This window comes from Trachypithecus francoisi, unplaced genomic scaffold (genome assembly GCF_009764315.1).
Source record: "Trachypithecus francoisi isolate TF-2019V2 unplaced genomic scaffold, Tfra_2.0 Lachesis_group20, whole genome shotgun sequence".
NCBI lineage: Eukaryota > Metazoa > Chordata > Mammalia > Primates > Cercopithecidae > Trachypithecus > Trachypithecus francoisi.
The window spans coordinates 33,192,227-33,419,449 of NW_022681466.1; the positions used below are offsets into that span (position 1 = coordinate 33,192,227).

General features: G+C 44.9%; 6 protein-coding genes, 1 long non-coding RNA gene and 1 pseudogene across 21 annotated transcripts; 2 read left to right on the forward strand and 6 right to left on the reverse strand.

Moving 5' to 3' along the window:
* The first annotated feature begins 5,027 nt into the window (after nucleotides 1-5,027).
* LOC117067301 lies at nucleotides 5,028-21,751 on the forward strand. Of its 3 annotated transcripts, none has more exons than XR_004430696.1 (3): nucleotides 5,028-5,777; nucleotides 19,738-19,917; nucleotides 20,001-21,751. It is a non-coding gene; the product is annotated as an uncharacterized LOC117067301 (long non-coding RNA). The 3 variants fall into 3 exon arrangements; XR_004430697.1 differs by lacking the exon at nucleotides 5,028-5,777 and adding an exon at nucleotides 5,818-7,545; XR_004430695.1 differs by lacking the exon at nucleotides 5,028-5,777 and adding an exon at nucleotides 10,002-10,373.
* On the reverse strand, nucleotides 13,251-20,208 carry SUPT4H1 (SPT4 homolog, DSIF elongation factor subunit). The gene is made up of 5 exons (XM_033183656.1): nucleotides 20,069-20,208; nucleotides 19,406-19,512; nucleotides 15,557-15,612; nucleotides 15,212-15,265; nucleotides 13,251-14,332 (listed from the first exon to the last, which is right to left on the reverse strand). Exons 1-5 carry the CDS (start codon nucleotides 20,135-20,137, stop codon nucleotides 14,265-14,267), a joined length of 354 nt encoding a protein of 117 aa, XP_033039547.1. The 5' UTR covers nucleotides 20,138-20,208; the 3' UTR covers nucleotides 13,251-14,264.
* RNF43 (ring finger protein 43) lies at nucleotides 21,700-86,951 on the reverse strand. 2 transcript variants are annotated; one of them, XM_033183653.1, is made up of 10 exons: nucleotides 86,435-86,951; nucleotides 84,744-85,380; nucleotides 38,918-39,040; nucleotides 31,356-31,430; nucleotides 31,105-31,236; nucleotides 30,364-30,468; nucleotides 28,454-28,615; nucleotides 27,820-27,922; nucleotides 25,497-26,849; nucleotides 21,700-23,020 (listed from the first exon to the last, which is right to left on the reverse strand). In XM_033183653.1, exons 2-10 carry the CDS (start codon nucleotides 84,993-84,995, stop codon nucleotides 22,977-22,979), a joined length of 2,349 nt encoding a protein of 782 aa, XP_033039544.1. In that variant the 5' UTR covers nucleotides 84,996-85,380; nucleotides 86,435-86,951; the 3' UTR covers nucleotides 21,700-22,976. The 2 variants fall into 2 exon arrangements, with proteins under 2 accessions (XP_033039544.1, XP_033039543.1); XM_033183652.1 differs by having other exon boundaries at nucleotides 84,744-86,950.
* Nucleotides 66,309-66,804, forward strand: LOC117067299 (40S ribosomal protein S15a-like). The gene has a single exon (XM_033183655.1). The coding sequence runs from the start codon at nucleotides 66,324-66,326 to the stop codon at nucleotides 66,705-66,707; it is 384 nt and encodes a 127-aa protein (XP_033039546.1). The 5' UTR covers nucleotides 66,309-66,323; the 3' UTR covers nucleotides 66,708-66,804.
* Nucleotides 86,952-91,496: 4,545 nt separating the features above from the next.
* Nucleotides 91,497-158,938, reverse strand: HSF5 (heat shock transcription factor 5). The gene is made up of 6 exons (XM_033183657.1): nucleotides 157,469-158,938; nucleotides 148,581-148,955; nucleotides 134,760-134,854; nucleotides 130,361-130,882; nucleotides 128,534-128,711; nucleotides 91,497-93,765 (listed from the first exon to the last, which is right to left on the reverse strand). The coding sequence occupies exons 1-6, from the start codon at nucleotides 158,094-158,096 to the stop codon at nucleotides 93,695-93,697; spliced, it is 1,869 nt and encodes a 622-aa protein (XP_033039548.1). The 5' UTR covers nucleotides 158,097-158,938; the 3' UTR covers nucleotides 91,497-93,694.
* LOC117066553 lies at nucleotides 143,958-146,226 on the reverse strand (annotated as a pseudogene).
* Nucleotides 158,939-159,336: 398 nt separating the features above from the next.
* On the reverse strand, nucleotides 159,337-187,807 carry MTMR4 (myotubularin related protein 4). 3 transcript variants are annotated; one of them, XM_033183659.1, is made up of 19 exons: nucleotides 187,691-187,807; nucleotides 186,456-186,494; nucleotides 182,726-182,815; nucleotides 182,264-182,380; nucleotides 181,281-181,363; nucleotides 178,230-178,390; nucleotides 178,017-178,113; nucleotides 177,710-177,823; nucleotides 176,676-176,872; nucleotides 176,296-176,424; nucleotides 175,039-175,150; nucleotides 174,345-174,540; nucleotides 173,868-174,053; nucleotides 173,618-173,788; nucleotides 173,312-173,466; nucleotides 164,670-166,068; nucleotides 162,591-162,701; nucleotides 162,260-162,348; nucleotides 159,338-161,608 (listed from the first exon to the last, which is right to left on the reverse strand). In XM_033183659.1, exons 2-19 carry the CDS (start codon nucleotides 186,456-186,458, stop codon nucleotides 161,431-161,433), a joined length of 3,588 nt encoding a protein of 1,195 aa, XP_033039550.1. In that variant the 5' UTR covers nucleotides 186,459-186,494; nucleotides 187,691-187,807; the 3' UTR covers nucleotides 159,338-161,430. The 3 variants fall into 3 exon arrangements, with proteins under 3 accessions (XP_033039549.1, XP_033039550.1, XP_033039551.1); XM_033183660.1 differs by lacking the exon at nucleotides 187,691-187,807 and adding an exon at nucleotides 186,579-186,924 and having other exon boundaries at nucleotides 159,339-161,608; XM_033183658.1 differs by lacking the exons at nucleotides 186,456-186,494; nucleotides 187,691-187,807 and adding an exon at nucleotides 184,235-184,504 and having other exon boundaries at nucleotides 159,337-161,608.
* Nucleotides 187,808-189,996: 2,189 nt separating this feature from the next.
* On the reverse strand, nucleotides 189,997-214,571 carry SEPTIN4 (septin 4). 10 transcript variants are annotated; one of them, XM_033183662.1, is made up of 14 exons: nucleotides 212,825-214,571; nucleotides 212,124-212,168; nucleotides 210,904-210,911; nucleotides 196,637-196,933; nucleotides 196,190-196,283; nucleotides 195,666-195,752; nucleotides 195,049-195,172; nucleotides 191,660-191,794; nucleotides 191,429-191,546; nucleotides 191,238-191,339; nucleotides 190,948-191,044; nucleotides 190,692-190,854; nucleotides 190,437-190,536; nucleotides 189,997-190,182 (listed from the first exon to the last, which is right to left on the reverse strand). In XM_033183662.1, exons 1-14 carry the CDS (start codon nucleotides 214,389-214,391, stop codon nucleotides 190,123-190,125), a joined length of 2,997 nt encoding a protein of 998 aa, XP_033039553.1. In that variant the 5' UTR covers nucleotides 214,392-214,571; the 3' UTR covers nucleotides 189,997-190,122. The 10 variants fall into 10 exon arrangements, 9 of the variants coding, with proteins under 9 accessions (XP_033039553.1, XP_033039555.1, XP_033039562.1 ...); XR_004430698.1 differs by having other exon boundaries at nucleotides 190,109-190,182; nucleotides 190,692-190,789; XM_033183664.1 differs by lacking the exons at nucleotides 210,904-210,911; nucleotides 212,124-212,168; nucleotides 212,825-214,571 and adding an exon at nucleotides 201,929-202,078.
* Nucleotides 214,572-227,223: the final 12,652 nt, after the last annotated feature.

The following is a 227,223-nucleotide window of genomic DNA, read 5'->3' on the forward strand; positions in this document are numbered from 1 at the left end:
CCTCAGTCTCTCCACCAGCCCCAAGGTCCTGAACCCCCAGGGCCTCAGTCCTCAGCCTCTCCACCAGCCCCAAGGTCCTGAACCACCAGGGCCTCAGTCCTCAGCCTCTCCACCAGCCCCAAAGTCCTGACTCACCAGGGCCTTGATTCTCGGCTCCCCACCAACCCAAAGTCCTGAACCCCTCACTGCCCTGCTGTTCCCCTCACAGGAGCCCAAGGCTATCCCAACAAAAATGGTGGCCACATTGGGCGGAGGAAGAGCTTGGCGCCCCTTGAGACATGGTCTCACTTCTCAGTCTATGCCCACGCTCTGCCATCCCCACCCTACTCTCCAGCCCTTCTTCTTGGACACCTCTTTCTCCCACTGGGGTCCAGGAGCCATTTTACCTTCCACTAGAGAAGGTTTCAAGGCGCTTTGCCCTGAACTTCCTGCATGGGGCTCCCACCCAAGCTCCTCGACACCCCCATTGCGCCTCCACCCAGACCAGCAGCCCAAGCCCCTACAGGCCTCGAGCTGAGGAGCTCCAGTTGGGGCAGCAGTGAAGGTCCCGGTCCTTACCTGAGGCTGCAGAGCGGAGGAGGTCTCGCCCTGTGCTCCAGGCTCCGAAGTGGGGTTCCCTTCAGGGAGGGCAGGGCTTATAACCCCGAGGCCACGTGGGCCAGATCTCAGGGCGCCCAACGGTCTCAGAGCCCGCCCCGCCCCCGCCCGCAGGGGCTGAGCGCCCTCCCTCCCTCCCTGGGGAGGACAGACTGACAGGAAACAGAGGGTGGGCCCGCGGGAGGGCTGGGGACCCTCTCTCATGCCCTGAGCAGGTGGCTTCCGGCCCCAGCTGCCCTTCCCCCATGGCACCAGCTCCAAGGGATGGCTCAAGAGCCTGGGACTGACTCAGGGCATTGAGGGTGTCCCCAGAAGACCAGGGCTCCTCGACAGGGCCCTCAGTGAGTGCCCAAAACAGGGAGTCCAGAATTCCAGCACAAGAAAAGGACCTTCTCTCTGAGCCTCACCGCTGCTGACCCCAGCCCAGAAAACTCCCTTCCCTTCCCAACACTCAGGCCAAACCCTGGCTCCTCTGCATGTGCTCCCGTGGGGCTGTGGAGGTGCCGATGCATGAAGGGCATTGGGGCCAGCACACCCTCCATGGAGGCTGTTGTTCTCAGCACCCCACAAAGGCACCCCTCCTGCAGCCTCAGCCTGCAGGGCACAGTGTGGGGGGGCACTCTCAGGCCCAGTGGGCCTGATGACACTAGGCTAGGTGTTCATGCTCTCCTTGGGGCCTATGAGGACAAGAGAGCAGGGCAGAGCTGGGTGAGGACCAGGTCCTAAGGTGGGGCACAGGTGCTATGGGGAGAGAAGCGGGCTTGGAGGAGTGGAGGGAAAAGAGGCTCGAGGGAAGGTTCTGGCGGCCACCGGATGTGGGCATGGGGCCCACCCACCTGCATGCCACCCCCGATTTCCCCATGGGGAAGGCAGGAAGCTGCCCAGCCCAGGGCCCCTGGCTGGGGGAGGGGAGTAGGGTGTGGGGGTGGGCAGGGGGCTGGGTGGGCTGAGCCCGGCCCACACCATCTTCCCCCAGCATTCTCCAAGCCTCTCGATGGGCTTGGGTCTGGAAGCAAGAGGAATGGGTCTGGGGAGGTAGGAGCAGTAGAGAGAAAACCACCCAGTGACTACTTCCCAGAAGGCCATGGACCTCTTCTCTGGGTCCTCCATTTAGGCCCACACAGACCTTAGGGAGCTGTCAGATTCAGGGCCTAGAAGAGAAGTGGCAATGGGGGCAGCGGGGAGGGAGACAGCCCCACATCCTTCCCTCCAGGAAGGGGGTCCTTCAACCTGGAAAGTTGCCCCACTCCCAGGTCCCTAAAATGGGACAGAGAAAAGGGGAAACAGGGCCTTTCACCCCCTTGAGTCTAAAGAGAAAGTGGTGAGGAGGGTTGCCTTGTAGGCCCAGCTGGCCAAAAATGAGGCGATACTCCTTTAAGAGACCACCGCTGCCTCCGACCTGGGTGGAGGGGAAGTGGCTGCCCCGGGCGATAAGAGAGTAAGAATATCAAAGCTGTGCAGTAACCTGGGTTCCTGGACCCCCATTCTTCAGGGCTCCTCCCCTGAGAGCATCTTATTTCTTCTCCTGCTTCTGATGCCTCCATAGCCCTCACTTCAGAGGCGTCCTGTCCCCGCAAAAGAGAGTCACAGAATGGGAGCCAGGGCCCCCGGCTTCTGGGCCCAACTATGCCATAGACCCCTCAGCTTGTGACCTGCGGCCAGTCAGAGCTGAGGTTCCTGGGGACACACATTGCTCCAACAGTCTCCAATCCAGCCCTTCTCCTGTCCTGAGCAGATTGAGGTGTCCCTGATGCCTACTGCCCTGTGACAACAGAGGCTGATTTTCTCTGTACAACCTCAATGCCCAAAGATCACCAATAGTTTTTATTTTTATTTATCTATTTTCTTTTTTTGAGAAGAGAGATTAGGACCCAGCTTCTCTGTCGATGGCGCTTCTGGGGTCAGGGGGTTTCTGGAGAGTCTGGGCCCTCTGCTGGTTCCCATCTCGAGGCTGGGGCTGAAGAAGGATGGAATGAGGAGAGGTTCGGGGTCCCTGCACCTGGACTTTCCCCAGCCCAGCGATGACTCCCAGCTCTGCTGGGCCTCAAACCAGAAGAAATGGGACAGGGCCAGAGACAAAATCAAGGACAGGGGAAGGGGCAGAGTCTAAAATAAGAATACAGAGACAATAAGAAACTTTATGAGAATGCCTGATACATGGAATGGCAGAATGTGGAAGAAGGCTGCTGAACTGGAAGCCTGATGTAGGCTGCCACCACCCAGATGCATGGCTTGTGTGACTGACCAGCAACTGCCTGAGGGAAGAGCAGCCAGTGCCTGCGTGGAAACATGCATGCACAGACAGCGGCCCAGAGAGCCCAAAACATTCAGACACAGACACGCTGTGGTTGACACACCCCGCAGGCCTGCACACACACCTAGAGGAAGGCCTATCCACGCTCCTGGACACACCTGCCTCCTCCCCAAGAGACACAAGGAGGCTCACCTGGGAATCTGGGGCCAGTGCTTGGCAGGGTGACTGGAAGGAGTTGGGGGTGGATTCAGAACATAGGTACCTCTGTGAGAGTGGCCTGGCTCCTACTCCTGCCCCCAAAGCCACCTGTTGCCTGAGTTCCCCAGGATGCGGAAAACCAGACCCTTGACGTCTTTGCACAGGAGAGAGGAATTCAAGTTGATACTTCAAACTCTGCCCACTTGGCGGCCAGTCCAGTTTCAAGCAGGCTGTCACTGGGCAACCTTGGCTCACTTGGACTTGCTGTCAAAAGTCTCCCATGGCACTCTCTGGTTCTGACAGATTCCTGCTCAGAGGAAGTAGGGGTGGGGGCGGCAGGAACAAGGTGGGAACAGCCCTTCACCAGGATAGAGGGATCTGGGCTTGGAATCCTGGAGGGCTCCAGGCTCACCGTCCCTCACTCCCACCCCCACCTTACTGACCTCGGGGACAACCATCTCTGTATGCCAAGCTGAGGCTGTGGGTAGGCAAAGGTGAGCCAGCAGAGAAAAGGACACAGGACCCGTCCTTGGGCACTCCCAGCCTGACAGGCAGTGTGTAAGAGTGTATGTGTCAGTGCAAGTGAGTGTCTTGTACCCAAAGCAGGGGCAGAGCTTCAGGTCTGATGGGGACACTTGGCTCCTACTTCCAGTGAGCCAATCTGAGGGTGAAGTAGACACACACATCTACATTTAACAGAGTAACAGCAACAGGCATAAGGCCATCCCAGGTGGGGGTTGCCAGGGCCCAGGGGGTTGGGATGTTGGATGCTGCAGTGGCAACCTTAGAGTCACAGGAGTCCCATCAGAGAAGGCTTCCTGGAGAATGTGAGTACAGGTGGAAGAGGGTTTAGAAGGAGAGACTGGGCAAGGAGGAGAAACAGGGAGAAAATGGTCTTTTGAAGGCCTAATGCCTGTAAGGATAACAGGCCCAGAGGGTGGAAGAAATGACACGAGCTCACTGTCCGCACATGAAGGCAGAAAAGAAAACCAACCCTTCCCCGCCATCTGCATGGGCCTGGGGCCCTCACTCACAGGCAGGCAAGCAGCCAGTGGGAGATGGCAGCCCAGATAACCTGCCTTGTGAAGAGACAACAAGAGCGAAGCCACAGACTTAACCACTCACAAACAGGAAGTCCAGAAGGCGGAGCAGACCCGCCCTCCAGTAAGCTACGGTTGGGGACAGGCCTGGCCACAAAGGAGGGAAACTGAGCCCCTAGCATTGCAAAATGGGGCTAAAGCAAATTGGAGTCAATAGTCCCAAATGTCGAGACCCTTCCCCATCTCCCTGGAGGGGCGACCAAGGGAAGCAGGTGCCAAGAGAGGGAAGTGCCTTAAGAACCTAAGACAGCCCATGTCCCCTACCGAGGTCATCTCAGCACCTCAGAAGATCTCTGTCTCATCTCAGAGCCTTGGGAGCACAAGGAGTGCGGAAGGGCCTCCAGGCAAGGAGGGTGGACAAAGTGGCTGGCTCTCAGCTCCTGCCAGGCCGGCCCAGACTCCCCTAGGTTTAATTTCACACTCTCCTGCTCTACTCTGTCTGGCAAGGGGCAGCTCCAGTGCACAGTGGCCCACACTAGGAGGTCACTTTGCACTGGGACAGGGTTCTGGCTCAGGTCTCTGGGATCATAAGATCCAAGGACTTTTAAGCAGCAAGGTTAGGCAGCAACTGGTCCCAAGTCAGGAAACAGACCTGCAAGCCCAGAGAGAGGCAGAAAGCAGCCTGAGGTCAGAAAACAAGTTAGGGCCAAGTTGGGTTCTTTCCACAACATCTGGGAAAAGGCAGGATGGGCTGGGTGGAAAGGGGGTGTGGGTGTGAGGAAGACTACCCTGACCATTGCTGTGGGAGTAGCCATGAAACCAGAAGCTTTCTCCTCTGGGATCTCCTAGGGACACAAGTGGAGAAATGCGAGAAAGTTCCCTCTGGACTCTCCACACACAGGAGCTGGCTTTAACTTGCATAGCTGCACCTGCTCCAGTTCCAACTGCTGCAAATAAATTGTGTGTGTGTGGCGGGGGCGGGGAGGGGGTCCAAGAGCTGGTTTTCTGCCTGAAACCCACTACGATCCCTCATCAGCCCCGCTCCCTATCCCAACATCAGGATCACCAAGCAGAGGATAAAACTCAGTGTCAAGAAACTAGGGGTCTAGTCCTCACCCTGTGATTATATGTGGTACAATTCTGGGCCAGTCACTGAATCTATCCCTAGACCCAGCCTGCTTCTTCACCTATAAAAATGGGGAGTTGACCAAAACACCTGTTTGTGCTCTAGGAAGTCCCCAAGAGTATAGGAGCCCAGGGACCTCGCAGGTGGAAGCAGCAGTATCTGTGTTCCAAATCCTGCCCAGCCCCCGGGGCAGCCATGGATCTTCCCAGCTGGCTTGAGGGCACACCTCCCAAAATGCAGAGAAGGCAGGGTGGCTAGGAAGGGCTCTAGTAGAATTCTCCCCTTATCTTGTCTGGAAACAAGGGGCAAAGAGCTCTTTCCTCCTGCCAGCCTCCTGTCCCCAACAGGATTCCTCACATCCTAGGCCCAGCTGGAAAAGGCGGTGGGAGTTGGAAAGAGACTGCTCAGTGAGGACTGCCCTGTCAACCTGCTTGGATTCATCCCATTCACCTCCACGTTCTGCACACGGGGCAGGGGGAAGGGAGGCAGCCCAGGCAGCCAGAGAACTTGATGAAACACACTCAATCTGAATCTCGCTTGGTCGTCATGCTGACCCAGTGAGGTAAGTGATGGTATCCCCATCTCAGAGATGAGGAACCGGAAACTCAGCAAAGTTAAGTTTCACCTTCCTGAAAATCGGGTACCCCGTTTCTGTTCTCCCAAGGGAGCTCAATTCAAAGTCCCCAAAGGAATAGGTCTTCTGTGAGGACCTGTTCTCCCCTCACAACCCCATTGGAAAAAGCAGTGGGAGTGACCCAGGGCGGACCCCCTGGCCCAAGCTTGTGGGGGGGGGGGGCGCAGAGGGGCCTAAATGGGTGGCCAAGTGGTCTGCAGAGTCTCTCCAGCAGCAGATGGCCTCCCCAGCCCTTTCCTTCAGAGCCTATTAAGCAGTCAGATGGGGGAGGGTTGGCCCCCAAGGCCAGGGACTCAGCAGCAGCAGCAGCTCACAGCACTGGAGCCGTTAAAAAGTGACTCAACCAGAAAGTGCGTTTGAAGTGACGCCCGCCAGGGCCCCAGAGCCCCAGAGCCAAACCTCAAAAAGACGAAGTGAGAGAGACAGGCCTGCGGGGGCTGGGCCAGGGGTGGAGACCCAGCCTGGAGCCGGCCTGGCCAAATAAGGGCAAATGCACTAGGGCGGGCCAATGGGGCACCAGCGGCTGGCTGCGTCACGGAGCTGTGGCTCTGGGGAGGGGGAGGTGAGATGCCTGGGCCAAAATGGGGGCGGGTGTCAGGGGGCCCAGTCCCTCTTCAAGGGGTCCCAGGGTGGGTGAATACAGGAGGCATGGAAGCCCTCACCCCCAAGGAGGCTTTGACACTAAGGTCAGTGGACCTGCAACCCCAGAGCCCACCTGCAGGCTGGGTGGGGCTCAAGGGAGAAAAAGGAAAACCTGGAGGACCCCCCCATGCCCCTGCCTCAGTTACGGGCCCTGGATCCCCATCTGCCATGCAGAACTGAAGGGAGGCCATAGGGACAGCAGTGTTGTGCAAGGGGGAAAGGCTGAAGCACCAGTGCAGCCTCACCAGGCCACTGACTGTGGGCAAGAGATGTAATGGAAACTCAGTTTTCTCATCTGTGAAAGGGGAATAATATTGCCTCGTGGGATGGCACTGAGGGTCAAATGCAATAATAGAAGTGGCCCATTTTGAAGCTGGAAATTGTCATAGGGATGTAATAGATGATTAGTGTAGAGGCACAAGACCAAAGGCTGCTTCTTAGCTTCTTGTTTCCAGTTGCTATAAAATATCCCTTTGCAAGGACACCATGTGGTTCTCAATTTTGGCCCCTGGTGTCTAGAACAAGGTAGGGGGAGGTGCAGATGCCACAGGGATTCCTGAATCTTAGTCCCTAAGCAAAAGCAGAAGAGACTGATGCCTGCCCGCCTCCAGCTGATTCCCCAGGGACATACCCCCTCTTCATTTCTCCAGCATCTCCTCACCTTCCATGAATCCAGACCATGCCCCACCCCTCCTCCTGAGACCCCGCCCTCCATCTCCCGGCCTCTCTGGGGTGCAGGGCAGAGGAAGTGAGTCTACTCAGCTGACCAGAGAAAGTGCTGCAGCTGCCTGCACAGGGTGGGCCCGCCACTGGCTTGTTCAGGGCCTGTGATAACTCCCTTGCCTCAGGCCTCCGCAGCCCCTTCTGGGACCACTGGCCCAGGAGGAAGGCTGGGCTCTGGCTGCCACCTGCTTCCTCTCAGGAGTTCTTCTCCCTCCCAAGCATGGATTTGCATTTCCCCCCCCTGCCTTCTGCTACTCAAGCCCCCAGGGATGAGGTGACAGTGAACCCCCCACTTCCTGCTAGTGGCCCCAGAGCGCTCACTTCCTTCCAGGTATTTTCCGGGATGGGGGAAGGGGTTGAAAGGGTGGAAGGGGTTGAAAGGGGATGAGGGATCCATTTTGGAGAGAAACTGAGGTCCCCCTACCCTGCTGTCTGAAGTTGCTCCTTCCCTTCCCTCACGCTCACTCTGTAACACAAGAGCTCAGTTTGCAGGAAGAATGCATAGGCCGGGAGCAGCACACAGGAGCTTTTGAAATGGGCTAGGCCAGCTCCCTGACTTCTCAGAGGCCCAGGCCTCTATCCGCCATAGATAGACTCCCAAGGAAAGTTCCTTGGACTTCAAGTTCCCTATCTGGGAGAACATAATGTCTGCCCTCTACCCGGAAGGCAGAGGGTTGAGAACGGGGGAGTGCCAAGGCATAGAGGGGAAATGTTTTCCATCCTATTTTTCAGAGGATCTACCAGCAGCACAAGGCAGAGTGTTCTCTGCACTCAGTTCCCGCTTCCTGGGATCTTATGGCAGAGAAACACAGCATCTTTAGACAAGAGGTACTGAGCTAGGCAGTATAGGACACACAAAGTAGCAGTGACCCACTCCTGAAGTCAAGCTGACCAGCCTCTGAGGCTCAGTCCTCTCCCCTATAAAGTGAGGGGCTGGCCTAAGTCATGACTCCCCCAGTCCTAATGTTCTGTGGTCTGCCTTCACTCTTCTGTAGACTCAGCATCTCACCTTCCCACTGGTGAAGGCCTTGAAACCCCAAGACTGAGGCAGGCAGCCATGTGCTCTTCTCTCCAGTCTAAACCCTACTGGCACAACCTATAGCAATTATTACCAAGTGTGGCTGCCTGTTCTCCTAGTTCAGACAAGACTGGAAGGGGGACAGCCACATGTGAGCAACAGAAGTGACAGCTGACAGGCTGCTATGAATCCAAGAGGTAGAAAAAGAGTCAGTCCCGGAACCATTTCACCACATGATACAAAAATGGAGGTTTACAACGACTTTGAGCCAAATCAGGTTAAATCACATTCAGAATCTTGTATCCAAATAGCAAGGAAGTATTATAACACATTTTTAAAAAATTTAAGCTAGGTGTAGTGGCACATGAATGTAGTCCCAGCTACTTGTAAGGCTGAGGCAGAAGAATCTCTTGAGCCCAGGAATTCAAGGCCAGTCTCGGCAACACAGTGAGTCCCTGTCTAAAAAAAAATAACCACAGAAAAACAAACAAAACAACAACAACAAAAACCCAAACCAAAACTTTATCTTATAAAAAACGAGAACATAAAGATTAAAATTGAAAAAAAAACCTTGGCCAGGCACAGTGGCTCACTCATATAATCCTAGCCTTTTAGGAGGCTGAGGCCAAAAGAACACTTGAGGCCAGGAATTTGAAACCCTGTCTCTACAAAAAATACCAAAAAAAAACCCCCAAAATTAGCTGGGTGGAGGGGTGTGCACCTGTATTGTTAGATACTCTGGGGGCTGAAGTGAGAGGACTGATTGAGCCCAGGAGTTGGAGGTTTCGGAGAGCTATGATTGTGCCACTGCACTCCTGCCTGGGAAACAGAACAAGAGAACAAGACCCTGTCTTTGGGGGCGGGGGGGGGGGTGGGGGGGGGGAAGCCCTGGTGCTTGAAGGAAAATGTTTCTGTTTTGATTCCATTTTGATGTATTTATGTATGATATATGTGGTGGAACACCTATTACCCAACAATGCTGGAAGGATGAAATTCTTGTCACACCTATCTAGAACTTACCTAGAGATAGACAACTTTGGATAATGAGAATTCCTTACATACTTAGTTTACAACTCTCAAATTGCTTTTCCCTACATTATTGTATTTGATTTTTTTTTTTTTTTTTTTTGAGACACGGTCTTGCTCTGTTGCCCAGGCTAGAGTGCAGTGGCACAATCAGGACTCACTGCACCCTTGACCTCCTGGGCTCAAGTGATCCTCCTGCCTCAGCCTCCCAAGCAGTTGAGACTATAGGCGTGTGCCACCACGCCCGGTTAATTTTTTAAAAAATTTTAGTAGAGGCAGGGTGTCGCCATTTTGCCCAGGCTGATCTCAAACTCCTGAGCTCAAGCAATCCACCCGTCTCAGCCTCCCAAAGTGCTGGAATTACAGGCTTCAGCCACCACACCCAGCCAAAGCAAACTTTTTATTTGAAGTATAACAGTTAACAAATCCTAACTATATAACAATATATTTTCAGAAAGTGAACTGACCTACATAACTAGCATCAAGATCAAGATAACAGGCCAGACGTGGTGGCTCATGCCTGTAGTCCCAGCAGTTTGGGAGGCCGAGGTGGGTGGATCGCTTGAGCCCAGGAGTTCGAGACCAGCCTGGGCAGCATGATGAAACCCCATCTCTACCAAAATACAAAAATTAGCTGGATGTGCTGGTGGATGCCTGTAGACCCAGCTACTTGAGGCACCGAGGTGGGAGGATCAACTGAGCCCAGGAGGTTGAGGCTGCAGTGAGCCATGATGATGCCACTGCACTGCAGTCTGGGTGACAGAGACCCTGTCTCAAAAAAAAAAAAAAAAAAAAAAAAAAAAGGGAAAGGAAAGCAAAAGAAAAGAAAAGAAAAACAAAATACAACCAGCACCTTAGGTGCTTCTCATGCCCTCCTCCACCCCCACCTATCACAGCTCACCACGATCCTACCACTTAAGATCATAGTTTTGTCAATTGCACTTCACAGACAAGAAACTTCATTTTAGAGGCGACGGGAAAGTCACAGAGTTGGTGGCTGGTGGAGGCAGCAGGGCCAGGACTCTGCCCTTAGATACATGCATTTTCATCACACAAGTCTCTCAGTGTTCCAGTGGGGTGTGATGGTGCCATCATCAGTCTGCAGATAAAGGGAGGTGAGGAAGAAAAAGAGAGGTTGGGAGGTGTGGGGCAGACGTCAGCAGGCGTGTAAGAGCTGCTGGAGTGGAACGGTAAATGCAGCCAGGGGTAACTTATGAAGGGCTAGACTGGTTTCCCAATGCCTTGCACAGGGATCCTTGAGTAAATCCCAAGGATTCCCCTCCCTGGGCCATTGCCCCACTGCCTCCATCTCTTTGGCTAATTTTAGACTTAGGGACTAGAGTGGTGGGATTAGAGTGGTTGGTGGGCTCAACATGTAGGGACAATGTGTTGCAGTAACTTCACTCAGAAGAAAGCTAATGCCTCATACTGGTTCTGTGGAATACTTACGGAGGGAAAAAAACTTGCTGTGTTTGTGGACAACGATGTCGCAGTTAGTAGCCCTAAACTTGGTGTGGGCATTATATTTCTTGAGCTGGGGCTCCACTACTTGATTATGGCTAAAACACTTTAACTCTTTTTTTTAACCAGCCCCGAAACAGAGTCTTGCTCTGTCGCCAAGGCTGGAATGCAGTTGCGCGATCTTGGCTCGCTGCAACCTCCGCCTCCTGGGTTCAAGCAATTCTCCTGCCTCAGCCTCCCACATAGCTGGGATTACAGGCTTACGCCACCACACCTGGCTAATTTTTGTATTTCTAGTAGAGACGGGGTTTCACCATCTTGGCCAGGCTGATCTTGAACTCCTGATCTCGTGATCCACCCACCCTGGCCTCCCAAAGTGCTGGGATTACAGGCATGAGCCACCGCGCCCAGTCAAGACACTTTAACTCTTTGAGCCTCAGTCTCATCACCAAATAAGGATGTTAATTAGTTCCAGGGTTTTTGTGAGAATCAAATGACATAGTGGATGTGAAAGCCCTTTGTCAACTGTATTTGGGTTTGTTTTGTTGTTTTATGAGACATGGTCTCGCTCTGTCACCCAGGCTGGAGTGCAGTGGTGCTATAATGGCTCACTGCAGCCTCAAACTCCCGGATTCAAGGGATCCTCCCACCTCAGCCTGCCAAGTAGCTGGGACTACAGGTGTACACCACCAAGCCTGGCTAATTTTTTGTATTTTTTTGTAGAGATGGGCTTTTGCCATGTTGCCCAGGCTGGTCTCACACTCCTGGGTTCAAAGTGATCTGCCCGCTTTGACCTCCCATAAGTGCTGGTATTATAGGCGTGAGCCACAGCACCCAGTCTTTGTCAACTGTAAAAATATTTACATGAAAGGTTTTACTGATACTAAACATGAACCAGACTTCCAGACAAAGTTATTATTAGTCTGTTCTTAAACATGACCTACCTGCCTCTTTGATAGAGAACAGATGTCAGGGAGGGGACCTGAGGATCAAGTAGCAGGCTGCAGACAGACTAGGAGTAACAAGGCAGAAGCCACACCAAGAGCAAAGCCTCAGTCCGGACCCTGGTGAAACTGCTCCCCTCCAAAACCAGACCATCCTGAGCCTTGCTCTATCAGCCACCAGTCCTTTCTTGAGCTGGAGGCTGTATTATCCATGCACTGCCACTGAGCTCCTCAGTGTTCTGGGAGACACTAATTCCACACCATGTGGCAGGGAGGAACCAGAGAATGAGGCACAGGCAGGCAAGGGGAAGGCAGCCTGGCTACCATTCCTAGTCTCTGTCTGACTTGTGTCTGTCCTTGTTGAGCTGGGGAGGAGGCTTGCTCTTCAGAAGGAGAGAAGCCACACTACTGAGCAAGACAAGGAGAGATCTTAAGATGCTGTGCACTCAGAACTTTGGCAGCCAGAATGGGACTGAACCTTTGACAGACACATGGTCCAGTGGGCAGGACACAGCTCTCACGGCCACCCTCATAGCCATGGAAAGCACGGCAGTGGTACCAGGACCGGACCGCGCCCTCCCAGGGAACTGTGAACCAAGTCCTTGTCTTAGTTTCTTTGGGTTTCCAGTAGAGGATGGGACTCCAGCACCTTTCTGCCTGTCTGGGTTGCTGAGTGGCACCACCTGCATGTTCAAGTGCCAGAGAAAGCAAGAAAGCTAATTCAGCAGCAGCTCCCAGGGAGAGCCCACTTGGCACAGTCTGTAGAATCCAGGAAGGAAAACAGGCCACGCTGCCCCCACAAGCATCAATGCCTATGCTATGTCTTTGGCTTCCTGTGAGACTGTCAGTGAGGGCTCAGTTCAGTGTGAGGCTGAGGCAGCCCAAGTGTGGTTATTTGTGCAAGCTCCTCTTGCCTCCCCTCCCCACAACTGTTTCCATTCTCACCAAGCAGCCACGTCCGGGTCAGACACCCAGGACAGCAGCTGGGGCTTTCCAAGGGGCTTTTTGAGAAGCTAGTGAAAGTTGGGTGTTGGCTGCACAGCCTGGGTACTCTTGCTGAAACGCACTTCTTCCATCCAGGATGTAAGCTCTAGCCGGCAGGGGTGCTTTCAGGTTGAAATTGAACAGAAATCACCACTCATGGAGCTGTTTGCTGGGCTGGGGAAATCCTTGAGAAACTGTTTGGAGTTGGGGTTATCCGACCATTCCCTCAGAGCTTGAAGGCACCAGAGAAAATGGTTCTAGTTTGAAGACCATGAGTGGACATGAGCAGCCCGGCCAGTCCCAGTTTCCCTCCCACAGGCCTAGGCGAAGACAAGGAAGGGGAGTAGACAAACTAATCAAACTAATCAGAATCAGGTCAGCATCTCTCCTCCTTCCCACACACTCCAGCCCACAGGTTAACAAGCAAAATCAACTCAAGAGCAACACCAGGTGGCTGAGACACAAAGCCCTAGCACAGGCAGCTCTGCTAATGACCCACAGCTCACCCTGCAGCTGTGGCTCTCAGCATTTCCCCCACTCTTTTGGCTGATTGTGCACATATTCTATGTATTGAAAAATGGCCCAAAAAGGAGAGCAAAAGGATTTCACCTTTATAATACTTATGTAATTTTCACATAGCCTCGTTTCTACAATCACAACAATCCTGAGGTAAACAGGCAGGGTGTAATCATTTTCTTTTTAGAGGCAGAACAAGGAAGTTAGGGAAATCAAAATGGGGATTTCTGTGGAAATTTAAATAAATGAGAATTCGTGGTCAATTTTTTTTATCCTAAAGCAAGTAACTCACCTTGGCCGAAAAATAGGATGTTACCCAAGGTCCCCTACTAGGCCAGAGGAGAAAAGGATCTACCTCCTACAGGGGCACAAACAAGGCAGACTAGGACCCAATGGGCGCCCAAGGCCCAAGGGCCTCCAGTAAGTGCTTGAGACTGGCCTAAGGTATAGGAAGAGCAGGGGTGGGGGAAGAATTATTAAACATGGTCAAGGAGCACTACAAAGCCTCAGGATTTCTTCAAGGGATACTGCTGTGCCAGGTCTCGAGGGCAGGATGCAACCGCGAGACACCAGGGCCACCAAGCTGATGGGGTTCCCAAGCCTCTGGACACCACCTTCTGATAGGAAGCAAGGAAGCACACTAGAAAGGCTGCAAGCCCAGAGGCTGAGACAGTCAAAAGGGAGCAGAAGGGCCTCTGCTGCTCTGGGAAGCTTCTTATAGGGCAAAATAAGCTATTACTGTGCCTAAGAGAATGGAAGAGGGAGGCAAGGCAGGTGTCATGGCCTTCAGAACTTTCTAGAGGAGGTTCATATTTATTGACATTTGACCTAGAGTCCTCAGCATGGGGAAGGCATAGCCCTGGGCCATGGGCAGGAAAATCAGTATCCCACTCTCCCCTCAATTCCATCTGTTAATCCACCAACCCAAATCCCTCCCACCCCACTTGTAGTCCAAAGAAGATAAAATGATGTGCTGCTTTCTCAACAGTCAGCTGAGTCTGAATTGGAGGGTAGGAAGTATTTGAAGTTCTGCTCATTTAGTTCCAGAACAAGAAATAAGCAGAGGCAGGAAAGCAAAGATGCTGGCAGCCCTGCATCTTGCTAGGTCTTTATAGCTGTGTCTCTGGATTTGTAGGCCACTCCTCGACTTTTCAGCTCCCGCACGATTCCTGAAGCAGGAAAAGAAATAGTTCTGTGAGGTAAGATTCAGAAGGGTAAGATACGCCACTCAGCTGCCACCCTGAGGGGGTACTATAAGTAAACTGGAGTTCCCAGACCACTTAACAATAGTCCTCCTTGGCCAGGCATGGTGGCTCATGCCTGTAATCTCAGCACTTTGGGAAGTCAAGGAGGATCACTTGAGGTCAGGAGTTCAAGACCAGCCTGGGCTACAGAGCAAGGCCCCATTTCTACAAAAAAATTTTTAAAATTAGCCAGGCGTAGTAGCTTGCACCCGTAGTCCCAGCTATTTGGGAGGCTGAGGTGGGAGGATCTCTTGAGTCCATGAGTTCAAGGCTGCACTGAGCTACGATCACGCCACTATACTTCAGCCTGGGTGACAGAGTGAGACCCTGTCTCCAAAAAACTAAAAAAAACAAAAAACAAAAAAAAAGGTCCTGCTTAGTTGACTCATTACCAGTGAAGACCCAGGTAAGTGTTCGGTAAGAATGAGAAGAAAAAGAGGGATACATGTAGTCATCAAAAGCAAAGGTTCTAGGCCAGGCACCTGTAGTCCCAGCTACTCAGGAGGCAGAGGTGGGAGGAACGCATGAGCCCAGGAGTTAGAGTCCAGCCGGGGCAACATAGTCTCTAAAAAAATAAAAAACAGAAATAGCAAAAATTCTGGAGCCAGAATGCCTGGATTCCAGTCCTGGCTCCTCATTTACTAGCTGGGTGACCTCCAGCAAGTGATTTAACCTCTCTGTGCCTGGTTCCCCCATCTGTAAAATGCTGAACCTCAGAGAGTTGTGAGAATTGGCATTAATTCAGATTAAAAAAACTTCTGCAGAGCTTTAGAGTAAATGAACATTGGCTGTTATGATTATTACCTTGGGGCAGGCGACCAGTGACTGACACCGCATATACACCTGGCTTAAAGTTACCTGAGAGAGAAGAAAAAAGATACAAGATTACAATGAAGTGAGTTAAGACTGAAGATCAAATGGAAGCTAAAGCTAAACATTAAAGAAGTGATGCAACTCCAACAGAAGAGCTATCCCCTCTTTTGGCTACAAGTGTTAAATGATAAGGCACAGGACACTACTTCCTTGTCTTCCCTACAACCCGATCTTTCCCACCCTGAGGTCACTCACCTTGCTGATTTCAGACTCCCTAATGGACCTGAGGAACAGTAACACTACAACTAAGCCAAAAGGAGAAAGGCCGACACTTACTGACTCGCTGCCACTTGGAGACCCAGCTGTCCTCTGGACTCATCATCGCAATGATTCTAGGGAGGGAAAAGAAATGGAGAGTCAGCCTGAGCCTCCCCTGGGCCTGAGCTCAATTCTGAGAGAGAAATCTAGGAAAAAGCCAAGTACTAAGTCTCCACTGCAAAGTTGGGAAAACTGCCTTCTGATGTTGGGATGAGGTTGACTCAAAGCTAGGACTGACAAACGTTCTTTGTTCTTATGTCCTTGGCCCACCAGCCACAGGTTAGTTTCCATCCCCAAAAGACTCTCTCACTCAGCTCACAAACATCCTTAGCCTACAGATTCCCTAGAAAACGAGACGGCTTTAGGACTAGAGGGCCAATAGTTACAACTAACACAACTACAAGGGATCTAGCGCCTAATGCAAAGAGGAGGGTGAGTCAGAACAATGGATCCTCCTACTAGAAATGAGTTCAACTTGGCTAAGCTCTTCCTCTAATGACCTAGACATATGGGGACCCCTCTAATGACCTATACATGCGGGGTTCCCTTCTCAGAACCTGATCAGTAAGCTGAGACTCAAAGGTTGAGATACTACATGAAAAACACCTTAGCACAAAGACTAGCACAGAGTGCTAAATAAGCATTAGCTCTCCTCATTATCCTACTTGTCCTTTCCAGGTAGCTGTGATTCCAGAAGAATGGTAAGGCTATTCAAGGGCTAGGAGATGCTGCTTGAGCAAGATGGATAAGCATTTTTGTCATTCAAAGCATTCAATCAAATGCTTACTGCCTGCCGATTGTGTTGGGTCTAAGCACTGACATTTGTTGACTGCCTCCTCAATATGCCTCCCCTCTTCTCTCAGTAACACTCCTGGATTCTTATTTGAGAAGATTCCCTTCCCATCCAAATCCTACATGATCAGCCATGCGCTGTAAGTGGAACCGACCCTACCTCCAGGGCTGACAAGCAGAACACTAGCCCTCAGCCCTGCAGCCTGATGGGAGATAGGCACGATGCAGGCCATCCTCCTGACCACAAGTATATTCTTCTCTGTCCTTTGCAATCTATCTTTTTAGCCTTAGGGTCTCTATAGCCCAACCTTATGATTTAACCTAAACAGAATTCCCACTGTTCTCCAAACACATCCTGGTTTTCCCCAACCTATGCCTTTGCTCTAGTCACTCCCTTTATTTGGAATGTTCTATCTCTCTCTCACCTCACCTTCCTCAAAAATCCCAAGCTTCTTTCTTTAAGAGGAAAGTACTACCTCTTCCAATTTTGGTTGAGGTCATCCAGCCCTCCTCGATCTTCAATTTGCCCACTCTTTAAGACCTAATATGCACTAGAATATACAAATAATTCCTACAACCCAACAACAACAAAAAAAACTGAAGTCAAAAATGAGTAAAGGCCTTGAATAGGCATTTTTCCAAAGATATACAAATGGCTATAAGCACATAAGAGGCTCAACATCACCCTTCACTGGGGAAATGGGACACCAAAGTCACACCCATTAGGATGGCTGTTATTAATAAATAAGTGTTGGTAAGGATGGGGAGAAATTAGAACCTTTGGGCACTGTTGGTGGGAACGGAAAATGGTGCAGTTGCTAAACAGTATGACCGTTCCTCAAAAAATTAAACACTCAATTATCATATATCTAGCAATTTCACTTGTGGATATACAGACAATCCCTGACTTACCTTAGTTCAACTTATGATTTTTCAAATTTATGATTGTGCAAAAGTGACATGCATTCAGTAGAAACTGTTTTCAAATTTTAAATTTTGTTATTTTCCAGGCTAGCAATTCAGTGCAATATTCTGTCATGATGCCGCGCAGCAGCCGTGAGCCACAGCTTCTGGTCAGCCACTGTAACATAAGCGTTTTGAGCACATTTGAAGTAGGCTAAGTTATGATATTCAGTAGGTTAGGTGTGTTAAATGCACTTTTGGCTTATATTTTCAACTTATGATGAGCTTATTAGGTTGTAACTCTGTACTTGAGGAGCATCTGTACTGAACATAATGAAAAGCAGGGACTTGAACACATATTTGTATACCAATGTTCACAGCAATATTATTCACAAATAGCCAAAAGGGAGAAGCAACCCAAGATATCACTGATGGATGAATGGGCAACAGAACATGCTATACACATACAAGACAAATATTATTCAGCTCAAAAAAAGGAGGGAAATTCTGTTGCATGCTACAATATGAATGAACCTTGAAGACATTATGCTAAGTGAAAGAAGCTACAAAATGCTACTGAATGAGCCCATAGGTACCTAAGGGTGCCTAAGGTGGCCAAATTCATAGAGACAAAGCATGGTGGTTGTGAGGGACCAAAGGGAGGAGACAATGAGGAGCTAGTGTTTAATGGGTACAGATGAAAAAAGTTCTGGAGTTGGATGGTGGTGATGGCTGCACAACAATGAGCATGCACTAATGTCACTGAATTGTGTATTTAGAAATGGTGGCCAGGCACAGTGGCTCACGCCTGTAATCCCAGCACTTTGGGAGGCTGAGACAGGAGAATCACCTGCGGTCAGGAGTTCGAGACCAGCCTGGCCAACATGGCAAAACCCCGTCCTTACTAAAAAAATATAAAAATTAGCTGGGCATGGTGTGGGTGCCTGTAATCCCAGCTACTTAGGAGGCTGGGGCAGGAGAATTGCTTGAACCTGGGAGGTGGAGGTTGTAGTGAGTTGAGATCACGCCAATGCAGCCGGGTGCAGTGGCTCACTCCTGTAATCCCAGCACTTTGGGAGGCCGAGGTGAGTGGATCATGAGGTCAGGAGTTCAAGAACAGTCTGACCAACATGGTGAAACCCCGTCTCCACTAAAAATACAAAAATTAGCTGGGCGTGGTGGCAGGCACCTGTATGTAATCCCAGCTACTCAGGAGGCTGAGGCAGAGAACTGCTTGAACCTGGGAGGTGGAGTTGCAGTGAGCTGAGATTGTGCCACTGCACTCCAGGCTGGGCGACAGAGCCAGGCTCCATCTCAAATAAATAAATAAGTAAAACGGCTAAAACGGGCCGGGCATGGTGACTCATACTTGTAATCCCAGCACTATGAGAGGCCGAGGTGGGCAGATCACCTGAGATCAGGAGTTTGAGATCAGTCTGGCCAACATGGTGAAACTCCATCTCTACTAAAAATACAAAAATTAGCTGGGCGTGGTGGCAGGCGCCTGTAATCCCAGCCACTCAGGAGGCTGAAGCAGGAGAATTGCTTGAACCCGGGAGGCAGAGGTTGCAGTGAGCCAAGATTGCGTCTTTGCACTCCAGCCTGAGTGACAGGAGCGAAAAGTCTGTCCCCTCCAAAAAAGCAACAGCTTTTGGGCAATGATCTACCATTACTATACCTCCCTTCCCTTCATTTTCAAAAGAAATTTTCATGCATTTAACAAACATTATTAAGATTACATTCTTTCTTCTCATGTTAAGTCTTTGAAATCTGGGGTATATTTTATACTTAAAAGCATGTCTTAATTTGGACTAGACACATTTCAAGTGCTCAGTAGCTACATGTGGCTAGCGGTTACTGTATTAGATCCCGAGCACTAGTATGTCTCAAAATAACTGTTGAGGCTGGACACAGTGGCTTACACCTATAATCCCAGCACTTTGGGAGGTTGAAGTGGGAGGATCGTTCCACGCTGCAGTGAGCCATGATCATGCCACTGTACTCCAGCCTAAGCCACAGAGCAAAACCCTGACTCAAAAAAAAAACCCACACAAGATAACCCCCAAAAACGAACGGCTGGGACCAACTAAGATTAACACTTGCCCTGTATTTACTTCTCTGGGTGCGGGTTGGGTAATGCAGAAGGGAATGACGGAACCTGAAGCGGCTTACCCATCAAAGGAAGAGCTGGTGCAGTCATATACCATCTCACGGTTACCCTTCATTTGTAGATATGCATCACAATTGTCACAACCATCATATTCAAACTGGTCTATAGTCTGGGAGTGAAGAAAAATAAAGGAAAAGGAGAGATAAGCATGAACAAGACCAAGAGACAAAGTAGCTTTCTTAATACTTCGACTTGCTCAATTTCTTGTTTCCCTATGTTGACTTTGTCTCCCAAGGTTCCCCACCTACTACTCTCAAAGCTCCATTCCTAAGTCCCACCCTCCCACTCCTTCCTCTCTTGTTCCCAATTCCGTTTTATCTATTCCTTTCTCTAGTCTGCTCAGGGTCAGGCACCCTTTCCGACTACTCACTCAGCTGCGGATCCCCACCAGCCTGTGACTCCCAGCGTCTTTCGGCTCCAACGTAAGTTCACCGATCGTCTAAGAGCTGAGGATTCAAAGGCATGTAAGACCGCCCGTGCCCTCAGCTAAAAGACCTGCCCGCGATCCTACGAGGTAAACGATGGCCTCCTTCGGCTTCTCACTCCCCCTGCCACCTCTGAGTCCTGGGCCTTACTTTTCATTTTACTGTCCCACAGCCCCGCTCCGCCCTCTTTCCCTGACCTTGGTCCCCCATGGTCCCTACAACCAAGTCCTCGACTGACACCTTGACCAGCGAACACAGCAAACAGGCCCGCAGATGCCGCAGGTCCTTCGGCACTGTCTCCAGGGCCATCTTCTCCGATGGGAAGAGCAACAGGGAGATACAAGGCCACAGCCTGCGCACCCGCAGGAAGTAAACACCTCGTTACCCAGAATGCCCGCCACTTCTGGCGCTCAGACTTCCTCTTCCGGTGTGGGCGGGCGCCTGCTCCGCCCCTACCCCCGCCAGAGGAGATGGTTTATCCCACCGGCAGACGGGGAGGCGGGGCGGTCGGCCGCCACCTGGGCCGGGGCGCGTCCCCGCCACCTGAGCCCGCCGAGGGCGCGGCGGAGGCTGTGTAGGGTAGTTAGCGGGCCCTCGAGGGGCGGGGCGGGGTGGGGTGGACGGCTGCGCTTGCGCGGGAGTGCGTCGGCCTGAGCCGCAGCGCAGCGACGCGGGCCGTTTGATCTGGGCTGCTGGCACTGGGGCGCCGGTCCGGTTCCCGGTGGTGACCCGAAATTTGTTTTTTCTTTTTGTTTTGTCTTCCCGTTTTAGAAGCACTGGGGGCAGTGAATCCACTGTCTCCCTCTGGATTATCTCTGCAGAGACCCATAACAAATCCAGGGACAGCCCCACCCCTCCTTCCTAACTGCCAGAGCCCTATAGGGTTTCCACTTGCTTCCCACAGGAATGCTGGCCTGCGAGCTACGGCGGAAAACATGCGTATTTATCTTTTAAAACTCCGTCTGTTTGCTCGTTCCGGCTGATAATTTATACTTTGCGCAGTTCTTAGCACTTAGACACGTTTCCTTTACTAAAGAACATTTGTAGGAGATTAGGTGTCCTTTTTTTCTCTTTCATTTCACCGTATAGGAAGCGAAATGCCTTGTTCTACAGGCCCCAACCACCACCCCTACCAAACCTTTTTCGGGGAAGCAGAAGGGGAACTTGTGCCGTGTGAGGAAGCGACAGAGGCCCCTTCTGGCTCTGGGGACTTCATGCCAACGGAGCACCAGCTCTCTCTGTCCTCGCCATAGCCCGAGTGCAGGCAGAACGCAGTCATTTGTGTTTATCTGAGAGGAGCTTTGGGATATAAATAGTTTCAGGCCCCGCTGTTCTATCCTTCCAGCCCAGCCTCCTGATTGAAACTGAGCTGCTTCCGGGCAGGCTTGCTTCTTGTTGCCGGTCCCATGCTGTGTTCAGATGGGCTCTGTGACAGGTTTGGATGTTTTCTATCACTGAATAAAACTTTACACTTTGGAACATGTTTTCTGTACTCGATTATCTCATGTAAGTCCTGCAACAACCATGAAGCGGGCCCATTTTATGGGCTGAAAAAGCGAGGCACAGAGTATTTGCCCAAGGTCTAAGTCACTGAAGCATCATAATGTGTGAAGTGAACAGTATAATAATTATGACTGAATCACAGAGAGAATCTAGTCATGCCTTCTCCTTCCCTGATCTCACTAAGTCACACTTTTAGGGGCTTACAAACCAGTTCTTATTGCCAAGCCCTCTACTCTACCCTATCCTTTCATAAATCGGAGCCTAGCCTCTGATAACAGAAATAATTTATTTCTCTTGATGTAGAAAGAGATGAAGTTGTTACCCTGAGTGACAGTCATGACAAAACAAAACCACAAGACCAGACCACATTTGTGGATAAATATATTAGCAAATAAATACATTTCTCAACATAGTGCCTGATTCAAGCGTCTGTCTGGTTCGGATATAAATACCCATGTGGGTGCCTAGGTGCTAGTCTCCCCACTGACTGAGGGAAGAAGGTTCCCAGGTGGGGTCCTGTGCCCACTTTGCCCCCATATTCACATTCCAAATGGGATAATGCCTGAGGGTCCAACAGTGGTCAGGCTGCCCTGGGGTGAATGTCACCCTGAGGAGGCCCCTCAGCTCTTGTCCACTCAGTGTAAGTGGCCTAGGCCAGACTTGTGCTCTAATCCACTCTCCTGTGGGTCTCTGGCCTATATGGCTTATACTGGGGAGCTGGGCCTCTGGGCTGTCCAAACCCAAGGGTCATACTTTACTTTTCCTTTGTTGTCCCCGTTCTCCATCCTTGCTCTGAGACAAAACTTCTCCCAGAGAAGAACTCTTTGTTGTCCCCGCTCAGGTATAATTCTGCCTTTTCTACCTTCATTCCATCCTTCCTCTGCCCAGAGGAAGTCCAGCAGAAATTCCTCCTTTCCACCTGCTCTGGGACTCTGAGACAGGAAATCTTCAAGGAGGAGTTTTCCTCTCCCCACTGTTCTTACTCTCAACCCCCAGAGGAACCAAGGCTGCTATACCCACCTCAGGGACAGAACTCCACGCTATAGTGGGAAAGTTTCAGGGACCCCTCCTTTTAGTGCTCAGGGCTCACCTATGGTCCTGGTCCTTTTGGCAAAAAGGAAAATGATAGAACCAGGGTTGCCCATGATGTAGCAGCCTTACTGTGGAGGGGCCAAAGCTGGTGTGCAGAGTTCACCCGAGGAGGGAGGTGATAAGGTGTCATGAGTTCTGCTGAACCCACTGGCTGGTATGAACATGAGGCCTGGGGTGAGGGAGACCAAGTAGGGTTCGGGGAAGGAGCAGCACCTTTGTAACACCTGGCTACCCATAGCTAGCTTTCTGCCCTCAAAAACTCAGCCTTCAAGGGATCCAGCACACACACACCACAGGCAGCAGCTGGTTGCCTGGCTGGACATGGATTTGCTGCACTGCAGATATGTTCTGCAGACAAGGTCTGGAGCTGGAGCAGGAAACGGCACCCTCCCGCCCTCCACCATCACCAGTCCTCTTCCAGTGCTTCTAGGAAGTATGGCAAAAAGAATGGTGTTCGCTGTGGTCCTTTCTTCTCCTGGGAGCAGGACTCTGTGCTAGGTAGGGCCCAAACGCATCTGGAGCACACTCGTGGTTGGAGCTAGGCCTGAGCATCTCACACAGCCTGTTCACACAGCTCCTCGAGTTCCTCCTCTGAGCCTGTATTTAGAGAGAGGGGAGGAAAGAGGTCATTGAGGGTCAGGCCAGGCACCTGCTTCTCTCACCTGCAGCAGAGTGTGGCTGGCAGGGGACTACAGGGAGGGAGGAGGAGAGACTGTGTCTGGAAAGGGTCGTTAAATTGAAAGCTAAGGGGGCCCCAGTTGGGACACAAGGGAGAGAAAAACAAATCTAAAGAAATATATATAGCAACCAGTGTGTTACCAATACTTACTATTCATTTATTCACCCAATAAATATTTATTAAGCATTCGTTGTGAATTTGGTCTGCTACCATGTGCCAAATAGAAGACCAAAAAGAATAAGGAGGGACCTGGTAACCTTTTTGGAGAGAAAGTATGAAAGCAAATGGCCACTACGCCAGTGGGACAGGACAGGAGTCATGAGAGATGCATTAAGGAAGGAGAGAGACCAGGTCCAAGTGCAGCAATCAGGAAAGGCTTCTTGGAAGTGGGGATAAATGAGCTGATTCTGTAGGAATAGGTAAGAATTAGATTTATGGGAATAGAGAAGGCAGGAGTATATTCTGGGCTACAGGAACTACAAGAATCGTTTACCCAGTTTGGGTAAAGCATGGGCCTGGGGAAGGGAGGGAAGAGAGTAGAAAATAAGGTTCAGAAGGAAGCTGGGGGCTGGCTGGTGCAGGAACCTTTGAGGCCAAAGCAGGTTGGATTTTTCCTCTCTGTGGACAAAACAGAACATTTGAAGATTTCTGGACAGTTTACTGTAAGGCAGATGACGCTGGCAGCAATAGGGAGGGTAGGTGAGCAGTGGAGCTGTGGCGCACAACTCTATGGGACATACTGGATGGGCAGCACTCAGTCTTCGAGGCCCTGTAAGAGGGAAGGAAAGAGCTAGGAGGCTCCTGCATGGATCTTTAGGGTATGCATAAGACACTGGCAGGGCCGTAAGTACTGGACTTGAAAAAACATGACAAAGCTAGCCAAGATACAGTTAACAGAATCTGGCACTGATTAGATGTGAGAGGCAAGAAAAAGAGAGGCACTGAAACTAGTTCTGAGTTTGAGAGAAAAGGGAGATAGTGGTGTGGTACTGGCAGCACTCAAAGTACACACACGGTAGGGTCCGAATGGAATCACAAACACATAGCCAAAGCTTGCAGTACATGGCTCTCTCCCCATGGACATGGATGTCCTGATTGGCAAGTTCCATGTCCCCAGAGCCTAGTCTGGAACCTAGCACAAAGCAGGCATATAGTCAGAAGGAAAAAAAGGAGGGAAGGAGGAAGGAAACAAATAAATGAATGAATGGATGAGAGCAGCTCCCAGGTCCTGCATGAAGAATTCCTACACTGAAGAATATTTCAGGACCTTTGGGTCACCTCCTGGGGTGGAAGGGCTCTAGTGAAGGCTGTATACAAAGAACGGTGTCATCTGCACAATGGGGGAAGATGGGGAACAGTAGAAGGTGGAAGGTCCTGGGTGGAAAAGAGAGATATGTGGGCAAGTAAATACCATGTTAAAGTTGAGAATTTACATGATCACCACTTGTTATAATATAGGGATGCACTGAATCCCCAAGAAATTAAGGTCAGTCTTATTAATCATGATGCATCAAAGGGAAGTCCTCCTTGTTGTTTTACCACAGGGTAAGAGAAGAAAACCTAAAGCCGTACAGGGCTGCTGGGGGACCACCTGTGGTTTCTCTCTCTCTCTCTTTTTTCTCGTTACTCACATAGCTCTTCCTATATAGCCTCTTATTATGGTTATGTGTAATTATTTCTACTATAGCTCTCCCCAAGGAACACTTCTTGGCTTTCTTTGTATTTATAACTAATACTGAGCTGTGAGCATTGGTAGAACTAAACCAGTTATTCAAACATAGAAACACTTATGTTTGAGCTGCTACCCCGGACCACTCCAAGTGCCTCTTTTTTTTTTTGAGACAGAGTCTCACTCCGTTACCCAGGCTGGAGTACAGTGGCACCATCTTGGCTCACTGCAACTTCTGCCTCTCAGGTTCACGCGATTCTCCTGCCTCAGCCTCCCGAGTAGCTGGGATTATAAGTGCCTGCCACCATGCCCGACTAATTTTTGTATTTTTAGTAGAGACCAGGTTTTACCATCTTGGCCAGGTTGGTCTTGAGCTCCTGGCCTCAAGGGATCCACCCACCTCGGCCTCCCAAAGTTCTTGGATTAAAGGCATGAGCCATCACACCCAGCCTTCCAAGGGCCTTTCTGATGCCTCAGCCACACCAGCACTTCCCTGGGACTTCTCTGTGATCTGCCAACTAAAGGGGTACCACCTGGCAGAGCTGGGGTGTTCCTGCACTCTAGTCAGCATGATATGCTGTCCTGATGGTTATGTATTTTGGTCGTCACCTCTGCTGTATCCTTCTCAGCTTCCATCAACCCTTTGTTGGCTGACTTCACCTGTCCTGAAATATGCAGCTCTAGTTTCCTCTCCCTACCACATCCACTTCCCCCTGAAAACTCACCAGGCTGGGCCGACAGCACCTGGCAGTGTGGATGAGGGCATGGCCTGCCCTCTGCGGTGTCAGAACTCCATTCAGAAGGCCCCTCCCCAGGTGGATGTGGTTCCGGGGAACGGCGAGGAGTCAGATACAACCACACTGGCTGTGAATTTGAGTAATAGGGGCCTGGAGTTTCTGGTATTAGCCTCCTGTCCAGGCCTGGAGGTCCAAAGATCAAGGGGTGTGCCTCTGGGGACCAAGAATATGCCACGCTGGGGGTGAAATGGGGAAGAATCTGGCAAGCTGGGTGCACAGTTGCATCCTGGGGCCGAGAGCCAGGGGTGGGCTCGGAGGGACACCCCCGCCTTTTCCTCTGTGGGTGTCGGGCAGACAGGCTGGATTTTTGCAAGTTGAAAAGACTGCTGGTATTGAGGCAGATGCTGGAGGCTTCAACTGGGCCAGGGGCTGGCTCAGGGAGGGCCCTGGGGCGCTGTGGGTTACAGAGCCGCCCCGAAGGGGCTGCTGAGTTGGATCTGGTGACATGCTGATCAGAAGCTGGCTCCGGCTGGGGCTGTGTCCGAGAAATAGGAGGCCTGGATGGGGGGACCCCAGTTTCTGGGACAGGCTTCCTGCCATGCCACTGGAACCGCTTTTTGTAGTGGTGGTGCCGGTGGCGGTGGTACTGGACATGGCTGGAAACCTGGGTTTCCCCTGTGGGTACCACCGAGTCGAAGGAACGAGGCCGAGAGGTCACGATAGGGTGCATGTCCACTCGCTGGGGATCCCCTTCAGGGCTGCAGTACACTAGGGAGTCGAAGTCACTGCTTAGGGAGCTGCAGAAAGTAGAACTGCTTCCATGGACACCCTGTAGGCTGATGTCCGTGCAGTTGACCACGGAGTCACTAGAAGAGCCATGACAAGGCCCTGAGCTGGAGTCACTGGCTGGCCCATCTGCCAGGTACCCACTGCGTTCTGTGCAATAGCTTTCTCCAGATCCACTGCTGTCAGGGGGCCTGGCCCGGCGTAGGGGCACTGGGCGAGCAGCAGGGTGCTGTGAGGTGGATTGGAGGTGGCTCAGTCCCCAGCCTTGTGCATAGGGGTGCTGGGCCCCTGCCAGGCGCTGCTGCTCTCCTGGAGCCCGGGGATGTGCAGCTCTGGGGAGGCGGTGATGCCGAGAGCCCATGCCTGGCTCCTGGGATGGCAGGAAGGGACCAGGTCGTGGGGGCCGAGCCACTGCACTCTGGGAAGGGCCCAACAGGTAGGCAGCAGGGAGGTGGTAGTGGGCATGGCCAGGATGCTGGTGAATGAGGTGGAGTCTTCGACCTGGCTCTTGGTAAGATCGAGAGGGTCCCAGGGACTGGGAAAATGAATCTCCCTCTGGAAAAAAGAACCAAGAGCACAGATGTTTAACTCTACAAACCTACAGAAAGACGTGGCTGTAGCTAATCTATCTGACCCTGGGTAGCCTGTGAGCTCAGTTTGGGGAACCAAGGACGTGCCTAACCTGCCTGTGCTCTGGGACTCCTTGGTTCCCTCCAGTCCGGCTGTCTGCCCGGGGAGGGCCACTGTGCGCATCAATCCCTAATCCTCCCATCCGCCATTTGGAGCTCTTTCACCCAGGGCCACTGCTAGCCCATAGGGCACCCATGGGTACCTTAGAAAAAGGGTCTCTTTTCTCAAGATATTTATTTCACTTTTATCTTTTATAAAATTATCTTAACACACTGATTTTGTTAGAATAGGATATTTTATTGCCAGAAAATTGGAATAATAAACATATAAATCACCAGATTTAGAATCAACAAACTTGCCATGAAATACAAATAATTTTTACAATAATAAAGATATCTACACGCCAGGCGTGGTGGTTCACGCCTGTAATCCCAGCACTTTGGGAGGCCGAGGTGGGCAGATCACCTGAGGTCAGGAGTTTGAGACCAGCCTGACCGACATGAAGAAACCCCATCTCTACTAAAAATACAAAATTAGCCAGGTATGGTGGTGCATGCCTGTAATCTCAGCTACTTGGGAGGCTGAGGCAGGAGAATCGCTTGAACCCAGGAGGAGGAGGTTGCAGTGAGCCGAGACCGCACCATTGCACTCCAACCTAGGCAATGAAAGCGAAACTCCATCTCAAAAAATATAAACAAACAAACAAATAAATAAATTTACATTGTGAATGACCCTTCCCCTCAAGTGAGGCACTCTGGAGCAGTGTACAGCCTGTACAACTATGGTGGCAGTTCTGCTTTCTCCCCAGCTTCACGGCTGCAACCCTTTCCCAAAGGGAAGCCACATTCTAGACCTGTCTGCCTACACATGGGGGAGCCCTTGGCCCACCTCCTACCTATGATGTTGAACATGCAGAGGGGGCAAGTCCGATGCTGATGTAACCACGGGTCCACGCAGTTACGATGGAACTCATGGAGGCAGGAAATGACCCGTAGCTCCTGGAGAAAAACCAAAGGTCCAAACCAAAGGTTTCTGTAGCCATAGGAATTGCCAGGAATCAGGACATCCCCCAACTCCCTTAGGCCTCTCCTTCTTGCTATTATCTAGTTGTAAAAGACCTCACAGTAGAATAGGAATGGTATGAGCTTTGGTATCACATAGACCTGGATTTTGCACTTAGCTGCATGACTTTGGGCAAGTTTCTTAACAGACAGTTTTCTGCTGTAAAATGAAGATAAATGAATCGAACCCCACCCTTCATTGCCATGGGTCTAAAATGAGATAATGCATCCAAAGCACCACTGCAGCCTGGCACGTGGTACACTCTCAACAAACAATAATGCTCTTTCACTGGAAGGTCAGAAAAGTGACCAAACCTTAGGCTGGTCCCTGATCTCTGCCTCATGCAGGATACATGGGAAAACAGATGTAGCCAGGGTACCCATACCAGACCCTAGGCCTGCCCACCCCTCCCCCAGCTTCAATCTCCCCAGTCTGGTCATGGAGGTGAATCACAAGACCTGCCTTACCTGCCCCTCAGAGAACTCCTCCAGACAGATGGCACACACAGGGGCTGAGCTGCAGCTGCTCCCTGAGTCTGGCCACTCACCCCGGGCCTGTCTGCAGCTGGCCTGGTACCTCCTGGTGGCCAGCTGGCTGATGGCCCAGGCTGTTCTCTGCTGAAGTGGATCCTGGGAAGAAGAATGAGGCTCAGATTGGGGCATGTCAGATTGGGGCATGGGCTCCCCTTCCCTCCCTCTCTAGACCCCAGCTTGGACTCCGTTCCCAGTCACTCAGGTAGATCATATGGCCAGTTGAACATCCTTAGGAGGAGTTCATCTCCTCGGAGCTCATATGTGGCTCTGCCAAGCATGCCAAGCCCTCCCAAAATTAGCCGGGTATGGTGGTGCAGGCCACCCACCTGCTTATACCATTAGCTTTTCTTCCTTTGATGACCCATGAGAAACTTTTTATCCAACTGCTGCTTGATATTTCAACTTGGATATTTAATAGGCATTTCAAACTTATATGCCTCATCCTATTAACCATGGGTTAATCTCCGACCACATACCTGTCTTCCCCGTCTTCCCCATTACAGCAAATGGCAATTCCATTCTTTTAATTGCTCAGGCCAAAAATCTTGGTGCCATCCTTGAGTCCTTTCACACCCTACAATCAATCCATTACTAAATCTGTTTGCTTGGCCTTCAAAATGTACCCAGAACCTAACTATTGCTCATCACTTTAACTGCCACCTTCCTAATCCAAGCTACCATTATTGTCACCTGGATTCCTGCAATAGCCTCTTAGCTGGTGTCTCTGTTTCCAGCTTTGCTTCCCTGTAGTCTATTCTCATTACAACAGCAAGAATGATCACATTAAAACTTCAGTCAGATCGTGATGCCCCTTCTCTCACAACACTCCAGTGGCTCCTGTTTCACCCACAGTAAAAAACAAATGGCCTCAACAGTCCAATACAACTGGGCCCCCATCAGCTACTCTGCCGTCTCACTCTGTTCCAGTCACATCCTTCATGCTGTTCCTCAGATACACCAGACACATTTCTGCTTTAAGGCCTTTGCATTTACTGTTCTCTCTGCCTGGATCCCTTTCTCCTCAGATACCTGCACAGATCACTCCCTCTCCCATTTAGGATCTTTGCTGCAATGCCATCTTCTCAATGTGGCCTTCCCTGGACTTGATTTTAAAAATGAACCCTGTTCTGGCCAAGCGCGGAGGCTCACGCCTGTAATCCCAGCATTTTGGGAGGCTGAGGCAGGTGGATCACGAGGCCAAGAGATTGAGACCAAGAGATTGGCCAACATGGTCAAACCCCATCTCCACTGAAAATACAAAAATTAACTGGGCATGGTGGCGCACGCCTGTAGTCCTAGCTACTCACAAGACTGAGGCAGGAGAATTGCTTGAACCCAGGAGGTGGAGGTTGCAGTGAGCCGAGATCATGCCACTGCACTCCAGCCTGGGTGATAGAGCGAGACTCTGTCTCAAAAAAAAAAAAAAATTAACCCTGTTCCCTTGCATTCCCTCCCCACTTTGCTGTCAGCATTATCATTTTTTCTCCATAGTACACACCACCATCTAAAACATTATAGATTTTACTTATTTAATTTGTTTATTGTCTGTTTTCTCCCTCTAGAATAAAAGCTCTTTGAGGGTAGGGTTTTTTGTCATCTTGTTCACTGTACTACCCTCAGCACCTGGAACAGTGCCCAACACATAATAGAGCCTGGTGTACTTGTTGAATGGATGAGTAATATAAGGAGAGGCTGCTGGAAATCAACAAAGACAGATGCTGGAGTATTTCAGTGTAAATGGTTTCATAGGTATAAAGCTGCCTTCCTCACGTACTCCTTCCTTCTCCCCACCCACCCACACACGCGCAGATGTTCACCACCACCAAAGACCCCACACTGCTCACCGGCCTGCTGTGGCGGGGGCGGCACCGGATGCGCAGCACCGAAGCCAGGATGATCACAAAGATAGTGCCCACCACTGTCAGAAGGATCCACACATCATAATCTGGCTGGGGAGTGAGCAGAGAGGGAAAGGGTCATACTTCCAGGAGGAGAAGAGAGGGTCATACTTCCAATTCGGGAGGAAACACAGAGGCCCGGGAGGCACATAGCTAGCTGGAGGTTCCCTTGAGTCCTCCATCTGAGGGGATAGGGAGGGATCTGCAAGTGGGATTAGGTGGGCCCTCCCTGCCCAAGGGCACTCAGAGTGTCTTCCGGATGTCAGCTGGGAGAAGTACTATCTCAAAACCCACGTGCTTGGGGAAAAAAGAGAAAGGGACCCCTCTGCATGGTGGGAGTTTCTTGCCAGTGAGCGGTTGGAAGAGGTTCTTGGCCAGTAGAGAAGCCCCAACCAGGGCTCACGGATCAGGGGACCAGGGTTTCATTCCGGCTCTGCTATTCCATGCCATGAAGCCACAGAGCTGTAAAGAACTTTAGAACTCATTTGTCCTGATCTGTTCATTCTGTAGGTGAGGCCCAAAGACGGGGGAAAACTTGCCCAGAGGCACACAGCTGATGGATGAAGTTGGACTGGAGGGTTTCCAGGATCTCTCTCAGCTCCAGGAGTCTAAGGGCTTTTGGTGGGAGTTGCCACAGGACAAAGCAGGGATAGTGCAGGGCAAGGTCTGGAGGTCTAGTGTGCTTACCCAGGCTGGGGGCTCCTTCAGCTCGATCCTCACATGGGCCTTTTGGTTCTTGTACACAAAATCCATCAGCTTCTCAGCGTCATTACCCCAGATCAACACCACTGGCCAGGTCAGCCCCAGCGGCTGCTGCAGCTACAGGGGGAAAGTACCCACAGGGCTGCTGTGACTTCTCCCTGCCCTTCCCTCTCCTCTGAGAGCTTTATCTTCCTCCATCCAGCCCCCCACTTGAACACGCAAATGTCCCTGGGTACCTGCTCAGCAGCAGCTCGATCCTCAGTGATGTCAAAGAGAACAGCACTGGCACCTCGCTCACCCGCCATCCGGGCCTGCAGAGGCACACAGTAGAGGTTGGGCTAAGGTCAGGGAAGGATAGAGCCCACCCACGGTCTAGCCTCACCCCTCACATATCTATCCTTTCCTAGGATTTTGCCCACACCACACCTCTGCACACTCATATCTACCTATGCAAGGCATCAGTGGGTCTAGGATCTCCTCTTCTGCCTCCTGAGCTCACTCAGGTCCCCACTGCCTTCAAGGGATAATATCTAGCTTTTCCTTTTGTAATAGAACAAATCCTTAAGGGGGGTTTACAGGGTGCCAGGTGGTGGACCTGGCTCTAGGACGAAAGACAAATAAGACACAGCTCCTGCCCTCAGGGTACAATCAGCCTGCCTTCACTAACAGGTGTGAGCACCAAGAGCAGGAGTGACCTGCACCCCTTAGAAGGAGAAGAGAGAGGAAGAAGGGGACAGCAGAGAAGTAGAGCTCTCCTTCAGAGGGAGCTGGGCTTTCCAGGGCCCAGCCCTGCCTGCAGGGCATCTCCCCAGCTCAGGCAAAGGTCTAAGGGCCTGGGACAGCACTCTCACCCAAGGCCGCCATTACAAAGCCCCAGTCTCAGCCCATCTCATGAGCTCCCTCTCCCTGCCACACTCTACTTTGCCGAGTCTTTCTCTGGCTCCAATTCAAGGACTTAGAGGAGTCCCTGTCCAGTGGTTTATCTTTTGTCCTCTCCCTTAGGGCAGCATTAGAGACAAAAGTGGGGAGGGACTCGAGGGGCTAGTCCCAGATCAACACCACTGGCCAGGTCAGCAGCAGCGGCTGCTGCAGCTACAGGGGAAAGTGCCCACAGGCACACGTGCATGTTCACCAAAGGCTCCAAGAGCCAGCTTGAGGAAGCAGAATCTAGCCAACCAGGCAGAACAGATAGCAGCGCCAAAAAGAGAACAAAAAGCAGGAATCCAGGGGGTGTGCGTGGGGAGGGGAGTAAGAAAAGGAAGATAAGAGCTAAAGGTAGGGGGAGCGGGGAGGCACAACAGCAAACAACTAACAGGCACTGTGAGGAGCTGCTCCTGGCCTTGGCCTGGGGCCTCCCAGCCCAGCACAGCCACCCTCCAGCCTTCCTCCCTAGGGCAAAAGTTCATCTTCTAATGGCTTCAGGCTGTGATTTTACATCCCTGGGCACTGCCCCCACCCTCCAGAGTCTCTGGGGTCTTCCCATAGGCATTGAAGGAGTTAACCCTCCTGCAAGTAGTGGTGGCAGCAAGAAGAGCCAGTGCTGGGACTTACTCACAGGCTCAGCACTTTGATCTCTGCCTGTCTTCCCAGGGAGAGCCTGTCAGGGCAGGTCTCCTGCCAGGCAGGCTGGGAGCAGCTCCTTTCCTTGCTCCAGCTCCCTACTCTCCACTCCCCAAACAGTGGCAGGGCCCAGGGGGCCACTCAGAGCCCACGGCGTGCAGGCAGAGGAGACACTCAAGTGGTGCCCCATTTTGGTCAGGAGGGTAACTCTCCTTCCTCCCCCAGGAGCTAGGCCCAGCCTAGGGCCCAGGCTTACCAGGCTAATTGACTGGAAATTCACAGGACCCGTCAATTCCAGAATGGAACTGCTAAAGGAGTTGAGAGGTTCATGGCTTCCATCTTCCCTACTCACTTCCTCCCAGGAAGTCCACCCCATCTAAGCTACTCCAGGCAGGTAGAGACTTTCCAATCTTCAGAACCCTCCTAACAAGGGTATGGGAGAAGTACCAGGGGATAAAGGAATCCCTGATAGGGAACCCTACTGGTGATCTCCTATTCCAGGGATTTGGCCAAAGGACAGGAGAGGTCACCCCAGTAGTCACAGAATTGGGACTCCCAGGCCTCGGTTTTCACATCCCTAGAACAAGACCCTGGACCCACCCTGGCCTGGAAGAGCATGAGGAAGGGCAAAGACTTTCTTCTTCGGAGATTTTGTTATTTCCCTTCCCCTCTCTCTTTGAAGAATTGGGGTAGGAACAGTGGAAGGCAATTACTGTGACATTCAAACACTCCAGCCCATTACAGCCCATAATTACAAAGTTGTAAAAGTGATCAAAGAGCCCAGAGCATTGGCCAACAGGGGAAAACAAACAGAACTTTCAGGCAGTAGGTCCCTGTGTCCAGAATTCTAGGAATAAAAAGCAAGATTTGGGACAGATAGCAGTCCAATCTAGGGCTATCTATGCCTCCTGTCCACCTGCCCCCAAGAAAGTATAGTGGAGGCAAAAAGGAAAAAAAAGTACTTCTTTGGGGACTGGAATTTGGAAAGCAGAGAGAGGACAGGCAGGCCCTCAGGACAGGAAGGCAGTTTTAGAAAGAATCCAGAGAGCTCTTTGGAAGCTTCAGAGTTGGCCAGCCCTAGGGGCAGCAGGCAAGGCTGCCACAGCCTCTAGCAACAGGAGCCGTTACAGAGAGAACAATGTGAGTGAGTTGGCAATTCTGCCTCTTACTTGCAGGACTCACTGGTCAGCTGCTGCATTTCTCTGGGCCTTAGATTTTCCTCTCCAGACAAGAGTCCCTGTATATCTTCTGCTCATCAAAACCGAAACACCTACCGTGCCCAGGCCACCAAGCCAGGAAAAGCCAGGCCCTCCAAAACAGCTCACAATATAGTTGTGGAGACAAGGCAAATACATAAAGCTATAACGCTGATGATAATATTCTAGAGCACATAGGAATAGAAACAGAGGTTTCCATACCTTTTTTCACTCCAGAAGGCTCTCCCTTCTACTATCCCCTCCACCAACACACACACACACAATCTGGCACAAATGTTCAATATAGAAAGCAGATAAAAGTGAGGCTGCTTACTTTGAGGTAGGGGTGGGGACAGAAAGGACCTTTGGCCTCTCCCCTCCACCCACCATGTGCCTCCCTGAAACCTAGACTTAGCAGAAGATGGTGTTGAAAGCATGCACAGACACCCTACCTGCTGGAGGCATGCCCCCAGGGAGGGATTTCTGCTCCTACTGGGCTGGCTGGGCCTGGGCTGGTCAGGAAAGATTCGGTAGCAAAGGTGGGCTTCCTCTGGGCTTGAAAGTGAAGGATGAAAGGAAGGAGAAGGAATATAACCTTTGTTGAGATCCAGTGGCCAGATTGCCTAGGGTTGAATCCTGGCTCTGATACCAACTATTAACTGTGAGACTCGGGGCAAGTCACTTCACTACTCTGCGTTTTTTTTTTTTTTTTTTCTGTAAACTGGGATAATAACAGGACCTAATCCATAGGGTTGTTATGAGGACTACATAAACGAATCCACACAAAGCATTTATAATAGTGCCTGGCACATGGTGTTGCTTAACTATTAGTTATTATTATATCAACTATTATCATTATTATTATTATTGTTGAGATAGAGTCTCACCCTGTTGCCCAGGCTGGAGTGCAGTGGTGTAATCTCGGCTCACTGCAATCTCCACCTCCCAGGTTCAAGAGATTCTCCTGCCTCAGCCTCCCAAGTAGCAGGGATTACAGGCATACGCCACAAGGCCCAACTAATTTTTTTTTTTTTTTTTTTTTGAGACAGAGTCTTGCTCTGTCGCCAGGCAGGAATACAGTGATGTGTGGTGTGATCTCAGCTCACTGCAACCTCCACCTCCTGGGTTCAAGTGATTCTCCTGTCTCAGCCTCCCGAGTAGCTGGGACTACAGGCGTGCGCCACCACATCCAGCTACTTTTTAGTAGAGACGAGGGTTTTTTTTTTTTTGTATTTTTAGTAGAGACGAGGTTTCACCATGTTGGCCAGGCTGGTCTCAAACTCCTGACTTTGTGATCCGCCTGCCTTGGCCTCCCAAAGTGCTGGGATTATAGGCATGAGCCACCGCACCCAGCTCTTATATCAACTATTATTAACACTACATGTTTCCTACATGTGATTTCATTTACTCCTCACAACTCTATAAGACAGTCATCAGCCCCACTTCTGAGTTGGGAAACTGAGCCTCAGAGAAACTGAATAATTTCCCCAGGGTTACCAATTGAGAAGCAGTGGAGGCAGAATTTGCACCCAGGACCTCAGCCTTCAGACTGCCTCTTCCTTACTACCAGGTAGTGGGCTCCATGGTAAGAGAGGCAGGGCTTGCACCCATCTGCTTTTCTCCAGATCTAGCTCCTTCTAGCAGGCAACAGGCCACTGCAGGAGTTCAGGCATAAGGTGATAAGACTCTGGCTTATCACCAGGATGGCTGTGGAGCTGCTAATAAAGAAACAGAAACCAATCTGGGTGACTGGACAGAGGGTGGAGGGGGTAGTGGGGTGGTGACAAGAATGGAAGCCTCCAGAAGAATTATGGTGAGGGTTTCAGAAAAGAATAAGCGAGAAAACAAATGGAAGGAAAAATATCCCAACCTTGTTAACTACAAAAGCACGGAATGATGATGCCAATGATGATGACAGTAATGATAACTGTAATCATTTATTGAGTGGTTACCATGTACGTGGCATAGGGCTAAAAGCTTCCATCTGTACTGTCTCATTAAATCCTCCTAACTACTTATAAGTCCCATTATTATTCCCCTTTTACAGATGAGGAAATAGAGGCTTAGAGAGGTGAGCTAAAAAAGTCCAGGTCACACTGAGGGGAAGTGGAGGAGCCAGGCTCCAAGCCCAGGGCTATCTGGCTTGAGAGCCCCAGCTCTGTCATTGGTGACAACACCATTGGCACCAATAGGAAAAACCAAAGCAGAGCTGCAGGGGATCAGTGGTTTCCAAACTCTTCCTCCCCTAAGACCCCATCTTTCCCTTATACCTCTCATGAGTCACATTTTAAGAAAAACAGATGTTCGGCGGGGCGCAGTGGCTCATGCCTGTAATCCCAGCACTTTGTGAGGCCAAGGCAGGCAGAACTCCGGAGGTCAGGAGTTTGAGACCAGCCTGGCCAACATGGTGAAACCCTGTCTCTACTAAAAATACAAAAATTAGGCTGGGCGTCCTGGCTCATGCCTGTAATCCCAGCACTTTGGGAGGCCGAGGCGGGTGGATCACGAGGTCAGGAGTTCAAGACCAGCCTGGCCAAGATGGTGAAACTCCGTCTCTGCTAAAAATATAAAAATTAGCTGGGTGTGGTGGCAGGCACCTGTAATCCCAGCTACTTGGGAGGCTGAGGTAGAGAACTGCTTGAACCCCGGAGGTGGAGGTTGCAATGAGCCGAGACCGCGCCACTGCACTCCAGCCTGGGCGACAGAGCGAGAGTCTGTCTCAAAAAAAAAAATTACCCAGGCATGGTGGCACACAACTGAAATCCTAGCTATTCGGGAGGCTCAGGCAGGAGAATCACTTGAACCTGGGAGGCGGAGGTTGCAGTGAGCTGAGATGGAGCCACTGCAATCCAGCCTGGGCAACAGAGCAAGACTCTGTCTCAAAAGAACAGATATTCCTCCAAACTAACTACATTTATTACTTACAATTTATTTTCTTATGAGATAACTTGTATTAACATGTTGAACTAATAGATTTCCCGCCAAAACAAAACCAAGTATTTGAGGTAAGCCCGTGGAACCTCTGAAATATTGGAGGTAGCTCAAAGACTCACAGGCAAAGGTCTAGAGGTCCTGGGAGGTAGCAGGCCAGGGTACAGCAGGCAAAAGAGAAGGCCCACAGTTGTGGAAAGGGGGTAGCCCCAGCCCAGCTCCCACTAATAGCAGCAAAGCTTCTCGGAACCCTTCTTCCCCCCTCCACCATACATACACACACACACACACACCACACACACACACACACACACTCACTCACTATGTAATGTAGTACAGGCACTGGGAACTTGTTTACCAAATGAATAAATGAGTGCCATTTGCTCATATTTTGTAAGTTAAGAGAAATGAAACATCCAGAAGTAGGGCAGGCGGCTGCAGCCTAACAACTCTGCTGCCATGAAGGCTCACAGCCTTGCAGAGATGCCACATTCCCCAGCTCCTCCAAGTGCATCCTGACCCCCTGCTTCCCACCACCTCTGGAGTCCCCTTCCTTGTCAGCATGGCCAGGCCAGGTGAATATCTTCACCCACATTCAGAATCCTGCCCACATCCCTGCCTTCCATGGGATGAGGTAAGAATCCAGGCTGTTTCCTTGCCCCCAGGAGAACCAGGATACCCACAAGGGATCTGGGCCTGAGACAACAAGCTAGCACAAAGGCCGAGAGTGTCACTCTCCTCTCTTACCACCCTTGCAGGCATACCCATGTGTGCCACACACAATCTAACTACACTCCACACATATGTTCAGTTTTCTAGCTAGAAGGGAGGCCACAGATAGATTAAGCCTAGTTTTGAGAAACAGACAGGGTTGGATTCAAAGTTCAGCTCCATCCCTTCCTAACTGTGTCATCCAGCAAGTTACTTGACTTTTCTGATCTTCACTTGTCTCATACGTCAAATTGAGAATAATAATGCCTACCTTTCCTGATTGTTCTGAAAAGTGAATGAGATCATACATACAAAGAATCTGTCCCATGTCCACACGGCACATTGTGAGCACACAGAAAACAGTAACTGCTATTATTAGTTAAAGCAGGAGTCACAGGCAAAGGTCTAAAGGTCCTGTGAGGTAGCAGACCAGGGTGGAGCATAGCAAAAGAGAAGGCCCACAGCTGTGGAAAAGGGGCAGTCCCAGCCCAGCTCCTACCAACCATGGCCTGCAGCAATGTACTTTGCAGCTTTCTTCTAGAGAAACTGAAAATCTGAGGGGTTTTTTTTTTTTCTTTGAGAGGAAGTCCCGCTCTGTTGTCCAGGCTGGAGTACAGTGGTATGATCTCTGCTCACTGCAAGCTCCACTTCCCGGGTTCACGCCATTCTCCTGCCTCAGCCTCCCCAGTAGCTGGGACTACAGGTTCCTACCAACACGCCTGGCTAATTTTTTGTATTTTTAGTAGAGACGGAGTTCCACTGTATTAGCCAGGATGGTCTCGATCTCCTGACCTTGTGATTCGCCCGCCTCAGCCTCCTAAAGTGCTGGGATTATAGCCGTGAGTCACCGCGCCTGGCGAAAATCTGAGCTTTTATATAAACATTTTTAATTTTTAAATGTGGCAATTAAGTTACACATTGAAAAGTCACTGTGAGGGTTAAACACAACGTGTCTGCAAGCCAAACCCAGCTTATGGGCCACCAGTTTGCAATCTCAGGGGAAAATTGTGAACTTTTTAAGGGTGGGGCAACGATTTCTATTTCTGCTGTTCTTGCACATGCTCGGTGTATATTTCTAAAAGAAGAAATCCCTTCAATTGACCCCTTCTTTGCTCTGGTGCAGAGCAGAGGAAGGGACTCAGGAACTCCCAAGTGATGGGAAGGACGTGGGATGGGGAACATGCTGGGATGAAGGTCAAAAAGTCCTGCTGGTGCTAGTCAGAGGAGAAAGAACAGAGGTATGAATTTCCACTTCTCTCAGACCAGTCATGGGTTAGGGAAACCCAAGGGAATCAGGTACATCACTCTTAGGAAACATGGGAACAAGAGAGCACAGGGTCTTCTCACAGCCCAGAGCTGGGTGAAGTTCTGGGTGTGTGTAGGGCGAAGTATGAGTCTACCTTGCTGGCCAGTGACAGGCAGGGGCGGGGGGCCCGTCGAGGACTCTCCAGCTTGACGATGCTGATGAATCCAGGCTCCAGATTGTCGTCATCACTGGCATTGCACAGGTACAGGGGGTGGGACTGCAGAGAGAGACAGATTTGGGTTAGGGAGGCTTTAGGCAGCAGGAGTGAGCTGTGAGAGCCACACACCTCTCCATTGTTCTAGGGAGGTACCAGGCAAGTCTCTTGGTGCCATAAAGAGTATGCCTTATGATTGGATTGCCTCATAGTAAGCTAGTGACCACTGTTTGTCACTTCAGAGATGGTGGGGCCAAGGACACAGGTAGTGGAGGCAGACAGGAGGGAGAGGGTGTCCCAGAGGGGGCCTAAATGAAGAACTTGCTGCAAAGCAACTCTAACAACCTTCAACTCCAACAATCCTACTTTTCTAAACTAGCCAGATGCAGAGGGCTCCTCTCCTGGCCCCAGACTCTCTACCTCCTGATCCTCCTACCTGCTCCCCAAGCCCCAGGCTAAGAGAATATCCATGTGTGCCTGTATCAGTGCTTTCAGAATCCCCATGGACAGTCCTGGGTGCTGCTGGTGCCTCCTGCCCTCCTCGGGATGCCCCCGGGCAACTGTTGCCCTGTAGATTCCCATTTCTCAGGAGGCTGGGTCTTCTCACTCGGTGCTGCCTTGCTTCTCTCACTAGTCCCTTTTTTGCGTCTGCCCTGTGCCCATCCTGGGATCAAGCATGGTGTTGACAGAGAGGTGAGACTATCTTGCAGTGAGGCTTGGCTAAGACATAAGCCTTGACAGCTCACTCTGGTCCCAGGAATGATGCCATGGAGGTGGAGCCAGCCCAGCCCATTTGCTCTAAGGGTATGGCAGATCCTGTCCAAGACACTGTGCCTCTGAGCCCAGCTGGTGCTGAACAAAGGAGAATGTGCCGACAGAAATCTGAGGCTCTCCTCATCAAAGGGATGGGACTGCCTTACTGTCTCTTTTCATTCATGGCGATTCGTACACCCATTCGAATCTAATTTTCCCTAAACAAAATGTCAGAGTGCGATGAGAACAAAGTATGACTTATCTGGCCCTGAATAATCCTATGGGCCAGGGCCTCCTATATAGTAGAAACCCCACGTATCCTGGCAAGAAAGAGATTTCTTATTAGAGAACTGCCCACACTTCCCCCTCTACTACTGTTGAAGTCTGGAGGACTTCCAGAAAGAACCGTCAGAGGAACCACAGAGAATCTTGAATTTATAAAGATGTTTATGAAGATAATGTCAATGATGGATTTAAAAGTGTACTTTCTGAAAGCACTGTCAGGCTAATTCCTCTGACCACGGTCCCTTGAACATAGTAGGTTCTCAATAAATATGTACTACCTTGCTTTGAATCAAAATCTCTGGGCAGTGGGTGTTGAAATAGGAGGGATTTCCATACTTGCCCCCAGAGTTTAAGGCCTACTAGTCTGGTAGTGAGCAAGGTTTAGTGTGGAAGAAAGGTTATTATGTGCCCCTGCCCCCAGAAAAAGGCTGGGGCATGAGGGTGGAGTTGTTCTTACATCAGTGAAGCTGTAGCCCCTGTCTCAACAAGCTGCATTAGTCTCTCCATCTGTCCATGCGTCCATTCATTTCTTTGTTCTGCCAACACGGAAGGCCCCCTTGGTGTCAGGCTCTATCCAATGCAGTGAGGAGCTAATGATGAGTAAGAGAGGCTCCCTGCCTTAAAGCAGCTCAAAAGACAAGCATGCAACCACATTATGATGCTACAACACAAGGGCCTATGGGAGGGCACAAAGGGGGGCAGCTAACAATACATATGGGAAGCAGAGCAGTTTTCACAAGAGGTGACTGGAGAGCTACCTTGAAAGGCTAACTAGGTATGTGTTCACCTCAGGGACCAACGAAAGGGAGCAGGGTTGGGGAGACACATTCCTGGCAGAGGAAGCCACTGCACCAAGGAATGGAGGCCTGGCATGAGGCTGAGGTAGACTGTGGGCAGTGAGGTCTGGCATGAAAGCGAAGGCAGGACATGAGGCTGGAAGGATCCGCAAGAGTCAGGCCACAGAGCTAGGACCACAGATTTGCACTGGAGACCAATTTCTCTGAAGACTGTGGAGGACAGTCTGGTGTGGTGGGGAGTCCGAAGGCAGCTGCTCCACCAGAGCAGAAGATGGAGGCCTTCCCTGAGGAAGGACAAATCGCAGCCTGAGAAGGCTCTGCTCTGTTGCTCCTCCACCCTCCCCACACGGTCCAGCCTTCTCCAAGATGCCGCTCACTGACCAGAGGGCCACCTGGGGGAGGAAAGTCACTTTGGAGAAGCTCCTCCAGTGTGTCTGCAGATATTTAACCAGTACTCTTCCCCAGGTTTTAACAGGGAACCAGCATCTACAGCTCAGTGCTGCATTGTAGGACACCTCTGACAAGGTGGAAGGGAAAAAAGACCTGGTGTGAGTCACCAAACTTGCCTGGTTCTGAACTGACAACTACGGAAGAAGGAATGGAAGGAAATTAACCATCAGTAAAGGCCTCTTGTGTGCCAGGGCGTTTAGACATTATTTCACTATAAGGTAGGTGTTATAGCCATTTTTAAAAACAATTATTTAATTTTTATGAGCACATAGTAGGTGTATATATTTATGGGATACATGAGATGTTTTGATACAGCCATGCAATGGGTACTAATCACATCATGGAGAACGGAATATCCATCTCCTCAAGCATTAATCCTTTGTATTACAGACAATTCAATTACAGTCTTTTAGTTAGTTTTAAATGTACAATAAAATGATTGTTGACTATAGTCACCCTGTTGTACTATCAAATACTAGGCCTTATTCATTCGTTGTAACTTTTTTTTTTAAACCCATTAACCATCTCCACCTCCCCACTACCCCTATCACAGCCACTTGAAGAGAAGCTTGAGGCTGGGAGAAATCAAGGTCATGTAAGATTTGAACTCAACTCCGTCTGACTCCATTGTTGGAGCCATGGCGCTCCAAATGAACACAGCATCAACCCTCCATCCATCTCCATGCTAATGATAGTCAGGATGAGGGTGGTACAGTTGATATTTATTGGGTAAATACTGTGGGCCAGTGATTGTTCTATGCACTTTTTCATATTAACTCTTTTCATCCTCATAACAACACTATCAGGTAGAGATTTTTATTGTCCCTGTTTGAAAGATGAGGAAACTGAGGCACTAAAAGGTTAAATAACATGCCCAAGATTACACAGCTAGTAAGTGGTAGAGATTAGAAAAAAAAAGGAAAGTAGTAGTAGGATAAGGTTTAAAAAATATTTAAGAACAATTTACATTTTATTTTGAAAACATGATACTTTCCCTGAACTCATTTACTAAGAAAATTTATCTTACTAAAGCATAAGGGCCCAAATACAAGTCCCTAAAATGTTGGTGGTGACCTCTGGGATTCTTGGACCCTCTTCTCTTTTCACTCTTCTTTTTTTTTTGAGACAGAGTCTCGCTGTGTCGCCCAGGCTGGAGTGCAGTGGCGCAATCTCATCTCACTGCAACCTCCACCTCCTAGGTTCAAGTGATTTTCCTGCCTCAGCCTCCCAAGTAGCTGGGACTACAGGTGCCTGCCACCATGTCTGGCTGATTTTTGTATTTTTAGTAGAGATGGGGTTTCATTATATTGGCTAGGTTGGTCTTGAACTCCTGACCTCATGGTCTGCCCACCTTGGCCTCCTAAAGTGCTAGGATTACAGGCATGAGCCACCGCACCCGGCCACCTCTTTTCACTCTTGATACCTTCTCTGGGTGACTGCAGCCAATCCCACGGCCACGGTGCCCACACAGAGGTCAGTGATTACATATGTCTTGGTTTTCTCTTAAGTTCCAGACCCTTAAGTCTAACAGCCCCCTGGACATTTCTACCTTAATAATCTTAAATAGAATACCTCAAACTCGGCATGTTCAAGACTGAAATCATTCTATCCTCAAAACTGCTCCTCCAGTGTTTGCTGTCTTAAGGAATGCAACCACCAATATCCAATCAATCACCAAATTCTAACAATTCTACCTCCTAAATATTTGTCTTATTTTATTCTTTCTTCCATTATTACTATCGCTATTCTAATCCAGGCCACCATCACTGCCAACCCTATTTACTGACATAACCTACTCCCTAGGGTCACTTCATCCCATTCAGTTCTCTATATTGCAGCCAAAGTGGTCTAAAATGCTAACTTGAGCATGTTACTCTTCTACTTACAGCTCTTACAAGGCTCCTCATAGCTCCTGATATAAAGTCTGTACTCTTAAATATAGCTTAAAAGGCTGTGCCTGGTCTGGGCCCTGCTGCATGGCTTAACGTTCCCTTCCTATATCTCTTCCCGCCTTGTGACCTATGTTCCAGAAATAATAACTTGTTTCATTTCCCTAAACACCTTTGACACTTGCTGCTCTGTCCGGCATTTCCCTAATCACACACTTACCCCACGGCATTGTAATTGTCAGCTTACTTCCCTCTCTTCTCCAGATGATGACTGAGTCTAGCCTGTCCCCCACTGCCTGTTACTTTGTGGGCACTCAATATTTGTTGATTAAATGTTGAAAGTCTACAACCAGATAATTGACGATAGTTAACTATGAAGACAAGACAGAGTACACTCAAATCCTGATAATGGTTGCTCTGGGAGAGGAATTTGAGAGGGGTAGTAAAGAGGGACTTTGGTGTTTTGCTTTGAATACTTTGATCACAGGATAATACATGAGATTTGAGTTTTGTTTTTTGCTGTTGTAGAATCAAAAGGAACGACAGCTATTTATATTTTGTTCCATGTCTTTTCCCTCCTTCCCTTCCAAGGAGATGGCTTCACCTTCTATTTCCTTGCCTCAGGGGCATTTGCCAAAAGCAAATGTTGTTTAAATTCCTCCCTTCCTGGCTTTTGCAGAAAAAACTGAACTCACTGAGGAAGTGTGAGTGTCCTGAAGGCAGAAGGGCCTGTGGTGAAGGGAGGGGTCAAAGTCTCAGAACCGGGAGGGCAGGAAGGAGGGGTCTGGAGCCAGTGTGAGGGGTCTGGAGCCAGGCTGAGTAGTGGGAAGCTGCAGCCTGTGCCCCAGAAGCAGTGGGTCCCTGGAGAAGGACTGAGTACTAGACCCCAGGAGGCTGGGCCCTGGGAGAGATGATGTGCCTGCGTGGATTTCAAGGGAACGCCTGTGTTTGGACAAGGAACGTATCTGTGGTGGCCAGCATGGATAAATGTCAGAAGGGTCCCTTGGATATCTTGGTTTTCTTAAAACTCTGGGACTTTTTTTTTTTTTTTTTTTTTTTTTTGAGACAGAGTCTCGCTCTGTCTCCCAGGCTGGAGTGCAGTGGCCGGATCTCAGCTCACTGCAAGCTCCGCCCCCCGGGTTTATGCCATTCTCCTGCCTCAGCCTCCCGGGTAGCTGGGACTACAGGCGCCCGCCACCTCGCCCGGCTAGATTTTTGTATTTTTTAGTAGAGACGGGGTTTCACCGTGTTAGCCGGGATGGTCTCGATCTCCTGACCTCGTGATCCGCCCGTCTCGGCCTCCCAAAGTGCTGGGATTACAGGCTTGAGCCACCGCGCCCGGCCCTCTGGGACTTTTGTTCTACTCTGGGAGGAGAAGTGCCTCTGAAAACAAATGTCTACACAGCTAACGGGATAGGACCTTGGTGTTAGATTTGATAAAAAGAAAATAAAGTAACATGATCTTTCTTTTTTTTTTTTTTTTTTTTGAGGCGGAGTCTCGCTCTGTCGCCCGGACTGGAGTGCAGTGGCCGGATCTCAGCTCACTGCAAGCTCCACCTCCCGGGTTTCCGCCATTCTCCTGCCTCAGCCTCCCCAGTAGCTGGGACTACAGGCGCCCGCCACCTCGCCCGGCTAGTTTTTGTATTTTTTTTAGTAGAGACGGGGTTTCACTGTGTTAGCCAGGATGGTCTCGATCTCCTGACCTCGTGATCCGCCCGTCTCGGCCTGATCTTTCTAGTACAATCATATCTGTGGCATGACAATCACACTCATTATATTTTTGTATGGTTTGACTCTTTTACAATGACAGCTGTTCAAGTATTGTCAAATTAAAAACAAATAATAGCCATTTGAACTAGGACTCAGTTCAGCACCTAGCAAGAAAGACAGCATCGGCATTCCTTGGGTATAACACAGGGGCTGTCTTTGCCCTTTCTCCAAGGAATTTTTAGCCAGGAGGTGGGTTCTTGAGAAAATAGATGCAAATACATTTGTCTCCTTGGAATGCAAGGTCTCCTAATCACGAAGATGCAAACACGATTTCTACACTGGGCCACCTGTCCCCTCAGTGACACCAGGGGTTCAAGAGAAATGAGCTTGCCTGATTTGAGAAGGGTGTGGTTGTGGAGGGCTCAGAGAAACTTGGTGAATTTGACTTCCTCAAAGGCCAGGAGTTAGGACACCCCTGTCTCACAGGCTGCCATGAGGGGCAAATTAAGAGGCACTTGCTTTCAAGCATGAGTTAGGTCATTCTGACTCAGAATTCAGCTTTGCATACACATTTTATACCCTCTGTGTAAAGATACGCGAACTGTCCTTTGGTGGTGTATGTTGTATTTCATATTCCTTAGTCTATTCTCCCTCTGTCCTCCTTATTTGTTCTGATTTTTTCCCCTCCCTCCCAAGACAGACCTAGGGTTCAAATTCTAACCCCATAATTTACCTGTGTGACCTTGGGCATGTTAATCTTTCTGAGCCTCATATTGCTCATCTTTGGAATGGAAACAAAAATGCTTCGTGTAGACAGGAGATAATGGATGTAAGTGCCTAGCACAAAGCCTGATGCTTAGTAAGTGCTCACTTAATGGCAGCTGTTTTTATTACTGCATCTATGATAATAAAGTTCCTTCTTATTCCTGGAAGGGACAAGGCCTTTTCTGAACTTCCCCCTTCTTTGGTAATCAACAGCGCCTCTAAATGCCAGTGTTCGGCAAGGTACAGTCTGGGACAGCTCATTATCCACAGTCACTTCCCTCCTGTTCTCAGACCTCCAAACCCCACTGAACAAGCTCTTCCAGTTCTCAGCCTGCCTCCTTCCCATGAAGGAAGCCATGTGATCTCATTACCTCCTCACAAAGGGCATTTCAGGGCTCACCTGGGCCTGGAACTTAATGCTGGTCTCCCTTTATCCATGGCATCTCCTCCCCTTTGGGTGTGTGCTTCTGCAAGCAATTCTTTACTGTCTCCTGTTTCCCGGGCACTCTCCTCCCCCTCCCTGCCACCGACCTCTGCTGCAATCTTCTCTTAGTTCTCTGATTCCACGTACAGACCTTCAACTAGGCCTTGGACAAGTAACTTTACTGCTTGCTACAATTTTGCCTTTGTAATCAAGAACATTGGCCAGGCATCAAAGGCATCATTCTCCCTATTTCCTCTTTTCAGATTTTACAATCATCCTTTCCTGCGCAACCTCCATTACCTGAACTTTTATCTTAGGTAGGAGGACACACTGGCATCATAAAGCTCCTGCAGATACGGGGGTGGGAAAAAAACAGGTTGGCCTGAAGTTGCTGCTTCCGAATCCCAGCACCAGGATAGGCCCACCACTGAGGCCCAGCTTAGTCACCTTGCCTTGTATTGAAGGGAGTCAAGGCTCACATCTACAGGTTAGATCCTAATGGTTATTGTTCAGGGCTCAGATTTGGGAACCTCAAGACCTCTTTCAAAACCTTATATAAACTTGTCACTATCTCTTCGGGATGACTGAGTTTTTCCATGAATCAAGTTGGGAGGCTGGGGAATTGTCAAGAGGAGTTTCTCTTTATCTATTTATTTTATTTTACTCTATTTTTGAGACAGGGTCTTGCTCTGTCACCCAAGCTGGAGTGCAGTGGCACAGTCTCAGCTCATTGCAGCCTCAACCTCCTGGGCTCAAGCAATCTTCCTGTCTCAGCCTCCCAAGGTGCTGGGACTACAGGCATGCCTCACCAGCCTGGCTAATTTTTGTATTTTTTGTAAAGACAAGGTTTCACCATATTGCCCAAGCTGGTCTCGGACTCCTGGGCTCAAGTGATCCTCCTTGCCTCGGCCTCCCAAAGTGCTGGGATTACAAGCATGCTGTCTATTTTTAAAAAATTATTCTACCAGAAAAGTGTATTCCTGCTTCGTGTAATTTTTTTAAGCTACGAAAGAAAATAATGTTGGTGGGGAGGGTGAAGCATAACCTTGGACCATCTGATGGTAGTGCACACTAGCAGAGGATGGATGAAGAGGCCTCCATGATTTCTCACGAGTCAGGAAACCTCCCTGGGGACACAGGGGTGCTGGTGAGCAAGAGAGCTGACAAGATAGAACTGAAATGATGTTCCAGAATCTAATAGGAAGCAGGGTGGCAAAATCTGAGGGACAAACTGAGCTCACTGAAACTCTGGTTTAGGGCTCTGCGTATCATAGGCCCTTAGTGTTTGGTGAAAGAATGAGTAAAACTTGATTTGAATCCAGTTGCCATGTAGTTTATAAAAAGAGATGTAAATTGCTAACAGCTGAGCCTGGTTCACACCCATAATGGACCTTCAGAATTTGTCTTTTACAGCTGAAGAAAGCAAGACTCAAGTAACAGATTGCCCACCTAGTTGAAGTTAGTTAACCTAGTTAACACCTAGTTAAAGGAGGTTGAGGTCCCCTAAATTCAACCCCACACTGCCTCCGGGTATGCACGCTGGGGAGGTGTTCTGTGGCATGGTAAACGTTAGGTGAGTACTGTAATATAATGCCTGGGAGCACAGTGGAAGGCTTCAGGGTCCCCATTTCTAGAATTTTCAAACCTGAATCATTCTTAACAAGACAGAAGCAGAATCTGTCTGCTCCTTGTGCTCTGCCTCCAAGCCTTGGCTTCCTTCCTCTCTTCTAGGGTTTATCTCATCTCCTTTCCTAGCCACAACAAAGGCAGCCAGGCCCGGTGCGGTGGCTCAAGCCTGTAATCCCAGCACTTTGGGAGGCCGAGACGGGCGGATCACGAGGTCAGGAGATCGAGACCATCCTGGCTAACATGGTGAAACCCCGTCTCTACTAAAAAATACAAAAAACTAGCCGGGCGAGGTGGCGGGCGTCTGTAGTCCCAGCTACTCGGGAGGCTGAGGCAGGAGAATGGCGTGAACCCGGGAGGCGGAGCTTGCAGTGAGCTGAGATCCGGCCACTGCACTCCAGCCCGGGTGACAGAGCGAGACTCTGTCTCAAAAAAAAAAAAAACAAAAAAAACAAAGGCAGCCAGACCCAGACGCTGCTCAGACACTTTCCCAGTGAAACGTCCCAGTTGGTTTAGGATGAGAAAGGTGTGTCCTGAAGTTAGAGGTCGTAGAAGCTCAGACCCAAATAATGGTCATTCAGCCAGACTGCCATTTTCCTCACTCCCTCGCCCCACATTACAGACGCCGTTCTTCAATTTCCAAATTCACCTATCCTCATTTCAGACTGTGCTGGAGCTCCATGATGCAACTGGACTTCTTTACATGAAAACAGCCTCCATGGTGGGGTTTTCCTGACCCCACACTGTGCCTAGTATCTTTGTATAGTGATTCACAGATCATGAGTGCACTCGTAAGGAAGTGGAAGAAGGTAAGGAGAAGAAGAGCTAATTATCTGAGCTGCTTTTGAAATAAAGTGATATCAGAGAAGAAAGTTTATTTGGCACTAATCAGACAGAGAGAAGGAGGAAAAATCCCAGCCACCCAAGAAGTAGAACTTTTATATCATTATATTCTCACACAGAAACAGGGTTGGTCCTGACTCAGTCAGAATGACCTCTAGCTACAAAGGTACTAGGAAGCTACTCAGGAAGTTAGAAGCAAAGAAGAGGGAGCGCATCAAATATCATTTTAGTTATATCAGGGATCTTTAGAAGCAAGGCCATGAAATAGAATACCAAGTTCTGAAGCCTATGAAGATCAAGACCTTAAAAGATAACCCAGTCATGTGTTCTGGACTCCTTTTCTCCACCAGGTGAGGAACTCAGGGCTCAGCCATCCAAAAATCATACTAATTGGTCCTGGGAAGTCAGCTGACTTCTGACCACTGTCCCAGGAAAGATCTTGCGACCCTCACTGACCTCCATCTTATAGGGAGTACCACTGAGGCCCCTTGTTTAGCTAGGTCTTATTCAAAGAAGTCCTCTGCTGAAAGGCTGAAGTCTTGACACAGATGGCAAGTATTGCTAGGGGTAATATCTAATTCCCACATGCCCAGGATAAGGTCTATAGAGGCTTTGTCCAGGGCCCTTCTGAGGCATGGTCTTAACTCTTGCCACAACAAAGTAGTTAACTGAATTCTCACACCTAACCCAATGTGTTACTTGCAAACAGCCTTGACACAGTTTGCTTTATGATTTCATTTTGCTGTTCCTGTTCCAGCTAAACTCATGCCAGAGATGGCAGGAATCTGAAAACCTACTAGAAGCAGGTAAGTGTTTATTTTTGAGTAATTATTTAGGTTAAGATTTCAATGCTTAAAAGGCCAAAGACTAGGCCGGGCGCGGTGGCTCAAGCCTGTAATCCCAGCACTTTGGGAGGCCGAGACGGGCGGATCACGAGGTCAGGAGATCGAGACCATCCTGGCTAACACAGTGAAACCCCGTCTCTACTAAAAATACAAAAAAACTAGCCGGGCGAGGTGGCGGGCGCCTGTAGTCCCAGCTACTGGGGAGGCTGAGGCAGGAGAATGGCGTAAACCCGGGAGGCGGAGCTTGCAGTGAGCTGAGATCCGGCCACTGCACTCCAGTCCGGGCGACAGAGCGAGACTCCGCCTCAAAAAAAAAAAAAAAAAAAAAAAAAAAAAAAAAAAAAAAAAAGGCCAAAGACTAAAGCCAGACAGTCCCTGTGAAAAACACCAAAGAAATGAAACTTAAGGAAACCAGATCATTTGTTTAAATAAGCCAGAGGCCCATCTGGACTACCGGCAGAACTACTTGAGCATTGCTAAGTTTGGTGATTTCAGTGCAAGGGTGTGAAAGAGCTTCATTAACATGGTTACTTCACACATATTCCAGGTCTTTCAGGCTTAGTCACCTGCTCAGAGGCTGTAGGGATTTCAAGGTGTCCTGCAAACTCTGCTCCATACTGCTGTCTTCCACAACTGGCTTGCCCTGGGGCTTAGAAGCCCTTTGAGGGCAGATACTATCTCCAAATGGGCTGGCTCAATGAAATCTTCTATGCTCAGATTTGCGTTGGCACCAAGTAAGTGGGGATGGAATGAAGCTATGAAGCTTGCTCAGCTGGTCCCAGTCCCTAGTTCCTAGGCAGTAACATACAATATTGTATTTACATTGCAAAGTGGGAAAAATGTGGAGGATGGGCCTGGGGCTCAATAAAGAAACAATAAAGGGATCACAGGGGTAGTTGCACTCAGAAATTACATCAGGAGGAAAAGGACAAAAAACCAGCCAACTCAGATGCCCAGAGTCTCTCCTTAGAAGCCATTGGGGGGTTGACATTAGGCCAAGGAGGTTTCTGTTCAGAAGAGGCAACAGCCAGGAAGGGCTTGTGTTGGAGATAGCCCAAGGGCTCCAGCCTGACTGCTGACAGTCCTTTGACCACAGCTCTGAATCTGTGTCCATGGGGTGGCCCTAGGGAAGAGGCCTGCTTTGGGGGGACTGTTTAATGATTTGCCAGCAAAGAACTAGGCAAACAGACTGCTGGCAGCTGCCTAGATGCAACAGGAGAGTGGATTTTTATTCCCACCCACAGTGTAGCCTTCCAGGCAGGGGATAAAAGAAAAAGTGAGATGGCTCTGGGAGAGTCTGGGAGGGATTGCCATTTGGGGCTTAGCATTTCACTGGGTCTCTATGGATGGTGCCTGGATATCTCAGCATTGGTGCCAGCTGGTATTTCCATCCTCTGAATATTTTAGAAATTCCCAATAGTAGCATCTCTTGCGCTCCTAGGAGCTAAAAAGTAAGATATATAAATAGCCTTTTATGGCAGAATTCTAGGCATTAAAGAGAATGAAAGCAGAAAAACACTGTCTTAGCTCCTAAGAAGTCTTTTACAGAAAACGTATGATGGGAAGATAGTTTGGTTCTCTGACAAATTCTTTTTCCTTTCTCTTCCCATGGACGTTTCCCTATTTCTTTGGTTCTATAGAGAAAAAAAAAATGGCACCTCTCCTATCCCCTGTGAGCCAAAGACTGTGACAACTCCGATCCTATAGCTCTCTACTTCTTTTTGCCCTTGACTCCACATGCCAGTCCAAATTGGGCCCTTCTCTAATCCTTTGACCAGCCCTCAGTCCCCAGAACTAAATACTTTCTCTCATATATTCCCCTAAAGCCATCTATTCAAAATTCTTAAAAGACACTTACCTCTTACTATAGGTCAGTGCTCCATTGTGACCCACCCTCTTACCTATTTCCTCCAGCAGAATGCCTGATTCTTAGGGCAATGAAACATTAGTTCTTTCCTCCTTCCTGCAAAGTAGAATCTGAGCTCCTTGAAGTCAGGGACTAGGTCTTATTCATCACTTACATCATGCCATGCACACAGTAGATGTTAAGAAAAATGCATGTTGAATCATCTGTTTTAATAAACAGATGTAAAATAAATTTGGTGGTTGCCCTGTCATTTTATCAGGATATGATTATTTTCAGATTTCTGCTTTCTCTTCAGAAACTTTCTGCATACTCCCTGTAAGTTTCAGTTTCAAAGTCAGCTTTAGAGTATCTTGACCTCATCACAAGGCGGAGTTCTCTTCTTTCCTTTCCACCATCATGCCTAGATCTCCTCCACAACCCTACCAAAATTTTATGAGAACTTGGCCCAGAGATCTGCACAGAAAAGTTCTGGGAAAACTTAGAAGCAGTTCACTCCCGATAATATTCCATATTTTTTTCTGAGTGGGTTTTTCTTACCTTTGGTGGGATGAGAGATGAATTACATTTTTTTCTCTGTTCTTTATTCCTTGAAAAGCGGATGTATCTGAAGCCCAAGTTTTTTTTGTTTGTTTATTTGTTTGTTTTTGAGACAGAGTCTCACTCCGTCACCCAGGCTGGAGTGTGGTACTGTAATCATGGCTCACTGCTGCCTCGACCTCCCGGGCCCAAACCTGGAAGGATCACACCTCAGTACCCCAAGTGGCTGGGAATACAGGAGCATACCACCAAGCCTGGCTAATGTTTTTGATTTCTATTTTTGGTAGAGACAGGGTCTCCTTGTGTTGCCCAGGCTGGTCTCAAAATCCTGGCCTCAAGTGATCCTCCTGCCTCAGCCTCCCAAAGGGCTAGGACTATAAGCATAAGCCACTGCATCCAGCTGAAGCCCAAGTTTTTTTGTTTTTTGGAGGTTTTTTTTTTTTTTCTGTTGCCCAGGCTGGAGTGCAATGGCGTGATCTCGGCTCACTGCAACCTCCGCCTCCCGCATTCAAGCAATTCTCCTGCCTCAGTCTCCTGAGTAGCTGGGATTACAGGCATGTGCCACCATGCCTGGCTAATTTTTGTACTTTTAGTAGAGACAAGGTTTTACCATGTTGGTCAGGCTGATCTCGAACTCTTGACCTCAAGTGATCTACCTGACTTGACCTCCCAAAGTGCTGGGATTATAGGTGTGAGCTACCGTGCCCAGCTAAAGCCCAAGTTTTAAAGACTTCAGTTAGAGACATTTGATTCCACCACCCCGCCTTTGTTTCAGCTTCCCAGCAGCTTGATCAGCTCTCCAGCCTACCCTGCCTCTGAGAATGTATGTAGGCCACCTCATGCCAAAGGCAGTTGTATGTTCAAATATTCCAGACATCCTTTGACTTGCTCTTTATGAACTATGAGCTCTTTGTTATTTCTTAATTGTTCAAACCTCTTTATTTTTCTTGCTAAGCACAAATAGTAAGAGACACAAAAAGATAATCAAAGTACCGATGAGTGAGAGAGGAATCTTCTCAGTTAGCAAGTTGGCTCTGCTGAATAGAATTTCCTGTTCACATCTGTCAGAAGATTCAGGGAGGTACCATCACCACACTGAGTGGGTAAGGGAAGTACTTAGAGAGTTAGGGAGGGGAGCCAAATTCCTGGGTTGAGAGTTCACAGGGCAATGAGGATCAATAGCAGCACTTTTGATTTGTACACTGTTATCAAGGTACAAAGCAACACTACCCTTTGTCCTTTTTATTTTTACTCTGCTAATGGAACCCTTCACCCTAAATTAAGATTATTATTCAGCTTTGATGTTGCATTTTATATTAGCAAAGTGCTTTATAATCCTTCATTAGCAATTTTACTCTCTTTATTAATACCACTCATTTCACAAATTAAGTAACTGAGGCTTGAAGAGACAATGCAATGTATATTGGGCTTGTGACCTGACTTCTGGGCACTGATTTCGGGTACTAAATCTAATGAAGGGAGACTTGACAGACCCCAGGAAGAAGCACAGAGTGAAAGGGCAGAAGCACGGACATAACAAGAACTTTCTTGGGAACTAAACCTCCGATGACATAGTGAAATACTTTAAAATGTTGCTTTCTTTTGCTGGTAGTAAAATTGAGAGCTCTCACTAGCTTAAATGAAAAATGTGACCACCAAACACATCTTTAACAGGAAAACAGTTTTCTTGATTGCTGAATTTCCTCCCTAACAGAGTTGACATAGAAAAATAAATGTGTTTGAACTTAATGGTGTCAGTTGTTTCTTAAGAAAGGGACTGATACTACAGCAAGACAAAGAGCCCTAAATTACTTCTGACCCAATGAATCCGCGCTTCTTGACTCTTCACGGGTTGCTCATGACATAATGCTATTCTAGTTCTTCCACTTATCTGATTGTCCTCACTTACTGCCTCTTCCTCTTACTTTTCTTCCTCTCTTTCTTGTTTAAATATATATGTTTCCTAAAGATGTATTCTCTGATCTCTATTATCTCTCTTCTGAAGTTCTTATTCACTCCAGTATCTTTAATTATGACTCCCAAATTGGTATCTGAAGTCAAATCTTCTGTACTTCAAAACGCTTGTTAAACATTATTTCTTTGTAGCCTTCCTGATACCTCAAACTTAAATATACCAAACCTAAATATCACATTCTCCCTACACTCCACCCTAAGCCAATAACCTCTCTTAACTTACCTATCTCAGGTAACGGCACCACCATTTTCCTAGAGACTCAGGCTGAGCACCTCACAGTCATTATGATTCCTCCTCTTAGTAATTGCAAAGACTATGCCATCACTTGTCTTTGGAGATCTACCTTTTCTATGTCTCTGGAGTCAGAACCATTACAACAGACTTCTAACTAGTCTTTAGTCTCTCACCATTCTAAAGCTCTCTGTCATTTCAAGAACAATCTTCCTAGACACAGCACTGATCCTATCATTGCCCTGTTCAAATACTATCAGTGGCTGTCCACTGTCTTCTGAATTAAATTCAAACTCCATAGCCTGTCACATCAAGGCCTCGGTGCTCTGTACTGGTTTTGGAATCAGACAAGTTGGTTTTAAATTTCAACTCGGTTTTGCATTTCAACTCTATCACTTCCAAGCTGTGGGTAACCTAATCTCTCTAAGTCTCCTTTTAAAAATGGAGGCTGGGCACAGGTGGCTCATGCTTGTAATCCCCTGACTTTGGGAGGCCAAAATGGGCAAATTACTTGAGTCCACAAGTTCAAGACCAGCCTGGGAAACATAGCAAGACCCCATCTCTACAAAAAATGTTTTAAAAATTAGCTGTGCACGCTAGTAGATGTCTGTAATCCCAGCTACTCAGGAGGTTGAGGCTGCAGGATTGCTTGAGCCCAGGAGGTCGAGGCTACAGCAAGCTATGACTGTGCCACTGCACTCCAGCTTGTGCAAGACCTTGTCCCTAAAAAAAACAAGAAACGAAACAAAAACAACAAAAAACACCATGCAAGAAGAACATTGCAGAAGTAAAATGAAGTAACATATTTAAAGTACCAGCAGTTCCTGCACATAGTAATCACTCAGAAGGATGTGTTTCTTCCCTTCTCTACCTTTTCAGTTTCATCCCCACCTCTCTCCTCAATGTACCATACTAGTCCAAAATAAATTGGATTACTCACTATTCTCTCATATTCCCTTGGAATGCCTATTATTTCTGTTCTGTGACTTATTAAAATCCTATATATCCTCCAACGCCAAGTTCATATGCTACCTCTTCCATGAAGAATCTCTTCTTCTTCATCTGAAATGCCCCAAACATCTTGTTTGTATCTACATATGGTAATTTTCACCTTCTGCTTTATATTCTTTTCTTTTTTTAATAAACAGAGATAGGGGTCTTGCTATGTTGCCCAGACTGGTCTTAAACTTCTGGCCTCAAGTGATCTTACTGTCTTGGCCTCCCAAAGTGCTGAGATTACAGATGTGAGCCACCATGCCTGGCCTATACTCTTACTTACTAAATTGAGGGCAGGGGTTTCTTTATAATCCCGCATAGCACAATGCTCTAACGTAAAAGGCAGTCAATAAATGTGTGCTAAATTAATATTGAAAATATTTGGTCTCCCAGGTCCATTTTGGTCCATTTCTTTGTGATTTGTACTTCACACTAAGCACTCTTTAGAAACAACCTCTGGAGGGATATCAGAATTTCAAACAATGTTAACAGAGAAGCTGAGTCAGTCTGGGATTAAGTTTAGTCCTAGTTCAGCCAAAAGGAATTGTCTGGACTCTGTCCCTGCTTGAGGAGATACCATAATTTGGCAGCTTGTGTGAGCCATGGGAACTCACTTGAATACATTTACATGAGAATGTATTTGTCTTAGGAATGGGTACACCAAAGTGCATGACACCTGGCTGGGTGCGGTGGCTCACACCTGTAATCCCAGTACTTTGGGAGGCCGAGGCAGGCAGATCACTTGAGGTCGGATGCTCGAGACCAACCTGGCCAACACGGTGAAACCCTGTCTCTACTAAAAATACAAAAATTAGCCAGACATGGTGGCAGGTGCCTGTAATCCCAGGTACTCAAGAGGCTGAGGCAGGAGAATCAGGAGAATCGCTTGAACCTGCGAGGCAGAGGGTGCAGTAAGCCAAGATTGTGCCACTGCACTCCAGCCTGGGCGACAGAGAGAGACTCCGTCTTAGAAACAAAACAAAAAAAGTGCAAGACACCTATAAAAGTCAACTACTATTAGATTGACAATGACAATGGCTTCACTGGAAACAAAAGGAGATCCAAAAAGTTCTGAATAGTTTTGAACATGGCTCAGCTAAGATATAACTATCTTACTCTGGCTTTCATCCAATACATTTCCTCTTGGCCCAGTTAGCAAATGGGTAATTATATGACATCAGCCACCATGGGGTGGCTGGGACATAAAGTGGCTTCATGGTGCCATATAATGTGGCACCAAGTTTCTTAATCACCAACCACAGGTGCATCAATTCTTCCTCCCACCACACACACCCCCTCCATAAAACCACCTTATCTGATATTTCTGTTGACACAGTGACTATGCTTCAGGCACTTTCCTTTGCTTCTTCTTAATGTTTGTTCGGGTGGGTACCTCTGTGCAGATGCCTATAAATGAGTTATTAGGGTACAGGAGTAACTACCCAGTCATCAGGCCATACTTTTGTTTTTAGGCAGGTTTAACTCAGAAAGTAGCAGCATATGTAATTGCTACGCCAACACCTACCTGAAATACTTCAGAGGCTAAGCCCCTTTCCTAGCCAAATACCTAACTACTAGAGTTGCTGTCTGTTACTAAGTTGATTCCTTGCCTGGGCATTATCAGACCTGTTTCTGGAGCTATCTTTCTCCCTAAAATGACAGCCGCAATAGTTTCCCCCAAATCCTTTGTGACAGGGCAGACCAATGGCTCCCAAGTGATCCCTGTCAAGAAACAAGAGACTCACTTCATGTGACCACTGAGTGCAATGCTGGATGGGCATGCACAGAGATTTCCCTCATAGGTACATCAGAATGGGTCTGAAATATGGCCTCTTACTTGGCAAGTATTTGATGAGCACCTATCTTCTTCCCAAAACTGTTAGGTCCAACTCAGGTGGTACAGTCTCATTGGGAAGATAACATATTCACAAAGTAAATGGTGGTACAAAATGACATTGTATCAAAGGCCACATTGTGTGGTAAAGCCAGTAGGACCTACAGGATTTGTCAAGGAGATGGATCTTAAGCTCACCCTTAAAGGGGACAGAATTTGGAAAGGAGAAAAAAAGCCACAGGATCTAGTCCATTGGCATCTGTCAAATGGATTTTTCAAACTTCTGAGCTTACTTGAGAAGAAACCAGGAGCCAGGTGAGAGAAAAAGTAAGGTTCTTGAGCAGTTTCTCCCAAGTCTTCAAGGTACAGGAAGACTTGTCTGACTGAAAAAATAGATCTGCAAAGATAGTTTGGATAGCTGAGGTAGGATCAAATTACAAAGGCTACTGCATGCCAAGATGAGAGTTAAAGCTTGCTCTCATATGCAAAAACGGAATCATCCTAAATTCCTAAGAGGATCTCATTATCAAAACAGTACTGTAAGAAGAAAAATTTAATAGCAAAGTAAACTAGTGCAATGAAGAGAAAATTAGTGGTAGGAAAATCAATTAGAGAGTTCCAGTAATCTAGTACTGGCATGATGAGATCTTGAACTCTGGTAGTAATAGTTAAAAGGAGAAGGAATGAATCACAGAAATTACGAAGGAAGTGTTAAAAGTACTTGACAGATTGGAGTACAAGGATGAAGGAAATGGAGAAGTTAAAAGTTCTAAACCTGGAGAATTGGAAAAAAGATGTTGCATTAACAAAATGGGGAAATTAGAAAAAGAAGTTAGAGTAGGGAAAATTTAAGTCAGTCTTGATATACTAAATGAGGAATGAACATTTAAATCTTAAAGGCAGTTTGAAATAGGAATTGGAGTTTGAGTGACAAGCCTTCTGAAACTGATTCTGATATATGCTAAAATTTGCTAACTATTGATCAACAGGGTCCAAAACAATTATAGGCAGTTTCCTTACTACATGTAGAATGAAAGCCACCAGAGTGGGAGGCCAATATGCAAAACTGGTCATTTCCCAAAAGATAGGCTCTACGTTCAGGCAGAAGAATAGAGGCTTCCTCCATTATTTCCCCATCATATTAAATTTACATATGATCTCAATATTAACCAGGGCATTGAATTGAGTGGATCTGAAACATCTGCAGAAGCTTCAAAGCTTTCTTGTATCTTATAAATTCTGTATGTCTATAATTCTACTACATAAATATGATCTAACACATGCTTTCAAATTACTACTCTCCTGTTTACCATGAACAAATAACAATGCTGGACAAAATGGTAACAAAATTTGATTTAGTTTGCCTTAGTGCTTCAATTCTTCTAAAGGACCTAATTTCTTTTTAAGATTGAACTACTGCTTTTTCCATGGAAGAAAGTATTACTTGTCTTAGATGAAAAAAAGGATACACTGCTCATCTCTGCAGTTGGTAAATCAGAAGTAGAGCACATGACGGGCTGCAGGGCGGCATGTCCTCATCCTCAAGCTCTGCACTCTTTTATTTTATCCATGCTTCTCCAAAGCTACATTCAGAATCAGCAAAGAAAATGTGAATGGTGGGAACGAGACAAACCCCAAATCCAGAATATGTAAAGGGAATAAAACAGTGCCCCCGAAAGCTGAGCAAAACGGAATATAAAACAAAGAAAACAGAAGGCATGAGGTCAGAGCTTTCTAACTAATAAGTTATGAGGGCCCCAGTCAAGTTATAAAAGGCAGATCCTTTTTTTTTCTTTTTTTAATTTTCTAGAAGAATGTCACATGGCCCTATCATTTTTCTTTAGTTGAAGAAAGTGAGGCAAATGTTAAGATATTGTTTTGTAGAGCAAAAAACTCTAGCTGCTTTACACTTGAGATTCTGGTATAAAGGGTAAAACCTGCAACTTTGATGCTCACCTTGAATACTGGTGAGTGTAGGATTTTATTTCACCTGCTCTTTAAAACCTATGGCCTAATCTACACTGTTTCAGCAACAGTAGCCTTAAAACCATATGAACATCTTTAGAAATAGTAACCAGAAAAGGGTCTTCTGAAATTAAGATGCTTACAATAAGTTGCACTTGGCTTTTCTGTACCATCCTTTGATACCAGAACACTTAAATTCTAGCTCCTCAGCTAAATTCTAAAAGAGGTTTAATGATCCCATTTACTAAGTGCCTAGAATACTCAATATTGCTTAGCAAAAGTAGTAATTTAATGAAAAAGGCAAAATAAAATGGGTGAGAAACATGAAAGAAAAGAAGCAAATTTTAAACAAACGACTGAAACTTTTTGTTTTTCGTGGAATGAAGTTTCCCTGATCACTTCTGTCCACACTGCTGTTCTTTCTCATTGTAAAGTCCTGTAGAAACTCACTGTATACTCTCAAGGTAGAGTTCTCTAGTATGTATCTAGAGTATCTGAAGGGCTCCGTTAGTAAGCACCTTGAGGGCAAGAATGTTTGTTATCTTATGCTCCTTCAGGCCCTCTCCGGGGCCCAGCATTGTGCCCTGCACCAGGATTTAGTATTACTGAGTAATTGTGAAGCCAACTGGAGATATGGAGTACACTAAGGACCAAACCTAGAAAGATCGTAAAGCAGAGGGACAAATAAAAAGGGTGAGGGGTGAGCTTTCAGACATGAGTGTGTGCTGGAAAATTGAGCTAAAAAATTAAATTTCCAATTCAGAAAATTCCTTCGCCACTGTTTATTCCTGGTCAGGGATCCCACCTCTCCACCACCACCCCCATTCCCCACTGTCCAACACATTTTTTTCCTTCCAGCATCAGCCAGGTGCAGAACAAAAGGAAATAAATGATTTAGTTATTGCTCCAATGCTGAAAGTTTGAAAGTCAGTCATTTGGAGCAGGTTCCATTGTGTGTCCCTGCATGTCTTGGGCTTTGGTGGCTGTGCACAGAGTACCATGGCTCCAATCACCACAGTGGGGGCCAATGCTGAACGCCCTGGCTTCTGAGCAAGAGAGATGAAAGGCTTCTTCTAATGTAATAACTGACGGCCTCTCAGTGCCGTTTGAACTGTTTACAGGCTGAGTTAACGATTACAGGCAATGTGTATCTTGGCCAGGTGCCTGAAATTCTTACCCACCCGTCAGATATTATCAAAGAGCCCTTCCATGCCTGGCTGGAGTCCTTCCAAAGCACCTCACAGAGATGCCGACACAAAAGGAGGAGTGTTCAGAATGTGCTCTCTGTCTCTCCAGAGGCCAAGCAAGAAAGTCAGAGGATCAGCATGAATTAGGTGCTGGGGACACTGAGTTTCCAGGGCCACTCAGGACTGGGGAGAGGGTCAAGGTCAGAACTGGGGCCAGCAGAACCAGATTCCTTTCGAAGCAATTTAGGAGGTGTATGTAAGAGTCTTTGCAGCTGGTAGCTAAAGGATGGGGGTAGAAAAACGACCCTCAAGATGAAACAGAAATCTATTCCACATAATAGAACAAGCAGCCCCTAAGACAGTGGATCTAGAAGAATGGACTAATTATTATGGGGCCGTGATCAGAGGAGGGAGGAAAGTATATTTACCCCCCAAGGGATATGCACACAATTTGTAAAAGAATATCACCTTAAGGACAGGACAGCGCAGGACCAGAGTAGGAAACTTCAAAAATAATAGTAAATGAAGTAGGGAGAGCTAAGAAAATACCTCTTTTTTGGGGTGAATCCCAAGAGACTAAACGGCATCTGTTTAAGAACTATCAAAATGTTTTTCGCACAAATACATACTTCATATTAATCATGAGATATAATGGGAAGCCAGCTAGTTAATGACCAAAAAATGAACTTATCATCAAATAATGCTGGAAAAGCTTAGGAAAATAGTAATTTTTACTTCTTATTTATTAAGTACCCATTGACCTCTGGAATACATATGGAAGGGAAATAAATGGCAGTCCCTACAACTAAGATATATAAATCTGAAGTCAACATGTAAGACAGTTACACACTCATTCCAAAACTATTATCACTACAACAGCTCTCTCAAAGCGGAATACCTGTCTTCAAAACCTAGGGAGGGGGTTATATGGCTTCTTTATCTCCATACATGGCCTAATGTAGAGAACAGCATATAACTTAGCACAAAATGCTCTCACAAGAAACTCTGGCAACAATGGATGTAATTCATGCTCTTTTATCCATATGTGAATATAATAATCATTAGTACCTTGTGTTTCCTTGAAGCTTCAATTGGATATGGTTGTTTCATTCTCTTGTCCTAACTTGCTGGTTAATGTTGCTATTATGGAGCAGCTGGTGACCCACCCTGTGTAGTGGGGGATAGGCCCTCGTGTCAAAAGACTTTTCTTTGGGTTATCTACCTTGAGGAAGAGGTACACTTGACATTCCAGTTGACCCTTAAACAACACGGGTTTGAACTGCGTGGATTGTCTTCTGCCTCTGACACCCCTGAAACAGCAAGAACAACCCCTTGTCTCCCTCCTTAACCTAGTAAAGTGAAGACAAGGAGAAGGAAGACCTTTATGATGATCCACTTTCACTTAATGAATAGGAAATACATTTCCGTGGGCCAGGTGCAGTGGCTCATGCCTGTAATCCCGGCACTTTGGAAGGCCGAGGCAGATGGATCACCTGAGGTCAGGATTTCGAGACCAGCTTAACCAAAATGGTGAAACCCCATCTCTACTAAAAATACAAAAATTAGCCAGCATGGTGGCAGATGCCTGTAGTCCCAGCTACTTCGGATGCTGAGGCAGGAGAATCACTTGAAAGCAGGAGGTGGAGGTTGCAGCGAGCCAAGATGGCGCCACTGCACTCCAGCCTGGGCATCTAGAGCAAAACCCCATCTCAAAAAAAAAATTCTCTTCCTTATGATTTTTTTAGTAAGATTTTCTTTTTTCTAACTTACGTTAATGTAACACAGTATATGATACACAAAACATGCAAAATATGTTAGTCTACTGTTATTAGTAAGGATTCTAGTTAACAGTAGCTTATTAATAGTTAGGTTTTGGGGGTATCATATGTTATATGCAGATTTTTGACATGCAGGAAGTCAGTGCCCCAATCCTTGTGTTGTTCAAGAGTCAACTGCACTATTTTGATTACAATGTAGGTCAAGAAACTGACTAATTTAATATTTGAGATTCATTGTAATGCTTTCTACAACAGATCATAACTCATGTGCATTTTACTTGGGCAGTGCCCTAAAATAGAAACACAACTGGAGGGCCAGGTGTGGTGGCTCACGCCTGTAATACCAGCGCTTTGGGAGGCTGAGGCTGGCGGATCATGAGGTCAGGAGATCAAGACCATCCTGGCTGACATAGTAAAATCCCATCCTCTACTAAAAATACAAAGAAATTAGCTGGCCATGGTGGCGGGCGCCTGTAGTCCCAGCTACTCGGGAGGCTGAGACAGGAGAATGGCGTGAACCCGGGAGGTGGAGCTTGCAGTGAGCCGAGATTGCACCACTGCACTCCAGCCTGGGCGACAGATCAAGACTCCATCTCCAAAAGAAACAGAATTGGATGTGGTTGGGTTGTTTCAGAGAAGTGCTCCCAGCATTCCCTAGACTCCTCTCTACTGGGGATACCCTTCTCTCCTGAGGAAAGACAAGAGTTCAGTTTGATTTTTAGAACACAATTAGAAATCTTGGTTGTAATAAAATGAAAGAAAGAATGTGAGTCAGTGGTAAGCTTTGAAAGGTAAAACTACAAACGGAAACCCTATCCTTTGATGGTGAATTTTAGAAGAAATTCCAGAGAATCTCTTAGAATGTGGCCGCATGCTCTTCTAGAAGACAGCCTTAAAAAAAGAAGAGAACATGTCTTTGGCTTATCTATGACTTGATATCAAATAGAATAATGAAGAAAAGTAAAGCATTGAATATTATGTACATGAAGAGAAATAATCTAGAAGGTGATTAGAGAAACAGAAAAAATCAAGTAAAGTAAGAACTTAGATATCACTGCACTTCTGAAATATGCAGAAACCAGATAGTTCAACAATTCTCACACAGCGTGGGTGACAGTACACCTGGAGCGCTTCCTATCCTATGCTTAGAGGTCTTACTTTGTAAAAGAGATTAACACACAAGAAGTTCAAAGCAGGCCAACAAAAGGGTAGAGGGACTTGAGGAGATGATTCACAGGGGGGCAAGGGCCACCTAGATGAATACTTTTGAGAATAACAACAAGAAGGGTACCCGCAATAGTTACCTCTCTAGTAACTGGGCTGATCCAGATGCACTGGCTCCATTGAAACACCAGCTGTGTCTTTGAACTTTAGGACTCTTGGGGTGGGTGGGAAATAGCCCTCTTTCATCCTCCCAACTGCTGTTACTTTCAGGGTTGTGAAAATCTATGGAGGCAAAATGGTTCAGCTATTCCACCTTATCTAGAGAGTTGAAACTCCACCACAGAGCTCTCCAAAGTGGCACATGGTGCTGTGCAGGCAAGTATATCGAGAGGAAAACAAAGTTCTTTATCGGTTTGCCATATAATAAGTCTGTTTGGACAGATTGACAGTATATGGAAAATGGATAAGAAACACTGATTTCCTTCCTCACAAGATACCACTGCAACCCCTTTCTGCCTTCAGTACCTAGCAAAACTAGCAAATATTAAACAGGATCTGAAATTCCTCTGGGAAAAAAATATAAGGTAATGACTTTGAGACAGCCAAATAGTCTGTCAAAGCATGTCTTACTTATCCAAAGATAACGGAAAGATGATTGTCAATACAAGGCAATATAATGTGATGTTAAGTTCCCTAGCTTTAAATATATATACAACTCAAACTATTTCTGATCAGAGATCTGGTTCCATAGTCAGATGCATCCAAATCCACTAACATAGCAATAGCTATGAAGTTACCCCTTACACGCCTTTATGAGGGACAGTTTATTATTGTGTACACTTGAACTCCTAGAAATAGTCACAGTTCCCTGTGACTGAGTTCCCTGTGACTGAGTAATAAGTAATTCTATTATTATGGCAATTTAATCAGAAAGCTATAGAACACAAAAATCTGAGAAATATTCTTTTAGAAGAAAGATCATGTAACTTAGTCCCTCACTATAAAGATCAGGTGTTAAACTAAAAGAAAAGAGTAGACTGCTTTTGCAGCTTGAGAAAAAGAAAGGTGGTTTCTCTAGCTAAAAGTTTATAGATGATGCAGGAACTGCTGCTTAGAAACTGCTTTCTAAACAAACTGCAAAGGGATGACTATAAACATTTTATCAACAAATTATAATAAAATCATCTAAGAAGCTGCCTCACTATTAAGGACAGAGAAAAACCACAGATGCTGTGATTTCAGTTCTTCTCTTTCATTTTCTTTATTTTGTAATTGTCTTTAAAATCTAAGCCTTCATTTGACAGGGAGGGGAAAAAAGGATCTTTTTCTGATGGGAAGACACAACTGTTAGGATGTAGCCTGGCATGCATTTCCACTGCCTGTTAATGTAGCCTGCAGAAAACTGTCTTCAGAGTAACAATAGCAGCAATACACCAACTTATTCAACAAAATGGTTATTTTATCACACTTATTGAAATACAGACAGTGAACCTGGTGTAGCATATGACATAGGAGGGAACAGGCCTGCTCATCAAAATTCCAACCTAAAAAAGACCGACATGATATGGAGGATACGGAAATGGTAACAACTGTTGATAGAAGAAACGTTTGACTTGACAGTGGGCATGGATTTTCAAATAACCCAAAAATGAAAATGAGAGACAAAAAACAGAAGGACCATCATGTAGATTAAAATTCTTAAGGGGTAACATAGTCAACACAACTGAGGAGAGATGAGCCCGCAACCATTTAACAGGAAAAAAACTCATATCCCACATGCTGAAACAGACAAGCCTCAGACAAGGCTAAAACAGAGGGAAAGAGGTCAGTCCGTGAGGAGGTCAAACTTAACTGTTTTCCACTAAGTACAATTAACTAAAATAATGAGTAGAAGAGCAGACTTGAGGGGGGAAAAACAGAGCGGGTACTGTCCTAAGGTTATCCATTTTACATGTAACCATGCTCTCAACAGACAAAATTTCAAAGGCTACATATTTAATTTGGCTTCAGGGTCTTCAAAGCAAACTATTTTTAGAGACTGGTCTGAGGTTTGCTTAGAGTTAGCAGCTTCCTCTAAAGGACTGAAAATGAGGATTTAGAATATTCTCTCTATAGAATATATACAATATGGAATATGTATATACGTATGGAATACAACTATACAATATATAGATATATTCATTCTAACCTAAACATTTTTTATCCTTTATGTACACACACACACACACACACACTACCCTACCATAGTAGTTGCTTTTGTATAAAATCAAATATGATGTTAATTTCAAATAATTCTCCATCAGTGGTTGGTATGACATACACAATCTTCAACTTCAATTTCCTTCAGAACTTGCTGAGTTCCTTTGGTTCTGATGGAAAGATTCAGGGTTTTGATTTTCTAGCTTACCTTTATTTGATGATAGCTAAGCTTAGAAATTAAAAACAAAAAAACAAAAAAACAAAAAACTGTGTGTGTGCAGGAATGCAGAAATCAGGGTAGAGATTGAAAGAAAAAAAAACACTGAAAACCTAGAGGGTGAAAAATAAATGTGTGTGTACAAGCAAACTTTATTACAGAATAAACATTTAAAATGTGAAACAATTCATCAACTAGGATTATGAAGAATGTGCCATTTTTTATGAAACACAGCAACCCCACAGCAACCCCACAAACTCAAAAGGAAAGACCAAAAACATTAAAAGAAACGAGATAATTCTACCTAATTCTCAAATACAACTGCCAATTACAGAATAGGATATTCTGATTAGCACAGGTCGTTAAGTAATAATAAAAGTTTTTGGCCAGGCATGGTGGCTCATGCCTGTAATGCCAGCACTTTGGGAGGCCAAGGCAGGAGAATCAACTGAGGTCAGGAGTTCGAGACCAGCCAGGCCAACATGGTGAAATCCTGTCTCTACTAAAAAAATACAAAAATTAGCTGGGCATGATGGCAGGCGCCTGTAATCCCAGCTACTCAGGAGGCTGAGGCAGGAGAATCACTTGAACCTGGGAGGCAGAGGTTGCAGTGAGCTGAGATCGTGCCATTGCATTCCAGCCTGCGTGACAAGACTGAGACTCTGTCTCAAAAAAAAAAAGTTTGTGATGAGAAAAGAAAATAGCTTTTATATGAGGAATGCAAATCCTTTTAATTATCAGGCCCAGAGAGACATTAAAATGAGACCACAATCAAGTCCTGCTTCCCGCTTTAGGCTATGTTATTCATCTCTTGAAACTGCTTGCTATTGCCACAAGTAGCTATAGATTAATAATGCCACAACAGACACTATAACCCATACCCTATAGCTTAACAATATATAGCCAATTACTAATCAATGTTATTTCTGTAAACCAATGAGAATTCCTGACAAACAACTTGGTATTAGCCCACTCCCTATCCCTCTTTTTTGCTTTTAAAAATCCACTTATGCCCTTTCCGCCATCTTTCCGCACCGCCACAATGGTGCGCATGAATGTCCTGGCTGATGCTCTCAAGAGCATCAACAATGCCGAAAAGAGAGGCAAACGCCAGGTGCTTATTAGGCCGTGCTCCAAAGTCACTGTCCGGTTTCTCACTGTGACGATGAAGCATGGTTACATTGGTGAATTTGAAATCATTGATCACAGAGCTGGGAAAATTGTTGTGAACCTCACAGGCAGGCTAAACAAGTGTGGAGCGATCAGCCCTAGATTTGATGTGCAACTCAAAGATCTAGAAAAATGGCAGAATAATCTGCTTCCATCCCGCCAGTTTGGTTTCATTGTACTGACAACCTCAGCTGGCATCGTGCACCATGAAGCAGCGAGATGAAAACACACAGGAGGGAAAATCCTGGGATTCTTTTTCTAGGGATGTAATACATATATTTACAAATAAAATGCCTCACGGAAAAAAATAAAAATAAAAATCCACTTGTAACTGCTGCTAATCAGAGTGTATATTCAGGGCAACTTGAATCTAGGCTCTGGGGTTGCAATTCTTAAACCTGGCTCAAATAAGCTCTCCACTTATATTAATTTTGCCTCAGCTTCTTCCTTTTAGGTTGACAGTGATTTATTTACCTTTCTGAAGACCAGGAAGTCCTTATAAATTCAATCTGTACTGTTGAAATCCTTTCTTCAATGTATTGGTACACTTTCCTGCCTAAATACATCATGTTGAACAAAAGTTAGCCTTTACTTGGTGTCTACACTACAAGGATATCATTATGGTCATTTTTGGGATGAAATAATTTACGTACTAAAGTATAAGAGACTGAGCTAAACTTACAATGTCCCTGGGAAGTTCTTATTTGCTTTTTAGGTTCATTACATCTGCTTCTTTTTTGATTTATCTCTGGTTAATAAGCATAGTACAGAAAAATTCCAGTTATTATTTATTTAATGAAAAGTATCCTATAGAACTTTGGTTCTGGGCTAAGGTACAGAATAGGAAATAAAAACTCAAGTGATCAGATATTAAATTAACTTTGCCACCAATATTGCCAAACTGGAACAACGGGGTATCTGAGGACAAAAACACATTTTCAGAAATTCCACCCATAGAAATGGAGTCTAGCAATCATTCATTCTTAGCACTGTATTGCTTAGTATCTCAAGACTTTGTCCAATAGCCTCAATAAATGTATAAAGATATCAAGAGGTAAAGGTCAAAAAAGGAACCGTGAACATCAAACAAGGCCGCTGGAAGTGACCCAAAACATCACATGCTGGGCTTTCCTTTTTAATGATAATAACAGTGATATTGAATGTTTATCCTTGCCTTCATTTCAAAGAGCTTCTAATTCTTTGCAGACATCTCTTACTAATCTTTATTAGGCTTTGGGAAGAAAACAGTTTTCCCCAAGAAGTGCCTTCGGAGAGGAAGAAGGCTTCCCAAAGCCAATAAAAAGGAAAATGTTTGCCCTTCTCCAGGTCTTCCCCCCCGCCCCGCCCCCGCCCGCCATCCCATTGGTCTCCTAACTCCCACTGTGTTGTACTGGTGATTGAAATGAATTGTAATACCATGCAAGTGTTGAAAGGATAATAATGGTAATTCAGTTTGTTTCCAAAAGAGTTATAAGCTGTGTGTGTTTAATCATAACAGGGAACAGGGAAGTAGAAAAGATGAGGAAACCCGTAATTACCTTTATCCCATTATTTACTTATTTTGGGAAGAGACTTCAAATTGGTAAAGTTACAAAACACTAAACACAGATTTTTTTATAGTGCAGACTGTTAGTCTCTGAGAAGGCACAAAGGATGGTCTTTACCTGAAAATTTTTTCAGGGACACAAATATTTGATAGATGCTATGACAAAAACTCTGCTTATTCTTACTTTGATCCAATTCTTCTCAGATAGGGAACTGAGAGTCTCAGAGACTTGTGGGATAATTTCCAAGCAGGCTATAGAATCGTATCTGCTGAGTTTCAAAAAACATGTTGGGACCAGCACAGTATAATGAACTGGGTAAAGTAGTCCCCTTCACAATCCTGAACTCCTTCCCTTCTGGTCCTTAAAAACATGGCTGCAAGCTCCACACCAGAAGTTGAAGCATCAGCATTCTGAGCAACTGTTCCAGAGTAGCAGCAATTTCTTTTCTTTCTTTTTTTTTTTTTTGAGACAAAGTCTCACTCTGTTGCCCAGGCTGGAGTACAGTGGCGCCATCTCAGCTCACTGCAACCTCCACCTCCCAGGTTCAAGTGATTCTCCTGCCTCAGCCTTCCCGAGTAGCTGGGATTACAGTTGCGCATCACCACGCCCGGCTAATTTTTGTATTTTTAGTAGAGACTGGGTTTCACCATGCTGGTCAGACTGGTATCGAACTCCTGACCTCATGATCCACCCACCTTGGCCTCCCAAAGTAGTAGGATTACAGGTATGAGCCACTGCACCCAGCCAATAGCAGCAATTTTTAAAATACTCTAAAATTTCAAAAAGGGAAGATGTAAGAGTGATATATAATGTGATTCTAGGATCCCTCAGAATCTGATAAATAAAAACTTAGAAAGCAGCTGCTTTGTGTCAGTGCTCACCTCATTGATCATGGAAGGAAGCTAATGGAGTTACCGATATGGAACAGGCACTCATACAAAGGTCCAGGGCAGATAACAGAACTCATACAGTATTAGTCTCTAAACCACTAAGGCTACCTGTACTACATTATGGTAATATTGAATCAGCATCCTTGACCCACAAAATTTTGAAGCTAAAGCCTTGTCCTTTTGGCTACATTAAAAATATAGTCTTGCTTAGTTGTGTTAAGCTGATGCCCAATTGAATGCAAATAGGTTAACTGAGCCTAAATCAATAACCTTCACACTTAGTAATATTTCTGATAGTAATTAGGTGAATAAGGAATAGCTCAAGTTTAATTATTATTTATTATTATTATTATTATTATTATTAATACCTAACATTTGCCATTTTCAAAGACAACACTCATACATTATTTCATTTCAGGTAGTCAGGCCACTTATTACTATTATTCCCATTTTACTCAGGAAGCCACAAGCTCAAAGAGGTTAAGCAATTTTCCTTTAGGTCATAAAGCTAAGAAGGATCAGCACTGAGATTAAAATACAAGTCTACTGAGAACACTTTTCACTGTAGGATGTTGCTCCTCATTTTAGAATACCTTTTATGCCTTATTATCATATTATATCATTATATATGAATCCTGTGCAAAGAGCACCATTTGGTGGGCATATTGTCTTAATTATTTGATTGGTGATAGAAATTATGTTCCTAGGTCAGAAGGCATCCAGTTATACGTAAGTTAGAAGATAATGAAGTAACTCTGCCCTGAGGGAACCCAAGAAACACTCTGATATACAAAAGGAAAGAAGTTCTTATCTAGGATGTCAGATTGCCTACAAAACAACTGCCTAATCACAGAGCGAATGCTGGTGACTGTAGGGTAACCTACATTTCTGGGAAAAGGAAAAAGCAACTGAGAGAAATGGTAGTTTCTCACCTTAGGAACTTTGCATGGTGGTCTGACTTCAGAGATATGTTCCTGATCTATTTTGGGGAAAATATACTCTCCTTCATGTTCACTAGATGCAGAACTGTACAGGTAATTTTCAAATAATAATTACCAAATGATTCATGCTTATTAATAGATCCTCACAAAAGTCTTGAAAACCAGGTAAACGCCGGGCGCGGTGGCTCAAGCCTGTAATCCCAGCACTTTGGGAGGCCGAGACGGGCGGATCACAAGGTCAGGAGATCGAGACCATCCTGGCTAACACGGTGAAACCCCGTCTCTACTAAAAAATACAAAAAACTAGCCGGGCGACATGGCGGGCGCCTGTAGTCCCAGCTACTTGGGAGGCTGAGGCAGGAGAATGGCGTAAACCCAGGAGGCGGAGCTTGCAGTGAGCTGAGATCCGGCCACTGCACTCCAGCCTGGGCGGCAGAGCGAGACTCCGTCTCAAAAAAAAAAAAAAGAAAACCAGGTAAACCAGAAAGTTACTTCTCCTCCATTTGATAAATTAAATAATTGTTGAATGTCATGCCAAAGACTATTTTACAACTCAACTGGAGAACTAGTGGTACTAGTCCTCCTGATGTTGGGACACCCAAGTGTTTGGGTATGCACCCACTGTTTGGGTGCCAAGCACTAGTTTCTGTGTAGAGTTTAGCTACAAGAGAAAATCAGATCTTCTGGCGGCACTTACAAGGCAGGTGCAGTCATAAAGAACTTGACTTTTGATTCCATTGTCTCTGCCAGGACAGGTGGTATGGTAGAAGTATGGAATCTTGCCAGACAGGCTCTAACTCAAACCTCCCTTTAGAAAACAAAACAATAAAAATGGAAACAAAATGCCAAATCCTATTCCATACCCTGAAGATTGACATTGCTTGAAAAACTAGGGCATTTTATATAATACATTCATTTGTTTTAAGCCTACATCAACTCAGGAGAAATAAGACTATGAAAATGAAAGGTCAGTTGCAGGCTGGGCTCTTTCCTTATAAATTCAATTCCCTATTCCCCTATATAACCTAAGGGACACTTTCATTTCAGTGAATTTTATTCATACATTCCTAACGTAAAAAAAAAAAAAAAAAACCCTATAATCTAATACCTGCATAGGAGTAACACAGGCAAGTTAGCACTGCTGAGTAGAATAAAAACCTTTGGCAAATCCTACTTACTTCCCAGATCCTACCTTACCTTCCTAGTACAAACTAGCACATCTCAAATTTTTGAGAATAGTCAGTTGATGATTCCGTGAAATAGATGGTCTTTCTCTAAAAAACTATAGCATGTTTGTTCAGAACCAAGTAAAAACAAAAGGATTGTTTCTAGTGGCAAAGATAGACAATTGATTATTTTTACCAGGTTTGTCTCCAGGGCAAGTCTTTGTGATTTATTGATATGTCTCCTGACCACAAGGACACCACAAGAAGACTCAGAGGAAGAATGCTCAAATGATCCCTGTGAGGGCACTGTTAGCTGTCACCACTGGAAACACTGAGCATTTCTGGTGTTCCTGGAATCTATTTCCAACCACTACTCTGTGGTTGTGATGAAGGGATAGGAAGAGATTGGAAATCTTCTAGAGCAAATGCTCTCTTCAGTTCATAACCACAGAACCAAGATAAAATAACAAGAATGTACTTTGCCCAAGGCATAATTCTGCCTAAATCTGCCCTATCCATCATTTTCTCCCTCCTAATTCTTGTTTATGTTGTTGTTCATCTGCTCGAGGAAGGAAAGCTAGATAATCTACAAACAGGTTCCGGAAAGGCTTGGAAAATTTGTGGATTCAGAGAAAGTTATTTAAGAGGAAGCCAAAATCTCTGAGAACAATGCCCTATAAATGTCCCAAAGTGTAAGAACCAAAATATTAAATGAATCGTTGTTCTTACCCAGAAGATAATTTCTTAAAGTTATAGTCTTAATTTTCTTGGAATGATAAATTGTCTATTCAGGCCCCAGAGATGAGGCTGTGATGCTAATACTTAATGTGGTGGTTGTGTCTCTTTATGCCTGACTCAATCAGTTGAAATCCAAAAGTAAGTTCTTCCTTGATTTACCTGCCAAGACCTGACTTCAGGCCCTCAGGGTGCTGAGGTTTTCCTTTGTGGGAGAAAATGACATCATCAACACCTCAGCGACAGTAGGGAATGCAGGGAATGTGGCTCCCAACATTTGGTGATACCATCAACTGTCCTGGGAGAAATCCCAAACTCCCAAGAGTCAAACATTGGTTTAGAAAAGTTTTTTGGGGGGTGGGCAGAGGGGGAGGTTGTTGTTTTGAGTTTATTAATAGTGTTTGATGTTTCCAAATATCGGTTTTAAAAGGGAAGATAAGTTAGGGGGACCTCTTCCAGTAAGTGTGTACCTCAAGAACCAAACATACGTGAATCAAGTCCAGATAGGGCAATTCAAGTCATTTGTATCTTACTGGGGCACATCCAACCAAGGAAGAATAAAGACTTAGTTATATTAGGCTCTCTCCCAGCTCTGAGATGAGTATATTCTTTGGGGGACTTGCTAATGTTGCAAGTTTGCATTCAAAATAAATTCTAGGCACTCACATAATCCCCCAGTCTCCTCCAAACTTTCTTTGATGTCCAACAACTAAGGACAAGGATCTTTGATTATAAAACAATTTCTTTGGTTGGAAGAAAATTCTTTGCAGGGCGTGAACAGCAGGAGAAAGAAAAGGTTTTTCTGAAGTGCAAACTAGTTGGAAACCCCCTGGGGAAAGAATCTGATTCCCAGTCTTTGAGAGGAACAGGCCTGCCTGTACAAGCTGCCTCTGCTGAAGGCCTCTAAGAAGGCGCTTTTGTGTCTACTGTATGGCCCTCAGCAACAGCACGGCGGCCCTTCTCTTTTTTTTTGCCAGCGGAAGTTTTCCAACTCTGGGAATACACAATGCAGAAAGTCACGGTTTAATAACAAGGCATAGTTACTAATCAGATGGCCCCATTTCCACTCCTCCCAGTTGCCTCCAGATGCTTATATACTAGAGCTCTATCCCCCTTGCCCCATGGGTGAACACCCACTAGCTGCTCTGAAATCTTATTTTTACTATAATTATTCAGCTTATCTCTAACAATTCACTTCACAGAGTACTTAGGATCAGAAGCATCCTACTCCTTTTACTTTCATGGCCCAGACTGGTTCTAGGTTGTCTCCAGCTCTTTCAGGTTTTTCCAAAGGTTAGATTCACTTAGGTGCAGGTTAGTGATTGAAGTCAATGTGTTCTGATCATTGGGACAGCCTTGACGAAGGATTTACAATAAGGGTCCTCAATTCACTACAGATATTTTAAAATGTGAAACTCCAGAGAAAGGCTCCTTTTTTGTGTGCGTTAACTGGAATGTAAAGACAGTACAGGACCAGAAGACTGGGAGTACAACTGAGTCTCATGCTTAGTTCTGCTACCTATTTATTGTAAGACATTAATTTAGTCAGATTTTTTCTATCACCTACCAAACAAATTTTGTCTTTGATGTCCAACAACTAAGGACAAAGAAAAAGAACTAAATAGGCAAGATACATGTCCCTTTAATATATGAAATCTATTTCTAGAATAAGCATAAACTCTAAAAGTTTAGAGCTGGAAAGGATCTTAAAGATTATTTAGTTCTCCCCCAACCCTACACCAACAGAAGAAAGATTAAGTGACTTGCTTTTACTTAAAATGATCATAAGGTGCCTATGGACTTTTCATACACCCCAAGGGGGCAACCCAGTAATCCCAAATATTCACTCATGACAATTTTTAAATGTTTAATGTATGTCATAGAGTTTACTAACTTTAGAGTAAAATAATCTAATGTCATAGTGGATGGGTACATTCTTCTTAAATGGTTCTCTATACGCCTCACATTATACTAAAATCAACACATTTTAGGGAACAGGAATAACACATTTATGACTAAAGTCAATAATAAAAAAAGGTACTAAAAACAACTTTTGTTAAATAGAGATGATATTCAAATACTCTTCACTTTCTACATAAAGGGTCTTAGTATTTATTTCTTCCCTTATGGAATGTAGTTTGCGAAGAATTAAAATCAAGCTAGTTGAGATAAACTCAAACAAAACTTCCAATATGTTGAATTCTGTTTAAAGCTAAATTTACTGTTTTAACTAAAATGTAACAGGGACTGATTGGCACATTTTAGAAAGTCAGTTTGCAACCTGAAAAAAAAGCCATGGTGTCTAGTCATTCTAGACTCCTAAAGACAATGCTAAAGATGAGTATTATACACACAAGAATATAACAACCTGTAATTAACTGATAACAGTAAAAGGTTAGAAGGTATGACTGGGTTGTAGTACTTTTTTCTCTAACTTTAAGCTACTTGAAGTTGCCTGGGTTAAAATTTAATATTTTTTCATTTGTTTTTTCTTTAATCATAGGGAATCTGAGACAGAATTACTACAAGCACTTGAATGACTCCTGAAAAAATGAAAATCAGCATCCTAGGCCAGAAACGGTAGCTCATGCCTGTAATCCCAGAGCTTTGGGAGGCAGAAGTGGGAGGATGGCTTGAGCCCAGGAGTTCAAGGTTATAGTAAGCTCTGATGGTACCACTACACTCCAGCCTGGGTGACAGAGAGAGGTGACAGGGAAAGACTCTGTCTCTAATGACAAGAAAGAAAGAAGGAAGGAAGGAAGGAAGGAAGGAAGGAAGGAAGGAAGGAAGAAGAGAAGAGAAGAGAAGAGAAGAGAAGAGAAGAGAAAAGGAAAGAGAAAAGAAAAGGAAAAGAAAAGAAAGGAAGAACGAAAGGAAGAAAGAGAAAATAAATCAGCACTCTAATGCATTTACGCCTACAACTACATCTGGCATTCAATACATAATGCCTCCTGCTATTTAAGTTGATTCTCCTCAGTTGGACTAGGCTAAGGTGCTGTTCTTTGAATTACTATAGTATCTGTCACAGAATTTGGTACAAATAGGAAAACCACATTATAAGGCATCTAGGGAATCCAGCACATCTTCCAGTCTTGGTAAGATTCTCAGCCTAGACTTTATAAAGACGTGATATTGCTCTGAGAAGATCCAGGACTACAGACCACTTGATGTGCAGTGATTTTGTGGCAGAATAAATGACACAGCACCACATAAAAGTATTGCTAGACTGTGGTGAGGTATTTTTTGTCTGCTCACTTGTTTTAAAGTATGCCTTGTAGTTGACTAGGGATCAAAGAGGAAAGAGACCCTGTGGCAGTCTATATCTTCTTAATGGAATGTTCAGGGGGAAATCTCTGCTGACATCTGCTTTTTAATTTCCCTGCAGTGACCCCAAAAGGTTTATAATAAATAAATAAACAATGCTAAAAATATTGGCCAGTAAGATACAGCAGCAGATTGGAATTCTTTGATAAGCACCAATCTGAGTTCAATTCTTCATATATAAAATGAGAAGACTGGACTGACTGTTTTTTTCTGGCTTGAAATTTGATGATTATATTTCACAAATGGAATATTCTGCCACTTTTCCCTCCCCTCCATCAAAATTGTATTTTACTCTAGGAATGGAAAACTGAATGGGACTTAATTCCAATATAGGGCCAATATACTCCTTCAAAAGTTAAAGAAACTTGACCACAAGAATTTTAAAGTCAGATCATCAATATAATTCTAGGTAGAAGATATTAAAATAAGGGAACACAAAACCCAGATCATATAAAAGATGTTTTTTGTTGTTTTAGAGTAGATAATACATAAGACTGTAGAAAATGGTTTTGGGGGAAAAAACGAATAGAAATCTATACATTTTTTTGTTTTGTATTTTTAGAAAATAGCAAAATAAGTAGACTTAAAACATAAGACCTTTAGTCTCATCCAAATTATTCTACAGAAGTAAAATACCAACAGTGTTTCTCAAATGTCATATATTTATGTATGTACAACAATACCTTTTTGATATACTAGCATGCACAAAAGTACATAATAATTTAATGTGCTATTTAAAATTATAGTTGTATTATAGTCAATTTCCATCATGACAGGGTATTCTAGATTTAAAGCAACAACAACAAACAGGAGTCTTGAAGATAGTTATGCTGCCTCTGCTTTAGATTCAAAGACTGGAATTTTTTTTTTTTTTTTTTTGAGACGGTCTCATTCTGTCACCCAGGTGGGAGTGCAGTGGCACAATCTTGGCTCACTGCAACCTCTGCCTCCCAGATTCAAGCGATTCTCCTGCCTCATCCTCCCGAGTAGCTGGGACTACAGGCGTGCAATATCACACCTAGCTAATTTTTAAATTTTTTGGTAGAGACAGGGTTTCACCATGCTGGCCAGGCTGGTCTCAAACTCCTGACTTCAAGTGATCCACCTGCCCCAGCCTCCCAAAGTGCTGGGATTACAGGCGTGAGCCACCGCACCTGGCCTAGAGATGAGGATTTCTAAATATTGTAGTCTAACTTCTTATCTTGAGGAATAATGTGCCAGGCCTTTGTGCTTACAATTTTTTAAAAACCTTAGTTTTTAAATCATTTTGGTTGCTCTGGTGTTTCCAAGTTTGTAAATTAAACACAGATTCCAATATATTAAAAAGTATAGCACAAAATAAAATTTATCTATGAACTGTAAAGTTTAGAATCCAGATAAAAAGGGTATGTAAAGTAGCTTATCTGTCGTTCAAAACAAGCAAGCAACAACACATCTTGGCTTTAAAAAATATATAAATTTTTCCATTAGAGCAAATAGAAATTTTTTTTTTTTTTTTTTTTTTTTTGAGACAGAGTCTCGCTCTGTAGCCCGGGCTGGAGTGCAGTGGCGGGATCTCAGCTCACTGCAAGCTCCGCCTCCCGGGTTTACGCCATTCTCCTGCCTCAGCCTCCCCAGTAGCTGGGACTACAGGCGCCCGCCACCTCGCCCGGCTAGATTTTTGTATTTTTTTAGTAGAGACGGGGTTTCACCGTGTTAGCCAGGATGGTCTCGATCTCCTGACCTCGTGATCCGCCCGTCTCGGCCTCCCAAAGTGCTGGGATTACAGGCTTGAGCCACCGCGCCCGGCCGCAAATAGAAATTTAAGGGCCCAAAGAACCCTGCCTTATGGAAAGCAATGGAGCTTGAAGAGTGGAAACTAAAGACATGGGAAGAAAACAAAAAGTTACAGTTTGTTTTATACCCTCAGTTTTCTGAATGTAGTAACTAAATAGACACATAAAGCCACAATGGTTCTACTAATCTCAAAACATGTGAGTAAAATATCCATTATTCTTAAGGGCCTTTCAGTGGAACTGCCATGCTGAAGGGATTGTAAGCATGTCTTGAATTGATGCAGTTCCACTTCATATTTGGAGAGCAGAATTCACTTACTACACATAAGAAGATCTTTGTCAGACATCATTTTTTAGTTCTGGAGTTCCTTCACCTAAGGTCAGGCCACTTTCTTATAACTGCATCATAATATTGTTGTTTGTCTGACTTCAAGTAATATATACAAGTACTTTTCAAATTAAGTAAACTGAAGGTAAATTTGTTTTGAGAATTTGGTTTAATTTCTTGAAATAATTGGGATTATGTTAGGATAGTTGCTCTTCATCTGGAGTCCTTAGATCTCTAGATATGTCTTACAGACTCTCTCAACTCACTGAGATTTTATGCAAAATTGTGTATGTTAAGTATTTGTGTGTATTTTGTGCCTATGGTCAATAATGATTATCACATTCTCAAAAGGGCCTGTGGCACACACAAATAAGATTAAAAACTGTGCTTTAGGGTATCTAAAAACCAGAATTGGTAATCACAAATTTAAGTACTAAGAAGGTAAGGTCCTTTGGATGCACGCTAATATCTTAAAATCAAAGGTTTAAAATCAGGACCTGAATAATCTTTCTTGGAAAACCAGAATATCCTAAACAGCAAGGTTTAAGCTATCAAACTAAAGAAAAAATTCTAAAATCCTGTGTAAAGGAACACCTTACACATATCGATTACAGCCACATTTATGATTTTTGAAATAACAAGACACTAGGCTGTTGGTAAGTCAGAAGAGTAAAGGAACATAGCCTGCTATATCAAACCACACACACTCAAAATAATCTACCTTATAACATTCTTTAAAAATGTGATAAGCATGTTTTATTCTAGAGTGATCTCCCAGCCATCAGAGTTACTCGGTACTACAATATTCCTTATATTCATTAATAAATATTTACTGAGTACCCACCATGTCCAAGGACTAAGTATACTTAGGTGCTAAGTATACAGCTTTGAACAAAGGAGACAAAAATCCTTGCTTTCACAGAACTCATATTCTACTGTGGGGAGATAGACAACTACAAAACTAAAACATTATAGCATGCCACATTAATAATTTTGTAAAGAAAAATATAGCAGGAAAGGAGAATAGGAGTCCTTGGGTAAATAGGAAAAGGCCTTTAGGATTTCCACTCAGTAGAACTGACCTTTGAGAAATCAACATCTTCAGATTCCTTAAAAGTTGATTACTCTCCTATCTCCTGCAAACCAGACCGGCTCAGTCTCTGTGCAACTTTGTTCTTAGATGATTTACTTTCTTTCTCTTTCCCAGTATATTTCCTTTTCTGTAAAATGGAGTTAATAGCACCTGTTCTTACCTGGCTCCAGGTATGGTGAATCATTTTAAGCTTCTTGGAAGAAAATTTCTACATAAATTTAATGGAATATCATTCTCACAGTCTTCTCTAACAATACCCTGCTACCAATTCTGGTTCCTAACAGGATATTACTCATTTATAACATTTTAAAAAATCTACTGTAATTAGCAATTTGAAAGTTTTAAAAAATCCAATAAACTCTTTCCAATTAACAAAATGTAAAGCCTTTTTTTTTTTTTTTTTTTTTGAGACGGAATCTCGCTCTGTCCCCCAGGCTGGAGTGCAGTGGCCGGATCTCAGCTCACTGCAAGCTCCGCCTCCCGGGTTCACGCCATTCTCCTGCGTCAGCTTCCTGAGTAGCTGGGACTACAGGCGCCCGCCACCTCGCCCGGCTAGTTTTTTGTATTTTTTAGTAGACACGGGATTTCACCGTGTTAGCCAGGATGGTCTCGATCTCCTGACCTCGTGATCCACCTGTCTCGGCCTCCCAAAGTGCTGGGATTACAGGCTTGAGCCACCGAGCCCGGCCAAGGCTTTTTAATAAAACAAAAACAAACAAGCAAAACCATGACCTCCAGGAATACCTTGTTTCTTAGACAGGGTCTCACTATGTTGCCCAGGCTGATCTCGAAATCCTGGGCTCAAGTGATCCTCCCACCTTAGCCTCTCACTGTGCTGGGATTACAGGCGTGAGCCACCACACCTGGTCCAGGAATACCTTTAATAATGCAGAAAACATGGAAAAACCCTGTCTCTACAAAAAATTAAAAAATTAGCTGGGCATAGTGCTCCATGCTTGTGGTCCCAGCTACTTGTGGGGCTGAGGTGGGCATCGCTTGAGCCCAGGAGGTCGAGGCTGCGGTGAGCTGTGTCTGCGCCACTGCACTCCAGCCTGGAAGACAGAACAAGACCCTATCTCAAAAAACAAAGAAACAAAAAAAGTAAAGTAAATTATGGCTAGTTTCGGGATAATTACAACACACACACATATATACATACACACTTTACTATAAAACAAAACCCAAGGAAATACCTGCCCCCTCCCCCCGCCCCCTACCCCCTACCAACCAAGAGTCTGCCAAATGAACACTAAATAGCCTGATGGGAGCAATAACCAGGGATTTACTTCATTCATTACCTCCTATTAACCAGATATGTATGAAGTTGAACTTACAAATTTTTGTTGGATACAAATTTTTGTTGAAGTACAGAACTGTTATATATACAAATCTGTTTGATGAGAACTTACTAAAAATTATCATTGAAAATATTCTGCAGCTTCTTTGTCTTTTCTGGGTGCCAGGCTTCTAACAACAAGGCCAAGTCTAGAATAGAAGACTCGAAAGCCATGTCAGGAAGGCTCTGAGCTGGGATCATAGGAGGCAAGCACTTAAGAATGTTTGTGAGCACAGAGGAACTGTGTCTGATGGTATACTCCTGACTACATTCCAAAGTCAATTACTAATTAATTGGATTTTCTGTACCTTCATTTACATAAATAACGGAGTTGAGCATACTTTGAATATCTACTCTATACTTCTTTTAAAGGCTGGCATCAAACAAAATCACAAAATTCTATGTTAAAATTTCTGCATGGAAGGAACTCTAACTTGAGCAATGTCAGTTAAATGCATGCTATTTCAATGTTTATTATTTCAGGTTCCTATATTAGATAACTTAACCTAGACTTTCAAAATGAAGAGAAAGATGATAAAATATGTTACATTATAAGGGAGATACTGAGTAAACAGACATTGTGATTTACTAATATCTTTGCAAATGCAACACAAAATGAGAGAAATAGAAGAAATACAGAGATTATTAGAAGGTAGCAGGATATGATGCATTCTGGATCAATCTCAGATCATGGTACTTATCATTTTCATTCCTTTCTACTCTGGAAATAAATTTTTTATACAAACTCTAGACTGATGTTCTCTTCATCTGTGGCATTCTTACATATACAGCATTTTAGAGCTGGTAAAGCATGGGCTCTGCAGTTCAAGTTCCAGCAACACCACTTATTAGACAATAATAGTTAATACTTTGACAGATATTAACATTTTAATCCTCAGTTTGCTTATCTGTAAAATGTAAAAAATAAAGGTACTGAATTTCTTCTCTCATGAAGTTATTATGAGAATTCAATGCGCTAATACATGCAAAGTGCATAGCAGAAGTTTGGCAGTATTATATTTTAATTCCTCAATTTCACAGACTGGAAATCTGAAGCCTAGAAAGGCAAAAACTATTTTGTCCCAAATCACACAACTATTAATATTTATAGTGGCAGCATATTCCTCTGTGTGTGGAACTAAAAGTCAAGTCCTCCAAGTCACAGTTTAGATACTTTGCCAACTATAGTTTGCAACATAGGACTGTCTCTCTGGCTTTGGCCAAAAACTTAAAGTTTCAGGCCCTGCCTACAAATAATGTAAAAAATGCAACAATGGGATAACTATGTGCTGACTAACAGGTAAAATTAAGAGGCAAGCAGAGATATTGTGCAAAGGGGAATTTCTGCAGAAGGTGTTCACTGCTACTGGCCACGTGCTAAACTACCGCTGCTCCCATGGTAGGTCTGAAGCCTCGGGGGAATACATTTTAATCTTGATCATAACTTTATCCTGGAGTCTAAGAAAATCTAGGACAACCAGCTGAGTAGGAAGAGTGTGATAGTTAGAGATGGTGACATCTCTTGTGCTACACTAAGATCCTCTTACTCTTTTGCTCTGAGAAGAAAGAATAATTTTGAGTTGTCCCTTGAAAAAATATTTATAAACAATCAACAGGATTGAGAAATAAAATATGACTGTAATCATTTTTAGAAGTGGTGGCAATAATATTCCTTGAAATAATAGAAACAAACATTGATAAGAGGTAACCAAACCAGAAAAGTGGAAATTAGACCATAAATCAGCTCCAACACTTTTCCTTCTATAATGGTATAAAACAGGAGAGAAAGAATATATTACAATGTGAATAAAAACAGTAAGAAGTAATCACTATCATTTAGTCCTTTTTATCAGTCACCGCCAGGTAATTAAGAGATCTGAAAAATTTCCTTGACCTGGATTTTTGATGGTTATTAAAATACCGATCCAGAATAGCAATGGAAGGTAATCCTAAATGTACAAATTCAGTGGAAAACAAAAGAAAAATAAAAGAGTGGAAGGAAATCAGAGAAGAGGAAGAGACAAATATTTTGGCAAATGTAGGGGAAACCTAAGAATTAGACACTTTAAAGACAATGACAAAGAGTTGGAATGATACAGTAATATACAGAAGCAACTCTTGGGCAAAATAGAAAGGAAAATAATAAAATTTGGACAGGACTAAAATGAGATGTTCTGAAATCGAAAAGAGAGGACTTGAGAAATAGAAGGGCAAAGGCAACAACATTTCCTCTTCTATTTTGACTTTATTCTAGTGCTTTTAGAAGAATATTACAATTAATAATTTTGAACATACCTTGTAAAATGGATCATTACTATTGGCAAGGAAAAACCTAAGCACAAACAGTGAGGGATAAGAATCAGAACAAAAATCATCAAAACTTGACTTTCAATGCCCTTGTACATACAGCCATCAGACAAAGTTGAGACAAAATTCTTTTAGAGGCAATTCTATGATCTATTATACTATTTAACAAATTGGTGGCACATTGTCAAGGAGGGGTCTCCTTTTATCTAAGAAAAATTAAAATCATAATACAAATGAAAATTCAGTTAGTTTGGTCCTTATGAAATTGTCTATATGCTGAATTAATTGAACAAAATGTAAAGAAATGTCTGCTTTTCAGAAATTATCTGAGATTTCCAGAAATAACAACATGTTTTTTTTTAAAATCGCTGTTCTCATAACTGTACATTTTTTGGCACATAGCATCCTCAAGTTTAAAAAGATTTGACTGCAATCTTTGGAGACAACTGATCTTAACAGGCAACTAGAATAATTCGTAGGTAGAAGGATTCACAGAATTATCCAGAATTCCTCAAAACCAAAGAGAAGACTCCTTTTAGATTTGTGACACCAGGATACAGCTCTCCACTGAGAAAGTTAAAGTACAGCACATCTCTAAAAGATATAAATGGAACTTCAGTTAAATGGAAGGCTTGGCTAACCACAGTTTAGTAAACCTGAGTTGCAGTGTAATCTGATAAGGAACAAACAGCATGGATTTCAGAAGTGTAAACCATGTGTCCCTAACACACTAGAGTTCTTTGAAAGAATTAATCAAAAAATGGATAAAGAAAACCACATATATAATTCAGAAGCTTGTTTTTTTAAAAATAAAGTTTTTCATAAGAGGCTATTGAGAAACTTTAATAACTGTTGTAGATTAAAAATTGATTAACAGACAATAAACCAAAACCAATATGGAAAGTATCCAGAAATGAATACTAAGCTAGTGAAAAAGCTTATTTAAAGACCTAAAAGAAGCATATGTGGACAGAAAGGTGAAGACTAAACAATTGCCAGTGACATAAAACTATCCACTGTAAAGCCTGAAAGTCTTTGCTAAGGTATGATGAAATTCCCTCTTCACAAAGTAAAAACAATACTTAATGTAAAATGATAGGATCAAAGTTAATAGTTTAAAAAAGAAAAAAGATTGGTAAGATTTGCCAGAGTGAGAAAAAGGATAGAATAAGAGAAGATATGATAAAGATTGATAAAATAATGAATGGCAAAGAGAATGCCAACTAGTGGTGTTTGTTTACTTTTTCCTTTATGAAAACACAAACTTTATGTAGAGCTTTATGATAATAACATTAAACCTTAAAAGAATACATTTTATGGACCACATAATTAGCCCACTGAACATGCTATCACAGGATATCAATAAGGCACGTATGGCTCTCAAAAACTTCAGTGATATCAAAATATGACTAGTAAAATTACTTATGGTAAAAACTAAAATGGAGCACACAATTCATGCTTTAGGGTATTAACTAGGCAAGGCCAGGAAGGAAGTTTCCTTTCCAATTGCTGTAGTATTCAAGATGATTTATGATTTTAGCTTTTAAGTATTCCTAATTCCATTTTAGAGTCCAAATTATCTTATTCAAAAAAATCTTATGCCATTTTTCCAGATATACTCTTCTTTCCTATTTTTCTAAATAGCAAAGCCTTCCATTTTCACCTAATTCTCCTTCTACTTCATTTATCCCAGCTTCAAAATATTGCCTAAGAAGTGATAATGAATAAACACTAAACCATATATTAAAGAATACATGTTTGGGAATAAGTTCTATAATTTGTTAAATTTTCCTATCTTCTCTAAGAAGACAATAATTAAAATTCATACAATAAATTGGTTCTGTTCATAGTCTGTTCATATCACAAAATTAAAATTTGAGTTTGGATGCTAAGATAGATCACATTTAAGAATATTTTAACCTGTGTCCAGTAGCTACAGCAAGAATTGTTCTTTTATATGATAAATTTCAATCAATAAGCAACATCATTTTATGGAGCAAGACAGTGGAAAGACCATTAAAAAGGTACAGCCCTCTAGGTTCTGTCTTTACTATGGGGAACGAGCAACTGGTCTATGAAATGCTATGGCCCCAGTCATTTCATGTATGAATGAGTTACAGGCAACATTCACAGTCTGAAAGCCTAAGAATCTGTGTCTGAAAAACTTGGCAGATCAGTAAAAAATATGTTAAATTTAAATTCTTGAAAATGATAAAATTATGTGTGGATGAGGCCAAAGTGATCAGGAGGCAGGTTTACACCTTGTGTCCATTTTGTAATCCAATCCTCTCCATTTTGCGCTTAGCAATAGGGTGCCACACGTGGTGCAAGGCCAGCCATAGCATTCAAGCTTGACTGAATTTTAAAAGTGACACAGTAATCAAATATGCTCCAAGGGCATTCCAGAATTTCAGGTGCTGCTGACCATTAAAATCAACCTTCTTAGTGCTTACTTCAAATTAAACAGGATGTAAAGTACAATCCTCACGTCAATTAAACACAAGCTAATATATTTCATCTATCAAAAATTAGAGCCCAGAATATATCACTTAAAAAAAGGTATTATGTGTATCTAAGTAGTTATGCAATACCAGTCAAAAATAAGCAGATAATCTTCTAAAATATAGGATTTATGTATTTCTTCCAGAGTATAAAATAAGAATTTGCTTTAGAATGCCAATAAGGCAGTATCTACTCTTTCTATGAAATAGAAAGCGAAGCAGTAGAAGCCCATGTATGGTATTTCATTTGGAAGACAAAAGAAGAAAGGCATATTTCAAACAGATGGAAAGTGAAATATAATAAAGTTATACTTGCCTGCATTAATTTTCCTTCTGCTGGAGTTATTTCAGCAACACCAGCAAACACACCTTCCAAAGTGAGATTCAGTTTTCCTGTGGGATCCATTTTCAAGGGGATCACTCTGATAATAGCTTTCTGTTCTGCTGATCTTTCAGACTCCACCGCTGCTGCCAGCACCAGTCCTGTGCGTCCAAAGCCTGCCTGCAGGGTAGCCATCAGCAGCCAGGGCCAGAGGGCAGCCAGCTGCAGCTGGTGGCCACCACTCATGCTACCAGCTGCAGCAATGCACTTCAACCATACATACTGCTTCCACTAGCTAATACCAAATGCAGGTTCTCAGATCCAGACAAATGGAGGAAAAGAACATTTACGCTTCAGTTTCAGAAAGCCAAGTCGTAGTTTTGGCCCTTCCTTTCTCTAAAGTTTATTCCCAAGAACAGGTGGCATTCCTGATTGGGCAGAGAAGAGGATATTTTCAGCCCACATCTGCGGCAGGTATGTCATTTTCTCCCATCTTCACTGTGACTAGTAAAGATCTCACCACTTCTCTTTGGAATTTCCAACTTTGCTTGTGATTGAATGTCACATCGTGAATTTGTATTATGTCAGATCACTTGGCATTGCTCTTCCATATGCATCAAGTTGCCAGGCACTAAACCCAATGTTCATGAACAAAACAAGGCAAAGTAAACAGCTACGGCCATGCATCAAAGGTGAGAGTGAAGAACTCCAGCTCAGAAAAGGAAGAGATGGCCCTTTTTAAGCCATAATATGTGTCAATGGTAAATGACTAAAAACCACAAGGAGATTTTTTTTTAATGGAAGAGAAGAGGGAACAATAAAAATTTCAGGCCACACGTTGATGTCCAAAGATGCTACAACATGTATTTAGAAAAGTTTCCACATTAAACTGTATTTCAGTGCAGCCAGGGTTCCAGGCCCACTGCATTTACAGACTTTTCATGAACTTAGACATACCATAATTTTTTGTGTTTTACCAAAATTTGCCTATAAATTAGGTGCTAATTTATGTATCTTCACACATTACAGGATAATCCTGAACATCACAACCTTTTCCAACTTTCATAATTAGAGTATTTGAAAAGGTTAGCTTTCCAATTATTTTTCCAATTAAAATTCATATTTCTATCTCCATTTTCTTTTCTCTCTTAAGGATTCTTGATTTTATTCTCCAGCTCGGAAATGCCGAGCACTTTGATTTCTCATGAGATGCTTTTGGAAACTACTTTAATATCCAGATTTCATGATCTGTAATTTTCTAGGTTCATAAGAAAAACAAAAGGACTATTTCTAACATGTTTTCAAATTCCTTGAGGGGGTGGGGAATAAAAGGTAGGGGGAGCGGGGAGGCGATGAACCACAGGCTCTAGGTAGAATACCCTGAAAAAATACAAATAAGCTTGAGTAGAATAAATCTGTGCTATTTCCAGGCACTGTGAAAATTTGGGTCTTTGTACAAACACAGAATAAGATTTTTAAAATGTGCACCCTTAAGTAAATAGAAATACACTTCACCCACAAAGCCCTCTGTGTTTCAAGGTCAAGTTTAAAAATATTATAAAGTTTTCAGAATAAGTGCTGAAAAGCCAAGCAATTGAACAACATGAACCTGTTATATAGATTCGTTTCTTTTGCTGAGGCAGAGGGAGGGGGGAAAAAAAGAATTTCAAAAGAAATCTGCAAACCTGTTGCGCTGTCGGGCCCACTGGAATCCACGGGGGTGAAACAAATTCAATTATGCTTTTACAGATTCTGCTCAAAAAAGGTTTCAACTGCTTAACCAAGTACAGCTCATTCTTCCACCTTCTTACTCTGCAACCAAACAAAGTGCCCCATACTACAGGTAGGTGCCGAGAAATTCCGCAGCCTGAAAAAATAATCCATGCAGGTCAAAGGCAGAAATGTACTCCAGGATGAGAGATGCTGTCCCCAAGAACTAGATTAAACACTTATAGAAAAATCCAAAATCATTTCTGAAACCTCCTTTCTAATAAAAGTTCTTTTTTTTCTCCAAACAGCATATAAAATGACCAAGTCTTGAAAGAGAAAAGGAGCAAAGTAGCAAATACATCAACAATTCACTATCAGAAACACAGAAAATCCCAGAGAGAGAAGGCAGTATCTCTGAATCATGGATAGACTTGGAAAGTTCGGAAGGATTCGAGTGCTTCCTTTCAGAAAGACAATTCTGGATCAACTCCCTAGAGCAGGAAGCCTGTGGTTTGTAACTGGTGTTCTAGCTCTGACTCCCTCCCCTGGGACAGCAATCACGCTCTCTACCTGCTGACAAAGTGAGGGTGGAGCTGCTAGAGGCAACCACCCCCCACCCTGCCCCCCTCCTCCTGGTGCACACACACAACACTTACTTAACCAGACACGTTCTTTTGCTCTCTCCCCTCCCTCAGCTCCTCTACTCCCTCTATTGGGCCACAGCTAAACTGCATCCAATTTGATCCCCAGTACCTCTCTCTGGGTACGCAAGCTACCACATGCAAATCAGGGCCACTCAAACATATCTAAGCAGACTCTGCACCCAACAGAGCATAGATGATGGTATGAGGAAATAAACAGAAAAAAATAAAGGTAATCCAGAAAAGAATGGACACAAGGTTTTGCAAATATAAATTCAAAAGGATTTCTGCTCATTCCAAGTTTGAGTGTCTATAAATGGCAGAAAGCCAGAATAAAGTGATCCTGTGCTTTAGTACTTACTGATTTACTGCTGCTTATGTCTGCTACCCTGGGAAGGGCTCTGTCCATTTTATGCTTAGCTTTTCTTCAGCTCTTACTAATTTAAATTCAGTAGCTCTGTCTAAACTGTGCCTATATGGAACTTTCAAATCAGGTTCATGTCAGAGGTCTGGAATCCAACTGTTATTTTCTTTTCAATCTTTGAGAGGTGAAATAATACTATGGATCAGGCCTATGCCTTTAATGTAAGACTCCAAATAAGTCCATGTCATAAATACAAGCAAAAGGGTAAAATATGATTAATGAGAAAAGCATAGGCAAAAAGAAAATGAATTTCTGGCTAATTACCACATTCATGAACTACAATCCTTATTACTACCTTGCCATTAGAAATAATACAACAGTTTCTAATACATTTATAACATTTGAAGTTTCAAATTACCAGATTATATTTGACTGTGGTGAGACATTTTATTTCTGAACTGCTGCCATAAACTTTCAAAATTATACAAATGAACAACAATGTGGATATAGTTAAATCTAATGAACTGTACACTTAAAAATGGTTATGGTAGTAAATTTTATGTGCTTCTTACCTCATGTACAAATGAATCTCTGATCATCTGTAAAATGCTGATGATAATAATTACGATAGGTCTGTTGTAAAGATTAAATGACATAATGCCTCTGAAAGCAAAAAGGATGAGCAGTCTATTGACCTTCAACATTGTTTCCCCTGTAGATAAGGTTTATGAGAGTAGTTTCAGAATTTCAGACCTAATAACTAACCTAGATCAAAGACAAATTCGGAAATAATTTTTTTGTTTATTTTTGTTGTTTGAAATGGGGTCTTATGTCACCCACGCTGGAGCACAGTTGTGCCATCATGGCTCACTGCAGCCTTGACCTTCATGGCCTCCCACCTCAGCCTCCAGAGTAACTGGGACCACAGGTGCGTGCCACCACACCCTGCAAACTTTTTCTTTTTCTTTTTTTTTTTTTTTTTGAGACAGAGTCTTGCTCTTTTGCTCAGGCTGGAGTGCAGTGGTGCTATCTTGGCTCGCTGCAAGCTCCGCCTCCCAGGTTCACACCATTCTCCTGCCTCAGCCTCCCAAGTAGCTGGGACTGCAGGCGCCTGCCACCACATCCAGCTGATTTTTTGTATTTTTAGTAGAGACGGTGTTTCACCATGTTAGCCAGGATGGTCTCGATCTCTTGACCTTGTGATCTACTCACCTCAGCCTCCCAAAGTGCTGGGATTACAGGCGTGAGCCATCGTGCCCAGCCAACACCCTGCAAATCTTTAAAAATTTTTTGTTGGGCCAGGAATGGTGACTCACGCCTATAATCCCAGCACTTTGGGAGGCCGAGTTTGGGGATCACCTGAGGTTGGGAATCCAAGACCAGCCTGACCAACATGGAGAAACCCCGTCTCTGCTAAAAATACAAAAAAAAATTAGCCTGGCGTGGTGGCGCATGCCTGTAATTCCAGTTACTTGGGAGGCTGAGGCAGGAGAATTGCTTGAACCTGGGAGGTAGAGGTTGCAGTGAGCTGAGATTGTGCCATTGCACTCCAGCCTGGGCAACAAGAGCGAAACTCCATCTCAATAAAGAAAGAAATAAATAAATAAATAAATAAATAAATAAATAAATAAAATAAAACGAATGTTTTTGTAGGGATGGAGTCTCCCTATGTTGCCCAGGCTGAACTTGAACTCCAGGGCCCTAGCAATCCTCCCATCTAGGCCTCCTAAAGTGCTGGGATTACAGGCATGACCCACCATGGCAGGCCTAAAATAAATTCTTAATGTAGCACTTTTTCTGTCTTGTTTGGACTTTAAGAATATAATGCAGGTACAGCTGGCTGGGCATGGTGGCTCACGCCTGTAATCCCGGTACTTTGGGAGGCCAAGGCGGGTGAATCACTTGAGGTCAGGAGTTCGAGACCAGCCTAGCGGCCAACATGACGAAACCCCGTCTCTACTAAAAATACAAAAAATTAGCCGGGCGTCAGTGGCATGCACCTATAATCCCAGCTACTTGGGATGCTGAGGTGGGAGAATCTCTTGAACCTGGGAGGTGGAGGTTGCAATGAGCTGAGATGGTGCCACTGCACTCCAGTCTGGGCGACAAAGCAAGACTTTGCCTCAAAAACAGAAAGGAATAGAATGCAGGTACTACAGTAATCCCTTGGTATCCATGGAAGACTGGTTCTAGTACCCACTGAGTACCAAAATCCAAGGATGCTCATGGCCTTTATTAAAATGGCTTAGTATTTGCATGTTACCTATGCACATCCTCCTGTATAGTTTAAATCATCTCTGGATTACTTGTAATACCTAAAACAATGCCTATACATTCCTTAAATTCTCATGGATTTAAAGTGTATGGTCTGTGGCATATTCAAGTTTTGCTTTTCAGAACTTTTGGAATTTTTTTTCTCAAACTTTTTCAATCTGAGGTTAACTGAAACCATGGATGTGGAACCCATTGATATGGAAGGCCAACTATATAGACCCTTTGTAGCTCATTTCCTAAAAGATAGGAAGAGTTGTAATTCTGCTGGAGAAAATTTTTTGAAATCTGTCATGGTTTATGTTTTTATTCTGTGTATGCCATGTAATTGTATAGCATAAATAATGCAACATATACATTGTTATATATGATATATGCAAAAATACCTTTAAAGTTAAATAAACAAAAAAAAACCTACAAATAGGCTTTGCCTCATCTATTCCTGCTTAAAATGTGCAAAGGAATGAAGAGACCTAGCCCTAGTAATTAATACACACACTTAATTGACAGAAAGAAGACAGATACAAATGTGGTTGCCCTCTCTTGAGGAAACTCTGAGATTTGGAAATGATGATGATATGCATCATGAACCTGGAGACCTGGAGAAACTCAGAATCAAACCAAACAGTTCTATGTAGTTTAGTTCACTGTTTTAGGTCACCAGAATTGCAAGAGCAATTATTCTTCAGCTTTAAAGTTTTGGAGTTACCCTCTAGGTTTGATATACTACAACATTTTCCTAGAGATATCATAAAGATGCCATCACTATTGTAACGAAATGCCTAAGTCTCAATGACATCTACTAGCTAATCTTATACATGAGACAGATCATCCTTCAGGGTTTACTTTCACCTCTGGATGGATTAAATTTATTAAAGATCATTCATCCTTTTCCAAAAATGTAGGTTTCTGTAAAACATGTCTAAGAATTGTCTTTTTTTTTTTTTTTTTTGAGACGGAGTCTTGCTCTGTCACCCAGGCTGGAGTGCAGTGGCCGGATCTCAGCTCACTGCAAGCTCCACCTCCCGGGTTTACGCCATTCTCCTGCCTCAGCCTCCCGAGTGGCTGGGACTACAGGCGCCCGCCACCTCGCCCGGCTAGTTTTTTTTTGTATTTTTTAGTAGAGACGGAGTTTCACTGTGTTAGCCAGGATGGTCTCGATCTGCTGACCTCGTGATCTGCCCGTCTCAGCCTCCCAAAGTGCTGGGATTACAGGCTTGAGCCACCGCGCCCGGCCCTAAGAATTGTCTTTATCTTTAATGGCATTTAAACAATTCCATTGCTATTTAAATGGGGAAAGAAAAAAAAAACTTTTAAAATTCAGATTATTTGAAAAACAAAGTACAATCTCATTTGAATTATATATATATATTTTTTTTCTGAGACGGAATCTCGCTCTGTCTCCCAGGCTGGAGTGCAGTGGCCGGATCTCAGCTCACTGTAAGCTCCGCCTCCCGGGTTTACACCATTCTCGTGCCTCAGCCTCCCGAGTAGCTGGGACTACAGGCGCCCGCCACCTCGCCCGGCTAGTTTTTTTTTTTTGTATTTTTTTTGTATTTTTTAGTAGAGACGGGGTTTCACCATGTTAGCCAGGATGGTCTCGATCTCCTGACCTCGTGATCCACCCATCTTGGCCTCCCAAAGTGCTGGGATTACAGGCGTGCGCCACCACGCCCGGCCTGAATTATACTATTAACTGTCATAATGATTGAGTTTTCTATTAATCACCAATCAAACAGTAAGAACAAGCAAGACAACAAGTCTAGTTGGAACACTCACTTTATTGTTGACTGATTGAAATTTATCAGTGCTTAAGGTACTGAAATACTGAGGTACTAGTCAGGAACCTTGTTAGTTGACTAGTTGTGTCAGACCCTACTGGCTAATTCACAGGAAGATTTTATTATACCTCTTGCCATTTTGTCCAAGTCATTAATGACAGCTTTAGTTGATAGATACAAGGCGTGTAAGGATAGCAGGAGATCCAGCTCCTTGGTCTGCTGTATTCATACATAAAAATGTTTGGAAAGCTGAATAAGGCATTTCATTAATTAAGCCTTAAAACAACTGAAACCAAATCTATGCCAAGGTTCCTGCTTGACATGTGTTCCTCAAAAGATATTATCTCAACATATATAAAGCTAAGAAAGCCATATTTAGGAGAAAATATCATCTACACAGTATATTAGCTCTTCAGTATGACTGAGAAAAAGCAAAGTTCCTTCATTTGGAAATTGAGTCTCCTCTTCACATACTCTGACAAAATATTATATAGTCTGGCCAAAAGATACAGGTGTCTTGATAATTTGCTCTTTTAAACCTTGCTAATAAAGATAAATAAATGCCCATTACATAGACATTATCTAGTCTAATCAGATGGACCACACAGGTCGCTTTTCAGAATCTACTTTAATATCTAAACAGAGTCACTGCAGATCAACACAGAGCTCACCCTTTTCCAGAAAAGTAGATCTCTGTAATATTTCTAGGGTTTGACATCATTGGGAAGGCACAGCGCAGTATAAGAAATGAACTATTACATCCACAGTGGCTAGCACAGTACTATGTCATATCACCAAGTGCCTTTTTAATTAGTTTCATATTCCTAGGCTTTCCTTTTGTTTCTGCAGTGTTTAATAGGAGAACTGAAGCAGAATCCAATAAGAAAGTTCTGGTCAATCGAAAGACTTTAAATCAGAAAGTTTCTTGCTGTTACTGGGTAAGAAAGTAAGGGATCAACCACAGAAACTGGACATCCAAGATATCCTTCTCTCCTAAAACAAAGTCCCACAATCCTACTGCACAAATCTAGAATCCTATAACAGGGATAAGAAAAAAATGCTACCATCTATCCCACTATCCAAAATTCTCTCAGAAGCCTTAAACTAGATCGAAACCATTTTTTAAAAATCAGAGGCATAGCTTCTGCTAAAGGACTACTAATCAGTTTTTCCCCACATTTGCACACAATACCTTATATAGATGAGAATTTATACTTATTGAATGTAAAAATCTAAAATAAGAATATAGTGTATTAAATCTCTTAATGTTTTTGTTCACACACTGTACATTTTCCCTTCAAAATAAAAATACTACACATGCATCCTTTATCCTTCTATCCTGCAATAATAAAAATATAAAACTTTAAAACCTTTAAATCTATCAGCATTTATGAATACAATTATATAAAACAAGTTAAATACTTTCTTTAAAGATATTTAAGTGATATATTAATAAAACCTTTTTACCATTTATGATAATATATCATTAAAATGAAAGAAAGATACGAAAATAGAAGAATGCTTCCATTAATATAAAAGAATCAGGGAGTGTTAAGTGTGATAGATGGTCCAAGTCCATCCGGACGCCTTGCTCTTAAAACAGAATGCTAGGTTAGGAAGTAAGAGAATTTCCTGGTTAATCCCTTAGAAAATTAGCTCTTCTCCAGAGTTTCTTCCCTGGAATTCCTGATGCATTTAGACCTGTAATGTTGGTGACCTCACAGGCCTGTTTCTCACACGATCTCCTCTAAAAGGATCACACTGTGACTTGAATCAGAGAGACTGAATTCCCCACTAAAGTTGTGCTGACTACAGTTTAAGTGGCAAGACGACAAATCAGCACACACACAGATTATTCTCTAGTACCATAGATGGAGCAGTTTTTAGATGCTCCTTGACTATAACAGAAGGTCAGAACTTTTCATTTAAAAGGGATCTGGGCAGCCAAAAAACATGGCTGCTAGATGTTCGGTAGTTTGTCAAGGCAGATAATCTGAACCGAACCGCTGTAGTACATAGCAAATTCCCAATTCTCAATTAACAAAATTCTCAATTAACGAAACAAAAAATACTTTTTTTCCTTAACAGAACTGAAAAAATCCCAACAGTTTGTCATGTGCAAGGCTAGTCTGCCTCCAGCTACAGCTAGTGCACAATGTCACATTTGTCATCCATGCCTCACTCTTTTAATTCTTCCTCCTTTGGAAAGTGCTCCTGCTTGCAGGCCACGTCCACCAGCAGATGAAGATCTAGAAAGAAAGGATTGTTTACTCCCTCTTAGCCTCTCTGTAGAGTTCTATACACAAGTTTTCAGACGAGCAGAACAAGTTGTCTATGTCTCACCTGTAGAACTGGCTCTAAAATTATATAGTCCCATCGGATTCTCAATTTTGGGGTATTCCTATAACTCTAAAGCATACTGATGCAGCCTAGTTGTTAACCAACAAATTTTAGTACCTCTCCTTTTCAGCAGTATGGCCAAGACTCTCTTCATCTCAGTTGCCTTTTTTTTTTTTTTTTTTTAGACGGAGTTTTGCTCTTGTTGTCTAGGCTGGAGTATGGTGGCACAATCTCGGCTCACTGCAACCTCTGCCTCCTGGGTTCAAGTGATTATCCTGCCTCAGCCTCCCAAGTAGCTAGGATTACAGGCATGCACCACCACGCATGGCTAATTTTTAGATTTTTAGTAGAGACGGGGTTTCACCATGTTGGCCAGGCTGGTCTCGAACTCCTGACCTCAAGTGATCCACCGGCCTTGGCCTCCCAAAGTGCTGGGATTACAGGCGTGAGCCATGGCGCCTGGCCTTCAATTGCCTTTTATTATAAGTGAAAAAGTAAGGAAAAGTGTCAAAGGGATCAAAGTGAATATACACATACAAATAAAAATTCATTTCCTTCATGCTGTAAGAGTAGGTGGGTGGGTTGTGGGAACATGAAAAGGCAATGCCTCAGGAAAAACAATGTTAAAATAAGTAATCACCATTTTTCCAAAGTTGATTGACTCTGTAAAATTCCTACTTATTGACTAACACAGCTGAATTCTTGTAAAAACACCTAGCTCAACTGTCCATAAAAAAGAAAGCATATCCTCACACAGTGGTTCATTAAGAATGAAAGAAGTAAAAATGCAAATTAGGTATTAGGTTCTGTAATACAAAAAAGCTAAGATCATGTGTAGAAGTTGAGCTAAAACGTCTATCAGAGGAACACAGGCAGCAATAAAAGGATCTTAACGTGGCTTCTAGCTTCAACCTAATGAGCTTACAATTTCTACAGCAACATGACCAGGGAGATTTTTTTTTTTTTTTTTTTGAGACACAGTCTCGCACTGTCACCCGGTTTGGAGTGCAGTGGCGCGATCTCAGCTCACAGCAACCTCCACCTCCTGGGTTCAGGCGATTCTCCTGCCTCAGCCTTCCAAGTAGCTGGGATTACAGGCGCACACCACCATACCTGGCTAATTTTTTGTATTTTTAGTAGAGACAGGGTTTCACTATGTTGGTCAGACTGGTCTCAAACTCCTGACCTCGTGATCTGCCTGCCTTGGCCTCCCAAAGTGCTAGGATTACAGGCGTGAGCCACTGTGCCCAGCCCAGGGAGCATTTTTAGGTTGGTTTTGAAGCTTACAACTTTGCCTTAGCATTTGTGAGTTAAAGTATACAGCACAAACCCTTTATTTCATTCTCAACATACAAAGACTTTTGTCACTACATTTTTGGAACACAGCCTCTACAGAATTGATCCACAGCCTGAGAAGGATAGCTAATTCAAATAAAATGGAATTCTATTACTACTTGGTAGAAAATCTAGAAAGCATTTGAAATAGTACCTAATTTTTGCCATATTTTGCAAAAGATAGACTAGTCACCAGGGGCAGGTGCTTACTCATCTGGTGAACTACAATCTAGCCATATAGAATAAGTAATTTATCCATATAAGCATTTTGTGGAAGAAGAGTTTATTAGTTTATCACTTAAAATGAGTTTCTCATACACCCATGATCATAGTAGTATAATCAGCGGTATTTTTCACAATAGGCAAAAGAGAGAAGAAATCAACAGATGAATGGATAAACAAAATGTGGTACACACATATAATGGAATGTTATTTAGCCTTAAAAAGGAATAAAGCGGGGCCAGAAGCGGTGGCTCACGCCTGTGATCCCAGCACTTGGGAGGCCGAGGTGGGTAGAGCACAAGATCAGGAGATGGAGACCATCCTGGCTAATATAGTGAAATCCCGTCTCTACTAAAAATACAAAAAATTAGCCAGGTATGGTGGCATGTGCCTGTAGTCCCAGACACCCAGGAGGCTGAGGCAGGAGAATCGCTTGAACCCAGGAGGTGGAGGTTGCAGTGAGCCGAGATGGTGCCACTGCACTCCAGCCTGGGCGACAGACTGAGACTCTATCTCAAAAAAAAAAAAAAGGGAAGAAAGCAAGGAGTGGTGGCACATGCCCGTAGCCCCAGCTACTCGCTCAGAAGGCTGAGGCAGGAGGATTGCTTGAACCCAGGAATTCGAGGCTGCAGTGAGCTATGATGGCACCACTGCACTCCAGTGTGGATGACAGAGCAAAACCCTGTCTCAAACAAACAAACAAACAAACAAAAAAGGAAGAAATTCCAGCACATGCTACAACAATAGGTATTAGGATAAATGAAATAAACTAATTACAACAAGACAAAATACTATATGATTCCAGGTATATGAGGTAGTTGGAATAGTCAAATTCAGAGACAAAAAATAGAATGGTAGGTGCCAGGGGCTGTTGTTTAATAGGTATGGAGTTTCAGTTTGGGAAGATGAAAGGAGTTCTGTAGATGAATGGTAGTGATGGCTGCACAAATGTGAATGTATTTCATGCCACTGGACTGTATACTTAAAAATGGTTACAATAAGGCTGGGTGCGGTGGCTCATGACTGTAATCCCAGCATTTTGGGAGGCTGAGGCGGATGGATCACCCCAGGTCAGGAGTTCAAGACCAGCCTGACTAACATGGTGAAACCCTGTCTCTACTAAAAATACAAAATTAGCTGGGTGTAGTGGCACATGCCTGTAATCCCAGCTACTCAGGAGGCTGAGGCAGGAGAATCGGAGAATCGCGTGAATCTGGGAGGTAGAGGTTGCAGTGAGCCGAGATTGCACCATTACACTCCAGCCTAGGCAACAAGAGTGAAACTCTACCTCAAAAAAAAAAAGTTACAATGAGCCAGGTATGGTGATGCACACCTGTAGTCCTAGCTACTTGGGAGGCTGAAGCAGGAGAATTACCTGAGCCCAGGAATTTCAGACTGCAGTGTGCTATGATTGCATCTGTGAATAGCCACTGCACTCCAGTCTGGGCAACATAGTAAGACCCCTATCTCAAAAAAAAAAAAAAGGTTAAAATGGTAACTTTTATGTTATGCACATTTTACCACAAAATGGCTTCTCTGAAGTTTAAATAATGATAATAATGATAACAGTAATACATTTACATATCATCTCTTTTTCAGGTAGCTAAATGCATTGTGTTAAGGTTATCTAATTAATCCTGGGTAGTGAGTAGATAACTAGGAGGAAGAGCCTCTAAGCCATTTGGCCAATTAGTAAAGCCAATGGTTTCCAAACCTTGCTGCATATTGGAATTACCTGGGACTTTTTAAAAAATACTGAGGCTTGGGGCCCTCCCACCCTCAGACATTTTAATTTAATTGGTGTGGAATGCAAACCAGGCATCAGGATTTTTGAAAGCTGACCAAAAAGAATAACACCTAACTATGATCATTTTCCAAACCTATAGAGACATACCAGCTCCCTAAAGGACAGGCCATATGATGGTAGAAAATACTAAAATAAGATTTTGGAATATGAATAGACTCAGTTGTAACCCTACTTTGAAAGCAGAGTAGGAATTGTTGATAAGGACAAAGGAAATGACTGTTAAAGCAACTATAGAACTCAAATGGGGAGGCAGACTGAAGAACAGTAGCAACAAACCCACTGAATTTTAATGATTGGGCTTTAAAATATCGTCTGGCACACAGCTTCTAATAACAAGCATCTAAACATAATTTTTTTTTTTTTTTTTTTTTTTTTGAGACGGAGTCTGGCTCTGTCGCCCAGGCTGGAGTGCAGTGGCCGGATCTCAGCTCACTGCAAGCTCCGCCTCCCGGGTTTACGCCATTCTCCTGCCTCAGCCTCCCGAGTAGCTGGGACTACAGGCGCCAGCCACCTCGCCCGGCTAGTTTTTGTATTTTTAGTAGAGACGGGGTTTCACCGCATTAGCCAGGATGGTCTCGATCTCCTGACCTCGTGATCCGCCCGTCTCGGCCTCCCAAAGTGCTGGGATTACAGGCTTGAGCCACCGCGCCCGGCCGGTTAAACATAATTTTATTAAAGCAAGCTTCCTTCCATTAACAAAGTTGCCAATCAAGGAGCTAAGGAGTACAGAAATCAATAAAAATACAAAAAGACATAGATTAGCCTGGTGTTGCTAGAGGTTTATAAGACTTCACTCAAAAGATAAACTTGCATACTGATCAGAGAAGATAAGTATTTGGGATTTACAGGCTTGAGAGGTGAAAGGCCCCAAGAGACAAGAGCATTGCATCTACTTGTTTGGGAACGATCATTCCTATCAAGAGCATCCTCTAAGGTTTTGGGGCTATTACCTTAATGAAATCTCATCTATAATCCAATAGCTATAAAATGGGAAGTTTTTTCTTCAGGAATGAAGTGAACTTTGCTCTTAAACTTTCAGTTTCCTTTGACTGTAAAACTAAACATACTATCAGAATATAACAGCGTAGTTTCCACAATAAGATTAATATTTGGGTACATGTGGTTTAGGGTAATACCCATTGTAGAAATCAGAAGAACATGATTCAGTCTAATATTCTTTACCTCTTGGTATTTTTTATTTAGAAGGTATTTCCTTAAGTCAGCATGTACTCAAAAGACCTACACAAAGCATGCCAGTGGCTGGAATGAACAACCTCCTCCTAACAAAATACACATCACTGAAATCACTACAATTTGGACACCTAATCAATTCGAAGTCTATTATTAAAAAAAAATTTTGGCCAGGTGCGGTGGCTCATGCCTATAATCCTAGCACTTTGGGAGGCTGAGGTGGGTGAATTGCTTGCATCCAGGAGTTTGAGACCAGCCTAGGCAACATGGTGAAACCCTGCCTCTACAAAATAAATAAATAATAAATAAATAAATAAATAAATAAATAAGCCAAGTGTGGTGGCATGTGCCTATAGTCCCTGCTACTCAGGAGGCTGAGGAGGGAGGATAGCTTGAGCCCAGGCAGTCAGGGCTGCAATGAGCTGATCACACGACTGCACTCAGACTAGGCAACAGAGTGAGACACTATCTTAAAATAAAATAAAATAAAAATAAAAATGTCAAATAAAGCTTCAAGTGTGAGAAGATGTCCCTTCTTACACAGGTTAAAGAAATTTTTAATTTAGTTTTTAAATTTTTATAATTTAGTTACAGAAGGGCACTGATAAGTTCGGGAATGTAAGATGCCCCTGTTCAATGTGATATTGAGCAACATAATGATATTCCAATAGTTAATGTTAGAATTATAGTATTTCAGAATTTGGGGCCAAAGGAGTTTTTAGAGGAATATTTCATGAAATTCTCTTACATTCATCATAAATAATGTATGTTGAGAGTTGGAACATTATTGATGGGAGATACTCTTAATGATAATGACAGATGACATTTAAATGATATTTTAGGAATTTTGTATCTGGTTCCTATCATTAATATTTTAACCTTGGAATTTAGTATCTATCAAGATAGAAAACATTTGGTCATCTATGAGAACTAAACTGAATGCTATTCCATTTTGAGCTCTCCCCACAAGGGGTACTTCCTTACTCTCTTAAAGGCTTCTCTGCCCATCAGTGATCAGGGCTGCACAAATATCAGAAGCTAAGAACAAGGAACAAGAACATCTAATACAGGGTTGGCAAAGTTTTTCCTATAAAGAGCCAGATTATAAATATTTTAGGCTTTATGGCCCATATGGTCCCTATGCAATTGCTCAACTCTGCTATTGTAGCATGACAGCAGTCATAGACAACACATAAATGCATGGGTGTGACTGTGTGTTCCAATAAAACTTTATGGACACTGAATCTGAATTTCATATAATTTTCATGTATCATGAAATATTCTTTGGATTTTTTTCTTCCAACAATTAAAAAATGTAAAAATCATGCTTAGCATGTAGGCCATATAAAAATTGTCAGCAAACCAGATTTGATACACAGGACTTAGTTTACTAACTCCTCTTCTAATAGCACACACTATGGGTATAATCAAGATAAATTTAAGGAAAACAGGAAAAAGATTTCATCAAGTTGAATATTGTTATTATGGTTCTCAAAACAATATATTTTCTCCAAAGAAGATATAAAAATGGCCAACGAGCACATGAAAAGATTAGTCATTAGGGAAATGCAAATCAAAACCACAATGAAGGCCAGGCGTGGTGGCTCACCCCTGTAATCCCAGCACTTTGGGAGGCCAAGGCGGGCGGATAACAAGGCCAGGAGATCGAGACCATCCTGGCTAACATGATGAAACCCCATCTCTACTGAAAATACAAAAAATTAGCTGGGAGTGGTGGCGGGCACCTGTAGTCCCAGCTACTCGGAAGGCTGAGGCAGGAGAATGGCGCGAACCCAGGAGGTGAAGCTTGCAGTGAGCCCAGATTGCACCACTGCACTCTAGCCTGGGTGACAGAGCAAGACTCCGTCTCAAAAAAAAAAAAAAAAAAACACACACATAATGAAGTACCACCTCACACCACAAGGATGGCTCTAATAATAATGTTTTAAAAAGGAAAATATTAGCGAGGATGTAGAGAAATTGGAACCCTTGTACATTGCTGGCAGAAATGTAAAACAGTTCAGCCATTATGGAAAATAGTTTAACAGTTCCTCAAAAAGTTAAACATGGAATTACCGCCGGGCGCAGTGGCTCAAGCCTGTAATCCCAGCACTTTGGGAGGCCGAGACGGGTGGATCACGAGGTCAGGAGATCGAGACCATCCTAGCTAACACGGTGAAACCCCGTCTCTACTAAAAAAAAATTCAAAAAACTAGCTGGGCGAGGTGGCAGGCGCCTGTAGTCCCAGCTACTTGGGAGGCTGAGGCAGGAGAATGGCATAAACTCGGGAGACAGAGCTTGCAGTGAGCTGAGATCCGGCCACTGCACTCCAGTCTGGGCGACAGAGCGAGACTCCCTCTCAAAAAAAAAAAAAAAAAAAAACATGGAATTACCATGTGACCTGGCAATTCCACTCCTAGGTATATACCCCGAAGAACTGAAAACAGGTACTCAAACAAATACTTGTACATGCATGTTCATAGCACTATTCACAATAGGCGAAAGATAGAAACAGCCCAAACGTCCATCGGCAAATAAATGGATAAACAAATTGTGGCATATACATATAACATTATTCAGTCATAATAAGAAATGAAGTACTGATTTATATGCTATAATGTGGATGAACCTTAAAAACATGCTAAGTAAAATAAGCTAGACACAAATGTCACTCACATATTGCATTATTTCATTTATATAAAATATTCAGAATAAGTAAATCCATAGAGACAGAAAACAGATTGGTAGTTGCCAGGGGCTGGGGAAAGGTGGGAATATGGAACAACTGTTTAATGGTTATGGGGTTTTCTTTTGGGGTGCTGAAAATGTTTTGGAACTAAATAGAGGTGGAGGTTGTACATCATTATGAATGTACTATATGCCACTTAATTGTTCACTTTAAAATGTTTAATTTATAGCAGGGCATGGTGGCCCATGCCTGTAGTCCCAGATGCTCAGGAGGCTGAGGCAGGAGGATTGCTTGAGCCCAGGAGGCAGAGGTTGCAGCGAGCCAAGAGCATACCACTGCACCCCAGCTTGGGCAACGGAGCAAGACCCTGTCTAAAAAAATAAAAACTAAAAAATTAAATGTTTGTCCAGGCATGGTGGCTCACACCTGTAATCCCAGCACTTTGGGAAGGCCGAAGTGGGTGGATCACCTGAGGTCAGGAGTTTGAGACCAGCCTGGTCAACATGGTGAAACCTGATCTCTACTAAAAATACAAAATCAGCCGGGCATGGTGGCAGGCAGCTGTAATCCCAGCTGCTTAGGAGGCTAAGGCAGGAGACTCACTTGAGCCCGGGAGGCGGAGGGCAGTGAGCCGAGATTGCACCACTGCACTCTGGCCTGGGTGACAAAGCAAGACTCTGTCAGAAAAAAAAAAAAAAAAAAATTAAATGTTTAATTCTATGTTAATTTCACCTTACAAAAAAAAAAAAAAAACAAAAAAAGTATATTATCCTGTCAATTGAAATGACCAGACAAAAAGAAGGGGAAAGCCGGATATGGCTATAAAGCACAAAATTCATAGTTATGGTTGACTTTGTCAACCTCATTGGATTAAGAAATACCTAGAAATCTGGTAGAGCATTATCTTTGTTTTTTTTTTTTACTGTTTTTGTTTTGTTTTGTTTTTTGAGATGGAGTCTCACTTACTCTGTCTCCCAGGTTGGAGTGCAGTGGCATGGTCTCGGCTCACTGCAATCTCTGCCTCCTAGGTTCAAGCAATTCTCCTGCCTCAGCCTCCCGAGTAGCTGGGATTACAGGCGCCCACCACCATGCCTAGCTCATTTTTATATTTTTATGTTGGCCAGGCTGGTCTCAAACTCCTGACCTCAGATTATCTGTCTACCTCAGCCTCCCAAAGTACTAGGATTACAGGTGTGAGCCACTGTACCTGGCCTGGTAAAGCATTATCTTTGGATATGTCTCTGTGTTTCTAGAGGAGATAAGTATGTGAGTTTGAGTGGACTAGGTGGGGAAGATCTGCTCTCAACATGGGTAGGCACCACCATCCAGTCAGCCAGGGGCCCAGAGAGAACAAAAACAGAGAAAAGGCAAGTGTGTGCTGCAGCTGGGGTACACTCTTCCTCTCCTGTCCTTGCACATCAAAACTCTAGACTCCCCAGCCTTTGTACTCTGGGACTTAGACCAGGAGTCCCCTGGGCTCTCAGGCTCTAGTCTTGGACAAGTCACGCCATTGGTTTCCCTGGTTCTGAGGCTTTTACACTTGGACTGAGCTACACTACCAGGGTCTCCAGCTTACAGACAGCTTGTGTGGGACTTCTTAGCCTCCATAACAGTATATGCCAATTTCCCTAATAAATCCCTCTCATATGTCTATATTCAGTCATGAGTCACTTAACAATGGGGATATGTTCTGAAAAATGTGTCATCAGGTTATTTTGTCACTGCACAAATATCATATTGTATATTTACATAAACCTAGATGATATAGCCTACTACATACTGATATGGTTTGGCTGTCCCCAACCCAAATCCCATCTTGAATTTCCACATGTTGTCGGATGAACCTGGTGGGAGGTAATTGAATCATGGGCTGAGGTTTTCCCGTGCTGTTCTCATGACAGTGAATAGTCTCATGAGATCTGATGGTTTTATAAGGGGGAGTTTCCCTGCAGAAGCTCTCTTCTCTTGTCTGTTGCCATGTGAAATGTGCCTTTAACCTTCCACCATGATTGTGAGGCCTCCCAGTCATGTGGAACTATAAGTCCATTAAACCTCTTTCTTTTGGCCGGGCGCGGTGGCTCAAGCCTGTAATCCCAGCACTTTGGGAGGCCGAGACGGGCGGATCACGAGGTCAGGAGATCGAGACCATTCTGGCTAACACGGTGAAACCCTGTCTCTACTAAAAAAATACAAAAAAACTAGCTGGGCGAGGTGGCGGGCGCCTGTAGTCCCAGCTACTTGGAGGCTGAGGCAGGAGAATGGCGGGAACCCGGGAGGCGGAGCTTGCAGTGAGCTGAGATCCGGCCACTGCACTCCAGCCTGGGCAACAGAGCGAGACTCCGTCTCAAAAAAAAAAAAAAAAAAAAAAAAAAAAACCTCTTTCTTTTGTAAATTGCTTAGTCTCGGGTATGTCTTTATCAGCAGTGAGAAAATGGACTTATACACATACCAAGGCTATGTAGCATACCCTATTGCTCTTAGGATACAAACCAGTACAGCAAGTTACTATACTGAACACTGTAGGCAACTGTAACACAATGGTGAGTATTTATGTATCTAAACATAGAAAAGGTACGGCAAAACTACAGTGTAACAATCTTATGGGACCACTGTTCCATATATATGGTCTGTCACTGACTGAAATGTCATTATGCCATGCTTGACCATATATATCCTATTGGTTCTATCTCTCTGGAAGACCCTGACTAATACACATACCAAAACATATCTTAGTTTTCAGTATCAGAGCATGGTAATGAGATATGGAATGGTATCTTTTGTAAAACATACACACTTCTTGTTTCCAGCAGAAGAAACCTGTAGAGGACACCCCTTGTGTAACCATATTGAACCTAGCACAGTACCAAGCCCAAGGCAGGTGTTCAATAAGTGCTTGTTAAAAGAAACCTGAGGGTGGTTTGACTCCCCAAATATTCAAACCTTACCTCTTAGTGGTTAACTAAAAGACTGCTCATACAGACAAAACACAGACATAGACACAGACACAGAAAGTAGAATGGTGGCTACCAGCATTCAGGGGACAGAGGAAATGGAGACTTACTGTTTAATGGGTACAGAGTTTCAGTTCTGCAAGATGAAAAGAGTTCTGGAGAAAGGATGATGGTAGCAGTGGCATTAACTGAATTGTACATTTTTAAATGGTTAAGATGTTAAATTTTATGAGTATCACAATTTTTTAAAAGACTGCATTTTTCCATAAATTTTTAAAAAGTACATTAGTAAGATAAGAATGTATATGGAGAAAAAAAAGCAACTCATTCATTTATTTATCCAACAAGGAGTGCCACAGGTAATATTCTAGGTCCTGGGGATACAACAAGGAACAAAACAAAGCCCTTGCCCTCAGAGAACTAACCTTCTAGAAAGAGTGGGGGTGGGAATTATAGAAAAAATAGCAAGTAGTAATAAGCACTGCAGAAGAAAAACAAAGAAGAATAAAGGGACTGAAGGAAGGCAGACATGGGGAACAGGGTACCATTTCAGATGGCATGGTCAGGGAGATTTCTATGATGAGCTGGCATCTGAGCAGAGGACTGAATGAAATGAAGGAACATGCCATGTGAAAATCTGGGTGAAAAACATTTCTGGCAGAGAGAATAGCAAGTATAAAGGCTGGAGAATTCTTGGTATACTCAAACAATAGTGAAGAAACTGCTGGGGCTGGACTAGATGAGGGAGATGGAAGATAGTAGGAGATGAAGTCAGAACAGTTGCCAGGTACCAAATCATTCAGCATCTTGAAGACCACAGTAAGGATTTTCAGATTTTCTTCTACATATATATAGAAAACTATTAAAGAAATTTAGGCAAGAAAAATAATTACTGATTTAAAAGGATCACTCTGGCAGAAAAAGACTGTAGGGGCCAAGAGTAGAAGCAGAAAAACCTTAAGAAGCTATGCAGTCATCTAGGCAAGAGAAAGTAGTAGCTTGGACTACGGTAACACCAAGTAAAGGAGGTGACAAATGGTCAGATTCTGGATGTGCATCTACAGTGAGCAGATAAGATTTGCTGACGGACTGGACATGTGAGAGAAGGGAGTCAAGGGAGACTCCAAGAGTTGTGGCGGACCAGATGACTAGAAGTACCATTCATTCATTCATTCATCTGAGACAAGGTCTTGCTCTGTTGCCCAGGCTGGAGTGTGGTGGCACAATCACAGCTCACTGCAACCTCTGCCTCCTGGGCTCAAGCGATTCTCCCACCTCAGCCTTCCAAGTAGCTGGGACCACAAGCATGTGCCACCACACATGTTTTTTGTAGAGATGGGGTTTCACCATGTTGGCCAGGCTAGTCTTGCTTGAGCCCAAGTGACCTGCTCGCCTTGGCCTCCTAAAGTGCTGGGATTACAGGTGTGAGCCACCATGCCTGGCCAATACTATTTATTTATAAGTAAATAAGTAAAACTGGGGAAAAGGTAGAATATATTAAGCTTGGGACACTTACGGGACATCCAAAGACGTAGTGTAGGCAGTAGGGTATGCAACTTAGGGTCAGAGAAGATTGAGACTTTAGATACAGGTTTCGGAGACACCACTATAAAGATGATAATAAAAGCATGAGACTGGTTGAGATTACCTAGGAATTGAACCGAGAGAGAGAAAGAATTGAGCTCTGGGGTTCATAAATATTTAGAAATCAGGAAAGTTGAAGAGCATTCAGTAAAAGAAACTACAGAGTTGGCCAGTGAAAACTAGGAAAGGGAGATGTTCCATAAGCCAGAAGAAAGCATTTCAGGAAGGCCGAAATAAACTGTTCAAATGGTGCTAACGTCAAGTAAAACAGGGACTGATAATTGGCTACTGGATTTGGCAATGTGGCAGTCATTGGAAACCTTGACAAATGCAGTTTCAGTTGAGCAGAAGAAAGAAAAATCTGCTTGGAGTAGTTGAGGTAAGGATATGCTTCCAAGGAGCTTTGCTCTAAGGAAAGCAGAAAAAGCAGAGGAATAGCTACCTGGAAATATGAAGGAAAGGTCAAAGGAATTTTTTTTTTTCTTTTTCTTTTTTTTTTTTTTTGAGACGGAGCTTCACTCTTGTTGCCCAGGCTGGAGTGCAGTGGTGTCACCTGAGCTCACTGCAACCTCTGCCTCCTGGGTTCAAGTGGTTCTCCTGCCTCAGCCTCCCAAGTAGCTGGGATTACAGGTGCATACCACCACACCTGGTTAATTTTGTATTTTTAGTAGAGATGGGGTTTCACCATGTTGGCCAGGTTGGTCAAGAACTCCTGACCTCAGGTGATCCACCCGCCTCAGCCTCCCAAAGTGCTGGGATTATAGGCATGAGCCACCGCGCCTGGCCCAAAGGGATTTTTAAAACATAGACCCCATGATGACATGTTTGCTTGCTGATGGGAATTATCTAACATAAAAGATAAAATGTTAGGCCGGGCGTGGTGGCTTATGCCTGTGATCCCAGCAATTTGGGAGAAGATCGAGATGATCCTGGCCAACATGGTGAAACTCTATCTCTACTAAAAATACAAAAATTAGCTGGGCATGGCGGCACGTGCCTGTAATCCCAGCTACTTGGGAGGCTGAGGCAGAAGAATCGCTTGAACCTGGGAGGCGGAGGTTGCAGTGAGCCGAGATCGTGCCACTGAACTCCAGCCTGGCAACAGAGCTAGACTCCGTCTCAAAAAAAAAGAAAAGAAAAGATAAAATGTGGCCAGGCACGGTGGCTCACTCCTATAATCCCAGCACTTTGGAGGCCAAGGCAGGAGGATCACTTGAGACCAAGAAATCAAGACAACCTGGGCAACATGGCAAGATCCTGTCTCTATAAAAATTTTAAAAAATTAGCTTGGCCTGGTGGCATGAGCCTGTGGTCCCAGTTACTCAGGAGGCTGAGGTAGGAGGACTGCTTGAGCCGGGAAGTCGAGGCTGCACTGAGCTGTATTCACAGCGCTACACTCCAGCCTGGATGACAGAGGAAGACCCTGTCTCAAGGGGAAAGCAAAAGCAAAGATACAATGTGATTACTGAAGAGTAAGGGCGATAGCAGTAGGCCCTAAGTCTGTGAGTACACAAAAGGGGACAGGATTCTGTATACAAATGAAAGGACTGGCCCTTTTCCATTATAACAGAAGGAAAGGCAGAGTGTAGGGTTACAACTGGAAGTAGACTGATAGATTTGTTGGTGGGAAGATATGAAATCTTTATTCTAGCTGCTTCTGTTTTCTCAGTAAGATACAAAACAGGGTCACAGCCATGAATGAAGAGAGAGGAGAAGTACTGGAAATGGAGCAGAGAGGACAGGATATAATAGAGTGGCTTTGGAGAATGGGGAATATATTGACTAGAAAAATATCATAGGACTACTGCAACACTGAGAGCCTATGTGAATTTAAAGTGAGACTAAGGCTGGGTGCGGTAGCTCATGCCTGTAATCCCAGCACTTTGGGAGGCCAAGGTGGGTGGATCACCTGAGGTCAGGAATTCAAGACCAACCTGACCAACATGACAAGACCCCATCTCTACTAAAAATACAAAAATCAATTGTGTGTGGTGGCTCATGCCTGTAGTCCCAGCTACTTGGGAGGCTGAAGCACGAGAGTCGCTTGAACCCAGGAGGGGGAGGTTGCAGTGAGCCGAGATCACACCACTGCACTCCAGCCTAGGCAACAGAGCGAGACTCCAGCTCAATAAATAAACAAATAAATAAATAAATAGAGACTAGCCATCTGAAAAGTGACCAGTGGTAATAAACATAAGAATAGTAAATGTTATAAAGATAATAGTAATTATTGCTAGAATTCTATTGCTACTGTGTACCGACTACTTACTATGTAACCCAGCATAATACTAAGCCAGTTCTATGATTTATATCATTATAATCCATATCCCTCATTTTGCAGACGAGGAAACCAAAGCTCAGTTAAAAACATGTCCAAGGTCACACAGTATAAAGAGCAGAATCCAGGTTTTAATGTAGGTTTTTCTAACACCAAAAGCTTTCTTTCTATCCGTTATGCTGTACTCTTTCTGATGAGCAGTATATTAATCTCACACATTGACCTTGGTTAAGGCCTCTTAGTGCCATGCAACCTTACATACAGCCATGTTTTCACAGACCAATTGTCAGGCCAAGGTCTATCAGAGAGGAAGCATTTACAACTTCATGAATTGTGTTTCTGCTTACACTTTAATTAAACTAACTTTATTTTTATTTTTTTTATTTTTTAGCAGAGAGGTTCTAGCTTATTCATAACTCATTTTCCTCTTGTCCCTAATAAAATGAAAATGTGATTAGGTGTCATAATGATGCCAAGATTTCACAACTCTGACATTTCACAGCAGGAAGCCAACATCAATTAAGACTCATCTATTACTGCACTGACCAAAGGATAAGGCTTTACTTAGAAAAAAAAAACAACAGGAAGAGTTAACAAAGATAATCAATGTGCTAATTATTTTATCAGTTACACTTACAACCATAACATGTAGTGAAAGAGAGGAAATTATTATTTTAACAGCAGGCACCAGAGTTCCTCTCAGGGAGGTAATTGTCTTTGTTGAGGAATATATCTTGATAGATTGTTCTGGTTGGGAAAAATGAGACCTTAAAAACATCAGAAAATAGAAGAGATGCCTAACCTTCTTTGCCTAAGTAAAACACAGGAATTCAGCACCTGGGGAAAGAGCAGGAAAAAAAAAAACAAAAAACAACAACCCAACAATAACAACAACAACAACAACAAAACAGAGAAATGAAGGTCTGGCGCTAGTACAAGGAAAGAAAGCAACACGGCAGAGGACCATATTGACTAGTGACAAGGAAAGATGCTGTAAAGTGACTGGGGGCCTTTTAATTCCATTTTTGCAGTGTTCTAAATGTAAACCCTTTCTACCTCCCGGTATCTTCATAAAAGTGTGCTACACATACAAATGCCTAGCATAATGCTTAAAGGGAGGAAGAGGTCAAAGAAAGTGGGCCAAGTTCTGCATCTGGTATGGCATGGATCAGACGGATGAGAACAGCCCTGAGAAGTCAGATATGGACAAGTCTGGAATTACATTTAAGCAGAAACTCAAAAATAAAAGCTACTATGAACCCTAGAAATTCTCAGAAATCTTGGAAAGGCATTCTTGGTATAAAGTAAGTTTATCTTGAGTCAATCATATCTAAACCTCAAAAGTCAGTTTACTATCTGGGATACAATTTTTTTTTTTTTTTTTTGAGACGGAGTCTCGCTGTGTCGCCCAGGCTGGAGTGCAGTGGCGTGATCTCGGCTCACTGCAAGCTCCGCCTCCCGGGTTCACGCCATTCTCTGGCCTCAGCCTCCGAGTAGCTGGGACTACAGGCGCTCGCCACCACGCCCGGCTAGTTTTTTGTATTTTTAGTAGAGACGGGGTTTCACCATGTTAGCCAGGATGGTCTTGATCTCCTGACCTCGTGATCCACCTGCCTCGGCCTCCCAAAGTGCTGGGATTACAGGCTTGAGCCACCACGCGTGGCCCAAATATTTTTTAAAAACATTCTGAAATTGTTCATTTCCATTACTTTAAGGCTTTTATATTCATGCTACAGGAACACTTCATGTACTTAAACTACTTTTAGTATTTTTAGATTTTTTTAAATTCTAAAAACATAGAAGAATACAGACAGTGAAAATTTCCCATAATCCTATTACATATACATACACAAATTGAGAAGTTAAACATACCCCTGCACCTGCACATTCTATCTTCTGAGAGGTAACTAGTGTTATATTTATCAGCTATGTCATATACTTCCAGACTTTTTTCTACAATTTTACAGCATATACTTTCTTTTCTTTCTTTCTAGAAAGGGAGTTGTGCTAGACATATTGTATTGGAACTTACCCATTTGCTTAACACATTATGAACACTTACTGTCTTTCCAGGTCACAACACATCAAGCTACTTTAGTTTCTTAAATGGTTGCACAGTATTTTATTACATAGATTTGTCATAACATATCTGGTTCCCCACTGTCAGGCATTTATGCTTTTTCCAAATTTTTGCTATTATAAATAACACTATAGCAAACTTATTTTTAGTACCATTGGGAACATACACATTTCTACAGGAGAGATTCTCAGGAGTAGAGTTCCTAAGTCAAAACTCATAAGCATTTTAGTTATTTATAAATAATGCCTCTACTCATCTGACAAAGGGCTAATATCCAGAACCTATGAAGAACTCAATCAAATTTACAAGAAAAAAACAAACCACCCCATCAAAAAGTGGGCAAAGGATATGAACAGACACTTCTCAAAAGAAGACGTTTATGCAGCCAACAGACACATGAAAAAATGCTCATCATCACTTGCCATCAGAGAAATGCAAATCAAAACCACAATGAGATACCATCTCACACCAGTTAGAATGGCAATCATTAAAAAAATCAGGAAACAACAGGTGCTGGAGAGGATGTGGAGAAACAGGAACACTTTTACACTGTTGGTGGGACTGTAAACTAGTTCAACCATTGTGGAAAACACTGTGGCGATTCCTCAAGGATCTAGAACTAGAAATACCATTTGACCCAGGCATCCCATTACTGGAGATATACCCAAAGGATTATAAATCATGCTGCTATAAAGACACATGCACACATATGTTTACTGCAGCACTATTCACAATAGCAAAGACTTGGAATCAACCCAAATGACCATCAGTGACAGACTGGATTAAGAAAATGTAGCACATATACAACATGGAATACTATGCAGCCATAAAAAAGGATGAGTTCATATCCTTTGTAGGGACATGGATGCAGCTGGAAACCATCAGTCTCAGCAAACTATCGCAAGAACAGAAAACCAAATACCACATGTTCTCACTCATAGGTGGGAAGTGAACAATGAGATCACCTGGACACAGGAAGGGGAGCATCACACACCGGGTCCTATTGTGGGGAGTGGGTAGGGGGTAGGGGATAGGGATAGCATTAGGAGATATACCTAATGTAAATGACGAGTTAATGGGTGCAGCACACCAACATGGCACATGTATACATATGTAATAAACCTGCACGTTGTGCACATGTACCCTAGAACTTAAAGTATAATAATAATAAAAAATAATAATAATGCCAAGTTGTCCTTTATAGGGCTATACAAATTTACATTCTAGTTACAGCGTAGAGAACGTTCCTTTTTCTCCATACCTTTATCAAAGCTGGATATTATCAACAGTTAAAGTTTTGCCAATCAAATTGCCAAAAAAAAAAATAATTGGTTGATTTTGGTCTATGACAGACCACACAGATGATGATGATTCCGTAAGATTGTACTCGATTTTTACTGTACCATTTCTATGCTTAGCTATGTTTAGATATACAAATACCACTATATTATAATTGCTTACAATATTCAGTACAGTAACATGCTGTAAAGGTTTGTAACTTAGAAGCAATAGGCTATACTATACAGCCTAAGTATGTAGTAGGCTACACCATCTTGGTTTGTGTAAGTACAATCCACGATGTTTACACAACAATAACATTACTTAATGACATAGTTCTCAGAATATATTCCTGTCATTCAGGGATGCATGATTATACGTGCTACTGGCTTTGCAGTCAGGCAGCACATGGTTAGGACACAGCAAGCTAGAATGTTGGTGATCTTTGTTATCCATGCCAACACATTTGGTAAAATCGTCACCTGTGATACCATGGAAGTCAGACTACAGGCACCAAGTGAACATACAACCATGGGGAAAAAGATTGACAAAAATCACAATGTGTTGACTATTTCTTGACACATTCAGCAAAGCCCTGAAAGAAGAGAGAAACTCAGGCTAGAGGTACGTAATGTGCAAGCAGAGATGGAAGGGAGTATTTGTCTGCCTGTGGCTGACAACTTATTGACTAGAGTTCAGTAACTGGGTCATGAATCCAACTGCTTCAATATCCCAACCCGAAGTTGCACTAAGAAGTGCCTTTAGGCCGGGCATGGTGGCTCACACGTGTAATCCCAGCACTTTGGGAGGCTAAGTTGGGAGGATTGCTTGAGGCCAGGAGTTGGAGATCAGCTTGGGCAACACAGTGAGACTCCATCTCTTTGAAAAGTAAAATAAAATCAGCTAGGCATGGCGGCATGCTCCTATAGTCCCAGCTACTTCTTTGGGGGTTGGGGGTTGGTTGACTGATGCAGGAGGATCACTTTACCCCAGAGATCAAGGCTGCAGTGAGCTATGACCGTGCCAGACTGGGCAACAGAGTGAGACTTTGCCTCAAAAAAAAAAAAAAAATTGGTGGTACATGCTGATTAATATTAAGCTAAGCCCAATAGTTGACGAATCTTGTCAACAGAGCTTCTAATAAGCTTTTTAATGCTCTGCTCTTGAATAGGGAAGAAAGCCAATAAAATAAAAAAAAAAAAACAGAACGTAGAGGAAACTGACACATGCTATGGGAAAACAACTTCAAAACCAGCCCTTCCATTTAGTATCCTCAGACAGCTGTGAGAAGATATTGCATCCACATAAAAGAACAGAAAGTTTCCCAAAAAAGGAACGATTATAGAATAAAAAAGAGCTGTTAGAAGTTATATACATTTTTTTCTTTGAGATGGAGTTTTTCTCTTGTTGCCCAGGCTAGAGTGCAATGGCGCGATCTTGGCTCACTGCAACCTCCGCCTCCCGGGTTCAAGCGATTCTCCTGCCTCAGCCTCCTGAGTAGCTGGGATTACAAGCATGCACCACCGCGCCTGGCTAATTCTGTATTTTCACTAGAGACAGGGCTTCACCATATTGGTCAGACTCGTCTTGAACTCCCGACCTCAGGTGATCCGCCCGCCTCACCTCCCAAAGTGCTGGGATTACAGTCACGAGCCACCACGCCCGGCCGGAAATTATAAATTTAATAGCCAAATTTTTAAAACTAAATAGTCGAAAGTTTCATCTGAGGAACATTCCACAAAATAGAAAAAAGACAAAGATATAAAAAATTTGAAAGAAAAAAACAGAGAAATTCAACTCAACATATCCAATACTGGACTAAAGAAAAAATAGGAAAAATGGAGGGGTAAAGAGGTAAGAATTTTTTTTTTTTAATGATATGACCACTTCTGGTAATGTCAGGACTGGTAATTAAGACCAGCATTCCCACTGAAGACAACTAAAAAACCTGGACAGACTACAGAAACAATATTCTTTAAAAGTCTCAAAAGGTAATGAGATAGTAAACAACGACTGGGCTGAGTGTCAGGTGAGAGTGGGGATCCAGAGAGGTAAGCCTGGTACTTGAGGCTACTTTTGCGTTTGTGACATTTGCCATCTGTAGGAGATTGAGAGGCTGAGCTTTGCCTTCTGGGTCTAGAGGGACAAATGTCAGAGACTGGGCTTGTCAAAGGTTGAGTTCTGATGAGATTCCCACTTTGATGGCTAGGATTTCTATAGGCTGTACCCAGCAGAGGATGAAACAAGCCCTTGCACAGTTTGTGGTCAGAAAAATCTCAAGCTCTGAACTGGATTAAGGTGATCCCTAATTGCCAGTGACCCCAATTACCTGGTAGAAACAAATCTTATTTGAGGAAGATAATGTCATCCTAGGCCTTAAATTATTTTTACAAGTAATTTTTCAAATACTATTCTTCAAATACTATGTTCAGCATACAGTGAAAATAACCAGTTACATGAGGGAGTAGCCACTATGGTTGAGAACCAACACAAATGAGACAACTGAAAGAGACCTATGGAAACACGATATACTGGAATTACCAGAATCCAGCAAGAAAACAACCATGCTTACTATTTCAAGGAGGCAAATTCCAAGCTTGAAAAATTTTGGCAGGTAACTAGAAACTCAAAAATGTGACCAGAAGGTCTGAAGAAAAGAACAAACAGAAATCCTAGAATTGAAAAATAATCAAATTAATAACTCAGTGGATGAGTCAAACAGCACATTAGACCTAGTATAAGAGAAAGAGTGAACAAGAAGGTAGAAGAAATAACTCAAAAAGGAAACGTGGAGGAAAAAAAATATGAGAGGTTTAAAAAAATTAAGACAAGCCGGATGAGGTGGCTCACGCCTGTAATCCCAGCACGTTGGGAGGCTGAAGTGGGTGGATCACCTGAGGTCAGGAGTTCGAGACTAGCCTGGCCAACGTGGTGAAACCCCATCTCTATTAAAAATACAAAAAATTAGCCGGGTGTGGTGGAGGGTGCCTGTAATCCCAGCTACTCAGGAGGCTGAGGCAGGAGAATCGTCTGAACCCAGGAGGCGGAGGTTGCAGTGAGCCAAGATCATGCCATTGCACTCCAGCCTGGGCAACAAGAGCGAAACTGTCTCAAAAAAAAAAAAAAAAAAAAAAATTAAGACATAGGGGATTCAGGGAGTAGGAAAGATGTGAACAACATAATCAACACTTAATCTAATTGACAGATATAGAACACTATATTTAACAACTGCAGAATACACATTACTTTCAAGTGCAAATGGTATGTTCACCAAGATAGACCACACACTGGGCCATGAAACAAGTCTCAATAAACATAAAGGATCAAAATTATACAAAATGTATTCTCTGACCACAACAGAATTAAATTAGAAGTCAATAACAATAAAGTAACTAGGAAAACCTCAAATATCTGGAAATAAATATAAATGTATTAAATGTCTGGGAATAAATCTAAAAATGCATGAATCAAAGACAAAATCACAATGAAAAAGAAAATATTTTTAACTGAGTGATAATGGAAATACAACACCAAACTTTGTTGGATGCAGCTGAAGCGATGTTTAAAGGGAAATGTATAGTTTTAAATGCTAATCTTAGAAAAGAAGATCTAAAATCAGTGACCTGAAGTTCCACCTTAAAAAACCAGAAAAGGACGAGGAAAGTAAACCCAAAGTGATATAAGAAAGCAAATAATATAGATAAGAGTAAAAATCAATGAAACAGAAAACAGACAATGGAAAAAATTGACAAATATAAAAGTTGGCTTTGAAACGAGGCAACAAAAACTCGATCATTCCAAAAAAAATGCATACCCCTGAGGACCACTTCAGATGAGTCCATGAAGGATAGTGAACCAGGAAAAGCCCTCTTGGAAGGGAACGCCAGAGGTGATAGAGGCAACAAACAGAAAAATACTCCCTCAACGCAAAAGCAGGGCTTCACTGATGGGCTAACCAAGGAATTTATCCTACTGTCAAGGCAGAAAATCTTTGCAGTTTTCGTCCAGCAGGATTTGATAAATGCTGTGAAACAGCGACTGTTGTATGTTTCCTATTTTTCTCTTTTTGAAGTGAAAGTTTTACTTGTTACATATCCTATTCTAATACTCTAATTTGGGTATGTGTGAGTGAGGGGGGAGGATGGATAACTTGTTTTTTATGTTACGAGACAAAGAAGAGCCATCTAACAGAAAAGAATTTCATAATACTTAGAGATCCTGACTAAGCAGGATGCCGTAATTGTATGGGTCTTTGGCATTGTCTCTCTTGGGGAGAATGTGACCATGTTCTATGTATACTAACATGGGTGTGCTCTGATACTTGGGTAGTCAAAGCAATGGATCTGGCAGAGGCTGTCCCCCAGAAGTCATTCACCTCTTCTTCCATGGTGGTGGAATGCTTAGGTGGGTACATGGTCACCTAGCCCAAGATTTCTTTTCCAAAACTACCCTACAATTAATTGGCTGTAGCTATGTGATCAAAGCTAAAGGGTGGTAAACATACATGATGTATGTAACTTTTCACCTTATTTCAAGGGTGAGGCCCTCCAGTACAGTGTTGAAGACAAGTGGGGAAAGTGGCCATCCTTGCCTTGTTCCCAGTCTCTGGGGTAAACGGTTTAGTTTTTTACCGTTATGATCTTTAGTGCACATACTTTATAGATACTCTTTTATTGGTATGAGGAATTTTCTACCATTCCTAGTTTGCTGAGAGTTTTTACTATAAAATAGTGTAAAAATTTTGTCCAATGCTTTCCCTGCATCTATTAAATGGTCATAGTTTTTCTTGTTTATATTGTTAACATGGTGAATAACATTGTTTGACATTTGAAAAAGAAGCCTTGTATTTCTCAGACAAACCAAGCAGAGTTTGCATTACAGGTGGAAGAGATGGGCTAGACTTAGTTAGTCCTTTCATTCTTTTTTTTTTTTTTGAGATGGAGTCTCTGTCGCCCAGGCTGGAGTGCAGTGGTGCGATCTCCACTCACTGCAACCTCTGCCTCCCAGGTTCAAGCGATTCTCCTGCCTCAACCTCCTGAGTAGCTGGGACTACAAGCATGCACCACCACGCCCAGCTAATTTTTGTATTTTTTAGTAGAGATGGGTTTTCATCATATTGGCCAGGCTGGTTTTGAACTCCTGACCTTGTGATCCACCTGCCTCGGCCTCCCAAAGTGCTAGGATTACAGGTGTGAGCCACTGCGCCCGGCCAGTCCTTTCATTCTTAGTTCCCCAAGGTGCCAATTGCTGAAACAGAGGTTTCTAAGTCCCACACCTGTTTTTCAATTTTTTTTAAAGGAGAAACCTCCAATTTCTAGCTACCAACACTCTTCAGAAGGAGGCAAGGATATGTGGATGTGTTAACTACTCTATATATGACCTGTTAATCAACTTGCCTGCTCTCAAGCCCTCTGCCTCAACCCATCCCCTACCAAACAACCCCATCCCTCATTCTCAAGCATCTCTTCCTTTGTATACACTCAATAAATCATCTTGTCTCTGGACCCTTGAATATATTGTTCTTAAATCATAATCAGAGGTATCTATCCTTTAACTTTCTTTTTAGTTTTCTTGTTATATTAGTTCAATAGTCTAGTATGTGTAACCATAAAGTAATGAGAATAATTTTTAACAAATATACCCAAGCTTATATAAGAGAAACTTTTCCCTCCAGATTATTATCTGAAAAGGTTATCTGCTTATTTGAGTGACTGTGCCATTACTAAGATGATGTAGAAAAAACATGTGGTTATATCTGGGGAAGATATAAAGGGAACAGCATGGGGAGGTAGTAGTCAAAGGGAATTCTGGCCTTAGTAGTTCTTACAAGGATAATGTATTTGTACACTGTTTGTGAGATTAAAACTTAAAAGTAAAGATTTCATTTACAATAGCATCAAAGAGAATAAAATAGGAATAAATGTAACAAATGAGGCAAAAGACTTTTACACTGAAAATTACAAAACACTGCTGAAATAAATTAAAGATGATAGCAATAAGTAGAACACATTCCATGTTCATGGACTGGAAATATTGTTAAGATATCTATACCACACAAAGCAATCTATAGTTCAACACAATGCCTTTCAAAATCTCAGTTAATTTTTTTTTACAGAAATAGAAAACTTCATCCTAAAATTCATATGGAATCTCAAGGGATCCCAAATAGCCAAAACAATTTTGAAAAAGAACAAAGTTAGGGGACTTATACTTCTTGATTTCAAAACATATTACAAAGCTACAGTAATCAAAACAGAGTGCTACTGGCATAAATTCAGCCAAATATATCAATAAATATTCAATAGAATAAATCTCACATATATTATTAAATGACCTTCAACAAAGGTGCCAAGCCCCCTCATTGGGGAAAGGACAATCTCTCTGTTTAACAAATGGTATTGGGGAAACTGGGTATCCATATGCAAAAGAATGAAGTTAAACTCTTACACTATATACGAAAACTAATTCAAAATGGATTAAAGACCTAACGCAAGACTTAAGACTACAACAATCCTAGAAGAAAACACAGAGAGATAACTTTATGACACTGGACTTGGCAAAGCTTTCCTGGATATGACAACCAAAGCACAAGGTAGAAAAAAAAAAAGCAAAATAGACAGATGGGACTATGACAAACTTAAAAGTGCTCATCAAAGGACAAAACATCATGAAAGACAACTCACAGAATGGGAGAAAATATTTGTAAATCATATCCACTAAGGGGTTAATATTCAGAATATATTTTAAAAACTCCTACAACTGAACAACACCAAAAATCAAACAAACCAACTGAAAAACTGGCAAAAGACTTGAATATACATTTTTCCAAAGATGATATACAAATGGCCAGTAAGTATACAAATGACACTCAATATCACTAATTATCACAGAAATGTAAAAAAAATCAAACCTACAATGAGGTATCTACCAGCTCATGCTCATTAAGATGGCTACTTATAGAAGCCATCCTTAAAAAAATCCAGGAAATAATAAGTGTTGGTGGGGATGTGGAGAAATTAGAACTCTTTTGCAATGTTGGTGGGATTATAAAATGGTATGGCAGCTATGAAAAATAGCATGGACGTTCCTCAAAAAATTAAAAATTGGATTAACCGTATGATCCAGCAATCCATTACTGGATATATGCAAATGAAATCGGGGCCTCAAAGAGATAGTTGGAGCCAGGCACGGTGGCACATGCCTGTAGTCCCAGTACTTGGGAGGCTGAGGAAGGAAGATCGTTTGAGTCCAGGAGTTTGAGTCTAGCCTGAGCAACATTGTGAGGCCTCATCTCTTAAAAAGAAAAACAAAACAGATATTTCTACCCCCAAGTTCATAGTGGCACTATTCACAATAGTCAAGGGGCGGAAGCAACCTAAATGTCTATTAAGAAATGAATAAACAAATGTCATATGTACATACAAGGGAATATTATTCAGCCTTAGAAAGAAAGGAAATCCTTTCACATGCTACAACATTAATGAACCTTGAAAACATAACCCAGTCACAAAAATACAAATGCTGCGTGATTCCACTTAAATGAGGTACCTGGAATAGTTAAAATGCATAGGAACAGAAAGTAGAATGGTGGTTACTAGGGGCAAGGGAAGAGGGAAAAGGAAAATTGTGTTTAATGGATATAGAGTTTCAGATTTGCAAGATAAAAATGTTCTAGAGATCTGTTTCAAACAATGTGAATATACTACTGAACTGTGCACTTAAAAATGGTTAAAATGGGGCTGGGTGTGGTGGCTCACACCTGTAATCTCAGCACTTTGGGAGGCCAAGGTGGGCAGATCACCTGAGGTCAGGAGTTCGACACCAGCCTGCCCAACATGGCGAAACCCTATCACTACTAAAAATACAAAAAACTAGCCAGGCGTGGTGAAGTGTGCCTGTAATACCAGCTACTCGGAGGCTAAGGCAGAAGAATCGCTTGAACCCAGGAGGCAGAGGTTGCAGTAAGCCAAGATCACGCCACTGCACTCCAGCCTGGGTGACAAGAGTGAAACTCCAGCTCAAAAAAAAAAAAAAAAAAAAAAGGTAAATGGGGCAGAGGCAGAGCAAGATGGCAGTTTGGAATCCTCTCATGATTCTCCCCCCAGGGGAACATCAAATTCATGTTAATTCAAGAAAACACCTTCACAAGAGCTGAAGACATCAAGTGATAGATCACAGTGCCTGGATTTAGCAGAACAAGAAAAGACACATTGAAGAGGGTAGGAAGGACAGGCTCACAGTGCCTAGAGCACCCTACCACCAAACCCACGCAGTGCAGCACAGAGAGAAAATCTACATTTCAGAGAGGCAAAGGAAAGTATGTGGGGAGATTTTGCATTTGAACTTAGTACTGGCCTCATCACAGCAAAATACAGCACCAGGCAGAATCCTGTGGCCCTTGATTCCACGCCAATGCCCATGGAAGGGGCATTCAGATCTGCTCAGAGCCAGAAGATAATCCATTGCCACAGTGGGAGGAAACTGAGTTTTGGCCTGATCCACCATGGGCTGACTAAAGTGGCCTCAGGTACTGAATAAATTTCAGTAGCAGGCAGGCCAGAGCAACAGTGGTTCTTGGGTGATCCCTAACACTGTACTGCTCTGGGAGGCCGCAGGCTTGGGGTGCGACCCAACACGATACCAGCTGTGGCAGCCATCTGAGTGCATGCCACCCCATCCCAATGCCACACAGGAAAGGGGGGTAAGAGGCTCCTGTGTAAAAGAGAGAGAAGACCGGGAGCAGTGGCTCACGCCTGTAATCCCAGCACTTTGGGAGGCCAAGAAGGGCGGTTCACGAGGTCAGGAGTTCGAGACTAGCCTGATCAAGATGGTGAAACTCTGTCTCTACTAAAAATACAAAAATTAGCCAGGTGCGGTGGCGCATGCCTGTAGTCCCAGCTACTCGGGAGGTTGAGGCAGGAGAATCGCCTGAACCTGGGAGGCAGAGGTTGCAATAAGCCAAGATTACACCACTGCACTCCAGCCTAGGCGACAGGGCAAGACTCCATCTCGAGAAAAAAAAAAAGGGGGGGAGGGAAGAGTGCAGGGGACTCTGCCTAGGAACCTAGTACCAGCCCCACCACAGTAAAACACAGCACCTGGCAGAACACCAAAGCCCCTGATTCCACTCTAGCGCTCTTGGATAGTACTTCTATACCCACCCTGGGCCAGAAAGGAATCTGCCACCCCAGCAGGATGGACCCAAGTCCCAGCCAGCTTCACCACTGTCTGACTAAAGTGATCTCAGGCCTGAATAAGTATCAGTGGCAGTCTGACAGTAGCAATAGAGGGCCTTAGGCAAGACCTGGTACTGTGCTGCTCTGTGATGCTGTGGGCTTAAGTGTGATCCAGCATGGCACCAGCTGCCACAGCCATGGGAATACCCATGTCACCCCTCCCCCAACTCCAGGAAATGAAGCATGGAGAGGAACTCCTTCAACTTGGGAGAAAAAGAGAGAAGAGTGAAGGGGGACTTTACTTAAGAACCCAGGGAACTCTCCCTGATCTTCCTCAAGTTCATCACGACTGGAGACCTAGGAGTCTGCAAGAGCTGCAGCATACGTGGGCTTAGGGTGCCCTCTGCTGCTGAGTGGTTGCAGTGACCACAGGCTTAGGGAACTCAACAGGCAGTCCTCTTTGAATTTCTGGAAGGCCCTCTGTAGGAAGACAGGTACAAACAAGGCTAAACTGCAGACTGGAATAAATACCTAACTCTGTAATGCCCAGATATCGATGAATGTCCACTAATATCAAGAACATTCATCTGGGCGCAGTGGCTCATGCCTGTAATCCCAGCACTTCGGTGGCCGAGGCAGGCAGATCACGTGAGCCCAGGAGTTTGAGGCCAGTCTGGCCAACCTGGAGAAACCTCATCTCTACTAAAAATACAAAAAATTAACCAGGCGTGTTGGCACATGCCTGTAATCCCAGCTACTTGGGAGGCTGAGACATGAGAATCACTTGAACCTGGGAGGTGGAAGTTGCAGTGAATTGAGATCATGCCACTGTACTCTAGCCTGGGCAACAGAGTAAGACTCTGTCTAAAAAAAAAGAAAAAAAGAAAAAGTAAAAAGAAAAAAAGGCCTAGTGTGGTGGCTCAATCCTGTAATCCCAGCACTTTGGGAGGCCAAGGAGGGTAGAGATCACTTGAGGTCAGGAGTTTTAGACCAGCTTGACCAACATGGAGAAATCCCATCTCTACTAAAAATACAAAATTAGTCGGACATGGTGGGGCACTCCTGTAATCCCAGCTACTCAGGAGGTGGAGGCAAGAGAATCGCTTGAACCCAGGAGGTAGAAGGTGCAGTGAGCTGAGCTCGCACCACCGCACTCCAGCCTGGGCAAGAAGAGTGAAACTCCGTCTCAAAACAAAAACAAAAACAAAAACAAAAAAACAAATTCAGGGAACTATAACCTCACCAAATGGAATTAAGGTGCCAGTGATCAACCCTGGAAAGACAGAGATGTATGACTTCTCAGATAGGAATTAAAAATAGCTGTTTTGAGGAAATTCAGTAACATAAAGAAAACACAGAGAAGCAATTCAGAAATTTCTCAGTGTAATTAAAGAAAGAGATTGAAACAATTTTTAAAAATCAAACAGAAACCCTGGAGCTGAAAAATATAACAGAACAACTGAAAAATGCATTTGGGGGTCTGAATAGCAGAACTGATCAAATAGAAGAAAGAACCAATAAGCTCAATGATAAGCTATCTGAAAACACACAGTCAGGCTGGGCATGGTAGCTCACACCTGTAATTCCAGTACTTTGGGAAGCTGAGACAGGCAAATTGCTTGAGCCCAAAAGATTGAGACTAGCCTGGACATGGCAAAACCCTGTCTCTACAAATAATACAAAAATTAGCTGGGCATGGGGGCATGCACCTGTAGTCCCAGCTGCTCAGGAGGTTGAGGTGGGAGGATCACCTGATTCCAGAAGGTTGAAGCTACAGTGAGCCATGATCATGCCACAGCACTCCAGCCTGGGTGACAGAGTGAGAACAAGGAAGGAAGGAAGGAAGGAAGGAAGGAAGAAGGAAGGAAGGAAGGAAGGAAGGAAGGAGGAAGGAAGGAAGGGAGGGAGGGAGGGAAAAAAGAAAAGAGAAAAGGAAATACACAGTTAGAGGAGAAAAAAAAGAACTAAAAGGAACAAAGAATACCTATGAGATCTATGGGACAGAATTACAAAGAGCAAATGCAAGAGTCAATTGCCTTCAAGAGGGAATAAACAAAGAAAAAGGGGTGGAAAGCTTACTGAAATACACAATAACAGAACACTTTCTAAACCTAGAGAAAGATAAAAATATTCAGGTACGAGAAGGTCAGAGATCACCAAGCAGATTCAACCCAAATGAGACTACCTCAAAGCATGCAATAATCAAACTCTTAAAGGTCAAGAACAAAGAAAGAATCCTAAAAGCAGCAACAGAAAAGAAGCAAATAACACATAAAGGAGCTCCAGTACATCTGGCAGCAGACTTCTCAGCAGAAACCTTACAGGCGAGAGAGTGGGATGATGTATTCTAAGTGTTGAAGGAAAAAAAAAATTTGTCAACCAAGAATACTGTACCTAGCAAAGCTATCCTTCAAACATGAAGGAGAGATGAAGATTTTCCCAAACAAAAGTTGAGAGAATTCATCACCATCAGACCTGTTTTACTATAAATGTTAAATGTACAACAACATCTGAAAGTATATAAAACATCTGCAAAAACATCTGAAAGTATAAAAATTATTGATGAAAGTAAGCATACAGAGACATTCAGAATACCCTAATACTGTAATTGTGATATATAAACCACTGATTTATTTAGTGTAAAGCCTAAGACAAAACTATTTAAAATAATAACTACAAAAAAGAAGAAAGATTAAAATAATAACTATAGCAGTTTGTTAAGATATAGGCAATATAAAAAGATGTAAACTGAGACATCCAGAAGTCAAAGGGTGAAGAGGGATGGAGTTAGTATAGAGTTTAACGGGCTTTTTGTTTTTTTCTTTCTTTTCTTTTCTTTGCAATCAAACTCAAGTTGTCATCAGTTTAAAATAAAATATAAGATGTTTTTTGTAGGCCTTGTGGTAACCATAAACAAAATCCATAACTAATATACTAAAAATAAAAAGCAAGGAATTAAAATAAACTACCAAAGAAAATCACTTACCCACAAAGGAAAGCAGTAGGAAAGGAAGAAAGGAGTTATAAAACACAGAAGAACTAACAAAATGGTAATAATTTGGTAATAATTACAGGTAATGAGTCTTACCTGTAAATCATAACCTTAAATATAAATGGACTAAATTCTCCAATTAAAAGACATAGAATGGCTGAATGGATTTTTTTTTAAAGACCCAACTATTTGCTACCTATAGGAAACTCACTTCATCTACAAAGATATGCACACAATGGGCCGGGCACAGTGGCTCATACCTGTAATCCCAACACTTCTGGAGACCGAGGTGGGTGGATCACCAGAGGTGAGGATTTCAAGACAAGTCTGGCCAACATGGTGAAACCCTGTCTCTATAAAAACTGCAAAAATTAGCTGGGTGTGGTGGCAGGCACCTATAATCCCAGCTACTCAGGAGGCTGAGGCACGAGAACCACTGGAACCTGGAAGGCAGAGGTTGCAGTGAGCTGAGATCGTACCATGGCACTCTAGCCTAGGTGACAGAGTGAGGCTCCATCTAAAAAAACAAGAAAATTTTTTTTCTTTGAATTTTAAAAAGATATGCACAGGCTGGACAGGGTGGCTCACACCTGTAATCCTAGCACTGTGGGAGGCCAAGGCAGGCAGATCACTAGAGGTCAGGAGTTCGAGACTGGCCTGGCCAGCATGGTGAAACTCCGTTTCTACCAAAAAAAAAAAAAAAAATAGCTGGGCTTGGTGGCATGCACCTGTAATCCCAGCTACTCGGGAGACTGAGGCACGAGAGTCGTTTGACCCCAGGAGGCAGAGTTTGCAGTGAGCTGAGATTGCACCATTGCACTCCAGCATGGGTGACAGAGTGAGACTTTGTCTCAAAAAAAAAAAAAAGATATGCATAGAATGAAAGTGAAGGGATGGAAAAGAGTGTTCCATCTTTTCCATCATCCAAACAAGAACAGCAGTAGCTATACTTGCATCAGATAAAACAGACTTTAAGGCCAGGCGCAATGGCTCACGCCTGTAATCCCAGCACTTTGGGAGGCTGAGGCAGGTGGATCACCTGAGGTCAGGAGGTCAAGACCAGCCTGACCAACATGGAGAAACTCTGTCTCTACTAAAAACATAAAATTAGCTGGGCGTGGTGGTGCAGGCCTGTAATCCCAGCTACTCGGGAAGCTGAAGCAGGAGAATCGCTCAAACCTGGAAGGCAGAGGTTACAGTGAGCCAAGATCATGCCATTGCAGTCCAGCCTGGGCAACAAGAGCGAAACTCCATCTCAAAAAAAAAAAAAAAAAAAAGGAATTTAAGTAAAAAACAATAAAAAATGATAAAGGAGACCAAGCACAGTGGCTCACGCCTGTAATCCCAGCACTTTGGGAGCCCAAGGTGGGCGGATCACTTGAGGTCAGGAGTTTGAGATTAGTTTGGCCAACATGGTGAAACCCTGTCTCTACTAAAAACACAAAAGTTAGCTGGGCATGATGGTGGGCGCCTGTAATCCCAGCTACTTGGGAGGCTGAGGACTTTTTGGATAAGACCTCAAAAGCACAGGCAATAAAACCAAAAGTGGACAAATGGGATTATGTCAAACTAAAAATCTTCTGCATAGCAAAAGACACCATACAATGAAGAGACAACCTACAAAAAGAGAGAAAGTAATTGCAAACTATACATTTGACAAAAGGTTAATATGCAGAATACATAAGGAATTTAAGAAACTCAGAAGCAAAACAAAGACAAAAACAAAAACAGTCTAATTTAAAAAATGGGCAAAAGACCTGAATAGACATTTCTCAAAAGAAGATACACAAATGACCAACAAATATATGGAAAAATGCTCAATATCACCAATCATCAGAGAAATGCAAATCAAAACCACAATATCACCTCATCCCAGTTAAAATGGCTATTATCAAAAAGACAAAAAATAACAAATGCTGGCAAAGATGCAGAGAAAAGTGGATTCATATACTATTTGTAGGAATGTAAGTTAGGATAACATTATAGAAAACAGTATGAAGTTTCCTTAAAAAATTAAAAATAGAACCACTATATAATTTAGCAGTTCCACTACTGGATGCATCTCCAAAGAAAATGAAATCAGTATGTTGAAGAGACATCTCCACACTGATGTTTACCACAGCACTATTCACAATAGCCAAGATATGGATCAACCTAAATATGCATCTACAGATGAAGAAAATGTGATATATATATGTATATACATACATATATACACATATATACATACATATATGTATATATACATAAATATATACATATATGTGTATATACGTATATACATATTTCTCCATGGGTGTGGAGATGTCTCTTCAACATACAAGATTTCATTCTGTTTTACGGCTGAATAGTAGTATTCCACTGTATATGTATGTATGTATGTATGTATGTGTGTGTGTGTGTATATTTATATATACAATGGAATACGATTCAGCCATAAAACAGAATGAAATCTTGTCATTTTTGGCAGCATAGGTGAACCTGGAGAACATTACGTTAAGTGAAATAAGTCAGGCACAGAAAGACAAATACTGCATAATATTACTCATATATGGAAGCTAAAAAAGTTAATTTCACAGAAAAGAGTAGAATAGTAAATACCAGAGGCTGGGGAAGGTAGGAAAGTGGGGGACTGGGAGAAGTTGGTTAAAAGTTGTAGTTAGATAGGAAGAATAAGTTTTGGTATTCTATTACACAGTAGAATAATTGTAGCAAACAACAATGTAGTGTATATTTCAAGACAGCTAGAAGAAAAGGTTTAGAGAGTTATCACCACAAAGAAATGATAAATGTTTAAAGTAATGGATATGGTAATTATCTTAGTTTGATTATTACACTATGTATACATGTGTCAAAAAATCACATTGTACCTCATAAATATGTACAATTACATTTAAATTATAAATTAAAAATAAAAATGGTTAAAATGATAATTTTGAGACATGTAAAAACGGCTCTAAGCTCACTGCAATTCAAATGTATCCGAGTAGCTAACACTCGTCGCCGGCTAGGTATTTTTAGTAGAGAATCAATAAAAATGATATCTCGGAAATGGGATTACAAGCCACAGGCGATAATTTTACATGTTCAACACAATAAAAAATGAAAAGGAAAGAATATGCGCTCTACAGGCAGACAACTTAGGGTAGGATATTAGCAATATTAATTTATACAAACAAGACTAGCCATGCATCGTGGCTCATGCCTGTTAATTCCAGCACTTTGAAAGGTCAAGGCAGAAGGACTGCTTGAGTGTGGGAGTGCAAGACCAGCCTGGGCAACATAGTGAGACCCTATCTCCATAAAAAATGAAAAAAGGCAGCTGGGCGCAGTGACTCATGCCTGCAATCCCAGCACTGTGGAAGGCCAAGGCAGGCAGATCACCTGAGGGCAGGAGTTTGAGACCAGCCTGGCCAACATGGCAGAAACCCCGTCTCTACTAAAAATAAAAAAATTAGCCAGGCGTGGTGGAGTGTGCCTGTAATACCAGCTACTCAACAGGCTGAAGCAGGAGAATCGCTTGAATGTGGGAGGTGGAAGTTGCAGTGAGCCGAGATGGTGCCATTGTACTGCAGCCTGGGCAACAGAGCAAGACTCTGTCTCAAAAAAAAAAAAAAAAGAAAGGAAAAGAAAAGAAAAGAAAAAAGGGCCAGGCGTGGTGGCTCACACCTGTAATCCCAGCACTTTAGGAAGCTGAAGTGGGCAGATCACTTGAGGCCAGGAGTTCAAGACCAGCCTGGCCAACATGGTGAAACCCCATCTCTACTAAAAATACAAAAATTAGCCGGGTGTGGTGGCACAAGCCTGTAGTCCCAGCTACTTGGGAGGCTGAGGCACAAGAATCACTGGAACCCATGAGGTGAGGAGGCTGCAGTGAGCCAAGATCGTGCCACTGCACTCTAGCCCAGGCAACAGAGCAAGACTCTGTCTTGAAAAAATGAAAAACGAAAACAAATTTATATGTGACCTTGAACAAGTTACTTACTCTAAGCCTAAATTTCCTGAAGTTTAAAATGAGAATACCACTTCCATCAAGTCTGTCGTATGGCATAAAAATGGGTACAGTAAATATTAGTTCCTGCCCTTCTCTCATCTAAATTGCCTTCAAGGCTCATGCCATTGTGTTAAACATCTTCAGTGGTGAGAAATCTTTAATCTTTAATGATGGATCAGAATATATAGCCAACTAAAAGCGTGCAAGCTAAGTTTAGTGAACAAATGATGGATAGTTTTTAGCCTAAAAGAGATTTTGTAGAAAGAACCCTATGAATCTGAGCTACACTATGATCTATGATCATATCACTATTAATTTACTTTTTGGAAAAATTTTCACAGAAGTTCTCAACATTTTTCAAATTACTGTAGGTTAAAATGATTGTTCGTCCTGGTTAATTCTGCTTGCACTGCATGCCCCTAACATGCACGTAATTCTAGAATATTGAAACTGTGCACTGCAGACTTTGGTAACTTGATCTTTGGATCATATAAAATACATGTTTTATTAGATGTTACTATTTTCTTCAAAAAACATGATTTTGTCATATTAGAAGCAACTATATGTCCCTAAAACAATCACTTACTCTGAGTTCTTACAAACTACAAGAAAAACAAACCATTGGTATAGGGTCATACTTTACAGTACCTTTATAATACACTCAGGATAATATCCTAAATTTCCATCTAATTTTATCCTGTCACAATATAAGTACATGCCCTCTTGTCCTAGAGTCTGTTAATAACAGAACAAGTACAACTACAATTTCGAAGTCTGGTATCTAGGATAGTTATTAAATCATCCTTCATCCTTGCCTTCTCAAAGTTAAATAATCTAAATTCCTTTGCTTATTCTTAATATGTTCTATATTTTTCAAAGCCCAAATCATTATATGTAATATTAGGAAAATAACTATTACATACTTTACAAAGATAATTAAGAACAAATATAGAGTCAAAATTATAGCTATGTAAAAATAGCAATGTGACAAGTATAATACAATTATGAATAATAAATGGAGACCCAGAAAAACTGTCATTCATATATTAATTCTACAGCGTGGTTCTACTTCTGGCATTCTAGAGCACAATAATCCTTACCAGGGGACTTTCCTTGTTGTGAGTTGCTTCTGTGCTCTCTGTATCTGGCTGGAGTGGCTAAACCTGTGTCTTTGCTAGGCTTGCTAGCAGGCCCCATTTCTGAAATGAGGAATCCCATTTGTTCTGAAGGCAAGATATTCTCACGTGAACTGGTCTGGCATTTTATATTGGCATCCACCTAAAACATTAAACCCATTCATTAATTGAGATTTCCTCCAAATATCTGCTAAAAGTTAAGATATTTTATCAGAGGAGTTCTATTATAGGAACATGATCCAACAAACAAGCTTATAAGGCTTTTCATTCTTATAAATGATACTATACCTTTCTCCATACACAAACTACTAAAATGTATATGGAGCTAAAACATTTACTTATGATCAGAGGAATATCTCCCATGAAGCTTGTTGATTTTTTTTTAACTTACAAAAGTACAGGGTTTTTTTTGTTTTTTTGGGTTTTTTTTTTGTTGTTGTTTTAAGGCAGGGTCTCACATTGTTGTCCAGGTGGGAGTACAGTGGTACAATCATAGCTCACTGTAACCTCAAGCTCTTGGGCTCAAGTGATCCTCCTGAGTAGCTAGGACTACAGGTGCTAGTTAATTTTTAAAAAGTTTTTTTGTAGGCTGGGCGTGGTGGCTCATACCTGTACTTCCAGCACTTTAGGAGGCTGAAGTGGGTGGATCACAAGGTCAGGAGCTTGAGACCAGCCTGGCCAACATGGTGAAACCCTATCTCTACTAAAAATACAAAAAATTAGCTGGGCATGGTGGTGGGCGTCTGTAGTCCCAGCTACTCAGGAGGCTGAGGCAGAAGAATCGTTTGAACCCAGGAAGTGGAGGCTGCAGTGAGCCGAGATTGCACTACTGCAGTCCAGCCTAGGTGACAGAGAGAGACTCCATCTTAAAAAAAAAATTCTTTTTTAATTTGGATTTTTTTGGGTATTATTTTAAGGGGTACAGGTACAATTTTGTTACATGGATATACTGCATAGTGGTGAAGTCTGGGCTTTGAGTGAGTAGTGTACAGTGTACCCACTAAGTAATTTCTCATCTCTGTTCCCCCTCCCACTCTCCCACCCTTCCATATCTCCAATGTCTCCAATGTCTATTATTCCACATTGTATGTCCAGTGTGTACAAATTATTTAGCTTCCTCTTATAAAATGAGAACAGGTGCTATTTGATGTTGTTTCTGTGGATGTACTTTTGATGAATTATTCTTACTAATTATTGAGAATGAAAGTTTATTCATTTTCTTGTAATAAACTGGTGGCAATAAAGGAATTAGCCTTTACCTTCTGCTTTAGGAATGCAGATATTAGTAAGGAAATTCAAACACAGTATGCTCACAAGTTACAGTTCAACGATGCTGTAATAAAGTTAGAAAAGACCTCCAACCATCTCCTTACCTCTGTGCTACAAATGGCTAGGAAAGTCCTCATAATGTCTGTCAAATAAACCATCCCTCCTGGGTAACAGAATTATCGGCCAGGCATATCTAATCTATTCAAATTAAGATAGGAAGCAAAAACTCAAGGGATGTTTATAACATGAAAATAAACTTCATACCACAATGCTCAATTAGACAACCTCTCTTTAGAGGTTGACTTCAGACCATGTATAATATAATGAGAGGATGCTTAAGGGTTAAGGTAACTTCTTTCTGAATCTTTTGTGCAGAACCACTGGGACATGATCCTCCTGGAAACCATAATGAACTGGTATTAAACCCAAATAAAATCTGAACAAACTCTCCACTAGAATAGTCTTTAGCAGAAGTACTAGGTACTTTGAGCTTTATTAGGATTTTTTTCTTTGCCCCCTTACCTGGTGTGTGCTGAATGGTGGCCCTTCCTGCACAAATACTACTGAAGATGGAGATGGATTATGATTTAGGTGCTCCTTCAGTTTGACATGAGCTTGCTGGATGGCTGCAGATTCCTGTATTGTGCTATTTTCAACAGGCTGAGCTGTGTGGATGGTATAGATGTACTCAGGTGACTGTGGTAGAGAGCAGGCAATTGCTTGTTCTGTTCCAACCACAAAAGACATAATATCTGAGCCTACAGGAGTAAGTGGCTCCAGCTGGCTAGCCTGACTTGCAGAACATGGATTGCTGTTGTTAGAATTAGCTAGAATGTGTTGGCCTCTGTTAGATTGAGATGTTGGGCACTGATTCTCAACAGGCTCCACCTTTACCATCTCCAATTTAGGGGAGGAATGCAACTCATCTATTATCTGAAAGACAGCCTCTAGGTTTACTTCTGTCTTTTTATTTTCCTCAGTAGTACTGCAGGGCCAATTGGAAGGCAAAAATTCAACTGGATAGGAGGATTGCATTGAAGGATTCTGGGAAAAGAAAAGATATAACTGTTTGGATAGAAAATCAAATATGAGATTAAGGAGGAAAGCTACAATATTTAGGCTGATGAGTGCTAAACATAAATAGATTAAACTTAAAGATCACTAAGAAAACCTAGACACTAATCTACTTTTCAGCAATAGTAGCTTCAAATCTACTGTTAGCATTTACTTAGTATATACTACATGTCAACCACTCTACTAAGTTTAACACTTCAATGGGTCAATAATTCTTAGAGTTAAACTATACAAAATCAAAAGCTATAGTACCCAAATACCTATTTGCTGAGAAAGCATCTATACATCAAATTCTTCCACAAAGGCTGACAGACAAAAACATAATTTGTATCTATCATATACTGTTTTAAGAATGCAGTAAGGAAATTTCAAACACAGGATGCTCAAAAGTCTACCAATCCTTCTACAGATTCAGGGAGTGGTACTAATATTCTGTTCCAAATAATATGGGGAAAAATGGATGGAATATCAAATGCCCTTTGTTTCCTGGGATTATTTATTTTTAATAATAAAGCAATAGACTAAAATGGCTGTTGCTTTTAGATTTACATCTTTAAGATATATTCTCTTATATATACTACTTTGCAGAGAGTAGGCATTTAATACATGTTTGGTGATAAAGATCTGTGAACATAAAATACAGAAGAATGATTAAATAAAACATGAAATGAATTGATGTTGCCCAATGAAGAGCTTCGCACAGAGTAGGCATTCAATAAATGTTTGTTGATTATATCAGATTATAAACAGATATCTGATATATCAGATTATAAACTTAAAATACAGAAGAGCTATGATTAAAGAAAGTATGCAGTGAGTTGACGTTGCTAAACACACTCATTAACAAAGATTGTCAATGATTTTCGGAAGGCCACTAATGCCAAATAATGTAAATTCAAATGGTATAAGCACTAAGTGACTACAGCCAATAGCACCATTTATTGAGTTATTACTATGTGCCAAGCACATGCAAAGTGCTTTATATAGATTTCATCCAACCTTCAAAAGAGCCTGATGAAATGTGATAATCTCCATTTCAAATGATAAAACTGAGGTCCAGAAACTTCCTAATTTACCCAAAGTTACAATGAAATAACTGACAGAGCCAGGTTTCAAGCCTAGGTTTGCCATACTCAAGAACTCTTACTCTTAAACATTACAATGTACTGACTGTGCACACACACTCTCACCCATACCTACAGCCCAACTAAACTAATTGCATTTATTTTCGGGTTGGAATCTGAAACACCTTCCCATTTTTCTATTTCAAAATTTTATGTGTGCTTATCTCTATTTTCCTATGATGAACATGTATTGTCTTCTTTTTAAAATTTTTTGTTTTTGAGACAGAGTTTCGCTTTTGTCACTCAGGCTGGAGTGCAATGGCACAATCTTGGCTCACTGCAACCTCTGCCTCCCAGATTCAGGCGATTCTCCTGCCTCAGCCTCCTGAGTAGCTGGGATTACAAGTGCCCACCACCGGCCGGGCGCGGTGGCTCAAGCCTGTAATCCCAGCACTTTGGGAGGCCGAGACAGGCGGATCACGAGGTCAGGAGATCGAGACCATCCTGGCTAACACGGTGAAACCCTGTCTCTACTAAAAAAATACAAAAAACTAGCCGGGCGAGGTGGCGGGCGCCTGTAGTCCCAGCTACTCGGGAGGCTGAGGCAGGAGAATGGCGGGAACCCGGGAGGCGGAGCTTGCAGTGAGCTGAGATCCGGCCACTGCACTCCAGCCCGGGCGACAGAGCGAGACCCCGTCTCAAAAAAAAAAAAAAAAAAAAAAAAAAAAAACAAGTGCCCACCACCACGCCCTGCTAATTTTTGTATTTTTAGTAGAGACAGGATTTCGCCATGTTGGCCAGGCTGGTCTTGAACTCCTGATCTCAAGTGATCCACCCATCTCAGCCTCCCAAAGTGGTGCTGGGAGTAGTACAGACATGAGCCACTGCGCCTGGCAGATTTTTTTTTTTTTTTTTTTTTGGAGACAGGGTCTCACTGTGTTGCACTGGCTGGAATACAGTGGCACAATCATAGCTCACTATAGCCTCAAACTCTTCAAACTCCTCAAGGTGGGAGGAGCGCTTGATCCTCCCACCTCAGCCTCCCAAGCTAGGATGAAAGGTACACACGCCACTACACCCAACTAACCCACCCTCTCTGTCTCCCTCCCTCCCTCCTTTTTCTTTCTTTCTTTCTTTTTTTTTTTTTTAGAGATAAGGTCTCACTATGTTACCCAGGCTCATCTCAATTTCCTGGCCTCAAACAATCCTCCCACCATGGCCTCCCAAAGAGCTGGGATTATAAGGCATGACCCACCACACATGGCCATATATTGTCTCTATAACAAGAAAAAGTCTTTATTAAAATGTTTCATTTAGCACACAACATAATCAAGATATAAACACTGTCAAAGTATCTCCAGTATGATCCACAGAAGAGAGTGCCTGGACCCACAAACAAGAGCATCTAATTGTGGGATTAGGTGTGTCCCTCCAGTGAAGATGAATGGACTGGGATATCATGCTTGATCATATCAGCCATGAAAAAGGGCCAGTTAAGTCCCCTTGACCTCATCCTATACTCTTCAAACAACAAGTTGATTATAATTTGACTTCCTATGTAGATTTTTCTCCAAAAAAAAAAAAAAAAAGGAATGTTCTTTTGAGTACCCTAATGCCACTAGTAAGATATTCTCTTAAGAACTGAAACTATCTTGGCTAGATGCTTATCCAAGGCAAACACGCAATTCCAATCTTTAGCAGTTATAGCATAAAAATACAAAGCATGGAATTTAAAAGTATCCTTAAAATAGCTATATAAAACATTTAACTCCAAGCAAGTGTCTCCTAAGAAATAATGAGAAGATATTTGAAGTAAAAGTTGAGCATCCTTAATCCAAAATTCCAAAATCCCAAATACTCCAAAACCTGAAACTTTTTGAGTGCTGGCATGACACCACAAGTAGAAAATTCCAGCACAAAAGCACTTAACGCAAACTTTGTTTCATGAACAAAGTTACAAAAAATATTGTATGAAATTACCTTTAAACTATGTGACTCAGGTCATATCCCTAAGATATCTCATTATGTTTTTGCAAATATTCCAAAATCTGAAAAAATCCAAAATCTGAAACACTTCTGGTCCCAGGCATTTTGAATAAGGGATGCTGAACCACTATGGTGTTTACAACATATGGGCATGGATAAAGGGGGCCACCATTTAAATTTCTCATTTTTGACATTTTTCTCCTTTCTCCTTAAAAAGAAAAGTCTAATTATCTGTATTAACTTGGAAGAATCTGTCATTTGATGACTTATGTACTTGTATAGTTTATCTGGTATTCATTTTACCTTGGAAAAATCCAGAACAGCACTGTTTAAAACAACTTGCAGTAATAATGGGAATGTTCTAGATCTGTGCTGTATAATTCAGTAGCCATAAGCCATATGAAACTACTGAGCACTCAAAATGTGTCTACTTGAAGTATGGAATAATTTTTAAATCTATTTAATTTTAATTTAAATAACCATATGAAACTATTGAGTACTTGAAATGTGGCTAGTATAACTGAGGGATTTTTAACTTCCATGTAATTTTAATTAGCTTAAATAGCCACATGTGGCTAGTAGATACTATATTGAACAGTTCTGGCCTAGAAGAATTCTGAGATATTATTTATATCAATTCTCTCTCTCTTTTTTTTTAAGAACTGAGAAAACAAAGCCCATTAATCCACAGCTTACTTCTGGTTACTCATTAATATAAAATTACACTTTGAAATTTTGCAAGGTCGATAAAATAGCACATGAAGTGCAGAGCATGGCCACGGTTGCAAGACTCCTACCTGGAAGTAGTTGCAGTGTGCATAGGAAGAGGCAGTGGGAGTGACACAACTTCTTAGAGCATCCATGTGGGTAGGAGAACAGCACTGTAGCACAGCTGGAACAAATTCAAACACAGAAAAGCCATCAACCACAATACACTTCTATAGCATTCAAGGAGCTCCCCTCTTTCAACCTGGAAAGAAATCCAAATTTGAAGAACTTCCTTTGTATGTCTACCAAAATATTTAGTCCAATTAGGTGGTGTTATTTATTGAAAACAACACAGTAACAAAATAATTTTAAAGGTCTTTAAAAGGGTCATGTCTAATGTCTACTTTTGTAAATGATTTCTTTAACACCTAAACATTTTGTTATCTTTCTAACCAAACATATATTTTCATTGAAAGTACTTTCATTTTATTGAAAATAGAGGAATATATTGAAATTCCAAAATAAGTATTTCAATCATTTCAACAGTAACCACTATTTGGAGGCTGGAGTGTTTTAAAAGAGTAAAATAAGTACGAAATATTCTCCAAGTGTTCCACCATTAAACAATGCATCCAGTAGAAAAGCATACAAAAATGTTTTAATCATTTAGGCAAGTGGTTAGGAATGCAGATCATTGAGCCAGACTGCCTGGTTTTGGAGACCAGCTCCACCAGTCTGGCTTTACAGCCCAGTGTAAATTTGAGCAAGGTTAATCTCTGCGTGCCTCAGTTTCTGCATCCTATTAAAATAGAGATAACAACAGAGTAATGGGACCTACCAAATATGGTTGTTATGAGGAACAAATGAGCTAATATCCATAAAGAACTTGGAAGAGTACTAGTACACAGTAAGCAATCAATAAGTGTTAGCTGCTATTATTTTAAAACTTAGCTTTTCAAAACTTTCCCTTTATAGTCAGGACACTGTGAAAAGACTGAACTCTTGGTATTAGCAAAGTTACTTACAGATGCAGTCTTAATAATAGGTTGAGTCTGCTTTTTTGTAGAGACTCTCCAGTGTAAGCGAGAATCAGTTATTAATAGCATAACTGTGGATTAAACAGAGGATGATGTATGTTGAGCACCTACCCTGTTTCAGGCACAGTAGTAAATGCTTTACATATATTGCCTTTACAAAACAAGTAAACTAAAGCTCAGTGATATTAAGTAATTTGCCAAAAGTAACAAAGCTGGAAGTGACAGAGTCAGTAATTAAACTCCAAAGCACACGCTCTTTAATATACCACAATACAGCCAGGCTGGTGGCTCACTCCTGTAGTCCCGGCACTTTGGGAGGCTGAGGCAGGTGAATCCCTTCAGCCCAGGAGTTTGAGACCAGCCTGGGCAACATGGTGAAACCCTATGTCTACAAAAAATACAAAAATCAGCCAGGCATGGCAGCAAATATCTGTAGTCCCAGCTACTCGGGAGGCTGAGGTGGGAGGATCATTTGAGCCTAGGTGGTAGAGGCTGCAGTGAGCTGTGATTGTGCCCCTCACTCCAGCCTGGGTGACAGAGTAAGACCCTATGTCCAAAAAAGAATTTGTATATATCTCACAATAATTCCCTAAGCTAAACCCTCTTCCTGAAATGTAACATTTGTAGTTTTACTAGAATTCTACTTGCCGAATATCTTTGAAGGTGTCTTTACCAATAAGGTGGCAACTCTCCCTTTTTATGTCCACATTTTTCATATTTTGAGTGTGCTAATAAAATTACTAATCTCATTATTTAATCTTTAAAGGTAAATTGACCTAAGGATTATAAAAAAATTAACCGAAATGCTTCCCTATTTCTCCATGAATATTGATTTCTAAAACATCAGAAGTTCATGAAGATACAGTAGAAATAAATATTTTCTCTTTGTATCATGAGCAATTTAACCACTAAATTTTGCACACAGAAAGAAAACTTGAAATAATGGGCAAAATTATAGTTCAGACATAAATATAAAGGTTATTTTTTGGATGACATATTTTTTAACAATTTCGGTGACTTTAAAAAGCCATATATTACTAAGATTGCCTCATAAAATTCAAGTTGTTATCATTTCCAACATAGGTTAGCTGAACAGGTTCTTAGATTTGATCCTTTGAAGGTTATTCAAATATATATATTAAATGTTTTAGATTTGAATTAGATTTCCCAAAGTGTCTGACAGCACAAATATCCTAGGAAATAAATTGAATCCAAATAGCTAAACACCAAGCAAGATCTTCAGAGCTTGCCAAAACCGCGGAAGGGAAAAAAAAAAATTCTTTTTCCCCTAGAGTTACAGCAGCTAAGGAAAATCTAGCCACCTAGCGGTAGAGAAAGATTTGGGAGCTGCAGGTCCATTCCATCAGAGTACCAAAAAGCAGTGTTTTGTTATAAATAAATCAATAAAAGGTGTTAGTTTTATTGTTTGGAATTTTCTGACTCCATTGTTTACACATTTTCAATAGGTGTAAAAATGTACTTTAAAATAAATTTCTCAGAGAAATAAACTACAATATATAACAGAGAATATGTTAATATATTTTTGATAGCTTGATAGCTGAGCTGGTTTCTCAGGAAACAGCAAAAAAGTAAATGCTCTTTAAAGTATCCAGTAACAAATGGAAAGCAAAACAGTACCTGTATGAAGAAAATGAGGACTTCAACAGATTACACTCCAAAAAGATTCCTCAATGGCTATTCCTTACCACTGTAGTCCTATTTTGTATAGTCAACAAAATAGAACAAAGGTATTAGTAAGTTTACTGAATACGAAAACTTAGGCATAGAAATTTGACTATGTGCCTAGTACATGAAAAAAAATCTACTGTGCATTATGAAAGCACTGACATTTATAAAACTTAGTTTATCACTATGTCCTAAGATACATTCATCCGCATAAAGAACTTTCAGTGTCTTCCTGAAGGCAGTGTTCAGTTGAGGCATTAAATTCCATGTAGAAAGAAAAACTGAAAATAATTAAAAGAATTCCATTTCAGATATAAATATAGGCATTAATGACATTTTCAAAAAATTTCTAAGTAATAAAAATGTTAAGCCAGAGTTACTAAAAATTATTGCTCCTGCTATAGGTGAGGCAAACAAGTTAATATACTTTATCCTACAGAAGTGATTCAAATATAGAATTAAAATATTTCGAATTTGAATCTACTCCAGAATAGTATAACGTCAACAGTGAGAAAATACCCCATCATATAAATGTTCAAAAGAAAAAAACATCATAATAGTATATTTAATTTCAAGATAAGTTCCTACAGCAACTAGAATCCCAGTATCTCCTCATTTATGGTGAGGTAAAGAAAAGGTCTTCTGAGTTTATACCTCAAAGTGAAAGCAGGCATTTGAAAAGATATCTGTACACCCATGTTCACCGTAGCAGAATTTACAACAGCCAAAAGATGGAAGCAACTCAGTATCCATCAACAGATGAGTGGATGAACAAAATGTGTTACACATATACAATGGAATATTATCCAGCCTTTAAAAGGAAGAAAATTCTGACACATACTATAATATAGATGAATCTTAAAGACATTAAGTGAAATAAGCCAGTCACAAAAGGACAAATATTATATGATTCCTCATGTAAGGTTCCTAGAATAGTCAAATTCATATACACAAAAAATAAATTAGAGATTACCAGGGGTTGGGGGAAACTATTGCTTAACGGGTACCGAGTTTCATTTGGGTGATGAAAAGTTTTGGAAACAATGGTGAGGGTTGCACAATATTGTGAATGTAAGTAGTGTCAATGAATTGTATATTTAAAAATGGTTAAGATTGTAAATTTGGCCAGGCACGGTGGCTCACATCTGTAATCCCACCACGTTGGGAGGCCAAGGCAGGCAGATCACAAGGTCAGGAGTTTGAGACCAGCCTGACCAACATGGTGAAACCCCGTCTCTACTAAAAATACAAAAATTAGCCGGGCATGGTAGCACACGCCTGTAATCCCAGCTACTCAGGAGGCTGGGGCAGGAGAATCACTTGAACCTGGGAGGCAGAGGTTGCAGTGAGCCAAGATCGCACCACTGCACTCCAGTCTGGGTGACAGAGTGAGACTCCATCTCAAAAAAAAAGATGGTAAATTTATATATTAAATATATGATTCCACTTATATGAGATATTTAGAATAGTCAAATTCATAGAGACAGAAAACAGAATGGTGGTTGCTAGGGACAACCTCTCCACCTCAGGGACAAATTGGCATTCTCTAATGGGCAGTTAGTGGTTAACAGGTACAGAGTTTCAGTTGGGGAAGATGAAAAAGTTCTGGAGATAGACAGTGGTGATGGTGAATGTACTTAATGCCTCAAAACAGTACCCTGAAAAATAGTTAAAGTGGTTAAGTTTTATGTTACGTATATTGTTTCACAATTTTTAAAAAGGTAAATATGATTGTATTTTTGCTTAGTTTCTTCTGGCAGAGGACAGAGAGAGATTCTTGGTGCTAAGTGCCTCTTTCCCATAAGCACAAAATCAAGTACTTTCAGAGAAGCAATACAGACTGCCTGAGAACAAGAGTAACAGCACCAAAAACCTCTTATAATTCTATATTCTATATTTATGTACATTAATGTAGGATTAGAAGCCTAAAGATCACACCTATAGAATTTAAATGTACTTTAAAACAACAATCAGTAACTCTTTTTGCCCAAGGGCCAATTCAGAAGAATCTTAAATGATAGGAGATACACACATACACACAGACACACATATATATATATACACACACATACATATATTTTTTAACCTAGCACTGCATGCCAAGTCGGATAGATACTTTCTTTTTTTTTCCTTTTCTTTCTTTTCTTTTCTTTTTTTTTTTTTTTTGAGACACAATCTTGCTCTGTTGCCCAGATTGGTCTCGAACTCCAGACTTCAAGCAATCCTCTTGCCTCTCAGCCTCTGAAGGTGTAGGGTTTGCAGGCATGAGCCACCACACCTGGCCAGATATATATTTTCTAATAAAAATTAAAACTATCACGCGTATCTTGGGGGAAAGCTTATATTCTTACAAATTCTCTTATTTAGCCCTTAAAGTGTTAATATCTAGGCTTATTTACTTTTTTGAGACAGGGTCTTGATCCGTTGCCCAGGCTAGAGTGCAGTGGCACAATCTCCGCTCACTGCAGCCTCAGCCTCCCAGGTTCAAGTGATTGTCCTGCCTCAGCCTCCCAAGCAGCTGGGACTACAGGTGCGTGCCACCATGCCTGGCTAATATTTTTTGTATTTTTAGTAGAGATGGGGTTTCACCACATTGGCCAGGCTGGTCTCAAACTCCTGACCTCCAGTGATCCTGTCTGCCTCGGCCTCCCAAAGTGCTGGAAGTACAGGCTTGAGCCACCGTAACCAGCCTTCTAGGACCATTTAAAAGACAGCTGTTGGACAGGTACAGTAGCTCAGGCCCGTAATCCCAGCAACTCAGGAGGCTAAGCAGCGGGATCACTTGAGGCCAAGAGCTTGAGACCAGTCTGGGCAACAGAGCAAGACCCTAGCTGTACCAAAAAAAAAAAAATGTGTTTTAATTAGCTGGGCGTGGTGGTGTGTGCCTGTAGTCCTAGCTACTTGGGAAGCTGAAGTGGGAGGATAGCTTGAGCCCAGGAGTTCAGGCTGCAGTGAGCTATGATCACTGCACTCCAGTCTGGTGAGAAAGTGAGACCTTGGCCGGGCGCGGCGGCTCAAGCCTGTAATCCCAGCACTTTGGGAGGCCGAGACGGGCGAATCACGAGGTCAGGAGATCGAGACCATCCTGGCTAACACGGTGAAACCCCGTCTCTACTAAAAATACAAAAACTAGCCGAGCAAGGTGGCAGGCGCCTGTAGTCCCAGCTACTGGGGAGGCTGAGGCAGGAGAATGGCGTAAACCCGGGAGGTGGAGCTTGCAGTGAGCTGAGATCTGGCCACTGCACTCCAGTCCGGGCGACAGAGCGAGACTCCGCCTCAAAAAAAAAAAAAAAAGAAAGAAAGTGAGACCTTGTCTCTTAAAAAATAATAAAAATAAAATGAAGCACAGCTTTTAAAACACTTGATCCTTTACATGTAAATAGTGTTTAAGTTTTACAAAGTCAATTCACATATATTAATTTATTTAATTCCTCACTCAAACTATTATGGCCACTTTATTAGAAAGGGAAATTGAGGCCACATAACATGATATAATCCACTGAAGTTCATATCCAATGATTAACCACAAAGCTGGGACTAGAACTAGTTCATTCCACTCAATAAATTATGTACTTAGGGCCCATTACAGCAAGCACTATGCTAGGTGTAGGGGGATACAGAAATGAGTTAGAGGCAGCCCCACTCCCCAGAGCCCCCAGACTGAACCTCCCACTCTAGCAATTGAAGTACATTCTCTCTGCTTGGACAGGGTGAGTCAATAACCCAGAGCAATCACAATGCCACCAGCAGCATACAAAGGTAGATTCCCCTACCAATTGCTGTTGTCCACCCTATCTGGGAAGAACTAACTCTGAGGAAGAGATATACCAGACAAAAATTGTCTCAGAAGAAAAACAGAGCTAGAAAACAAAACACCCTCTTCATGAGAGGCAGGCAGACAGGCAGGCAGGCAGGCGAGCACAGTGGCCAAAAGAACAGACTCTTGAGTCAGACCCACAGCTTCCTAGCTGTGCCTCAGTTTCCTCATCTATAAAATGAGGATAATTACACTACTTTATAAGAGTATTTTAAGGATTAAATGAGTGAATATTTAAAGAGTACTAAGAACAGTGCCTGGTCATAGTGATTACTACATAAATACGTGTTACATAAAAAAAGAGATGAAGGGCAGCTACAAATTTACTAATCATTGCCTTGAGTTTAAAACTCTGAAAAAAAGGCAATTGATTTTGAGTCTATTCAGCGTTAAAGAAAAACAATTCTCAATATAGGATTCTATATATAAAGATGATGTATGTTCAAATATATAGTGGAGAACAAGTAAAATAAAGAAAAACAATTCTCAATATAGGATTCTATATATAAAGATGATGTATGTTCAACTATATAGTGGAGAACAAGTAAAATTAAAAGGTTTAAAATGAAGATTTTCATAAAAGAGGAAAATTAAATCACAGTTGTAGACCAAAAATAACATCAGAGGAAAAACTGAATTCTAGATAAGGCAAGAATAAAAAGAGTCAACTAATGTTAGATCTACAAAATTTTGCCTTTGAAGAAGTGGTAAGAATGGAAAACTGACACTTAAAGGGAGGAACAACAAACATAAAAAATGACTCCAGTCTGCTTCTAATGTGAGAAAGAAAAAAAATGATTCCAATGAGTCATTTTATGAGTTAGTCTGATGGCAACTTTTTAGTTGCAGTGTTTGACTTTACTAGAGAAATTAATAATTTATGAAATGTTATAAAATTCAACATTTACTGGTTATACTATCTGAAGACCAGATCCAAGTTTATTTTTATAATTTTTTTTTTTTTTTTTTTTTGAGACAAGGTCTTGCTCTGTTGGCCAGGCTGGAGTGCAAAGGCACAATCATAGCTCACTGCAGCCTCAACCTCCTGAACTCAAGCAATCTTCCCACCTCAACCCCCAAGTAGCTGGGACTATAGGTGTTGCCACCACACCCAGCTAATTTTTCTATTTTTAGTAGAGACTGGGTTTCACCACGTTGGCCAGGCTGTTCTGGAACTCCTGGCCTTAACTAATCCACCTGCCTCATGAGAATGATACACTATTTAATTTTGGTAAAGTCATTTGTAATACTCTTCATAAATAAGTACTCACTAAATATTGGTTAAATTGTTCACTACTTTTTATTTCCTTCACCCATAATTTGGAGGAATTAAGCACTTGTAGGGTATTTTTATGGCACTTTCTTTTCCACTGCAAGTTTTTCATATTTAATAATAAAACTTTTCATTTATAAAGTACTTCACAATGTTTAAAGCAGTTTTGCCTACATTATGTACTAGAAGTCATCATGAAATTTCTTATTCTCATAATCTCAGAAACTTTAGTCATTTCAATTATCCCTATTAAAGAAGACAAAACAAAAATTCAGCTAACACAAAGTTATCTATATACTGTATACTATAAAAATATCAGTGACACTTACTTGTTCTTTTTTTAATGCCTCCTTCCTAATCCTTACCTTAAACACTTGGAGACAACTCCCAATTTATAATTTACATCAAGCTAAAATAAAATATTTTAAAAACAGCATGTCCAAAATTATAATAGTTTAACAAATAGCAGTTCTATAATGAATATTAACTATAATATTTGTAGTGGTTTTAGTGAATAATATATGAGTACTTCTCATAAAATTTAGAGCTAGTAGTTTCCATGAGGATTGCTTGAAACTTGGAATACATTTTCCAGGCTGGAATGCAGTGGCACAATCATGGCTCACTGCAGCGTCAAACTCCTAGGCTCAAGCAATCCTCCACCTCAGCCTCCCAAGTTGCTGGGATTACAGGTGTCAGCCACCATACCTGGCCATCTTGTTTTCAAAGATTGTACAGATATTTTGGTTCTTCAAAGAAGTAGCTGGGCAAATATGGGGGGAAAAATTAGACCTTAACCATTTTCTATGTAACATGGTAAAAAAAAATTTTTTTTAATTTCTAATAGGCAAAATGATCAAAAGTGCAAAATCATCCTTACTTCATGTAATTCCCTCCTTTTTATTTTCAACTCCATTCACCAAAAGAGTAACAGCTCTGAAAATCTGTAAAACCCAATCTAGATGATTTTAATATCATTAAAGCATTTTGGGAAAATAATCCCTTTCACTGCTATATTTAGGTGCAATAAGCCAATGATACAAGTATACAGTTGGATAGTAATACAGCTAGAAAATAGTGAGTACTATTACAAACAGTCACCATATTTATAACTTTGTTTTGTGTGTATACATTTAGTTTTATTGTAACAAAGCAACTTGTCCACTTTTAACCTTTAAAAACTGAGCCTCATCTTTCCTTTCCAGTGAAACAAAAATAAAATTTAAAAATAAACAGGAAAAAAATTACAATAGAGAATGTCAATTTCAAATAAGATCCTATAGGCTTTGCTGATTCTTCCATTGAGTGGCAGGGCTCAAGTCATCATTAGGAGAGAATTTATTTTAAAAACTGTCATCTTAAACTGCAAAGGATGTCTGTCAAATATCACAATTAAACATGCAAAAGGAGAAGCCATGTTGTCAAAATGCCCACTCAACCCACCCAAACATTTCAAACCCACCCTGTGCTGACCTTCTATAAACCCATTTTTTTAAGGTTTTGTTTTCTGTTTTTGTTTTTGTTTTTTTAAACAAGAGAAAGTAGACAGATACATGTTGATAAATGCTAAATGTCCATATTCACACAGAGACACAGTGTACTCTCTGAGCTGAATATACAGAGAAAGGAGTAAAAAAGCTAGAATTCTGGGCACTGCCCACACAAGGGGTCTCACACTTTCCAGCTTCCAGCAGAGACAAGAGAGCAGGTTTTTCTTTTTTTCAACAGAGCTCAGCGGTGTTGATTCCATACAGTTTTTGTTCAGACAGGAAGGGATAAAAATGAATTTCGAACAGAAAGGGGTAGAGACTCTTTTCCCACTGTATTCTGCTCAAGGTATTTCCCCCAAATAAGGTGAGAACCATGAAACAGAGAAAAGAGATCTCAAGAACAGGGCAACTGAGCACAAGAGGAAAACAAACAACAAACAAAACAAAAAAACCCTGCAACTTGCTCCCAGGGACTGGAGAACATTTTTAAAAAGGAAGGTCGGAATCCATCAGTGTTCTATTAGTCATCTTCTCCTTCATCCTTCTCTCCTTCCTCCCCTTCATCATCATCTTCATCTTCATTTTCCTTCTCATCCCCTTCTAATCAATATCTTCTTTTTTTTTTTTTTTTTTTTTTTGAGGCAGAGTCTCGCTCTGTCGCCCAGACTGGAGTGCAGTGGCGCAATCTCGGCTCACTGCAAGCTCCGCCTCCCGGGTTCACGCCATTCTCCTGCCTCAGCCTCCCGAGTAGCTGGGACTACAGGCGCCCGCCACCTCGCCCGGCTAGTTTTTTGTATTTTTAGTAGAGACGGGGTTTCACCATGTTAGCCAGGATGGTCTCGATCTCCTGACCTCGTGATCCGCCCGTCTCGGCCTCCCAAAGTGCTGGGATTACAGGCTTGAGCCACCGCGCCCGGCCTAATCAATATCTTCTAATCCGTCCTCCTCTTCATCATTATCATCATCTTCTCCTTCTTCGTCATCCACATCGGGAACCAAGTAGTACTGTAATGGGTTTGGCCAAATATCATCTTTGATGACCTCTCCTAACTCATCAGCACCTGCATCAGAATGGTCAGTAAACTAGGTAAAGAAGCTCCCTGGTTCTTCATGCTGCTTCTTCCTGCCTGCTTTATTCTGCGTTTGACTTGAACGCTTTGTCAAATCCTTTCCAGATTTCCATTTGATTGCAGTGGACTTTAAAGATGGATCACCACTCTCATTCAGATGAAATTCTTTGGACAGAACTTTATTTTCAAAGTAAGGATTTTGATCAAAATAAAAATCTATTCTGTAACCTGATTAAATATATTCAAATTCTGTCACTCCAACTCTGCTCAAATAATGCAGTGCCGCTTCTTCCTCCTCCCCAAGCAGTGCAGACTCCTGTGGATGGTTGATAAATGTTGTTATCCAAAAATGTGGGATTTTGGTGATCAATTCTGATCTCTTCTGAAAAAAAATGGTTAGCGGAGTTTGTTACATTTCTGTTCTGCTTTCAAAATCTCCTCACTGGCTTGTTCATTAAGTCTGTTTGTTTCATTTTGGATTTCATCAATGTGTTCAATTGCTTCTTGCTGTTTTCCTGAGGTCTCGTCGGCCCTGTAGTGGCTGGAGTTGAGCTCCTTTCTACTGACTTTGGCAGCGGATGCCGATGTGGCGACTTTGGCAGCGGATGCCGATGTGGCGCGGTTGGAAGGTGGGGGCGGGGGAAGGGAAGGCGAAGGTGACTGGCAGGCGGCTTCCCCCTCACCGCACACGCGCAACGCGGGCGCTCGCTGGGTCCGGCCGCCTCCTCCCAGCGCTGCCCTCGCGGCCTGACTACAAGGTACCGGCTAGGGCTGCATGCGGGACCCGGTCGGGGCTCCTGCTCGCGGAGGGGACGCGGCGGCAGTGGCTAGCCTCCCTCGCCCAGATTTATAATTTTTTTTTGAAACGGAGTCCTGCTCTGTCGCCCAGGCTGGAGTGCAATGGCGCCATCTTGGCTCACCACAACCTCTGCCTCACGGGTTCGAGTGATTCTCCTGCCTCATCCTCCCGAGTAGCTGGGATTACAGGCAGCCGCCACCATGCCTGGCTAATTTTTGTAATTTTTTTGGTAAAGACAGGGTTTCACTATGTTGGCCAGCCTGGTCTCGAACTCCTGACCTCGTGAACCATCCGCCTCGGCCTCCCAAAGCGCAAGGATTACAGGTGTGAGCCACCACGCCAGGCCTAGATTTATAATTTTTAAATGGCAACAAATTACGCCATTCCCTTTTCTTTTTCTTTTTCTTTTTTTTTTTTTTTTGAGATGGAGTCTTGCTCTGTTGCCCAGGCTGGAGTGCAGTGGCGCGATCTCGGCTCACTGCAAGCTCCGCCTGCCGGGTTCACGCCATTCTTCTGTCTCATCCTCCCGAGTAGCTGGGACTATGGGCGCTGCCACCACGCCCGGCTCATTTTTTTGTATTTTTAGTAGAGACGGGGTTTCACCGTGTTAGCCAGGATGGTCTCGATCTCCTGACTTCGTGATCCGCCCACCTCAGCCTCCCAAAGTGCTGGGATTACAGGCGTAAGCCACCGGGCCCGCCCACTCCATTCCCTTTTCTAATTTACATTTCTTCTACTTTAAGTAAATATGTTTTTGAAAAAATATTTAAAATGAAAAAATATTTTAGCTTTCCCTTTAGTGCCACCTGGGAGAAATGGTCTAACAAAAGACTTCCAGAAATTGCTTCCAGATTTACATAACTGAAAAAATTAAAGATCTTAGATTATTAATTCACAGGGTAAGGAATGCCCCCTTTCTTCTCTTTCTGGTCTTTTCTTAAAGCTTTGACCCTTGTCTTATTTCTATTGCCTCATTTCATCATTGTGTAAAAAGCATACCACATGATGAAATACATGCCACTGCTATCGTGTTTTTGCAAAATTGAAAATACATGTGAGGCCAGGTGCAGTGGCTCACACCTGTAATCCCAGCACTTTGGGAGGCCGAGGTGGGTGGATCACGAGGTCAGAGTTCAAGACCAGCCTGGCCAACATGGTGAAACCCAGTCTCTACTAAAAAAAAAAAAAAAAAAAAAAATTAGCCGGCCATGGTGGCAGGTGCCTGTAGTCCCAGCTACTTGGGAGGCTGAGGCAGAAGAATCACTTGAACCCAGGAGGTGGAAGTTGCAGTGAGCCGAGATTGCACTACTGCATTCCAGCCTGACAACAGAGTGAGACTCTGTCTCAAAAAAAAAAAAAAAAGAAGAAGAAGAAGAAGAAAATACATTTGAGTGAAACGGTAAGATTATATTGCAAAATGTTTTCTATTAAAAAAGAAAAAAAATGGCCAGGCAGGGTGGCTCACTCCCGTAATCCCAGCACTTTGGGAGGCCAAGGCGGGTGGATCACCTGAGGTCAGGAGTTCCAACATGGCGAGATCTCATTTCTACTAAAAATACAAAAAATTAGCTGGGCGTGGTGGTGGCGCACGCCTGTAATCCCAGCTACTCAGGAGGCTGAGGCAGGAGAATTGCTTGAACCTGGGAGGCGGAGGTTGCAGTGAGCCACGATTGTGCCATTGCACTCCAGTCTGGGCAACAAGAGTGAAACTCCATCTCAAAAAAAAAAAAAAAAAGAAAAGAAAGGAAAAAATACATAACTTTTTTTTCCTCCCAAGAAGCAAAACAGATGATAACTATCATAAGCATTCCCAATTAGTGGCTTGGGATCTACCAGCATGTTCTCAATGCCCTTGGTTGAGTTCCAGGTCAGTTGTCATTGTCAGGTTTCTCCTTCTCTCTGCTACTCCCCAGTTCTTAGCTGCCTAGGAATAACATTGCGGAGATCCCACTGTTCACCAGGTTTTTACTAAAGAATTTAATGTTCAGAGAGTATTTTTTTTATTAAATATCATTACTGAGATAATAAATGATTTCATTATGAGGTAATCTCACTTTAAGATTAAACCATATTAAATATATAAGACATATTAAAAAAAAAAATGCGGCACCAGGGACAGAGTTAAAATAAAGTTCTGGGGTACTAAGGTTTTTTGTTTTTTGTTTTTTTGTTTTTAAGACGGTCTCTCTGTCGTCCAGGGTGGAATGCTGTGGCGTGATCTCCGCTCACTGCAACTTCCGCCTCCCAGGTTCAAGCAATTTTCTTGCCTCAGCCTTCTGAGTACCTGGGATTACAGGCGACTGCCACCGTGCCTGGCTAATTTTTGTATTTTTAGTAGAGTTGGGGTTTCACCATGTTGGCTAGTCTGGTCTCGAACTCGACCTGAAATGATCCACCCACCTCACATTCCCAAAGTGCTGGGATTACAGGCATGGGCCACCACATCCGCCCTTGGGGTACTAAGTCTTAATTTCATAACTAGGACACATTTTGAGTATACAAGTTTCACTAACAATACACACCTTTATACACCCAACAAAATTTTCACAACCCTTACAAACACAATGAAATTTTATATATTGTTTAAAAATACCTCCTGCTAAGAAATCTTTGCCATTTCTTAGATGCATATTCCTACTGTTTGTGTTAAAGCAGAGACAATAAAATGCATTTAAAATATATATATGCTCATTATAAACAACCTTAAATAGAAGGCCATGAACCTGAATTTATCATACCTGTTGGATAGTAGGCTTGCGAGTACTGTGCTGAGGGTGTGTAGTTACTGTATTTTTGGGAGGAGCTGACCATTGTTTGAGGACCTTGTTGAACATGGACAGATGTGGTGCTGGGTTGCAGCGTATAGGTAACCTCAGCTGGAAACCTCTGGAGTACAGGAAATGGAACCCCTTTATCTGAAAATGTGGGAGATGTCTCCACTTGTCCAGGGTGCATTCCAAGGGAGTTCTGCCATATCCTGTGAGGAACTGGGGTCCGATCTAAACCTTTCAGAGGGAAAGTACTGTGGTCATGGGATGGAGTTGATACGTAGGAGTAAGGAGACAAACTATCTCGCCGAAATGACCGGTGAAATTGTCCTACAGCCAGTGGTCCTGCAGAAAAGAGGAAGAGCATATTTACTAATTTTGCATTACACCACCAGACATAGTAAACCAAAGGTCATAAAATATACTACTCTTCACCTATCAGCCATTTTTAACACAACAGAAGTTTAGTTTTGGTAAAAACAAATTCAGAATCAAGAATATGAGACATATAACGCCGAAAGAAGAATCGAATAAACCTTTGTTTTCTCAGTGTAATAGTCATAAAAGATAAAGTGCCTAAATTCTAACATTAAATCAAATGTTAAATCAAATATTCAACATTAAAAGCCTTTTATACTTGATTTGGCCATCTTACCTTTCGCTTTATTTGCCTGACCCAGATTTTTCTAACGTGTAAGCTACTTCCTAAAAGTTTTCCATTCAGGGCCGGGCGCGGTGGCTCAAGCCTGTAATCCCAGCACTTTGGGAGGCCGAGACGGGCGGATCACAAGGTCAGGAGATCGAGACCATCCTGGCTAATACGGTGAAACCCCGTCTCTACTAAAGAATACAAAAAACTAGCCGGGCGACGAGGCGGGCGCCTGTAGTCCCAGCTACTTGGGAGGCGGAGGCAGGAGAATGGCGTGAACCTGGAAGGGGGAGCTTGCAGTGAGCTGAGATCCGGCCACCGCACTCCAGCCTGGGCGACAGAGCCAGACTCCGTCTCAAAAAAAAAAAAAAAGTTTTCCATTCAGTCTTTCAAACAATTTTGTAACATTAATAATAGGCATAAAAATAAGCTCTCCACCAAAAAATAAAACAAATGGGTATGGAACATATAACAAGATTTAAAAAAATGTAACCTTCTTTGCTATCTATCTACCTACCTACCTACCTACCTACCTACCTACCAACCGGATCTCACTCTGTCGCCCAGGCTGCAGTGCAGTGATGTGACCTCGGCTCACTCTAGCCTCAAACTTCCAGGCTCAAGCAATCCTCCCATTTCAGCCTCCTGAGTAGCTGGAACTATAGGTGCACACCACCAAGCACTGTTTATTTTACTTTTTGTAGAGACAAGGTCTTGCCACGTTCCCAGGGTGGTCTGGAACTCCTGGGTTCAAGCGATCCTCCTGCCTTGGCCTCCCAATGTGCTAGGATTACAGAAATGAGCCACTGTACCTGGCCTGTTTTTTGTACTTCAAAGGAAAAAAAGAAAAATCATTTTTAAGAGGCCTATCATTTGAATACATTCAATCTCCTGAAGTAGGATTTTTTCCCCCTGCTAAAGACCTCTTGATTTCAGGGCTCCAGAATTTGTGTTGTGTGTTATGTGTTTATTTTTGGCATCAATGTTTTATTCTTTTTTTTCCTTAGACTCTTGCTTTGTTGCTCAGGCTAGAGTGCAGTGGTGTGAACATGGCTCATTGCAGCCTCGAACTCCTGGGCTCAAGCAATCCTCTCACCTCAACCTCCTGAATAGCTGGAGTTCACACATGCACCACCACACCCAGCTAAATTTGTTTTGTAGGCAGGAGCCTCCCTATGTTGCCCAGGCTGGTCTTGAACCCCTGGGCTCAAGCAATCCTCCTGCCTTTGCCTCCCAAAGTGCTGGGACTACAGGCATGAGCCACCATGTCTTGCCCTCCCTTTCAAATTTTTAAAAATGATAATCTTTGTAGAAAAGTCAGGCTTGAAAAGTTTGACTTAGTTTCCTCTTTCATTCCTTAAATCAATCATTTTCCATGATTTTTCTTTCTTCAGAGTCTTTCCAGTAGTATCCTTTCCCAGATGTCAGTGGCTCTCAAACATTGGTTTACATCTGAATCACCTGAAGAGTATGTTAAAAATCCACAAATCCAGGCCCAGAGATTCTGATACTTGTCTTCTCTTCATTAGCAATGTAAAAAGGAATAAAAAACGGAGATAAGGAAGAGAGAGAAAGGGCAACAGTATGTAATGAAGGACAAGAGAATATAAATGGTGCAGAACTATACATTATGATTCTTGAACATAAACAAAGCTAGCCTAATTTATTCCTAAGGAAAGTTTTGCATTAAATCATGTGACTGATTCACAAGTTCCTTTCAGTTTATTAAGCTAATCTGTAAAACAGAGGGAAAACCTATTATGTGCTACTTAAGTATTAAGCTACACGTTGAAAGTTGACACTCAAATATCTGCTTTTCCAAATAATTAGATTGTAAACCCATTCAACAAGTTGCAAATCTGTCATTCTATTTCTGTGGTTTAATTTCCTTTAAAGAATAAAGCAGGCCAGCCATGGTGGCTCATGCCTGTAATCCCAGCACTTTGGGAGGCCGAGGCAGGCAGATCACTTGAGTCCAGGAGTTCGAGACCAGCCTGAGCAACATAGTGAAACCCTATCTCTACAAAATATACAAAAATTAGCTAGGCATGGTGGCGTATGCCTGTAATCCCAGCTACTTGGGAAGCTGAGGCAGGAGAATCGCTTGAACCAAGGAGGTGGAGGTTGCAGTGAGCTGAGATTGAGCCACTGTACTCTAGCCTGGGTGACATAGTGAGACCCTGTTTTAAAAAGAGAGAATAAAGCATTATTGAGTCCAGGAGTTCAAGGTTACAGTGAACTATGCTCATGACACTGCACTCCAGCCTGGGTGACAGAGTGAGATCCTGTCTCTTAAAAATAAATACTTAAACAAGTAAATAAAGCATTAATGCCAAAAAGAAAAAAATACGTACATATGAACAACACAAATTCTGGAGCCCTGGAAATCAAGAGGCTTTATCTAATGCGGGGAAAAAAATCCTACTTCAGAAGATTAAATGTATTCAAATGACAGATCTCTTAAAAACTATTTTTCCTTTCTTCCTTTAAAGTACAAAAATTAGACCCTGTCTATTTTTTCTAACCCTGTCTCATCCTTCTAACCCCAGCACTTTGGGAGGCCAAGGTGGGAGGATTGCTTGAGCTCAGGAATTTCAGACCAGCACAGGCAAAATGGTGAGATCCTGGCCAGGTATGGTGGCTCACGCTTGTAATACCAGCATTTTGGGAGGCTGAGGAAGGCAGATCACTTGAGGTTAGGAGTTTGAGACCAGCCTGATTAACATGGAGAAACCCCGTCTCTACTAAAAATACAAAAATTAGCTGGGCATGGTGGCGCACACCTTGTAGTCCCAGCTACTCGGGAGGCTAACGAAGGAGAATAGCTTGAACCCGGGAGGCGGAGGTTGCAGTGTGCCAAGATTGCGCCACTGCACTCCAGCCTGGGCAACACAGCAAGACTCCGATTCAAAAAAAAAAAGAAAGAAAGAAAGAAAAAAGAAAAAAAAAGGTGAGATCCTGTCTTTACAAAAAATAAAAAAATCAGCCAGGTGTGGTGGCATGCCCCAACAATCCCAGCTAGGAGACTGAGGTGGGAGGATGGCTTGATCCTGGGAGCTCAAGGCTGCAGTGAGCCATGTTCATGCCACTGAACTCCAGCCTTGGTGAGAGACGGAGACTCTGTCTTAAAAAAAAAAAAAAAAAAAAGCATAAAACAGTTTTTATGCTGCTTGACTACCAATTCCGCAGGTACACACACTTTGAATCCACCACTGACAACGCCTCCTTTTTTTTTTTTTGCTCTTCACAAGAGGTGTTTCTCCATGTCCAAAACTACCCATTGCTTGATTTCTCCTGGGATGTTCACATGCCAACACTACATACTGCCTACAGAGTACAACAGCTCTGCCCTCTTTGGGGATAAACTGTTGGTGAATTTTCAGGCTGTCAATAACTTCAGCAGCTAATTAAAGAATTCTCGACCTCAAATTGTTTTATATCTGTCTACTTCTATTATGATAAACTTGGAGTGTTGGCCAATTAACTATTTTAGATGCTGTTAAAATTAGAACACAGTCAAGATTAGAAGGGCATTCTTTTAAGTCTGTTTTTTAAAATAAAGAACCAAGACATGTTCAGCCCTTATTTATTCTTCTGTTAAGGGTTACCTCATAGTGGTCAATTCAGATCAACATTACATCACCTATATGTCCTCAAAATAGCTTTAAGATATATTGGCAAAGTTTTAATCCAGAATTCTGGAAATAGAGGGCAGGATGAAATTGTGTTCTTAAAAATTCTATTTCTTAGGCCGGGCGCGGTGGCTCAAGCCTGTAATCCCAGCACTTTGGGAGGCCGAGACGGGCGGATCACTAGGTCAGGAGATCGAGACCATCCTGGCTAACCCGGTGAAACCCCGTCTCTACTAAAAAATACAAAAAACTAGCCGGGCGAGGTGGCGGGCGCCTGTGGTCCCAGCTACTCGGGAGGCTGAGGCAGGAGAATGGCGTGAACCCGGGAGGCGGAGCTTGCAGTGAGCTGAGATCTGGCCACTGCACTCCAGCCTGGGCGACAAAGCGAAACTCCGTCTCAAAAAAAAAAAAAAAAATTCTATTTCTTTTATGGAAGTGCATCTGAGTTAATCAATTCCCAGGAAAGAATCCAAAAACTTGCCTCTTGAGAGCATGGTATCCCCGGGCAAAAACAGGTTATCCATTTCTCAGACCTGCTACTTAGTTTAGAATATTTTAACAAATATCGTAAAATAAACTGTTCCTAAAAACAAAATAACAAAAGTGCACAAAGGAAAAACATGCAATCTCACGTTTCTTATCAAGTAGACTCTTGGAAGGTGAACAGTACAGTTGGTTCAGTGGCTCTAAATAAAAGAACTAGGTCCTAAAACAGAGGATTCTATTATAGAGAGAGAAGTATTCAATCCATACACAGAAATAGAACACAGAAAAAATGGAGACTAAGCAGTAGCAGTGTAGTCAGGCACACAACCAAGGCAAGATTCGAGAAGAAGAAAAATGAGATGAGGAAAAATAGAAGAGCCAAGGACTTAGAACATGGAATGAGAACAAAACAAAGTTGTATTCTTGAACAGCTCTGTTCAATTATTCAAGTTCTAGTATGCTTGAACTTACAGCAGAATTACATTCCACCTGGACCAGTAACACAATTCCCTGGTGAACCAAACCTATGGTATAGACAGTCCACACCTGACATACCTTCTGCACACACCAACAGGTAGAATGGTAAAGAAAAACAAACAAACAAACAAAAAACACCAAACAGGAAAGACATCAAAACAATAACTTAGTTATACATGGATTGACATATAATCTATACTGAAACACCATGAATGTATGTTTTTCAACAAACAGTAATCTTTAAATGCTGACCAACTGAACTATAAGTGAATAAAATCAGATTCCAGATGGCCCTGAATTTCTTCAATTAAAATGGACTCTATCCTTAAAATATAACTGGGTGTAAGATAGTTGAGGGAAAAAGATCAGAGAAAAGAGCAAGTGTTGGTTTTTATGTGTGTGCGTATGTATGTATGTTTCTTTGTTTGAAGTGGTTATCCCATTTCTCCCAAAAAACACATTTTCTAGTCTTTTCTCCTTATGCCCACCAGACATGCAACCTGAAAAAAAAAAAAAAATCCATGTCAGAGATTCTACCAAATGTATGCCATGGTATTGTTTCCATTGCCTTGCCCCTTACCATTCCCTACCAAAATCAATGGCCATCACATGGAAGTGCGCTAATATTCCTTTAGGACATTCTTATGCCACTGCTGTTTTTTCAACTTACTGTTGGAATTTTAACCTAATCCATTATCTTCTAAACTCCACAGTGGACAGATAACCTAGTTCCTTATCTTCTAAATTCCAAATGAACCAAGTACTGTTGTCATTCGTAACCCTGGGAGAAGGTTAAGTTGAACATAGTGTTATTTTATTTGTATATTTAAGCTTTTCATTAACTCAAAAATAACCCAGATTTCTTTTTTTCTTTTGAGACGGTGTCTTGCTCTGTCACCCAGGCTGGAGGGCAATGGCATGATCTTGGCTCACTGCAACCTCCGCCTCCCGGGTTCAAGTGATTCTCCTGCCTCAGCCTCCCGAGTAGCTGGGACTACAGGCGCCCGCCACCACACCCAGCAAATTTTTATATTTTAATAGAGACAGGGTTTTACCATGTTGGCCAGGATGGTCTCAATCTCTTGACCTCGTGATTCACCTGCCTCGGCCTCCCAAAGTGCTGGGATTACAGGCATGAGCCACCATGCCCGGCCCCATGGGATTACATTTACTTTATAGTAAATCCATGTTAACATGCTGAAAGTGTTTTTATTACTCTCCTAGTTGAAGGTAAAGAATGAATTATTATTATATCCTGTTGGTTTCTTGGTATACTGCTTCACATCATGGACTCTTTAAACAGAGAAATGGAATATCGCCACCCTTGCCTTCCTGGAAGAGGGGGAAGAGCATCAAAAAATCAAGTCTACAGGCCTGGCGCGGTGGTGCTCACGCCTGTAATCCCAGTACTTCCAGAGGCCAAGGTGGGCAGATCACTTGAGCCCAGGAGTTCCAGACCAGCCTGGGAAACAGAGTGAAACCCTGTATCTACCAAAAATACAAAAAATTAGCTGGGTGTGGTGGCCACACCTATAGTCCCAGCTACTCGGGAGGCTGAAGTGGGAGGATCCCTTGAGCCTGAGAGGTGGAGGTTGCAGTGAGCCAAGATCTCGCCACTGCACTCCAGCCTGGGGGACAGTGTGAGACCCTATCTCAAAAAAAAAAAAAAAAAAAATCAAGTCTATAAAATAATTTGGCCATGTGCAGTGGCTCACACCTGTAATCTCAGCACTTTGGGAGGCCGAGGCAGGCAGATCACCTGAGGTCAGGAGTTCAAAACCAGCCTGGCCAACATAGTGAAACCGCATCTTTACTAACAATACAAAAATTAGCCAGATGCGGTGGCAGGCACCTGTAGAATCCCAGCTACTCTGGAGGCTGAGGCAGGAGAATCACTTGAACCCGGGAGGCAGAGGTTGCAGTGAGACGAGATCTTGCCATTGCACGCCAGCCTGGGCAACAGAGTGAGACTTCATTTCAAAAAATAAAATAGGCGGGGTGCAGTGGCTCAGGCCTGTAATCCCAGCACTTTGGGAGGCTGAGGCGGGCGGATCACCTGATGTCAGGAGTTCAAGACCAGCCTGGCCAACGTGGTCAAACCCTGTCTACTAAAAATACATAAATTAGCCAGGCATGGTGGCACGCGCCTGTATTCCCAGCTACTCAGGAGGCTGAGGAATGAGAATCACTTGAACCTGAGATATGGAGGTTGTGGTGAGCCGAGATCGCGCCATTGCACTCCAGCCTGGGTGACAAGAGCAAAACTCTATCTCTAAAAAAATAAACAAATAATAAAAAATAAATAATTCACTATCACAGAGGGTTTCTGAACTTTTACTAAATACAGATGTACACCAAAAAGTTTTTTCAATACTGAAAGATTGTAGCCAATAGAGAAAACTTCAAAGTCTGTAAATGTGAGCTTTCTAAAATTCTTTTTAAACTAAAACTTGACAGCCGTAAAGAAAACCATTTTTGCCTTATGTTTATCTAATCATAACCCTTTAAGGAAGCATCAAGCTGTAATTCGCTACAATGAAAGAAATGTGTAGCTAATTCATTCTACATAGGAACTATATCTTGTAAGCCATGATGTATCGTATTTTTGATCTTAAGGTATATAAACAATGTCTACCATTCTACACATCACCCAGAACTCTAAATCTGATGATTGTCTGAACATTTCTTCTAAGATTTCTTAGATGTGACAATAGGTGGAAGGTGGCAGCCCTCTTCAAGGACAAATTTCCACTGCAGGCACCTTTTCCAAAACTTTCCCTTGGCTACTATTGTAATGTTCTAAGTTCTTTTTTTTTGAGACGGAGTCTCGCTCTGTTGTTCAGACTGGAGTGCAGTGGCACTATCTCGGCTCACTGCAACCTCTGCCTCCTGGGTTCAAGCGATTCTCCTGCCTCAGCCTCCTGAGTAGCTGGGATTACAGGCGTGCGCCACCACCACGCCCGGCTAATTTTTGTATTTTTAGTAGAGATGAGGGTTCACCCTGTTGGTCAGGCCAGTCTCGAACTCCTGACCTCATGATCCACCCGCCTCGGCCTCCCAAAGTGCTGGGATTACAGGCGTGAGCCACCATGCCCAACAGTAATGTTTTCAGTTCTCTTGACTATGATTTTGTTCCGTCCCGCCTTAATGTAGGGTGACTCCACTCTGCTTCCCACGGGAGCAAAGGAGCCCCTTCTGTGTTTCTTCCAGACCCAATGTTTCAACGAAGGACTCTTCAGTCTACATGTTTACAGTGGACAGTGTGGGTCTCAGGAAGGTAAACGGAGGCTTACAACCAGGTAACTCCTGGGGTTCAAACCGGGGACAAGTAGAAGGGAGCCTAAGAGGCGGAGGTCCCTTTTGCTGCCAGTGGGCTCAGAAGGGGCTGAATGCTTATGGACCCTCCAGGGGAGGGCCGGTGGCCACCGTGCTGGTGCCGAGAATGGTGGCGGTGGCAGTGGCGGGACCTTCAGTCTCTGGGAGCACAGTGGACAATGGGTCCTGGGCGCCTTTCGGACTCCCCCAGCGTGAGGACGTGCGAAAACGCGCCCTCGAGGGGCGGTTGCTCCCCGCCGCCCATGTGCCCGCTGTGGGCGAGGGCAGCCCAGACTCACCGTGAGGCTCCGGCCGGGGCCCCGCGGGCGGCGGCGGCGGCTCCTGGTGCTGCAACGGGGCGGCGGTGGCGGCCGAGGCAGCGGCGGCGGCCGAGGCAGCGGCGGCGGAGGCGGAGGCCGAGGTGATGAGCAGCCGCTGGAAGCGGTTGGGCTGGCGGCAGGGCACCTCCAGGCCGGCCGCCAGCTTGGCCTTGTTGGCGCTAGTCAGGCGCTTGAGGTGCACGAGCAGCTGTGGCTGGTCGCGGCGGAAGTGCGGGCTGTGGAAGTGATGGAGCGGCCCGTCCCCTGCCGGCCCGCCGCCCCCCGGCTCCGGCCCCGGCCCCGCCGCGCCCGGCCCGCCCAGCACCACCTTGCGGAAGCCGTAGAGGTTAAGCTGGCGGATGAAGCTGGTGAAGTTGGTGGTTTTGAAGAGCTCGGGCTCGGCCCCGGCCCCCGCAGCCCCGCCGCCGCCTCCCCCCGGCCCGGGCGGGCTGAGCAGCTCGGCCTCGAAGAGCGGCTGGTCGATGAGCAGCCCCTCGCCGCGGCCGTCCCAGCGGATGGAGCGGTAATGCGGACTGTTCACCAGGCGCCACAGCTTGGCAGGGAAGTTGTTGGGGTTGATGCGGGTGGAGAGCAGTGCCTCCTCCATCGCCCCGATGGGCTCGGGCGTCGCCCCCCAAGCTTAGCTCTCCCACCCCGTTCTCGATCCCTCCCCGGCCTTCGCCTCGCCCTGCCCGCTCCTGCCGGCGCCTGTCTGCCGCGTACCAGGGACCGTTGGCGCACGAGGCCCCGCGGCGCCTCCCAGCACGGCCAATGGGGCCTCGAGTTCCCGCCACGCGGCGTGGGCACCTCCCCCTCGGCGGCCGCGTGCCCCGGCCAGGCCCGCCAGACGCCTGCGGGACCCAGGCAGGCGCCCCTTCCCCAGGCGTTCCCAGACTTGAGGCCGGGAAGGCTGCCCGCCGGGGAGTTGTAAGTCCTGTGAAGAGAGAAGCCCAGTTATCCACCGTGGAATACCAAGAGGCGTGTGTTTCGGCCCAGCCAACTAGTGGGGACTTGGAATGCAGAGAAAGTGTGCGTTAGGCAGCAGAGTCGGTCATTCTGGGGACCAAAGGGTCTGGTCTGTAATCTTTACTAAGTGGAACTGCTCACCTCTCAAACAAAAATGATGCCACTGGAGGTATAATATCTTGAGTAAACGAATTCACCTTTTAGATAGTAGCCTTTTGTATCTTTAAAGATACACTCTTTTAAGCCAGTATTTTGTTCAAGACAATTTACCCAAGGTTAGATGAGAACTGAAGTCCCTGAGAAGAGGGAATCACAAGAATCTAAGTACTCTCGTGTGCCTGCCCAACCAGCTGGTGGCATTTTAGACATTAAAGATAAAGATGGGACAGAATTCTACGGTATCCATAAGAATCGATCCCTAGGCAATCAATAAATAAGAATGTAACAAGAGCTGTGCTGATTCAAAAAGAGAGGTTCATTTGAAAATGGAAATTGGCCGGGCACAGTGGCTCACATCTGTAATCCCAACACTTTGGGAGGCCGAGCCGGGTGGACTGCTTGAACCCAGAAATTTGAGACCAGCGTGGCCAACATGGTGAAACCTACACTCTACTAAAAATACAAAAATTAGCCAGGACCTGTAGTCCTAGCTACTCGGGAGGCTGAGGCAGGAGAATCGCTTGAACCCAGAAGGCGGAGGTTGCAGTGAGCCGAGATCGCACCACTGCACTCCAGCCTGGGGAACAGAAAGAGATTCCATTTCGAAATAAATAAATTGGAAATTGCTGGGAGAGAGGGGTACAATGTTCTACTCTTCTCATGGTCAAAGAATAAGTGAATATTAAGGTTTTTTAGAAATGAAAATAAACCCAACAAAGCAGCACTAATATAGAGATTTTATTTAAACTGTATTGAATTTTTACAGCACATTGCATTTTTGTCACAACGCAACTGCACAGTTTGGATTTTTGGCCACATCATGTCACTTACACCCACAACAGCTCTGAAAGGAGTATTTAATGAACACATCTGAGCCAAGAGCCCAGGGTCTCTCTCCGAGGCCATGCAGTTTGTTCACTGATGGGACAGTCCCTCAAAACAGCCACACTAAGTAGACAGATACAGTCTCCCCAAATGTTACCAATCTTACTCCCCTTGAAAACAGGCAGAGTGAAGTGCAATGAAAGTCAAGTTAATTAAAAAGCCACTCACAACTGGCAGTAAATTGTAATGATTGATAAAATGCTTAAAATAATTTTATGTATCAGAAACAAGGAATAGCTTGTTACTTTTTCAATGATCTCAGGAATTTTGCAGACACAAAATCTCCATTATTCAGCTCCATTTAAATGAAAAAAAAAGTTCCGCTAGGCTGACCTAAATACGCCAAAACTTTTTAGGTTACATCTATGGCAAGTACAAAAGAACCACAGATGCTTCTCTGTAGGACTGAAAAATTCAGGGAAATAATGATTCTTGTTCTAAATGCAGATTCTAGTTATTTTGGAATGAAATGCTGTTTTCTAGAAAGCAACATGAAAGTAGCAGTGAGAAAGATGACTTACCATCATTTCAAAACAGGATAAGCCTAAATGTAATTTACCATTTATATGTCAACAAATTAAGGAAAACGTATAAAGTCCTAGTGGTTTCATTATAGGCCAAGGAGACTGTATCTGTCCCACCCACAGTACATGGCTATATCACTGTATCTTTTGGTTAAGTGCCACTGGTACATATTAAGATGAAAAAAAAAAAAACCAAAATAAAAGTTTTAAAAAACCAACAACGTTTGGTCCAAATGGACACATGTTCTCTCCCGATTTTGGTATCAAGGCTTTATTCTCTTCTGTTTGGGTTCCATTGTTAAGTGCACAGAAATAGACAGCAGCATTTGTACTGAAACCCTCACATACCAAACAGCATATGCTAGGAGGTAAAAACCAAACGCTAAATTCTACCCTCAAGGTGTCAAGTGTTCAGGATAAGAAGCAATGTGATCCAGAGGAGGCAGCAGCCAAGGGAAAGACAACATGGGGGAAACGGGCAATGGAACAACAACGAAAACCTTTGTTTTATTTTCATGCCAGGAGAGGATCAAGGTGTAGCTCCTGTGTTAGCACCAGGACAACTAGGAAGAGTCAGGCGCAAAGGGTAGGGCACAATCAGCAGATGTTTCACAAGGATAATTTTTACTTTTCCCTTCTCATTCTTCACAGTGCATAACTCAAGAGCTGCCACTGTGTAACAGAGACGACTGCCTTCACAGCTCAAAATAACTCAATCAGCAGAGTTTTCCTCTGCTCCCAAAAATGGCTCGCTCCCTAGAACTGTCCCCCTAAACGGAATATTCACCAATGCTGGCTGATGAGCCAACTGAAAAATACACTGAAACCTCCACTTGCTGAACCAGTCTTCAAACCAAACTCCACAGAAAGACAGTACTAATGCAACTAGAGGGAGTGCCTCTAAAAGACTGAGCCTTCATGCACAGACACAGAGCACAGAGGTACAGGATATAGTTCATCTCAAATAGGACAGGAATTCCTATCTTGTATACTATAATCTGCTTTTGTCAAGGTGGAGGAGAGATGGGTCTGGTTATCACTTGGAGTTTGGTTATACGTATGCCATTCTATTGCTGTTTGGGGCACTTTGCACCAGGTAACATCTATGCAATCATCATCTTGTGACCTCCATGAGAAAGAGGCTGGAGTCACCAACTCAACATTAAGCTTCCAGACCCTGGGTCTGTGTTAGGACCATTACCCCAAGGTGAGGGTCTCACCAGTAGAGGACCTCCTGCCAAATTGCAATTCCTCTGCTCCAGTTTCATGATACCAAGGAGGATTTCTCAAGATGGTATCTCTGAGCTCTGTGATTTCATGAGCCACACCAACGAACCTTCCTAACTACAACTGAAGCAGATCCTCCCTTCAAACCTGCTAAAGTTGGACAGGTCATCTCCCCGGCATTCAACTGGAAGCTGTAGCAATGGGTTTCTTCAGCTGTTGGCTCATGAGTTCCCTGGCACGAGAGACTTGAATGTGTTCGTAACATGAGTTACAGACGAGAACTGGGTCATAGAGTTGCTGATCAGGAATGGGCAGCTTCAGGTGGCAGCATCCAGCACAAAATACATTCCCACAATTTCTGCCAAAGCACAAAGACGGAAGAGTTCATCAGAAATGCCAATATACTAGCCAGGTAGGGTGACTCACACCAGTAATCCCTGCACTTTGGTAGGCTGAGGCAGTAGAATTGCTTGAGGCCAGGAGTTTGAGACTTGCCTGAGCAACATAGCAAGACCCCATCACTAATAAAAAAAAATTAATTAATATTAGGAAATGCCAATATACTGAGAATGAGTGATACTAAATGGAAAGTTGGGGACAAACAAAAATAGTTTCTATAAAGAGGTATCCACTTCCAAACGAATTCCATTTAGTTCTATACATATGTATTGCACTGTTTTTGTTTTTGAGACAGAGTCTCGCTCTGTTGCCAGGATGGAGTGCAGTGGTGTGATCTCAGCTCACTGCAACCTCCAACTCCCTGGTTCGAGCTGTTCTCCTGCCTCAGCCTCCAGAGTAGCTGGGATTACAGGCACACGCCACCACACCCAGCTAATTTTTGTATTTTTAGTGGAGACAGGTTTCACCATGTTGGCCAGGACGGTCTTGATCTCCTGACCTCGTGATCCGCCTGCCTCAGCCTCCCAGAGTGCTGGGATTACAGGCGTGAGCCACTGCACCTGGCCTGCACTGTTTTTTAAGTCATACTAAATCATACAAAACATCTTACCTGCAATGGTGTCTTCGTTTGGCCAACCAGAATTCACAGTCACAGTTATAGCAGTGTGATGCCATATGGTCTGGAACCCAGCGAGTCACCTAATAGAAGGCACAAGGAAAAATTCCTGGTCCTTGCTGACAGACTGGAAGAGCAACACTGCAACAAGGAAAGCATCCCAGGAGAAAGTGACAAGGCTTATCTTCGTAACTGGCTACCACTTGCCTACCAGGTTGACACTCCTCTGGGAGACAGCTCAGTCTACAACATGTCATTCATCTCTGGGAAGTATGATGACTCATTGGCTCACATAAGTACCCACCACATATGTGCCTAAACATACCTCAGTCTCTTTCTTATCAACAGGTTCCCAGCTTGCTTCTGAAAGGCAGTCTTCACTGTGATCAGAGCCAAAATCCTCAGTATCACTGCCATCTGACTCCTTCAAACATGTCTGATGAAAAGGCAAAGACAACAACATTATCTTCATCATCATTAACGCTTAGTGTTTACCATGTGTCAGGCACTGTGCTAAGTGCATTACATACATGAACTTATTTCTCATGACAGTCTTACAACGTATACTACTAATATCTCCATTTTACAAATAAGAAAATGAAGCCACAGAGAAAGTTAAGAGCTGATATGTAGTACAACTGGGATTTGAACCTAGTATTGTGGCTTCAGACTTATACTCTTACCAATATGCTACACCACAGCATAGAAAGACTCTCTTGTTACGTTCTAAACCAGGGGTTGACAAGCTATGGCCCACAGGCCAAACTAGCCCACTGCCTGTTTTTGTAAATCAGGTTTTGTTGGAATACAGCTGCATTCATTCATTTACATACTGTCTATAGCTGCTTTTTGTTTTGTTTTTGAGACAAGGTCTCGCTCTTTTGCCCAGGCTGGAATGCAGTGGCATGATCACGGCTCACTGTAGCCTCAACATCCTGGGTTCAAGAGATCCTCCGACCTCAGCCTCCTGAGTAGTTGGGACCACAAGCATCTGCCACCATGTCCAGCTAATTTTTTTGTAATTTTTGTAGAGATGGGGTTTTACCATGTTGCCTAGGCTGGTCTCAAACTCCTTGGCTCAAGCGATCCACTCACCTCAGCCTCACAAAGTCCTAAGACTACAGGCATGACCCACTGTGCCTGGCCTACGGCTGCTTTTGCACAACAGCAGAGCTGAGTAGTTGCAACATAGACTGTATGGCCCACAAAACCTAAAATAGTTATTATTTGGCCCTTTACAAAAAAAAAAAGGTTTGTTGATTCCTGTTTAAAGCACCAGAGAAGTGAGAAGCAGGCAAGTGGGGAGCACCTTAACAGAACAAAGGAGGTGTCTGAAAATGGCAAGATACCATGGGGAGGAAGCTGGCTCCTAGAAGCTCCCCAAGGACTATGGTGCCAGAACCTGAGGCTGCCCAACACTGCACAGCCTACATAGTCTTCATCTCTCACCTGGATTATTCCAAAATGACCTTACCAGTCTCCCAATCTGGGTCTCAACTGCCTCATTAAAACTGTACATTGTTGGCCCAAGCACAGTGGCTCACACCTGTAATCACAGCACTTTGGGAGGCCGAGGTGGGTGGATCACAAGGTAAGGAGATCGAGACCATCCTGGCTAACACGGTGAAACCCCGTCTCTACTAAAAATACAAAAAAAAAAAAAAATTAGCCGGCCCCACGACTACTCAGGAGGCTGAGGCAGGAGAATGGCGTGAACCCGGGAGGGTGGAGGTTGCAGTGAGCTGAGATCGTGCCACTGCACTCCAGCCTGGGTGACAGAGCGAGACTCCATCTCAAAAAAAAAAAAAAAAAAAAAAATTGTACACTGTTGCAAGAGTGCAAGAGTCATTTTCTTAAAGTACAACTCTGATCATATCATGCACTGGCCTAAAATTTTATTGCCTTAAGGGTAAAATCCAAACAAGAAGGGCACTCAAGCTGACCCTGCTAATCTCCATCTACTTCTCCAATGTCACCTCCCAGCACCCTATCTGTCTCTTATAGCCCCAGTGTGTGTATGCATGCATGTACACATATACACTTGCATGTCCCATCCTTTTAAGCCATATCATTGGAGTACCTATTGCCACGATGCTTCTGCAAATGGTGTTTCCTTTTCACTGTCTACTTAGCTAAATATCACACATTCTTCAGCACTCAGCTCAAGCATCACCTTCTCAAGAAAGCCTTCCTTGACGTTTCACTCCATTCCAGCCCTCTAACACCCGATGCCTCCTCAATCATAGCACTTAAAAACATCATTCTAATTGCTTGTTTTTCATCCTATAGTCCCGGCACCTAACTCAGTGGCACACAGCAAGTACCCAATGAATAAATGCTGAATGGAGGGAAGGCTGGATTAACAGACTAAATAATGGGTGTATGGCAGTTGGTGACTACTTACAAAATCATCCTCATAGTCCATGGGAGGCTCTGCTGGAGGGGCACAGCAGTGACGGATATCCAGCCTCATCTGAAGCTCACGCACCTGTCGACGTAGCTGCTCTACCTCTTGCTTGTACCCTGCTTCGATTTGCCGTAACCTATGCTGGATCACATCCGTGGGAAAGGGGAGTCCATCATCATCCAAATAGAGAGGAGGCACTGGAGAAGGACACGTCAGTGGAACAGGCTTTGTGCTAGAGACTTGCTTTGGGTGACTGGACAACCACATCCGGTTCTTTCCTCCTGGGCCAGTACAATGTCCATTGGAATGACTAGAACAGACAGGTGACTTCATACCTTCTCTCTGAGCCCACTGGCTCCCAAAGCAGGGCCCTGTGGCCCGCATCTGCTTACTGTTTGGCCTCTTGCTACAACAGCCATAGGAAAGCAGCCGCCGAGGGGTGGCCTCCCCACTTGGGAATGAAGTCACCATCCCTTGGAAGCTGTCCCAGTTGGACCCTAGAAAAGAGAACTCACTGATCTGGCTCTGAGAAATTGGCTTCCGGACCAATTCCAATGGCATTTTCCCAAAGCGAGGATTTTCCAATAACTGCCCATTCCTATTATTTCCTCTTTTACCAATGTCTTCCTCCCCATGAGTCAGATCTGGCACAGAACTCGGTTGTTCCTGGTGGGAGATACTTGCCACAGACCCTGAGGGATCTTGGTTGAGGAAGTCAGTGCTTGGGCCTAGAGGAGTTTGGCAGGCAGCAATTGGTGGGTTGCAAAGGGTGCTGAGGCTGTGATCGAGAACACATTTGTAGGGCACACCTAGCATGGAGTCTGGCTGGGCCTGTTGGGGCACACCTGTAGGAGAGTCCTGGGAAGACTCAGGAAAATTACAAACTCCATCACACTTGTTAGAAATGACCTTGGAGAGTGCACTGACAGCTTCTGTTTCAGGACAATGTTCAGGTGGCTCCCCTATGCCATCTAAAGTCCTACCCACCTCATTCTGGGCAGAAGGGTTGGGAGCTGGTCCCTTAGTCTCTTGCAGGACTTTGATCTCAGGATCAGAGGTGTTGCTCTTCATTTCCCGAGGCACTGCGGTATTAAGCAATTTGTAACTTGGAGAACAGTTTTTGTGACTCTTGAAAGGTTTATTGCTCAAGTAGTCTTTCTGGCTGCTGGGCAGAGGAGGAGGAAGACCCACTTCTCCTACAGTCTGCTGAGGACCTCCTACCCCAGAGTCCACAAAGGTTGTCTCTGATCCCTCAGGATTGCTGTGCCAGGGCTCCAGGCCTACCCTGACCTCCTGACAGTGGTTATTCAGGTTAGGGTCACTGGATGTACGAGTCAGGGGGCTGCTTGTGTCACAGGCAGAAAGAAGATCATCCATGGATCTGGTTTTAGGTAATCTGGAATGACAAATATAACACCTCCAGGTCAGGAGATGGGCACTTGCAATACAATATATGGAGCTGAATCAATGGAGCAATGTCAAAGCCAGAGTTTAGAAATAATGACACTTAAGAATACTTAAGTTTAGAAATAATGACCCTTAAGATCACAAATAACCAATGTTCACTGAAAGTTTATTCTGTATAAAAGGCATGAGACATGGACCCTGTCCTCCGGAACCCAAAAATCTATCCTCAGCTTTTGTCAGCACTCAACCTACCAGTCTCCCTGGGCAATCTCAACCACTACAATGGTTTCAGCTGCCTTCTATGCCAATGCCTTCTGAATCTACTGTGCCAGTCAGGACTATACCTGAGACTCAAACCCAATATCCCACTGCCTCCATCACAATAAAACAGAAAGAAGATGGGTTTTGGAGCTAGAACATATTGGCTCTGACACTAATTAGCTACATGACTACAAATAAGTAAATTAACCTCCCAGATACTTGGTCTTTCCCTTTATACAATGATGATAAGAAATCATACCTTGTAGAGATGCTATGAGAATTCAAAATATAGGCAACCAACCACAAACATAATAACCACAAACTTGATTAAGACAACACAACTCCCTCAGCACTGCTCTTGATAACCACTTAGCAGCAGTGTGCTCCTCTGATTCCCAAGGCCCCACGGAAACTTCCCCTGGTATATAGCACTCAGAGCTCTAGAGGCATTCATATATACCAGATGGGTTAAGGGACATTTTCAAGAATGACCATCCTGATTATTAATGCAGTTCAAAGTCCTTAGAGCAATGAAAACTTGAGGGAAATTCACCAGGGAAACAGTAGAGACTTCACTGGCCTCCTATTTTTAGATGGCTCAGTCAGTTCAGCCCATGCGGAAAAATCCCCCAAAGGCAGAGTTACAACGCAGCTTATTTTAAGTAATTGATTTTTGAAACTTAAAATAAATGTTTTATACATATTTGATATAACTTTTATGACCAATTTTGATTTTTTTTTTAATGGTATGAAATTCCAGGAAGGCAAAAACAGTCGTTATAATTAGAGTTCCTGGAGTCCCATAGGCAGGGCTCAAATCCCAATTTAACAACATCTTTGCTGTGTGACTTTAACTTCTCTAAGCCTCAGATCCCTCATCTATGGAATAAAGGTTAAAGTACCTAGCTCTTAAAGCTATTATGAAGATTAAACAAAAGAATCCACATCAAAGCACATTGCTCAGTGCTTCCTATAACACATTATTGCACTTCATTGTTTACTTGTTTAACTCCCTCTGCTGAAGTGTGCTGATGGCAGGACTCTGTCTTATTTGAATCCCCAGCACCTAGCACACTACCAGGGGCAAATGACTTGAGAAATGAATGAATAAGCTCAAAATACCACATCAACTTTCCACTGCTAGGTGCCAATTGAATGTGTGATATACATCAGGCATCTTGGTGGATCTTCTTAGACATCCAGACAACCAGGGTCCACCCAAGACCTAATGAATAAGAACGGCCAAGAGTGAGGCCCAGGGATCTGTATTCTTTTAAGTGCCATAGCTGACTTCTTTCTTTTCATTTTATTTTTTATTATGGAAACTTTCAAGCATACAAAAGAAGTAAAGAATATGCCGGCCACAGTGGCTCACTCCCGTAATCTCAACACTTTGGGAGGTCAAGGCAGGCAGATCTCTTGAGGCCAGGAGTTCAAGACCAGCCTGGCCAACATGGTGAAATCCCATCTCTACTAAAAATACAAAAACTAGCTGAGTGTGATGGTGCACACCTGTAAACCCAGCTACTACTTGGGAGGCTGAGACATGAGAATCGCTTGAGTCTGGGAGGCAAGAGGCAGAGATTGCAGTGAGCCGAGATCGCACCACTACATTCCAGCCTGGGTGACAGAGCAAGACTGTCTCAAACAACAACAACAAATAGAAGACTATAATTAACTCCGATGTGTTCTTCGTCCCAATTCAAATAACAACATTCTGCCATCCTCCACAACTCATTCTATGTGTACCAAAGGTTAATCAGCAATGTTGACAGAGATACTAATACCTGAGTTTAGAACAAGGAGAGCGAGCTCATCCAGCTAGGTGGTCAAGGAAGGCTACACAGAGAGGGTAGGATTTGAGATGGGTATACAAGAATGTGTTTATGACTTTAATGGAAGGATAAGAAAAAAGACAGTAGGACATTTTTGATCTAGGGAAAGGTAGAATCAAAGGTAAGTCAGGTCAGTTGTTACAGAGACCATTTCCTTTAAAATCTTTATACCAGTTATTCCTCAAAATCCACTCTCCATCTTGAGCTGCCTACAGCACACCTCCTTCTTTGCTGTCAAATAATATTTCAATCCCAATTTCCCTGTATCTCCGCTTTTTCCCCAAACTGGCTTGTCTTCTCGACTTTTCAGTGTCTATTAGCGGTACTAATATTCTCCTACTTTCTAAGCTCAGATACTTGGGATGCAAAGTACTTTTCACTTCTACTCTCCAACTTTCAATCAATTCTGTAGCCTGCCAATGATTCTCTACAGTGCTTCTAAATTTAATCCTTTCTCTTTGCCAGGGACTCTTCCCCTCATACCTAAACTACTACAGCAGTGCTGGCTGGTCTCTGTGCCTCCAGCTACCCTGTACTCACTGATTAGTTCTCCAAGGATCCCACTGTCAGAAGATCACAGTGACTTCCTACAGTGACTTCCTATTGACAACTGAATCAAAACAAACTCTTTACTGTAATGTTTAAAGCCTTCAATGCCCTCAATGACCTGTCATATTTCTCTCTATTCCTTAAAATAGCCCCTTCTCAACCCCTGCCAGCCACAGAAGTTCTTTTAAAAAAAAAAAACTACCTCTCGCCCAGGCGTAGTGGCTCACTCCTATAATCCCAGCACTTTGGGAGGCCAAGGTGAGCAGATTACTTGAGGCCAGGAGTTCGAGACCACCCTGACCAACATGGCGAAACCCCGTCTCTATTAAAAATACAAAAATTAGCCCAGCTACTATTACTAATACAAAATTAGTAATCCCAGCTACTCGGGAGGCTGAGGCAGGAGAATCAGCTGAACACGGTGGGCGGAGGTTGCAGTGAGCTGAGAAGATTGTGTGACCACACTCCAGCCCGGGCAATGGAGCAAGACTCCATTTCAAAAAAAAACCCTACCTCTCATGTATCTACTTCCTTTGGACCCCTCTCCACTAACCTTGTTACTAAGCTCACAACTCCCTTTATTTCATTCATTTGTCCAGTTTTTTTTTTTTTTTTTTTGAGACAGAGTCTCGCTCTGTCACCTGGGCTGGAGTGCAGTGGCACTATCTCGGCTCACTGTAACCTCCGCCTTCCCAGATTCGTGCCATTCTCCTGCCTCAGCCTCCTGAATAGTTAGGACTACAGGCGCCCGCCACCACGCCCAGCTAATTTTTTTTTTTGTATTTTTAATAGAGATGTGGTTTCACCATGTTAGCCAGGATGGTCTTGATCTCCTGACCTTGTGATCCACCCGCCTTGGCCTCCCAAAGTGCTGGGATTACAAGCATGAGCCACCACACCCAGCCGTTTGTCCAGTTTTAAGTAAATTTTTACTTGAGTAAATTTATTTAAATTTACTTATTATGTGCCAGATTCTAAGCCAGATACAGAGAACACAAACAGACCCACAGTTCTTGTCTGGTCCTTCATGAAAATTTCCTGAGTAAAACAGCCACCAAATGACCCTTTTAAAACACACATCATTTCTCTAAAGCTTTGAACTATACACGTTATTTTTTTTTTTTTTGAGATAAGGTCTCGCTCTATCACCCAGGCTGGAGGGCCATAGCACAATCACAGCTCACTGCAGCCTCGACCTCCTGGGCGCAAACAATCCTCCTGCCTCAGCCCGCCAAGTAGCTGGGATCACGGCGCACGCCACCATGCCTGGCTAATTTTTGTATTTTTTGTAGAAGTGGAGTTTTGCCACGTTGTCCAGGCTGGTCTCAAACTCCTGGGCTCAAGCAACCTGCGCACCTTGGCCTCCCAAAGTGCTGGGATTACAGGCATAAGCCACTGCGCCCAGCCTGAACTACACACATTCTTATCTGCTTAGATGCTGACTTACAATTGTTCTCTAGTTGGCCGGGTGCAGTGGCTCACACTTGTAATCCCAGCACTTCGAGAGGCCGAGGCGGGTAGATCATGAGGTCAAGAGATTGAGACCATCCTGGCCAACATGGTGAAATCCTGTCTCTACTAAAAATAAGAAAAATGAGGGTGTGGTGGCGGGTGCCTGTAGTCCCAGCTACCCTGGAGGCTGAGGCAGGAGAATCACTTGAACCCAGGAGGTAGAGGTTGCAGTGAGCCAAGATTGAGTCACTGCACTGCAGCCTGGTGACAGAGTGAGACTCCATCACAAAAAAAAAAAAAAAAAAAAATTGTTCTCTAGTTGCTCCGTGTCTTATCTACAGCTTAAAATTATCTTGAAAGTAGAACCAATATCTTCTATTTATTTGGTGTAGCCACAAAACCTAGTACAGTAATAGGCAACTTGTAGGTATTAAAGAAACATTTGTTGAATTGATAAATCAGATACTAAGTTAATGAAATGATTATTAAATGGGTCACAGAGCTTATTAAAAATTTGATTAAAAGTTATGACCCCTCTCCCAGGAAAAGTAAACCTATGAACCAATAGCCAAATTCTGCATCGTTTGGGGAAGGAAAAAAAGTCACTGAATTCCTGAAACCTATCATGGTCCCCTCACAATGACTTAGTTCAAAAGACCCTAAAACCAATAATTTGGGATGCTGGGTTTTTTGTTTTCCTTTATAATATTCAATCAATAACATATGTCATATTTTAAAAACTTTTAGCCAGGATGGGCATGGTAGCTCACACCTGTAATTCCAGTGTTTTGGGAGGCCAAGGCAGGAAGATCACTCAAGGCCAGGAGTTTAAGACTAATGTGGGCAACAGACCCTGTCTCTACAAAAAATAAAAATTGGCACATGCCTAATGAGCTAATTAGTTCCCTGGGAGGCTGAAACATAAGGATTACTTGAGCTCAGGAGTTTGAGGTTACACTAAGCTATAATTGTGCCACTGCACTCCAGCGTGAGTGACAGAACAAGACCCTGTCTCTTAAAAAAAAAAAGCTCTCAGTCAATAAGCAAATATCAAAATTTGAGATTTTATATATATATATATATATATATATCCTTTGAGCACAGTATTTTCATTTATCTGGCAAAAATACTAGCACAAGTGCAAAAATATGCATACAAAGTAACCCTACTGGCCAGGCGCAGGAGCTCACACATGTAATCTCAACACTTTGGGAGGCCAAGGTGGGTGGGTAACTTGAGGTCAGGAGTTTGAGACCAGTATGACCAACATAGTAAAACCCCGTCTCTACTACAAATACAAAAATTAGCCGGGCATGGTGGCGCATGCCTGTAATCCCAGCTACTTGGGAGGTTGGGGCAGGAGAATCACTTGAACCTAGGAGGTAGAGGTTGCAATGAGCTGAGATTGTGCCACTGAAGTCCAGCCTGGGCAACAGAGCCCAACTCTGTCTTTAAAAAAACAAAACAAGACAAAAAAATACTACAAAGTAACCCTACTAAACTATGTACTTAAAAATGGTGTAGATGGTAAATAGCATGTGTATTTCACAATTTTTTTTTTGTTTTTTTGAGACGCAGTCTCGCTGTGTTGTCCAGGTTGGAGTGCAGTGGCGCGATCTTGGCTCACCGCAATCTCCGCCCCCCAGATTCAAGCGACTTTCATGCTTCAGCCTCCCGAGTAGCTGGGATTACAGGTGCCTGCCACCATGCCCAGCTAATTTTTGTATTTTTAGTAGAGACAGGGTTTCACCATGTTGGCCAGGCTGGCCTTGAACTCCTGACCTCAAGTGATCTGCCCACTTCAACCTCCCAAAATGCTGGTATTACAGGCATGAGTCACCATGCCCAGCCCGTATTTTACAATTTTTTAAAAAGTTACACATATAAGGATGTTCACTAAAGCACTCCCTGTAATGATTTTTAAAAAATGGAAATTACCTAAATGATGAATAGGAATCTGGTTATATAAATTGTGGACTACTCTGAAGCCAATAAAAACAAGAAAGGAAATTTAGATGTGCTGTCATGAGAAGACAATCTAACACAAAGTGGGAAAAACAAGTTGCAGAATATGCAAAAAAGTAAAAAGGGTATGTAAAAATATTCTGATTTTATTTATAAAAAATGTTTCCATATGAGAGCATGAGAGTGGATTTACCTATGTAGAGATAAACATCTGGAAAGACACATACCAAATGTTAATAGTGGACACCTGTGGGGACAAGACTCATAAGGGATTTTCTACTTTTATACTGACTATTTTTTTAAAAACAAGAAACAGGTACTACTCTCATAATTTAACCAACACCATCTCACTTCCCCCCAGACATTCAGCCAGAAGATAACTAATTTTATGTCTCCCTTTTAAATTCTGGCCTTTTTCTGACGGAGTAATATAAGGCCATCCCCCTGCTGGGAACCCATTTCCCTGAGAGTCAGATGTTTCTGGAAGCTAATGCTGGACACAACAAAGGTTGCTACTAATACAGCAAGCTCTCCATGCCCTGTACCAGTGAACAAAAATTAAGACCATTCTCACAAACCTTCCTAAAATAGTCCTTTCTGTTTTGCTCTCTCCCCTGCTTGGGTATATCATACAGGGTGATAGCAGTTCCTTCAGGAAAAAAAGTATCCAACCCTATCTTCAGAGGACCTTGAAAATACACAGAGTGCACTCCAGGCTAGCTACAAGTCTTGGCCAAGCTTTTCCTGCAAATGACTCAAGAAATTGCTTTTAAATACCTCAGAAAGAGGCCGGGCATGGTGGCTCACACCTGTAATCCCAGCACTTTGGGAGGCCGGGGCAGGTGGATCATCTGAGGTCAGGAGTTCGAGACCAGCCTGGCCAACACGGTGAAACCCCGTCTCTACTGAAAATACAAAAATTCGCTGGGTGTGGTGGTCAGCGCCTGTAATCCCAGCTACTCGGAAGTCTGAGGCAGGAGAAGCGTTTGAACCCGAGAAGTGGAGGTTGCAGTGAGCTGAGATTGCGCCACTGCACTCCAGCCTGGGCGACAAAGCTAGATTCCGTCTCAAAAAAAAAAAAAAAAAGAAAGAGAGAACATTTAGATGAGATGGGAAACAGTTATTGCTTTCCTAGTGGAGAGAGGAGAAAGGAAGAAGGGCTTTTCTTACCTGTCCAGAGAGCGGCCAGAGAACTCCTGGCTCTGGGCCACTGGGGAAAGGTAAAGATCCATGTTTTCCTCCCCAAGTGTGCATGGAGATGATGCTGGCAGATAAACAGCTGTCCAGAGGTGCAGGGCCCGGACATGACAAACAGGATGCAGGACCTAGAGAAGCAGCCCAATACTAGTGCTTTGTCAAGAGTCCCTGGTCCCTTTTCTTTCCCTAAGCCCTTGACTCTACATTTTCCCTACTGATTCAGCTCCTTCTCCCTATAGGTTTCTAAATAGCACCTATAGGGAAAGGGCTGAGACTCACCATGTCTGAGCTGGGTGTGTAGAGGAAGTTATGAAAGTTTTTATTGCCAGCTCGCAGGAGCGCCCATACAGAGCAGGTCCGCTTGTAGATGTTGCGCTTCTCCCGCTCACAGGGGTTGTTGGCCAGGAAGGTGCCATAGAGGCAGGAGTATGTGTGTTGCACCAGTTTTACCTAGAAGGCAGAGAGAGCTTGCACCTGGGGGCCTCGGGCTGTCATTCCCCATCCCTCTTGTTTAGGGTTTAGGACTTACCAGGAATGCTTCATTAAATTCAAACAGGCAGGGGAACTGCTTAAGCAACTGATGAACAGAATCAAGCCACTGGAGGAACACAGGGCATTGTTCGTTTTGGTCTTCCACATTCTCTTGGTGGCCACAGCGATCTCCAAACTTGTGCCCAAAATCCAGCCAGTCAGACTCCACTAACACTTGGAAGCCCTGCAAAAAAAGAAACTATTCAAACATAGGGCCTCTCTGGAAATGCTGATGTGCTGCTCTCCCGGGAACTGCCCAAAGCAGGGAGCTGGCAGCTTCAAAGAAAAATAGGACTGGACCTAGAAGAGGACTAAAAGCCACCAATTTTCCAAAGCTTTGGGAGTTGAAAAAAAAGGAAAAAAAAAAAGCCACCAATGTCCTCTACTGAAAGATCCCCAGGACAGATCCAGAGGGCTCAACACCTTCCCTCCTCCCACATTCCCTCTGGTCTTCCCACCCAATTCCTCTCAATACCTCCAACGTCCTGTAATATGGGTCCAGTAATATTTTGGCCAGGGCTACGATCTGCGGTGTGCGGTCCCAGCCATCGGAGCAGTGTACCAGCACAGGCCGGCCTTCCCGGTCTACTGTATTTGCCACCAGCACAGCTGCTTTTAGCATCACCGACAAGTGCTGCAGCCATTTGGTACTCTCCAATGCTGACAACCAGCTACACAAGAGCAGAAATCAAGTCGGTCACAAAGGGAGCTGAGGCCACAACAGTCTCTCCTCCATCCACAGCCAGCCCCACCCAACAAAGTCCCCAGTGAGAACTGAAACAAAGAGGTACAACCCGGGGCCTTTTGGACAAGAGGTATCTAGCAGGAAGGTAGGAAAGACAGGACCTGCAGCAGATAAGAGCTTCTGAGGCTCAAAAGAGGAACTGGGAAGCATCACATGCGCACTCAGCCATTTTCTCTCCCCAGTTCTCTGGGTTCTTTGAGTAGAACAACTGATCCAAACGAAAGGAATTCAATGTCCTGTGACCACGCCAAAGTGTTGGCTGAGAAGTGGAAGGGTTCTTGGAACTAGCCCATGGCACCCAACTCCACCCAGGCCCTCAGGTCTCCTGCTCTCCGAACTTCTCATCTCCCCATCTAATCTTCCAAGAATAAGAGGTACTGGGTAAGGAATGAGACTGTAAGGAATCCGAGTAGGGAACACCTACTTGCTAGGATCCGGCATCTGGCTACACACAGCCCGGAGGTACTGAAAGCTGTTCCGGATGGCATGGATGTTGGCCATTCCCATGAACACGACCTCACAGTTGGGATAGTACTCTGTAGACATGACAGGAGAGTGGGACGTAAAAGCACGTCCTAGGCTGGGCGCGGTGGCTCACGCCTGTAATCCCAACACTTTGGGAGGCCAAAGCAGGTGGATCACCTGAGGTCAGGAGTTCGAGAATAGCCTGACTAACACAGTGAAACCCCGTCTCTACTAAAAATACAAAAATGAGCTGGGCATAGTGGCGGGCACCTGTAATCCCAGCTACTTGGGAGGCTGAGGCAGGAGAATTGCTTGAACCTGGGAGACAGAGGTTACAGTGAGCCGAGATCGCGCCACTACACTCCAGCCTGGGTGACAGAGCGAGACTCTGTCTCAAAAAAAAAAAAAAGCACGTCCTGGAAACAGGCATCCAGGACAAGAGTGGTCCCTGGTGGACAAAGCTTCCCTGGCCGGGCAGAGCACTCCAGCATGGGAACTAAATACAGTTTTGAAATCTGAATCACACTTGTATCTCTAGAGACTCAGGTGCCATATACTAATAATAGTAACAGTAATGACAGATGACAGTAGTACTTAGAAAGACAATATATACTAAATTCTCAATAAATAGTAGCTGCTCTGCAGCAATACTTTTATATATACAACTTCTTTTTCTTTTTTGAGACAGGGTCTCATGGTCACTCAGGCTACAGTGCAGTGGCATGATATCAGCTCACTGCAACCTCTGCCTCTTCAAGAGATTCTCATGCTTTAGTCACCTGAGTGGCTGCGATGGGACCACAGGAGTGCACCACCATGCCCAGCTAATGGTTTGTATTTTTGATAGAGGCGGGGTTTCGCCATGTTGCCCAGGCTGGTCTCGAACTCCTGAGCTCAAGTCATCCGCCTGCCTCTGCCTCCCAAAGTGCTAGAATTACAGGTGTGAGCCACTGGGCACAGCCTACATAGGCAACTTCTAACCATCCCAACAATTTTGCAAAGTTTGTAACACCCCCTTCTTGTAAAATTGAAAATAAAGCTTGGACAGATTAGGCTACTTCAGCATAGTCATAGCCATAGCTAGTAGGGAGCAAAGTTGTGATTCCAAGCCAGGTTTGTTTGGGCTCTTTCCACTATACAAACGGCCGCCAACCCCCTCCTCACCAAAGCCACCCACAGCACAGGCTGGCTACAGACACCAGGATAAGAGCAATACCTTCGCATTCACAGCCTCCACCCTTGGCCCGGTTGGCCACTGCTGCTGTGTAGGATCGTGCATCCAGGATCAGCAGCTTCTGGGGGGCTGCTGTGCTCTCCACTCCAGAGCACGCAGTCAGAGAGGAATCTAAACACACAGCAGCAAGGAGCCCCTGAGTCAGCCAGCCACCCAGCCTCCTGCTGGCCCTCTGGCACTCCCTCTCAGAAGGCAGAACATGCAACTACACACCCCTCACACTCCACAGCTTCTGACAAGGCAGGGACCCCGGCACCCTGTGTGTGGTCATCTTCCCAGACTCTCACTGAGGACTCCCTGGGAGCCAGTCAAGTCAAGGAGGGGGCCTGCTCCCTGGGGGGTTAGCATCATCCACACCTTACCAAAGTCTGCATCACATGCCTCGCTGGTATCATTATTCCCGGTGCTGAGGGAGCCCCCAGTGGCCCTTGTCCCCGGGTCCAGGGCACAGGCTTTAGCGATGGACGTGACCAGATACTCATCATCAGCATTGCGCCAGCCCCACCAGCTGATCTCTGGCTGGCTGCAGCGGGCAATGGCAGCCCCATTGCGCAAGTGTCTGACAAAACAGAAGAAACCGTAATGCCCTTGGCATTCAAAGCCTCCAGAGGCCTACCTCAGGGGGTTAGACCAAAGTCTCTAGAGCCAGCAGGGGCTACCCACTCATCCAGGCCATAACAGCAACCAAAAGCCCCAGCATCTCTAGCAGGCTTCACAGTTTACAAAGCACCATCACACATATTTTCTCAAAAGGGCTCTATACGCCCAAGGTGACCTTGACTCATCAAATATGCACAGCAACTGCTCCAGGTACAGACACCCAGCAGGAGAACAAGGCCTGGCTGAGCCAAGAACAGGAGCAATTCCAAACTTCAGGGTTACTTCCTGTCTCACTCTATTTTAGCTACAATATTCTAGTGCAGAGATCAGCAAATATTTTCAGTAAAAAGTCAGACAACAAATTTTTGGTCTTATGGGTCACAACCAGTTTCTGTCATGTATTATTTCTTCTTTGCTTTTTTAAAAATAGCCCTTTAAAAATGTAAAAACCATTCACAGCTTACAAGCCGTTTTTATATAACAGACTATAAGCCAGATTTTGTCTGCAGGCCAGTTTGCCAACCCGTGTACCAATGTTTACACACACACACACACACACACACACACACACACACACTCTCTCTCTCTCTCTCTCTAAAAAAGGGGGGGAATGAATAAACTCCCTAATAGCCTTATTCTTAGGAGAAAAAACTAAGATAGTTTTTGTTTTAAAATTATTTCATACTTCCCCATAGTGTCAATTCCCAGTCAATCAGGTTACCCAAAACCTCCAATACTGACTCTTTCCTTGTTACGTAAGAAATGGCCTCCCTACTTCCCGGCCCCACTGCCTCACCTATACACAACCACCGGGATCCGCTTCCAGGAGCGGAAGGAAGCCACATTCTCCAGCTCTTTGTCAGTGATCCACACAGGAACCAGCAGCTTCTGGGGGTAACTGGGGCACAATCTGAGAAGAGACCAGGTGGGGGTCACCGCACTGGGTCTAAAACATGTGACGACAGGATCCCTGGGGATGGCTTTGTGGGAAGAGAAACCAGAAGCCTTCCTCCCTCACAGACTCAGAAGCTGTGCCCACCACGCTTTGTCCAAACACGGAAGCCATTTGGTGTGGAAGGAGTTTTGGTCCCCAACCCTCTCACTTGTAGTTGCTGTTGATGTGTGAGACTCTCCAGACGTTCTGCAGGTCAAAGCCCATCCTTGCAAGCTCCGCCTCCTGCCGACAACGTATGTGCTCACCTGCAACAGAGCCCCCACGATGGTTAGCTTCCCAGAGCACCAATGTGCAGGAGTGGAGGAGGGATGAGAACCAAGGGGTAAGAAGCAGCCTCCCAAAGAAAATAGACTGGCCTCACCTGGCTGACATAGGTGAGTGTGCTGGTCCTCCTCAGTCAGCCCCAGGCACCAGGCGTGGTAGGCAAAGGCAAAGAGGTCCTCAGGCTTGGCAGGTCTTGCTGTGGCTCGGCTTAGCCGTGAGAGCCACTCTTGGCACTGCTTGAAAGTGGAGAAGTGACACCTGCCAGGCAAGAAGCCACAGGCCTGGGTAAGGCAAAGTGCAGTTGTGCCATGGAGCTATCAGGGTCAAAAACACAGCCACAGGAAGGCTGTGAAGAGAGGCTGCAAAGCAAGAGGTAAAGCAGTGGAGACCTGGGGTGGGGGAACGAGGGACACTGGCCAACACCCAACAGAAGTTGTCTCTTGTGATAAGTCTCTTCCCAGGAACTCCTGTGTTTGAAGCATACTTATCCTCTCGAATGGGGCCCTACTGTTTCCTGTGTCAAATCTAAATGCTACCACGTGGCCCTGAAAGTCTGCACTCCTTGTCCCTACCCTAACGGACCAGTGTTATCTCCCATGACTCCCTAATTCAAACCTTCTGCTTCAGGCGGGAAGTCCTGCTCACATCCTTCCCATCCCCTTGGTTTATCTTCTGCTTGATAATGTCTCCTCTCTGCCTAGCCACATCCTACTGATGCTTTGAAGATAGTTTCGATCTCACCTCTTCCTTGAAGCCTTCCCAGCCTACTCTAATCCAGAAACTCCTTCCTCTCTTGATTCTTAATGTGCTTGGAATATATATATATACACACATATACACACACTTTTTTTTTTTTTTTTGAGAGAGGGTCTTGCTCTTGCTCTGTCACCCAGGCTGGAGTGTAGTGGCGCAATCACAGCTCCCTGCAGCCTCGACCTCCTGGGCTCAGGCAATCCTCCCAACTCAGTCCCCTGAGTAGTTGAGACCATAATTGTGCAATAACTTTTTAAATTCTTCGTAGGGACAGGGTCTCTCTATGTTGCCCAAACTGATCTTGAACTCCTGGGCTCAAGCGATCCTCCTGCCTCGGCCTCTGAAAGTACTGGGATTACAGGTATGTGCCACCGTGCCTGGCCTGCTTGGAGTACTAAGCACCACATTTCCCCATAGCATTGCCACATGTTAGGTCTTCTTCCAGCAGCTAGAGTTTAGCCTCCTTGAAGGAAAGAGCAGTGTGAATGTTCCTCTGAATGCCCCACAGACCTGAGCACATGGTAAGCTCTAAAGTGGGTATCCTTTTAATAAACCTTGGAGTCATCCCAGATTCCTCTTTCTTTCATTTCAAATCTGTCAGCAAATCTTGTCATCTCCACCTTCAAAATACACCCAGAATCTGACTGCTTCTCACCGCTTTGGCTGCTACCGCTTCAGACAGGCTGCCATGATCTCTCATCTGGGCAACTGCAATAGCTTCCTAACTAGCCTCCCAGTTTTTGCTTTTGCTCTTGCCCCCATTCTTTCATCTAGTCTCAATAGAGCAGCCAGCGTGATTCTATGAAACATTAATCAGATCACATCATGCCTTTGCTCAAAATCCTCCAGTGCTTTCTGAGTTCCCTCAAAGTAAAAGCCAGTCTTCATGACAAAATGTCTGACACCTCGCTTTGTTCTCAGATCTTGTAACCCACTACTCTCACCCACAGGCACTCTACTCCAACCACACCAGCCTCCCTGCCAGTCTTCCAATATGCAGGCACACACCCACCTCAGGGCCTTTGCACTTGCCAATCTCTCTCTCTGGCACACTCTTCCCCCAAATACCCACATGGCCACTTTCTTCAAGTCTTTTTTTTTTCTTTTTTTTTGAGACGGAGTCTCACTGTGTCGCCCAGGCTGGAGTGCAGTGGCGCGATCTTGGCTCACTGCAAGCTCCGCCTCCCGGGTTCCAGCCATTCTCCCGCCTCAGCCTCCGAGTAGCTGGGACTACAGGCGCCCGCCACCGCGCCCAGCTAGTTTTTTGTATTTTTAGTAGAGACGGGGTTTCACCGTGTTAGCCAGGAGGGTCTCGATCTCCTGACCTCGTGATCCGCCCGCCTCGGCCTCCCAAAGTGCTGGGATTACAGGCTTGAGCCACCACGCCCGGCCAAAGTCTTGACTCAACTGCCACCTTTTTGGTGCAGCTTCTCTGATCACTTTCGTTTTGTTTTTTTGAGACAGGGTCTCACTCTGTCACCCAGGCCGGAGTGCAGTACTGTCATCACAGTTCACTGCACCCTCAACTTCTCAGGCTCAAGAAGTCCTCCCATCTCAGCCTCTTGAGTAGCTGGGACTTCAGGCACACATCACCACACCTGGCTAATTTTTTATATTTTTAGTAGAGATGGGGTCTCACCATGTTGCCCAGGCTGATCTTGAACTCCTAAGCTGAAGCAATCTTCCCACGCATCACCACACCTGGCTAATTTTTTATATTTTTAGTAGAGATGGGGTCTTGCCATGTTGCCCAGGCTGATCTTGAACTCCTAAGCTGAAGCGATCTTTCCACCTTGGTCACCCGAAGTACTGGGATTACAGGCGTGAACCACCGCGCCCAGCCTAATTGTTTTACAATCTTCACCCTCATAGCACTCCGTATTCCCTGTCACTGCTTTATTTTTTTCCTTTACATTTACTATCATTTCACAAATTTTACTTATTACTTACGGTTGGTATCGCTTCATTGGGATGTAAGCTCTCTGAGAAGGGAAAATTTTGTCTATTTGTTCCCTGCTATATCCCCAGGGCTTAAAATAGTCTGGCATTGAGTAGGGTACTCAATACATGTATATCAAACGAATAAATAAATAAACCAACAATAATGTGAGTGCTCTGTGCCAGATATTGTCCTCGGTGCTTTCATACACATACACATTATCTCACTTAATCCTTACGATGACTCCATGAACTAAGCATTACCCCCATTTTTTCAGGTCAAGATACTATGGGTCAGTACACTGACCTCCCAACCCAGAACATGGTCTTCACCTTTTCCTCCAACTGGGGAAAGTGAGGCAGGATCTTTCCTCTCTTGCACCAGAGAAACCCTGCAGCACAGAGATCTGGACAAAACTAGGGCCAGGGGACCTGAGTGAGGCCCCGTTGTTCTCACCTCACCACTTTGGAGTCCTTGCAGGAAATGTGCAACTGGAACATATCACGGCTCTCCACACTGTCAATCATCCGGAGGGGGACCTTTAGAGGAAGGGCAAACTGAAGCTCAGACTCCCCACTGGGTATCACTCCTTACCCTCACCCTAGCCTAGGCACTGATGTATCAATAGCAGGAAGGAAACCAACATTTACTGAGGGTCTGTTAAGCACCTGGTAACTGTACGGAGTCCTCTGCATATGTGATCCCAATTAATGATCCCAATAACCCTGCACGGCAGGTGTTTTCAGCCCATATTATTGAGGAGAAAAATCAAGCCTCAGTTAGGTGACTTGACCAAGGTCACCCAGCTGGTCAGTGGCAACACAGGAAAAGTGCCCAGGTTTGTCTGACTCCAAAGCCTGTGTTCTTCCAACAATGCCACTGTGCTCCTTAGAAGGGCCAGTAATAGAATAATGGAAAGAGAGAAAAGGAGAAAGGAGAATGAGCCAGAAACAGAGCTATAGCTAGGAAAATGAGACAGGAAAACATGAGGTCAGAGAGAAAGAGAAGGGATCCCCAAGTTTTTTTTTTTTTTTTTTTTTGAGATGTAGTTTCACTCTGTCACTCAAGCTGGATAGCAGTGGCACAATCTCGGTTCACTGCAACCTCCACCTCCCGGTTCAAGAGATTCCCGCACCTCAGCCTCCCGAGTAGGTGGGATTACAGGTGCGTACCACCAAGTTCGGCTAATTTTTGTATTGTTAGTAGAAACAGAGTTTCACCATGTTGGCCAGGCTGGTCTCAAACTCCTGACCTCAAGTGATCTGCCCACCTTGGCCTCCCAAAGTGCTGGGATTACAGGCGTGAACCACTGTGCCCGGCCTCCAACTTTTTTAACGACATGATCAAGGAGAGCTTTGGAACAATCCCACCTTGTTCCACCAGGCTAGAACCTCATAGGGATTCTAGCTTAGGGGTAGAAGAACAATAGAGAAACTCACGTTGATGACAGAGTCCTTGAATTTGATATGCAGCCGGTAGTTAGAGATGGCAATGAGGGCATCGGCTGCCCGGCCCAGGAACTCTACTCCCTCACCCTGTAGCACTGTGAAGGGGACCTGTCAAGGGGCAGAGAAACCTTCAGTCCAGAAGTGAGTGACCACCTTATCTTCCTCTACAGCCCCTGATCTGTGGGATCCCCTCTGGAAAAGGCGGACCAAGGCAGGAGAGGAGAGTTCTCTCCACAGTAACAGCACCAGGCAACAGCTGTACAGGAAAGCTCCCTTCCTTTCCCTGGGGTCAAAGGCTCCAGGATACACAGACAAACCCTCCTCCTCCAGAGACCAGGGAACAGGAAGCCAGAGCTCTGGTACCAGATCCCCTTGAGGATTTTTGGGAGAAGGGAGGGTGTTTTTTAACTGGGCAGGGAGCCGCATCTATCCTGGCCCCCAAATCCTCCTTACCTGAAGATTCTCCTCCTCCTTCACTAGTTCCTTGGGGGGGAACAGATCCTTGGCTTGGATGTACTCCAGGCTGGGGGGCCCCTCCTCACCCTGTAGGAAGGCCACAGTTCTAAGTCACCAAGCTCCACTTAGCCCATCAGGCTCATTCTGCTTCCCTCCCCACCAAGAAATCCACAGATAACCACAAACACACCTCTAAAGGTTCTGGTCACCAGAGAAGGGAAAAGAGATCTGACTTGACTGGACACAGGGAAGGGTGAAATGGAGAGAGTATCAGCCTATTAAGCCTAAGGAAAGAGTGAGGCCCCAGGAGGAATTGGGAATCTGTACTCTTCAAAGAGAGACTGTCCTATAGAACCAATATTTCAAAAATGGAGGAGAGAAAACTAAAGAAAAGAAAGACTATCTTCCTTAGACTCGTGTAAGGGTAAGGCAGGAGTGGGGATGGGAAAGTGCTGTCCTGAGGAAAAGGAGACAGGTGTGGCCGCTGGTTTTAGAGAGGAGGGAAATTAGGCGCCTACAGCCACTGAAGCTTCAATCTGGCGGGTGAAGGAGACAAAGAGGAGTGGGTGGGGGGATTCAGTCCCACGCCTCTAGAGGGCCTTCACCGATGCTTTCAAAAGGAAGACGTGTTTGGGAGCTGGGCTTATCTTCTTGTTAGACCCACACTGCTGACAAGCCCCCATTACCTGCCAAGTAACCTGCCCTGCCTGCTAATCAGAGGGGAATTCCTGAGGAATACCCACAGCAAGCAGAAGGAACTCCCCTCCCAACCACCAGGGAGGGGACCTGAGGGGATCCACGCGCCTGGGAGGAGCCAGGAGACCCAAGGACAGCCCGGAGAGAGAGAGAGGAGGCCTGGCAGACACCCACGGGGAAGGTGGGGGTGGGGGACAGCTGAGAGGACAGATGGGGGAAGCTGGGAAGGAGCATCAACCAGAGCGGGAGGAGGGGAGGACCGGGAATGATGCAGAGGTACGGAACCCTGCAGAGACAGGGAAGATGGAGAAGAGAGGCTGTCTGGGGGACAGTCAAGGAGAAAAGGCTGGCATGTCAGGTGAGGGATGGAGTGGTGGAAGAGGGAAGGGACTGGAGCCCCGAGCCAGCTCACAGACATCCCGTGCTCCCCGACCAGCCCCCTAACATCTCATTCAGCCTACTAGCCACATCCCACATCCCCAAGCAAGGATTCAGCGGGTGGGACCAAGATGGAGAGGCGGAGGTAAAGAGATGTACCCCTGCAGGGCGGGGCCTAGAGATCTGCAGTCAAGGGCAGCGGCTGCGGGGCCAGGATGGACCAAAGAATTTCCATTCCTGGCCTTCGACCATCTCCGGCACCCAAAGATAGAAGCATGTCCAAGAAATAAACGGGTTAACCCACCTTCCCCGCCCCAAACGTTCGGGACCGGGCCAGGGGCCTCGGGAAGGGGGATGGGCTGAAATCGAAGGCTGACCCTGGGCGGGGCTGCGGGTGCCTCCTAGGCCCCCAAAGGCAGGGTGGGCACTTACGAAGCAGCTAAGCATGGAGCAGGAGACGCGGGCGGTCAGGCTCATGGTCGCGGGCGGTCTGGGCGAGCGCACATGTCCCCGGAGCCGCTGCGCTGCCCGCCAGCCCCGGGCGCCGGCCGCATCCCGGCTGCGGGGCTCGCCAGGTGCGGCCGCGGCGGCCAAGAGGCTAGGGCGCTGGTGGCGGGGCCTCCGCGCGGCTGCCGCGCGCTTCTCCCCTCCTCTCCACAATGGAGCGGGCCCAGCTCCGCCCTCCCGCACGAGGGCAGAAGGGAGGGGAGCCAGGCGCCAGGACCGCGGCGGGAAGGCGGAGGCAGGGGCGGGGCGGCTCCGCGGGCCCCGCCCACAAGTCCAGCCTCCTCCCTCCCCGTGGACCCCGGGCCTCGTAGGAGGGCGTACCCTACTCCAGGGACCTTTAGGAGCTTGCAGGAACGTGGGCTACTGGACCGCCCACATCTTCTCATTTCCCTTCTTCCCAGGTGAGCCCCCCTGTGCCCTCTTACAAACCCATCCCCACGCCCTCCCCTCCTAAGCTCCCCCGACGCCTGCTCTGGATCCCAAGGTGGAGCTCACCTACCCGCTACCCATTTGCTTCCTCCTTTCCCTCCAAAACCACTACCCACCATGCCCCTGCCCATCAGGGTCCTTCAATCCTGTGACTTCGTTAAACCCTTCTTTCCCCTTAGAATGGTGCCAGGTTGGACCATTCTTAGAATGGTCATTCCAGGCTCCTGGAAAGGGAAATGAGCTTTTTATCCAACACCCCTACCCAACCCTAGTCCTTCAGCTCCATCTCTCCCTTGTTTCACATTGTGATCCTGCGTAATAAAGTCCTTCTTGGAGCAGAAGGGATTTCTTAGTCTAGGAAAGAGAAGAGCTAGAAGTATGGACCACAGAAGGTATGCAAAAAAATGAAACTTGAAACCCAGGAGCAGTGGAGTAGAGAGTTGGGTAGAGGGCCAAGGAATAAGGAGCAGGAATAAGGGGCTCAAAATGTCACCAAAAGTCACAGAGGGAGCTGACTGGAACCCCAAACTTCCTGCACCTGGTAACTTTCAGACACCAGGGCTTTTGTCTTGTTTGGGGGAGAAGGGAGTAATAAAAGAAAACCTGACATTTTATTAAGCACCTACAATGAACCTGGCAGTTTCTAACATTATCTCACTAAAACCTTTCAACCCCCAAGAAGTAAACCTTATCCTGTCTTACTGGTGAGACTCAAGCTTAGAGAGAAAGTATGTAATTTACCTAAGTGGTGGTGCTAGGATTTGAAATTAGATGAAGCTGACTCTGAAGCCCATGCTCTTTTCAGGGTAGCCCAGAAGAGAAAAAGAGGAGCTATCTGTCAGTGGGGGCCAAACCCAGCAGGCTTTCTGAGAAGAGACTGAACCAATAGTGCATACACCAAATCCACATGTCTATGGAAGGAAGGGAGGGAAGGAGAAAATCCTCTCATCTACTGAATTCTTTAACCTGCCCCTAAGCACAAGGGACACCTAAAAGAAACTGAAGAGATATCACCAGGTTAAAGGCCTGGTCTGGGCCAGGGCCTGCAGCTCTCTAGGCCTTTCCCATCTCACTGCCTCCTCCTAGCTCTCAGGAGTTAAGGGCTTCCCTGGACTTGGGGTGAGAGAAGGGCCGTTACAGTTAATGGAAAATTAATAGGATCATTGTAAACCATCTCTGGTGATATTCTGGGCACCCTGGAAGATGCTATCCTGCTAGATGTTCACTCAGCTGTCACCTGTAGTGGCTTAACAGGAGCACCCTGGAACTGGAGAAGCCCCACAGTTTTGGTGGAGTCACTCCTGATATAGCATCCACAGTATTCAAAGGACCCACCAGAAGTCCAAGGATCTTGAGATAAAGAAGGCCTGGCTTTTCAGACCAGAACACAGAGATTCTACCGGGCACCCAAGAAAAGCAAGAAGAGGGCTGTTATGAAGGGTTAATAGAGCCAGTGGTGGGTAGGGAGTATTAGGAAAGTATGGGGCATAGCACATGCTGAAAATGATTTCTAGAAGCTTCCAGTCCTAGTGCTGTATTCTGGCTGATGTTGTGTAATCTAAAGAAACCCTAATTTATCTCCAGGGCAGATGAACCTGTTTAGGAACTGAACAGGGTAGCCTGGAGCTCAAGGTCTAGGAGAGGTGGGGCAGCTTCACAGAGAAAGACACAAGGATTACAGAAAACACAATGGCCTGAGGAAAGACAGGGTACTCACCATTCTACCGTGGCAAGGATCCTGGCTGCCTGCTTCTCACTGTAAGGAGACAGAGGAACATAAAATTAAAGGGCCCCATTAACACTACCATAGAATCAACAAATGCCACACATCTACCCCGACCTTCTCTACAACTCTTATTCTTCTCCCTCGCAAAGACTCCAGTCTCTCCACAAGTCACCATGCCAGAGAGAGGCAATGGGAGCTACATGGGGAGAAAGCAACAAGTGATCCTGCAGGGCATGAAGTCAGCCACGAAGTTCTGGAGCAGGAATGAGTGTCATCCAAGATTATTCGGCAGAATTCAGGAGTCCTGATTCCCAGACACAGAAGGAGAACACTTCTTTGTGGGGGAGCAGAACTGCCAACTCTGAAGAGACACAGGCTGCCCAACTGGGGCTCATTTTGGGCCCTGAATCTTTGGGTGAAGTGGCAGTAGCGGAAGGTGCATGAGTCCACAGGAATGTTTTGCCAGTTTCTGAGTCTGGGAGTAGTACCCACCTGACCTGTTTACTGGGGGCAGAGTCCAGAGTGGGACAAGAGGGAGGGGACCACAACCTGTGATCAGAGGGCAGCAGGGCTGCACAGGTCCTGCTGAGTGTATTTGACACCAAGTGGGGTGGAGGTTATGGAGAGGAGGCCACACAACAGGGACAGAATCAGGCCAGTCCAGGCCCTGGAGTCAACAGCTGTCCAATGAGCCCAAGTAACAGGGATTTCAGGATGGGGCCGCCTAGGCTCACTTAGCGAGCCAGGCCCAGGTTTCACTGACACTTTCCTTCATGCCTGCTATCCTCGGGCAGTGCAACAGAGCCCTACGGGAGGCTGCGGGGATAAAAGCCTCCATCTGTGGTCCTGCCCACCTCCCTGTTCACAGTATCTCTTCCCTAGGCCATTCTCCCTCATGGGCAAAGCCGCAAGAGACAAGCCAGAGGTGCTGCCTCACCGCCCACTGGCAGCAGCCCCAGGGAACGAAGGGAGGGAAGGAGGGACAAGGATCAGGCCTGGGAGGCCCAGGGTTTTCAGACCTAGGGGATCTGGTCCCGGAGGGCGGGCCAGGTTGGCAGGGGAGCCCAGGTGCCCAGGTTCTAGGGGCGGAGCCTAAAGACTGGGAGGCGGAGCCCCAAATGACAGAAGGCGGGACTCAGGAAAGCCGGTGGGGACCAGGGCGGGGCCGGGCAAGACGCGGTCGTTGCGGTTCCCAGGCTCGCAGTGCAGGGGGCACGGTGACTCACCCAGGCGGTGTCCGCCCGACCCTCTGAGGCCGCACTCTTGCCACTTCCGTCTCCCGCAGCTGCTGAGGCCGCGCAGTCCCGACCCCACCGCGGTGCCCCTCTCCTGAACCAATCATATCCCTAGCCTGTACCCGCCCTGGCCAATGGCCACGCCAAGTCCCACCCTGCCCCCATCACGCAGCCGCCGCCCTCACTCTCGACCCCACTCATTGGTTGACTCAGGCAAACGCCCTCCCAGCCTTTAGCCAATCGGATGCCGGAAGACATGACTATACCTGGAGGAAGGAGGCGCGGCGCCGGAGAGGAGACGCGACCAATGGGAAATCACAGCGCGTCCTTGCGACAGCCAGTAGGAGAGCAGTAAAGAGGGGGCTGCTGGCTACTGCTCTGGGGACCGGAAGTGGAGGCGGCTTGTCGCCTACTGGTAGCGCAATTAGAGGCGGGCATTGTAGGGTACAAGCCTTAAGCCACTTCCGGTGATGGCCCCGCCCTGGAGGTACTTCTCAAACTGATCCCCAGTGGCACCTCAGTTTATCCATTCCCGTTTTGGTTTCGCAGCTTTCATCCGGTCCCAACGCCAGAATAGGAGGAAAACCTGCAGGCTAGGAGAGAAGGGAGGGCTGGGCCTGAGGTTCAGTCTTGGTCATCTCCGACTGGCAGCGCTGGGATTTCCCAGCCTTCGTGTGTCTTGATGGGTTCCTCTAACACTCACTTTGTACGGATAAACGACCCTGCCGTTCTTCACGACCTGCATTGTGCTGCCAGTCCTGACGAACTCTCATCCCAGATATGGGAAACCTGGATCTGAGACTGCTAGCTAGCTGTGGCCTCCTAGTCTGTAAAGGGAAGGGAGACCAGGGCGCTCCCGAGGACCCGGCTTATCGCCCCTCCCTTTCTTTCCCGGGGACCCAGAACAGACCACAAAACGGAGGGTGGCCGCTGGAGGTCGCCGTGGCCCCGCTATACCACCAACCGACAGAAATGGAGAACAGTTGATTCAGATTCAGCTGATATTCTCAGGTCTGGAGTGGGCCTGAGCGCTTTAATACCAAGTCCCGGGGCCAATGGGCCCTTGCCTATCTTTGTTTATAGAACATTGAAACTTCAGTACAGTTGGTAAGTTCCAGGAAGACAGAAACTTTGCACTACTTTAACTCCAGGGTCTAGAACAGCCTGCAACCTAGCAGATGCTGTAATTTTTTAAATTAAATACTGAACTCCTGTAGGGCCGTGATTGTGTTTTTATTCATTCCCAGCACTTACTATAGTGTTTGGTGATTACAATGCCTGCAGCATTTGTTCAAAGCTCTATCACAGGCTTTCTACAGTGTAGAGCTTAGCCTGCCTATCCCTTTTCCCAGATCAGGAGAAATAGAAAGTCAGGAGGTTGCACGCAGTTAATACCTTGTGTTTTCCCAAGGGCGGGTATCATATCCAAAACTGCTTCCGCCGCAGCTGGAATAGGCACAGGCATCAAAATGGGGTCTTTTGGGCCGGGCGCGGTGGCTCACGCCTGTAATCCCAGCACTTTGGGTGGCCGAGGCGGGCGGATTACAAGCTCAGGAGATCGAGGTCATCCTGGCTAACACGGTGAAACCCCGTCTCTGCTAAAAATACAAAAAATTAGCCGGGAGTGGGGCCTTTTGGAGAGTCCTTTAGTATTGGGGATGTGCCCCAAATTTATTTTTCTTTCTTTCTTTCTTTTTTTTTTTTTTGAGACGGAGTCTCGCCCTGCCGCCCAGGCTGGAGTGCAGTGGCGCGATCTCGGCTCTCTGCAAGCTCCGCCCTCCGGGTTCACGCCATTCTCCTGCCTCAGCCTCCCGAGTAGCTGGGACTACAGACGCCCGCCACTAAGCCTGGCTAATTTTTTTGTATATTTAGTAGAGACGGGTTTCACCGTGTTAGCCAGGAGAAGTGCCCCAAATTTCTAATCCGTTAAGCCAGGACTTTGGTAGCCCTAAGGTGTGATGGAGACTCTGGACAGAACCACCTGTTGACCTATCCAGGACCCAAATATGCACCAGAGCCAGGGATATTTCTATTACCAAAGGTACTGTATGTGTGAAAGATGGAGAGAGACCCAGACCCCAGATAATAGAGGCATGATAGATATGATGGTTAAGATGCAGAAGCCAGGCTGGATTCTAAGCAGGGACTTAGAAGGGGAAACGAAGTGGAAAGTTTCCCCACTCTCCCTTCCCTACTAAAAGCCAGAAACCAACATCTTCTCCCATTAGCCTTTCAAAACTGGGTCCCAGGATCTTGATCTCCAGGAGGTCATAAAAATACACACAGGGACACCAGAAGCCACCTACATATTTATTAAACTTTATTTCCTCTGAGTCTCTGGGCAGTCAGCAGGGATGTAAGGCGAAGTGGCAGTAGCTGAAGGGGCCTGAGCAGAGCTGGTGCTGGGAGGGGCTGAAAGCCAGTTAATAGGTCTCCTTCATCTGTTTTTGTATTTTGTGTAGCATCTCCTGCATCCGCCGCAGCTGGAATAGGCACAGGCATCAAAATGCGGCCTTCTGAAGAGTCCTTTAGTGTTGGGGAAGTGCCCCAAATTTCTAATCCCTTAAGCCAGAACCTTGGTAGCCGTGAGGTGTGATGGAGACTCTGGACAGAACCACCTATTGACCTATCCAGGACCCAAATATGCACCAGAGCCAGGGATATTTCTATTACCAAACAAAGAGATACCAGCGTTGGTGATCAAACAGGGGACCTCCCCTACCCATACTGCTCTCACCTCCTCATCTTTCTCTCGGATAAGCTTCTCAGTTTCTGGATCTGTCCCTGGTGGGACAGCAGGGATGGGGAAGTCGGTACCACTCTCCCGAGTCAGTTTGCTAAGGGGAGAAAAGGATTGATAAGGCTAGGAGGACCCCATCACCCACTTAGATTGAGCCCAGGGCCTATAGAAGAACAAAAGTAGGGCTTGGTCTCACCCAAGGCTAAGCTTGGGATCTCCCCCTGCCAGCTTTGTCCTGGCTTCTGGTCATACTTGCGATTGCGTTCCTTCACCGCCAGGCGGGTCATGCTCTGGATGCACTGTGCCCGGTAGTTCTCATAATGTGTCTCCCGCGTCACATCCTTCAGGTCCTGCATGTGGGTACGTACCAGCATTGTCCTCAGCTTCACAAAGTCGCAGTGCCCTGGGTTTTCCACTGCATAGCAAGGCTAGGGGTCAGCCAGAGGCATAGGTAGGGGAGAGCCACAGAGGGCAAGGAGATACCCTGGTTACAGGCTCAGTGCTTTACCTTCCACGATGCCCCAGGGGTAGAGTCGACCCCGAACTCGCCGCCCTCTGGCCTCTACTACAGTGTTGCTGCCAATTACTGCAAATGGGATGCTTTCCTGGAAGAGGTTAGGGGTGCCTGTCAGCACCCTCTATTCTCACCTCTTTCTTTCCACCTGTATTGTCATCTTCTCTGCTTCACTCTAGGAAGCCAGGGTCCTTTCCACCCTGATAGCCTGAATATAGAATTCTACTCCCTTTTTCTACCCGGAAGAAACAAGATGGGAAGGGGATGCCCTAGAGTGGCCCCACCTTTAGGGCTTGGTCCTGCAATTTGAAGTCCTCATCCTCGTCAGAGTCACAGTCTGGGAACTGATAGATCTTGATTCCAAAATGCTCAATCTCCTCCCGGATCTGATAAACAGATGAGGGGCCCACAGTTCTGGGTACCACGTCCTTTCTAGAAGCCCACCTGATCCCCTCCCACCACCAGCTTCCCTCACTTTGCGTTTCTTTCGGTCCACTTCTGGAGGTGTCAGTGTGTCTGCCTTAGCCAGGATAGGCACGATGTTGACCCGCCTATGCAGGGCCTTCATGAATTCGACATCCAATGGCCGGAGCCTGAGGAACAGGAATCTGTGACCACCTGCTAGTGGCAGCCCTGCCCCTGGTGCTCTTGGCCTGTTCCCTTGACAGCACCCAGTGGTGCCAGGGGCCTCAGGCTTGGACCATACCCGTGGCCGAAGGGTGAGATGAAGTACAGGCAGCAGTGCACCCTGTTGTCTTGGATGTTCTTTCGGTTCAGGCCACTCTCATCTCGGAAATACTGCTCAAACTGCTGATCAATGTATTCTGCCACAGGCTTCCAGCTGGGGCAGGGACAGACAAGCAGAGAAACTGTGAGAGTGGGAGCCACCTAGTGAGCTCTGGGACTACAGAGAAGTAGTAGCCCACTCTCTCAGCAGTGTTTTTAAGACATTGTTATTCCCTGGCTTACTTTACTAAATCTTTAGGGAAATTCCTGAATGAGATGGGGTGTATCTCACATGTCCTGATACAAAATTAGACTGAGTACTCAGGCAAGTTTAATAAATACTAGCTTGATGAGAGGGAAAGGGCCCAGGTGATCAAACAAAGCAGTAAGAATAGGCTGGGCACGGTGGCTAACCCCTGTAATCCCAGCACTTTGGGAGGCTGAGGCGGGTGGATCACTTAAGATCAGGAGTTTGAGACCACTCTGACCAACATGGTGAAACCCCGTCTCCACTAAAAATACAAAAATTAGCTGAGCGTGGTGGTGTGCACCTGTAGTCCCAGCTACTCAAGAGTCTGAGGCAGGAGAATCGCTTGAACCCAGCAGGCGGAGGTTGCAGTGAGCCAAGATCATACCACTCCAGCCTGGGCGATGGAGCCAGACTGTCTCAAAAAAAAAAAAAAGGTATAGCAAGGTGGCTGTAGGCAAATACCAACTGGAAGCCAGGGAAACTCTAATTCAGGTTTCCAGTGTAACCTCAGAACCTCTTTGTTCATGTGTTTCTACCCTTTCCTCCACCTCTCCAAACCCACTCCATCCTTCAAGGCCCTAAGAACCATCTTTTCCACGAAGGCTCCTTTTACTATACCAATACACACTGCTCTCCCCTGGTCTTCACTACAGAGCAAAACAAATAAATAAATAAATTTCCCCCAAGAACCTCAATTTTCATATCCTTTGCTCTTCTATTATCTTGTTTAATCCTCACTGCCCTGACAGGTCGACATTATGCATTATGATCATCATCACTATCATTTCATACATGAAGAAACTAGATGCAGAGCAGCTAACAGATTTGCTCCAGGCCAGGTGTGGTAGTTCACGCCTGTAATCCTAACACTTTAGGAGGCCAAGATAGGTGGATCACTTGAGCCCAGGAGTTCAAGACCAGACTGGGCAACATAGTGAGACCCCCATCTCTACAAAAAATACAAAAAAGTTAGCTGGGTGTGGTGGCATACACCTGTAGTTCCAGCTATTTGGGAGGTTGAGGTGGGAGGATAACCTGAGCCCAGGGAGCCCTGGGAGGCGGGTGATCAGCCCACTGCACTCCAGCCTGGGCAACAGTGAGAACCTGTCTCAAAAAAAAAAAAAGAAAGAAAGAAAGGAGGAAGGAAAGGGAAAGGAAAAGGACTTTCTGTAGGTCATTTAGCTAGTAAATTCTCTACCCACCTGAGCCCCTACAGCTCAGTGCACTTGCCACTACACCTTGCCTGACCCATTTACTAATTTAAGTTGCTGTCTGATTGAAACATGTTAGAGAACTGCCCCCACCTCCCCTGCTTCCTTGTTGCCACTTGACTATAAGCATCTCAGGGATAGGAATCATTCATGCTTGTTCTGAATCCCTTAAAATGTCCAGCACAGGCTGGACATCTAGTATGTGCTCAATACATTCTAGCTGATTTGATGGTCTGCTGTTGCCATGTTGAAATTCTTAAAAATTTTGAAAAATGGGCCCTCCATTTTCATTTGCACTGGGCCCAACAAATTATGTTGCTGGTCCTACAATTATAATTGTTAAAATCCCTGAGTATGCTGTAAATAGCCCTTTACACTTTTCAGAGTGCATGCATCATGTTGGGTGATGTTCAGATCAATTGAAGAGGTGGTAAGTGCTGGTATATTGTAATTAAATAAATGTCTGACAAAATGAGTATATATAGAGGTGCACTTTAAACTGTGAGGTGCCTGGCAAATGAAATTATTAGTATTATGGAAGGTAAGAGACAGTAGGTAAACTGATTGAAGGAGATCATTTGCTTACGATCATGAAGTTACTAAATGCCAATGAAGATTTGAACTCTCTGTCTAGCGCTCTTAGCACCGCCTGCCTAACTTCTTCATCAAAGCTACCACCTTTTCTCCTGTCAATCTCATCCATTCCCCTCTTCATCTACTCACTTAGGTCTGACCATTACCTAAGCTGGAGGTAATGGTCAGACTTACTGACCATTAGCTGGAGGGAGGTCCCTCAAGCCTGAATGATAGGGGGTTGTGGTAAAGCCAACTTTTCTTTCTGCAGGTAGCCTAGAGGGTGCCTGGAGTTTAAACAAAGTTCCACCATTAAACCTTTGCCTGTTCTTCCTCACCTTTACCCTCCCTCCATGCATGCCCATCCCTTCAATAAGATTTGTTTGTGACACCTAAAATGTTGCTAGTGAAAGGAAAAAGGGTGACAGTTTATTGGGCAACTACTATGTAATCAAACTCTGTGCTACATGTTTTCACACTTCATATGTGTTTGCTTTTTGAGGCTCTTCTCATCTTTTTTTTTTTTTTGGAAGGTTTCGCTCGGTCTTCCAGGCTAGAGTGCAGTGGTGCAATTACGGCTCACTGCAGCCTCGACCTCCTGAGCCCAAGTGATTCTTCTGCCTCAGCCTCCCCAGTCACTGAGACTACAGGCCTAGGCCACCATGCCCAGCTAATTTTTAAAACTTTTTGTAGAGATGGGGTCTCACGGCCGGGCGCGGTGGCTCAAGCCTGTAATCCCAGCACTTTGGGAGGCCGAGACGGGCGGATCACGAGGTCAGGAGATCGAGACCATCCTGGCTAACACGGTGAAACCCCGTCTCTACTAAAAAAAATACAAAAAACTAGCCGGGTGAGGTGGCGGGCGCCTGTAGTCCCAGCTACTCGGGAGGCTGAGGCAGGAGAATGGCGTAAACCCTGGAGGTGGAGCTTGCAGTGAGCTGAGATCCGGCCACTGCACTCCAGCCTGGGCGACAGAGCGAGACTCCGTCTCAAAAAAAAAAAAAAAAAAGAGATGGGGTCTCACTATGTTGCCCAGGCTGGCCTTGAACTCCTGGCCTCAAGTGATCCTTCTGCCTCAGCCTCTTCTTTCTTATGTCCCTACCCCATTATAGAATCATAGGGCAGAATTGGAAGGAACATTAAAAATCATCTATTCCAATCCTTTCCCTCTTACTTTATAAAGGAGAAGATGGCTATCCAGTAAGGGAAGTCACATGCTCAAGGTCATAGACGGCTTCCTCCTGATAAGTATAGATCTATCTGGGCCTACATGTGTACCTGTGTATGGAGAAGGGTGGCTCAGGGGCAGTTGGGATTGCACTTAGTCAGACATACCACTCTGTGTTATTGACTGCATCCCCAAAACCTGGTGTGTCCACAATGGTGAGCCGCAGCCTCACACCCTTCTCTTCTATGTCCACTGCATGCTTAGTGATCTCCACAGTTTGCACGATCCGCTCTGGAGAAGGGGGAAACTGAGGCCAGGGCAAGGGCAGGGACCTGCCCAGTCAGGATGAACTGCCCACCCCAACCAGCCTCGTTGCCCAGACTGCCTCATCCACACTGCCCCCTCCTCCACCCCCAAGCTGCCTGGGGGACTGTTCTCTGGGAACCAGCAAGGAGTACATTTCCCAACACAGGAAATGCCGGTGGCTGTTGGCTCTGGCCCCAGCCTCTCCTCTGCTCCTGGTTTTTTTCTTGGATTCCTGGAATCCTTGGGGGTCAGAGACTCATTCAGAGAGCAAGACTCTGGTCCCTGCCCTGCTTCAGCACCCAAATCTTTAGGGAGCTGGCTGGTGGGCTGCCAGGCAGATAGGCCTATGGAGAGCTGCTGTCAGTCTCTCTAGGAAGCCATGGTTTCCTGCATGTCGGGGAGAGCCCCATCCCCCAGACTCTAGAGTGAGTTTAATTTCCCAAGGCAAGTCTGCCTGATTGTTGTCTCCTTTCCTTACCTTCAGCACCAAGGAGTTTCCGGTCCCGGTACAGATCAGTGAGGAAGAGGCTATTGACAAGTGTGGATTTGCCCAGGCCAGACTCTCCTGAGAGGAGAGAGGACAGAGGCACCAAATCAGAAGGTAAGATCTATAGCCAAAAAGCAACTCCACTGGATCAAGGTTCAGGGGGAACTGCTTTCTTATCTAATCGGAACTAGACTAACCAAACTATAGCATTTTAGGGCTGGGAGGAAGCACAGAGATTGGCTTGGGGGAGCAAGAGATTGCCCAAGGTCACACAAAAAGAGGCAAATGCTAGGGAATTGTTGGTCAGATGCTCTTTGCAACCAATTCGTACCCCCACCCCCACCCACCCCACACACATACACTTTCACAGACCAATGACTCCTGGCTTTTTTGCAAAACAGTACAGCCACTCGCTGCTTGCTCCCTCTGACCTATACTCCCTTCCCACTCATGGACACACACACCATCCCCACCTGAAACACACCCTGCCCAACTCAGCCCTGCCCCTTTTCTACCTGCCACCATGAGGGTAAAGTCAAAGCCTTTCTTCACGGACTTTCGGTGGACTTGGTTGGGGAGGGTTGCAAAGCCGACATACTCCTTGTCATCCTAGTAGACAGGAAGGCAGAATGCACCAGCGTGAGAAGCCAAAGGGGGCCCGGCACCCAGCGCTGATCTTCTCTCCCTTTCAGGCCTTTGCCCCAGCCTTAAAGAAGCAGTGCCAGACTTCTGTGGGTTCCCATCTGAGGCCACCAGCTGGGCCTCCTGCCCTTGCTGAAACTGCTCATTTCCAATGCCCTTGGGGGCAGATATCATGGAGATAGGGCTTACACAGGACTGAAAGAGGTCTCAGATACACACACACACACACACACACACACACCACACACACACACTGCCCCCTGTCCCCGATCTTTCTGCAGCAGCCCACTGAAAGGTAAAGGCAGGGCTGGAGGCTCTACCTCAGTGGAATCATAGGGATCAAGCTTGCCCCATGGGCTGCGGGGCCTGGCGGATGGGCTGAGAGGGGCTGGGGCACAGAAGTACTGCTGATTGTCAGAGGACTGGGGCCACGAAGGGGGTCTGAACTCCAGGTCATCATCATAGAGGTCTGGGGCCTGGGGCCTTGGCTCCGGGACTTGGGGCCTGGATGCCCAGGTCTTAGCCTCTGGTGGGTGGCAGCTCTCATTTCCTGAGAAATCCTTCACGAACTTGCTCAGTTCTCCATCATCCGTGTTGTCTTCCAGGAAACGCTTGATCTGGTGGAAGCGAGGTGGTTGGAATAGATGGGTGGTGCCAGGAAGGGAGCCGGAAGGGAAGAATGAGGAAGGAGACAGAAGACAAGAGAAGGCAAGAGGGAAAGGGAAAGCACTTGTGGTTAGAAGAGAAAGAAACTGCAGCCAAGCCACAGGAAGCTCACCATCCCTCCCTCACCTGCTCACAAGTCTCCCCAATCCAAGATGCCAGGCAGGGCCCCAGGGTCCAAGAAGAGCCCTGGGCACCCCCAGAGCCCTGGAAACTGCTCTAGGGAACTGAGGAACTCCAGTTCTGGTCTCCTTCTCAGCAGCATGTTTTTTTGGGGCTGCCTTTCCTGGGGTTCTGGCCTAGCCAGGGACTGTCTCAGGCCAGGAAGTAAGGCTGGACTGATTAAGATAGAGCAGACAGAGGCATTAAACCCAGAAGGAGAGTACAGTGCATCAGAATGGGGCAGGGACATGAGGAAAGTAGATAGGGGAGAAGAAAGCTGCCTGCATCAGGCAGGTCAACCAGCGGGGGGTTCTGTACCTCCTGTCACTACTGGTCAGTGAGCTGGGGGATTGGGGTACAGATTCTACTGCCGGTGCTCAATTCCCAGGGTTCACAGACCAGCGCTCAGTATAGCTGATCCTACCCCTTACTCCAGACACCCAAATCTGACCCTGGGCTCTGGAAGAGAAGAGTAAACCTGCCAGTGGATGCTGACTGTGGGTGGAAGGCAGCTGGGAGAGACCAGGTGAGGGAGGATGGAAGAGCCTGGGGAAGGCTGAAGGACGGCTGGGCCTCCAGAGCTTCTGATAGCCCCCAACTGTGAGGGACATATAAGGGGAAGCACCCTCAGTTGTCTCCTTACCCCCTCTGCCCAGAGCCAGCAGTACAGGAGAGGGCCTGGCCTAAACCATGACCCACAGGGAGCGCAAGGCAGAGAATGGATTGACTGCTCTGTAGAAGCCTGTTCTACCCCATCCCCAGTTCAGAAGAGGGACTGTTTCCCCCAACTCTCATTGTCAGCTCTAGACCCTAAAGATTCTCCCCTTCTTTGGGGGTCAGCCTCCTTTGTGGGGTGCCTGGCAGTGCTGGGCTCAGCTCTGCTTCACAATACCCACGTGCCACCCCCAGACAATGGACAAGGGCCAGCTGCAGAGGCTGACTCACTCTCTGGGGATTAGCCAAGCCAGTGGGGACTACCCCAGACCACTGTGGAGTCCCAGCTAGAGTGGGGGGGATAAGATGGCCACAGTCTTCCTGCAAAGGGAAGAATTGAGGGAGGCAGATATGCATACTGCCAGGTGTATGCCAGAGGGAAGAGGTTGGGATAGGGAGGTTAGAGGGAAAAGTCTGCTAGGAGCTACTGCCAGGCTGTTGCCTCTCAAGTCTTCACACCTGCTTATAGCCATAGTCTCCAGCACTTGCTTGGACAGAGGGGAGGAAAAGAGGCCCCTCAGCCCAAAACTGGAACCAGCAGGTGGAGGCTGGGTGACCAGAAGAGGCTATCCTGAGGCAAGCCTAACCCAAGGCTTTTCTCACCCATGATATTTGTGAGGTCCAGTGGCAACCATACATCCCATTCTGTGCCTGTTGTCCTGGCATCATGATTAATTGTGCCCTTTCACTCTCAAAGTGTCCCAGCTTGGACAATTAATTTCATGGCAACAGAGAAGGGGTGGGACTGGGGGGCAGCAGGACTTGTTGTCTGGCAGCTAGTAAGTCTGGGGAATTCCAGGAAATCCTGCCTCTCTGTACAAATCCACAATGACCCAGCAGTTGGTCTGCGGGTCAGGACAAGAGTGGGACAGAGAAAGCTGTGCTTCACCTGGTTTCCCAGGGGCACTGAGTGGAGGGGCAGGGAAGGGAGAAAGGAAGGCCCTAATGAAGATCCCTAGTCCCCACAATCTTCCAGCAGAACCTCCAGGAACCCAGCACCATCCTCATCTCTGCCAGCCCTGGCTGCTCATCTGCATGGAGGGGGCCACAGCGGCTCTAGACAAGGAGTCAGGACACCAGGGTCCCCGCCTTCTGCCTGTCCATGCCCACTCCTAGCTCTGCCAGTGACCAAATCATTTTCTGACTTTCAGCCCCAATCCCAGCCAAGGCAGGGGGAAGACAGGTCATGTCCACCCATCTCCCAGAGCAGCACCTTACCCCAGCTTCAGTCCTGTCCTCAGGGACAGAATTCCCTTGCCATCCCAGTGAATGGTCCATGTCCCACGCTTCAGACTCCCTGTCAGCAAGCTCTAGGTCTAATTTTATCTCCCAGGCAAAGTTCCTCACACACAGAAACAGTCTTGTTTTGATGCTCTTGTTGTCTGGCTTCCTGGCTTGCTCCTTTCCCTTTCTCTTTGACCTCCTTCTGTCTCTGGCAGGGGCCAAAAAAGCCTGTGGAATGTCCTTCCCCACCCCTCTTCTCCTCCCCTTCCCTTGGCTCCCACCCTCCAAGGACAGCTCAGCTGCAGCAGGATCACTTGGTTCCTCTGCAGTCCCCTCCTCCTCTGATTGGCTGCCCCATGACGCCTGCCTGCTGCCTACCCTGGTGGGCACAGCACCAACCTCCCAATGTCTGTTTGCAGCACAGGCTCTTGATCCATTTGACCTCTCCTGTTAACCCCCAAGGACACTGTGGTCTGCCTGAGGACTATGAGCTGTCCCCAAGTGACCTGGCCCATCAGCACATGAGGACAGCCACCTAGGATACCCATTCCCAAAGGAATTGAATCCCCCAATCTCTCTCTTTCATCTTAACTTTAAGCAGTGCTGGAGTAGGATGAGATGTCCTATACTTCCCCAAATAGGTTTTCATGGGAATGGTCCCACACTTCTTCCCAAGTGTTCGTTTTTGTTTTTTTTTTTCCCAGTGGGGAACGTCACTGTCTTCAGAAATATGCTCCTAGATTTCCCTGCAGGGAGCACCAGCCACAGAGGGTACTTTGCTCCAGAGACTCTCCTTACCCTACACCTGACCTCTGACTCATAGCAACCTGTATAGATTCCATCACTCCATGACTTCCACAGCATCAACAAGGGAGCTGTTAGCACTTGGTCTCTAAGGAGCACGGGTTCAATGCAATGGGGAGGCTGGAAGCCCAGAAGCTTCAGAGCTGCCATTTAGGTGGGAGATAAATTAAGGGGCCTGGTTGGAAGTGTACACTGAACTAGGATTCAGGGAGCCACTGTTTCTGGTTGGGTGGAAACATCTTTTGTGAGTCTGGATAGTGTCTTAATTTGAGGACCTTAATGTTCGGTTGTGAATGGCCCTTCCTTGCCTCCCAGGGAGGCCGGGGAGAGAAAGCACTCCCAAATGATAGATTCCTTAAACTGCTTTGAACCTGAGAAGAGAAGGTGCATCCCAAGTCACAGGATGGTCATTAATGTTGGCCTGTTTTTCTTTTCACATGTAAATTTAAACCCCCTGGAGCACCTGGGTTGGGGAGGTCTCCCCCACTGACTCCCAAAGCAGCTGGGACACTGACCTCCTTTGACAAAGAGACCCTCATAGAGGAGTCTGGTCTGAACCAGTCAGCCTAAGAACTTGGCTGGCTTGAGGGCAGGGGCCTGAGGATGGGGACTTTGGTGGTGGTGGTTGGGGTTGCAGGGGGGTGTCTTTAATTAGAGAAGAACAGGCTGGCCTCAGACAAGCTGAAAGCATCAAGACCTCAGCTGAACTGAACTTTGTGGCAGAAAAAGCCCCTCTAGCCCCTGCTGGACTTGGCACTGGGGATAATCAGTGCTTCCCTAGGCTTCTATCCCTAGAACAATCAGTGCATCCATCCCCCATGTGGGGAGAAGTGGGGGACAGGAATAAGAACAGGCCTCTCCCAGGAACCCCCCTTTGGGGAAGGTCACAGGGTCACCAAGACTTCCTGGCCAAGGCTTGGGCCTCTGCCTGGACACAGCTTGAGAGACAAGAGCCCAAAAGATTGGCCCTACCAGACCTGAAAGCTTCTGATCCCAGGGGGCCCAGGGAGTTCCCTTCTGGAGGCTGCCCACAGCCAACATCCCGCCCCACAGGCTGGTCAGGGATCCCCCGCTGCTGTAAAGAGTTTGTGTTCCTCAATGCAGAGGGCAAAGGCTGTGGGGCTTCCAGACTGGGAGGAGAGGACGGTGTGTGGCCTGGAGGTCCTGACATCCTTATGTTATTTGTGGCAGGCTCTAGCAACAATGTCAGGAGAAGAGATGACATCTTCAGAGCCAACCATCAAAACTTCCTACCTGGGCACCTCCAAGGAGGCTGGCTGGGGTTACTGTTTCTCTTCCCACTACAGGCAGGTGGCAGGGATGGGTGCCCCCACCCCCACACACTGCAGAGGGACCTGGCTGGTGGGGAGGGAGGGGGTAGATGCAGCAGGAGGAAGCTTTCCCATGGTTCCTGTCCCCGGGGGCAGAAGGATATAGCTAATCCCACCGGGCAGGATGGTGGACTGGGCCTCTCTCTCTCAGAGGTCCCTTTGAGAAAGGCCCAGGGACTGCCCCTTGTCAGGCTGAGGCAAGGAGGGGCCAAGCGTCTCACCATCCCTCCTGGGGAGGCAGGCAGTGTTTGTGGGCCTCCTCTGTGTTTTCCAAATGAAGTTGGTACTGGCCCCTGTGCCCAGGGTAGGTGGGTGAGGATGGGTTACTCAGGTAAAAGCTGACCCAGGCAAGGATGGGGACCCTCACCTCCGCTCATCACTGATGCGCCTTCCCCACCCCAACATGCGCGTCTCCACCAGCGGGCACCTCCCTCAGCACGGACCCACCCCTTCATCCTAGACCGCAGGCATTATCCAGGGGTCGGGGCCCACTCCGTGGCTGCTCAGAGGGAAAAACTTGGGAGCAACGACGCACCGCCGCCCGACAGCAGTGCCAGCCTGTGCCCGCGGCCGGCGACGGCGCCTCCTACCCTGCACAGCCGCGGCTGCGGCGCCGCGGGTCCCTTTGGAGCCGCCCGGGAGCGACCAGCCCTGCGCACCCCGGCCCTGACCCGCGCCCGCCCGCCCTCCTGCCTGCCTGCCTGCCTGCCTTACCATGGCTGCAGCCCGGGCGGGGCCGGCTCCGCCTGGACAGCGCCCGAGCGACCCGCGGCGGAGCTGCGCGCCGACCTCGCAGCACCGCGGTCCCCCTCCCGCCTACCCGAGTGCGGACAGCTGGGGGAGGGGCCCGGCGGCGGGGGCGGAGCGAGTCGTCCCCGGGGCGGGGCGTGTATCTCAGCTGCTAGGGGTGCCGGCGCGAGCCGGGTCGGGGTGCCCACCTTAGGGCCGGCCTCGCAGCCCGCGACCCCCGGAGGCGCAGAGCATAGGGTCACCCAGGACAGAGCGGGGAGCCTCAGCTCCTCGTCCCCGGGCGGCACAGGACACCTGGCTCTTTTTTACTCAGCTCCAGAAGCACCGCGGGGGCTTGAGCCAGTTCCCAAAGAAAAACGAACACCCCACCTGGCATCACCAGAACAAGACGCCTTTGGAAGGGAGGGGGAGTCGCTCCATGAGTTGGAGAGAAACCGTTAGTTAGCGCACGGATTCAGCAAGGTTTTCACAAAGTGAAGCCAGCTGATGCCCAAGTTACTGATCATCACACCTCCTAAAGGGGAATGTCGGATATTCTCCACCTCCACCCGAGCTGTGAAGGGGCAGGTTAGAGACAGGTTCCCTTCGTGCAGTACCGCAGATTACAGATTAAAGAGGATTTGCTGCAGGGATCATCTGCTGGAAGGATGGAAGGGAGAGGCTGAGTGGCTTTAACAGGGCGGTGGAGCCTTGCCTGTGGCTGAGGACAGTGGGGAGGGCCTCAGGAGAGGCCAACCCAGGCGTGACCCAGGCCCAGCTGGGCCACTCTTACTCCCACAAGCAGGTGAGATGCTGAGGGGACAGATGCCGCTGAAGCTTTAGAGGCATTAGAGGCTCAGAAGGGTCACAGCAGCAGCTGGGGAAGGCAGATGCTTGGTGAGTGGGGTGTTGGTGAGGGATTCCCTGAGCTAAGTAGGGTCTGAGCTGGTCAGGCTCCTGTGGAAGTTTTCAGAAGCATGTCCCTTCCTGACCCCCAAGACCCCTCTCTCAATGGCAGGCTGACTGGCCTCTGCCTGAATACACTCTGGACAAAACTGAGACCCACAGGCACGGCCCTCTCTGTTGGTAGAAGTGCCAGAGGCCTGCCTGCTGTATTTCAGTCTGATCTGTGAACCAGTAGCAGTGGTCAGGACCAGTTAGAACTCAGCCAGAGGAGGGACGAGGGCCTGGGGCAGCAGGTAAGATCAAGCTGAGAAAAACAATGGGGCTGCTACTGGAGCTGTTATTGGCTGTTTGGCACTGGTGGACTGGAAGATGGCAGGGTGTTCACGAGCCAGCAGGTTGAGGAGAAACCTTCCTAGCTGGGTGGGCTTGCTTCACCCGTCAGTCTCAGTTTCCATACCTGAAAATGAGGGGATTAAACTAGATGATTTCTAAGCTTCCTTGCAGCTCTAGCCTTCTAAAAGTAGATGCAGTGGGGGAAGGAGGATATGCTGTATGCTACTATAGGCCTTGGAGGAAGATAAGAGAACAGGCAGCAGCAGGAGGTGCTGGAGAAAGGTTGGCCATGCAGTGATTCAGGAGAGGGCCCAGGATCTGAGAAAAGGGGGAGGATGTATAGAATGGGGGCAGCAGCTTGGCTCCCCTGAAAGGGAACCTTTAAAGGTAAAGAGAGGCTCCCGAAAAAGGCCTGGGGTAGATCAGAGGATCCGAAGCTGTACTCAGGAAAACAAAGACATAAAGAGAGAAACCAATGGCAGTTGGAAGTCTGCAGAAGCAGCAGCTGCTGCTACCATCAGCCCCAAATGTCAAGCTTGGGCTATACAAAGCCCCACTGTTCAAAGCCCTGGGCCTCCAGTACTCATGTATGCACTCTAAGAATACCTCTTACATGCTTCCAGAGTCCTGTAGCCTGGGGAGAGGAGAAAGCCTACATCAGGGAAGACAGGACCCAGCAGAAACCCTTACTTTCCTCTATTATAACATGCCCCTTCCCCTGGTCTCAGCTGAATTCCAAGTGTGGACACAGACACATCCCAAAAGGCAGCCCAGCCAGCTCATCCTCAGCTGTGGCTGGAATCCCAGTTCTTCTCTGGCACCTGCTGCCCAGGCTCCAAAGGGCCCTGTGTGTCCTGAGGAAGGTTGGTACCAGCTTGCCTTGAGGACAGTGAGGCCCCAAGCAAGTCCTGGGACCATGGAACTTAGCTCTAAGCCAAGAATATTGGGGTCTAATCTCTTTCTAATCACTGTACCACAGGCCTAACATGAGGCATGCTGGGTGAAATAAAAGCTGAAGACTGACTTTGAGCCATCCCCCCTGCACAAGTCCTGCATGCTAACCTACCACAGCATTTGGAGGACTCTGAGAGAACTTGGCGTGGCCACAAGTCCTATGCTAACTTGGCTATCTCACTGCCTGAAAGTCCCTTGCCCTCTCTGGGCCTCTGTTTCCCCCACTGAAAGACAAGACTGGACTTCTCCCAACTCTAGCTCTTACATTCTGTGTGAGGGAGTCAGGGTCTAATACAGCAGCCCTTGCATGAGTCACTGGCAATTTACCGAGTGCTCTTCCTCATCTCCAGCCAGCAGGTGGCCTGGCCAACTCTGCTTCAGCATGGCTCAGCTCTTGGAGCGCTGGCTCTCCCTCAAAATTCAATATCCCACCAAGCATTGATGGCCTTGACTAGAGTACAACTCCCCAGGCACTGCTAGGGCACGGTATCTGAGCCAAGTGTCTAGGGGATTGTCTAGCTGGGAAACTCAGCTCAGTCACCATAGCTCTAGCCTGCTGTCCTGGGCTCCATTGCTTAGGTCAGGCCAACATGGTATGTCCTGGCCCCCTCCACTAGGTCTTTCCTGCCCACCCATAGGTGCAGGTTGTGTGGCACAGGACCTAAGCAAGGAGGCTGCATGTGGGCCATCCCAGGGCCCAGGTTCAAAGCTGATAATAAATAGCAATTACCACAGGAAATCAGGATTTCAGATCTGCATGACTAGCAATGGCCACTTCTGCCTCTCAGTAGCTAAGTTTCCCCAAAGTGGTGCAAGAACTAATCATACATCCCTTCCCCAGTGAGATATATGAGTCACTGATGATACAGTCAGAGAGCCCTCGGACCAAAGGCTATCACTGGGTTGTGTCTTTCAAGGAAACCTCAGCAAGTCTGTCCAACAAGGTCTGCGGTGGACAAAGGCAATAAACCAAAATACATTAAGCCCAAATCTTCCCCCAGCTGCTGCCACGTTTCCCGTGATCCTGGAGGCAGGCATAGGTGTGGGTGGCAAGGCTGGGGAACACTGCGTTTCCTGGCACCTGCCAAATGACTGCAAAGAGGGGCAGTTCCGGAGCTGGTGGGGTGCTAGAAGCCAGACAGTCCTTCCGACACCCTTCGTGAGCAGGGCAGGGCCATAGGAGCTCAGGGTTGGAAAGGACTTACAAACCTCCTAATGTGACTACTCACCGGATGTCTGAAGGCTCCCCTGCCTTCCCCAGCCTCTGCTCGAATACCTACCTCCAATGGCCAAAAACTCACTGATTCTAAACAACTGCCCTTCAACCTTTGGGCAGCCAAGTTACCAAAGTCTTCACTATACTGTGCCAATATCTGTCTCTCCCTGGCTTTTACCCTCCATATGCCTCCATGCTGGAAGCTTTGCTGACTCATTTCATTGGACTTTGCTTTGTCCTTTGATGTCTATACCCTTTCAAGTGACCCAGCTGTATACTTTTCTCTACCAAATTAACCACAAGCTCCTCAAGGGCAGGGAGTATGTCTTCTCTTTTAACCTCTGCTCACTTCAAATCAGCAAACATGTGATGTGATGTTTGTCTGGGTGTCCAGGCCTCTGCCCCCAGGAGATGGCTGATCAATATGGATTGACTAAAAGGACTCATTGATTAGTTTTCCATTCTGATTTTAGAGCCCAGACAAGCCTTGAGGCTCTGGGCTTCATTGACCCTTCACTTGCCCTTCATCCTGGCTGCTCACAAGCTCACACCCACCTCCCAGCCTCATGGTTCACATGCAAAGACACAGATGTTACTCCCACTAAAACCTTTTCCTTCACAATTCTTGATATCTAAAGGTGCTGCTGAAATGTTGAGAAGTATTTTCCAGGGAGACGTGGCTATAGAAGAAGGGTTTTTTTTGTTTTTTTTTTTTTTTGAGACAGAGTCTCGCTCTGTTGCCCAGGCTGGAGTGCAGTGGCCGGATCTCAGCTCACTGCAAGCTCCGCCTCCTGGGTTTATGCCATTCTCCTGCCTCAGCCTCCCGAGTAGCTGGGACTATAGGCGCCCGCCACCTTGCCCGGCTAGTTTTTTGTATTTTTTAGTAGAGACGGGGTTTCACCATGTTAGCCAGGATGGTCTCGATCTCCTGACCTCGTGATCCGCCCGTCTCGGCCTCCCAAAGTGCTGGGATTACAGGCTTGAGCCACCGCGCCTGGCCAGAAGAAGGGTTTCTATACCATATAGTTGACTCCCTGGGACAGACTGCTCCTTAAAATGCTTCCAGTTTTGATGAACAAACTCTGAGCCTCAGTTTCTTCATCTGTGAAATAGGGAGAATAAATCCACTCATAGGTTACTATGAAAACCCACTAAATGCACTTAATGTGATCACTAAATGAATGGTAGCTATTATCTCCACTAATAAGAAAATTATCAACATCAAACCAGTAACTGTCAACTGTGACTATTTCAAATGCCTTCCCTCCAAAGGATTTGGAGTGTGCATATGTAATAGGTGTAGAGAGATGGGAGGACAGAGAATACCAGAGTAATGCCTTAAATTAAAGTGACATTGGAATGACCAAGCCACCACCATCTGTGGAGTCAGCTTCTCCAGCTAGACACCACCTCTAGAAAGCTAGTGCTTGGTCTCAGACCTACCGACCCAAATTCCCGGAAACAGCCACTGTGGAGACCCCTGGAACTAGATGGCTTTGCCGGCAGTGGGTGTGCCAAGGAAGCGACACCCACAGTGTCAGCCTGAGCTTCCCTCAGGAACTGCCTCACATTCTGTCCCCCTCCTCCAGGCTTCATTCAGCCCTCAAGGTGCAGCTGTCTCCTGCTGCTCCCCTAACAGCAGCTGAGCCAAAGGCAGCTGAGCAGAGGAGGGGACACGGCCATTTCTGCTTCTCAGGACAGCCTGCCTCTGGCTGAGCACCTGTCAGGGTGGCTCCTCAGTTACAGATTTACTTCCTCACCCGAGTATGCACCCTGGCCTGTGAAGCCAAGCTCCCTACTCTACCCAGGCCCACTGTTTCTGTTACTTGGAAAATCCACCATTTCAAACAGCACCAAACTACTCTGCAGAAAGATGTGATGTTGGAGATTGGTTCCAGTCACCACACAGCTTCTGAAAATACACCAAAAAGTCCACGATGGATGTGGCAGATTCTTCCCTATGTGGGATTATTCTGGGCAAAACAAAGAACTAAGGGAGTCTGGCCTCAGCTCTGCTATCAAGTCGGAGAGAAAAGCATCGTATTTTCCTGCCCCCATTTTATAGGCAGAGGGAGTAACCTGCCCATGTATCACTGTGAAGCCAGGACATTGTCCCCTTACTCTGTGCTTCCAGGCAGACTGCACCACAGCTTGTACTAGGTGACCAACTGTCCCGGTCTGCCCAGGACTGAGGGGGTTCTTGAGACATGGGACTTTCAGTGCTAAAACCAGCAAAGTCCCAGGCAAACCCTGATGAGCTGGTCAACTTAGCCTGTCCCCAAATTAGCAAGTTTTAGCCAGAGGTCACCAGCCTTCCATCCTGCTCTGGAATTGGCTGCCCATGGTAGCTGGAAATGAACAGAGTGTCATCTGACGGGGTAAGATGCTTGCTTCCTAAGAAGCTGTGCAACAATGGTCAAACTGCTATAAAAATCCTACCAAAGCCGGGCGTGGGGACTCATGCCTGTAATCTCAGCACTTTGGGAGGCTGAGGCGGGTGGATCACAAAGTCAGGAGTTTGAGACCAGCCTGACCAATTTGGTGAAACCCCATCTCTACTAAAAATACAAAAACTAGCTGGGCGTGGTGGTGGGTGCCTATAATCCCAGCTACTCAGGAGGCTGAGGCAGAAGAATCATTTGAACCCGGGAGGCATGGGTTGCATGAGCCGAGATCATGCCACTGCACTCCAGCCTGGGCGACAGAGTGAGACTCCGTCTCAAAAAAAAAAAAGCCTCCCAAGATGCCTTGCCCCATTTTCAGCAGTTCTGCTCCATTCTTTCAATGATTCTCTTTCTTCTCAACTATGAACCTCTACCCGAAGCAAGAGAAATGCCAGGTACAGTGGCTGGTACCCATAGTCCCAGCTACTCAGGAGGCTGAGGCAGGAGAATCACTTGAGCCCAGGAATTCAAGATTACAATGAGCTATGGACCGCAACACTGCACTCCAGCCTGGGCAACAGAGCACTTTAAAAAAAAGTGAGGGAGGGTTCCTTTCAGATAGCCCATGACCTAGGATTCTGTGAATATCCTCATGAATGTGGAAACTCCCTGAGTTCCTCAAAGGCTTTGGATTTCTCTTTGTAAAGGAAGCCGACCTGAGCAAAATGTCCCTGTGATTCAGAAGCCAACAGGAGACTAATCATCCTATCCCTCAGGGGTCACATGACATGTCATCCAAAAGACACTGAGTTTTGCCTTAAGTATCAATGAGATGGCCTCCTCTGATTCCTGGCCTATTTTCCAGAGTTGGTTTCTTGCATAATTGATAGAGCAGAGAGTAAACCACCTTGCCCTATGACAGCCTGAGAAGTCACATTTAAGGATGAGTAGGTCAGATGCCTTGAGGACACAGGATCTTGGGGCTAACACACCCTGTCCATCAAAGGCATTGCAGTCCCTCCCATCAGAACTGCTTTATTTTCAGGAACTCCCCAGGGCTATGTGAGAAGACAGCCTCCAGTGACCCATTAGGGCACCCTCAGGACCTTCCTGTTGAGCTTTTGCTAGTTCTGATCCCAAAAAAAACCCCATCAGGAATGCTTCCCTCAGTCCAGCACAAACTCCTCTGGGGAGACTCCAGCCCCTAACGTCCCAATCCAAGGATGAGAAGCATCTGTCCACCCCATTCCTTAGACAAAAGGGCCTTGAAGGGCCATTTGGGAAGGGACTGACACTTACGAGAAAGAGATGGGCTGAATCAGGTGCCATCCCCAGCTGTTCACCCAGAGAAGCTTGTGAAGCTCAACAACAACCATGATGCCTTCCACAAGCCAGGCGTCGTGGCCAGGCCACCAGAGAATCTTTGCCAGGAATGGAATCTGGAACAGACTCTATGGTCAACCATTCCCAGATCAGAGGAATCAGAGGCCTTGGACACCAGCACCACAGCATCTCCATCCTGAGGCTGCATGGGGCCATGCTGGCTGGGGGACAGGCTGGGGAGAGCCTAGCTCTCTCATGCATTAGAGAGCACCTGGCCCACCTCCATGCCATCCTACCTCCAGAATGTCAGAGAAGATCAGCAGCCCAGCTGCCTGGGAGCCTTCTCTTCTCGGCTTCTGGGGAGCAGCTCTGTTGCTGAACAGGGCTGGAGAGCTGTAATTATTGAGACAGGATAAGAGCTATTTTAGGAAGGAGCCATCCTGTTGCCAAGGCTTTTGACTTACTAAACTAAAACATGATGCACAGAAAAAGGGGGTGAGGGTGGGGGAGAACAGGGAGGAGTTTGCTCAGTCAAAAACATCAAATCTTGACTGAAGGAAAATATTAACCCCTTCCCAAAGGTACAGATTTGCATCTAGGGGTGAGCAAAAGGCTAGCTAAGATACCACCATCCCTTGGCTTTGGGAAGGAGGGCATAACCTGACCCCCTACCCACATCCCTGTGAACTCTCTCTCTCCTAAGACCCTCCAAGAGCACTTACTCAGTCTGTTCCATCTATTTTGACATTTCAGCACCAACTATTTCATATTGTTGTTTAAATGTTTCCTGTTTGTGTTCTAGCTCCCCAACCATATCATGGCAAGTTTCTCAAGGCCAAGGAACATGTGTGCTGTGAAACTTCAATGCTTCCCCTAAAAGTGCCTAGTAGAGTGCTAGGCATCTGAATAAAAATTGTTCATTGAAAGAAGGGATGGAGGAACGAAGGAAAGAAGGAAGGGAGAAAGGGAGGGAGGGACTTACTATCTTGCATGGAGATAATCTCTGAGAGTAGCCACTCCCACCTACAGCTGAGCTCAGGGTTGGATAAGAACCCATGGCAGTGGGAGGTGGCAGCCTTGTTTCTGGTCACCTCCCCTTCAGCTGTTCCATTATCTGAGCTTAGGCTGACCCCCATTATGCACTCATTTGTTTTCTATCTGTGGCCAACTGTCCATCCTGAGTCAGCCCATGAATGGAACCCATTAGAGGCCATTGCTAGGCTTTGGGTAATAGAGAAATACGGCAAGAGAAAATAATGGAAGTAGGAAGAGCTTTGACCATCTTATCAAACATGGGCCAAGAATAGCCAAAGTACTTATGGGAACAATGCAGTGAAATCAGGACACTGCCCAAATGAGGACACAGGACTGCTGAGAGCAGAGTCCACCTTGAGTTTTTCCAAGTTGAGGACCCAAATAGTGTGTAACCCAAAAAAGCGACCCTTTTCTAGAATGCCCCAGGCTGAAAAGAGGAGAACCAGGTGGGGACTGATCCAACGGCTACCTAGACAGCCTTCCCACAGAGCACTTGGCAAGATTCATCATCTGCCAAAAGATCTGTTCTTTCTAGGACTGCAACTAGCTCATACAGTGCTTTTGTGCAAATCCCCCTCTGGGGAGATGCAGCCCCACAGGTGCACAGCTTGGCAAATGGAACACAGGTTAGATTTCGGCCCCCCACTTACCCCCTCTACCCAGTGCTCTTGTGCAGTGAACAATCTGCTCAACCATAGGGAGCAGCTCTGTCTCCCTCCATGCCTACTCCCATTACAGGACAGGAGATGGATTTGGATTGTGGGATGGGCCCAGGAAGACTAGGAGTAACCTCCCAGGGGCATTCTTACCTCCTCATCTGTCATAACAGAGTAGAAGCCAGGCATTCCCAGGGGGCAGCAAATGGAATTCAGAGAGTGCCAATAGGAGAGGAAAAAGAGAAATTTACTAAAGATGCCCAGTGGACTTGGGCAAACCTGGCCCAATCCCTTCCTAGTGCAAGTGGCCCAAATAACAGCAGCTAGTATTTACTGAATGCTCACTGTTGCCAAGCACCGTGCTAAGTGTTTCTTCGGTAATAGCTTGTAATAATCCTCACAATAACCCTAAGAGGGAGCCATTATTCTCATTAACAGAAGAGGAAACTGATGCTTGGAGAGGTAAAATAACTTACCCAAGGTCACAGTCAGAAAATAGTGGACCCAGGGCCCAAATACAGTTAGATAACTCGAGTTCGTACTTTACTGTGACCCTACTCTATAGAGCTTTGCTCCCTCTGAGGAGGACTGCCCTTGTCTGCTGGTTGGGATTGGATGGCATTCCTAGGGCTCTCTCCTCCCCAGGAACTGCTTATCCATAGCCCTGGCCTCTGTCATGCTCATAGGGCTGGAGTATATTTTGGGCCACAATGCTCACAGCAAGAGGTCCCTGCTGCCAAGATTTACTCCTTGAGGTCTGGTCCCCACCCTCCCCTGCCCCCAGAGAAGCCAAGAGTATAAAGGGAACGGAGGGTCACAAAGTCTGGGGACACTTCTCTTAGGGATTCTAGAGCTGCAAGACACACTGACAGCCTCAAGGGGGAGGCCCAGACATCTCTGAAGATCCTGCCTGGGCAGTACCAATAAGTACTCCAGGTGGTAGAGTGGGGCATGAGAAGGGTTCTGAGGAACCAGAGAAACACATGAGAAGAGTCCCCAGCTTGAATTAGGGTGAAGTCAACTCTGAGCAAGACTGTGAAGCAGGCGGTTTGCTTCGGTGTATTTTTTTTAAATCATGTGATAGGTGACCAACTAAGCTGAAAAGGCCATGAGGCTTAAATTATTCTCCATTCCAGAAGTAACTTCCTGTTAAAAGGAGACTCTTGAAAATGGAAAAGATTCCAAGCCCCAAAGAAATGACTCTAATGGTGAAATTTTCAGCAAGATGAGAAGTTCCTCTGCTTCTTCAGGTCAAAATCCCAGCATTTATCTCTTAAACGACCCAACTCTGTAGATACATAGATGCCACTCCTCACCTGTCCTCCCATCCCCCAAGCTCCCACAGTGGACCCATAGGAGGGAAAAGCACAGACCTTTCAGCCACCAGATGACACGACTGCACATTTCCTCAGAGATATCTGAAAGTAACAGAGAGATGGTTGCTTTTCTTCTCTCTGTGGGATGCACATCCCACCCTCCACTACTTGCAGCTCCCTTTCTAGCTCCACATTTCTCCACCCAAAGGTGCCCTCAGCCCTTGGTCCTCTCCAAGAAGCTCCTTCAGCCTAGGACTATATATTATATTCCCATTCTCCCTTTCCCTTTTTTACACCCTCTCTCTGTGCCACTGTGAATGCCTTTCCCCTCCTGGAATCCCAGCTCATCTGCACCCCACCCTCTCCACTTTGTAGCCAGAGTATTTACCTGAGGCCCTTATTCTATTTAACAGCCCTTACCAGCCCTCACCCCAGCTCAGTTCTTCATCCCCATTCAGGAAGCAGCTTTCAACCCTGCAAGCCCTCTCTACTACCTTCAATTGAAAAGGTAAGCAGTGTTGCCTGGAGGAGTCAATGCCTGTCGCCCGGCCCAAGCATCATCATCAATGTCATTAGCTTGGAGCACAGAGAAGCTGGCAGGGAAGGAATGGAGCAATAGGCTCAAGGATAGGACTAGCTTTGGCACTGGCAGGAGAGTAGCCCTTATTCCCAGAATGAAGAGGTGGTCTTTCCTGCCACCCCAACATCCCATCTCACTAAATTGGGGCTGCACCTGGGCAGTGTGCTTCTTCACATACCTAGGAAGAAAGCACTAAACCTTTGAATGGGTTGTTTGCTGGTGTGCTTGGGGGTCTGTGGCACTTTATCCAGTGGTGCCCAACTTGGAAACTCCTTTGGTGGTGATGTTGGTGATAGGCTTGCCTTCTCTCTCTGGAACTTCAGATCCTCACAGAAAGGGCTAGAGTCTATTTTAAAACCGGACAATAAAGGATCTAGGGAAGGAGAACACTTAAGCTCAAAATCAGGTGTTGTCGGCTGACTTTGGGGTGTTTCAACTTCAGGATTCAGCAAGGGCCACCATGAGGAGTCAGGTCCGTACCTAGGTAAGGACCGAGGAGGCAAGGGCCGAGGGGTCAGTTCCAGTTCTGCATGGATGGAGGGCTTTTGCGAGCGTTCTGGATACTTGGGTGTAGGTCCTTGGGACATGTAGGTAGTTTCTGGGGGTTTTGGGGTTTGCTGTTTATAGATGGGCTCTGGAGTGACAAACATGGATGACTTGTGGGAGCCCTCAGACACTGATTGAGCTGTCACACGGTGAGTTGGCTCTACTGACTGTACCCCTGGGGAGATGGTGACCCTGCGGCCAACCTCGTTGTTTCCTCGGATTGGGGCCTTCATGTTGGACTCCACCTGTGATGATACTAAGACCTTTGCGGAGGGCTTGGTTTCAGGATAGACAGAATACTTGTGAAGAGACTCAGTGTCTACCCGTGCAGAAACTCGGTGTACACCATCGGAATCTTTAAGGACAGAGAGTTTGAGCGATGAGTCCAAGTTCATATTCCTATATAAGGCCTTGGGTTTTGAAGGAATTGAGCTGTAAGGACCTGTTTCTGATTCTTCTACAGGGACCTTTCTCTGGGCTGTCTGATAGTCTGCAGAGACACAGCTGCTTCTGTGCTCTGGGAGACAGGGACTCCTTGGAGATCTGATCTTGCCAGCAGTCGTAATCCTTTGGATGGGCTCAGTTTGTACTGCTTCATCCTTTGGGTAAGTCAAAATCCTACGGGGAACTCTGACTCCTTGGGGGTTCTGGACCTTGGATGGTGGGTCATCTTGTAAGATTTGTGATTGTAAGTTATCTTTCTGATCTTGAAAACTCAACCGACGAGTAGATTTGGCATCTGGGATTGATGAGGCATGATGGCTGACCTCGCGCCCTGACTTGCTCTCACCGCCTCTTCGTGCTGCTTCCTCTCCAGGTGGACTAACATTCCGTAGTCTGCTTGAAGCATGGGAAGCCAGTGTCTGAGTTTGCTGGTTCTTTCTAGGAGGAGAGGAATGGCGGGATGATTCTGTTCTTGGCCCAGTCTCGGTTACCCGAGGAGTGGGTACCGCATAGTGTCCAGGCCCTGACTGGAGAGAGACAGATCGAGGATAGTCTGATGCCGCATGGGGAGTGGTGGGATATCCAGCTTCTGATCTTTGGTGGGAAGGGTTCAGGGAGACTGCAGCACTTCGATGGTACATTCTTGAGGCAAGAATGTACCCATGTCCCCGCTGAGGGGATGTGTTAGTAGTAACCTCAGACTCTCTCTGTGCTGAAACTGCTACCTTGGCCCCAGGTTTATTTGTCTTGACCATCTGATAGATTGTGCCTTTCTGAGTGGATCCTATATTTTACTGGCTCGCTTGTATTCAGGATCCTAATGGTGCCTGAATATTTACCCTGTTTTAAAGCTGCTGTTCTTGGGCTCCCACAAAAGTGGCTGTTGTTCTAAGAGTGTCTCAACTAGTCCCCTTAGCTACCTCTCTGTCTGGTGATGTCATAAAGGAAGGAGTTTCCTTCCTATTAAACATCCTAGTGTACAGTCACAATTCTTTACAGAATCCCAAAGAAGTACCTGAAAGGAATCTGTGGATTTCTCTTTGGAGTTATATCACCAAGCCTTTGGCAAGTTTTTAACAAAACTGGGATTTCCTTGTATATAGAGAAGGCTCCAGACCCTCCTTTACTCTCACCAGATTCTAGAAATTCTCAGGGGCTCATCCGGAGAAGGAATCAGCCAGAAGATCCTATGAAGACAAGGTCAAACCAAACACACTGTGTAAGCCCCAGTTTTAATAAGGTACAAAGTACAAAGTTGCCCCAATTTTGTTTGAAACTGTACCGTATACAAGTAAAAAAAAAAGAAAAAAGAAAAAAGAAAGAGCTTCAGCTTTTTCCAGGTCTCATGGATGGTTTCATTGCTCCTGGGGTAAAAATCCAGGTTGCTCAAATAATAAAATTCTCACATTCTTGGTCCAGGAGAGTTTGGTGTTTTATTAATAAAGGGATTTGCCAGGTGCAGTGGCTCACACCTGTAATCCCAACACTTTTGGGAGGCCGAGGTGGGTGGATCACCTGAGGTCACAAGTCTGAGACGGCCTGACCAACATAGTGAAACCCCATCTCTACTAAAAATACAAAATTAGCTGGGTATTGTGGCACATGCCTGTAATCCCAGCTACTTGGGAGGCTGAGGCAGGAGAATCGCTTGAACCCGGGAGGCGGAAGTTTCATTAAGTAAAGATTGCGCCATTGCACTCCAGCCCGGGCAATAAGAGTGAAACTCCATCTCAAATAAATAATAAATAAATAAATAAAAGTGATTTGGGGCCGGGCAAGGTGGCTCACGCCTATAATACCAGCACTTTGGGATACTGAGGTGGGTGGATCGCCTGAGGTCAGGAGTTTGAGGCCAGCCTGGCCAGCAAGGTGAAACCCCGTCTTTACTAAAAATACAAAAAATTAGCCAGGCATGGTGGCAGGTGCCTGTAATCCCAGCTACTCGGGAGGCTGAGGCAGGAGAATCGCTTGAACCCGGGAGGTGGAGGATGCAGTGAGTTGAGATTGCACCATTGCACTCCAGCCTGGGTGACAAGAGCAAAACTCCATCTCAAAAAATATATATATAAATAAAAACAAAATAAAAGGGATTTGGGCTGGGTGCAGTGGCTCACGCTTGTAATCCCAGCACTTTGGGAGGCTGAGGCGGGCGGATTATCTGAGGTCAGGAGTTTGAGACCAGCCTGGCCAACATGGTGAAACCCTGACTCTACTAAAAATATAAATATTAGCCAGGCGTGGTGGTGCGTGCCTGTAATCCCAGCTACCCCCGAGGCTGAGGCAGGAGACTTGCTGGAACCTGGGAGGTGGAGCTGAGATTGTGCCACTGCACTCCAGCCTGGACAACAGAGCAAGACTCCATCAGAAAGAAAGAAAGGAAGGAAGGGAGGGAGGGAGGGAGGGAGGAGGAATTTGGAGTTAGTCATTGGTTTTCATCATAAATGACTAGTGATGTACCTAGGAGAAATTACCTGACTTCCCTGGGACTTGGTTTCTTCACCTGGAAACCACTGCCTGGTACATGGGTGTCACACAACAAATGTTAATGTCATTTTTCGTGATCCTGTCACCTATCCAATCAGCTGGACTCCGGTTCTCTCTTGAAGAGTGACTTTCCAATTTGGATGACCATTTTGGAGGACTTCTCTCCCTTTCACATGCTCTTTCTCTCACTCTCTCTTTGAGACATAGACTCTGCCATATTCAATATTCTATTATGAACTCTGAAGGGTCATTGAGATTATAGGATGGTCAGCTTCATTTTTCTTATTTCTTTTTTTATTTTTCTTATTTCTTTTTTTGTTTGTTTCTTTATTTGAGATGGAGTTTCAAATAAACTCCGTCTAGGCTGTTGCCCAGGCTGGAGTGCAATGGCGCGATCTTGGCTCACTGCAACCTCTGCCTCCCGGGTTCAAGCAATTCTCCTGCCTCAGCCTCCCAAGTAGCTGGGATTACAGGCATGTGCCACCACACCTGGTTAATTTTGTATTTTTAGTAGAGACGAGGTTTCTCCATGTTGGTCAGGCTGGTCTCAAACTCCCGACCTCAGGCGATCTGCCCGCCTTGGCCTCCCAAAGTGTTGAGATTACAGGGATGAGCCACCACGCCTGGCCCCAGCTTCATTTTTCTATGCTCTACACTGACCCATTCTCTTCTGTTAACGGTTTTTCCTCAAATGAGCTATAATAAAATTGATTAGGTTTAGCTATTAATTGTGATATTCTAGTCCTGCCTCCCGTTGATTTACGTTTTAAATATTTTATTTTTGTTTAGACAGAATCTTGCTCTGTTGTCCAGGCTATAGTGCAGTGACACGATCTTGGCTCACTGCAGGCTCCACCTCCTGAGTTCAAGCAATTTTCATGCCTTAGCCTCCCAGGTAGCTGGGATTACAGGCACACACCACCATGCCTGGCTAATTTTTGTTATTTTTAGTAGAGATGGGATTTCGCCATGTTGGCCGAGCTAGTCTCAAACTCTTGACCTCAAGTGATCCACCCACCTCGGCCTCCCAAAGTGCTGGGATTACAGGTGTAAACCACTGCACTTGGCCTAAGTTATAAGTATTTCTTTTTCATTTTTTTTTTTTTTTTTTTGAGATGGAGTCTCACTCTGTCGCCCAGGCTGGAGTGCAGTGGCACGATTCAGCTCACTGCAACCTCTGCCTCCTGGGTTCAAGCGATTCTCCTGCCTCAGCCTCCCAAGTAGCTGAGATTACAGGCGCGTACCACCATGCCTAGCTAATTTTCTTGTATTTTAGAAGAGATGGAGTTTCACCATGTTAGTCAGGCTCGAGTCAAACTCCTGACCTTAGATAATCCACCCACCTTGGCCTCCTAAAGTGCTGGGATTACAGGTATGAGCCACAGTGCCCAGCCAGTTTTAAGTATTTCTAAACCCTTTCTATTCCCCAAAATGAAAACAGCTTTGGCTAGGTGCGGTGGCCCAGCCTGTAACCTCAACACTTTGGGAGGCTGAGGTGGGCGGATCACTTTAGCTCAAGAGTTCAAGACCAGCCTGGGCAACATGGTGAGACCCCCCCCATCTCTATCAAATAAATAAATAAATAATAAATAAATAAATAAATAGTTTTAAAAATTAGAAAACAGCTTTATAAATAATTATAAAAAGTTGAAATCACCTAAGAGGACCCCTTTACTATTTTAATAAGCATCTTTCCACATATCTTTCTTTTTTTTTTTTTTTTTTTTTTTCTTTGAGACGGAGTCTCGCTCTGTCGCCCAGGCTGGAGTGCAGTGGCCGGATCTCAGCTCACTGCAAGCTCTGCCTCCCGGGTTTACGCCATTCTCTCGCCTCAGCCTCCCGAGTAGCTGGGACTACAGGCGCCCGCCATCTCGCCCGGCTAATTTTTTGTATTTTTTTTAGTAGAGACGGGGTTTCACAGTGTTAGCCAGGATGGTCTCGATCTCCTGACCTCGTGATCCGCCCGTCTCGGCCTCCCAAAGTGCTGGGATTACAGGCTTGAGCCACCGCGCCCGGCCCCACATATCTTTCTATGCATTTACCATATGTAGACATTTATTTATAAATTTACATAGTCCTGTTATAAACTTCCCAGCATCCTAGTACTAGCATTATTCCATAACATGTTATGAATACCTTTCTGTCAATAAATCTATATCTATGATGTAATTTCTAATTAACCTACTTATGGTTGTTCCAGAATGTTTTAAATGAGTCCTTTACTGCTGGACGTTAGGTTCTTTTTTTTCTTGCTATGGTGCCCAGGCTGCAGTGCAGTGTCTACTCACAGGCCTGAGCACAGCACACTAAAGCCTCAAAGCTTCTGAGCTCAAGTGATTCTCCTGCCTCAGTCTACTGAGTAACCCACCTCATTTGGGTTGTTTCTAATTTTTCAATATTATAAATAATGTTGCAATAAACATACATTTCTATAAATATATATTTGTGTATAGTTCAATTTTCTCCTCAGGACAATAGCTCTAAATCCTGGCTGCACATTAGAATCAACTGGAGATCTTTCAAAGCCCATGCTCCACCTCAGACAAAATGAATCAAATAATTTGGGGGTAAGGCTTGAGCATCAGTATTTTTTTTTAAATGCCTCAGATGGTTCTAATGTGCAACCAGGGTATAAAGTTCTCTAAATCCTCTCTACTCAAAGTGTGGTCCATGGACCAGCGTCATCAGAACCACCTGAGAGTTTGTTAGACCTGCAGGAGCTTGGGCCCCACCTCGAACCTACTTAGTCAGAATCAGTAGTTTAACAAGACCCTCAGGTGATTCATATGTACAATAAAATCTGTGTCATACTGGTCTAAATGGAGTTTCTGGGTCAAAAAATAATCACATTTAAAATACATACTGGCCGGGCGCGGTGGCTCACGCCTGTAATCCCAGCACTTTGGGAGGCCGAGGCGGGCGGATCACAAGGTCAGGAGATCGAGACCACGGTGAAACCCCGTCTCTACTAAAAATACAAAAAACTAGTCGGGCGCGGTGGTGGGCGCCTGTAGTCCCAGCTACTCGGGAGGCTGAGGCAGGAGAATGGCGTGAACCCGGGAGGTGGAGCTTGCAGTGAGCCAAGATCGCGCCACTGCACTCCAGCCAGGGGGACAGAGCTAGACTTCGTCTCAAAAATAAAATAAAATAAAATAAAATAAAATAAAATACATACTGACAAACATCCTCCAGAGAGGTAGTACCAATTTATACCCAACACAGAGAATGAAGATGTCTATTTCTCCATACTCTCAGCAACCTTAGATATTATCAATACTTGTCCTTAGCAGTGAGGTGAAAAACAACCGTGTTTTAATTTGCATTTCTTTGATTGCAAGTTAAACTGAACATCTTTTAATATGCTAACTGGCCATCTGTACAGCTTCTTTTGTGAATTGTTCTTTGTCTATTTTTCTATTAAGGTGTTTGTCTTTTTCTTACAGGTTATTAGAACTCTCTGTATATTAGGTATATAAACTTTTTGTTTATCCAATATATTGCAATTATTTCCACCTGGTTTGTTGACTTTATCCTTGTTCAGGCATTGTTTGCAGTAAAGAAGTTTTACATTCTTAATTCCCAAACTTTATGCTTTGGTATGTTTTTTGGACTATTCGGGATTTTTTGTTTTTTGAGACAGGATCTTGCTCTGTCACCCAGGCTGGAGAGTGATGGTGTGAACACAGCTCACTGTGGCCTCAACCTCCTGGGCTCAAGTGATCCTCCCACCTCAGCCTCCTGAGTAGCTGGGACCACAGGTGTGTGCCACTGCACCCAGTTAATTTTTATTTTTTTTTGTAGAGATGTGGTCTCACTATGTTGCCCAGGCTAGAAACTCTCTATTATGTTCTATAATTCTTTCCATTCTTATGCCAATGCCCTATTCTGTGTATTGCAGCTTTATACTATACCTTAATATATGGTAGGACAAGTCCCTCCTCCTGACTTCTTTTACAGCATTGTTTCATCCATGCATTTATTAAAAGTCCTTTAATTTTACTCCACTATACAATTAGTAGTATTCAGTAGGAGAGTGGATTTTACTTACTTAACTCCCACAGAAGCAACTTATTTCTGAGCTCTTGGGGGGCACCTCACTATAACCCACTTCCAATACCAACATATACGAGTACATAACATTACCATTAGCATTGAGAAAGGAGCCAAAAGTAATGTATTTGGAAAACAGCAATTGAAATTTATTCCAAAAATTTCCTTTTTTTTTTCTGAGACGGAGTCTCACTCTATTGCCCAGGCTGGAGTGCAGTGGCATGATCTAGGCTCACTGCAACCTCTGTCTTCCAGGTTCAAGCGATTCTCCTGCCTCAGCCTCCTGAGTAGGTAGGATACAAATGTGTACCACCACGCCCGGTTGATTTTTGTATTTTTAGTAGAGATGGGGTTTCACCCTGTTGACCAGGCTGGTTTCGAACTCTCGACCTCAGGTGATCCACTGGACTTGGCCTCTCAGAGTGCTGGGATTACAGGCGTGAGCCACTGTGCCTGGCCTTATTCTGAAAATTTCTAATAATGCAAACTTTCCAAGGGTACTCTAGTAATTTCATTCAACAGTGAGCCAATGTTTATAAATCATCTGTGGGTCTAGAACTTGCTACATATTCTCTCTGCTTTCTCATCTTGAAGGACTTAGTACATTCTAAAAACTTGACACAAAACCCATAGAATAGATATGGAGATTGGGATGAAGTTCATAAAGGACGTGTCATGACAGTGTCAGTCTGCTTTCTGTTGCTATAATAGAAACCTAAGACTGGGTAATTTATTAAAAAAAAAAAAAAGAAGAAGAAGAAGAAATGTAGGAGTCAGGAGACCTGCCCCTAACCAACTTGGACCTTGGTAGTAGCACATCCAGTTGGGGATGGCAGGGAGAGCTATCTGCCCTGTATAGGCAATAAAAGGGTGCATTTGACCAGGTACAGTGCCTCATGCCTGTAATCCCAGCACTTTGGGAGGCCAGCGCAAGCGGATCACTTGAGGTCAGGAGTTTGAGACCAGCCTGGCCAATATAGTGAAACCCCGTCTCTACTAAAAATACAAAAACTAGCCAGGCATGATGGCACACATCTGTAATCCCAGCTACTTACGAGGCTGAGGTAGGAGAATCACTTGAACCTGGGAGGTGGAGGTTGCAGTGAGCCGAGATAGCGCCACTGCACTCCAGCCTGGGCAACAGAGTGAGACTCTGTCTCAAAAAAAAAAAAAGAGGCCGGGTGCGGTGGCTCAAGCCTGTAATCCCAGCACTTTGGGAGGCCGAGGTGGGCGGATCACGAGGTCAGGAGATCGAGACCATCCTGGCTAACATGGTGAAACCCCGTGTCTACTAAAAAATAAAAAAAATTAAAAAAAATAAAAAATACAAAAATACAAAAAACTAGCCGGGTGAGGTGGCGGGCGCCTGTAGTCCCAGCTACTCGGGAGGCTGAGGCAGGAGAATGGCGTAAACCCGGGAGGCGGAGCTTGCAGTGAGCTGAGATCCGGCCACTGCACTCCAGCCTGGGTGACAGAGCGAGACTCCATCTCAAAAAAAAAAAAAAAAGAAAAAATTGTATTTCTTATAATTCTGGATGCTGGGAAGTCCAAGGTCGAGAGGCCACATCTGGTGAGGGCCTTTTTGTTGCATCATAACATGGCAGAAGGCATCACAGGGCAAAAGGGGGTCACAAGAGAGAACCAAAGTGGCTTTTATAACTAGTCAACTTCCATGATAACCCATTAATCCATTAATGGGTTAACACATTCAAGAGGATTGAGTGCTCATGACCCAATCAGCTCTTGAAGGCCCACTTCCTAATACTGTTGCACTGGGATTCAATTTCAACCTGAGTTTCAAGAGGATAAACATTCAAACCATAGCAGTAAGTTTTAACTTGAAGTTGGCCCTTGGTTCACTTTCACAATCCTGAAACTTTGCTTAGGGCACTCTTAAACTATAATCTCAGGGTAAGCTGTTGGTGGAAGGGCTGAGGCAGGGTTTGCTTGTCTGACACCCCAACATAAGCTACTGTTTTTTACTGTAAGTATGCAAATTAATGTTTAATATGATCTTGGGAAGGTCATGGAACCCTCTTTGGGTAGTCTATTCTTTTGTAAGTAGTGATAATAATATCCAACTTTTAGTGTTATTGTGAAGATTAAAAATACTCAGTTAACAAATATTTGTTGAGCACCTAATATGTGCAGGTTCTGTGCCAGGAGCTGGGGATACCTCAGTGAACAACCCAGACATGATCCCTGGCCTTGTGGAACTTACAGTTGTATGTAAGTTCCACAGGTGGTGGTAGAACATTCTATTGGCTTTTAAGTGTGCTATATGCTATGAAATAAAAATGTGGTTATGGGCTGGGCGCAGTGGCTCACGCCTGTAATCCCAGCACTTTGGGAGGTCAAGGCTAGTGGATCACGAGGTCAGAAGATCAGGACCATCCTGGCTAACATGGTGAAGCCCTGTCTCTACTAAAAATACAAAAAATTAGCCGGGTGTGGTGGCACGCACCTGTGGTTCCAGCTACTTGGGAGGCTAAGACAGAAGAATCGCTTGAACCCAGGAGGTGGAGGTTGCAGTGAGTCGAGATTGCGGCACTGCACTCAAGCCTGGGTGGCAGAGCAAGACTCCATCTCAGAAACAAACAAACAAAAAAAGTGGTTATGTGTGTTGGCAGGGAGAGGGCAGGCAACAAAAAATGGGAGTATCTTACAGAGGGCCCTAATCTACTCTAAGGTTCATAGACTTCAGGAAAACTCCCCGAGGAAGTGAAGTGTAAACAACTTAAGAACTGAATAATGAGGTCCCTATGAGGAAGGACATTCTGGGCAGGGAGAACAGTATGTGCCATGATGTATTTGAATAACTGAGAGGAATCCAGTTATGTCTAAGAGCTATGGGCAAAGATCTTAACAAGGAAATAAAACAATTATTTTTCATGATAGAAAGATCATTGTAGAGAAAAAATTAGAGAAGAGAGAGTATTAAAGAAATCTTTAAAAAATGTAGCTCAGTTTGTTTTACCCCACTCTGTCCCCTTACTTAGAACCTTCCACTGGATTTCCACTTTTTGCCATGGTCTATAATTCCCCTGCTCAGTCTCCAGCCTCACTTCATCTCCTATCAGCCTCCCTACAGGTTATTCTACTCTACCAGCCTCCCCCCAGATTAACCCCCACCACCACACCGGCCTTCTGCTGCTATAATTCGGTGTTTCCTGTGGGGCCTTTGCGCTTGCCATTCTCTTGCTGGCATGTTCATCTTCCAGAGTCACAAGACTGGCTCCTTGTCATCATTCCCATCAAAGCTCAAGGGTCACTTCTTCAGAGCAAATTTCCCTTGAATAGCCCTAGCTAATGTTAAGTTGCTCCCCAACCCAATTATCACTTTAACCTATTTGTTTTCTTCATAGCTTTTACCATTTGTTCATTTAACTCCAGGACAGCAGGGACTCTGCTTTGTTCGCTATCACCCCGGCACCTAAAGTAGCACGTGGAACATAGGAGTCATTCAAAAAATATCTGTTGAATGTGAGACTGAATGGAAGCAGCCACTTCAGGAGGCTGTTGCAATGGTCCAGGGAGGAATTAATTATAGTCTGGATTAGTGCAGTGGCAATAGAAATGGAAAGAAATGGGCATAAAGGACATAGATTTTGGAGGCCTCTTGAATAGCTGGGACTACAGGTGTGCACCATTGTGCATTGCCAATGATTGATTTTTTTTTTTTTTTTTTTGAGACAGTGTCCTGCTCTGTTGCCAAGGCTAGAGTACAGTAGCACAAATCATGGGTCACTGCAGCATTGAACTCCTAGGGTCAGGCAATCCTCCTGTCTCAGCCTCTCGAGTAGCTAGGACTATAGGCGCACGCCACCACACCTGGCTAATTTTTAAATATTTTATAGAAACAGGGTCTTGCTATGTTGACCAGGTTGGTCTCAAACTCCTGGCCTCAAGCAATCCCCCCACCTTGGCCCCTCAAAGTGCTAGGATTACAGATATGAGCCAAAGCACCCGACCTAATTGATTTTTTTTTTTTTTTTTTTTATGTAAGGAGTAAAGGAATGGCAGAAGAGTCAAGGATGACTCCTGGGTTTCTGGTTTGAGTGGCTGACTGGACAGCAATACCACTGAATGTAAGGGGAATGCTGGAGGTGGAGAAAGTTAAGACTATGAGTTCAGTCCAAATGGAGACATCAAATATATGGGTAGTAATATGAGCTAAGAAGAGAAATCTAGTCCTAGACTACAACACAAATCTGGGAGTTGTCAGTATATATACAGACACTAACTGAAGCCATGGGAGTGAACAAGGTCTCTTAGAAGAACTTGCAGTGAGAAAAGATAGAGGTGGAACCCCCAAAGGAGGCTGAGGTAGAGTAATCAACAGAGATAGAAGGAAAACCAGAGTGTGACATCAGGAAAGCCAAGGGAATAGGTAAAGAGCAAATGACAAGGAGGCCAAAGTGTCCATCAGATTTAGGAGTAAGAGTCGCTGTGATTTTTTTCATTTTTTCTTTTTGTTTTAGACACCGTCAAGCTCTGTTGCCCAGGCTGGAGTGCAGTGGCAGGATCTCAGCTCACTGCAACCTCCACCTCCTGGGTTCAAGCGATCCTCCTGCCTCAGCCTCCTGAGTAGCTGGGATTACAGGTATGCACCACCACACGCAGCTCATTTTTTTTTGTATTTTTGGTAGAAACAGGCTTTTGCCATGTTGGCCAGGCTGATCTCAAACTCCTGACCTCAGGTGATTTACCTGCCTTGGTCTCCCAAAGTGCTGGGATTAAAGGCGTGAGCCACGGCGCCCAGCTCTGTGTTACTGTGATCTTAAATGACTACTAGAGAACGGAAGTACAATTCAGATTCTAATGGGCTGAGGAGCTAGTGGGAGGTAAGGCACTAAAGATAGCAGGTGTAGACAACTCTCTCAAGAACTCTTGTTGCAATGGGAGGAGAGAGATGAGACAGTAGCTGGAAAACTAGGTGAGATCTAGGAAATGCTTTTTAAAGATAGGAAAATCCAAGTGTGTTAATGCTGATGAAAAGAAAAGAAGCCAGGCTCAGTGACAAGAGCCTGTAGTCCCAGCACCTTGGGAAACTGAGGTAGGAGGATTACTCAACCCCAGGAGTTTGAGTCCAGCTTGGGCAACATGGTGAACTCTGTCTCAAAAAAAAATGAGGGGTGGGTTGAAGCTACTGAAAAGAGAAATGATAACCTGGGAAGGATAACCCTGAGTGGAAAAAAGATGATACTGGCCAAGGACAGGAAGAGAGACACCTCCTTCAGTATAACAGGAAGGAAAGTGAAAAGAATAGGTGTAGAGTAAGTCCATCTCTAGTGCAGGGCAGACTGCTTCACCTACAACTGTTGTTCTGTTCTACACAGATAGATGTGGCCATGTTAGTAGTTTTGGTTTGGTGGCAGGCAGCTGAGTTCATTCCCATCTGATGGCTTCTATTTTTTTTGTAAAGTTGGAGGTAAAGTCATCTGTTAAGAGTTTATGCAAAGTGAAGGATGGAAGTCTGAAATAGATGATGAGAGTGGGAGAAGACGCATACTAAAGAAACACAGTAGCCGGGCATGGTGGCTCACGCCTATAGTCCCAGCACTTTGGGAGGCCCAGGCAGGCAGATCACTTGAGGTCAGGAGTTCAAGACCGGCCTGGTCAATATGGTGAAACCCCGTCTCTACTAAAAATACAAAAATTAGCTGGGTGTGCTGGCATGCACCTGTAATCCCAACTACTCCAGAGGCTGAGGTGAGAGAACTGCTTGAATCCAGGAGGCAGAGGTTGCAGTGAGCCGAGATTGTGCCATTACACTCCAGCCTGGTTGACAGAGTGAGACTCCATCTGAAAGAAAAGAAAAGGCCGGGCGCGGTGGCTCAAGCCTGTAATCCCAGCACTTTGGGAGGCCGAGACGGGCGGATCACGAGGTCAGGAGTTCGAGACCATCCTGGCTAACACGGTGAAACCCCGTCTCTACTAAAAATACAAAAAACTAGCCAGGCGAGGTGGCGGGCGCCTGTAGTCCCAGCTACTCCGGAGGCTGAGGCAGGAGAATGGCGTAAAACCCGGGAGGCGGAGCTTGCAGTGAGCTGAGCACTCCAGCCCGGGCGAAAGAGCAAGACTCCGTCTCAAAAAAAAAAACAAAAAAAGAAAAGAAAAAAGAAAGGAAAGGAAAGGAAAGGGAAAGGGAAAGGGAAAAGGAAGAGGAAGAGAAAAGAAAACACAGTGGGACTGCTATGTGCAAGAAAAGGATTAATGTTTATAAGGTAACTGGCACATCACAGTTGCTCTATAACCAATAAATAATACCTGCCAACATTATAATTGTTAATATTGGCCAATATTAGTCACTGACCAGACAGAAGAGTCTACCCTGAATAAAGGAGATTACAGTCCTTATCAGCAGGAACTTGTATACTAGGACTTGTAGCCTTTATGAATACTAATAATTAATGCCATAATAATATAGCTCATCATTTATCATGATATGTCTGCTATTGGTCCTTATATTTGTACATATGTTGGTTTTGTCTCATCGATTAGAATATGTTTTATGAGAGGAAGATGGTGTATTTTAAATACTTGTATCCTTTAAATTTTCTTCACCCAGGCCAGGAGCAGTGGCTTGCACCTGTAATCCCAGCACTTTGGGAAACTGAGGCAGGAGGATCACTTGACCCAGGAGTTTGAGACCAACCTGGCAACGTAGGGAGACTTTATCTCTCCTAAAAATTGTTTTAAAAAATCCAGGCGCACACAGTGGCTCATACCTGTAATCCCAGCACTTTGGGAGGCCGAGGCAGGTGGATCACCTGAGGTCAGGAGTTCGAGATCAGCCTGACCAACATGGTGAAACCCCATCTCTACTAAAAATACAAAAATTCGCCAGGTGTGGTAGCAGGCACCTATAATCCCAGGTACTTGGGAGGCTGAGGTGGGAGAATTGCTGGAACCTGGGAGGCAGAGGTTGCAGTGAGCCGAGATCATGCCATTGCACTCCAGACCAGGTGACAACAGAGAGACTCCGTCTCAAAAAAAAAAAAAAAAAAAAAAAGCCAGGTGTGGTGGCCCATGTCTGTAGTCCGAGCTACT

Coding starts and splice junctions, on each gene's coding strand:
- MTMR4 (XM_033183658.1), bottom strand. CDS start 184,279: ATGAGCCTGACCGCCCGCGTCTCCTGCTCCATGCTTAGCTGCTTC. Junction 176,873..177,709: donor ATCCCGGTGGTTGTGTATAG/GTGAGGCAGTGG, acceptor CTGTTTTGTCAG/ACACTTGCGCAATGGGGCTG. Junction 176,425..176,675: donor GGCATGTGATGCAGACTTTG/GTAAGGTGTGGA, acceptor CTGTGTGTTTAG/ATTCCTCTCTGACTGCGTGC.
- RNF43 (XM_033183653.1), bottom strand. CDS start 84,995: ATGAGTGGTGGCCACCAGCTGCAGCTGGCTGCCCTCTGGCCCTGGCTG. Junction 31,431..38,917: donor GCCTGTCACTGGCCAGCAAG/GTAGACTCATAC, acceptor GTGCCTCTGCAG/GCCCGGATGGCGGGTGAGCG. Junction 30,469..31,104: donor TGAAGGAGCCCCCAGCCTGG/GTAAGCACACTA, acceptor CTCACTCCCCAG/CCAGATTATGATGTGTGGAT.
- SUPT4H1 (XM_033183656.1), bottom strand. CDS start 20,137: ATGGCCCTGGAGACAGTGCCGAAGGACCTGCGGCATCTGCGGGCCTGT. Junction 15,613..19,405: donor ACCAGCTCTTCCTTTGATGG/GTAAGCCGCTTC, acceptor TTCCCTCCCTAG/AATCATTGCGATGATGAGTC. Junction 14,333..15,211: donor CACTGGTCGCCTGCCCCAAG/GTAATAATCATA, acceptor TTCCTGCTTCAG/GAATCGTGCGGGAGCTGAAA.
- SEPTIN4 (XM_033183662.1), bottom strand. CDS start 214,391: ATGGTCAAGACAAATAAACCTGGGGCCAAGGTAGCAGTTTCAGCACAG. Junction 191,795..195,048: donor GCAGTCAATAACACAGAGTG/GTATGTCTGACT, acceptor TCCCTGCCCCAG/CTGGAAGCCTGTGGCAGAAT. Junction 191,045..191,237: donor TGCAGGACCAAGCCCTAAAG/GTGGGGCCACTC, acceptor AACCTCTTCCAG/GAAAGCATCCCATTTGCAGT.
- HSF5 (XM_033183657.1), bottom strand. CDS start 158,096: ATGGAGGAGGCACTGCTCTCCACCCGCATCAACCCCAACAACTTCCCT. Junction 148,956..157,468: donor GCCCCGGCCGGAGCCTCACG/GTGAGTCTGGGC, acceptor TCTTTTCTGCAG/GACCACTGGCTGTAGGACAA. Junction 130,883..134,759: donor CACACTGCAACTACTTCCAG/GTAGGAGTCTTG, acceptor TTCTTTTCCCAG/AATCCTTCAATGCAATCCTC.
- LOC117067299 (XM_033183655.1), top strand. CDS start 66,324: ATGCCCTTTCCGCCATCTTTCCGCACCGCCACAATGGTGCGCATGAAT.